General features: G+C 43.7%; 1 protein-coding gene and 1 long non-coding RNA gene across 10 annotated transcripts; both read right to left on the minus strand.

Moving 5' to 3' along the window:
- Positions 1–37367: 37367 nt before the first annotated feature.
- LOC137368700 (proteoglycan 4-like) lies at positions 37368–223878 on the minus strand. Of its 9 annotated transcripts, XM_068028865.1 has the most exons (4): positions 223473–223878; positions 182830–182918; positions 151425–151581; positions 37368–38628 (listed from the first exon to the last, which is right to left on the minus strand). In XM_068028865.1, exon 4 carries the CDS (start codon positions 38574–38576, stop codon positions 37398–37400), a length of 1179 nt encoding a protein of 392 aa, XP_067884966.1. In that variant the 5' UTR covers positions 38577–38628; positions 151425–151581; positions 182830–182918; positions 223473–223878; the 3' UTR covers positions 37368–37397. The 9 variants fall into 9 exon arrangements, 5 of the variants coding, with proteins under 5 accessions (XP_067884966.1, XP_067884967.1, XP_067884970.1 ...); XM_068028866.1 differs by lacking the exon at positions 151425–151581; XM_068028869.1 differs by lacking the exons at positions 182830–182918; positions 223473–223878 and adding an exon at positions 169028–169081.
- LOC137368702 (uncharacterized) lies at positions 88024–93754 on the minus strand. The gene is made up of 3 exons (XR_010974810.1): positions 93713–93754; positions 91662–92025; positions 88024–88706 (listed from the first exon to the last, which is right to left on the minus strand). It is a non-coding gene; the product is annotated as an uncharacterized lncRNA (long non-coding RNA).
- Positions 223879–288358: the final 64480 nt, after the last annotated feature.

Raw genomic sequence — 288358 nt, forward strand, 5'->3', positions numbered from 1 at the left:
GATGCGCTGGCTATGATTTTCCAGAATTCCGTAGATTCAGGAATGGTCTCGTCAGATTGGAAGTTGGCAAATGTTACATCACTTTTCAAGAAAGGAGGTAGAGAGAAAACAGGGAACTACAGGCCAGTAAGCCTAACATCAGTCATTGGGAAGATGCTGGAAACTATTATTAAAGAAGTCTTAACAATGCAGTTGGAAAAACATAGCATTAGAACAGGTCAGCATGGTTTTACTAAAAGGAAATTTATTAGAGTTTTTTGAGGATGTAACCGGTAGGGTAGATAAAGGGGAAGCCGTAGATGTAGGATAACTGGATTTCCAAAAGACATTCAATAAAGTGCCACATAAAAGATTAATAGGCAAAATAAGGGCTGCTGGTGTTGGGAGTAACATATTAGCGTGGATAGAGGATTGGTGAGGTAAACAGACAGGAAGCAGAGAGTGGCATAACTGGGGCATTTTCAAGTTGCCAGGCAGTGAATAGTGGGGTGCCGCAAGCATCAATGCTGGGGCCTCAACTATTTACACTCTATATTAATGACTTGGATGAAGAGACAGAGAATAATGTATCTAAGTTTGCTGATAGCACAAAGCCCGTTGGAAAGGTAATCCACAGGGAGGACATAGAGAGGCTGCAAAGACAGGTTAAATGAGTGGGCAACAAGATGGCAAATGCAGTATAATGTAGGGAAGTGTGAAGTTGTTCACTTTGATCATAAAAATAGAAAAGCAGAATATTTTTTAAAAGGTGTGAAACTGGTAAGTGTTGATGTTCAGAGGGACTTGGATATTCTCATACAAGGAACGCAGAAAGTTACCATGCAGTTGCAGCAGGCTTTTAGGAAGGCAAGTAGCATGTTGGTCTTTATTGCAAGGAGATTGGAGTACAGGAATAAAGAAGTCTTACTAAAATTGTACAGGGCTTTGGTGAGACCGCACCTGGAATACTGTGTGCAGTTTTGGTCTCCACATTTAAGAAAGGATATACTGGCACTGGAGGTAGTATAAGATTTATTGAATTGGTCCCTGGGTAGAGGGGGTTGTCCTATGATGAGAGGCTAAGTAAATTGGGCCGATATTCTCTGGAGTTAGAAGAATGAGAGGCAATCTAATTGAGACATATAAGATTCTGAAAGGGCTAGATTGGGTAGATGCTGAGCAATTGTTTCCACTGGTCGGGGAATCTAGAACACTGGGGCACAGTCTCAGGATAAGTGGTCGATCATTCAGGACTGAGTTGAGGAGAAATTACTACACTCAAAGGGTTGTGAATCTTTGGAATTCTCTACCCCAGAGGGTTGTGGATGCTCCATCGTTGAATACATTTATGGCTGGGATAGATAGATTTTTGATCTCGCAGGGAATAAAGGGATATGGGGAGCGGGCAGGAAAGTGGAATTGAAGCCCAAGATCAGCCATGATCGTATTGAATGGTGGAGCAGGCTCGATGGGCCATATGGTCTACTTCTGCCTCCATTTTTTGTGTTCTTGTGTGCTTGTGTCCTGGTTCTTAGCTCATTAGCATACTAGGATCTTAAAGGGACATCACTCTTAAAGGCAATCACACAACATATATTATTAACTGGACAGTAGATGACCCCTGGATGTGAGTAAACACATTGTAGCAATTACACTTACCTTGTATTTTTTTGGTATTCTTTGATTGGAATACTCTTGAGAGGCTGGAAGTAAAAGCAGACCATTATATTACCCCGCCAATTTTAAGTGGCTATTCAGACATAAAGCACAATTCCTCTAAATTAGCCATAAACTGTAGTTAGGGGATTACTAAGCATTTGAAATAGCTCAGCAAAATTGCTGTAGAACTAGGCATTATTGAATGAGAAATTAGTTTTAAAATCCATGAGCTGTATACCCATCTGCAAGGACACAAACAGTGCAATGGACTGATGGCCAATCTCCCACTTCCCCTTCCAGAGAATCTATTGAACCAATGTTGGAGTAGGTAACTTAAAGTGGAAATTATCAGTTCAGTCACCACCATCTCAAATGTGGCTTCCTCACATGGATGGGCCTAGCAATGCACAGCCCAGGGAGTTCTAAGACCGTCAGAAATCCGAGCAAGCCATTAGTGAAACTCTGCAACTTGACAGTGCATTGCTTCCACAAGTCATTCACTTCAAAGGAGAACAACAAAAAGACATTGTGATTCAGATTCACATTTTCATTAAAGTGGGAGGACATTTGATAAGCTATACAAAGGTTCGGGGTCCTTTATGGAAGAAGATTGTGAAAGCAAAAAGATAATTCTAAGTTTCTACAGATTATTGGGAACTTGAAATTAGAGTATTGGCACTGGCACGCGAACAATCCCTGCAGCAGAAGGGGCCTGATATTGGGTCACATTTACATCAAACCAGCAAGCTGCAGTCGCCTGCTGAGCATCTCTAGGCAGCTCACTGGAGGTAAACATTTCAATTTCAGGTCCTACAATGCCAGCCGTAGTTTTTGAGTAGATCTTGCAAGAGGGGCAGAGTGATCAGGACGGGGGAGGTGGTAATGGGGGGTTTGTGATTGGGAGGAGGTTGAAGCAGCAATTAGTGGGGTATGAGGGTGGCTGGCAACAACCATTATTTCAAGGTAGAGCAGGGAGCAGCAGTCCTGCAAAGCTACCGAGTATTTCCAGATTCTTGTCTTTAATCAGTATATTGTTTCGCAAGATTCTGTGTTCTCGCACCCACTCTTTTTGGGATTTTCTTCTCCCTGCTGCTTTCACATGCGTTCAAATCCTCTGAAGAAGGAATTTTCCTCCACACAAGATCAGGGGGCAGGTTGTTCAACCTTGCCCGTCTAAGAGCGAAGTCCAAAGTACGGAAAGTCCTCATCAGAGAACTCCTCTTTGCTGACGATGCTGCTTTAACATCTCACACTGAAGAGTGCCTGCAGAGTCTCATCGACAGGTTTGCGGCTGCCTGCAATGAATTTGGCCTCACCATCAGCCTCAAGAAAACGAACATCATGGGGCAGGACGTCAGAAATGCTCCATCCATCAATATTGGCGACCACGCTCTGGAAGTGGTTCAAGAGTTCACCTACCTAGGCTCAACTATCACCAGTAACCTGTCTCTAGATGCAGAAATCAACAAGCGCATGGGTAAGGCTTCCACTGCTATGTCCAGACTGGCCAAGAGAGTGTGGGAAAATGGCGCACTGACACGGAACACAAAAGTCCGAGTGTATCAGGCCTGTGTCCTCAGTACCTTGCTCTATGCCAGCGAGGCCTGGACAACGTATGCCAGCCAAGAGCAACGTCTCAATTCATTCCATCTTCGCTGCCTCCGGAGAATACTTGGCATCAGGTGGCAGGACCATATCTCCAACACAGAAGTCCTTGAAGCGGCTAACATCCCCAGCTTGTACACACTACTGAGTCAGCGGCGCTTGAGATGGCTTGGCCATGTGAGCCGCATGGAAGATGGCAGGATCCCCAAAGATACATTGTACAGCGAGATCGCCACTGGTATCAGACCCACCGGCCGTCCATGTCTCCGCTATAAAGACGTCTGCAAACGCGACATGAAATCGTGTGACATTGATCACAAGTCGTGGGAGTCAGTTGCCAGCATTCGCCAGAGCTGGCGGGCAGCCATAAAGACAGGGCTAAATTGTGGCGAGTCGAAGAGACTTAGTAGTTGGCAGGAAAAAAGACAGGCGCAAGGGGAGAGCCAACTGTGCAACAGCCCCGACAAACAAATTTCTCTGCAGCACCTGTGGAAGAGCCTGTCACTCCAGAATTGGCCTTTATAGCCACTCCAGGCGCTGCTTCACAAACCACTGACCACCTCCAGGCGCGTATCCATTGTCTCTCGAGATAAGGAGGCCCAAAAGAAGAAGTTTCCAGGTTGGTTGTATTGTTGTGCTTTTTTTTTGGCAAACATCTCACAGTTGTAACTGAATCAAGGAAATCAAGAAACTTTATCCAAAAAATGTAAACAAAATTATTATTATGCATCATATGTCTGTATGTAATCTTTTGAAATATTGCAGCAAAACTGAATACCAATATTTGATATTTTGATGAAATCCCTATATAACACAAATTCAGGATATCCCAAGGTGCTTTTACAGCCAATTAAGTAGAATGAAATGCAGGCAATTTATATATTTATGCCTTAAATATGAAGAAGTGACTCTTTTAGCAAGCCTCATCAGAAAGTGAAAATACTAGAAACAGGACAGTTGTGAAAATCTAGTACTACAACCTATTTTTATACAATTTTTAGACAGTCTTACTGGATTTGAAAAAAAGGACTTGATAAAGTGATATAACCATTTTGATTGAGCAGGTATTTAAAGAAAAAACAATGACGATATATATTTGCCAGCTCTGTAAGCTTGATATTTACAAATTGCTTACTGTGAAAACATCGGAAGAGACTAGAACCTCACCAGAGCAAAATCTTATCAGCTGCACTGAAACTCAAGGTAGCCACATTCTTGCCTCCAACTTGGCCAAGAGTTCAAGAATAATTTCCTTAAATTGCATAGAGTATTGTGGAAGGAACATAAAAACTAGGAACAGGAGTAGGTCAATTGGCCCTTTGAGCCTGCTCGCCATTTACTAAGATCATAGTCAATCTTTTACCTCAGCTACAACTTCCCGCCCTCTTCCTTTGATTCCCATAGTATACAGAAATCCATCAATCTCTGACTTGAATGTATTCAAGGACTGAGTATCCACAACTCTATGGGGTAGAAAATTCTAAAGGTTCACAACCCTTTGAGGGAAGAAATTTCTCCTCATCTCGTTCCTAAATAGCTGACCCTTTATCCTTGGACTGTGACCCCCTAATTCTAGACTCCCCAACCAGGGGAAATGTCATCCCAGCATCTACCATGTCAAACCTCTGAAGAATTTTATACGTTTCAATGAGATCACCACTCATTCTTCTAAACCCCAAAGAATATAGACCTACTCTATTCAATCTCTCCTCACAGGACAATCCGCTCCTCCCAGGAATCAGTCTGTGAGCTTTTGTTGCACTCCCTCTATGACAAGTATATTCTTCCTTAGTTCCTTTAGTAAGGAGGCCAAAACTGTACACAGCACTCCACCTATTGTCTCACCAAAGTCTACTTCCACTTTACTCCATACAACCTCAAAAAACTCTCACAGATTTATCAAACATGACTTCCATTTCATGAATCCATGTTAACTCTGCACAATCAGATGATGATTTTCTAAGTCCCCTGTTATCACATTTCTAATAATAGATTCCAGCATTTTTTGACTACTGATGTCTGGCTAGCAGGCCTATAGTTCCCTGTTTTCTCTCTCCCTCCTTTCTTTAATTATGGGGTTTTGTTTGCTACCTTCCAATCTGCAGCATCCATTCTAAAATCAAAGGAATTCTGGAAGATCAAAGCCAATGCATCCACTGGGTTGGATTTTGTGCTCCCAGGTTTGGTGGCATGGGGGGACAGAGAATCGCTGCGGAGCCGGCCACCCCAAAATCCGGCGCCATTCCGTAGTGTGCCGATTTCATCAGAGGCGGGGAAGTACCATGGTGTTATTGACGCCGAAACGCAATGGCAACTTGATTTAAATTGGTGTTTAGCATTAATTTAAATGTAACTATTCGTGATTTAATGACTGGTCTGTGATTTTGTGAATGCCGTGCAGCATAGAAACATAGAAAGTAGGAACAGGAGTTGACCATTCAGCCCTTTGGGCCTGCTCCACCATTCAAAAAAGATCATGGCTGATAGTCAAAGAAACTTAGAAACATAGAAAATAGGAGCAGACGTAGGCCATTTGGCCCTCCTGATCATCCAACTCAGTAACCTGTTCCTGCTTTCTCCCATATCCTTTGATCCCTTTGGCGCCAAGAGCTATATCTAACTCCTTCTTGAAAACATACAATGTTCTGGCCTCAGCTGCTTTCTGTGGTAGCGAATTCCATAGGCTCGCCACTCTCTGGGTGAAGTAATTTCTCCTCATCTCAGTCCTGAAAGGTTTACCCCATTATCCTTAGACTGTGACCCCTGGTTCTGGACTCCCCCACCATTGGGAACATCCTTCCTGCATCTACCCTGTCAAGTCCTGTTAGAATTTTATAGGTTTCTATGAGATCCCCCCCTCACTCTTCTGAACTCCAGCGAATATAATCCTAACTGACTCAATCTCCCCTCATACGTCAGTCCCGCCTTTGCTTAACTCTCTCTATAGCAAGAACATCCTTCTTCAGATAAGGAGACCAAAACTGCACTAGTCTAATTCAGTACCCTGTTCCCGCTTTCTCCCCATATCCCCTGATCCCTTTGGCATTAAGAAATGTATCTATCTCCTCCTTGAATATATTTAATGACTTAGCCTCCAGTGCCTTCTGCAGTAGAGAATTCCATAGGTTCACCACCCTCTGAATGAAGAAGTTTCTCCTCATTTCAGTTCTAAATTGAATACCCTGTATCCTGAGACTGTGACCCATGGTTCTGGACTCCCCCGCCATCGGGAACATCCTCTCTGCATCTAGCCTGTCTAGTCCTGTTAGAATTTTATAAGTTTCTATGATTCCCCTCTCATTCTTCTAAACTCCAGTGAATATAGACCTAGTCGACCCAATCTCTCCTCATAAGTCAATCCTGCCATCCCAGGAATCAGCTCAGTAAATCTTCTTTGTACTCCCTCCAAGGCAAAAACATCCTTCCTCAGATAAGGAGATCAAAACTGCACACAATGCTCCAGATTTGGTCTCACCAAGGCCCTGTATAACTGCAGTAAGACATCCTTGCTCCTGTACTCAAATCCTCTTGCAATAAAGGCCAACATACCATTCACCTTCCTAATGGCTTGCTGCACCTGAATGCTTGCTTTCAGCGACTGGTGTACATGGACACCCAGGTCTCGTTACACCTCCCCCTTGCCCAATCTATCACCATTCAGATAATAATCTGTCTTTCTGTTTTTACAACCAAAGTGCATGACCTCACATTTATACACGTTTTACTGCATCTGCCATGCATTTGCCCACTCACCCAACTTGTTCAAATCACATTGGAGCCTCTTTGCATCCTCCTCACAGCTCACACTCCTCCCCCAGCTTTGTGTCGTCTGCAAACTTGGAAATGCTACATTTAGTTCCCTCACCCAACTCATTAATATATATTGTGAATAGCTGGGGCCCAAGCACTAATCCCAGCGGTACCCCACTAGTCACTGACTGCCACCCGGAAAGAGACTCATTTATTCCTACTCTCTGTTTCCTGTCTGTCAACCAATTCTCAATCCATGCCAGTATATTACCCCAATCCATGAATTTTGTACAATAACCTTTTATTTGGGACCTTATCGAAAGCCTTCTGAAAGTCCAAATACACCACATGCACTAGTTTTCCCTTATCTATTCTACTAGTTGCATCCTCAAAAAACTCCAGTAGATTTGTTAAGCATGATTTCCCTTTTGTAAACCCATGCTGACTTTGCCTTATCCCGTGTATGCTTTCTAGGTGTTCTGCTATCACATCCTTTATAATAGACTCTAGCATTTTCCCCACTACTGATGTAAGGCTAAGGTCTGTAGTTCCCTGTTTTTCTCTCTCCCACCTTTTTTAAATAGTGGGGTTACATTTGCCACCCTCCAATCTGTAGGAACTGCTCCAGAGTCTATAGAATTTTGGAAGATGACCACTAATGCATTCACTATTTCCAGGACCGCATCCTTTCGTACTCTGGGATGTAGATTATCAGGCCCTGAGGATTTGTCAGCTTTTAACCCCATTAATTTTCCGAGCACTATTTTTTTACTAATATTGATTTCCTTCGGTTCCTCCCTCTCATTAGACATTTAGTTCCCTAACATTGCTGGGTGGTTATTTGTGTCTCCTTTGTGAAGCCAGAACCAAAGTATGTGTTTAATTGATCTACCATTTCTTTGTTCCCCATTATAATTTCCCCCGTTTCTGACTGTAAGGGACCTACATTTGCTTTCAGTCATGTGCCTTCAGCTTTGTGACTGTAAAAAGCTGGCCACGCCGCGGAGAGAGACCTTGCTGCTGTAACAGGGAGGTATGCTGGCCATTGCAGCATAGGGGAAGTGTGGAGTTCTGCGGCCATTGCTGCTCTGTTGATTTATGGCCTGCAAGAGGGGTGTGTGTATTGGGTTATGTGTAACGGGGGCTCTGCAAAGGAGTTGTGTGTATTGGGGGGCTCTGTAAGTATGTTGTATGTATCTGGGGGCTTTGCAAGGGTCTAGGGTGTGTGTATCAGGGGGCCATTAGAATATATCATAAATGATGTTGTAATGTGTGTGATGTCTCACAGCTGGAAAAGATGGTAGCTCAACAGGAAACTTCAGTCTTGAGGCACATCAGGCATTCTGCCAACTCTTAATGAGTTTTTTATCTGTCTTCACAAAGGAGAGGGATGATGTAGAAATTGTAGTTAACGAGGAGGAGTGTGAAATATTAGCTACCATAAGCATAATGAGAGAGGAAGTACTAGAGGGTCTGACATCCTTGAAAGTAGATAAATTGCCAGGGCCAAATGGATTACATCCCAGGTTGTTAAAGGAAGCGCTGAGGATCATCTTCAAATCCTCACTAAATACAGGAGAGGTACCAAATGGTCGGAGGGCTACGAACATTGTACCATTGTTTAAGAAGGGTGCGAGGGATAGGCCAAATAATTATAGGCCAGTCAGTCTGACGTCGGTGGTGGGTAAATTGTTAGAATCTAATCTAAGGGACAGGATAAACTGGCACTTAGAAAGGCACGGATTAATAGAAATATAGAAAAATAGGAACAGAAGTAGGCCATTCGGCCCTTTGAGCCTGCTCCATTCAATACGATCATGGCTGATCATCCAAACTCAGTAACCTGTTCTGGCTTACTCCCTGTATTCCTTGATCCCTTTAGCCCTAAGAACTATATCTAACTCTTTCTTGAATATATTTAATGATTTGGCCTGAACTGCTTTCCGTGGTAGAGAATTCCAGAAGTTTACCACTCTCTGTGTGAAGAAATCTCTCCTCATCTCAGTCCTAAATGGCTTACCCCTTATCCTCAGACTGTGACCCCTGGTCCTGGACTCCCCCGCCATCATCAGTCCTGTTAGAATTTTGTGGGTTTCTATGAGATCCCCTCTCATTCTTCTAAACTCCAGTGAATGCAAGCCTAATTGACCCTGTCTCTGTTCCTACGTCAGTCCTGCATTCCCAGGAATCAGTCTGGTGAACCTTTGCTGCACTCCCTCCATAGCAAGAACATCCTTCCTCAGATAAGGAGACCAAAACTGTACACAATACTCAAGGTGTGGTCTCACCAAGGCCTTGTATAATTGCAGCAAGACATCCCTGCTCTTGTACTCGAATCCTCTCGCTATGAAGGCCAACATACCATTTGCCTTTTTTACCGCCTGTTGGACCTTCAGCAACTGGTGTACGAGAACACCCAGGTCTCACTGTATATTCCCCTCTCTCAGTTTATGGCCATTCAGATAATAATCTGCCTTCCTGTTTTTGCTACCAAAGTGGATAACCTCACATTTATCCATATTATACTGCATCTGCCATGCATTTGTCCACTCACTCAACTTGTCCAAATCACCCCGAAGCCTCTCTGCATCCTTATGATTGAAGGAAGGTCATTGATAAAGACCTACCTTCCGGGGCCGGAGCGGAGAGGAGCGGACCTGTGTGGAGAACGCCGAGTGAGAGAAGAGGATAAATTGAGGCTGAAGATCGAGGCCCAGTCACTTACCTTCCGGGAGCGGAGCGAAGAGCAGTCCAGGCGTGCCGGAGTTTGAAAAAAAAAAGTCAACCGTGGCATCACAGGAAAGCTGCGATGTAATTGGTTGGTGAGTAACAGCTGTTAGTGCCTGGAAGTTAGTACTATTAAAGTGTGTTTTTTTAAATGAGTGTAATTTATTAAGGACTTTAGATTGTAGTGTGTAGTGTTTGGAGTTGAACAAGGCCCTGAGCGTAATTAGTATTTTTTAATTAAAGGAAGTAACTAAGTAATCTAAAGGTAAGTCATGACAGGAGAGCTCGCACCCGTGATTTGCTCCTCCTGCGCTATATGGGAAATCAGGAACGCTTCCAGTTTCCCTGACGACCATGTGTGCAGGAAGTGTATCCATCTGCAGCTACTGGCTACCCGCATTACAGAGCTGGAGCTGTGGGTGGATTCACTGTGGAGCATCTGCAATACTGAGGATGTCGTGGATAGCACGTTTAACGAGTTGGTCACACTGCAGGTAATGGCTACACAGGCAGAAAAGGGATGGGTGACCACCAGGCGGAGTAATAGGCACAGGCAGATAGTGCAGGAATCCCCTGTGGCCATCCCCTTCTCAAACAGATATATAATTTTGAATACTGTTGGGGGGGATGGCCTCCCAGGGGAAAGCAGCAACAGCCAAGTTCGTGCACCACGGATGGCTCTGTTGCACAGCAGGGGGGGAAAAGACTGGGATAGCCATAGTGATTGGAGATTCAATTGTAAGGGGAACAGACAGGTGTTTCTGTGGCCGCAAACGAGACTCCAGGATGGTATCTTGCCACCCTGGTGCTAGGGTCAAGGATGTCTCGGAGCAGCTGCAGGACAGTCTGAAGGGGGAGGGTGAACAGCCAGTGGTCGCGGTACATGTCGATACCAACGACATAGATAGAAAAAGGGATGAGGTCCTTCAAGATGAATTTAAGGAGTTAGGAGCTAAATTAAAAAGCAGGACCTCAAAGGTAGTAATCTCAGGATTACTTCCTGTGCCACATGTTAGTGAGTATCGGAATAGGAGAATAGACCAGATGAATGTGTGGCTGGAGAAATGGTGCAGGAGGGAGGGATTTAGATTCCTGGGACATTGGGACTGGTTCTGGAGAAGGTGGAACCTGTACAAGCGGGACGGGTTACACCCAGGCAGGACCGGAACCGATGTCCTCACAGGGGCATTTGGCGTGCTGTTGGGGAGGATTTAAACTAGAATGGCAGGGGGATGGGAACCTGAGTTGGGAGAGTGAGGAGGAGGAAACAAGGATAGAAACGAAAAACAGGAAACAGAAAGGCAAAAGTGGAAGGCATAGAAATCAAGGGCAAGAAACAAATAGGTCCATAGTGCGAAATAATGCTAAGATGACTAAGAATGTTAAAAAGCCAAGCCTAAAGGCATTGTGTCTCAATGCGTGGAGTATTCACAATAAGGTAGGTGAATTAACCACCCAAAAAGATGTAAATGGATACGATATAGTTGCGATTACAGAGACATGGCTGCAGGCTGACCAAGGATGGGAACTGAACAGTCAAGGGTATTCAATATTTAGGAAGGACAGGCGAAAAGGGAAAGGAGGTAGAGTCGCATTGTTACTGAAAGAGGAAATCAATACAATAGTGAGGAAGGATATTAGTTCAGAGAATCCTGATGCGGAATCTGTATGGGTGGAGCTAAGAAACACCAAGGGGCAGAAAACATTGGTGGGGGTTGTATATAGACCCCCAAACAGCAGTGGTGATGTAGAGGATGGCATTAAACAGGAAATTAGAGACGCATGCAATAAGGGTGCAACTGTAATTGTGGGTGAATTTAATCTACGTATAGATTGGTCAAACCAAATTAGCAATAATACTGTAGAGGAGGAATTCCTGGAGTGCGTACGTGATGTTTTTTTGGACCAATACTTTGAGGAACCAAATAGAGAACAGGCCATCCTAGACTGGGTATTGTGTAATGAGAAAGGATTAGTTAACAATCTTGTTGTGTGGGATCCCTTGGGGAAGAGTGGCCATAACATGATAGAATTCTTCATTAAGATGGAGAGTGAGAGAATTGATTCCGAGACTAGGGTCCTGAATCTAAATAAAGATCATAAGATCATAAGAACGAGGAGCAGGAGTAGGCCGTCTGGCCCCTCGAGCCTGCTCCGCCATTCAATAAGATCATGGCTGATCTTTTTATGGACTCAGATCCACTTACCTGCGCTCCCACCGTATCCCTTAATTCCTTTATTGTTCAAAAAGATATCTACCTTAGCTTTAAAGACGTTTACTGAAGAAGCGTCAACTACTTCACTGGGCAAGGAATTCCATAGATTAACAACCCTCTGGGTGAAGAAGTTCCTTCTTAATTCAGTCCTAAATCTGCTCCCTCTAATCTTGAGGCTATGCCCTCTTGTCCTAGCTTCACCTGCCAGTGGAAACATCCTCTCTACTTGTATCTTATCTATTCCCTTCATGATTTTATATGTTTCTATATGATCCCCCCTCATTCTTCTGAACTCCAATGAATATAATCCCAATCTACTCAGTCTCTCCTCATAAGCCAACCCCCTCAACTCCGGAATCAACCTAGTGAACCTCCTCTGCACCCTCTCCAGTGCCAGTATATCCTTTCTCAAGTAAGGAGACCAAAACTGCACACAGTACTCCAGGTGCGGCCTCACCAGTACCTTATACAGCTGCAACATAACCTCTCTGCTTTTAAACTCAATCCCTTTAGCAATGAAGGACAAAATTCCATTTGCCTTCCTAATTACTTGCTGTACCTGCAGACCAATCTTCTGCGATTCATGCACAAGGACACCTAGGTCCCTCTGCATAGCAGCATGCTGCAACTTTTTACCATTCAAGTAATAATCCTTTTTCCTGTTACTCCTACCGAAATGAATGACTTCACATTTATTAATATCGTATTCCATCTGCCAGACCTTTGCCCACTCACTCAATGTATCTATGTTCCTCTGCAAAGTTTCACAGTCATCTGCACACTTTGCTCTGCCACTCATCTTAATGTCATCTGCAAACTTTGACACCCTACACGTGGTCCCCAACTCCAAATCATCTATATAAATTGTAAATAATTGCGGTCCCAACACCGATCCCTGAGGCACACCACTAGTGACTGATTGCCAACCAGAATAGCACTCATTTATCCCCACTCTCTGCTTCCTGTTAGTCAACCAATCCTCTATCCATGCTAATACTTTACCCCTGACGCCATGCATCCTTATCTTATGCAGCAGCCTCTTGTGCGGCACCTTGTCGAAGGCCTTTTGGAAATCTAGGTACACCACATCCACTGGGTCCCCATTGTCCACCTTGCTCATAATGTCATCATAGAATTCCAAAAGATTTGTCAAGCATGACCTGCCCTTCATGAACCCATGCTGCGTCTGCCCAACGGGACAATTTCTATCGAGATGCCCTGCTATTTCTTCCTTGATAATAGACTCAAGCATCTTCCCCACTACAGAGGTTAAGCTAATTGGTCTATAATTCCCCATCTTTTGTCTACCTCCCTTTTTAAACAGTGGCGTCACATCTGCTGTTTTCCAATCAACTGGGACTACCCCAGAGTCCAGCGAATTTTGGAAAGATAGATTGGGAAATGGATAGGCAATGGCTAGCATTTAAAGAGCGCATGGATGAATTACAACAATTGTTCATTCCTGTCTGGCACAAAAATAAAACAGAAAAGATACCGTGGCTTACAAAAGAAATAAGGGATAGTATTAGATCCAAGGAGGAGAAATATAAAATGGCCAGAACAAGCAGCAAACCTGAGGAGCAGTTTAGAATTCAGCAAAGGAGGACAAAGGGATTGATTAAGAAGGGGAAAATAGAGTATGAGAGTAAGTTTGCAGACAACATAAAAACTGACTGTAAAAGCTTCTATAGATATGTGAAGGGAAAAAGATTAGTGAAGACAAATGTGGGTCCCTTACAGTCAGAAACGGGGGCATTTATAATGGGGAGCAAAGAAATGGCAGACCAATTAAATGCATATTTTGGTTCTGTCTTCATAAAGGAGGACACAAATTACCTCCCAGAAATGTTGGGGAACATAGGGTCTCGTGAGAAGGAGGAATTGTATGAAATCAGTATTAGTAGGGAAATGGTGTTAGAGAAATTGATGGGATTGAAGGCCAGTAAATCCCCAGGGCCTGATAATCTACATCCCAGAGTACTTAAGGAAGCGGCCCTAGAAACAGTAGATGCATTGCTGGTCATTTTTCAAAATTCTATAGACGCTGGAACAGTTCCAACAGATTGGAGGGTAGCTAATGTAACCCCACTATTTAAAAAAGGAGGTAGAGAGAAAGCAGGGAATTATAGACCAGTCAGCCTGATATCAGTAGTGGATAAAATGCTAGAGTCCATTATAAAAGATGTAATAGCGAGCACTTGGAAAACAATGACAGGATCGGACAAAGTCAACATGGATTTGCAAAAAGGAAAACATGCTTGACAAATCTACTGGAATTTTCTGAGGATGTAACTCTTAGAATAGATAAGGGAGAACCAGTGGATGTGGTATATTTGGACTTTCAGAAGGTTTTCGTTAAGATCCCACATAAGAGATTAGCATGCAAAATTAAAGCACATGGGATTGGGGGTAAGGTACTGACATAGGTAGAGAACTGGTTGGCAGACAGGAAACAAAGAGTAGGAATAAACGGGTCTTTTTCCGAGTGGCAGGCAGTGACAAGTGGGGTACCGCAGGGATCAGTGCTAGGACCCCAACTATTCACAATATATATTAATGATATAGATGAGGGAATTAAATGTAATATATCCAAGTTTGCAGATGACACAAAGCTGGGTGGAAGAGTGAGCTGTGAAGAGGATGCAGAGAAGCTCCAGTGTGATTTGGACAGGTTGAGTGAGTGGGCAAATACATGGCAGATGCAGTATAATGTGGATAAATGTGAGGTTATCCACTTTGGTGGCAAAAACAGAAAGGCAGATTATTATCTGAACGGCGATAGATTGGGAAAGGGGGAAGTGCAGCGAGACTTGGGTGTCCTTGTGCACCAGTCACTGAAAGCAAGCATGCAGGCAGTTAAGAAGGCAAATGGTATGTTGGCCTTCATAGCGAGAGGATTCGTGTACAGGGCCAAGGATGTCTTGCTGCAATTATACAAGGCCTGGGTGAGACCACACCTTGAGTATTGTGTACAGTTTTGATCTCCTCATCTGAGGAAGGATGTTCTTACAATGGAGGGTGTACAGCGAAGGTTCAGCAGACTGATTCCTGGGATGGCAGGACTGACATATGAAGAGAGATTGGGTCGATTAGGCTTGTATTCGCTAGAGTTTAGAAGAATGAGAGGGGATCTCACAGAAACCTACAAAATTCTAACAGGACTGGACAGACTAGATGCAGGAAGGATGTTCCCAATGGCTGGGGAGTCCCGGACCAGGGGTCACAGTCTAAGGATAAGAGGTAAGCTATTTAGGACTGGGATAAGGAGAGATTTCTTCACCCAGAGAATGGTGAACCTGTGCAATTCTCTACCATGGAAAGCAGTTGAGGCCAAATCATTAAATATATTCAAGAAAGAGTTAGATATAGTTCTTGGGGCTAATGGGATCAAGTGATACGGGGTGAAAGCGGGAATAGGTTACTGAGTTGGATGATCAGCCATGATCGTATTGAATGGTGGAGCAGGCTCGGAGGGCCAAAAGGCCTACTCCTGCTCCTATTTTCCTATGTTTCTAAGCAGCTGAAGATGGTTGGGCCTAGGACACTACCCGAAGGAATTCCTGCAGTGATGTCCTGGAGCTCAGATGATTAACCTCCAACAACCACAACCATCTTCCTTTGTGCTAGGTATGATTCCAACCAGCGGAGGGTTTTCCCCCCGATTCCCATTGACTTTAGTTTTGCTAGGGCTCCTTGATGCCATACTCGGTCAAATGTTGCCTTGATGTCAAAGGCAGTCACTCTCACCTCACTTCTTGAGTTCAACTCTTTTGTCCATGTTTGAACCAAGGAGGTAATGAGGTCAGGCGCTGAGTGGCCCTGGCGGTACACAAACTGAGCGTCACTGAGCTGTTTATTCTTAAGCAAGTGCCGCTTGATGGCACTGTTGATGACACCTTCCATCACTTTACTTATGATTTAGAGTAGACTGATGGGGTGGTAATTGGCCGGGTTGGACTTGTCCTGCTTTTTGTGTACAGGACATACTTGGGCAATTTTCCACATTGCCATGTAGATGCCAGTGTTGTAGCTGTACTGGAACAGCTTGGCTCGGGGCACGGTAAGTTCTGTACTTCAGTACTGTTGCCGGAATATTGTCAGGGCCCATAGCCTTTGCAGTATCCAGTGACTTCAATGCTTTTCTTAATCCGCTTGTGGGTACTCCTAGGTGATATCACTCCTATGCTCGTAACTGTGCTGATCAGGATGCCTCTTTACCTGAGATGACTTCGGAAGCCGTCCTCTGTCTGCTTGAGGCCTGGCGGGCCCCATCTGCCTAAGTCTTTCCTGCACTGGTGCAGGACTCTCCTCAGGCTTTGCAGCTGTAGCATCTGGGCTCACTGGGGGAGGGGCTGAGGAGCTGGTGGGCACACGCAAAATGTCCTGAGAGGAGCCCCCAGCTGTGGAGCGCAGCCTCTCCTCCTCCCTTTCCAGGCTGTCTGAAACCTCCATGCTCACCAGTGAAGGACTAGGAGTGGGAAAAGTCTCCAGGCTTCTGGTCCTTCTCTCGCGTTACCACTGCTCTTTTTAGCTCATGGCCAAGGTAAGGGTTTGCAGGTCCTGGAGCATCTGTGGGATCTGGCTCTCCAAGATGGTCACCAACCTATTGATGGAGGAACAATGCACTTGCGTGCCTGGGACATGTCAGCAGTCATGGCATGGATGGACTCCTTCATCGTCTACTCATGGCTGTTCATGGCCTTTGGCATCTCCGCCAGATGTTGCCTTACCTCCCACTTCAACTCCAGCATGCCCTGTGCTGTCGACACCAGAGGCTCATCATCAACCAGGGGCTCAGCTTAGGCTGTCAGAGGCCTTGGCTGTCTCAGCTTCAACCAGTTGCTTGGGTGTGTGTGCAGTGCTCTCATTAGCTAGTGACCCTGTTTCTAATGCCGATCGATTACCCATCGTGGTAAAAGTATCTGCACTGGTGGAAAGTGCAGGAGAGTCAGACATAGCGCATGCCCCTTGGCTGCCCGTTACTTCTAAGGCCTCTTCTTCGGCCTGGCTGACAGGACATATGTCAGGGACACCACCACTGATCCTGGCCCTTCCATCTTGTTATTGCCCCTCTTCCTCTGCAAGAGGAAGGATGTTGAAATTATAAATTGGCATACGTTTCACCAGGACTGTTCTGCTATTATGGGCCACTCATCACCAACAGGGAGATCTGATGTATCTCATGCTGACTCACGCTGTCATGGGATTTACTGGGGCTGAGCTATGAATGAGGGTGGCATGTTTCCCAAATGCAACCGTGCATCTGTCTTGATGATGTTAAAATCTTGCTGTCTTTGCAATGGGAGTGGCACCCGCACCATGTTGCACACCTGTAGTAACACGCAAACCCCAGAAAAGAACTTTGGAATGTAGCACTCACCTTGGTTGAATGCAGGAGGTCATTGACCCTCTTCCTGCACTGCACCCAGTTGTGTTGGGTGACCCAGCGGCTGCTGACCACTCTGTGACCTCCGTCCAAGCTTGCTTGGTCAGGTGGGAGGACCTCTTATTGCCATTTCTGCGAAAGGGAGCCTCTCGCCCTTCCCTTGCAGCCTGGAGGAAAATCAGCTGAGAGGCATCACTGAAGTGTGGGGCCATCTTTGGTGTAACCTCTGCCCTCCTCTCCACTCTTCCTATCGGGGAATGATGGTTAGAATTAACAGTGCTGTGAATTTCTAAGGCTAACAGCAAACTGTCCTTCTGAATACTGCAAGGCAGGAGTGAATACAGGGCTGGCAGGCTTTTAAAAATGGCGCCAACACATGATCCAATGTCATCTGACACCATGATTGGCATCTTGCCTGCTGCCCCCGCCACGTGATTGAGGGTGACCATTACCTCCATTATGTTAAATGGCTGCCTGCCAGGTAATTGCGGCAGTGTGGCTGCACACATGACGCATGGGACCGCCGCCGTTTTCTTGCCTGCCACTGGTACCGACAGAGAGCTCATTAAATTCAGCCCAATATTTCCGTAGCCACCTCTTTTAAAACCTTAGGGTGCAGGCCATCAGGTCCAGAAGATTTATTGGTTTTTAATACTATCACTTTCCCCAGTTATTTTTTCTAATAATAATATCCTTAATTTGCTCATTCACATCGGACCCTTGGCTCTCCATTACTTCTGGAATTTTTGTGTGTCTTCTACCATAAAGACAGATACAAAGGGCTGAATTTTTGCTCCCATATAAGCACGCATATGGAGAGAGGTGGGCACAGAAACTCGCATCTCCAGCCGACGTGCTAGTTTCCTGGCACCATCCAGCCCCGGGTCATTTTTCAGGAGGTGGGATGAGGGTTGGAAGGGCTGCCTATCCACAAGTGGCACAGTGGTTAGCACCGCAGCCTCACAGCTCCAGCGACCCGGGTTCAATTCTGGGTACTGCCTGTGTGAGGTTTGCAAGTTCTCCCTTTATCTGCGTGGGTTTTCTCCGGGTGCTCCAGTTTCCTCCCACAAGCCAAAAGACTTGCAGGTTGGTAGGTAAATTGGCCATTATAAATTGTCCCTAGTCTAGGTAGGTGGTAGAGAAATATAGGGACAGGTGGGGATGTGGTAGGAATATGGGATTAGTGTAGGATTAATATAAATGGGTGGTTGATGGTCGGCACAGACTCGGTGGGCCGAAGGGCCTGTTTCAGTGCTGTATCTCCAAAACTAAAAAAACTATAAACTAAAAAGCCAGACACCTGGAGAATGGCTTCCAGGTGTAAAGCTGGGGGGCCAGCATTCAGGCAGACTTAGAGGCCCTCGCCGCCTGCCCAGATTTACAGCTGTGGCCACAGGCCACCCTATGGAGTGGTTTTCCCTCCACAATGGTGGGCTGCCAGTTGAGGCCAATTTTTCATTTAAAAGTTTACAAAGCTGGAAAGAGGCTGTCTCAAGATGAAGGCCTCCTCTCTCTCCTTTACCTGAACTGCAGGCTGCTGCTCCTACCGAGCACACCCGCCTGCCTTAATTGGATGGCGATCCTGCCCTCTGGCCACTAACTGGCCAGTCGGGGAAAAAATCACTGCTGGGTGATTGTACCTCACACAATGCGGGGTCATAATCCCCATTTGATCCCGATGTCATCCTGATTCTTGTGCCAGTTTTTGGGTGCTATTGAATGTTGTCCCCAAAAAGCATTTTGTCCCCACAAAGCGTTATGCTGGCCTCAGGGTGAAAACAGGTGCTAAATGGGTGCTGTGTTAATAAGAAATACCTATTTGAAAGTCTGGATTTAGCACACAATCTTGCTCCTAATTGCTGACTACCATAATTTGAACTTGCTTGGAGATGTTAAACCAGACCTCTGTGGGTTTACACTCAAGTGCTGACTAGATACAACTTTTGAAGGTATTAACATGTGGGCTCCTCACTTCGACACTGAAGGAGAGCTATGGCTGGCACATAGTGGCACATTGCAGGATGGCTCAGAGACCAAAGGAGAAGAGACCAAAGGTTCTCAGATGCGGCATTGGAGCTCCTAGTGGAGGAGAGTCAGAGGAGGAAGACAGTCCTGTACCCACAGTGAGGAAGAACATTACCTCACCCTCCTATCGTTCTTTTTCCAAAAATATACTTTTTTCATAAAAATTTGTAAAGAAAAATACATTACAAAACAATTCAAATTGGACATTTCATAAAGTGCACTAAAGATCAGTTTCTTTCAATACGGTACAGGAGGTGCATCACTACACATGCCATTCCAGGTAATATTTACAATGTACATTTACTTTACATACCAGAAACGTTCTCTGGTGCATACAGCCCAAGGATTTTTACAAGGGTTCCAGCCCCTTGACATACCATGATGGGAGGACCCTACACAGTGGTCTTCCCCCACTAAGCCTTTGCGGCGGCTGTGCCAAGCTTTATTGCATCCCTCAGCACGTAGTCCTGGACCTTGGAATATGCCAGTCTGCAACACTCAGTTGTAGACAACACTTTGCTCTGGAAGACCAGCAAGTTTCAGGTAGACCAAAGTGCGTGCTTCATCCTCCTATCCCTCTCTCCTGCAGCAGCTGGTACTGTTCTGCCTGGTATCACGTCCTCCTCCATTTCCATATCCAGGCCAAGGGGATCCCTTAACCAAGGTGCCCATGACCAAGGGCTAAATTTTACCAGCCCTTCGACACTATGAGTCGTGGCAGGGAAGCCTGTAAAATGCTAGCGGGAGCGGCCCGCAATGACCCACGACGCCAAGAAGGCCCCGCCAGATATTAGCAGAGGTGGGGAGGACTCTGTGCGGTCCGCACTTGGCGGCAGAGCCTTCATTAAAATATTCAAATGAGGGTAATAAGCATGCAAGTGAACTTACCTGCTGCCGCTGGCCATCTCACGCCGATTTTATGGCCAACCGGCCGCAACACACGCACCTTTGGAACTCTGTACGGAGCGTTGAGGTGAGACACTGGTGGGGAGGGCGGAGGAATAAAATTATCAGGACAGGAGGTGGGGTAGCATGGAAAACCTTTTTCATTGGCTGTGGAGATGGTGGGAAGGGGTTTAGGGTCAAAGGCAATAAAGTTCGGGGATATGGAAAAAAATTGACTGCAAATTCATTGTGTGTAGGGGGGTGGTGGGTAGGAGACGTGATTGCAGGTGTCAACAGACCTTTATTTGAAGGCATTAACAAAATGGTCCCTTTAAACATTGAAATTTCATCTAAGGACTTGAAGCCCTTTAAAAATGGTGCCGGCGCCTGCACGGTGGTGCCAGACACCATTGCCAGGGACGCAGCAGCCACCCCCTCTACGTCATCGGAGGCAACTGCTCTGCCCCCTCCATTTAAATGAGCCCCCGTGCATAATATGGGGGCGGGGACTTCACAGTGCGCTGCTGCGGAGTTTGGCGCGCTGATAAAATTCAGCCCCAAGTATTCCATTTCTCCTGGTGACTCTTACGAGGTGTCCATTATGGTCGAGTAGTACAACACTTACTGTTTTTAGGTGAAGTCCTCAGAGAACTTCCAGAATTAATGTTGCTAGGGTGGTGGTGAAGTCTTGACAAAATCTCCTCGAAAGTTTCCTGATGTTTTTCAGAAATTCTTTTCATAGCTCCAGCAGCAAGTGAACATTAAAAGGTATCCCTTTAAGTAGCTCTTGAAATTGGCATCAAAGCCATTTTTACTCCCAAACAGCTGGTCACTACTAAGAGAGTATTAGGTCACGTGCTAGCCACCAAGATGCCATGCAGCCTTGTTAATGAGTGCCAGCAGGCATTTTACCTGGCAATCAGACCCTTTACGAGCCTTCAGGCAGCTATTCCTAGCATAGGCTTCAACTCCTTTAACAAGAAAGTGTCTTGTACTAAACACGGGCGAAAGCAACGTTTCAGCATAAGGCTCATTTTGGCCACCTCAGAGGATTGTTAGCATCTGAACGCACTGCCAAAAATTGCACAAGTGCAACTTGAAACTGTTGAAAATACTCTGCAATCAAATTCATATGTAAACATTGGTCTCAGTGTAAACCTTTCAAGTATTTTGATGATCTGGTGTGATAGATAGTGATTTCAAACTCATGCAAAACCACGGAAAAAACTGCACTTTGTTTTTATTCAAATCATTCACCAACCATAAATGACTCTAATTCACGTTAACCAAGAGCAAGGGATTTCATTCATCCAGTGCACATAGCTTTGATACCATCATTTTAAACTTATTCTCATTTTAATTCTAATCTGGTGTTCCAGATTCATATTATTCTTACCCTAAATATTAATTTCATTGTTATTCATGAGTTTTGTATTTTTCTGAAATGAAAAACATTTAACACACATATTAAAAAAAATCTCTGCACCAGACTTCAAATTTTACAGAAATAATATTTTCATGGTGTGACTAACTAGAGCTATCTTCCATAGCAAAGGAAGGCAATTAGAGGCACCTTTGAATATAATTGGGGGGATGAAATCTGTCCCACATTTTCAACAATTTGATCCACCCTGATGAAATTAAAAGCTCTGTAGGTCAATAATTAATTCAACTTACCAAAAAAGACATCCAATTCGCAATCAGTTTTATTCATTCAAAATGATACCACATTATCTACCAGATGTAAGCCACTTGATCTGCACAAATCATGTTTTTTAATCCATACAGGCAGAAAACAGCAGGAAATGATATTGTCAATTATGTGTGGCAGAAAGCAAAGGCTGCATTTTAGGATCCCGGCGCCGATCTTGGCGGCGAGCTCAAAAAATGGCGGCCCTCCTGTGTGGGCTGCGCACCGAAGAACCACCGCGCTTTCCCGTGCAGCAGCTTATTTAAATAGCTGGGGTGGCCTGCCACCTGACCATGTGGAGGGGGCAGATAGTCTGTCCCTGGCAATGGTGTCAGCTGCCAGTGCCCAGACGCTGCTGCTATTTTTAAAAGGCAGCCAGCCCTTACCCATCCCCAATAACATTTACATTAATGATTTGCCCTTTCTCCTTCCCAAAACACTTACCTTTTAAATGTGACCTTACCCCCCAAGACTGCACAAAGTTTAGAGTTCACCCCCCTCCCACCATCTCCTATACCCATTGGGCTGAATTTTACGAGGGCACGCACTTCGCGGCGGCGCACTCTGTTGGCGGCATGTATCCTGCGCAGATGTCCCGTCCCTAAACCCCTGCAATATTATGCACAGTAACGGATTTAAATAGAGGGTTCGGAGTGGCCACCCCCGATGATGTAGAGAGGGAGGTCGCCGCGTCCCTGGCATTGCCGTCCGGCACCACCATGCAGGCTCCAGCGCCATTTGTAAAGGGCTCTAAGCCCTTACAATGAATTTTAATTTTTAAAGGTACATTAATCAGAATTTTTTATTAACAAATAATAAAGATGTGGAGGCCCTTCCCCAAAACCCCCAATGGTCAATTCATTGCCCGATATGACTAACACTTGCCTTTTTCCCTACCCGAACTCTCCCCCCTAACCTTCTCACTTTTGCCCTTCAACCCCTTCCCACCATCCCCACATCCAATAAAAATTGATTTCCCTACTCCCCCACCCATCCCGCCCTGAAAAATTTATTTCTCCCCCCTCCACACCAGGTTCTCGCCTCGAAACTCCATATGGAGTTCCGAAGGCGTGCGAAGCTCAAATGGTGGCTGTAAAATCGGCGTAGGACGGCCGCCACCTGCAGGTAAGTTTTTTAAAATATCATTCATGTTAATTTAAATATGCAGAGGAAAGGCCGGCTGCCAGGCGGCGGGAGGGCCACACCAAGGTCGGGTGTCGAGGCGGGCCTCTTCCCGCAGAATTTTACCAGCACCCATCCCCCCGCCACGACCTGCCGTGTCGAGGGGTTGGTAAAATACAGCCCATTAAGTTTATTTGACACCGTCTCCCCACCACCCCCAAAGCATTTAATCCTCCCCCTCCCCACCAGTGTCTCGCACCTTTCCCCAGACAGGGATTTGAAGGCACGGGAGTGCCGGCCTCCGCACCAAATACCACATCGAGCCTGGAAGATTGACGATAAGTCCATTTAAATATATTTATTTTATTAATTTAAATATTTAAATTCAGGTCCCATCGCCCAGTGGCGGGGAACCGTCACGGGGCCTCGCCGCCGTCAGGAGGATCGGTCCGGGCACTCCCGGTGTTGAGATCCATGGCGGACTTCATCCGGACCCATTTTCAGACCATCCCCCCGCCACCACGGATCACGACGCCGGGGGTACAACAAGATCCAGTCCCAAAATTCTCCTCTATAAGCTTCTGCTAAACAATTTAGAGAAATAAAAAGCAACAAAAAAAGTCTACCTTATAGGGTCATTAACTCAGAACACAGTTCCAAAAAAGAATCACACACATACCTAAGGACTATCTAAAGTACATCAATAATCTCTGACATGCAGCTAGGATAGCAATTGTAATGAATACAGTTGTGCTTATATCGCATGTTTAAAATGTCTCGAAGTGCTTCAGAGAATGAATTACCTCTGAACGGTGTTGACAGTTGTTGGGCTGGATTTTGTTCTCCCCAAGGCATTGTGATCCGTGACGCGGGGGGCCTGAAGATGGCTCCAGATGGGGCCCGCCACAGACCTCGAGACCGAGAGGGCTCGGCCCAATCCTCCCGGCGGCGGTAAGGCTCTGTGATGTCACCACCCCACCCGCCTCCCCCCCCACTCCCTGCCGCTGGGCGACGGAACCACAATTAACATATTCAAGTCAATAAAATTAATAAATTTACATAGACTTACCTGCGATCTTAAGGGCTTGCGGCGTTCTTCAGCACGGCGGCTGGCACTGCCACACCTTCAAATCCCTGTCCGGGGAAACGTGGTGCCACACTGGTGGGGAGGGGGGAGGAGGTAAGTTTGTCAGTATGGGGGTGAGGGGGGAATGAGGTCAAATATACGTGATGGGTGCAGGGGATGGTGGGAAGGGTTGAACTTTAAAATTTGTGCAGTTTGTGGAAGGAAGGTTCTAAAGTAAAAGGTAAGTGTTTTGGCGGGGTGAAGGGCAAATAGTTATTGTAATTGTTATTGGGGGGTGGGAAAGGGGCATAAGAAATTTATTTAATTTTGGTAGGACTTTAAAAAGGCCTGGCTGCCCTTTAAAAATGGTGCCAACACATGCACACAGGCAGCTGACGCCATTGCCGGGGATGGACAGCCCACCCCTTCCATGAGATTGAGGGGGCGGGCTGCCCCGGCTATTTAAATGAGCCACTGTACTTGAGATTGTGGCAGCTCTTTGGGGTGTGCCTGCACTGGCGGGCCGCCATTTTTTGAGCTCACCGCCGAGATCGGGGACGGGCTCTTAAAATCCAGTCTGTCATGTGGGCAAACTATTGCACATGATGATAAGACAATCTCTAAAACAGATAGATATTTCAATTTTTTTCTTGGGATTTGGGCAACAATAGCAATAAAGGCAAGGCAGCATTAATTGTCCTTCCCTAGCTGAGATCATTAAGAGTCGATCACATAATCTCACCAGAGCTATTTTCAGTCCAAACCTTCCCTTCCTCCTCCCAGAAGGATATTTGGGAGCCAGTCGGATTTCGACAATGATTCCACAGTTTTTGAATTCAATTCTACAATTTGCCATGGTGGAATTTGACCTCAGAAGGCAGTATTTTAACTGCCAAGTGGAGGCAGGTTTGGGTGCAGACTGGGGGGGGGGGGGCGTTAAAGCCTTGAAAAGTGGCGTCAGGTCAGGAGCCTGACATGATTCTGACCACTTCTAGGTTTAACCCAGGTGGATTTGCAGGCAAGTGGGGAACCTTAATGGAGCTTTTGGGTAAGTAATTAAAACATTCAAAGAGGCAAAACTCATAAGTATCAACCAGGTGAGTGCACAGTGTGGAGTTCTTCTTCCGTAAAACTGACAGGCTGGGAAGCCTTCAAAAAGTGAAACTGAATAGCTGCAGCTATGCCTAGATGAGAAGCTGGTGTTCACAGCACCTCCTCTTAGATTGTGCTCCCACCACTTGGCAGGTGATTTCCACCTTCTTGGAAGTCAGTTCACCTGCTTTGGACTTCATTCACCTTGATCTGCTGTTCCTTGCTGACAGCCTTCACTGCGGCATGGGAGCAGCTCATGCAGTTCTATGTTGTAACTCAGATGAGGAATAAGAGGAGCAGCACCAACAACACCATACCACCAGAGGCAGCAACACCAGCTGCCCTCTCCTCAGCCACGTGCTATTCCACAGGGCAAAGGGGATGAACAAAGAGATCCAGCTCAAAGGAGGCGAAATCTCCAACACAGAGTCTCCAGGCAGAGGATCAGCTCTCTCAACATGTGTGAGCACCAGTGCCTCAGGAGGTTCAGGTTTTCCCAGCAGGTCATTGCTGACATCTGCAGCCTCCTGGAACAAGACTTCCTTCTCAGTGAACCAGGTGAGTATACATTTGCCTGTGGCTGTCAAGGTGGCTGTCACTGAAGGGCCATCCCCCTCCCCCAGGTCTCTGCCTCTCCCTGGAGTTCTGCACTCTCCTCCTGCAAGGAGAGAAAGCAGAGAGTTGCGAGTGTGAGAAATGGATTGTGTGGAGAGGAGGAAAGGGCATTTGTGGGGGGTTACTGTGAGGTAGAGGCATGTGATTGCTCAAAGATGAGGATGTGTGAGTGTTGGTTGTTCAGATGTGAGGAGGTGCCTGGAGAGAATGAGTGGATCTGTAAGGTGTATTGGTCTAAGGAATGCTGTCCAGGAGACTGCTGGGAAAGTCAGAGTGTGAGGGGTGACACCTGAAAGTGTTGTGCTACTTACCTTTCCTGCCCTCCTGAGGTCCTTGAACCTTTTGGGACACTATCTCCAGGTTCAAGGGGCCACACTCCTGTTTCTCATCTCCTCTTCCACTTCCATCCATGCCTTCTTAGTTTAAAAGGCTGGCCTCTTCCTCCAGTCCTTGGCAAACATTACCTCACTTCAGCCCCTCACATCCCATAGTAAGACCTTCAGGTAAGAGTAAGAGACCCAGGGGGGCAGCCTTCCTAGGTCTTGTTTCTATTCCTGTGATTTCCGAAGCCTCAGGACTCAATGTACAGTTCAGCCAGGTTCCTTAACTAAAACTCCTTCCTTTGACAGATTGGTTGGGAAACACAAAAGCGGGATGCTCATGTCATGCTTGAGTTGAAGAACCACAGCAAAGCCCGCTGACAGAACAAACTAGCTCCCGACCCACTACCAGCCTCGCTGCTGCATGCTGGTCAGTTAAGATAAAATTCCGCCCATAGTTACTGATTAATTACCATAGCCACGAAGCTACTATACCCACTTATATTAATGGTCCAGGTATAGGAAAGTCAAGACATTTTAAAGTTGTTGGCTCCACCTGTTGCTAATTAACAGTTGAAACCAAAGGCCAGATTTTCAAAACGGGGTCGGGAACCCAACACCCGGATAATTTCTGGGTCCCAATCTCGTGCCTCAACTGCATCGCTAACATGACGCTATTTTGAAATGTTAATGCCTTAATTGGGCAGGAGGTGAACTCGGTAACCAATTAGTGGTGCTGAGCATCTCCAGGAGGCAGGAACTGCCTGCAGAGCAGCAAAGGCAGGTGGCAGCCATGATGGGGCCTACTGCTGCTTTGCCAAGGAGAGCAGGCAGCTGCTCCTTAGAGGGCCAGCAGCATAAAACAACAAGATGGTGCACAAACATCTAAATCTAAGGAAACTCACTTGATCCAGCACTAGATCCCGAAGGACCCTATCATTTTTAACCTGAAAACAAGTTTCCCTTTGCCCTGCTGTGAACGCGACAGCGGTGCACTAACGTGTACCAGGCTGTTTGAGCTTGCCAGAATCCAAATTGAAAATTCCAGGCCAACCTCCTCGTCCCTTAACAAACTCCTCAAGGAGCTTAATGGGCCATTACTTGGAGGCAAGGAGGTTTCCACCTCTCCCACCCCTCATTTTAAAAATGGTAGTCTGTCCCGGAGGCATTTGCATTCAGAGACACCCTCCCGGGACCATGATCTTTAAATGGCGTTCGCATTTGGTCCCGCCCCCAGTCACATTTGAAACTCCGGCCTGATCGCTCTGAAATTCTTGACTGAGAAATTAAAATTGCATTGAATTCTTTAGCACATGCAAAAATATACTTTTGGCTCTGAAATTAATTTTGAATATGTTTGTATGAAGAATTGCATCTTTAGGATGGTGAAAAAAAAACATGGAAATCCTTTCCTATTTTCTTCATTCCTTGGTGAGTCTGCCAGTGAAGGGGAGGCCTGCAATCTATGGGTGGCATCAATGACATTTCTCAACCAAAATATTGTGAGGTGCATTTGAGCCACGTGTATTTGACTCACTCCCTCCTCCAAAATGGATTGGCTGAAATAGAAGTTCAAGTATAGTTGTTTGTCAAAATGAGGATTCAGTTGTGCTCATTATTCCACTATTACAATTCCCAAACAGTAATCTTCCCATTCTCACATTGTTGACAAAAACTACTAAAGAAATCACATTGTAATTGACTGGATAGCTGCGTGGAAAGCCAGCATGGACTCAATGGGCCAAATGGTCTCCTTCTGTGCCGTGAAAGACTCTATGACTGTAATTATAGATTTCTATACTGTTGATTGACATTGTAATGGCATTGAATGGGGCTTTTGAAGTTATCCTCCAGTCTGTAGAAATCACATTTGCTGCCGATTTTTCAAGGTGACACTGTAACACCTCCCTCCTCCCCCCCTAACTAGCCCCCCACCAACCTTTAGGGGTTTTTGTCAGTTCTTTCTAAAGTAATTTTTGTGAAGAAATTGGCTGTGTCACAGATGGTATATTTTTGCAACACTCCCTTGTGTATTTTATTCTGCCACAGGGATCTCGCAGACACCTTGGCAGCGTCTTTGAAATTCCAGGTAAGGAGAAGAAAAAGAATTATAGCAAACGCTTCATCGTTTTTTTTTATCTTAAGTCATTTCTATTCCACAAGTCTTTCCAGATTAATTCCCCTGCAATCTATACTGACAGCCATTTTCAATGCTTATCAATCAACACTTAACTTATGCTCATATCTCGAGGTCTACGTGAATCTGACTGATATCTAGAGGATCAAAATTAACTGATATATGCCACAGTAAGTCAGTACAACATCATGGAATCTTTAAGTTTTAAAATCTGCTTTTCGTCCTAAAAGTAGTTATAAAAATACATTCCACACTCTTTATTTCAAGGTCCTCACAAGCCAAGCCTTTATTTTGTAGTTAGGGAGGGGACTAAAATGAAGATTAAAATAATGCACTGGGCAGAGTTGACAAGGCAAGTACGAACTGTATTCCACAGGGGTTAAAAATCAAGTCATTTTATCATATAAGCACAAAATCTGATCTACAGTGATGTCAATATGAAGACTCTTAGCAACTACTTTTGTGCATGGGTGTACTTTCCAAGCTGACTGTACTGGCTTCTATAGGTTGGTGTAGGTACTTTCCAATTGTTTTAGTTAGAATTATGAAAATTAGAATAGAAGTTTCCAATATTTAATCACATGTACAAATATAAATATCACACAATTTTGCTCAGAAAGAGCTTAATTATTTACCTAATTTACCAAAACTAGAATTAAAGCCATACATAGGAATGCACTAAGACCTTAACCTCAAATATTGCATATCAAGCACATTCCTGGTCAGGCGTGTATTTGCAAATAGGTTGTCTCTCTGACAGAACCCCCATTATTTTTTTTTTAAAGATTAGAGTACTAAGATATGAAATTTTATTCCTATCTCGAGCTCCAACCTGCCCCAGCAGCTATTCAGTTTGAGCATCAGAGTATCTTCCAGTCAACTACAAAATTTAACGTATTTAATGTTGCAGGTTCTCTGAACAGCTATTTGAACTCTACTGATTCAAAATTGAATAAAATATTATGTCTTCTGATGCAGCTGAAGTCAGGTTTCTAAGCTGTAATCATGTAAGCATCATGACAATGCTAAAGACAGCCTTTATACCTGCTGGTGGTATCATAGATTAAACAATCGTCTGACCCAATCTTTAACAACTAAGAGTTGCCGTTTTCCCTGCCACAAATAATAAAACCAATAGAATATCATAAAGCTGCCAGCAACACAGATCTGCCACTAACATTTGAAAATTAGATTCCACTTCCAAATCTCCAAAGACAACCCATTTTGATTTGAATTTTGTAATTGACGTGAACTTTTGGGGCCTTAAACATTTTCAGTGTTAAATTCATATGTGTTGGATTATGACCATTTCACGAATACTGATGATGACCATTGGTAATAATTACTACTAAAGATATTTAATGTCTATTAAGTTCATAATTAAGCACAGTACGAATATCAAATTGTACATTTAGTCACAAATTAAAGTATTAAACATTCTTATTTTTTAATCCAAGTTGTATTTGATTTAATATTGCTAGTGCAATATTCTACTGTTATGATTAAAGTCTATTATTTAACAGAAGTGGTCAAAGGAGTAGCATTAATCCTTTTTGATATTAAAAACAGAATTCATGGAATAAAATAAAGTGCCTGAGGAGGTTTAAGTTGAGCATACAAGTTCTTACAGGCTTATATGGAGAAATACAGTGATTTGCAACATCAGTCTGTAAATTCACCTACATTACCAGTGGCTGTGAAGATTGCACAACTATTAACTTCTCTGAAAGTTACCAGACATACTTCCAAAGACCATAAGGAACGAAACAATTCAATTTGTCAATTTCATACATCAGATGACTTGCATAAAGTTCTCTATAAAAACTATATCAGATCCTTGCAATTAGTCCTCAGGCTCAACTACTCTAATGCTTCCCTTTATTTATTATCAGATTGCTCATCTCACTTTTAACTAATTCAGGATGTACCTCAATATCAATTACTTTTATAAACACTGAAGTGCCCATTGATTTCTGTTTATCATCTACTAATTCACTGTCCTCTCCTCTCAGGGACCCCAATTCATGGGCTGAATTTTCAGGCCCCACCAAGGACAGGAACGGAGGCAGATGGGGCCTGAAAATACCAATGCTGGCTGGCGTGCCAGTTTTGCGATACTGTTCCCAACGCCAGCCATGTTCCTCAGGGCAGGGGGAGGGTGTGATTGCAATCCCACCCAATCCTCCATTAAGACCAATTAAGGTACTTGGAGATCTCGTTAAGAGCTCATTAACACAGGGTGTTGAGAGTTTCAAGGGGGCACACAGGATACACATGCTGTCTGGGACAGACCATGTGCAAAGAGACTGGTACAGAGTGGGGAGTCAGTCATGGCCACGCCAGCAAATTATCCCAGAGCCATAAAAGTTTCAATGGCACAAAGGGGGACTCGGTCATTGGGAAAAGGTGCCCTTGGTGCTGCGCAGGTTGTGGGGAGAGTGGACAGTCAGCACAGGCAGTACAGGGGATCATCACTCTCCTGGAATCATGGGGGAAGAAAAGCAGGGTGTAAGGCAGCCAAGGGCAACTGCGCAACCAACTGACCACAAGGATGGCAGCAGCTGGCAAAGGAGGCACAAATTCTCAGATTTTGGACCCAGTGACCAAGAGGGGCAGCACCCTCCGCAGGATGGGCAGAGCCCTGGGCATCAGGAGGGCAGGATAGAGGAACAAGGGCAGGAAGGACATGGAGACCATTCGTTTCACATGGGAACTATGACCGGAGAAAGAGCGACCTGGAGATGACCGAGACCCATTGTCATACGAGACAATAGTCACAGGCATCTGTGCCTTCGTCGCTGAAGACCTCGCACCTCTTAGCTGGTCATCATGCCCTGCAAGTAGCTGTCAAAGTCACTGTGGTCTTGAAATTCTTCACTTCTAGCAGAACTTGGTGGCATCTTGCAAACAGCTGCACACCATTGCATTGCGCAGGTCACTGATGCCCCATCAGCTAGACAATACATTCATTTCACAACAGATAACCAAAATATCTTTTTCCCTAACCGAACTTTCCCTCCAATCTTCAAACCTTTGGCCTTCAACTCCTTCCCACTATTCATACAACCAATCAAAATTGTTTTCCCTGCTCCCCCAACCCCCCACCCTGAAAATGTTATTCCTCCCCCGTCCCCATCAGGTTTTTGCCTTGGAATTTCATACAGAGTTCCGAAGGCACGCAAAGCACAAATGGTGGCTGTAAGATCAACGTGGGATGGCCGCAGCCTGCAGGTAAGTTTATTTGCATCTACTTAATGTTAATCTGCACATTTAGATGAAGGGCCCACCACCAGGCAGCGGGGGCGCTGCACCAAGGTTCCCCCCGCTGCCGGTAATATGAGGTGGGCCCTTCTAGACATCATGGGTGAGGCGGACCTCTCCTGCAGAATTTTACCGGCCCCCACGCCGCGATCTGCGGCGTCAAGGGGCCAGTAAAACTTAGCTCCAAGACTTTAATTTCCTTCACCCCCGGGGGCAGGTTTGGGACCCGGAAGCGGTCCCAACTTCCGTTTCCTCCCTCCATTGCTAAAATTCAGCCCCACATTTCACAATTCTCTTTTTACTGATATACTTGTAGAATATTAATGTTTTTCTTAACATATTTTGAGTTTCTCTCCTCTTGTTCTCTCTTTGCTTTCCTTATTCCTCACTTAATTTCTTTCCTTGTATATAAATACAGGTTGCTGTTTTCTCGTAATGTCTTATTTTTATCGTACCTATTGGCCTCTTCTTTAATTTTAACTTACTTCTAACCTCTATTTATCTACAGCCCCCCTTTTTTTATTCTTTCATAGTATATGAGCGCCACTGGCAAGGCCAACATTTGTTGCCCTAGTTGCCTGTGACCAGCCGATAATATTTGGGTAAACTGACAACTTTTTTGCTTGTGCAGAAAAAGAAAATTCTTCTCAGTTTAACAAGGAACCAGATAAAATGCTACCAAATCACTGATGTCCTTCCAGTATATGATTTTCTATTATTAGGAGGAAGAAAGGCATAGAATTATCGACAGATAACCCACCTGCCACCAACCCCTCCCCACAAAAAAATCTCATGGGGTAGATTTAACATTCAAACAGACAATCAGCAGAATGTGCTGACTGAACCCTTGCAATGATGGCGGCAAAAGGCCTGGTCCTTTTAAAGGCCATCCTTCATTAGAACAAAGAACAAAGAACAAAGAAAATTACAGCACAGGAACAGGCCCTTCGGCCCTCCAAGCCTGCGCCGATCCAGATCCTCTACCTAAACATGTCGCCTATTTTCTAAGGGTCTGTATCTCTTTGCTTCCTGCCCATTCATGTATCTGTCTAGATACATCTTAAAAGACGCTATCGTGCCCGCGTCTACCACCTCCGCTGGCAATGCGTTCCAGGCACCCACCACCCTCTGCGTAAAGAACTTTCCACGCATATCCCCCCTAAACTTTTCCCCTCTCACTTTGAACTCGTGACCCCTAGTAATTGAATCCCCCACTCTGGGAAAAAGCTTCTTGCTATCCACCCTGTCTATACCTCTCATGATTTTGTACACCTCAATCAGGTTCCCCCTCAACCTCCATCTTTCTAATGAAAATAATCCTAATCTACTCAACCTCTCTTCATAGCTAGCGCCCTCCACACCAGGCAACATCCTGGTGAACCTCCTCTGCACCCTCTCCAAAGCATCTACATCCTTTTGGTAATGTGGCGACAAGAACTGCACGCAGTATTCCAAATGTGGCCAAACCAAAGTCTTATACAACTGTAACATGACCTGCCAACTCTTGTACTCAATACCCCGTCCGATGAAGGAAAGCATGCCGTATGCCTTCTTGACCACTCTATTGACCTGCGTTGCCACCTTCAGGGAACAATGGACCTGAACACCCAAATCTCTCTGTACATCAATTTTCCCCAGGACTTTTCCATTTATTGTATAGTTCACTCTTGAATTGGATCTTCCAAAATGCATCACCTCGCATTTGCCCGGATTGAACTCCATCTGCCATTTCTCTGCCCAACTCTCCAATCTATCTATATTCTGCTGTATTCTCTGACAGTCCCCTTCACTATCTGCTACTCCACCAATCTTAGTGTCATCTGCAAACTTACTAATCAGACCACCTATACTTTCCTCCAAATCATTTATGTATATCACAAACAACAGTGGTCCCAGCACGGATCCCTGTGGAACACCACTGGTCACACGTCTCCATTTTGAGAAACTCCCTTCCACTGCTACTCTCTGTCTCCTGTTGCCCAGCCAGTTCTTTATCCATCTAGTTAGTACACCCTGGATCCCATGTGACTTCTCTTTCTCCATCAACCTACCATGGGGAACCTTATCAAACGCCTTACTGAAGTCCATGTATATGACATCTACAGCCCTTCCCTCATCAATCAACTTTGTCACTTCCTCAAATAATTCTATTAAGTTGGTAAGACATGACCTTCCCTGCACAAAACCATGTTGCCTATCACTGATAAGCCCATTTTCTTCCAAATGGGAATAGATCCTATCCCTCAGTATCTTCTCCAGCAGCTTCCCTACCACTGATGTTAAGATCACCGGTCTATAATTACCTGGATTATTTATCCCTGCTACCCTTCTTAAACAAGGGGACAACATTAGCAATTCTCCAGTCCTCCGGGACCTCACCCGCGTTTAAGGATGCTGCAAAGATATCTGTTAAGGCCCCAACTATTTCCTCTCTCGCTTCCCTCAGTAACCTGGGATAGATCCCATCCGGACCTGGGGACTTGTCCACCTTAATGCCTTTTAGAATACCCAACAATTCCTCCCTCCTTATGCTGACTTGACCGAGAGTAATCAAACATCTATCCCTAACCTCAACATCCGTCATGTCCCTCTCCTCTGTGAATACCGATGCAAAGTACTCGTTTAGAATCTCACCCATTTTCTCTGACTCCACGCATAATTTTCCTCCTTTGTCCTTGAGTGGGCCAATCCTTTCTCTAGTTACCCTCTTGCTCCTTTTCTATGAATAAAAGGCTTTGGGATTTTCCTTAACCCTGTTTGCTAAAGATATTTCATGACCCCTTTTAGCCCTCTTAATTCCTCGTTTCAGATTGGTCCTACATTCCCGATATTCTTCCAAAGCTTCGTCTTTCTTCAGCCGCCTAGACCTTATGTATGCTTCCTTTTTCCTCTTAGCTAGTTTCACAATTTCACCTGTCATCCATGGTTCCCTAATCTTGCCATTTCTATCCTTCATTTTCACAGGAACATGTCTCTCCTGCACGCTAATCAACCTCTCTTTAAAAGCCTCCCACATATCAAAGGTGGATTTATCTTCTAACAGCTGCTCCCAATCTACATTCCCCAGCTCCTGCCGAATTTTGGTATAGTTGGCCTTCCCCCAAGTTAGCACTCTCCCTTTAGGAACACTCTCGTCTTTGTCCATGAGTATTCTAAAACTTACGGAATTGTGATCACTATTCCCAAAGTAGTCCCCTACTGAAACTTCAACCACCTGGCCGGGCTCAATCCCCAACACCAGGTCCAGTATGGCCCCTTCCCGAGTTGGACTATTTACATACTGCTCTAGAAAACCCTCCTGGATGCTCCTTACAAATTCTGCTCCATCTAGACCTCTAACACGAAGTGAATCCCAGTCAATGTTGGGAAAATTAAAATCTCCTATCACCACCACCCTGTTGCTCCTACATCTTTCCATAATCTGTTTACATATTTGTACCTCTATCTCACGCTCACTGTTGGGAGGCCTGTAGTACAGCCCAACATTGTTACCGCACCCTTCCTATCTGAGTTCTGCCCATATTGCCTCACTGCTCGAGTCCTCCATAGTGCCCTCCTTCAGCACAGCTGTGATATCCTCTTTGACCAGTAATGTAACTCCTCCACCCCTTTTACCTCCCTCTCTATCCCGCCTGAAGCATCGATATCCTGGGATATTTAGTTGCCAATCGTTCCCTTCCTTCAACCAAGTCTCAGTAATAGCAATAACATCATACTCCCAGGTACTAATCCAAGCCCTAAGTTCATCTGCCTTATCTACTACACTTCTTGCATTAAAACAAATGCACCTCAGACCACCAGTCCCTTTACGTTCATCATCTGCTCCCTGCCTACTCTTTCCCTTAGTCACGCTGACTTCATTATCTAGTTCCTTACAGGCTTTAGTTACTACCTCCTTACTGTCCACTGACCTCCTCATTTGGTTCCCATCCCCCTGCCACATTAGTTTAAACCCTCCCCAACAGCGTTAGCAAAAGCACCCCCAAGGACATTGGTTCCAGTCTGGCCCAGGTGTAGACCGTCCAATTTGTAATAGTCCCACCTCCCCCAGAACCGGTCCCAATGTCCCAAAAATCTGAACCCCTCCCTCCTGCACCATCTCTCAAGCCACGCATTCATCCTGACTATTTTTTCATTTCTACTCTGACTAGCACGTGGCACTGGTAGCAATCCTGAGATTACTACCTCTGAGGTCCTACTTTTTAACTTGGCTCCTAACTCCCTAAATTCTGCTTGTAGAACCTCATCCCGTTTTTTACCTATATCATTGGTGCCTATGTGCACAACGACAACTGGCTGTTCACCCTCCCCCTTCAGAATGTTCTGCAGCCGATCTGAGACATCCCTGACCCGTGCACCTGGGAGGCAACATACCATTTTGGAGTCTCGTTTTCGACCATAGAACCGTCTATCTACTCCCCTTACAATCGAATCCCCTATGACTATAGCCCTTCCACTCTTTTTCCCGCCCTTCTGAACAGCAGAGCCAGCCACGGTGCCATGAACCTGGCTACTGCTGCCTTCCCCTGGTGAGCCATCTCCCCCAACAGTATCCAAAACGGTATACCTGTTTTGGAGGGAGATGACCGCAGGGGACACCTGCGCTGCCTTCCTGCTCTTTCTCTGCCTTTTGGTCACCCATTTCCTTTCTCCCTCAGCAATCCTAATCTGCGGTGTGACCAATTCGCTAAACGTGCTATCCACGACCTCCTCAGCATCGCGGATGCTCCAAAGTGAGTCCATCTGCAGCTCCAGAGCCATCATGCGGTCTAACAAGAGCTGCAGCTGGACACACTTCCAGCACGTGAAGGAGTCAGGGACATCAGCCGCGTCCCTGAGCTCCCACATTGAGCAAGAGGAGCATAACACGGGTCTGAGATCTCCTGCCATTTTTAATCTTAAGCTTAACTTAGTCTTAACTTAGATAAATTAAAAAGGAACGAAAAGTTTTTCCCAATTACATGGAAAATTAACGTGTATGGGGTTGACAAATGAGCTTCCCGATGCAGCTCACTAGCGCAATATTCTGCATCCAGGCCAAGTCAAAGGGATCCCAGGCTGGTACCAGCACAAAATACTCTTGCGCCACCTGGAGCAGTATTCCTACTCCTTCTGGCCCCACAAAACTAATTTTAGCACTTATCTTCTCTGGGTTCTTCTGATGTTCTTCCAAGTTTAACTGAAGGGAGTCTCTATGGTTCATGGTCCACCCAATAGGCAGTTAAATGACATTGGAGCCTTACATACATCAGAGGATCCCAAATTGCGCAGATTATTGTGGCTCCCAGCTGATTTAAGCAGATTCCTCAGTTACCCAGAAAAAGGGCCTGAAAAAATGGCATACTCGCAGGAACAGGACAGGAAGTCTACAACCTCCATTTAACTCCCCCACCACCTCATTTCTCATGGGCAGAGCAATCTAAATCTAACCCCATATATCTCAGCTATGGAGCCTGAAGGACAATGGTCCCATAGTGAGAGAAGTCAAGAGCCTTCTGCAGTCAGGGCAATTTAGTTCAAGACCATTTTTACAAATTCAGATGAATAGTCCTAGTGCTCACATGAAGTGCAAAATAAACACTGATAATCAATGTTATGGGATGGTTGAGTGAAATTCACCGTTAAAGCTTCATGAGATTCCCAGTATCAGATGTATTAAGACAGCAAATAATCTTCAAAGACCGCTAGAGCACAGAGCACCATGGACCACCTCATTATCACTGGCAAATTTCAATTCAAGTTCATGAGGTAAATGTTGTACAGGAGAGAAGTTTTCTGAATTAACAAATATACTCCAAAAATGCAATTTTTCACATTTTACTTTATTTTTTGGCACATGCAGGCTGAGCACTTTTGTTTTTTCTACTCATTGACCTCTACTGGCATCAACAATTCACTGTTCCTTTCAGTCCATCTACAAGAATTTGTTGGACTTGGAATGGTCTCAGCATTTCCTTCTGTCAGATCTTCCGTGAGATGTGTAGGGCACATTGCCCATTGCTTGCAGAGTTCCCAGAGCTGAGAGGCTAATCCAACAGTTAAATTGCGGAAACCTTCTTTCATACTTGTCTTTGTTGTTTGCATGGTGGTGTTCATCATGTTGAAAGTCAAAAGAAAAATGTCCCTTACAGAGGTTATACAAACCCTGATGACATCCCGAATTTCTGATCTGTCAATGTGCATTGTGCCTTGCAAAGCTCTTATCCCAACTTGCACGGTGGGTGGTCTGTCTATAATACTGTACCAGACTTTATGACACAAGTTTTTCCAGGTATTTTTCAGATCCAGCGGAGATGTCTGGGTTTCTCTTTCAAATTGCAATGGTGGCCTGCATTCAGGTTGAAATGGTGACCCATTTATGGAGGAAAATGGCATTTCTAGGTTAGGTGAGACCGATGTCCCTCCTCCAGTTGAGATTGGAGACTCTTTTTCAAATGAGAGTGGTGTCACTCTTTCAGATGAAAGTGGAGCAATTCTTTCAGATGAAAGTGGTATCACTCTTTCAGATGAAGGTTGGGCAATTCTTTCAGATGAAAGTGGTATCACTCTTTCAGATGAAAGTGGTGTCGCTCTTTCAGATGAAGGTGGGGAAATTCTTTCAGACGAAAGTGGTATCACTCTTTCAGATGAAAGTGGCATCGCTCTTACTGATGAAAGTAGCATCACTCTTTCAGATAACGGTGGGGCCATTCTTTCAGATGAAAGTGGCATCACTCTTTCAGATGAAGGTAGTATCGCTCTTTCTGATGAAAGTGATATCGCTCTTTCCGATGAAGGTGGGGCCATTCTTTCAGATGAAAGTGGTATTGCTCTTTCAAATGAAAGTGGAGTCTTTCTTTTAAATTCAATTGACACTTCTTGTTTAGATTTCAGTAGTGGCGGACATGAGTATTGCTCACTACCAGTTGTTCGGGCAGAGGTTTCCCCTTGCTCTGCCTTTGAAAGGTCTTGTTTAGCAGATGCTGCATTCTGTGAGCTGGAGTAATCTGGTGGTGTTTTCTGTTCCTCTACCTCATCTATAGTCTGATTGGGGTCATCCATTTGGTACCTGGAAAGAGTGTTGGCTGAGTCACTTCCAGAACTTCAGACTCATCTGTAAAGCAAAAATAAAAAGCAATAAATAGTCCATAATCCTAGGCACTCAGACAGAAAGACACAGTTAAAGAGATTGAGTTGCAACATTGTGATGCCAACTCTCTGACCTCTGTTCCTTATGGCCATGACTCTGATTAGTGAACTAGTTCTATCAGTAGTTTAATGCATATTCCCTGTGATTTTCTATTCATTAAAATGAATGAATGGAAAATCATCAGGCATGCATGTGAAATCTCAATGCATGCTCCTTGCAGTTGACGTTCCATGCTAGGATCAGAAATTCAGAAAGTTACTTTTCATATCTTACTAAGGATCCTACCCCATTCATTGAATCACGTGAGGGAAAGTTCTTTCTGATTGCAAAAGGTTACCAGGAAGCCTCTAGAATATTCACAGATCCAAACATTTTCATGATTCAATCTTGACATATTACCGCCAAAGGACATTTTCTCCCTATCTTAGTAACCTTAGTCGCACAGATATTATTGATGGTAATGTTAACGCCCAAAAATGGGTGCGTCTGGGTCGGTGGGAAATTAAAATTTTAAAAATGTGAAATAGGAAAGCAAACTGCCTCAAGCCCAGCAATTTCCAGTTTTAGCAGAAGCAGGTCATGTGGCAGGCAGCAAACACTCTCAGAAGGAAGGCTGGTTGTTGAAACCTTTTAATGAGGCCTCGTGCCTCCATTTTAACAGGATTTCTATTTTTAACCACTGCTGGGTGTGTTTCCAGGCCTCAGGAAACCTGGCAGGTACAAGGAGGAGAGAAGGGCTGAATCCATCAGGTAAGTGCCTTTACAGTACTGCTTGGTGGGCCAGGAGGCACAGAAGGGTTTCCGCCCAGCCCACCAAGCAAACCTGTAAATATCCCCATCTCCATGATCTCTTCCTCACAACCCCCCGCCAATCACCAATCCCACCCCCCGCAATTACTGACACCACCATCACCATAAAAAAGAGGGAGAAATTAGAATATGAGAGTAAACTAGCAAGAAATATAAAAAGATAGTAAGAGCTTCTACAAGTTTATAACAAGGAAGAGAGTAGCTAAAGAAAGCATTGGTCCCTTTGAGGGTCAGGCTGGGGTGTTAATAATGGGAAACAAGGAAATGACAGAGACTTTGAACAAGTATCTGTCTTCATGGTAGAAGACACAAAAAGCATCCCAAGCACAGCAGAAAATCAAGGGGTAAAGGGAGAGAGGAACCTAAAACTATTATTATCACGAGAGAAAAAGTAATAGGAAAACTAATGGGACTAAAGGCTGACTCCTGGACCTGATGGCCTGCATCCTAGGGTCTTAAAAGAAGTGGCTGCAAAGATAGTGGATATATTGGTTGTAGTCCTCCAAAATTCTCTAGGTTCTGGAAAGATCCCAGTGGATAGGAAAACTGCAAATGTAACACCTCTATTCACGAAAGGAGGGAGACAGAAAGCAAGATACTAAAGGCCAGATAAACTAACATCTGTCATTGGAAAAAATGCTGGAATCCATTATTAAGGAGGTAGTAGAAAGACATTTAGAAAATCATAATACAATCAAGCAGCGTCAACATGGTTTTATGAAAGGGAAATCGTGATTGACAAATTTATTAGAGTTCTTTGAAGATGTAACAAGCAGGGTGGATAAGGAGAAATCTGTATATGTAGTGTATTTGTATTTCCAAAAGTCATTCAATAAGGTGCCAATTAAAGGTACTGCACAAGATAAGAGCTCCTGGTATTAGCATGGATAGAGGATTAGCTAACTAACAGGAAACAGAGTCAGGATAAATGGGGCATTTTCAGGTTGGCATACTGTAACTAGTGGAGTGCCACAGGGATCAGTGCAGGGGTCTCAACTATTTACAATCTATATGAATGAGTTGGTGAAGGGACTGAGTTAATTGTAGCCAAATTTGATGATGATACAGAGGTCGGTAGGAAAGCAAGTTGTGAGGACACAAAGGGGGAAATTTATGTTGGCGGTGGGTGTCTTGACATCGAGGGAAATCGACGCCAAAATCCCCGCATTGCATCTTCTACGGAAGGGCTGCCAAATTTAGTGCCAATCAGGCACTTAACTAGACAGTGGCAGGCCTTCCATAGGATTTAACCCATCACCAGAAGTCCCAACCTTGCAGAGCTGCCGTCCAATCAGAGGCCGGCAGCTGCAGCACCACCATGGAGGCAGTGGCTGCTGCTGTAGCTGCAGTGACCAAACACCGAGGAGCGGTGCTGGAACCAGGTTTAAGGTAGGTCAGGGTGGGAAGGGTCTTGTGGGGTTGGGTCACAGGGGAAGGGGGAGGGGGGTTCAGAAGCAAGGGCAGGGGAGTGGACCTCAGCGGGTCCCCTCTTCCCGATGCTGGGTCTCTCATTCAGGCACTTAGTGTCTTTGAATGAGGGACCGTACCCCAGAGTCGAGAAGCAGCCCGCATGGTTTTCATGCCGTGCTTCATGTGCGGCGACAGGGGCACCCGCTGCACGGGTAATTGCGGCTGCAGCAGAAAGAGGCCCTTAATTGGTGATTAATTACCCTGTTAAGGGCTTCAATTGGCAGCGGGGCGGGAAGGCCGTTCACAGGCCTTCCCGCCCCAGACAAAATTTCGGCGGAGGCGGGATGGTGGCGGGAAGCCCACCCCACCACCATCCCACCTGATTTTATGCTTTCCCCATCTCCAAACCCGCCCTGGAGGAAAACATAAAATTACACCCAAAGAGTCTTCAAAGAGATATAGAAAGTGTCACGACCAGCTGAGAAAGGGGTCTAGAGTTCCCTCTTAGCCTTCACCTGGTCTTACCGTAACAGGGTTTAATTTTAAACACACCATTTTTTTTGCTCCCCCTTAGTGAATCCTTGTTCACTAACTTCCAATTATAAGGCAAAGAAACTAGCCAAACAGGTTTTCTTAGGTTTAAAGAAAAAAGGTTGAACTTTATTAAACTTAAACACTAATTTGGATAACGCTTATAGATACGTGACCCGCCCACGCTAGCGTACATATGCAATACACACATGCAGACAGAGACAGAAAAGAGCAGAAGAAATAAAGTGGAAAAGGTTGAGGCAATATCTGAAGATGGCTTTGGTTACTGTTCTTCTAGTTCGCTGTAAAGTCCTTGATTGTAGGTAGGTCTTGCTTTTTGTTGGGACCCAGTATTCTTCTTAAACTTTGATCAATGTCGGAGACTTTTCTCTTTTGATGTTCATGTGTCCTCAGTGGGTCCAGAGGCTTTTGAGAAACAGATGGGAGCAGACAGGAGAACTCTTCTCATTCCAGGAGCAAACAGTCTTTCTCAGTTCAAAAACTCTGTGGCTAGTTCAAAAAACCCTGGACCATCCAGTTAGTCATGTGACCAGCTGGTTTAACCAGTCCTGGCTTTTGTGTATTGTATCATCTTAGCAGTCTCTGGAATGCTCTTCCTTTTTCCTTCAATGTCTGGTGATCAAAATCCAATGTGGGTTGAATGTGTCAGGGAATGGTCCTTTTGTCGCCACAAGCACTGTCTGTTAGTATGCAAGTGTTTTTCAGCTAAGTGCCTGACAGCCCTTGTAAGAGGCCTTCTCTTCTTCATAGAAAGTTTAAAATAAATGTTCATATAACAAAATTAATACGCCTTATTCTTGCCAGGTGGAGGGCCTGCATGATGGGTTAAGTAAATGGGCAAAAATTTGGCAGATGGAGTATAATATGGGAAATGTGAGGTTGTCTATGTTTCTATGTCCACTTTTGCAGCAAGAACAGAAAAGCAGAATGTTATTTAAATGGAGAGAGACTGCAGAATGCTGCGATACAGTACAGAAGGATCTGGGTGCCCTCATAAATGAATCACAAACAGTTAGCATGCAGGTACAGCAAATAGGATAGCAAATTGAATGTTTGTCTTTATTGCAAGAGAGATGGAATATAAAAGTAGGGAAGTCTTGCTACTGTCCAGGGCACTGATGGGACCACACCTAGAGTACTGCGCATAGTTTTGGTCTCTTTACCTAAGGAGAGATATACTTGCATTGAAGGCAGTTCAGAGAAGATTCACTAGGCTGATTCCTGGGACAAAGGAGTTGTCTTACGAGGAAATGTTGAACAGGTTGCGCCTATACTCATTGGAGTTTAGAAGAATGAGAGACGATCTTACTGAAACATATAAGATGCTGAGTGGGCTTGATAGGGTAGATGCTACGAGGATGCTTCCCCTCATGGGGCAATCTACAACTAGGGGGCACAGTTTCAAAATAAAAGGTCTCCCTTTTAAGACAGGAATGAGGAGGAACTTCTTCTCCCAGAGGGTCATTACTCTTTGAAATTCTCTTCCCCAGAGAGCAGTGGAGGCTGGATCATTGAATATATTCAAGGTTGAGATAGACAGATTTTTGATTTATGAAGGCCAGGCAGGAAAATTGAGTTAAGGCCACAATCAGATCAGTCTTGATCTTATTGAATGGTGGAGCAGGCTCGAGGGGCTGAATGGCCTACTCCTGCTCCTATTTCTTATGTTCTTATGTAACCCCCTTTCTTCCAATCCTCCCACCTCTCCTTGATTTTCAAGCCCTTTCCAATCTCTCCCAATCCACGTACCACCCCCCGGTGATCACACCCACTCCTCCCAACCATGCTTTAGCCACTCTCTTCTCCCCCACCAGCCCTCATGATGTCTACCTACTCCCCCCTTCCTGCCCCCCCAACAACCACTAAACCTACCTGCTCCTCAGCTGAGTTTACACTTCTGAGTTTACCTGCTATAACTAGTTATGGCCTCAGTGTGAAGTTTGTGTGGTTCCCACTGTTCAACTCCCACCTGAGGGCAACAAGTGTGCTTTGTTATTAGGGTTTAATTCCTTAGTGTTTTATTTGTCAAGTAAACAGACAGGTTTTCTTGTTGTTTTAAAACAGAAAATCAATTGTTTATTGACCAATGTGCCTTATCTCGAAATTGTTGCAACCGCATCCACTTACACGTCCACTCACACACACACACACAAGAAAAGATACAGAGAGAGGAAAAAGGTGTAAGTGTTTATAAGTGGGGGGTGGGTTTTGGGGAAGGTCACGGTAAACCTGTTGAATTCTCTTGAAAATCAAGTGCTCGTTGGTTGGAGGCCTGGGGTAATTGTAGATTTTTCTCTTGGTTGAAAGTTCAATTGAAGTCAGTGGATCACTTCTAGTTCATTGCTGTTTAGTGTAGATGTAGGATTCCACATCAGGGTGCATGTTGAATTGCTGGAGACAAGCTGCTTGGATGTTGCTTTTTCCTGGATGTCCCCTCCTAGGGTGCTGTTTTAAGGTAAAACTCTGTTAAATCTCGCCTCCGGGTAGGAGACGCATTGGTCTCTCCCCCATGGTGATTGCACAATGGCCCAGGATGTGGCTATTTCACACCTTCTTTGTTCAGAAGGAAAACCCATTCAATTATAGAATATTTTAAGTTGGTTATAGGATGGGTGCACTTGACAACTCTTACCTTTGAAGATTTTCCTTTGTCCCTGTCAGACAGTTTGAATATACAAAGGCCACACCTGTTCCTTGGTGGCCATTTTTAGCACATTGTTCACTTTTTAAAAGAAAGGTCCTTTTATAAAAATGACAAAGACAGTTTTTATAACTCTTCACAGTTTGTTCATACTTTTTGTGTCATTGTACTTCTTGTGCATGTGTCAAACTCCTCCTTTTCACTCCAAATCCTTGCCCCAGTAAATGCCAAAACCACTGTGTCCCATGGATTCATTGATTATCTAAAACTAAACCTATTCCCTGTAGACACCTATAAGCAGCCTATTGCCAAGCACATTCTTATGGATATTAGAGGAATTAAACAACTGAATCACAATTCTCCTAACCAAGCTGTTTCAGTACAGCTACAACACTGGCATCCACCCGGCAATGTGGAAAATTGCCCAGGTATGTCCTGTACACAAAAAACAGGACAAGTCCAACCTGGCCAAATACCGCCCCATCAGTCTACTCTCAATCATCAGTAAAGTGATGGAGGGTGTCATCAACAGTGCCATCAAGCAGCTCTTGCTTAGCAATAACCTGTTCAGTGACGCTCAGTTTGGGTTTCACCAGGGCCACTCAGTTCCTGACCTCATTACAGCCTTGATTCATACATAGACAAAAGAGTTGAACTCAAGAGGTGAGGTAAGAGTGACTGCCCTTGACATCAAGGCAGCATTTGATTGAGTATGGCATCAAGGAGCCCTAGCAAAACTGAAGTCAATGGGAATCGGGAAAAAACTCTCCACTGTTTGGAATCATACCTAGCTCAAAGGAAGATGGTTGTGGTAGTTGAAGATCAATCATCTGAGCTCCAGGACATCACTGCAGGAGTTCCTCAGGGTAGTATCCTAGGTGCAACCATCTTCACCTGCTTCATCAATGACCTTCCTTCAATCATGAGGTCAGAAGTGCGTATGTTCGCTGATGATTGCACAATGTTCCGCACCATTCGCAACTCCTCAGATACTGAAGCAGTTCGTGTAGAAATGCAGCAAGACCTGGACAATATCCAGGCTTGGAATGATAAGTGGCAAGTAACATTCACGCCACACAAGTGCCAGGCAATGACCATCTCCAACAAGAGACAATCTAACCATCTCCCCTTGACATTCAATGGCATTACCATCGCTGAATCCCCCACTATCAACATCCTAGGGGTTACCATTGACCAGAAACTGAACTGGAGTAGCCATATAAATACCGTGGCTACAAGAGCAGGTCAGAGGCTAGGAATCCTGTGGCGAGTAACTCACCTCCTGACTCCCCAAAGCCTGTCCACCATCTACAAGGCACAAGTCAGGAGTGTGATGGAATACTCTCCACTTGACTGGATAGGTGCAGCTCCAACAATACTCAAGAAGCTCGACACCATCCAGGACAAAGCAGCCCGCTTGATTGGCATCCCATCCACCACCTTAAACATTCAGTCCCTCCACCACCGATGGACAGTGGCAGCAGTGTGTACCACCTACAAGATGCACTGCAGCAACGCACCAATGCTCCTTAGACAGCACCTTCCAAACCCGCGACCTCTACCAATTAGAAGGACAAGGGCAGCAAATGCATGGGAACACCACCACCTGCAAGTTCCCCTCCATGTCACACATCATCCTGACTTGGAACTATATCGCCGTTCCTTCACTGTCACCGGGTCAAAATCCTGGAACTCCCTTCCTAACAGCACTGTGGGTGTACGTATCCCACATGGACTGCAGTGGTTCAAGAAGGCAGCTCACCACCACCTTCTCAAGGGCAATTAGGGATGGGTAATAAATGCTGGCCTGGCCAGTGACATCCCATGAATGAATAAAAAAAACCAATTGATTTTATTGAGTTCTTGAATATGTTTGCAACTTCACTAGATACAGATCAGGGAAAACCTTTGTGTATTTGTTAATGATGTGACTACACATTGTAAACCCAAGAAAATCATCCCCAAATATTCCAATTCTGATCTGGACAAGCATAGAAATTTTCTTCTAACCGAAAGTCAAATACCATTTCAATATAACCTGGCATCTCATTATCCTTTACTAAAGTACTTCCCTTCATTATATCCATATGCTTCCTGTATCCTATTCAATATGTGTTACCTTCTTTTATCTGCCATTCATTGGCCGAATACATTTAATATACTTTGTTGGAACAAAGTACTTTGTAATTAATTATCAATTAATAGCTTTAAGATATTTATATCTTAAGTGCTAAGACTTTACAGAATTAGCAGTATCATTGTGATTGCACATTATCATGAACAGTTCCACTTTTTTCAGGGTGGCTCAGTGTCTGGATGGATAGAAAGTCATTCTGTCTCCCATGGACATATTATTTCTTTGCCAACTTTTATTGAAATCTTTGCAGCAACAGTAACCAGCTCTTTTTATTCTATGAAATAGTATTTACTATTTTACCAACTTTCGCTCATTTAGTCATTTGACCTGAAGAGTACTGAAGAAAAAATATTTTTTATGTCATTTTCTGAAATCTACCTTTGCTTTTCAGAATTATGGATATCATGGATTTATTTTATTACCAAATTTTGATTATCTTTAAAATTGTACTGTTACGACCAGGTGAGAAAAAGGTCTAGGGTAACAGGGTTTAATTTTAAACACACCGTGTTTTTAGCTCGTCCTTGGTGAATCCTTGTTCACTGCTTTCCAATTATAATGCAAAGAAACCAGCACAAACAGGCTTACTTAGGTTTAAAGAAGAAAAGTGAAATTTTATTAAACATAAGCTCTAATTTCGTTAACGCCTACGGCTACACTACGCCCACCCTAGCATGCATATGCAATACACATATGCAGGTAGGGACAGAAAAGAGCTGAAGAAATAAAGTGGAAAAGTTTGAGGCAATATATGAAGAGCTTTTTTACAGGTCTTTGAGCTCACTGTAGAGTCTTTGCTGGTAGTTAGATCTTGCTTTTCGTTGGGGCCCAGTAATCTTTTTAAACCTTGTTAACTGTAGGAGACTTTTCTCTCTTGGGATTCTCTTGGGAATGCCCTGCCTGCAACAGTAGTAGACTCGCCAACTTTAAGGGCATTTAAGTGGTCATTGGATAGACATATGGATGAAAATGGAATAGTGTAGGTCAGATGGTTTCACAGGTCGGCGCAACATCGAGGGCCGAAGGGCCTGTACTGCGCTGTAATGTTCTAATTCTAATTCTAATTCTAATGTGTATTCAATGGATTCAGAAACTGGTGAGAAAGAGATGGGAGCAGGCAGATAGACAGGATGTCTTCTTCAGTCCAGGAGCATTTTGCTTTCTGTCAGTTCAAACACTGTCTCTCCAATTTAAAACTCTCAGTTTAAACTCTGCAGCTGCCAGTTAGTCATGTGACTAACTGCTCTGACCACGTCTGTTTGTGGATTGAATTGAAGCAGGAAGTAGCTCCTTTGTTCCACGCACTGTCTGTTAATATGCAAAAATGTCTTTCCGGCCAGGGGCCTGACAACCCCTTGTCACAGGCCTTCTCTTCTTCCCAGCAACAATTTGAAATGTAATGTCTATGTTTCGAAATTAATAAGGCCTCATCCTTGGCAGGTGGGGGCCTGCATGATAGTACATAGGCCCTATTTATTTCTCCGGTTATGGTGCAATACAAGATAGACACTACAGATGATATTCACTGAACATCTTAACACAGTTCTGAACTATATTTTTAAACATAGAATTTCTGTTTGACAGAGTCATGATGAATCTTTTCCAAACAGCTTAAGTCCCATTGAGGGGACGAGGAGGAATCTGGTTGCAACACAAGATCGTAGTACCTAGAGCATAGGAGAGGTGGAGTTTTTCATCTAGGCATAACAGGAATGTCTGATCTCTGGGAGAGAGAAACTCGTTCGCAAAGCAGACTTAAATTGATTCTCCGTGGGCAGGCAGCGCTGTAGGCCACTTTCTGCATGGGCCACATCATTGATATCACTGAAGCCATCTATGGAGGACCTGTAGGGAGCGGCCCATGATGCTGCCTGCCCCGTTGAATCATTGTAAGTCTATGTACACAAATGAATTTTTCCCCTCTAGTTCTTTTACAAAGTCAAAACTTTTCTTTCCTCGCCAGCACATTTGCACACCTGATTAGGTTGAACAACACCATGTAGGTGCAGCAGAGCACATTCTGGAATTCACTTTGGTTTGCCATCTATGTATATGCCTTTTCTTTCTCTTCCAGATAACTCCCCTATGCACATTAAGCACGGTGATTCTGTAATCTCAATAAGCATTTCTTCCAAGGACTGTGAGCAGGAAGGTCATCTAGGATATGCCTGTGTTAATTACGGGCTGGATTTTTCCAGCTCGCTGTCGATTTCGTAGGTGAGTTTTTTAAGTGGCAGGGCGCACGCGCAGGATTTGCCCCGCTGAGCTGCTGCAATATTTAGCACAGCGGCTCATTTACATCGAGTGGGTGGAGCACCCACCCCCGATGATGTAGAGAGGGCAGGTGCTCTGTCCCCGGAAACGGCATCCGGCGCTATCATGCGGGCGCCGTACCATTTTGAAAGGGCTTCAAGCCCTTTAGGGCCATTTAAATTTTTAAAGGTCCTGGTTTGCAAAAAATAAAATTAAAACTTTAATAGCAGTTTGAATCCCCACTCCAACCCCGCCATGACTAATCAATCTATAAATTACCCTCGTCTCCCCACACCCAAAAAAAGAACTTTTATTCCGGTCGCGAAATTTCCCGCCCGAACTTTATTAACTTTGACCCTCAACCTCTTCCCACCAACCAATAGCAAGTGTCTTTCCTGTTCCCTCCCACCCTGAAAACTTCACTCCTCCCCTTTCCCCACCAGTGTTCCACCTCGGATCTCCAAATGGAGATGCGAAGGCGCAGAAGACCCAGCAACGAGTTGGAATATCGTCGTGGGATGGCCGTTGCAACGAGGTAAGTAATAATGCTTTCATTTAAATTAATTATCATATGTTAATGATGTCACTGGGAGCGGTAAGTTATTTATTTATTTAAATGAATTTACCTATGCAAATTTGGCTCCCATCACCGAGCGGTGGGGTGGCCACCATGAGGCCTCGCCGCCACTGGCAATATCAGGCCAGGCCTTTCTAGCATCAAGGCCCGTGGCAGGCCTCTGCTGGAGGCATTTTCCAGCGCTCCCTGCCACAACCCCCAACGTCAGAGGGGCTGTAAAATTCAGCCTTATGTTTCTCTGTTTCTGTATATGTCTTGTTTTCACTATATGTTCAGACCTATTGAATTTCATTCATTCTCTTTATTTGGCTTCACCTGTTACATTTTTCCCCCCACTACATCAACCATAACCTCTGGCTACAGGAGTACAAATTCCGTGAGCCACATTTTCGAGCCTGGAAAGGACCCCATGCAGAAAGAGTGTGGCCCAACTGGATGGCCTGAGGCTGGCCCAACATTAGGCCCTAGTCCTCGGTAATATTATTTGGATGAGCTCCAATTTCACAAAGAAGTTTTAGAACAAACATTAGGTCCTCATTTACATATGTAAGGGCCCATTGCCTTTTTATATGGCTGTCAACGACATCTGATAAATTCTTGACCCAATATCAAGTCAGATATCGTTCAAATGTACATTGGATATGGGACATTAATCCCTGAAATTGGCCCTTTCTTTACCCATTTAACACCCATAAATCAGGTGCAACCAAATCCAATTTCTACCCCACAAAGACTGTCCCCATGATAATGAGAAGTTAATTAACCAAACTTTACAACAAACATTTAGTACTTGTGAAGCAAATAACATGTCACTTAAATAGTGGCAATCATAGCAAGATTGCTAACCCAGTCATCTCTTCTTCTTAGAGAAATACAGCACTGAAACAGGCCCTTCGGCCTACCGAGTCTGTGCTGACCAACAACCACCCATTTATACTAATCCTATATTCCCTACCACATCCCCACCATTCCCCTACCACCTACCTACACTAGGGGCAATTTATAATGGCCAATTTACCGACCAACATGCAAGTCTTTGGCTGTGGGAGGAAACCGGAGCACCCAGCGGAAACCCATGCAGTCACAGGGAGAACTTGCAAACTCCACACAGGCAGTACCCACAACCGAACCCGGGTCACTGGAGCTGTGAGGCTGCGGTGCTAACCACAGCACCACTGTGCCGCCTTTGACCTCCTTGTCTCAAGAGACAATGGGTAAGCGCCTGGAAGTGGTCAGTGGTTTGTGAAGCAATGCCTGGAGTGGCTATAAAGGCCAATTCTAGAGTGACAGACTCTTCCACAGGTGCTGCTGATAAAGTTGGTTGTCGGGGCTGTTACACAGTTGGCTCTCCCCTTGCACTTCTGTCTTTTTTCCTGCCAACTGCTAAGTCTCTTCGACTCGCCACACTTTAGCCCCGCCTTTATGGCTGCCCGTCGGCTCTGGCGATCACTGGCAACTGACTCCCACGACTTGTGATCAATGTCACAGAACTTCATGTCACGTTTGCAGATGTCTTTAAAGCGGAGACATGGATGGCTGGTGGGTCTGATACCAGTGACGAGCTCGCTGTACAATGTGTCCTTGGGGATCCTGCCATCTTCCATGCGGCTCACATGGCCAAGCCATCTCAAGCGCCGCTGGCTCAGTAGGGTGTATATACTGGGGATGTTGGCCGCCTCGAGGACTTCTGTGTTGGAGATACGGTCCTGCCACCTGATGCCAAGGATTCTCCGGAGGCAGCGAAGATGGAATGAAGTGAGACGTCGCTCTTGGCTGACATACGTTGTCCAGGTCTCGCTGCCGTAGAGCAAGGTACTGAGGTCACAGGCTTGATACACTCGGACTTTTGTGTTCCGTGTCAGTGCGCCATTTTCCAACACTCTCTTGGCCAGTCGGGACATAGCAGTGGAAGCCTTTCCCATGAGCTAACCCAGTCATATACTATGGAAAATGCATTTCCAAATGTAATTTACATTCTGCAGCATTAAACAATACAGTAGCAGAGAAATGGATGGAAGAATGAATAAAACTTACTCTTAAATGCACAACATTAACTATTGCAAACCTGATATAACAAGTTGTTGATTGTTGCACTGAAAAGTTGTTGCTTTTGTGATTACTGTACATTCAACAACAGTTTTAGTGGCACTTAAACAGTTGAGTGGAACATCCAGAAAGGAAAGGATGAGGAGAAAACTTGCCAACTACATCACATGTTTCATTGGCAAAATCGGAAGGAACAAATCACGACCATCAGAAGCAATAAACATGCAGGGTTATAAACCAAATCATGTTATTAGGAAGGTTATATCAAGATTCCATTGCACTAATAATGAACTTATCATGTTGTTCTTACAGTAATGGATACTGTTAGTCTGCTGAGAATTTTTTGGTTTTATATCTCACTTTCTTGAAGAAAACTAGAATGCCAGATAAAGGCTTGTTCATTTAAACAAAAAGTAATGACTGGTTGTTTCTTCAACTGTAGCAGTTATAGAGACCCGCATATCCTTCTTTAGCATTATCCTTAACAAAAAAAGATGATTGCATTTCAAAATATGACAAAGCACAAGCTATAACCTTTAGTCACAAAGCACACAATAAAGAATCAAGGAAAAGATGAAAAAGAAGCAGGGAGATAAAAAGTAACAGGAAAAATCCATAAAAAGTGAAAGAAAGTAAACTAAAAAATAAAAAGGAGAAAGAGAAGTGAAAAAGGGAAATTACTGAATATGCAGTAGCAATACTACTTGCCATGTTATTCGAGTTGGAACTATTTATTACCAGCCCCTGGTTGCTTTGGTTGTACTACACAACCCTCTCATGCTCTTTGGGGCTTCTGGTGCCTTGGCTTGGACTGTACTGAGAGGGATGATAAGGAGTCTTGTTATCCGTTTACTGATAATTTATATGAATTCATTCAATGACATAAGACAATATGTTCACAAGCAAAGTTTTACTTATTCAAAGTTTAATCTTCTACATAAGGTGAAGTACTTCCAAATTATACAAACTTGATTCAGTAAAACCAGGTCTATTGAGTATTACAATTTTCTGGTTTACAAAACCTTCTTAATTACAAATAACTAATCTGAATTCCCTTATAAGACATTCATATTATTATATATATCTTATATCTCCAGTTGTTCATGTATGTATATATATATATATTTATAGTATAATATATAACCAATGTATAAAGTTATACAGTATTAAATGACATGGATGAAGATAACTCAATCCTTCCATCAGTATTGTTTTCAATTTTGTTAGCTTCCTTCTTTCATTCTCAAAGACACCATTTTAATGAAGTGTCAGTGGGCTAGTGTCTAGTAGTGTTCTCTCTCATGGATCATACCATGATAAAGAAGCAGATGTTTATCTCTGTTGGCTGGCCATTTTTAAGCCCTCAAATCAGCTCAGGCCAAAGAACACTTTAAATTCAGCAACTGCAGCCAAAGAACACTTTAAATTCAATCACTGTGACCAGGACACTTTGAATTTGACTCATGTGGACTGTCCCTTTAAATCACAAACAAATTGCCTCTGAACAACGGATTAAAAATCAATTAAAGAAATGCAGGGTCAGACACCAAAAAACAGGGAGTTTATCAGCCAGTCTTTGAATATTCAAAGATCTGATAAGAGATGCCATTCCCTGGACAAGTCATTTCAAATAAAATAAAACTGGTTATCAATTAGGCATCTCCAAGCTATCAAGACATGATCAACTCATCTCCCCTCTATTTTTCACCTACTCTCTCCAAACGAGACAGGCAACCTTGTTCAAAAGAACTATTCAACAAATTATATCTGGCCTGTCTGACACAAACTCACAGGACAAAGCAAGACAGTTTTTGGTGTGAACGGCTAACATTATAACTGGTATAGGGTTTTGGAGCAGATGAGTTTTTTTCTTCAGCAAGAACATTACAGGAACGGTAAGAAAAGGCACACCAGCATCTCCAGCAAGCTGTACAGAGCGAGTGCAGAGAACATCAGCACATCGAGACCACGGAGCTCACGTTTGAGTTCAGGACACAGAGGAAAAGAAGGGCATTGAAGTAAGGAGGTAAATCCTCGATCCAAGATAGACTGTGCACTGCAAACAACAACAGGCTGCTAGACATCAGACCCGTGAGTATCACCGAGACTACTGCGTGGGCTAGGGTCCCTCTATCAAACTCACCAGACACACACCTTAGGTTGGAGTGGGTGGGTGGTGTTTTTATAGCCATTGTACAAGATAGAGTACAAATGGTTTCACTGTTGGTTTTTGTTTAATAAATACCCTTGTTTGATTCATCATATACCTGAGTGTTGTTTGACATCATTTTCGAATTCCACTTCACGATATCACACTGTCTTCGACAGTGGGAGGAGAGATTTTCACCATTATGACCCCGCACAGGTCAATCACTCACATCTCAAGTGCTTTGGTGTAAACAGATAAACATGCTGCCTGTGGTACACTGGCCCTAATACTTCCAGGGAGGCAGGGAGGGTGTGGAGGGAGGCAAAAAAAGCCAAAGAACCTGGAAAGGCCAGGTACACAGAGGTCCTGTCAAATTCAATAGCAGGTTCTCATCATTTTTTCAGCTGGTGAAATTGACAGTCTGGCCTGCGGTCAGGAGAGAATTCCAGTGGCAAGAGGCCTTAACTGGTCCATGGTAACTGAGCAAGGGGGAAGGTCAGTGATCAGGAGGAGGGAGAGAGGCTACATTATGGAAGGAAAACAGAGGTCAGTGATCGCGATGTGGGGGAATAGAGGTCAGTGATCTGAGGTGTGTGAGAAAGAGAGGTCAGCTGCTCCTGGGCTACAAGGAATACTGAGAAAGGCATTTAACTTGTGGATTCAGCAGTTCTTGAATTTTAAATTGAACACCCAATTGCATTGTAAGAGCTTGATTTAAATGTGGTAACTGTGTCCCATTGGACACCCTGATATCCTCCATTACATGTGCGTTGGGATGCGTTCCCTGTATTTAAACCTTTAACCCTACCTCTCCAGACCCTCTTCTGCCTGCCGTGGGGGATTAATATTGAGGACACTGTTTCACTGTGTGCTGAAGCTACATTTTAACACTTTTTTACCCATATCTCAAAATAGCCTTAATTGTGAACTTGGCATTATTACTGAGTGCATCAGTGACAATCCTTTGCCTGTACTTACAATCCCGAACAAATTTAAGGGATTTACTCAAACCCCAATAGGAGGTGGCTACAGGATCTTGTTACCAGAGGATCAGTAAACTGTTCTGCAACATAAACTTAATAACAGTGCATTGCTAAGAAATGGCCTAAATTTTAATTGGAATGACTGATTTCAACTGAAGTTAAATATGCTGTTGCTACTCATTGTGTTTCTGAGGAAAATCTAGCTTTTGTCCTGATAGCCTTAACATTCCTTAAAATGGCTTAACGTTGCTTCTGAAGAAAACTTATACTACTGGTAAAAACATCTATTATTATAAAGCTAAAACTGACTCCTGATGTCAATAGTTCTCTTCATGTCTTCCTCTGCTATTAGTTATTACACTATTGTGCTACATTTAACACTGTGAGGGAATCAGGGTCAAGAAGCATCCATTCAGAGAGGAAGGAACAACTGGAAAGTAATTCATTTCAGGTAACTTTCATACATCCCTTCAAGACATATTTTCACAGGTCTGCAGTGATATCAGTTAACCACATCTGAAAAGTAAATGAACCTCCATCTGTCAGATTGGCTCAGACAACAGCTATAAATCCATTTTTTCTTGAGCTTCATCCAAGCCAAAACCATTGTGTGGTTTCGGATAGTCAAGACATGTGGTATGTAGTTGTCTTTCCTCATGATTTATTATAAGTTTGGGTCACTTATTCATTTCCAACTTCCAAGATCTTAGGGGAATATCCGATCTGTTCAGCCCCCCACCCAACCCGTCCCCCAACTGAAAATCAGCAACATTTTTGTTTTAACTAATCTCTACAAATTTGGCAATTTGTAGGATGAAGGCTGCAAATCATAAACAAATCTTTTATGGGAATATTGATTTGAGGGCTGCATTTTATCTTAGGTTATATATTCATCCAGCTACATTAATTCTATCCACCTATGACACTGCAGCTCAAATGAACTCTATTTCATAGGAAGTGAGGAGTCCAGATTGAGATATATTAAGCTTGAAAAGAAAATGTAAAAGAGAGAAATCAAAACTGTATTCCAAAAGTCCCAGCAAACAGACATCCAGAAGAGTTCAACATTCCAAGAGAGAGGTTAAGGATTTCATTTTTCATCACTCCATGTTTTGTCACTTCCGATGGATGTTTAAGGGTAAAAATAATTTGATTAGTGTGGTCCCTGGGCTCAGTTGAGTAGTGGAGGGAGGAGTGGAAGATGTAACAGTTCCTTCTTACATTGTCTGGTAGTCTGGTAGTCTTGCTGGTTAAGCTTGTTTCTCTTGCTCGACTTTGGGTGCTGAGTGGCTGTTGAACTATTACAACTCCCTATGTTGATCTGTTTCTTCCTTCTAATATAGAACCATAGAAAAATTACGGCACAGAAGGAGGCCATTCAGTCCATCGTGTTTACACTGGCCGAAAAAGCTAGCTACCCAATCTAATCCCACCTTCTAGCAGCTGCTCCGTAGCCTTGCAGGTTACAGGACTTCAGGTGCATGTCAAGGTACATTTTAAATTAGTTGAGGGTTTCTGCCTCCACCACTGTTCCTGGCAGTAAATTCCAGACACTCAGCACCCTCGGGGTGAAGACGTTTTTCCTCATGTCCCCGCCCATTCTTCCACCAATAACCTTAAATCTGTGCCCCCTGGTAAATGACCTCTCTTCCAGGGGAAACAGGTCCTTCCTGTCTACTCTATCTAGGCCCCTCATAATTTTGTACACCTCAATTAAATCACCCATCAGCCTCCTCCTCTGTTCCAAGGAAAACAACTCTGGCCGATTCAATCTTTCCTCATAGCTGCAACTTTCAAGCTCTGGCAACATTCTTGTAAATCTCCTCTGTACTATCTCCAGAGCAATTATGTCCTTCCTGTAATGTGGTGACCAGACCTGTACGCAATACTCCAGCTATGGTCTAACCAGCGTTTTATACAGTTACAGCATTACATCCCTGCTTTTGTATTCTATACCTCAGCCAAAGCATTCCATATGCCTTCTTCACTATTCTATCTACCTGTCCTGCCACCTTCAGGGACCTGTGGACATGCACTCCAAAGTCTCTCACTTCTTCTACCACTCTCAATATCCTCTAATACAATATAATATATTTAATATCCAAGAAGTTTCTCTATTTTGTGAGAAAGGTGTCTAGGGGTCCCTCTCAGCCTTCACCTGGTCTTACAGCAACAGGGTTAAGTTTTAAACACACCGTGTTTTCAGCTCCCCCTTGGTGAATCCTTGTTCACCACTTTCCAATTATAAGGCAAAAAAAAAAGCATGAACAGGCTGCCTTAGGTTTAAAGAAGAAAAGTTGAAACTTATTAAACTTGAACTTAAACTCTAATTCAGTTAACGCCTACGGATACACGACACGCCCACATGCATATGCAATACACACATGCAAAGAGAATCAGAAAAGAGCAGAAGAAAAATAAAGTGGAAAAGTTTGAGGCAATATCTGAAGAGTTTTTGTTACAGTTCTTTGAGCTCACTGTAGAGTCTTTGATTGCAGGTAGATCTTGCTTTTTGTTGGGGCCCAGTATTCTTCTTAAACCTTGTTCACTGTAGGAGACTTTTCTCTTTTGGGGTTCATGTGTCTTCAGTGGATTCAGAGGCTTGTGAGAAAGAGATGGAGCAGACTGGAGAGATCTTCTCAGTCCAGGAGCAAACAGCTTTCTGCCCAAAACTGTTTGTACAAATTCAAAAAACTCAGGTTGCCCAGCAGGTTAGTCATGTGACTAGCTGGTTTGACCATGTCCGTTTGTGTATTCAGCCATCTTAGCAGTCAGCCTGGAATGCGAACTCCCCCACCTTCAATGTCTGGTGATCAAAAGTCCATTGTGGGTTGAATGTGTCAGGGAATGGCTGCTTTCTCCTTCCAATCACTGTCTGTTAATATGCAAATGGCTTTTCCAGCCACGGCTGATCTGTTTAACAAGTCCTTTCTTCACTCCAGTAACAGTTTAAAATCAATGTTCATGACAAAATTAATGTGCCTCATTCTTGGCAGGTGGGGGCCGAGCATGACAATTTCCATTGCAATAGAACTACATACTGCTGATCATGAATAACCTTTGAAGTACCAATTTAATACTGTTCTGCTATATTCATCCAGCCAGCCTTTGCTTTGCAGATTAAGTTTGTGTCCATTTCTAGCATTTGTCTGACAGCAGATTCAGAAATCTCTGAATTTGAACTTATCTTTCATCTCGTACAAACTACATGTTTGACCCAAAGGTGAGCTTATGCCCACATATTTACACCATCATCATTTGTGCCTACTTCTATCGCCCTAACATGTTCCGACTCTGCCCTTGCCTCAGTTCATATGCTGCAACAACCCTTATCCATGCCTTTATTGCCTCTAGACCTGACTATTCCAATGCTCTCCAGGATGGCCTCCCACTTTCTACTTTCCATAAATTTGACCTCATTCGAAAATCTGCTGCCCGCATCCTAACTCATACAAGTTCCATGCTTGCTGACCTACATTGGCTACTCACCTGCCAACACCTTAATTTTCAAATTCTCATCCTTGTTTGAAATCCCTCATGGCCTTACCCCTTTTAATCTCTGTAACCTCCTCCAAACCAACAACCTCCGAGATATGTGCACTCCTTCAATTCTGACCTCTTCATCATCCTCTATTTTATTTGCTGCACTGTTGGCGACTATATTTTCACCTGCTAGGCCCTAAACACTGGAATTTCCTCCCTAAAACTATCTGACTGTCTGGGCTGTATATTAATGGCAGCGAGCTCCAAAAATGCACGCCAAAGAGCAGCAGCGATCTCAAGCGCGGCGGTTCATTTAAATAGCCAAAGCGGCCTGCCCACCTACCCCCCCCAATCACACGGAGGTGGCAGGCTGTCCGTCCCCGGCAATGGTGGCAGCTGCCTATGCACAGGCGCCGGTGCCACTACGCCAAAGATCACGGCGGGCCCTCAAGATTGCAGATGAGTGTATTGTAATTTATTCATTCACTTGATTAACATATGTTAAGTAGTTTCCTGTCACCCAGCTGAGGGGGTGCTGCCACGGAGCCTCACCATTGCTGGGAGGATCAGGCTGGGCCCTGCCGGGATCGAGGTCCATGGCGGGTCTGATCCGGAGCCATCTTCAGGCTCCGCACCCCCCTTCCCCTGCCATGGATCATGACGTCAAAGGCTTGTTAAAATCCAGCCCTTTATCTCTCTCTCTGTCCCTTCCTTTAAGATGCTCCTTAAAAATTAACTCTTTTACTAAACTTTTGATCATCTGTCCTAATATCTCCTTATGTGGTTTAGAGTCAAATTTTGTTTGATAATGCCTTAGGACATTTTATCACATTAAAAGTGCTTTATAAATGCAAGTTGTTTTTATTAAGAGAAATCAGTCAAACACTATTTGATGTGTGGATAATTTCAAGAGTTCTTTCTGCACTTATGTGACATAAAGTTCTCACAATTAACAGGTCAATGATGATGTGAGGCAACTCACCTCTATATAACTCTGAGCCATACCATTTTAATATTTTAGAGTTTCTGGGACAATGTTAGGTTTTCATCAACTTCATTTGAAACATCTCTCTTTTGCTTATGCCTACAAAATTTTTAAATGGCATCTCTTGCTCCCAAGGCAAGACTCAAAGATATTCAGTGTCGAAATCTGCCATTTTAGATGCTCATAATAAATCTACCAGGAAGACAGGTAGTTAATAAGATTTGTTTGAAAAGGGTGAGTTTTGAGTCTTGCCTTGCATACTTTAGTTAGTAAATTTAACCTCAGGTTTCTGCAAATCTTTCCCAATGTTGCATTATCAGGGTTCTGCAGTATTTCAGCTGTGGATTTCTGCTCAGCGCTTTACTTAGATTTGAGGGTTCACTGATAGCTGGATGCTTGTATATATTGTGGACCCTCAAAATCCGTTTAGTGTGAATACTATTTATTCTTGGGTGATACTGGCAAAGATATCAATAAAATAAGCCATATTTTAAGTGGAACAGCATAAGCTGCTGAGACTTCTATCAGCATACCACTTCACAATAATGACCAACCCAGTATTCTCCCATCTTTCCTAAGCTCAATGAAAGGCCTTCAATTCTTCAATTACTATACTCTGCTGATATAATGTAAGTTAATGAGACACATTTCAAAAATTTCAAAACTGCCCATTAGAAATATCAGTTACTAGAACTGGTACACAATTTTCTATTAGTCACAGTAACAAATCATTTCTCATTCATTCCTCATAGATTCACATCATCCAGCATATGGCCCATGCAACAGTTTTCCATCAACTCACTTCACACCAGATTCTTATACTGCAGGAAAGTAGGTGTTGTGTGCTAGCAAATCTTCCTAAGGCTCTAATGATAAGATAATATAAGGCTGTAAACTCCACATTGCACATCATGGATCAGGACAACTGTCCAAAGATTATTCATATGCGCCAGACTTGCAGGTAGGTTTTAAAATCCGAGTCTCCGTGTTATTTCTTTTTTAAAATAAACTTCCAACTCTTTTCTTTTTAGCCAATGTCTTATGATCTTAACATGCCTGCACAGGTACAGGATGTTATATTTCTAAGCTGTTTTAACACTGTGACTCACCATTATCTCCCACTAAAACAGTTTACCAATCATGAATTCATGGTAAACTTCTATTTGTACTTTGGCTGACTTACAAACCATATATGATCAAATTACCATTTAAATTAAGGTCTTCATGAAGCCTTCAGCTGTACCAAATTTCCTGATTGTTTGTTTAAATCTAGATGCAAGATGATGTAGTGCTACCTAATCAGTATGTGGTTGCTAAGGAAAATGATATCATAACAGGTAATTGTCTGCTACTGTGATGCCATGAGACAATCACAAAGAAGAAAGGAGAAAGAAATATATGACAAATAAAAATAAATATTTTGGATTGACACCAATATAGCTGGGCACTTCATATAAAACAGTTGCAAACGTGACTGTACTCCTTTTGTGATTGTGTGCAGTGAAACCAGGGTTCATTTTTGTTTCAGGAAAATAAAATAAATTTATCAGCGGCATGCCAGCTTCATTACTAACATTTTTCCAAACTGGGTAATACAGGTTGAATCAACTTCTAAATGGAAATAAAGTTAAAAATAAAACTATGGGGAGAAATTGGATCTCATTGTGTCCTGAAATGATGCAATGGAATGCCATGGAATAACATATGATTGCTTAATGTGTTCATCGGATATGCCTCCCTCCATTATTTTAACAGATGCTTTAATCTACTTAGACTGCTTCACAACCATCTAAATTTTAATAACACCATGAAGAACAGAGGGGGTGATTTTCAAAAGGTTGCTATCCATTTCTGACCTGAAAAATGGGGCTCGATGCACACCTGATACAATTTTTATGTGGACCTGTAAATGGGTGAGCAGCACACCCAACTGTTTTGGGCGGCACACCACTTACTTTTACACCACTGCTCTACAAACCAGCCAACAGGACGAGAATCAAGGCCCAAGAATCATATACAAATTTATGTATGGCATTTCAAAAAAAAAAACATAAAGCAATGAAAGAACTCTAATGCCAGAGCTGTCCTGACAACTTGGAGCCATGATATTATAATACTCCTCAGCATTAATTCTAACTAAATGAGAGTTGAAATCAACTAAAAAGAGGCAAGTAACTTAAAACAATGTAACCAAAGTACCAAACCAAAGGCTCAAGTAAACCCAATGAAGAATAAATAGCAAACATATATAAAGGACACAAGAGAGGGGAAAAATAAATAAAACGAGAGACAATGCTAAGAATTGAAATGAAAATCATATAGTTTCTATGATGTGCAACTGATCGACAACACCAGATGGCAAGTTGAAAATCTACCCATAAGATTAACAATAAAGTAAACTTTTGAAGCAAATTTAACTTCCATAACATTCAACATTTTTTTGTACATTGATCAGTAAATATTACACGAGGTTTCAATCTTCACTCTCAGAATAGGGCCACCACTGGCATTTATTGCCCCAGAGAAAGTCTGACATAACTGAATGGTTTACATATGGGAGTAGAGGGAGGTTTTCTTCCCGAAAGGGCATTAATGAACCAGCTGTGTTTTTACAATAACAAATAGCTTCAACTAGCTTTTTATTTCCAGATTTATTAAATTCACTTTGAATTCTCAAATTGCCATAGTGTAATGCAAACTCACATTCTCTGGATTACTAGTTCAGGAATAAAACACTACATTACCAGTTTACCTAGAATTTCTTAGAATGACATTAGGTTCCAGTTGTGGTGAAGTTATCTCTCCATATTGCTTCCAGTAATTGCAGCATTTTGTAATTTGCTATATTTCTTATTGAGTTCCATTTATTTATTTCACATCCATTATCATTATGATTTCAGAAAAAACAACACTTGTATTTATATAGTGCTTTAAAGTCATAAAATATCCCAAGGTGCTTCACAGGGATGTTATAAAGCAAAATTTGACAACGAACCACATAAGGAGAGGTTAGGGCAGGAAGAGGCAGGTTTTAAGGAGTGTCTTCGAGAAGGAAAGAGAAGTAGAGAGGCAAAGAGGTTTAGTGAGGGAATTTTGGAGCTTAGGGCCTTGTCAGCTGAAGACACGGCAGCCAATGGTGGAGCGATTAAAATCGGTGATGCTCAAGGGACCAGAACTAGAGGAGCGCAGATATCTCAAAGGTCTGTGGAGCTGGAGGAGACTATACAGATAAGGAGGGGTGAAGCCATGGAGGGATTTTAAAACAGGGATGAGAATTTTAAAATCGAGGCGTTCCTTAAGGCAATGTAGGTCAGTGAGATCAGGGGCAATTGGTGAACGGTACTCGGTGCGAGTTAGGACACAGTCCAGAAATAAAAACAGAAAATGCTGAAAATACTCATGAGGTCAGGCAGCATATGTGGAGAAACAAACAGAGCTGGTTTCAAGCTGATGACCTTTCAACAGAGCTGGGAAATGTTAGTGATGTAATAGGTTTTAAGAAAGTGAAAGGGGGAGGGTGGGAGAAAGAACAAAAGGGAAGGTCTGTTATAGAGCGGAAGGCAGGAGAGATTAAATGGCAATAGGGTTCATGGTACAAGGTCAAGATTTGCCGCCCTCCCATTTACCTCCCCTTCCCCGGATCTACCTCTGTGATCACTTGCGTTCGGACCAGCCGATTTTGAGGAGCCCCTGACTTGGGAAACTACATCGGGACATCAGACTGGCACCTGCAGTCACTGGTTTTATGGCAATGAGGCTTTAAGCCCAATTTTGAGTGAGCTTCGGGCCAAAGTCTTCAGGCGTGCATTGCCCACTTCCTGCCCAAAACAAAGGTCAAAGGGAGTGGCAATGGGACAAGAAACAAAAAATTTGTCTAGAGGAAGTGTGAGTTGCAAAATCATGAACAGCTGCCGTCTGAAAGTAAAAAAGAAACAAGAGAGGAAAGGTAAAACCAGCAAAGAAAAAGGAAACAAAATGGAGACAGATGTTACAATCTAAAATTGGTGAACGCAATGCCGAGGCCGAAAAGCTGTAAAGTGCCCAGTCGAAAGATGCAATTCCTGTGCCATGTGGGAAGTTCCGGACACTTCATATGTCTTGGGAGACCACTTGTGTAGGAAGTGTCTCCAGCTGCTTCAGCTCGAGCTCAGGATTTCTGAGTTTGAGGGGCAACTGGAATCACTGCGGAGCAGGAGGGTTTCCTGGAGGTGGTTACCCCACAGGATAGTAGGAGTTCAGGATAGTAGGTGGGTGGCCATCCAGAAGAGTAGGAAGAGGCAGGAAGTGCAGGAGTCTTCAGGGAGTGTGCCACTTTCAAACGGATACTCAGGTTTGGTGACTGCAAGGAATGAAGACATCTTGAAGGAGTCCAGACCATGGCACCAATGGGCAAGGGACTGTACAGGAAGGAGCAGCAAAGTGCAGAAATGCAGTTGTTGTAGGTGATCTTATAGTCAGGGGAGTAGACAGGCATTTCTGTAACCGTTATCTTGAGTCCCGCGTGGTGTGCTGCCTCCCTGGTGCCAGGTAAAGGACATTATAAAGAGGGTGCCGGATATTCTGCAGGGGGAAGGGACATAGCAAGAGCAGGTATTGAGGTCCTACAGTCAGATTTTCAGGAGCTAGGGAGAAGTTAAAGAGTAGGACCTCGAGGGTAGTAATCTCTGGATTGCTTCCAGTGCTACATGCTAGCGAGAGTAGAAATAGGAAGATAAGGAGGATCAACGCTTTGCTTGAAGCATGGTGCAGGAGAGAGGGCTTCAGATTCTTGGGGCATTGGGGCCACTTCTGGGGCAGAAGACACCTATTCAAAAGGGAAGGGTTGCAACTCAACAGGACTGGAGGGAGAGTCACAAATGTAATTGAGGATAGTGTAACCTAAATTGGTAGGGTGATGTGCACCAGCATAGAGAAATAGAAAAGAGGAATAAGGTGCATAATGTGAGAGTATTGGACAGTACTAGACAGAGGTGTAGTTCCATATTAGATGGCAATGGACTGAGAAGGACAACGAGGAATAAAAAGACAGGATTACAGTAGAATTTTGTGCCAACAGCAGGGCTCCCAGTGCCAGGCCGAAAAGGCGGGAAGAACACCGCTTCCGCCATTTTGAACCCCCAACAGCACGACTGTACGATATCAGGACAATTAACAGTCTGGTGCTGGGATCCCCACCACTTTAAAGACAGGGATCCTGCCTCCAAGAGCTGCCAACTAATCACGGGACTGATGGCCACTTCCAATACTGCAGAGTCCTTGAACCCAGGCCCAGCACTGCAGACCCAGACCTCAGGTAAGTGAGGCGGGGTCGCTGGGGCCAGCCGGACAGGGCCTGGCGAGTGGGGGAGAGCATGGGTGTACAGGGGAAGGGGGTGAACAGGGAGGTAGTTTGTTTGCTGGCGAGGGCCTTCCATGGGCCACAGATTGCCACGGAGGAGGGTTCACCCCTCAAGCCACAGGGGAGGTCACCTCATTTTACTGGGTGATCCTCCTCCTGAAGTCCCCAGCATCATAGATGCCAGTCTTCAGCCAATACAATTCATTCCGTGTGATAACAAGAAATGACAGAAGGCATTCGATTTTGCAAAGGCTATGGGCTCTGACAACATTCAGGCAATAGTACTGAAGACCAGTGCTCCAGAACTTTCCGTGCCCCGAGCCAAGCTGTTAAAATACAGCTACTACACTGGCATTTACCCAGCAATGTGGAAAACTGCCCAGGTATGCCCTATACACAAAAAGCAGGACAAGTCCAACCCAACCAATTACCGCCCCACCACCCTCAATCATCAGTAAAGTGATGGAAGGTGGCATCAACAGTGCCATCAAGCGGCACTTGTTTAGCAATAATCTGCTCAGTGATGCTCAATTTGGGTTCCACCAGGGCCACTCAGCTCCGGACCTCATTACAGCCTTGGTTCAAACATGGACAAAGCACAGGAGTGACTGCACTTGATATCAAGGCAGCATTTGACCGAGTATAGCATCAAGGAGCCTGAGCAAAACTGGAGTCAATGGGAATCAAGGGGAAAACTCTCCACTGGTTGGAGTCATACCTAGCGCAAAGGAAGATGGTTGTGGTTATTGGAGGTCAATCATCTCAGCTCCAGGACATCACTGCAGGAGTTCCTCATTGTAGTGTCCTTGGCCCAAACATCTTCATCTGCTTCATCAATGACATTCCTTCAATCATAAGGTCAGAAATGGGGATGTTCACTGATGATTGCACAATTTTCAGCACCATTCGTGACTCCTCAGATACTGAAGCAGTCTGTGTAGAAATGCAGCGAGACCTGGACAATATCCAGGCTTGGGATGATAAGTTGCAAGTAACATTCGCGCCACACAAGTGCCAGGCAATGACCATCTTCAACAAGAGAGAATCTAATAATCTCCCCTTGACATTCAATGGCATTACCATTGCTGAATCACCCACTATCAACATCCTAGGGGCTACCATTGACCAGAAACTGAACTGAACCAGCCACATAAATACCATGGCTGCAAAAGCAGGTCAGAGGCTCGGAATCCTGTGGCATGTAACTCACCTCCTGACTCCCCAAATCCTGTCCACCATCTACAAGGCACAAGTCAGGAGTGTGATGGAATATGCGCCACTTGCCTGGATGGGTGACGCTCCAACAACACTCAAGAAGCTCAACAACCAGGACAAAGCAGCCTGCTTGACTGGCACTCCATCTACAAACATTCATGCCCTCCATCACTGTTGCATAGTGGCAGTAGTGTGTACCATCTACAAGATGCACTGCAGCAACTCACCAAGGCTCCTTCGGGAGCACTTTCCAAACCCACAACCTCTACCAACTAGAAGGACAAGGGCAGCAGATGCATGGGAACACCACCACCTGCAAGTTCCCCTCCAAGCTACACATCATCCTGACTTGGAACTATATTGCCGTTCCTTCACTGTCGCTGGGTCAAAATCCTGGAACTCCCTTCCTAACAGCACTGTGGGTGTACCGACCCCACATGGACTGCAGTTGTTCAAAAAGGCAGCTCACCACTAACTTCTCAAGGGCAATTAGGTATGGGCAATTAATGCTGGCCTCGCCAGTGATGCCGACATCCCAAGAAAGAATTAAAAAAAAGAATGTTTAGATTGGAAGAGGGCTAATTTCAGCGCGATGACAAGGGATCTAGCCAGGGTAAAGTGGAACCAAAGACTGACAGGAAGAGCTGTATTGGAACAAAGGGTTCTCTTTAAGGAACAGATGCTTCACGTACAGGCTAGGTACTTTCCAACAAGGGCGAAAGGCGTAGGCGGGCCGCCATGTTTTGAGCTTGCCGCTGAGATCAGCGGCAGGCTCCTGAAATCCAGCCCATCGAGTCTGGCTTGTCTGTCTTGTCCAAGGGAAACTCCCAGCTTTCAGAGAGATGGACAGTTGGTCACATGACTGTATCAGTGTATTCTCTGGTGTCTTCTAATGAGATTTAAGTTTAGGAATTTCAATCTCTCTCAGGCCTCATGGTGTCAATGTTTACCCCTGGAGGTGTTCTCCCTTTCGATGTTAATGTCCCAGGATAGCTTTGAAAGTCTTGCTAATGAAAGTAATCTCAGGTAATTCAATCAATAAGGCAAGCTACTGTTTTGGGTAAAAGCTAATCAAACATGTGACTCCGCTCTGATGCCTTGAAATGTGAAAGGTGTTCAAATGCAAATGGTGGTGGCCATTTTTAGCTGTGGCAAAGTCTTTGTAAAAGATGAATGTAATATTCCGGCTTTCCTTTTTCTAAGTTTAATGTAGGTTTCCAATCAACCAATTAAAAATCCTCATTCAGCATAACACGTTTTCCTGACAGGTCCTGAACAGGCATTAGGTTCTTGATGAGCAAATTTAGGAGTGCCAAAAGTGTGCCTTGACACTCAGCAGGCGCCACCGTAAATTTTGGCAACTGGCAGAAATCACTCGGGGAGTTTGGGTGCAGAATACTGACACAGAAAATTCTCCCCCACTCATTTCGTGCCAAATATTGGGTGCAACATGTGATTTCATTCCCATCCCCCTCCCCCCTCAAATCTTCCCAGATGTCACACAATTAACAATGTCAAAGATAGAATGTGAAATGAGGTGAGACAGGGTAGGATTGAACCAAGCTAAACTGGACTAAGCTGAAGGTAATGAATAGCGAACATGCACCTGGCAGGCACATGTCTTGTCCAATGCAGGCTGAAAAACAAAGCAAAATAAATGGCAAGCTGAATGTTTGATGACACTGGAAGTAGGGAGGCTTTAGTATAAAAGTAATCATTGACTGGATTCACAGAAAGATGAATTCATTTAAATCAACATTAGCAGTATATATTTTAAGGAAGGTTATCCTTCCATTATGCAGTAGAAAATCAGTCTAATTATCTGTAACCTCCATGCACACATTCATTATTACAAGAAAAGCAAAATGCCATAAGCAGAACTGAGAAATGCCTTTCTCCTACAAAAGAGAATAGAACTTCAGCATTAAGTACCATAAGTAATTATGTTACAGCAACATGTTACCACTGCACAATATTTCCTGGAGAGAAGGATTTAAATCCTAAATCCACATTCCTCACTATCAAGTGGAATGGAGTGTTGTAACATAGATATTAAAAGGTCACTAAAGTCACCAAGCGCCTTTAACAAACTGGAAGCAATTAGAGTCAACAAGAATGGCTCAAAGAATAATCATAAAGGAGTGCTTTTTCAGTGTCAGTAATTTATCCCATGGTCTTACTACACCAGAAACAGCTGTACTATTGGCACTGGATACACTGGCTGCTATGGACAGAGTTAACCAGTTTTCAATAAAGGTGTAGAATGTCACAAATGGGCATGAAAACCTATTACGGAAATATGATTTTAACTTGATTTAATATGGGATGGATCCACTATGGTTTGCAGTTATTTAAAGGACCTGTGTATGTTGTTCCTATAACTCCAGCCTGCAGGTTTACATAACCACAACTGAACAAAAATCCAGCAAGAAAACAGCTACCTAATTTTTATTGACAAGGGTGATGCTACTGTTACCTTGCATATTGGCCTCTACCTAGCAGAGGTGTAATGTCAACTCTCCAACACTTACACCTTGCCACCCTGGACCTTGACCCCACCATCGAACATCAAGCCCATCGCTTCCAAAACTGTCACTCTCCTCATCTCCTCTGGCGATCTTCTCTCCACAACCACCAATCTCATAGACCCCAACAGCTTTTACCTCTTTCCCAAAATCCACAAACAAGACTGTCCAGTTAGATCCATCGTTCCAGTCTCTTCCCACCCCACTGAACTAATTTCTTCCTATTTTGACTCTACTTTCTCTCCCCTTGTCCCAACTACATGGTGACTCTTCCAATGTCCTCCATCATTTTAACAGTTTACAGTTTCCTGGCCCTAACTGTCTCCATTTCACCATAGACCTCTACCGCAGAGGGCTGTAGAAGCTCAGTCATTGAGTATGTTTAAGGCCGAGATTGACAGATTTCTAAATGCCAATGACGTAAAGGGATATGGGGATAGTGTGGGAAAAAGGCATTGAAGTGGATGATCAGCTATGATCGTATTGAATAGCAGAGCAGGTTCAATGGGCTGAATAGCCTACTCCTGATCCTATGTTCCTATGACATCCAATTATTCCTTGAATGGAGGCCCAACCAGTCTCCATCCACTACCACCCTCTTCCGTCTGGCTTAACTTGTTCTTGCATTGAATTAACTTCTCCTTTAATTCCACTCACCTCCTCCAAAAATAAAGGTGTTGCTCTGGGTACCCGCATGGGTCCTAGCTTTGCCTGCCTTTTTGTGGGATATGTGGAACATTCTTTGTTCCAGTCCTACTCAGGTCCCCTCCCTCACCTCTTTTTCCAGTACATTGATGACTGTATCAATGCTGTTTCCTGCTCTCGCCATGAATTGGAAAATTTCATCAACTTTGCTTCAAATTCCGAACATGGTCCATGTCCGAATCTTCCCTTCCTCAACTTCTCTGTCTCCATTTCTGGGGTAGGCTGTCTACTACACGTCCACTGACTCCCATAGCTACCTCAACTACACTTCCTCACACCCTGCCTTCGGTAAGGACTCCATTCTATTCTCCCAGTTTCTTTGCCTCCATCGCATCTGTTCTGATGATGCAGCCTTCCATACCAGTGCTTCTGATATGTCTTCCTTTTCCTCAACCAAGGATTCCACCTCCCGCACCCCCCCCCCCCCCCCGCCACCCCCACTGTGGTTGACAGGGCCCTCAAATGTATCCATCCAATTTCCAGCACTTCTGTTCTCACACCCCTTTCCCTCCCTCCCTCCCAGAACCACAATAGGGTTCCCCTTGTCCTTACCTTCCACCCTAGAAGCCTTCGTATTTAACAGATCATCCTCCACCATTTCCCCCAGTGTGGCGCCACCACCAAACAAATCTTCCCCTCCACTTTCAACATTCTGGAGGGCCCATTCCCTCCTTGATACCCTGATCAACTCCTGAATCACTCCCTACACCCCTCCCCTTTCCATGGCATCTTTCCATGCATGTGCAGAAGATAGAACTTTTTACCTCCTTCCTCCTCACTGTCCATGGCCCTAAACACTCCTTTCAGGTGAAAAAGTGATTTACGTGTACTTCTTTCAATTTAGTACAGTATTTGCTGTTCACAATGCAGTCTGCTCTACATTGGGGAGACCAAACATAGATTGGGTGACCACTTTGCTGAACACCTCTGTTCTGTCCGCAAGCATGACCCTGAGCATCCGGTCGCCTGTCATTTTAATTCTATCCTTCAGTCCCACTCTGATCTCTCTGTCCTTGGCCTCCTGCAGTGTTCCAATGAAGCTTAACACAAGTTCGAGGAACAGCATCGCATCGTTTATGAGGCACTTGACACCCTTCTGGACACAATATTGAGTTAAATAATTTCAAAGTACAAACTCTGCTTCTTTGCTTGGCTCATTACCACTCCCTTTGGCCTTTTACCACCAACCCTACTGTCATTTAAACTCTCCTGACTTTCACCCTCACGCAGACCTTCCCTTTAGTTATTTTACCACTCTCATTTGCTTAAAACCTATTACATCTCTAAATTTTCCCAATTCTCATGAAAGTTTATTGATCTGAAACATGAACTTTGATTCTCTCTCCACAGATGCTGCCTGACAAGCTGAGTATTTTCAGCATTTTCTGTTTTACTTGCATGAAAGAGACTCCAGGATGGTATGTTGCCTCCCTGGTGCCAGGGTCAAGGATGTCTCTGAACGGACAGGGGCATTCTGAAGGGGGAGGGTGAACAGCCAGAGGTTGTGGTACACATCGGTACCAATGACATAGGCAGGATGAGTGATGAGGTCCTGCAGGGGGAGTTTAGGGAGTTAGGTAGTAAGTTAAAAAACAGGACCTCGAGGGTTGTAATCTCTGGATTACTCCCTGTGCCACGTGCCAGTGAGGCTAGAAATAGGAAGATAGTGCAGCTAAACACGTGGCTGAGCAGCTGGTGTAGAAGGGAGGGTTTCAGATATCTGTACCATTGGGCTCTCATCAGGGACAGATGGGACCTGTACAAGAAGGATGGGTTGCATCTAAACTGGAGGGGCACTAATATCCTGGCTGCAAGGTTTGCTAGCGTCACTCAGGAGGGTTTAAACTAGTGTGGCAGGGGGGTGGGAACCAGAGCAGTAGGACAGCTAGTGAGATAAATGAGGAGGACATACTAAATAAGGCCAGTAGGACTAAGAGGAAGAGCAGGCAGGGAGGTGTTGCTGAGCACAGCAGGACTGGTGGTCTGAAGTGCATTTGTTTCAATGGAAGAAGTATAACAGGAAAGGCAGATGAACTTAGAGCTTGGATTAGTACTTGGAAATATGATGTTGTTGCTATTACAGAGACTTGGTTGAGGGAAGGGCAGGATTGGCAGCTAAATGTTCCAGGCTTTAGAAGCTTCAGGCGGGATAGAGGGGGATGTAAAAGGGGTGGGAGAGTTGCATTACTGGTTAAGGAGAATATCACAGCTGTACTGCGGGAGGACACCTCAGAGGGGTCATGCAGCGAGGCAATATGGGTGGAGCTCAGGAATAGGAAGGGTGAAGTCACGATGTTGGGGGTTTACTACAGGCCTCCCACCAGCCAGCGGGAGGTAGAGGAGCAGATATGTAGACAGATTTTGGAAAGATGTAAAGGTAACAGGGTTGTGGTGGTGGGTGATTTTAACTTCCCCTATATTGACTGGGACTCACTTAGTGCTCGGGGCTTGGAAGGGGCAGAATTTGTGAGGAGCATCCAGGAGGGCTTCTTGAAACAGTATGTAGATAGTCCAACTAGGGATGGGGCCATTCTGGACCTGGTATTGGGGAATGAGCCTGGCCAGGTGGTCGAAGTTTCAGTGGGGGAGCATTTCGGGAGCAGTGACCATAATTCCATAAGTTTTAAGGTACTTGTGGATAAGGATAAGAGTAGTCCTCAGGTGAAGGTGCTAAATTGGGGGGAAGGCTATTTATAACAATATTAGGCAGGAACTGAAGAATTTAGATTGGGGGCGGCTGTTTGAGGGTAAATCAACATCTGATATGTGGGAGTCTTTCAAACGTCAGCTGATTAGAATCCAGGACCAGCATGTTCCTGTGAGGAAGAAAGACAAGTTTGGCAAGTTTCGAGAAGCTTGGATAACGTGGGATATTGTGAGCCTAGTCAAAAAGAAAAAGGAAGCATTTGTAAGGGCTGGAAGGCCAGGAACAGACGAAGCACTTGAGGAATATAAAGACAGTAGGAAGGAACTTAAGCAAGGGGTTAGGAGGGCTAAAAGGGGTCATGAAAAATCATTGGCAAACAGGATTAAGGAAAATCCCAAGGCTTTTTATACGTATATAAAGAGCAAGAGGGTAACCAGGGAAAGGGTTGGCCCACTCAAGGACAGAGATGGGAATCTATGTGTGGAGCCAGAGGAAATGGACGAGGTGCTAAATGAGTACTTTGCATCAGTATTCACCTAAGAGAAGGACTTGGTGGATGATGAGCCTAGGGAAGGGAGTGCAGATATTCTCAGTCATCTCATTATCAAAAAGGAGGAGGTGTTGGGTGAATGGCAAAGCATTAAGGTAGATAAGTCCCCAGGGCCTGATGGGATCTACCCTAGAATACTGAGGGAGGCAAGGGAGGAAATTGCTGGGGCCTTGACAGAAATCTTTGCATCCTCATTGGCTACAGGTGAGGTCCCAGAGGACTGGAGAATAGCCAATGTTGTTCCTTTGTTTAAGAAGGGTGGCAAGGATAATTCAGGAAATTATAGGCCGGTGAGCTTTACGTCAGTGGTAGGGAAACTATTAGAGAGGATTATTCGGGACAGGATTTACTCCCATTTGGAAACAAACGAACTTATTAGCGAGAGACAGCATGGTTTTGTGAAGGGGAGGTCGTGTCTCACTAATTTGATTGAGTTTTTTAAGGAAGTGATGAAGGTGATTGATGAAGGAAGGGCAGTGGATGTAATCTATATGGACTTTAGTAAAGCCTTTGACAAGGTCCCGCATGGCAGACTGGTACAAAAGGTGAAGTCACATGGGATTAGAGGTGAGCTGGCAAGATGGATACAGAACTGGTTCGGTCATAGAAGGCAGAGGGTATCAGTGGATGGGTGTTTTTCTGAATGGAGGGATGTGACTAGTGGTGTTCCGCAGGGATCAGTGCTGGGACCTTTGCTGTTTGTAGTATATATAAATGATTTGGAGGAAAATGTAGCTGCTCTGATTAGTAAGTTTGCGAACGACACAAAGGTTGGTGGAGTTGCGGATAATGATGAGGATTGTCAGAGGATGCAGCAGGATATAGATCGGTTGGAGACGGGGAGAGAAATGGCAGATGGAGTGTAATCCGGACAAATGTGAGGTAATGCATTTTGGAAGGTCTAATGCAGGTGGGAGGTATACAGTAAATGGCAGAACCCTCAGGAGTATTGACAGGCAGAGAGATCTGGGCACACAGGTCCACAGGTCACTGAAAGTGGCAACGCAGGTGGATAAGGTAGTCAAGAAGGCATACGGCATGCTTGCCTTCATCAGTCAGGGCATAGAGTATAAAAATTGGCAAGTCATGTTGCAGCTGTACAGAACCTTAGTTAGGCCACACTTAGAATATTGCGTGCTATTCTGGTCACCACACTACCAGAAGGACGTGGAGGCTTTGGAGAGGGTACAGAGGAGGTTTACCAGGATGTTGCCTAGTCTGGAGGGCATTAGCTATGAGGAGAGGTTGGAAAAACTCGGATTGTTTACAAAGTTATGAGCGGCATGGACAGAGTGGATAGTCAGAAGCTTTTTCCCAGGGTGGAAGAGTCAGTTACTAGGGGACATAGGTTTAAGGTGAGAGGGTCAAAGTTTAGAAGGGATGTGCGAGGCAAGTTTTTGACACAGAGGGTGGTGAGTGCCTGGAACTTGCTGCCAGGGGAGGTGGTGGAAGCAGATACGATAGCGACGTTTAAGAGACATCTTGACAAATACATGAATAGGAAGGGAATAGAGGGATATAGACCCCGGAAGTGCAGAAGGTGTTAGTTTAGGCAGGCATCAAGATCGGCGCAGGCTTGGAGGGCCGAATGGCCTGTTCCTGTGCTGTACTGTTCTTTGCTCTTTGTTTTGTACAAGATTTTTGTACATAATTTTTCTACCTAGTGCAGAAACTGAGGCTGGAATTTTTTATCAGGGCAAAGGCCCCACCCACTAGCCGAAAAGTAGAGGGCAAGACTGCCTCCACCAGGCCTGGAAATCACACAGTAATTTTGTGTAGCCCAGGCACTTAATTGGCCCCAGACGGACCTCCGCCCCTCTGAGGCAGGAAGCGTCACCTCCAAGGCCTGCCAGTCGATCAGTGGGCTGGCAAATCCTCGGTCCCAACAGTGCCACCAGGAGCAGTGGCCACTGCTTGGACTGCACCCAGCCAAAAGAAGACCATGGATGTCAGCTTCCATAAAGGTGAATGGGGTTTTGGGCCCTAGCGAGGGCAGTGGGAGTTGATCAGGAGGGCAGTGGCAAGTGCTCCAATGTGAGTGACTTGTGCTGCTGCGGGTGGGGGACCTCGGTGAGGCCTGCAAGGAGGCCACCAGGTTTTGCTGGGCGGCCTCCACAGGTGGTGAAATTCCCGGCCAAGGCTGATAATATACGAGCAGTGGCGGGAGGAAGCACTGAAGTGGCAATGAATTGGCCACTTAAGGGCCTCAACTGGCCTGGGGTGGGCGGGCCGTATGTCACCTCCCCCGCCGCTCATTAAATTGCAGCGAGGGCAGGAAGGTGACAGGAATGGTACCTCCGCCACCTCCCTCCCCGCCTCACACACACAATTTTTACAGCCCCCCCACACACCCCCAACTCCCCGACCTCCTGCCCACATCCACGGGAGGTGTAGAATTCTGGCCTGAATTACACAACCTTACTGCCACTCGTGGGGGGAGGTGGGAATAAATATCTGGTTGTTTATTAGAACCTGTGCAATCATGACTGTTTGACCATAAACAAAGAAGATACAATGAGTCTGAAAGTCAATCTTAAATATCTATTCACTCATTATTATTTCAGTTTGCTCAGTTTTTACATAAAATTGAAAAGGTATCAGTTGAATGCATTAGGAGTCAAAACTCTTTTTCAGTTCAACGGTAAAAAATTTTTAAGCAAGAAGATCCCAATAATGTTCAATGATCCTGAGCATCCAGTTTACGCCATCTCCATGGCAACACCTCTACCAATCAGAGTTCACTTGCCAACCAATCAACACTCTCTTTTCATACAGTATAATGTTGTTGTTTTCCCTTACATTGGTATTCTTTCAGATTGTCCTGATGAGTGCAAGACGAAAAGCTTCAACAACATGTCTCTATTTTCGGCAATATTCAAGTTCTGTACTACCAAATGGAACTTTTGATGAACCTAAAACATGGAAGTGTGTAGGGCAATCAATTCCTTCCTCTGTAGAAAACCCCTGCTTTCAAAGTCTTGCAGTTAGATCAAGTGGCTCGTGCAAGTATCTAAATCCTAATTGCCTCCTTGATGAAGCCACTGTGAAACATTCACTCCAGAAACTCTTGAATGCACAATCATGTCTATCCTCTTAAACAGAGGAAAGAATCCTCATTAAGCAGCAGCTGTAGATCCATCTCGCTCATCAACACTCACCAGAATTTTATGCCCCCCCCCACAAAGAACGGAATTGTGGCGGGGTGGGCCCTTCCCGACCCACTCCTGCCTCCGCCGCTGTTTTACGTGGGGCGGCAGCAGCAGAAACCGGACCACCTGCCCCAAGCCAATCAAGGCCCTTAAGTGACCAGTTAACAGCCACTTAAGTGCCTCCACCCGCCACCATGGGGATTTAACCATTGGCAAGCGGGCAGCCTGTGAAAAGACTCCTGTTAAAAGTAGGCGGCTTTCCGACGGCATCGGGGGCGGCCCTCCGTCAGGCACAGGCTGCCTGATCATGAGGGCCCCCACTGCCCTCAACACCCAACACGCCCACCGTCCCTCCAGAAGACCACCCTTGCCTTGCTGGGGCCCAGCCAATCACCCCCATGAGACCCCAAAAACCTAGCTTTTCCCAGGACCGTCCTTCCTCTTCAGTCTTCAGCTAGGTTGCATTCCCAGCAGTGGCCACCGCTCCCAGTGGCACTGCTGGGATTAAGAGCTACTGACCCGCTGATTGGCCAGCAGCTCCTTTAGGCGGGACTTCCTGCCTCAATGAGGTGGATGTCCCGCCTCCGACCAGTTGAGGGTCTGGGGACCATAAAATCCGGACTGTATCCCCAGGAAGGCAGAGGTGTGATCGCCAATGACTTTTCGGTCAGTGAACGGCTTCCGCCTGTCGAGGGTAAAATTCCAGCCACTAGCTTCAAAACATTCCCAAATGTTCTGCCAGGGAATTGGGACTGCATTCACTTATTGGAGAAAGGGTCAAAGAAACAGGCAAACAACATATTTTCTCATAATTTAAAAAAAAGATTTATTAAGCAATACCCGAAAATGTCCACAACTTCACCCACTCACTCATTCACACACATGCACAAACACAAGAAAAGATAGCAAGTAGAGTGCGGCATGCAATTGGAGTCCGATTGTTGTAAAGAGGGTTTACTTCAAAACCTTCTTGGTTTTCTGGGGGGAATTTGTAACAGCATTGCAGGCCTAAATGTTGGTTTTCTTAGAATTGATGAAGTATCACAGGCTCCTTTGGTTAAAATTCAGTCCGAAGTTGATGGTGGAAGTCTTAGTTCAATTTACCACATGGGGAGTTTTCAAGGTCTCCTTGCAATCTCTCTGCCTCTGTAGTTTAAAGATGGTGCTGGCAGGGCTCCTTGCTGGATCGATCTCACAGCTTTTCTGGCTGGATTGGCTTTTTGTCTCTGAGAAATCTCTTTTTTAAGAGAAGCCTGTATCAGGCTGTGTCTCAGTCAGGTGACTCAAGGTGCTCTTCCCTGGGGTGTTCATACAATTTCCCAGGATGTGCGGACCATTGATACATAATTGCATCTGAATGTGGTCCATTTTGATAATAGGTGTTATTTCACACCTATTATCTTGGTCTTGGCTTCAGAGTCAGCCTGTCTGCAAAAGCCTTTGCTGGCCCAATTTTTGATGATAGGAATTGTTAGCATGCAATGGGCTGTTTTACGTATCAATGTGCCTCCTCAAGGCAATTTCAGACGTTAACAATGGTCCCATCTTCAACAGACAAACATGTTGATTGGCAGTACAGGAGGGGATCACCTGACCTCTCCATCCATGTTGCCAGGTAGCAAAGTGTCAATTTTCTTGTAGCTTAGTTCAACAATTTACATTTATTTCATAATTCCTCCAGTTCATTTCAAATTTCTTCACTGTTCCCTCCATGAATGTGAGAACCTTTATAAATTTCTGGTTAGGCCCCATCTGGAGTATTGCATCCAATTCTGGTCACCACACTTTAGGAAGGATATGAGGGTCTTTGAGAGGGTGCAGAGGATATTTACCAGAATGGTTCCAGGAATGTGGGTTTTAGTTGCAAGGTTAGGTTGGAAAAGCTGTTCTCCTTATAGCAAAGGGATAGCGGAGAGATTTAATAGAAGTGGATAAGGTAGTCAAGAAGGCATTCGGCTTGCTTGCCTTCATCAGTCGGGGCATAGAGTATAAAAATTGGCAAGTCATGTTGCAGCTGTACAGAACCTTAGTTAGGCCACACTTAGAATATTGCGTGCAATTCTGGTCGCCACACTACCAGAAGGACGTGGAGGCTTTGGAGAGGGTACAGAGGAGGTTTACTAGGATGTTGCCTGGTCTGGAGGGCATTAGCTATGAGGAGAGGTTGGAAAAACTCGGATTGTTTTCACTGGAACAACGGAGGTGGAGGGGCGACATGATAGAGGTTTACAAAGTTATGAGCGGCATGGGCAGAGTGGATAGTCAGAAGCTTTTTCCCAGGGTGGGAGAGTCAGTTACTAGGGGACATAGGTTTAAGGTGCGAGGGGCAAAGTTTAGAGGGGATGTGCGAGGCAGGTTTTTTATACAGAGGGTGGTGAGTGCCTGGAACTTGCTGCCAGGGGAGGTGGTGGAAGCAGATACGATAGCGACGTTTAAGAGACATCTTGACAAATACATGAATAGGAAGGGAATAGAGGGATATGGGCCCCGGAAGTGCAGAAGGTGTTAGCTTAGGCAGGCATCAAGATCGGCGCAGGCTTGGAGGGCCGAATGGCCTGTTCCTGTGCTGTACTGTTCTTTGTTCTTTGTTTTGTACAAGATTATGACAGGCTTAGATAACTTATGCAAGGAAAACCTGTTCCCATTAACTAATGGACTGGGGGGCAGAGATTGAAGGTTTTCGGCAAGAGATATAGGGGGATAATAATGAAGAACTTTTTTTACACAGCGCGTGGTAATGACCTGGAATTCGCTGCCCACATGGGTGGTGGAAGCAGAGACAATCAATGACTTCAAAAGGAAATTGGATGGGCACTTGTAGGAAATAAACCTGCAAGGCTATGGGGATCAAGCAAGGAGTGGGATGGACTGGATAGCTCCGTGGAGAGCCAGCATGGACTCAATGAGCTGAATGTCCTCCTTCTGTGCCATAAATGACTCTAAAATCATTGATTGGACAGAAGAAAAAAATGGATATTAGGTGGTATAGTTCTGATGAATGGTCACTGACCTGAAACATTAACTCTGCTTCTCTCTCCAAAGATGCTGCCAGACCTGCTGAGTATTTCCAGCATTTCTTGTTTGTAATAACAAGCAAATGTTTTCTGAAATGATCATGGCATCCAAGGAGAAGGTGGACCTAGTAGCAACAGTTTTCCTTGACATTGAAAAAGTTTGGAAATGGTGAAGTTTGATAAAATGAAAAAATGCAACTTTGTCAAAAGATTTATAGGAGACAATTTGGAATGCTGGAATTCAAAAATAAAACAGAAAATACTGGAAATACACAGCGGATTTGTCTAGATCTAAAACGAGGAAAACCTTGAGCTTCATTTTCAATTGCCTGTGGGGGCGAGTGTGGGTGCAAGCGTGCTTTGAAGATCGCATTCACTGGATCGTGATGCCTCCAGAATGCAATGTGATTTTCAAAGGAAGTGGGACATGGGTTGGGGTGGGGGGGAGCCGGAAACCCACACGCCTCCAATTACGTGGTTGTTCAGCTCATTGCTGAGCTCATTAAAAGTTTTCAGAGTAGCTATTTGAAACTTTCAATTGGGAAGCATGAGGAAAATGCAATGTCTGGGACATGCTGACAGTGGGGATCCATGAGGGCCATTGGATGCACTGGACAACAAACTTAAGAAGCGGAGAATAATGCTCAGCTACTCATCCAGTGATACAGAGTTGGCATCACTGGAGCTGAAAGAATTGCATTTGTGGACAAAGAGTGGTAGGACACTTGAAAGGAACGTGAGACTGCTGGCATTATACATACGAACATATGAGTTAGGAGCAGGAGTAGGGCACTCGACCCCTCGAGCTTGCTCCGCCATTCAATAAGATCATTGCTGATCTGATTGTAACCTCAACTCCACATTCCCGCCTACCCCCAATTACCTTTCATCCCCCTTGCTTATCAAGAATCTATCTACCTCTGCCTTAAAAATATTCAAAGACTCTGCTTCCACCACCTTTTGAGGAAGAGAGTTCCAAATACTCACGACCAACAGAGAAAAAAATTCTCCTCACCTCTATATTAAATGGGCAACCCCTTATTTTTAAACAGTGACCCCGAGTTCTAGATTCTCACACAAGGGGAAACATCCGTTCCACATCTACCCTGTCAAGACCCCTCAGAATCTTATACGTTTCAATCAAGTCACCTCTTACTCTTCTAAATTCCAGCGGAGACAAGCCTATCCTGTCCAACCTTTCCTCATAAGACAATCCGCTCTTTCCAGGTATTAGTCTAGTAAATCTTCTCTGAACTGTTTCCAATGTATATACATCCTTCCTTAAATAAGGAGACCAAAACTGTACACTGTACTCCAGATGTGGCCTCATCAATGCCTTATATAACTGAAGCATAACCTCCCTACTTTTGTATTCAATTCCCCTCTCAATAAATGATAACATTCTGTTAGCTTTCCTAATTACTTGCTGAACCTGCATAATAATCTTTTGCGCCTCATGCACGAGGACACCCAGATCCCTCTGCATCTCAGAGCTCTGCAAACTCTCACCATTTATATAATATGCTTCCTTTTTATTCTTCCTGCCAAAATGGGCAATTTCACATTTTCACACATTATACTCCATTTGCCAGATCTTTGCCCACTAACCTAACCTATCTATATCCCTTTGTGGCCATCTTATGTCCTCTTCACAACTTCCTTTCCTACCTATCTTTGTGTCATCAGCAAATTTAGCAACCATACCTTTGGTCCCTTCATCCAAGTCATTTATGCAACCTCCTGGTTAGGAGGAGGCCGGAGGAGCACAGCCAGGGGCTGCAAGGGGAAGAAGGCACCACCAACGACATCAGCTGTACCCCCCAAGAGTCAGCTACCTACAAATGACAGAGCACCAGTGTCGTATGAAATTGCACCCATCCAGGCAGTTGGTCTCTGACATCTGCACTCAGATCCACAATGACCGGAGCCTCACGGCCCCCATGGCAGTCACCTACCAGCAGCCATGAAGATCACTGACGTCCTGAGTTTTTATGCCATTGGGTTGTGCCAGGGATCAGCTGCTGACCTAGGTGGCATCTTGCAGTCGGCATCTCATCATGCGATCAGGCAGGTCACGGATGCCCTAATATAGAGGGCAGGAGACTACATCCACTTTGAGACAGATGTGTCAGCGGAGTAACAAAGGGCATTGGGCTTTGCCGCCATCGATGGATTCCCTCTGGTCCAGGGGTCATCAATTGTACCCACATAGCCATCAAGGCACTGACAGACCAGCCAGTCAGATTCCTGAACAGCAAAGGCTTCCACTCAATGAATATCCAGCTGTTCCATGAACCCAGGAAGTGCAACTTGCAAGTCTGCACTCGGTTCCCAGACAGCTGTCATGATTTCTTTAGCCTTTGAGAGTCCCAGGTGCTGCACATCTTCAGGCCAACATCCAGACTCCATGGGCGGCTGCTGAGGGATAAGGGTTATCCCCTACGGATGTGGCTCCTGACTCCCGTTCGGTACCCAGACACAGATGCAGAGATGCGCTACAACCAAAGCCATCTCCTTGCACGAAGCTGCATTGAACAGGCCATTGGCATATTGAAGATGTGCTTCTGTTGCCTTGACTGGTCGGGTGGTGCCCTCCAGTACGAGTCAGCCAGGGTGTCTCATATTGTGGTTGTCTGCTGTGTGTTGCACAACATTACTACACAAAGAGGCCTGGAGCTGGATGACGAGGAGGACCTGGAACGCCACCTTTCCTCAGAAGAGGATGGGGAGGAGGAGAAAGAAGAGGAAGATGGAGCTTCAGAGGTGCCCAGCATCCAGGCATTGTAGGAGGACCACTGAGGCCATCCCAGGCCTCATAGCAATCGGCAGGCTTGCATGGCCGCAAGGGCCATGCTAATTCAGCAATGTTTCACTTGAGCACCTCTCAGCCTTCCAGCAAAGTGATAAATCATCCAGCAAACACACACATCTGAAAAATCCCATTACTCCCCAAGACCACTGAAAATGGAGTCACCACTGCAACATTCTCCCACATCACAGACCATGGCACCACAGCAAAACCCAGGCCCCAACCCCAAACTCCATTTCCCTTTTGACATCAGCAAAACTGTCACATAAGTCTGATCAAAAGCATAAGTAATTATTATTACAGAAAAATTTAATGATAAAACAAATTGAGAAAAAAATCACCCAGGTGACCCATACAGTGCAAGTAATGGTGTGGTGCCTTCTGTACCCGTCCAGTTCTATGAGGTGCTCCCCCTGTGGCTGATTATGAGGTGGTGGCAGCCTGCTCCCTTCTCTCTGCATTTGGCTGAGATGCCTGTGGTTTCCGTCCTCGTGGAGGTGCCTGTAGGGGCACCTGCACAGGCTGCTGCACCTGTGTCATTGCAGGGGCAGCTTCTGTCACAGGGCCTTGCAGCATGGATGGTTCCTGAGTCAGAGTGGCCAAGAGGCAAGGGATAATCTCCCCTTGACATTCAACAGCATTACCATCGCTGAATCCCCCACTATCAACATCCTAGGGGCTACCATTGACCAGAAACTGAACTGGAGTAGCCATATAAATACCGTGGCTACAAGAGCAGGTCAGAGGCTAGGAATCCTGTGGCGAGTAACTCACCTCCTGACTCCCCAAAGCCTGTCCACAAGGCACAAGTCAGGAGTGTGATGGAATACTCTCCACTTGCCTGGATGGGTGCAGCTCCAACAACACTCAAGCAGCTCGACACCATCCAGGACAAAGCAGCCCGCTTGATTGGCAACCCATCTACAAACATTCACTCCCTTCACCACCGACGCACAGTGGCAGCAGTGTGTACCATCTACAAGATGCACTGCAGCAATGCACCAAGGCTCCTTAGACAGCACCTTCCAAACCCGCGACCTCTACCAACTAGAAGGACAAGGGCAGCAAATACATGGGAACACCACCAACTGCAAGTTCCCCTCCAAGTCACACACCATCCTGACTTGGAACTATATCGCCGTTCCTTCACTGTCGCTGGGTCAAAATCCTGGAACTCCCTTCCTAACAGCACTGTGGGTATACCTATCCACATGGACTGCAGCGGTTCAAGAAGGCAGCTCACCACCACCTTTTCAAGGGCAATTAGGGATGGGCAATAAATGCTGGCCTGGCCAGTGACGCCTACATCCCATGAATGAATTAAAAAAAATTCTGATTCCCCCGGAGGGGTGGCCCCCTCATCAGCCTCTTCGACCTCCTCAGCCCTTTCATGGTTCCCTGCATGCTGGATGAGGCCACCAGCTGGAACACATCTGGTCTCCACACCAAGCATCTCTGCACCACCAGTGACACCGAGCAGTCCATCCTACAGAATGTGTCACTCTTTCTGTGCATATCAGCGTGCTGCTCCTGCATCCAGTCAGAGTGGAGCTGCGTATGGCTCTCCAAGAGGTTGGCCATTCTCTCAATGGAGGAGCTCATGCACTCAGAACCCTGAGTCATAATGGCGCACATGTGCTGCATGGACTCCTCCATTGTCTGCCCATGGCTCCAGAATGCCTCAGGGATCTGCAACATTCGGGAACTCATCTGCCTCTGATGCTTCAGTGAAGGATGGCTGTGTCTGTCTTCCGTCTGCCCACAGCTGAATCTGCCTCACTCTCCTCCTCCCGTTCATGTGTGATGTGCTGCTCACCCAGTGCTCCATGTTCTAATCTTTATTGAGGCCCAAATGAGGTGAGCGTGTCTGCGCTGGTGGTTGGTGATGAGGAATGATGGGACAGTGCAGGTTCTGGAACATCTCCCTCTGCCGAAGAGGCTGGAGATGACTGGCCTGAACTATCTGCTTCCGCTCTGCTACTGACCTGTGGGAAGCACAAGGAGAGTGATGTTCCCTGCGCAATTGTGCGCCATATTGTGGGAGCTGCTCACATCTCATTGATGCAACTGTCCACTTGATCTGACAATGCTAGGAAGAACTATGGGCACTCAGTCTGCTCAGCTTGTCTGCATGCTGTTGTATAGAGTTAGGGTTAGAGATCTGTCACCTGGGTATCACTTACCACTCAACTTTCCAGGCCTTATCAGGTCATTGAAACTTTTCCAACACTGGACCCATATCCTTCTGGTCACTCCTTGGCTGCTGACCTCCATTGCTACCTCCATCCAGGTCCTCTTTGTGGTGTTTCTCTTCCTCCAGACACCAGGAAGATCTCTCTCCTTTCATCCACAGCATCGGTTAAAGCCTCAAGGGAGATATAGGAGAACCTTGGTGTCGCCCATGGATGTCTGCCGATGCCAGCACTGGCTCTCTGTGCACCCGGCTGCTCCATCTCAGAAAGTGAACGGCAAACCCAGTCATGGCTGTCTTTCGCCATTCAAAGGGCCCTCAGTTACTGGGTCCCACTTCCAGGCCACATCTGGTCCCTCTAATTGGATGCCGAATTCACCCCCAGGCCAATTAGGCCCTTTGCATTTGGCAGAGGGCATCATTGACCAGCAAGATGCCATGGTGTGCATCTATTCTTGAGATGCCAAGGTCCACAGCTGATCCTTGGAAGGAGCCAGAAGCAAAGAAATTCAGGCCACAGTGACTTGGATGGCCACTAGCAGGGCAGGACAAGCAGTGTTGCAAAGTGCAAGGTATTCGGTGACAAGGACACAGATGCCTGTGACCATCTGCCTGGACAGTTGCAGTGTACTGCAGCAATGGGTCTCTGCCATCTCCAGGTAGCTCCAACTTCAGCGGTAGATCCTGTGTTGAAGCTATGGCCTCCAATGTCTTTCAGCCCCTTTTTCCTCTCCCATACCCTCCTGATTCCCTGGGTCCAGCCTACCAGCAGAGGGTGTTGCCCTCCATTGCCACTGGGCCCAAAATCTGACAGTCAAGTCCCCATTGCGAGCTGCAGCCTTCCTTTTGAACAGGTGTCCTCCCAACTGTCCTTGGCAGTCTTGCCCCCTCTCTCCTGCCCCCACAATTCTGGGGGTGGGGAAGCTGTAACGACCCCATTCAATGCCCGAGAACTAAGAGCTCACTCTCCCCACCATCTACGCAGTGCCATGGGCACCTCCTTACCAAATTCTGAGTCCCCCTTTGCCCCGCTGACCTTTTTATGGGGCCGAGTTGAGGCACTGGGCAGTCTTGACTGGCTCCCAACTCTGTGCCTCTCTCCAGCTGATCAGAAACTGAGAGCTCCTGAAACCCATAAGCCCACTTAAATATTCCACACTCCCCACCAACAAGCTCTTGATAAACTTTTTAACTAATTTAATTGGCCTCAATTGGGAAGCAAGCAGGATTCCTGTCCTACTCTCCCTCTGCCCTGATTAACATTGCCGTTGCCAGGAATGGTGTCCTGTAACTGACACGCCAGCTGGCATTTTTGGGCCTGCACCATCTCCATTACCATCTTTGGTGGGGGGGGGGGGGGCGGGTGGTTGCTGAAAATTCAGCCCGATGGGTTTGAAACCCATCTAGGGCTATAGTGCAAAATGGTGGAAGTGATTTAGCTGCCCATCTTATATTCGGTCCAATTTCTCTTTTTATCTGTTGTCATTTACCATAAGTGATAATACTATTTTCCTAAATACTTTTATCACTTTAACATTCATGTATATAGTTTTGTTTATTTATTACGATGTAGTGAAATATATGTCAGAATTAAGCAAAGGATGTCTTTTGAGGGTAATACAGTGAAAAGGACATGCTTCAGGGCCTGAAACATTGGGGAACTAAAAATGTTGGCTATATAATTGTACCAGAAGGCTGATGGAGTTTAAGATCTTTTGACTTGCTGTTCATGTGTGTTCCCTTCAAGCATTCCACTGAGTTTGAACCAAGAACTGTAACAATAAGGGGGTTTATGCTGTCCCCTGTGGCGTGCTTGGAGGCGGAGTGGTGGTGGAGGGATACCCTGTCACCTTCCTGCCTTCACCCCAATTAAGACCATGGCAGGAAGGCCCATGGATGGCCTTCCCGCCTTGCCACCAATTAGAGTCAAAGAGTCATACAGCATAGAAACAGGCCCTTTGGCCCACCCCGTCCATGCCGACCATAATGTCTATCTATACTAATCCCACCTGCCTGCACTAATTCCATATCCCTCTATGCCTTGCTCATTCAAGTACCAGTCCAGATGCCTCTTAAATGTCGTTACTGTTCCTGCCTCCACCACCTCCTCAGGCAGCTCATTCCAGATACCTGCTATTCTTTGTGTGAAAAATTTACCCCTTTTATCCCTTTAAACCTCCTCCCTCTCACCTTAAATCTATGCCCTCTAGTTTTAGTCACCCTTACCATGGAAAACAGACTCTGGCTATCTACCTTATCTGTGCCTCTCATAATTTTATATACCTCTATCATATACCTCTCAGCCTCCTTCGCTCCAGGGAAAACAGACCCAGCCTATCCAATCTCTCTTTCTAACCCAAGTCCTCCAAACCAGGCAACATCCTTGTGAATCTTTTCTGCACTCTCCCTAGCTTAATCACATCTTCCCTGTAGTGCGGCAACCAGAACTGTGCACAGCACTCCGAGTGCGGCCTAACCAACGTTATGTACAAATGTAACATGACATCCCAACTCTGGTACTCAATGCCTCGGCCGATGAAGGCAAGCATGCCATACGCCTTCTTCACCACCCTGTCTATCTGTGTTGCCACTTTCATAGAACTATGTACTTGCACCCCAAGGTCTTTCTGCTCAACAACACTCTCCAGGGCCCTGCCATTCACTGTATATGTCCTGCCCTGGTTTAACTTCCCAAAATGCATCACCTTGCACTTGTCTGTGTTAAATTCCATTTGCCAATCCCTTGCCCACTTTCCCAGTTTATCCATATCCTGTTGTAACCCTAGACAACCATCTTCACTGTCCACTATACCACCAATTTTGGTGTCATCTGCAAACTTACTAATCATGCCCCCTACATTCACATCCAGGTCATTAACATATATGACAAACAACAGAGGGCCCAGCACCGATCCCTGCAACACACCACTGGTCACCGGCCTCCAATCTGAAAAACAACCCTCCACTACCACTCTCTACCTCCTATCACCAAGCCAATTTTGTATCCAATTGGCTAGCTCACCCTGGTTCCCATGTGTTCGAACCTTCTGGACCAGCCTACCATACGGGACCTTGTCAAAGACCTTGCTAAAGTCCAAGTAGACAACGTCCATCACCCTGCCCTTGTCAATCCCCTTGGTCACCTCTTCAAAAAACTCAATCAAATTCGTGAGACATGATTTCCCACGCACAAAGCCATACTGACTATCCCTAATCAGACCTTGCCTTTCCAAATGCATATAAATACTGTCTCTCAGAATCCCGTCCAATAACTTTCCCACCAGTGATGTAAGGCTCACCGGCCTGTAGTTCCCTGGCTTATTCCTGCTGCCCTTCTTAAATAAAGGCACAACATTAGCTATCCTCCAGTCTTCCAGTGCCTCACCTGTGGCTAACGATGATACAAAAATCTCTGCCAGGGCCCCAGCAATCTCCTCCCTTGCTTCCCATAGCATCCTAGCATACACCTGGTCAGGCCCTGAGGATTTATCCACTTTAATGCACTTCAAAACCTCCAACACCTCCTCCTTTGTAATGTTGATATGCTCCAGGATATCGCTGTTCCCTCCCTTGAACTCACTAGCTTCCATGACCTTCTCCACGGTGAATACAGACGAGAAGTATTCATTTAAGACCTCGCCCATTTCCCGTGGCTCCACACATAGATTACCACATTGATCCTTAAGGGGACCTACTCTCTCTCTAGCTACCCTTTTACTCTTAGTATACTTATAGAATCTTTTAGGATTCTCCTTTATCTTAACTGCCAGGGAAATTTCATGGCTCCTTTTCGCCCTCCTAATTTCCTTCTTAAGTGTACTCCTACATCCCGTATACTCCTCGAGGGACTCGCGTGATCCCAGCTGCCTATGCCTCCTTCTTTGTCTAGACCAGACCCTCAACATCCCTCGTCAACCAAGGTTCCCTGAACTTGCCAGCCTTGCCCTTCCATCTAACAGGAACATGCCAGCCCTGAACTCTTTGCATCTCACTTTTAAAAGCCTCCCACTTGCCAGACGTCCCTTTACCTGTAAACAGCCTCTCCCATTCAACTTTTGAGAGTTCCTGTCTGATGCCATCGAAATTAGCCTTCCCCGAATTTAGGACTTCAACCTGAGGATCAGTGCTATCCTTTTCCATAACTATCTTGAAACTAATAGAGTTATGGTCACTGGTCCCAAAGTGCCCTCCCACTGACACATCAACCACCTGCCCAGCCTCATTTTCTAAGAGGAGGTCGAGTGTAGCCCCTTCTCTAGTAGGGCCATCCACATACTGCTTCAGAAAACCATCCTGAACACATTTAACAAATTCTTCCCCATTTGATCCCTTAGCACTAAGGCAGTCCCAGTCAATATTAGGGAAGTTAAAATCACCTCCCACTACAACCCTATAATTCCTACACCTATATGTGATTTCTCTACATATATGCTCCTCCAATTCCCTCTGACTATTGGTGGCCCTATAGTATAATCCTATCAAAGTGATCACCCCTTTCTTATTTCTAATTTCTACCCATATGGCGTCGTGTGGGGGTGGGTGGGAGGGGTCCCTCACTAAAGGGCACTTAGTGCCTGACAAGGGACTTGGCCTCGCTGAGAGCCACCCCACTACACTTGCTGCTGACCCCCCTACAACCCCCTCCCCCATGACCCCCCACCCTGCGAAACCCCTCCTGCCATCACTCACCTGTGGCCCGGGTCCCTCGACGATCCTCGACCACCGGTGCGTGCATCACTGGCAGCAGCCACCACCTCCGTGGTGGCGCAGCACAGTAAAAGAGCTGCCAGCCTCTGATTGGTCAGCAGCTCTCAGCAGGTGGGACTTCCGTTGCTAGTGTCCTTAATCCTGGGGAAGGCCCTTCACTGTCCACTTAATGTGGTGGGCCTTCCCAGAGGAGGTGACGCGGGGCTCTCACAGGCTCTTTAGCAGGTGTCCAAGACCCCCGTCACTAACATAAAATCCACCCCCTCCCCCCACCAACCCCCACATGTGTTCTATTCCTGCCCGATTTGGATTCCATAAGATGTCTGTAGAACCTTTATTATTTCCTTGAATTATAATTTGCAACAAATTGATCTGATACTTATTTGCAACATTAGGAATTCCTTCGATTCCCCCGTATCCAAATCACTTTGCTTAGTCTCGCTGCTTTTAGCATTTTGTATACAGTTTTATTACTTTTTCCATTAAGAACATCACAACAATACAGTTCGATGAGGCACAGTATAATAATTTAGTGAATCATGCTGTTCTCCATGCCAATTTACCGTAGACTTCAATCAGAAACCACTTCTACTCCAAGAGATAGAATCACTCACAGCAGTTGTCCACTCCTGAATTCTCCAAAGAACAGGCATGTCTGTAAGAGATTATCATCAAACCCAGGGCTACATTTGTAAACCTTTATGCTCTGCTGCTTCTCTGTTATGTGAGGCAAAGGTTTCAAACTGTCTGCCCCACTCACCCATTCATGTGGATAAAGATTGTTTCTTATTGATCGGAAGTTACTTATGGCATTTTAAAAAAAACATGCCAGTGATCAATGGTTGCTGGGCCTCACATGCCCTTGGGCTCTAGATCTAGTGTTTGGTTGAACTGTCTTCACAACGTAAACACATAAGAAAGCATTAGAACAATCTACCAAGTCCATTCTTTCCAAAGACCAAGCACAATCTACCATCTCATGTACTCTTCCTTGTCTGCTTCAACTTCTGTGGAAATGTTCTGTCATCCTGATTTGCAAACAGAATTGAGCAAAACTCCAATGTATTAATTTATGCTCACATCTTCATTATTCAACTGTACCATGGTGTTTCAGATTGGCCATCAATATGAGTTAGTTATTTTTCCTATAATGTTTCATGTTCAGGCTACAATAATAGATCATAAAAGTAGATCAGTCATTAAAGGCAAATAGAGATGAATCAAACTTCTCACAAACTACATGTAAAAATCACTTGATAGTTAGAAGATCATGAACACATGAAAATTACGGACAGGAAAAACACAGCTACTTCACTGAGTTTGTTTCATAAAGTCTTGTTGAATTTAAACATCATGTAAAATGTTAAGCACTTTGGGATGTCCTGAGGTAGTGATAAGATGTAATATAAATTCAACTTCTTTGATGGTTTGGATGTTGATGTTACATCAGGACTCCAAACATTCACCCTTGGAGCTTTTAAAGAGACAGACTTTTTGCTTTTTTTTAACTTTGATTTTTCCAGTGCTGGTATTTATATTATTTTATTCTCAGAAATTTCTTTCTTTCTATTTTTTTTAAATCTTACTTGTTCTCGATTTTTTCTTTAAAACATACAGTTTACATTTATTGGGAAATGAGAAAAGCAACTAAATGCAATCGAACACTTACAAAACCTAGCAGGAGAGAGTGAATTTTTAAAAATAGCAGAAATATCACAGGGCTTTTACAATACAAAATTTCACAAGAGCTCTGGAAGGAATGAGACATTGAAGTGCAAGATGTAATATTGTTTGGTGGTCATCAAATCACGTTACTATTAACAAAGGTATTCTTTTTACAGGACCTCAGAATATTTTCATTGTTAGAGCAGCACAAGAAGAATGCTCAGCTGCATCGGGTTTCCCATACCTGCTATTTTACCGCCAACCATGTCAATAGGCAGACCTACCTCACTATGAATTAGAACAAATCTGGGTCAGCTGGAAGCCATCTGCACAGCTATGTTACCCACTGCAAGCAGACCTGATGCCAACCCTTACTATAGGGGCAGCACTGCCAATGGCAGACAAAGTCAATACCGTGCTCAACTTTTCAGTCTCTGCCTGTTTCCAATTTGCTGCGCACATATGTATTAAGCTAATATATTGGGCAGCATCACTGATAATTTCATCTCATTCCCCCATGAGGAACATGACACAACTTCCCAATATGACTGCCCTGCTGCATTTTTCTAAGAAGATGGTCCTTGATGGCAGCCATGCGGTCACCTGATCAGCAGATTCCTACTCATCCTCTACCATCACCATTTGCTCCACCTCACCTGTGAACCCTGATTCACATGTTGCTATCTCATGAACCCCACGAACAGAATCCTCCAAGATGTAAGTGGCTGAGATGCAGCTTGGAAAGGTTGTTGAGAGAGATGCATGGAGCTGTGAAGTACTGCCTTGCACTGGGCCACTGGCAGTCTGATCTAGGAAACTGTGCATCAGGAGCATTGTGGATGCAAATGTCCTCCTTTGTCACCCAAGATGTGACCACCTCATTTGAAGCAGGTGGAACTCACCTCAAATATGAAATGAGGGCTGATTCCAGAAGATCCAGTGGGGTTCGTGCTGCACAATTTGTGTAAGTGAAAAGCTCATAGAGCTTTTGTTCCAGCATTGGGACAGGAAAATATATCCATGAATCCTGTCAAACACTTTCTAATGAACAATGAGTCATCGCAGCAAGAATTATCAAAACAATAGTCACTGGCATTGATTTCGACCCATGTAATATGGTCTCCTGACTAATACCTACAAAAATGTCTGTTCCCTATGTGTTCTCATTTTACCTGTGAGACCCTATGCTTGACATTAACTGGTACATATTGGAAACTGGAGACAAAAATAAACTGATACTAATGAAACTTTTAAATAAGAACTGAAAGTGCAAGAAAAGCACAGCAGCACGTGAAATAGAAAAGGTGGTTAATATTTTAGGGCTGAACTTTCTTAAGGCCTGAGGAAAGGTCACATCAAATATATTAATCTTTTCTTTTCTTTCAACTGCTAAAATTCTTACCTTCAAGTGGAAAAGAACCAATGTTACAAACAACCATGAATGGAGGGCCTATAGTGAAGTGAAAGGTGACTGGCAATTAGTTTTTTCTTCTCAAGTGCTTTTCCCTAATTTCAGCTATCAACTTGTACTGTGTATCTTTTCAATTCTCCTCTGGGCAAACAATATTCATTTCTGAATTCATATTTGTAAACTTATTTTTTGCATGATTTTCTCACACTCTATGTTTGTCCATCATACCTTCCATCTTTTTCAGGTTTCTTCCAGTACTACCCTGTAACTGGAGACTGTTAAATGTATGAGAGTCTTGAAGTGATTCATGGGCTGATTTTCCCTGTCTCCCTGTGGGGAAATGCTTCTCCACTGCTCAGTATTGGTCCCTGCGAATTCAGAAGCTTGTGGATTCAAGGCTACTCCTGTGGCTCAGCACAGTATCTAGGCTGACACTCCAAGGCAGGGCTGAGGGAGTGCTGCACTGTCAGAGGTGCTAGTTTTTAGGTGAAATTTTAAACCAAGCCCTGTCTACATTCAGAGGTGGATATAAAAGATCCTATGGCACTATCTGAAGAAGAGCAGGGGAGTTCTCCCTGGTGTTCATGGCCATCCCTAACCAAGTGATAATGATTATCTGATCATTATCGCATTGCTGCTATATTTCCTGCATTACAACATTTCATTTTGGCTATAAAGCACTTTAGGACACACTGAGGATGTGAAAGGTGCTATATAAATGCAAGTTTTTTCCCCTTTAATTCCATAGGGTCATTTTCATAATATTGTGATTTAATTTTATAAGAAGTTGTGCTATTGTTGTGGTGGTCATTATTGATTGACAGCCTTATTAAGTGTATAAAACACCATTATCTTTTATTATTCTACAGTTCCACTTGGATTTCTGAGGATCTACCCAGTTACAAGAGCTTTGTAACTGTTTAATTTGCGCATTCCGTGGATTTTTATTCACACGTTCACCCCGAAAATCTAATGCTACGTAACTCACTAACCACTCACAAATACGCACACTTGAGAAAGAAAGCCGTTAAAGAGGATAGTCCACCTTTGCAAACAAAGGAATAGTTCGTAAGTCACGTGAGTTGGCTCATCTTGGGGAAAAGGCATGCGTTGTGGGCTCAGCAAAGAAGGCGCTTTCACTCCTGAAGGGTAGTTAAGTGGGTTCGATATCCAGAGTCGTACATCAAATTCAATGCAGGATTCGCTTGAAGAGGTGGATTTTTCAGCAGGTCATGAAGTTAGTTGCTTGTAATCGAATTACCAGGTCAGTTTCCTGTACTGGTGGACTTGAAAAGGAACAGGTTTGGAGACCTTAAGATGTTGTAGTCTTCAGTTTTAAGGCACAGGTGTTTTGCCTTTGTTGCTCTCTGCCCAGCTGTTGTTGCAGACTGACTAGTTTCAACCTGGTGCTTGGAGTAATAAGATTTGTTATTTGGGATTAGTTTCGGTTGGGTGGTTACCTGATCAATATTTCTATTGTCCACCCAGAATGATTTGATGGTTAAAGCCATTGCTACACAATGGGGATGGATGGTAGCCATTCGCAGAATCACAGAATTGTTACAGCACAGAAAAAGGCCTTTCAGCCCATCGTGTCTGCACTGGCTGTCCGAGTGAGCAATTCACTTAGTGCCATTCCCGCCTTCTCCCCATAACCCTGTACATTCTTCCTTTTCAGGTAACTATTTAATTCCCTTTCAAATAACTCGATTGAATCTGCCTCCACTGCACTATCTGGCAGTGCATTCCAAATCCTAACAACTCACTGTGTGAAAAAGCTTTTCTTCATGTTGCCATTGCTTCTTTTGCCAATTACCTTAAATCTGTGCCCTGTCGTGCTTGATCCTTTCACAAGCAGGAACAATTTTTCCCTATCTAATCTGTCCAACTACTTATGACTCAACTAGATTCTTACAGCTCTCTTTAAGTTTCGAGCTTGGAAACGGTAAGTCTAGGAGCCCAGAGATATTGGGCTAAATTTTACCTTCGTCTATCGGGAGCTGTCCACCGACCAAAAAGTCGGTGACGATCCTGCCTCTGCCTGGCTTGGGGATCCAGACCGGATTTTACAGCCCCCAGGCCCTTAATAGGGCTGAGGCAGGACTTCCACCTCACTGAGGCAAGAATCCTGCCGAATGGAGCTGCCAGCCAATCAGCGGGCCAGCAGCTCTTAATCCCAGCAGCACCATCAGGAGCAGCGGCCACTGCTGGGACTGCAACCCAGCTTCGTGAAGAAAAGGAAGAACGGCCCCAGGAAAAGGTAATTTTTTGGTGCCTCACCGGGTGTGCCGGTGCCCGGCGAGGCATGGGTGGTCGATTGGGGTGGGAGGGGGGTGCGAGGGGCGTGCTGGACGTTGGGGGTGCTTGGGGCATCGAAGTGGCCCCCACAAAGGCCATCAGAGAGACGCCTGCTTTTGTCAAGCAGCTTTTCTCAGGCCTGGGCCACCCGACCGGCCAAGGGTAAAATCCCTATGGCGGCGAGCGAAGGCCCTTAAGTAGTCGTCAATTGGCCACTTAAAAGCCTTGAGTGGCCTGGGGCTGCTGTGCACGTAAAATGGCGGCGCAGGCGGGAGCTGGTTGAGAAAGGCTCTCCGAGCCTCCCCCTCCATTTTATGCCCCTCCCCTGCCTCCCTGCCATCATCCCCCTCTTTGTGGGGGCATAAAATTCCGACCATTGAGTTTTCAGTCAGACCACAAACAATAGGAGGTGTGAATTCCACAAACAGTTTGATCTTGTTGTGTCCATTCAAGGGAGGCACTCCACCCATGGATATTCAATTAGGAACTTTCTGGAGACTTGAGATACTTCTGAGTTGGGCCGAAATTGCAAAAGTCACCTGATCCCCGGCAGCCATCTTATGTAGCCTTTTAATGTCCATTGTGGTTCATTTAAAAAAAAGGAAAATTCAGTTTCAGAAGATTCTGTACTGAATACGATCCCAGTTTAAAGTTATGAATAGGACATGCCTTTACTGGGCATGACAATCAGTTAATTTGCTTACCTGAAGACCGGAGAGGCAGTCAGCGGACCTGGGAGGAATCAAACCCGAGAGGGAGCTATAAAAATCGAGAGCGGGGCTCGAGGCCCTTACTTACCTGAAGACGGCGATGCAATCTCTGTCTGTGTCAACACGAGCTGAGTTTGAAAAGTAAAAAAAAAACGAACAGTGGCATCACAGGAAATCTATAAGCTGATTGGTTGGTGAATTACAACTGTTAGTGTCTGTTAATAGCTGAAAAATCAGAGAAAAAAGTTATTTTTTTTAAACCCTAAAATAGCTACCTTATCAGTGTTAAGGTTAGTACTATTAAGGTTTTAATTGGTGTAATTTATTAGCAATTACTAATTAGAAAATGCTGTTTGGACAGAGTGTGTGGCTATGAGTTAGTGTGTGAGGGAGTTCACTGAAAAGGGGAAGGAGGTGCTCTTTAGCCTTTTTCTTATCTTTTATGCCTTTTCAGTATCCATGGTACGGGGAAGAAGCTGATAGCCGAGTAACTGGTTAGTTTTTCTACTTATTACACTTGCAGTTTGTAAAGCTAAGGTATGGCAGGGCAGTTCGGCAGAGTGGAATGTGCCTCCTGTGGTATGTGGGAAGTCATGGATGCAGAATGTATCCTTGACAAACATATCTGCAGGAAGTGTCACCAGGTGCAGAAACTTGAGCTCCGGGTTTCAGAACTCAAGCGGCAGCTGGAGTCACTATGGTGCATCCACGAGGCAGAGAACCACATGGATAGCATGTTTCAGGAGGTGGTCATCCCACAGCTTAAGAGAGCACAGGCAGAGAGGGACTGGGTGGCTCAAGGCAGGTAGTGCAGGAGTCCCCAGAGGGCATCCCACTTTCTAACCAGTATTCAGTTCTGAGTACCGATGGGAGGGAGGGTTGCTCTGGAGAGTGCAGTGAGAGTCATGACCAGAGCACCATGGGTGGCTCAGCTGTGCAGGGAGGGAGGAGAAAGGACAAGAGAGCAATAGTAGTAGGGGATTCTATAGTTAGGGGAATAGATAGGCGTTTCTGTGGTCGCAGACGTGATTCCAGGATGGTATGTTGCCTCCCTGGTCAAGAGTCATGGATATCATCGAGTGGCTACAGAGCATTCTGGTGGGCGAGGGTGCAGAGCCAGAGACTGTGGTCCATATTGGTACCAGCGATATAGGTAGAAAAAGGGATGAGGTCCTGCAGACTGAGTTTAGGGAGTTAGGAAAGAGATTAGCAAGTAGGACATGTGCTAGTGAGTATAGAAATAGGAGAATACACCAGATGAATGCATGGCTGGACAGATGGTGCAGGAGGGAGGGCTTCAGATTTCTGGGACATTGGGACCAGTTCTGGGGAAGGTGGGACCTGTACAAGCCAGACGGTCTACAGCTAAACAGGACTGGGACGAATATCCTTGCAGGAAGGTTTGCTAGTGCTGTTGGGGATGGTTTCAACTAGTTTGGCAGGGGGATGGGAACCTGAGGGCAGCTTCAGATAGGACAAGTTCAGGGCAGAGCATGCGAGGCAGAAAATTAATGAGTGACTCTGAAAGACAGAAGAAGCAAAGGTTAAAAAGCGTGCAGCACAGGAATTAGGCAGTTAAAAGGTATTTATTTAAATGCAAAGAGTATAGCAAATAAAACTGATGAGCTGACAGCACAGGTAGATACATGGCAACACAATATCGTTGCTAAATCAGAAACTTGGCTTAAAGAAGGGCATAAATGGCAACTCAACATCCCTGGATATGAAGGACACAAAATTCTTGAACTGCATTCCAGAAAACATTTTTAGCCAGCATGTAACAAGCCCAATGAGAGGGGTCGCAATTCTAGATTTAGTCTTTGGAAATGAAACTGGGCAAGTGGATGAAGTAGCAGTGGGTAACCATTTTTGAGATAGTGACCATAATACAGTTAGTTTCAGCATAATCATAGAAAAGGACAAAGATAAAACAGGAGTATAAGTTCTAAATTGGGGGAAGGCTAATTTATGAAGCTGAGAGGTGATCTGGAGGAAGAGGACTGCATACAGCTACTTGAAGGGAAATTGGTGGCAAACCAGTGTGAGGCATTCAAAAGTGAGATTCTACAGGCACAGTGTAAACATGTCCCCACAAAGATAAAGGGTGGTACTGCCAAATCTAGAGCCCCTTGGTTATCTGGAAGCTTACAGGGTAAGGTAAAGCAGAAAAAGAAAGCTTATGACAGTCATGAAAAACTTAATATTTTAGAAAGCCTAGAGGAGTATAGAAAGTGCAGGGGTGAAGTAAAAAATGAAATTAGGAAAGCGAAGAGAGGTCATAAAAAATTGGCAAGTAAAATCAAGGAAAACCCCAAGATGTTTTATCAGTACATTGATTAAGAGCAAGAGGATAACTAGAGAAAGGGTAGGGCCTATCAGAGATGTACAAGGGAATTTATGCATGGATACAGAAGATGTGGGCAGCGTTCTTAATGAGTTTTTTTGTCTCTGTCTTCAAAAACAAGAGGGATGATGCAGACATTGTAGGAAAAGAGGAAGAGTGTGAAATATTAGATACAATAAGTATAATGGGAGAGGAAGTACTAAAGGGTCTGACATCCTTGAAAGTAGATAAATCACAAGGGCCAGATGGATTGTATCCCAGGTGGTTGAAGGAAGCCAGGAAGGAAATAGCTCTGAGGATCATCTTCAAATCCTCATTGGATACAGGCAAGGTACCAGATGATTGGAGGTCTGCGAACGTTGTACCATTGTTTAAAAAGGGTGCAAGGGATAGGCCAAATAATTATAGGCCAGTCAGTCTGACCTCAGTGGTGGGCAAATTATTACAATCAAGTCTGAGAGACAGGATAAACTGCCACTTAGAAAGTCACGGATTAATCAGGGATAGTCAGTATGGATTTGTTAAGGGTAGGTCATGTCTTATCAATTTAATTGAAGTTTTGACAAAGTAACAAGGAGGATTGATGAGGGTAGTGCAGTGGATGTGGTCTGCATGGATTTTAGGAAGGCATTTGACAAGGTCCCACATGGCAGACTGGTCAGAAAAATAAAAGCCCATGGGATACAGGGAATGTGGCAAGTTAGATCCAAAATTGGCTCAGTGACAGTGAACAAAGGGTAGTGGTCTCCGAATGTTTTTGCGAATGGAAAGCAGTTTCCAGTGGTGTTCCACAGGGCTCAGTGTTGGGTCCCTTGTTGTTTGTGATAAATATTAGTGATTTGGACTTAAATGTGGGAGGCATGATTGGTAAATTTGCAGATGACACAAAAATTGTCTGTGTGGTTGATAGTGAAGAGGATAGCCCTAGACTCCAGAATGATAGCAATGGTTTGGTTGAGTGGGTGGAAAAGTGGCAAATAGAATTCAATCCGGAGAAGTGTAAAGTAATGCATTTGGGGAGGGCAAACAAAGCGACGGAATACACAATAAACAGGAGGATATTGAGAGGGGTAGAAGAAGTGAGAGACCTTGGACTGCATGTCTATGGGTCCCTGAAGGTGGCAGGACAGGTGAAGAAGGCATATGGAATGCTTTCCTTTATTGGCCAACGTATAGAATACAAAAGCAGGGATGTAATGCTGGAACTGTATAAAACGCTGATTAGGCCACAGCTGGAGTATTGCATTCAGTTCTGACCACCATTACAGGAAGGACATAATTGCTCTGGAGAGAGTACAGAGGAGATTTACAAGAATGTTGCCAGGCCTTGGAAGTTGCAGTTATGAGGAAAGATTTGATTGGCTGCAGTTGTTTTCCTTAGAACAGAGGAGGCTGAGGGGTGACTTAATTGAGGTGTACAAAATTATGAGGGGCCTAGATTGAGTAGACAAGAAGGGCCTGTTTCCCCTAGTGGAGAGGTCAATTACCAGGGTGCACAGATTTAAGTTAATTGGTAGAAGCACTAGAAGGTACATGAGGAAAACTTTTTCACCCAGAGGGTGGTGGGTGTCTGGAATTCACTGCCCAGTGGTGGAGGCAGAAATCCTCAACTCATTTAAAAGGTACCTGGACCTGCACCTGCACCTGAAGTGCAGTACCCTGCAAGGCTTTGGATCAGCTTCTGGAAGGTGGGATTAGATTGGGCGACTAGTTTTATTTTAGTCGGCGCAGACACGATGGGCTGAATGGCCTCCATCTGTGCCATAACCTTTTCATGGTTCTATGGTTCTAATTGTAAATAAATTGATCTAAGATTTTTAATTTTCACATATTGCAGTACCATATGGAATTTTCACCATTTATGTATCTGAAGATAGTACAGAAATCTTACGTATTTTCCAGGAGGTAATTTTCCACAATTTTATTTAATTGTTGGGCCCCGGCTAATAGACTCAGGTGGTTACAGTGTGCATGGCCAAAATAGAAAGATGCAAGTTTCAACACATAAGAAATACAGTCTGCTTACTGAAAATGTTACCAGACCAATTGAATGAGAATACAATACAGTTCTGGTAAAATTCTTAACAACTGGATAAACAATTCAAAATGCATTTAAATCCAAATCTAGCAAATTTGGATTCTTTGGGTACTATTACTCATTCTAATTTGATGCAGTTTGGATTCAGAAATAATCCCTTATGAGTGTGTGTGTGTACATGTTTATGTATATATCAATGGCATAGATAGGATTATTTTTTCAAGGACCATATTTGGATAAGAGTTTGTCAGGCCAAACAAAACTACTTCAAAATATTAATTTGTCAAATAGGAATTTCTCTATAAGATTCAAATTGAAACATTATTACTTGTAATAATCTAACTATTCAAATGAAGTGAATGAAAAGAAAATGTCTTGTCAGACAAAAATGCTAAAGTACAAATTCCAAGCATCCGTTAAGTGTCTCTCGTGTATCAAAAACTTTGCAAATACCCACTGTGACATCCTGGTGAACATCTAGGAATGCAAGCTCAACTGATTCGTTTCCTCTGGTTGAATTGTGAACTGACTAGCTCTGGAAGAACATCAATTGCTTTCGTGTTTTATCAGGTAATCTAGGGCACGTTCTTGCAAAAAAAGGAATGATCCAATAAAAAGAAGAGAACTTCTGGGGAGTGCTTGTACATATGGGTCACCCCTGCCTATGTCACTGAGATATATTGGCTGGAATTTTACTGCCCCCGAACAAGCAAAGGCGACAAGAACACCACCAGGTAATCCTGGCAGCCTTCTTGAGGGCTGAGGGTGGGGGTGGGGGTGGGGGAATTCCTCCTCATCGGGCATCTTATGCCCCAAGGAGGGCTACCCCCAAAGGCCCAACCGCCCCCAACACACAACACCCTCCACCACACCCCGCCACCCCTTGCTTCACTGGGGTCCAGCCGGTTGTCCACAGTGAGGCCCCAGAAGCTCAGCTTCTATTCGGGGCCGTCCTTCCCCTTCCTGCTGCAGTTGGGTGTAGTCCCAGCAGTAGCCACCACTCCCATTGGCGCTGCTGAGACTAAGAGCTGCCAGCCCGTTGATTGGCCGGCAGCTCCATTAGGCGGGAGTCCTGCCTTAAGAAGGTGGAAGTCCTGCCCAAGTCCAATTAAGGGCCTGGGGAGCAAAAAATCCCAATGTGACTCCCCAGGCCCGTCAGAGGCAGGCTCGCCACGGACTTTTTGGCCAGTGAACAGGGCCTCCCAGCCAACGTTAAATTCTGGCCATTATTTTATTTAATTGTTATAGAGACTTAATCAGTATTGCTATATTTAGATTCACTGAAAAATTATAGTTGTACCAGTTCCATTCCTTCCAGTTTTCTAACCCTCTGAGCTTTGATTCTTGTGAGTGAGAGCATCAAGTGAACATTTTAAAGTTTAGTTTCAAAACTTCAGAATGTAATTTATGTAATTTTTTTAAAAAATCAAATACTCAGTAATTTCACTACTTCCCTCCAAAACGCCATTACCTTTTGGCCAGTTATTTCGGCAGGTTTTGTTAGCTGAGTGTTACTATATAACTTTGCAATCTTGTTGGGAAACGAAGTCACTCCAGGCTAAGCAGTGACTCGTTTTTTCTTTAATGTTTTTCACTGAAGGATTAATTCACACTTATAAAACAAAATTGTTTATGAACATCAACATACAAAAAATATCTTTTTCCTCCTATTTGTCATTGATGAAGTCATTTAGTTCTGAGTGAAGGATGAACAGCCTAATCTACATACAGAAACAATTTATCAATGGTATTTAATATAGCAATACAGATTTTCAATATATGAAAATGTAGTAAACTACTTTATGAAATAGTTTAATCGTTTTTATCAGTCAGAATGTAATTTCAGCTAAAACATTATAATTATGCACAATAACATTCATAGAATTTTAATTTTGACAGTGCTTATGATCAGATAACTTTTTTGTAATGAAGGAGGAAAAACTGAATTCTAAGATATATGCCAAAATTCACAGCACACATTAGATGAAGTCATTATTAAGCTGATTTGGAGAACACATTCAAATTGCCAGCAAATGTTGTGCCAATTTAAACATGAATCTGTAAGAAAATGAAATAAAATGGAAAACACTTTGGGCTGAATTTTTGGGTCCCACAAAAGGCACGAACAGAGGCAGATGTTGCCCAAAAATACAGCACAGGCCAGCATGCTGCTTTCCTGATGCCATTCCCAGCGCTGGCCATGTTCATCAGGCCGTGATCATGATCCCACCCATCCCCTATAAAAACCAATTAAGGTGATTGAGGAGTTCATTAAGACATTAAGAGCTTGTTAACAGGGGTGTTGAGATTTTCATGAGGGTACATGGGATGTACACACTGTCTGGGGCACACCAGGTGGAGGGTACACAGTGGGGATCCAGTCGTAATCGCTCTCGGGAGTTACCTCAGCCCCATAAAAAGGTGAACGGCACAGAGGGGAACTCAGTCATTGACAAACAGGTGCCCTTGGTGCAGCGCAGGTGGTGGAGAAAGCAGGCACAAACACTCAGGCAGTGTAGGGGTCATTTGTCTCCTGGCATCGCAGTGGCATAAGAGCAGGGGGCAAGGCTGCCAAGGACAATCAGGTAGCCAGCTGACCACAAGGAAAACAGCAACTGGCAATGGGAGCATGATTCTCAGATATTGGGCTGAGTGGTAATGAGGAGCAACACCTTCTGCAGGGAGGGTGGAGTCCCAGGCATCATGGGGACAGGGGAGAGAAACAAGGGGCAGGAAGAACATGGAGGCCATACCCTCAGCATAAGATCTACCGACGAAGACAGAGCTACCTTGAGATGACTGAGAACCAGTGCCCCAAGAGACTGTAACTCTCCAGGCACCTCATAGCACTGGTCACCATGCCCTGCCAGTAGCTGTCAAAGTCACTGTGGCCTTAAACCTCTCTTCTGGCTCTTTCCAAGGATCAGGACCTTGGTGGCATCTCGCAAATGGCTGTACACCACTGCATCTCGCAGGTCATTGGTGTCCTATTTTCCAGGGTTGGATAGTACATTCAGTTCATGATAGATGAAGCCTCGCAGGCACAAAAGGGCATTGGGTTTTGGTACCATTGCTGGATTCCCCAGATGCAGGGCATCACTGATTGCATCCACGTGGCTATCAAGGCACCATGACCGGCCAGTAAGATTCACCAACAGGAAGGGCTTCCACTCCCTTAATGTTCAACTGGTCTGCAACCACAACAAGAGCTTCTTTCATGTGTGCGCTCACTTACCTGGCAGCTGCCATGACTCATAAGGGCATAAGAAATAGGAGCAGGAGTAGGCCATTCAGCCCTTGGAGCCTGCACCGCCATTCAATGAGATCATGGCTGATCTTCTACTTCAACACCATTTTCCTGCACTATCCCAGTATCCCTTGATGTTTTTAATTTGTAGAAATTTATCGATCTCAGTCTTGAATAGACTCAATGACTGAGCCTCCACAGTTCTCTGAGCAGAGAATTCCAAAGATTCACCACCCACTGAGTGAAGAAATTCCTCCTCATCTCAGTCCTAAATGGCCTGCCCCTTATTCTGAGACTGTGTCCCCTTGTTCTAGACTCACCAGTCAGGGGAAACATCTATCCTGGACCCCTTCATCCTCCACCAGTTGAGGCTGCCGTAGCTCTTCACTCCAACCCCCAAAGTCCACAGATGGGTCCTCGGAGACAAGGGATATCCCTTTAAGAGATGGCTACTCACCCATCTGCAGGAGCCTCACAGAGGGTCATAGGGGCACTTCTACCAATGCCACCTGCTCACTAGGACAACCACTGCGCAGGCCAATGGGCTTCTGAAGATGTGATTCTGGTGCCTGGACCAGTCGGGTGGTGCCCTGCAATACACTCCTACAAGGGTCTCACTCATTGTGATGGTCTGCTGCGCTCTCCTTAACATGGTCCTCCAAAGAGGTGTGAAGCTTGAGGATGGCTCATTGGAGGAAGAGGAGGGGCAGGAGGTGGAGAAGAAGAGGAAGAGGAGACGAAGGGAGAGGATGCAAAGCACCGAGATGCTCCGACTGCACAGGGAGGTGATCGGCACTGCGTGGGGCATAAAGGTTTCATTAGGATGCCATGAATTCCAGAGATTATCTTATTCAGGAACATTTCAACTGAGCCCCTCTGACCGAGGATGAATGGTATGGTATGGAATGCACACTGAGATGTCTGTGCTAACACATCCATTGAAGACGCAGCCTGGAATGTGTAAGCTCTTAGTGCCAATGTAGGAAGCACATCTGCTGACAGGGTTTGCCATCACCATTGAGAAACCGTTGATCTCCTTCATCACAACATACCACTTTTCTTGTCCTACCATCAATTAAAGGAGTCTCACATGTCTGGCTTCAAGTATCATTATTACCATAGTGCTCAGAAAGATAAACAGTGCACAGATACAGCAAGAAGACACCCCAGTGACCCGCTCAGTGCTCCATGCAATGCAGCGCCCTCCATGCTCGGCTACCTCTAAGCAGTGTTCCCCCTGTGGCCTGGGAGGAGGTGAACACAGCCTGCTCGTTTGTCTCTGCTTGCAGCTGAGATGCACATGGCGGTCATTCTTGGAGTGGAGGTGCCTGGGGGGGATCTCCGGATGCTGCTGCCCCTGCATCATTGCCTCCATCACTTGGACCTGCTGCACAAAAACTCCCAATGATAGGCAAGTTAAGGAGGCCGAGGATGATGATGGCGCCCAGGGGGAGTGGCATCCTCCTCAGTGACTGCCTCAGCCCTGGCGTCGCTCTGGTTGACTGGATGGGAGCACCAGCTGGGGCGCATTTGGCATCCCGTCCACACATCTCTGCACCACCAACACCACTGATCGGTCCAGGCTGTACGGGATTGCATACTGCCGAGGTGAGCTTAAATTGGGCCCGCATTTTAGCTGGCCACCTCCGTTCCCACCCCGTGGCTGCTAATTGGCCACCAAACCCATCCCCATGTCAATTAAGGGGTTGCTGCCAAAAAATCGTGGCTCAAAACTGTTTCCCCCCACCCCGGGACAGGTTCGGCACCTGGAAGTAAGCCCAACTTCCATTTCCTGCCCCCAGTGCAAAAATCCAGCCCTTTGTCTAACGATCTGTCTAATGGTAATTTATGAGATTGCAAGTGAGGATATGTTTTCACACAGCATACTGCTTCACAGCCCAGATCAGAATAAACAAAAGCACTAAACATATTTATAAAATAACACCAAGCTGACAAGAAATTTGCATTGATGCTCCTTCCCAACTACTTCTATAATAGATAATCAAAATTATCCTAGAAGCAATAGATCCTCCCTCATAAATCCATTGAATTGTTTTGGCACTTTAAGTAAATCAATGGACCAAAAGTTTTAACATATTATTTATATGGATATCAGAAGCCATTTCCTGAAGTCCTGTATATTTTAAATGAAGACTAGTAAGTGTAGTACAAGGGTCTGAAAGGATTAATGTTAAGAAAGTATAAAGAATACCTCCTACCATGATGATGTAAGAGATAATATATAAGAGAGACATGGCAGCATGGCTTCAGAGGAGTCACACAGACTGGTGTGAAGCTGTATATAGTTATTATGTAATAAAGAGTTCTAAGTACTCAAGACTAAGGAATCTCTCTAAGCTCGACTAAGTATATTAAGGTGGCAGCATACCAACTAAACATACACAATAGGGTGATCAGCGGAGAGATTGTGAACAATCACCCAGAAGAAGAATTTGAAAAAATACTTTGAAGAGGGCTGACCTGAAAAAAGTGCCAAAACTGCTGAACTCCAGAAGAGGCTGTGGAAAAGTTCCAGAGCTACTCTGTGGATGAAGGAGTCACGGAGAGTTGGGGAATCAGCTTGTTCAAATCCGGTCCTGCGATCGCAGGCTTTGAGACGGAGAATCAACAACGGTCGGAGATCTGGTGAGCAACCCTGAAAGTGGGTAAAAATTTGCCCCCAACGGCACTAAGCAGGCATTACCGGGAATATCAAAAGTCCTTAGCAAGGGCGGATCAGAGGTCAGCGCCATTACACGTGGCAACTGCAGGGAGTGAAAAAAAATGAGGCTGCAAATATATGATACTCCAAGAGAAGGGAATGAAAGTAGTATAGCAGTAATACTACAAAACTGTGTTTAAATCAAGGGGGTAATAAATTCAAAGTCCAGCGGCAAGATTTCACAGGGACAAATGATGGCGAGAGTGGGAGTCAGCACGGGGCTGAAAAGCGTGGGAAATTTCCGATACTGGAGGGAAAAATTCAAAAGTGCAAGCAAACCAAGAAGAAGCTATGGATCTTAAATTCACAATATCAGAGAGGTTTGAACACATGGAAGAACCAAATCAAACCCAAAATTGGTCACTCTGGCAAAAAAAAATTGAGATACAGAATTGCTTCCAAATTAGACAGCCAGTCTGAAGCAGCGCAAATTAACACATTTCTGTATTCCACTGGGGCAATAGCAGACAATGTTATTGCAAGACAAGGCATTAATGAGACATCAGACAAATTTGACAACCTTTTAAAAGCCTTTGATAGTTATTTCAATCTGAGGAGTAATAAGATTCTAGAAAGGGCAAGATTTAACAGAAGGGTCCAGAAACCAGTTGATGATTTTATCAATGACCTTTCCAGACTAGCTGAAGGAAGTGAATATGGAGACCTAAAAGCTGAATTAATAAGAGACCAAATTGCAGTAGATATTGCTGATGAATCCCTAACAAATTTATTGCAGTCTAAAGAAGCTCTTACCCTGGACACAGCTATTCAGCTGCTGAGACAAGCAGAGGTCTGGAAGAGAGGCGAAGAAAGACATTGGTTCAGGAAACTTACAGCCACCGTACAGTTCCTTAATCACAGGGCTGTAAAAGAAGCACCAGGAAAGTAGGTACCCGGGTAGTGAGGGGGAGTCCGGTGGTAGATGGGAAGAGCAAGATGCCATAAAACCCTGCCAGCATGTGGCACCAAAAAGACCCACAGGCGCAAACAGTGTCCTGCAAACAAAGCAGAATGCTTCCACTTAAGAAATTAGGGTATTTGGGGAAAATGTGCCAAAGTAAAATCTCTACTCCCACAAGTTCAAAAGAAAAAGCAGTCAAGCATAGAGTGCTTAATAAAAATAAACAACCTCCATCAGGAAAGAAATCAGCAAACTTCCTTGGCAAGATCAATGATCCTAATCAGGCATTTTGGTTTGCAGATATATATGTCAGAGGACATGTCACTAATTTTAAACGGGACACTGGAGCAAGTGTAACAGTCTTATCAGACAAAGAGCCGTAACTATCAACGCATTACCTGCAACCAGCAGAAACTCAGTTACATGGCCCAGGAGGGGTTGAACTGGAAGTTAAGGGGAAGCTACAGCAACACTCCAGTACAAGGGAAAGCAGATATTGGAAACACTGTATGTTCTAAGGAATCAGGAACTCTCTCTCAAGTAGAAGAGCTTGTATTGACCTTCATCTTATAAGGAAAGTGGAAGAAGTTAAGCAACAAGAATCCAGGAGCCACTTCCAAAAGGGATTCCTGAAATTGTTCACTGGTGTAGGGAGACTGAAGACCGAATATAGTATTACTTTGCGAAAAGATGCTAAACCAGTATGTCTTTTCATGCCTAGGAAGATTCCACACCCACTAATGAAGTAAGTCCAACATCAACTAAAAGTCATGACCAGGATGAGAGTCATTTCTCCTGCTACTGAGCCTACAGAGTGGTGTTCAGGAATGTTTCTGTTTCTAAAATTATCAAAGATCTTTGCATTTGTATAGACTTAACTCAACTGAATAAGGCTGTGGCAAGAGATGTTCATCTGATGTCCTAAGTGGACGAAAACTTGGCAAAGTTATCGAAAAGTACCGTCTTCATGAAGCTTGATGTGAATAGTGGCTTTTGGCAGGTTCCACTGGATAAGAAGTCAAGGATTGTTAACAACCTTCATTATTCCATTTGGAAGATTTTGTTTTAATTGTCCACCATTTGGTATAACATCAGCACTGGAAATATTCCAAAGAACAATGTCGAACATTCTGCAGGGCCTTAGGGGTGTAATATGCCATATGGGTTACATCTTAGTTCAGAGTGAGTCCATTGAAGAACATAACCTAAGGGTTAGAATGTTTTTGAATCATCTACAAGACAAAGGGCTAACACTTAATGAGAAGTGTGAGTTTTCAAAACGCTTATTTGTTTTTTAGGACACATTGTCAGCAGCAACCCGCAAAAGACAAGAGCCATTAGTGAATTCCCACTTCCTGCTTCTGTCCAAGATCTTCAACGATTCCTTGGCACGGTCAATCAGTTGGCAAAATTCTTACGTAATCTAGCACAAGTTACTGAGCCTTTGCGACAACTATTAAGGAAAGCTTAAGCATGGTGCTGGGATGCACATCAGGAAGAAGCATTTCAAAGGATCAAGGAGATGCCGATTTTACCAGATATCCTAGCGCATTATGACCCTTCACCTCCAACCACAGAACAGCCCGACGGAAGTCAAAGACCGGTTTATTATGTGTGACGAAAACCCCACAAGCCAAAAGGAAATATTAATTTCATCATGCGGAACTTTGTCTGAGGTTTTTATTGGAAATTGTTACAAATAACTTTTAAAACAGAAGCCAAGATGGCCATGGACAATTTGCATATGACAAAACCAAAGGATTAGACTGGAGACAGATACGATTAACCTAGCCTAGCCAGAACAATGGGGTGCTCTCTGATTCACTTATTTGAGCTAGCCTTGTCAATGCTGTTTGTCAAAAGCTATTGACACCCATTGACTTTGAAAGAGCCAGCCCCCCACTCACCAAATATGTCTGAACAGTCTAAACAGAAAGTCTTGAATTTCAGATAAGATTCCAGAAACTTCCCATTAAAACACAAAGAGGTGGTCATATCATGTGACTGTTTGCGCAACTGTGGAGATTTGTGAGTGGTGACTCAGAAGGCAGACTGTAACTGAAACCCAGCAAGGGAACATTCCTCTCCTCTCTCCCTCTCTCCAGAAAAGACCCAGAGAAGCCTCAACTGCAACTACTAAGTCTCAAACCTACAGCCCAGCACAGCCAGCAACTAGGGGACAAGGATAATGACCCTGTTCTCCTTCCAGAAACTGAGAATCAAACCCGAACCATGCATGTGGCCCAGTGAGTACTTCCGGCACGGAGATTCAGTATTTAAATTCCATTTATTATGAACTCTACTCCAACCTTCCAACTTTGTTTTTGCCTCTGTAATCTATTTGTACGTGTATGTGGCTCTTGGGTGAATGTGGGGTGTGGATGCATAGTGTATTTTAGTAATTTTAACCGGTTTAGAGTGATAAGGTGAATAAACCTACATCTTTCTTGTTTAAACTCAAGAAAACAGGTCTGATTGGTTCATTTGTAATTATATTAGAGGAACAGGAGTAAGTGCTCACTGAAGTGGTAAGTTAAATCACTGTATTCAAAAAGATAAACCCTGTTGCGGTCAAACCAGAGAAGGGGGAGGCTGAGACCTGAAACCTGTCTGTTTCCATTGTAGAAAGGCAAGTCACCTCACAGCTGACTGCTGGAAACTATGGGGAAAGCCTGTAGGGTTAATCTGGGCACACCCAACTAGTGCAGGAGAAAGGACCCTGATGGAAAGCACAGCAGAGCAGGCTGTGACTTTAACTGCAGCAATAGTAAGTCCCAGGAGGCATACTGCTAGGAGTGCAGGAAAATTTAACAAGATCCCTGAAGCTTATCAGGATTTTGTGTCCAAAGGGAGAGTACCCCATACCCCTCAAGTGGGGCAAGCAAGGCCATCGCCATACTCAGGGATACAAGCGCCACCAGATCCCTTTTGCTGGGAAAAGGCATGTCCTTTCCCCCAGAGAGTGCAGTAAGTACAAGAATGATAGTGAATGGTATCAGAGGGCGGTGTACCTTTATATTGGGTGCACTTGGATGCAACTTAGTTTTGGGACTGGTGACCATGGTGATTGTCCCTAGTTTGCCTGTGGATGGAGTTGACCTGCTCCTTGGTAATGATCTGGCGGGGGCGAAGGTGATAGCTTCCCCAGTAGTGCTAGAGAGACCAAAGGAGATCAGAGAGACAGGGCAGTGGCAGGAGACAGATTTCCCCAGATTGTGTAGTGACTCAGGCCATAGCCAAACCAGCTCCCTCAGAGGAGGCTGAACTGGCACTACAGATAGATGACCATGCTGTCTGGTTGTTTGAAACTTTTTTTGGGAAGTTAGAGGCCCCAAGGAATGGGCTAAACCAATCTTCCCTAGCTGAAGCTCAGCAAGCTGACACAGCATTACGGAAGTTAGCACAGGCTGCCCAAACTGAAAGTGAAGCAGAGGGAGTCCCTGATTGCTACTATGTAAAGAATGAGGTGCTGACGAGGAAGTGAAGTTCTCCTCACAGACCTGGGAACAAACAGTGGACAGTGGTTCACCAGTTAGTGGTGCTGCCGAGGTACTGGATAGAAATATTAAGAATGGTCCATGAGTTTACAATGGCTGTACATGTCGGTGTACGAAAAGCTAAAGCTGGCATAAGACAGCAGTTTGACTGGTTAAAACTCCACAAAGATGTAGTGGAGTACTGTAAAACTTGCCACATGTGCCAGGTTGAGGGGAAGCCCCAACCTGCAGTAAAATCTGCACCCCTAACTCCTATATCAGCTTTGGGGAACCCTACAGCAGAGGGCTGGTGAACTATGAGGGACTCCTGCTGAGAACAAAAGGAGACAGGCAAGCACAGGTCTGGCAGAGAGTTAGGGAGGAACAGGATGAGAAGGACAGTGGGGACAGGTTAAAGGAGGATTCCCAAGTGGAACCTCCCAATGTCCAGTCAGCCAACCCCAAAATGTTGAGAAAATTGGACCACACACCCTCCAAAGTAAATGCAGGCCAAAGATGCACCTTACCAAGGCAGCTAACAGCATTTACAGAAACCTGCAGGGGCAAATAAAGTCCCCAAAAGGACAAACTAATAGCAAACGCAGTGCCTCACCGAGTCGAAATGCCACAGGGGAGTGCAGTGGAATCTGGACAGATACCTGTGACCAGGACTGTCCCAGAGAACATGGGGGAGATTAGCAAAGAGACCCTCCCCACAGTCAAGAGAAAAGGGAAACCAAAATATCCTAAATTGACCAGCACTTATGTGACTCACCAGAACACTAAAAGTGAGGTCAGAGTGGATCTACCCACTGCAGACTCCCACGATCAGAGCTCAAGCCCAGAGCTAATCAAATCCCACAATATTACTTCAGACTCCAGCAAGAACAAAGGCCCAGAGCAAATCTTAGACACCACACAGGGGCTCAAAACCAAATTATCACCTGATACCACCGTCGGGAGAGAAATTAGCAAGGTACTGGAACCTTAAGGGTGAGAACCATATGTTGCAGAAAAAGTAGCTAAGGGGTTAAAGCTTGTGCATAAAGGAGAACTTTCCTAGACAATTATGGAAATTTGCAGACACGAAGCTTCCCCAATAACCACATATTTATTGAGATGCCCATCCCCAAGTTATTACATAGTTATACTAATGGAACTTTAAACCCATTGGCAACACCTAACCATCTCAGACCAACCTCAAGGCAAAAGGCAGGTAAAAATCAGCACTCCTGCTGCAGAGGAAAGGACCAGCTGCAACAATTTTAAGATTTCTGAGTGGATGAGAGTGAATGAAAAAATGCATGTGTGTTTTCTTGTGTTTTCTCTTTTTAACTGCTATAATGAAATGCTCCTATAGTCACATTTCTTTCTGCATGGTAGGGAGGTGTGACGAAAACCCCACATGCCAAATGGAAATATTAATTTCTTTGTGTGGAAATTTGCCTGAGACTTTTACTAGAAAAAATTACAAATAACTTTTAAAACAAAACAGCGAGCAGCCAAAACGGCCATGCACAATTTCCACATGACAAAAATTAAAGAATTACTCTGGAGACAGATAAGATTAACTCAGCCTAGCCAGAACAATGTGGTGCTGTCTGATTCACTTATCTGAGCTGGCCTTGTCAATGTTGGTTGTCAAAAGACATCGACACCCATTGACTTTGAAAGAGCCAACTGCCACCACCATCACCACCCCCCCCCCCCCAACCCCCACTCACCATATATGAACAGCCTAAGAGGAGAGTCTTGAGTTTCAGTGAAGATTCCAGAAACTCCTCATTAGAATACAAAGAGATGGTCATATAATGTGACTGTTTGTGCAACTCTGGAGATTTGTGACTCAAAAGGCAGACTGTAACTGAAATCCAGCAAGGGAACATTCCTCTCCTCTCTCCCTCTCTCCAGAAAAGATCCAGAGAAGCCTCAGCTGCAACTACTAAGTCTCAAACCTACAGCTCAGCACAGCCAGCAACTAGGGACAAGGGGATAAAGACCCTCTTCTGCCTTCCAGAAACTGAGAAGCAAGCCCGAACCTTGCACATGGCCCAGTGAGTACTTCAGGACTACAATTTCAACTAAGAACTCTGGAACTGAGATTCAGTATTTAAATTCCTTTAATTACAGACTCTACTCCAACCTGCCGATTCTGTCTTTCCCTCTGTAATCTATTTGTGTGAGTGTGTGGCTCTTGTGTGAATGTGCGGCGTGGATGGTGTAGAGTGATAAGGTTAATAAACTTACATCTTTCTTGTTTAAACTCAATAAAACCTATCTCATTGGTTCATTTGCAATTATATTAGAAGAACAGGAGCAAGTGCTCACTGAGGTGGTAAGTTAAATCACTGTGTTAAAAATGATCAACTCTGTTGCAGTCAAACCAAAGAAGGGGCGGCCTGAGACCCCTTCCTCACCTGGCCCTAACATATGTGGCACAAGCATTGTCTGGCACTGAGACGAGGTACACTGTAATAAAGAAAGAAGCTTTCGCAGTCACCTGGGCTTGTGAGAAGTTTTCAGATTATATTATCAGCTTAAAGGTTGTCACAGAGACAGACCACAAACCCCTAGATCCCCTTACTTGATGACCAGGAACTCACAAGGATGCCTCTGCGAATCCACCAATTCCAGTTGAGGCTAATGAGGTTCACGTACGAAATGGTATACGTTCTGGGCAAACAACAAAAGACAGCAGATACATTGTCCAGGGGTACTGTTGACCATCCTACACTACAGGATGTTAACTTTATTAATGAAATTGAGTCATATTCTCAGTTCACTGTATCACAATGACCGGCAAGTTCAAAAAAGCTCCAAGAAATTCATCATGCTCAGAAGAAAGATGAGGAACGCATCTATATCCACCAATATTGCAAGCAAGACTGGCCGCGGCAGTATTCCAGTGGTAAGAGGATGAAAATCTTCTTCGAACACAGAAGACACTTTACTATAGTGGATGATTTGCTGGTAGATGATGAGAGATTGGTGATTCCAGAGTCTCTCCATCTTGGAGAAAATACACCAAGTCAATGGGCAAAACTAAATGTAGAGCACGGGCTTGAAATATATAGAAGAAATTATTTCAAATTGCCAGGTATGTGCAGTGCACAGACAGGTTCAGAGCGGACCCCTTCTCTCAACCCAATTCCCAACCAGACTGTGGGAATGTCTGGCGATGGATCTATTCATAGTTAATAGAAAATCCGACCCCGTTGTCATCGACTACTTTTCAAGGTGGATCGAGGTCAAATATTTGCTTCAGTTGTCATTGTGTACAGTCATTCAAGTGTTACAAGAAATCTTTGTAACACATGGGGGTTTTATGTGGCCACCGCCGTGTACAATGGCAGCCATAAAAGATGGCAGCCCACATGCGCAGCTTTCACTCCATGGAGCCGCCGCTATCTTAAACGCGGTGGTTCATTAACATAGCTGGGCCAGAGTGCTCCCCCCCACCCCCCCCCAATGATGTGGAGGGGGCGGGCGAGCTGTCCCCGGCAACAACGTCAGTGCCACTGCGGAGGCGCCATTTGTAAAGGGCTTAGAGCCCTAAATGACAGTTTACATTTTTAAAGGTAAAGTGCATTAAAAATTATTATAAATAAGTAAAAAATCTTTTCAGCCCCTCTCCCACCCATCCCCCCCAATAGCAGTACATTTCCTGCCCTTCCCTCCCCCCAGAATACCTACCTTGAATATATAACCTCCCCCCCACCCCGCCCCCGGCAAAGTTTAGAACATTTTACCTTTACCGCTTCCCATCAACCCCTAGACAAATCAAGTAAGTTTGACCCTGGTCCCTCCCTCCTCCCCCCGCCCCCACTCCCCACAGGTGTTATGCCTCGTTTCCCCGGACGGGGATTCAAAGGTGTGGCAGTGCTGGCCGCTGGGATAAAGATCGCAGCAGCACTTCAGGAGGTGATGGGAACTTCATTTATTCTGGTGAGTCAATTTATTTTAATATTTAAATTGCGGTCCCGTCGCCAAGTGGCGGGGGGGCTGTCACGAGGCCTCGCTGCCGCCGTCAAGATCGGGACAAGCCCTGCTGGCGTTGAGGTCGGTGGTGGGCATCATCTGGAGCAACCTTCAGACCCCCACCCCCGCCATCATTCCCAACGTCAAGGGCTCTATAAAATTCAGCCCATGGTGTACCTGACCAGATAGTTTCCAATAATGGATCACAATTTGCAAATGACTACTTCACGCACTTTGTGGAAAACTGTGGATTTGTACATCTTACAAGTTCCCCTAGATATCCACAAGCTAATGGTGAAGCTGAAAGAGGAGTCAGAACTATCAAAGCACTGTTAAAGAGAAATGAAGATTTTCAAATAGCACTCTTAGAACCATAGAATCATAGAAAAAGTACAGCACAGAAGGAAGCCATTCAGCCCATCATGTCCGTGCCAGCCAAAAAAACTAGCCTCCCAAACTAATCCCACCTTCCAACTGTTGGTCCATAGCCGTGAACGTTACAGCACCACAGGTACATGTCCAGGTACCTTTTAAAAGAATTGAGGGTCTCTGCCGCCACCACCATTCCTGGCAGCGAATTCCAGACACCCACTAGGTTTCCCCTCACGTCCCCTCTAATCCTTCTACCAATCACCTTAAATCTGTGTCCCCTGATAACTGACCTCCTCGCCAAGGGAAACAGATCCTCCCTGTCCACTCTATAATTTTGTACACCTCAATCAAGTCACCCCTCGGCCTCTCCACCTCCTCAGTTCCAGGGAAAACAACTCTAGCCTATCCAATCTTTCTTCATAGCTGCAACCTTCAGCCCTAGCAACATTCTTGTAAATCTCCTCTGTACTCTCTCCAGAGAAATTAAGTCCTTTCTTTAATGTGGTGACCAGAACTGCACGCAATACTCCAGCTGTGGCCTCATCAGCATTTTATACAGTTTCAGCATTACATCCCTGCTTTTGTATTCTATACCTCAGCCAATAAAGGAAAGCACTCTGTCTACCTGTCCTGCCACCTGCAGGGACCTGTGGACATGCACTCCAAGGTCTCTCACTTCTACCCCTCTCAATATCCTCCCATTCATTGTGTATTCCCTCACTTTATTTGCCCTCCCCAAATGCAATACCTCACACCTCTCTGGATTGAATTCCATTTTCCACTTTTCCGCCCACTCAACCAAACCATTGATATCTTTCTGGAGTCTACAGCTATCCTCTTCACTAGTAACTATATGGACAATTTTTGTGTCATCAGCAAATTTCCCAATCATGCCTCCCACATTTAAGTCCAAATCATTATATATACCACAAGCAGCAATGGACCCAACACTGAGCCCTGTGGAACGCCACTGGAAACAGTTTTCCATTCACAAAAACATCTGTTGACTACTACCCTTTGTTTCCTGTTCCTGAGCCAATTCTGGATCCAACCTGCCACCTTCCCCTGTGTCCCATGGGCTTTCATTTTACTTACCAGTCTGCCATGTGGGACCTTGTTAAATGCCTTTCTAAAATCCACATCCACTGCACTACCCTCATCAATCCTTGTTATTTCCTCAAAAAGCTCAACTAAGTTAGTGAGACATGACCTTCCCTTAACAGATCCATGCTGACTATCCTTGATTAATCTGTGCCTTTCTAAGTGACAGTTTATCCTGTCCCTCAAAATAGATTCTAACAATTTACCCACCACCAAGGTCAGACTGACTGGCCTATAATTATTTGGCTTATCCTCACATCCTTTTTAAACAATGGTACAATGTTCGCAGACCTCCAATCATCTGGTACCTCGCCTGTATCTAGTGAGGATTTGAAGATGATCCTCAGTGCATCTGTTATTTCCTCCCTGGCTCCCTCAACAACCTACTCTTAAACTACAGATCTACTTCATTGCTTTGTGAATTAGCACCTTCGGAGCTGTTGTTGGGAAGGAAGCTCAAAACACAATTTCCAATCCTACCTAAAAAGTTACTTCCAGGGCTACGGGTCCAGGATTAAAAGAGAGTTCAAGACAGAGCAAAGTCTTGCAGAAAGCAACAAGCCTATAATTATAATAGGAAATACTGTACCAGGAATCTACCAAAGCAAATCTTCCATGTCTGACAACACAATCAGGGAGAGTTGTGAAGCCTCCTGACAGATTGAATCTGTGATGTCAGAGACTTGGGAGTAGATGGAGTAGTATGTAAAAATAAATGTAAGTGGATGTATAAATATATATATATATATTTGAATAAAGACTTGGGTGAAGATGTAGTATAAGGGTCTGAAAGGGTTCATGTTGGGAAAGCATAAAGAATACCTCCTACCATGATGATGTAAGAGATCACATGTGAGAGACTTGAAAAAAGATGCAGCATGGCCTCAGAGGAGTCACACAGACTGATGTGAAGCTGTACATAGTCATAATGTAATAAAGAGTTAATATTCTAAGTACTCAAAACTAAGGAATCTCTCTAAGATAGACTAACTAAGTATATTAAGGTGGCAGCATACCAACCAAACATAGAACAGCAAGTGATACTGTTACCAGTAAGTTTACAAACTGCATCTTCAAAGGTTTACCTTATTATCATTCTTACTCTCCTCCTTCACTTCTGTTTGACTCTCTTGCTCCTATCTTCTATTTCTCCATGGGGAAAGGGTACAGGACAGCCCCAAAAATATTAGCTGAAACATAGATGACTTGGAACTATATCGCTGATCCTTCACTATCACTTTTCATTGCAGCAGCTTTTTCGGGAGCAGAGAGTGCGAGCGAGTGAGCAGCTGGGAAGGTCAGTTTAAAGTAAATTTAATTTCCTTTTGTTTTCGGCGGAGACCAGGGGGCTGCTGGATAAGTAAAACCCTATATATTTGGGCCGTTTAAAATAACTTGCCTTTCATTGCAGCAGCTATTTCGGGAGCAGAGAGTGCGAGCGAGTGAGCAGCTGGGAAGGCCAGTTTAAAGTAAATTTAATTTCCTTTTCTTTTCGGCGGAGACCAGGGGGCTGCTGGGTAAGTAAAACCCTATATACTTGGGCCGTTTAAAATAACTTGCCTTTCATTGCAGCAGCTTTTTCGGGAGCAGAGAGTGCGAGCGAGTGAGCAGCTGGGAAGGTCAGTTTAAAGTAAATTTAATTTCCTTTTGTTTTCGGCGGAGACCAGGGGGCTGCTGGGTAAGTAAAACCCTATATATTTGGGCCATTTCTGAACCCGAGACACTACACCTGTAGTGTCTCCCACCCGCCCTCCTCCTCTAACCAAAAAAAAGGACTCGGTGGTGTGTAGATAAGGTAAGGCTTTTTCTATTTCTCTTTTTTTATCGTGTGATTAGTAAAAAACTTTTCGTTCCTTTTTCATTTAACTAAGTTTAAGCTTAAGATTAAAAATGGCAGGAGATCTCAGACCCGTGACATGCTCCTCTTGCTCAATGTGGGAGCTGATGTCCCTGACTCCTTCACGTGCAGCAAGTGTGTCCAGCTGCAGCTCTTGTTAGACTGCATGACGGCTCTGGAGCTGCGGATGGAGTCACTTTGGAGCATCCGCGATGCTGAGGAGGTCGTGGATAGCACGTTTAGTGAATTGGTCACACCGCAGATTAGGATTGCTGAGGGAGAAAGGGAATGGGTGACCAAAAGGCAGAGAAAGAGCAGGAAGGCAGCGCAGGTGTCCCCTGCGGTCATCTCCCTCCACAACAGGTATACCGTTTTGGATACTGTTGAGGGAGATGGCTCACCAGGGGAAGGCAGCAGTAGCCAGGTTCATGGCACCGTGGCTGGCTCTGCTGTTCAGAAGGGCGGGAAAAAGAGTGGAAGGGCTATAGTCATGGGGGATTCGATTGTAAGGGGAGTAGATAGGCAGTTCTGTGGTCGAAAACGAGACTCCCGAATGGTATGTTGCCTCCCAGGTGCACGGGTCAGGGATGTCTCAGATCGGCTGCAGAACATTCTGAAGGGGGAGGGTGAACAGCCAGTTGTCGTTGTGCACATAGGCACCAATGATATAGGTAAAAAACGGGATGAGGTCCTACAAGCAGAATTTAGGGAGTTAGGAGCCAAGTTAAAAAGTAGGACCTCAGAGGTAGTAATCTCAGGATTGCTACCAGTGCCACGTGATAGTCAGAGTAGAAATGAAAGAATAGTCAGGATGAATGCATGGCTTGAGAGATGGTGCAGGAGGGAGGGGTTCAGATTTTTGGGACATTGGGACCGGTTCTGGGGGAGGTGGGACTATTACAAATTGGACGGTCTACACCTGGGCCGGACTGGAACCAATGTCCTTGGGGATGCTTTTGCTAACGCTGTTGGGGAGGGTTTAAACTAATGTGGCAGGAGGATGGGAACCAAATGAGGTCAGTGGAGAGTAAGGATGTAGTAACTAAAGCCTGTAAGGAACTAGATAATGAAGTCAGCGTGACTAAGGGAAAGAGTAGGCAGGGATCAGATGATGAAAGCAAAGGGACTGGTGGTCTGAGGTGTATTTGTTTTAATGCAAGAAGTGTAGTAGGTAAGGCAGATGAACTTAGGGCTTGGATTAGTACCTGGGAGTATGATGTTATTGCTATTACTGAGACTTGGTTAAGGGAAGGGCATGATTGGCAACTAAATATCCCAGGATACCGATGCTTCAGGCGGGATAGAGAGGGAGGTAAAAGGGGTGGAGGACTTGCATTACTGGTCAAAGAGGATATCACAGCTGTGCTGAAGAAAGGCACTATGGAGGACTCGAGCTGTGAGGCAATATGGGCAGAACTCAGAAATAGGAAGGGTGCGGTAACAATGTTAGGGCTGTACTACAGGCCTCCCAACAGCGAGCGTGAGATAGAGGTACAAATATGTAAACAGATTATGGAAAGCTGTAGGAGCAACAGGGTGGTGGTGATAGGAGATTTTAATTATCCCAACATTGACTGGGATTCACTTAATGTTAGAGGTCTAGATGGAGCAGAATTTGTAAGGAGCATCCAGGAGGGTTTTCTAGAGCAGTATGTAAATAGTCCAACTTGGGAAGGGGCCATACTGGACCTGGTGTTGGGAAATGAGCTGGGCCAGGTGGTTGACATTTCAGTAGGGGACTACTTTGGGAATAGTGATCACAATTCCGTAAGTTTTAGAATACTCATGGACAAAGACGAGAGTGGTCCTAAAGGAAGAGTGCTAAATTGGGGGAAGGCCAACTATACCAAAATTCGGCAGGAGCTGGGGAATGTAGATTGGGAGCAGCTGTTTGAAGGTAAATCCACTTTTGATATGTGGGAGGCTTTTAAAGAGAGGTTGATTAGCGTGCAGGAGAGACATGTTCCTGTGAAAATGAGGGGTAGAAATGGCAAGATTAGGGAACCATGGATGACAGGTGAAATTGTGAGACTAGCTAAGAGGAAAAAGGAAGCACACATAAGGTCTAGGCGGCTGAAGAAAGACGAAGCTTTGAAAGAATATCGGGATTGTAGGCGCAATCTGAAACGAGGAATTAAGAGGGCTAAAAGGGGTCATGAAATATCTTTAGCAAACAGGGTTAAGGAAAATCCCAAAGCCTTTTATTCATATAGAAGGAGCAAGAGGGTAACTAGAGAAAGGATTGGCCCACTCAAGGACAAAGGAGGAAAGTTATGCGTGGAGTCAGAGAAAATGGGTGAGATTCTAAACGAGTACTTTGCATCGGTATTCACCGAGGAGAAGGACATGACGGATGTTGAGGTTAGGGACAGATGTTTGATTACTCTCGGTCAAGTCGGCATAAGGAGGGAGGAAGTGTTGGGTATTCTAAAAGGCATTAAGGTGGACAAGTCCCCAGGTCCGGATGGGATCTATCCCAGGTTACTGAGGGAAGCGAGAGAGGAAATAGTTGGGGCCTTAACAGATATCTTTGCAACATCCTTAAACACGGGTGAGGTCCCGGAGGACTGGAGAATTGCTAATGTTGTCCCCTTGCTTAAGAACGGTAGCAGGGAAAATCCAGGTAATTATAGACCGGTGAGCCTGACGTCAGTGGTAGGGAAGCTGCTGGAGAAGATACTGAGGGATAGGATCTATTCCCATCTGGAAGAAAATGGGCTTATCAGTGATAGGCAACATGGTTTTGTGCAGGGAAGGTCATGTCTTACCAACTTAATAGAATTCTTTGAGGAAGTGACAAAGTTGATTGATGAGGGAAGGGCTGTAGATGTCATATACATGGACTTCAGTAAGGCGTTTGATAAGGTTCCCCATGGTAGGCTGATGGAGAAAGTGAAGGCGCATGGGGTCCAAGGTGTACTAGCTAGATCGATAAAGAACTGGCTGGGCAACAGGAGACAGAGAGTAGCAGTGGAAGGGAGTTTCTCAAAATGGAGACGTGTGACCAGTGGTGTTCCACAGGGATCCGTGCTGGGACCACTGTTGTTTGTGATATACATAAATGATTTGGAAGAAAGTATAGGTGGTCTGATTAGCAAGTTTGCAGACGACACTAAGATTGGTGGAGTAGCAGATACTGAAGGGGACTGTCAGAGAATACAGCAGAATATAGATAGACTGGAGAGTTGGGCAGAGAAATGGCAGATGGAGTTCAATCAGGGCAAATGCGAGGTGATGCATTTTGGAAGATCCAATTCAAGAGTGAACTATACAGTAAATGGAAAAGTCCTGGGGAAAATTGATGTACAGAGAGATTTGGGTGTTCAGGTCCATTGTTCCCTGAAGGTGGCAACGCAGGTCAATAGAGTGGTCAAGAAGGCATACGGCATGCTTTCCTTCATCGGATGGGGTATTGAGTACAAGAGTTGGCAGGTCATGTTACAGTTGTATAGGACTTTGGTTCGGCCACATTTGGAATACTGCGTGCAGTTCTGGTCGCCACATTACCAAAAGGATGTGGATGCTTTGGAGAGGGTGCAGAGGAGGTTCACCAGGATGTTGCCTGGTATGGAGGGCGCAAGCTATGAAGAGAGGTTGAGTAGATTAGGATTATTTTCATTAGAAAGATGGAGGTTGAGGGGGGACCTGATTGAGGTGTACAAAATCATGAGAGGTATAGACAGGGTGGATAGCAAGAAGCTTTTTCCCAGAGTGGGGGATTCAATTACAAGGGGACACGAGTTCAAAGTGAAAGGGGAAAAGTTTAGGGGGGATATGCGTGGAAAGTTCTTTACGCAGAGGGTGGTGGGTGCATGGAACGCATTACCAGCGGAGGTGGTAGACGCGGGCACGATAGCGTCTTTTAAGATGTATCTAGACAGATACATGAATGGGCAGGAAGTAAAGAGATACAGACCCTTAGAAAATAGGCGACAGGTTTAGATAGAGGATTTGGATTGGCGTAGGCTTGAAGGGCCGAAGGGCCTGTTCCTGTGCTGTAATTTTCTTTGTTCTTTGTTCTTTGGATCAAAATCCTAGAACTCCCTCCCTAACAGTACTGTGATGTACCTGCACCAGGTGGACACAGCGGTTCAAGAAGGCAGCTCACCACCACCTTCTCAAAGGCAATTCGAGATGGGCAACAACCATCCCATGAAATGAGTAAAAAAAAAAAATTCTGGGTGTCCAAAGGCAGGGAGGAAGGTTGGGAGAGGACCGAAAATAGTTCAAGGGGAGAAAAAAAGTAATTAATTATTTTAACCAAACTTCAAGGTTATCTAAAAGGAGTTCATAAAAAACCTAAAATAAATATTTAAAGTACTTTACCATGTCATCTCAGTATAAAATGAAACAACCTGTGTTGTCTGCAGGCTGAAATCAATGGCAAGCTAGGTATGACTCCTATTACCTTGCCACCTATAGGCAGAACACCTCCGACAGCTATTATAACAAGTTTTTGATAGATGCATCCTTCACAATGAAGATTCTCTATGAAATAGGCATATATCAAATTTAATTTATAATGGATATATATCTGTACTCACTGGATAATAGATGACAATATTTGACTTTGTTGCAGAATTAAATCTTTAGATGCATACTAGAAATTGAAAGACCTGCATTTACATAAAAACAGCAACTTGCCTTTAATGCAGTAAAACATCTAAAGGTGCTTCACAGGAGTGTTATCAAACAAAATTTGACACTGAACCACATAAGGCAAAAGAGATATCTTTTAAAGAGCATCTTAAAAGTGGAGAGTGTTAAAGAGGTGGAGAGATTTAGAGAAGGAGTTCCACAGCTTAGGGCCTAGGCAGCTGAAGGCATGGTTGACAATGGTATGGCGAAGGAAGTAAAGGTGCACAAGAAGGCAGAATTGAGGATCAGGAAGAGAAACCACTGCAGGTGATTGTCTGACTACGACTGGATAGAGAGGAATGGAATCAGGCAAGGGCAGTCCCAACCAGCTGAACGATGGAGGAGAGACTTTGGAGTAGGATGGTGTGGTCAACCATATCAAAGGCTGCAGACAGGTTGTGCAGGGTGAGGACAGATAGTTGACCATGGTCACAGTCACATAGGATGACATTTGTGACTTTGGTAAGAGCCATTTCGGTGCGATGGCAAACACAGAAATCTGATGAAGAGATTCAAACATGTGGGAAAGATTGGCACGAATTTGAGAGCTGACGGCACTTTCAATGATTTTGGAGAGGAAAGGGAGGTTAGTGATGTGGTGATAGTTTTCAAGGATAGAGGGTTCAAGGGTGGGTTTTTTAAGGAGTGGGAGTGATGATGGCAAATTTGAAGAGGAGGGGGTCAGTACCTGAGGAAAGGGAATGTTTAACAATATCAGCTAATATGGGGACCAGGAAGGGAAGTTGTGTGATCAGCAGTTTGGTGGGAATAGGATCGAGGAAGCAGGAGGTTGGTTTCATGGACAAGGTGAGCTTGGGGAGAAATGAGACATGAGAGAAACCAGAAAAAGTTGCAAGTTCAGGGCTAGGGCTGGGAACTTAGGGGAAGTTTTGCTTAATGGGTTAGGGAAGCGGTAGATGGTGCTGAATGTATGGTCTCAATCTTAGTGACAATGTAATCCACAAGCTCCTTGCATTTGTTGTTGGAGGTGAAGGTGGAAGGGAAAGGGGAGAGGGGTTTAAGAAGATGGCTTGGAGTGGAGAAGAGATGCCAGAGGTTATCTTTGAATCCAAGTATGATCCTGGAATAGTAATCATTTTTAGATGAGGAGGGCAAGACCCAATAATGCTTTATGTGCTCCAGACAGATCTGGCAATGATCAGCGAAGCCAATTGTCCACTTTAAGTCACATTTCACATGCCATGGGACCTTTACATCTATCTGGGAGGGGCAGACAGAAACTCAGCTCAACATTACATCTGAAAGACAGCATCTCGACAGTCGGAGTTGAATCTGCAAGCGTATGACTCAAAGGCAAACAGGCTATTGCTGAGCCATTGTTGACTTCACATTCAGATATAGGTTAAAACGCCCTCAAAACTGCTCCACCTGAAATTCAACATCAGAAGATTGACAATTTACTGTCAAGTTATGGGTTGCAGACTTATGCCACCTGGAACTGGGTCAAACTCATTTCATTTAGGAACTTTATAGCCAACAGCAAGAAGAGTTATACATTACATCTGTCTGGACTGGATTTGAACCAGGCCCTACAAGCTTGACCCCCTATATTACTTAGTCCCCAATACAGTTAATTTAAAAAATAAGGCAGCTAATGATCAGGTGAAATTCTGGGTATATTGAGAAAATCTATGGTAGACTGGCACGGTATCTTTTGTCTTTTCAAATATTTGTTTTCAATATGTTCTGAGGCTATGTCTGATTCTAAATCAACGAAGGTTGATTAATTGTAAATATTACAGGACAAAAAAGTGGAAGAACACCAGTGTACATGAAAACTAAACATGTACTAGGAATGAATATTGTAATATGGAAATGAATAGGATCTATTTCCATACATGGATCTAACTTCCTACAACAACCTACATATATTTAACTCACCCTTAAGTAGAGAAGCATGGAAATAAGTAGCATTTCAGTGCGTAGTGAAATTCACATATACATTGTGTTGATAAGCACATCCTTAGTATTAGCCAATTGGTACCATGCTCCAATTTGGACTGATATAATAGACATAATTACAACTATTCCTATGATAATTCTAGTTATGTACAATTTTTGTTATGTCTGATCAAATTCATTAAATTGAATTCAATTGTATTTTCTATTTATTTATAGTTAGAAATGTATGTATAGTTCAATTTTGTGGAACAGTTTAGAACATGTTTGTAAAAGTGTGAGGAGCAAATCATATCACATGCCTCAAGAGGGATCTTATGTTAGAAGTGCAAGTTGTCATCCTATAATACAATAGTAAATGTAGTTCAATAGTGCCTCTGAGATTAAGGATAACTTAAAAACCAGGGTGCATATTCATGATATCTCAAAATTATTCATTTTGCACTGTAAGTATTAAAAAAAAATAAAGTGTTCAAGTATGCTGTATTTGAATGGAGTATGTAGTGTAAGTGGTAATCATGTATTATTTTGCCTTTTTTCCAAAATCTTATGCAATCATTGAGAACCATTTAGAACAGAATATGAAAGAGAATAAAATAAGTTTTGTAGCTCCTAACCTACCATCATTATTCTATATGAACTGTCACTGAACTGAGCTTCAGTATCATTATAGCTATCATGTGAAGAATAGAATTAAATTAAGAATATTCTTCTTTAAGACCTAGAACTTAATGCTTTCATACATACATTTTCAAAAACATAATTACATCAATTGAAGATCAATGTAAGATTCCATAGGTCACTTAAAAAACTGTCAGCGCTGCAGAAGACTCACAGTATGTGCTTACCATGGCAATGCATAACCACTTTTTACTTTTACAATTGCTGGTTTATGGCTAGTTATACTAGCAGCAGCCAGTTCATTTTGGTACGAGCCATTTTGAAACATCATGATGCGCAGCTAATGGACATCACATTCAATACTTCGGCTTCGCTTTTAATGTCTGCTTTTTGTGAAATGTAAATGACAATTATGCAAAATTATAACATGTTGAATGTCAACAGTTTGGCAGTTGTGTTAGTAACATATGTACACAATCATTCAGAGCATTGTATTAATATGTGCAGTATTAGTCTTCAGTTCTACATTCTCAGGTGAAGATTTTCAGTACCACAAAAAAACATCTCTGATGGGTTTGGTGATAGTAGTAATAGATGAAAGAAATAATTATTTGCACTTATATAATGTCCTTCAAACCCTCAGGATGTTTCAAAGTGCTTTACAATCAACAAAGTACTTTTGAAGTGTAGTCACTATTGTAATGTAGGAACTGTGGCAGCTAATTTGCACACGGCTAGGTTCCATAAATAGCAATGAGATAATGACCAGGTAATCCGTTTTTTAGTGATGTTGGTTGAGGGATAAATATTGGTCAGAGCACTGGGGACACCTCCCCTGATCTTCTTTGAAAATTCCTCGAAGCCCACATGATGGGCTGAATTTTATGAATGCGCCACAGCTCACGGTGGTGCACTCTTAAAACGGCGTGCACCCCGCGTGGAAGTACCATCGCTGAGCACCCGCGATATTACACACGGTGGCTCATTTAAATAGAGGGGGCAGAGTGGTCACCCTCAATGACGTAAGGGGGCGGCCGCCATGTCCCCGGCAACGGCGTCTGGAGCCACCGCGCTGGCGCCGGCGCCATTTTTAAAGGGCTTTAAGCCCTTACAATGTAGTTTTAATTTTTAAAGGTGCGGTTATCGGGATGTTTTATTAGCAATGAATAAAGACGTTGAGGCCCTTCCCCAACCACCCCCCACAATGGTCATTTAAGTGGCATTTATTCTCAAAAAATAATATATTCCCTTCCCAAACTTTCCCCCCGAACCTTCGAACATTTGGCCTCTAACTCCTTCCCACCATCCCCACATCCAATAAAAACTGATTTCCCTGCTCCTCCACCCCTCCCGCCCTGACAATTTTATTACTCCCCCCTCCCCACCAGGTTCTTGCCTGGAACTCCATACGGAGTTCCAAAGGCGCGCGGAGCACGAATGGCGGCCATAATATCAGAGTGGATGGCCACCGCCTGCAGGTAGGTGAATTTGCATTTCATTAGGCCTAATTTTAATATGGAGATGAAGGGCCCACTGTCTGGTGGCAGGGGGGCCACACCGAGGTCCCACCACCACCAGTAATATGCGGCGGGCCCTTCTCAATGTCATGGGTGGAGGCAGGCCTCTCCCCTCAGCATTTTACCGACCCCGTGCCATCAAGGGGCTGGTAAAATTCAGCCCGATGTTTGTGATACCTCCCCATCAGGATGGCTTACATTTTTGCTTCATCCCCAGGGATCAGTATTTAGGACCACTGTTTTCCTGGATCTATATTAATGACCTCGGCTTTTGTGTGCAGGGCACAATTTCAAAATTTGTGAATGACATGAAATTTGGAAGTATTGCGAACTGCGAAAAGGATAGAGATAGACTTCAAAAGGACAAAAGAATGGGCGAACATGTGGCAAATGAAATTTAATGCAGATAAGTGCGAAGTGATACATTTTGGGAGGAAAAAAGAGGAGGGACAATATAAAATAAAGGATGCAATTCTAAAGGGGATGCAGGAGCAGAGGGACCTGGGGGTATATGTGCACAAATCATTGAAGGTGGTAGGAAGGTTGAGATAGTGATTAATAAGGCATACAGGATCCAGAGCTTATAAATTGAGGCATAGAATACAAAAGCAAGGTGGTTATGGTGAACCTTTATAAAACACGGGTTTGGCCTCGACTAGAGTATTGTGTCCAATTATGGGTACCACAATATAAGGATGCAAAGGTATTACAGAGGGTGCAGAAATGATTTACAAGAATTGTTCCAGGAATTAGGTACTTCAGTTATGTGGATAGATTGACGAAGCTGGGGCTGTTTTCCTTAGAAAAGAGAATTGTGAGAGGAGATTTGATAGAGGTGTTTAAAATCAAGAGGGGTCTGAAAAGAGTAGCTAGAGAGAAACTGTTCAAATTGGTGGAAGAGTCAAGAACCAGGGGACACCAATTTAAGGTGACTGGCAAAAGAATCAAAGATGACATGAAGAAAAGCTTTTTTAGGCAGCGAGTGGTTAGCATCTGGAATACATTGCCTGAGAGTGTTGTGGAGGCAGATTCAATTAGGCTTTCAAAAGGAAATTGGATAATAATCTGTAAGAGAAAACATTCACAGGGCCACAGGGAAAAGGCGAGGGAGTGGAACTAGCTGAGTTGTACTTGCAGAGAGGTGGCATGGACACGAAGGGCTGAATGGTCTCCTTCTGTGCTGTAACCACTTTATGACTCTATGGACTAAATTTTGTTCCTACTCTGACGTTGGGTTCTGTGGCAGGGGATGGGGGGGGGGTTGGAAAATTGAAATGGCAGCAGCCGCCAAAGAACCCGACGCCGGGATTGTCAGGTCTGATCTTCTCGGCAGTGGGGAAGCTCTGTGGCAGCCCCTCCGCCGCTCTGCAATGGAACCCATCTTAGCATATTTAAATAATTCATTTTGCATGAATTAAAATATAAACCGCAGCGAACTTACCTGCAGTTCCGATCCTCAGAGCGATGAGCGGCGTGCGCGTGCCTTCACTTTCCTGTCCAGGGAAAGCTGGTGCCACCGAGGTGGGGAAGGGGTGAACTCTCCACTCTGATGGGTGGTGGGGGGGAAGGGGTCAACTCTGCACTTTGTGTATAGGGAAGGCGGGGAGGGGCAACTCTGCACTTTGTTAAACTGCCTGCAGGGCTGGCAGCCTTTTAAAAATGGTACCAGCACCTGCTTCCACATCAGTGACGCCGTGAACACATTGCCAATGCCACCCCTGTCACGTGATTAGGGTGTGGAGCGCCGCCATGAATATGTAAAGTGGCCACCTGCCACAGAATCGTCCCAGCGTTGCGGTGCGGGTCCCGTGTGGGGCGGCTGCCATTTTTCACACCTGCCGCTGGGAGCGGCGAGACTACAAATCCAGCCCTTTGATTCTATGATATGTATTTATTTCAGCTTCCTTGCTGCCCCACATATTCATTTTATTAGTTTCCATTCAGCTTCAACATTTTTATATTCCATTCACTAACGCTGTGAACAAGTGATTTACCCCTGTGTGTGGAAAGTGCAAGACTGAGGAACTTAGTGTGATTCTGCTAAAGTTAACAAATTTAACTGTAGGTAATCATAAAACCTTTGTTTTATTCTGGACATTGGGGATGGAATTTTGGATAATGCACAAAATATGAACAAATAGTGAATGGTTGCTGTGATAAAAATAAAGCATTTTTGTCTAAGATTTAGCTTGGTAGCATCTGTTTTTAATGCTATCATGGCAAACAACAGCTAAAATCGGCTTCATTCATAGAAAAACATTCTAGCTCATTTTCTATATATTTGTTGCTGCATCTGCAGGTGTTGTTGGTAAATGGCCAATGAAGGAACCAAGGTAAGACAGGAAGAAATTGGACTCTGCTATGCCTGTTTTTCAAGTGCAGAACAGAGGCAAAAAATCATTTTCACAGTGCTGTCTCCTGTGACCAAGGGCACCTGAAATGTATCCAACCTTATGGTGGATCAGGTGATATTCAGGCCTCCCTGGCAGCCACATAAAACAAGCATTAGGCCCCTTGCATAGGGGACACATTTTGGAACTTGATTAGCATTGAATAGAGCATGTTCCCACAACAGCAACTTGTATTTATATAGTGACATTAAAGTAGTAAAACATCAGAAGGCACTTCACAGAAGTGTTATCAAACAAAATTAGACACCGAGCCACAAAAAGCGATATCAGGGCAGATTACAAAAGCTTTCTCAAAGAGGTAGGTTTTAAGGACAGACTTAAAGGAGAAAAGAGAGGTAGAGACATTTAGGGAGGGAGTTCCAGAGCTTAAGGCCTTGGCAGCTGAAAGCATTGCCAACAGTGGTAAAGCTATTAAAATCTGGGATGTTCAAGAGGCCAGAATTGGAGGAATGCAGTAATCTCAGAGGGTTTTAGGACTGGAGAAGATTATAGAGATAGGGAGGGGCAAGGCTATGGAGGCATTTGAAAACAAGGATGAGAATTTTAAAATTGAGACTTACTTAACTGGGAGCCAATGTAAATCAGTGAACACAGGGGTATTGGATAAACAGGACCTGATGCAAGTTAGGACACAAGCAGCAGAGTTTTGGATGACTCCAAGTTTATTGAAGTAAACCAAAAAGTTAAGTGTTTTCTTTAAACTTATCTTCAAATGGAACCAAGAAGAGCGGGGTGCTCCTTCTGGATCCATAGCAATACTGCAGGCCACTTTTGGTCTGTGCTAACCTCCTCCTGTTCTCGCTCTCGCTCCCAGGACTTCCCTGAGTCTGTTGCCAATGAGGCAACCCGCCTAAACTGGAGAGTTACAAACTGGGAACTGCTTTTGGAAGGATGACAGACATGCACAATTCACCACAATTATTAAGATGAGGCCTGAGGCCCAATTTCAAGTTGGCCTCAAACTTTGGGCTACTCATGCATGCTGGGAGCACACCAACCATTCAGCCCCAGAAAAAGGGTCAAAACCAATTTCTAGCTCCATGTGTGATTTATTTGAAATTTTTTCTGTTGAAGTTATTTAAATTCATTCGGCCTGTTTCCAGGTGTTTATTAGCCCTACGTTTTCCAAATCAAGGAGTCTGACTGGAACCTGTGAAAAGAGATTTTAAGGCTAGTTAGCTTCTGTAGATAATGGGAATAAGAAAGGAACAACCACATAAGGAAAATTTTAATATCCTAGTTTAGTGCAGCCATTGCACTTTTTTACCATATGAGGAGCTGGTTATGTATAACAATTTTAAAATAGATGTTGTAATCCTGCTGTATGTATCACATATCTTTTTACTTTTTCACGTTATCATTTACTGCTTAACAAATTTGTTTGGCAGTCAAAGTCTATTGTAGTCTGTTCTGCTGCCTGCAAAGACAATCTGTAAATAAATGTACAGAATGGAACCAGTATTTGAAATAATCTGTGGAAGGTTCTCTGTTCATTTCCAGTGTACACTATGAATTTTATCTAGACATCTGGGCAAATTAATACAGTCTGGGAGTTAGGGAACTGGGTCTCACCTAAAAAAGTGCAACGTATCAAGAGGTAAAGGTAAAAGATACCCAAAAATGTAACAGCTGGGCTATTGCTCACATCACAATTTTTCCACCTGAATCCTTCCGTTGCCTGTGAAATGGTAAAAGGCGTTAGGATGTGACTTGTGAAGTTGGATGAAAGTAGGCTAAAGATCAAATACCAAAAGTTTACATTTTAAGCACTACTGGCAATTCAGGTGCAAATTGTGTTCAGAATTGTGCTAGTTTTCAGAAGTCTTTATGTCCTCAAGTTTCCGCTTATACTTATTGGTATATCACCAAACGAAATCTGTGGTGAAGCAGTGACATGGAGCAGTGTTTTAGATGTATTTTTTCATTAAATATACAGTAAAAATATTCCTTGATATATTTGAGTGGTAACCTGTTGCAGTTTTTAATCTAGCCAAAAATGGATTTATCACAAAAAATAACCATTTTTAAATGTCTAGTCCACCACCTGTGAGTAACCCAATTTTAATTAACTGAAGATGATTCTAAAAACTGTACAGTACCATTTACTAGTTATGTTGTGTACAGTAACCAGTTTCTTAGTAAATTAAAAAAGTTAATATTTATAAGCTTTTAAAAGGTGCATATTAATGTCCTTGCACGTAAAATAACAGATTAATTTTAAGACCCTCCTTGAAGGCCAGCAAACAGGCGCAATTAGCGGAAACTCACAATGGTGATTCATTTGATCCGGCATCTTGGCCAGTTTGTGGGTGGGTCTGTTTCTAGCACACTGTGTTTTAAACTAGCGCGAAAGATCACAGAAATTCAATTTGCACTGAATGTAATTTGTGCTTAAAATTCTGCAATCTTATGCACTGGTTTGGCAAATTTTGGGTGAATTGCACTCAAGAAAATAGTACAAGCTAGAGTCTTTAAATTCCTGACTAAAGGTTCATTATATGTGCAGTTTTCAAGACTGCAATTTCAAATTTGTGTTTCGTAGGCAATAAAATTAAATGAACACAATTTTCTATACTTGTGACAGTGATTACATCACAATGAAGAATTGTGACTGTTGGTTAGACATTCTAAATGCTATGAGTGCAGGTTTCACTCTACATTAATGATTGCTTTCCAGCAATCAGATAGGATGAATGAACAATCTGTCTCCTAATTGATCTTGTTTTCACCCAGTATTTTGGACCATAATAAAAGTGCAACACTTTAGCACGCGGACTATTTATCTATAATGTGTGCTTGATGGAAAAAAAACAAACAGAAAAAACAATTTTTGTGATACTTTTAGATACGTTGAAGAATCTAAGTGCAGTCACAAGTTTCTTTGCATTCTACACTTTTAGAAACTAAAATTTATATCACTTATTCATAGTTTTTTTGTGCACGTATTTCAATGCAACACTACTCTATTTTATTTTTAATTTTTATATAACAGCATGTGCAAAGAAGCATGAAGATTGCTATATAATTGTATGAGATGTTAAATCGAGGCCCATCTGCCCTCTCAGGCAAATATAAAAGATCATTGCACTATTTTGAAGAAAAGCAGGGGCGTTCTCCCAGTGCTCTGGCCAATATTTATCCCTCAACTAACACCACTTAAGCAGATTGTCTGGTCACTCTTATATTACTGCTTGTGGGACCTTCCTGTATGCAAATTAGTGCCATGTTTCCTACATTACAACAGTGACTACATTTCAAAAGTACTTCATTGGCTTCAAAGCACTTTGGAACATCTTCAGGTTGTGAAAGATACTATATAAATGCAAGTTCTTTCTTTTATAATCAGTGAATAAGTATGTGCAAGTTGAATGTTTTCAATGAATGGTTAACATTAAGGTTGGGAATATAACCTTATACATAATGTACTCAAAATGCAGTGTTCGCAAAATACAAGTGAAAATATAGCCATGTTATCATAAAGAAGTCTAATTACTATAGATGAACTGTTTTAACAGTCATAGTTTTTATAATAGTTTCATTTCCACATGTGCAATTCTACATGGCCTCGTCTGGTAATATGCAAATTTGGATCCATGCCAGTTTTCAAGGCTCCAGTATGTTAATTCAGATCTTTCACTTCGTAGGCTTCTAATTGTTTCATGTTTTCTTTAGTTTCTCCACCAGACCAACAAGAAGAATTAAATTTAATTCTTAATGTGGTTGTTTTCCTATTTTAGTGCATTTAATACATTATCATGTGAGGTCACAGGTGCACAAAAAAACACCTGCCCTTCCAACTATTTAAACCAAGTCCAAAGGCAGTTGCATGCCACACAGCAACAACTGTGAGCCCATGAAATTATTTTACAGCTTTACAAACTGAAGGGTTAAGTAAACTAATAGTTTGAAAAGGAACAACCTTTCTTGGACCTTATAACCGGGATTCGAAGTTTTTGATCATTTATATTACACATCTGGTGAAAGGACTGAGATATAGAGACAGATTTATACAGCACAGAAACAGGCCCTTCGGCCCAACGTGTCTGTGCCGGCCATCAAGCACCTAACTATTCTAATCCCACTTTCCAGCACTTGGCCCGTATGCCTATATCAATTATAATAAAACACATTGTAAATGTGCGTTTAAAATAAATAAGTTAGAATAAACTGAATATAAAAGAGTGGGTATGATGAAATAATCTGCTATCGTGTTGTTTAGGGCTACATTGATAATATAATAATTCTGTTACCAGTGAAGGGTCTTTTATATTCAATGTATTTATTTACTGTAGATTTTCCCTGTGTGCACTTGGCAATGATTGGGCGCCGTTGGTCAGTAGGAGGAGCTGGAAGTGACAGAATAGTGCTGGGGACTATAAGAAGCTCTCCTTCACTCTCTCCTGGTGCCAGTGAAATTCACATACGGATGAACGGCGCAGATGTCATGTGAAAGGCCACATGCTCCATTCAGACTCGGAGCGCTAACGGAACAGTAATAACAGACTGAAGGGGACAATCAGCAATGGTGGGAGAGCAACCTACTGACAGTCTTCTTATCGTCTTCTAGCCGTCGCTTCTTTTCTCGAGGAGGATTGGCTTTTGATATATATTCATGATCGTTTTGCATTTGAAGTCGCCACCATGCGAGGTAAGAGATCGTCTGGAAGCTGCTGGACAAATGTTTGTGACAGCTGAGAGATGGAGGAGGGAGGACGAGCACGCTTGCAATATACACAGACTTTAAGAAGGGGGGAGGTGTGAATCTACATTTAAAAGATGTCTCCTGTATGGACGGTTACTGCAAACTTTTATTTCCTGGTTTTTCGATATCATTCTCTGAACGGCTGCGCTTGAATAATGTGTTTTTCTGTAAACATAAACTTTGATGTTCGCTGATAATATGCACCATTGTATTTGAGGTCTGCCGTGTCCGGCAGGCGGGAGCTGGATATGCTGTCACATCAGTTTTGTTCACTACAGTAGGCTACTTTTGAACGAATCTAGTGCAGGGCTGCCAGACATCCTTACAGCGCTTGTCACTCTTTAGCACATTACATTGGCTGTATTCTCTCTCTCTCTCTCTCTGAGCAATGAACTTTATACAATTTCAGCTTTCAGGTCTGCCAGATAAGGGAAACTTCACTTTTACAATGAAATATGTTATCCGACACATTTGGCGGTTTGGATCCAATCTTTAGCACAACTGAATAGTATAGGACAGATGTACCAAAGTCGCAGATAGGGAATATATAGCAAATAATATTTTGGTTTGTTGGCGTGTATCGGTGTGTCTTCATTTATTTTTGATAATGCAGTCCGCGAACTTTTATTTAAAAAAATATCCAATTTCTTCGCTGCCTCCATACTGAATTGTAACACCTTGTGTTTCAATGGACAGTGCAGAGGATGTCATTAGGCCCTGGATACTGTGTTAAAGGTGCTGGGGCTGTGGACACAGTCAGTCGGTGTCATGTGTTCCACTGACCTACTTCTATCCGTCAAGATGCTGCTGTGTGCCGGTGCCCCCAAAACAAACAAAAAATAGCAATCCGCCTTCTTTACACATCATACACACACGGCACTCCAGCTTACCCCCGGCTCCAGCCGTGTGTGTCCTGTCATGTGGATCGGATCAGAGGCTCTATCGCCAGCAGTATTTTAGTACTGTTTGAAATATCAGCAAAATGTGTTGTTTGAATAAGGGTGTCGTGTTTACAGAAAGAGAAGCAAATAGCGCTGGATCAGTTTACACTGCTGGTCATATGGGGCTGTGTCCTTGCCAGGAACAAGAGGTACAACTATCTCCAGTGTTTATTGTAATAAAGTGCATCGGAGTACAGTTGTGTCAAGTTATGGGGCTGGGAATAGGTAGGAGACATGTAGCCATAATCTGGTTCACGCCAACTGCTTTTGGATCAGGATTCCATTACAAGAAGGCTTTTAAAATTGTTTTGCAATTTGCCGTCCGTTTTTTAATAAGTAAAAGTAACAACTTGGGTCCGGTCTATGTAGCGAGATAAGCCCGCCTGTCTCCCATCTTTATCAGCTGCGCTTCTCTTTTCCCATACGAAGTTTATTTATTTCAAGTTGTGCTGATTTATTATTGTTTTATTTAAATACACAATACGGATAATTAACTCCTGCAAAAAAACTTTTATAGTTATTAAAATTTGAGAGTTTATGCTTGTCTATTTTTTGAAGTTTTCATGCTGTTTATCTCTCCTGTCACCATCACACTATATGCTGGCGCGATTAGAACTAATCTGCTCTTCATGTCTTAATATATTTACAATCGAGTACAAGTCAAGAGCGGCACCTAAACAGCTATAGGTGATATTTTTTAAGTTTTTGCAAAGGGAGAAAATTGCTGATTCCAGTGAGTTAACATTTTTTTAAATTATTTTCAATGTTTTAACAGCAAATTCGGCAAACCAACAAAAGCAGCCGGTCAATTTTGGTACTTTTAGCTAAATATTTAATTTCGACGATGGAAAGTGGCGTTTTATTTTAGCTTATTTGTAAATGAAAGAAAGAGCTAATATTTGTACATTTAATTTGCCCTTTTAATGTAAAATACAATGGGAAAGTACAATAAAGTAGAACAAAAATGTTATTCATTCTTTAAGGTGGTATTTGTGACTGTAAAGTGAATTTAGCCAAGAACGTGTGTGCAGTCCATTCATACAGTGATTGTGCTGTTCCCCAGTCTTGTTGCAATAAGATATTTATGCACTGATTGTGCCATTTGATCACAGCAGATTATCTTCATGCTAAAGCAAAGGACCAAGCGAGCCTCAAAGTTGATCCCTTTAACAGCATTTTGCAGTAGTTTTTTTCTCTGCTGAACAGCTCTGGTAATTAGTAGAAAATGTGGAGTGGATGCCAGACGTGCTGTATATCAACTTGCACCAGAGGCGTTAAAGAAATGAAATGAAAAGCACATAATGAGTTGGGGGGGAGGGGGGAGGGGGGGGGGGGGGGGGGTGGTGGTGGGCGGTGGTGGTGATATGACCAGCAAAATCAAGATGACAGAAAATGTGAAATAATGATCACTTCAATTGACCCCACCTTTATTACATGACTCTTGTTTGTAACATCAATAGTTAAAAGGCAGTTGGGTCATAACTCGATATTTTTTCATTTTTCATTTTGTGAATGTGTCATAGGACTGTCACTATAATGTGCCCCCATTATAACATGCATGGGTGTCAAAGACTGTATTATAATAGTAGTAGGGTAAAGCAGCAAAGGTGATAACATTACTGTGTGAAAGTGGTTTTGAAAAAAAGCTCAAATGTGGTGAAGAAGGTTATGATTGAACTGATTTAGAAGATGTGGTAAGCCTACAATAAGAATTGAAAGTGAAGTACAGGCCACCATACTCCACAATAAGAGAGAAAAATCAGATCCCAATTATAATCTGCTGAAAGAAGGTTCTGAACCCAATAACAGAGGACTGAGAGAGGACAGTTTCAGTAATGAAAAGAAAAGGGCCAATATTTCTAGTCAATAGAAAATGAGGGAAAGGGTATTCACATCTCTAATGGAAAGTCAAAAGAGAATGACCTTAAAAAGGGGCAAAATTGAGAAGGCAATAACCCCAATGATAAGGTGGCAGAAAAAAGGTTATGAGTTCACTAATAGACTTGCAGTAGAGAGCTCAATAGAAGGTATTATAGGTAATCTACTGTCATTTTCCCCTACATTCGTGGAGTTGTGGGAGATAATGCAGAAGGAACATTTGGTAATTACTGTGAGAAAGTAATCATGAACAAAGTGGAGTCCTTTTATCATTAGACCATTTTGTTAATTTAATGAATGGTATTAACCACACTGCTACTTTCAAACAGGCTTGTTAAATAATGCAAATTCAAAATGTAATGGAAAGGACATCTAGACCAAAAATGTGCTTTCACGAGATAAACCAGTGAGAGAGTGAGGGCAAGATGTCATAAAACAGGTGTGAAAAGGCTGCAGAAATAGTTCATTGTCAGGGCTATTCACATGTTAATATATCCAGGATTCTAATAATTGAGCAAATTGCTTCAAGACCAGCAGTGTTTGCTTATTAAACCCAGGTTAGCTATGGCTGACAGAAAACAGTATAACACTGAATGGCCTCTGTTGTGGCATAATTCTGAGAAAATATACAAAATTGAATAATTGTTTTTCAAACTTCTATGACAGTCACTAGATAATGAGAATAACGATGCTTAACTACCACATAAAGGCTCTATTTATTTTTCCCTTTTCATGACAGTGCAGTAATATTGGTACTCGGAGGGCACAAATGTTAAAATAGTAGATGAAAAAAAAATGGATTTGACATCTAAATAGAACATCAGCTTCATGAAGCAAAATAATGGACATTATTTCCCAACCCCCCAGCATCTGCAGATTTGTCCATTTTTTTCAGTTTTGGAGTTTCTCCTCCATGGGCTCACTCTACACTGGCTGTTCACCAACACGCACAGCTTCCACATCTCTGTAGATTACAGCTCATACCCTGCTGCTCCTGTCCCACCATTCGTAGCAATTATTCAGTCACTTCGTATTTGTCCTGTGGAATTCTCTCCTGAAATCACTTTGCCTTATTAACTCCCTCCCTGCCTTCAAATGTCATCCAGAATCACTTTTCTCTGCTTGTCCCAACTCCTAAATCATTCCTTTTATTTCCTGTTCAGTATCCACCTTTTTCATTTTAAGTTCTCTGAAATGTGTCCTGTTATGAGGATCAATAAATATATATAATGTAGTTTTGTGAATCTCCCCATCCTGAGAAACCCATGGCCTTGTTATAAATTACTCATGCTGCTAATTTCCTCTTAAATGAAAGCCATTGTATTAAAAGTATATTGTGGAATGTACATTAAAAAAGAAAAGACTTGCATTTGTATAGTGCCTTTACGACCATGGGACATCCTAAAGTGCTTTACAACCAATGAAGTACTGTTGTGAAGTCACTGTTGTAATGTAGGAATGTTCCCATGTAAAACCTAGCATAAGTTATACCTTATTTCTTACACCCTTGCTCTCTCCATAATTAAATGACATTTGACTTTATAAATCCAGATTAATGTGGTGTGTTTTTTTTGCATCTTAATCATATGGCAGCTTCAGAAGCTCCATCGTAATTTGTTTATGCAGTTTCGCTATATGTTCATTTCAAGATTATAAGATTTTTCTTAAAGGAATAAAACTTTATATTAATCTGGCCCTCATTGTATGTCTTTTAACAAATTATGAAGTGGTTGAAATCAGGGCTGTTTTTGGCTACATTTCTACTGGAATCTCTTATTGTGTTCTCAGTTCTTGACATGGAAGACAAGCCTGCCTACAACAATTGGAAGGAAAAGTAGTTTAAAACTGAAATAAAGCTATATTCATTATAAGAATTTATGATATTTATACTTAAAAGTAAATGCAGTCAAATGGAAGTACTGAAAATGTAGGTTTATGTTTTAGATTCAACTGTATCAGTGAGTATTTAACTTGTCTCCTTCAGGTAGTACTGATATAATTGCATGTGTCAAATAACTCCTGCATGTGCACACCATCTTGTGCATTAATGTCTAATTTACTTGCAAGATAGCTTCCAATAAATGATGTTGGCACAAATCAGTATGTGTCTGAGTAAAGTGGAACATGAACATCCTTATACATACAACTGATATCACTATTTAACAGTAAAGCACTGAAAAATGATCCCACTTGTCTGTCGTGAACACTGTTGCACTACCTCTTCATGATATGCAATGGGTCTTCCAAGGATTGTTATTGAATTATGACCAACCACCTCATCAAATAGCAGAAAGCACTATATAAGATGATTAAAATAACTAAAACAATTGGTGTCTGAAAACATTATTAACATGCAGTTTTGAATCTAATCGACCAGGAAACGGAACTGTTAATGACCTCGGGCTGACACTGACTTGTTCCAATCAGAAACCATTTGGAAGTTGAAAATTTGTTTTAAATGAGATTACAAAATATGTTCTGCATATATAGTGCATGAAAGAACAATGCTATGAGTTGTAACAAAAGTTCTGTTTAAATGACCAAATAAGCAGCAAATGTGATGTGCCTCTCAGTTACATTACAGACTTCTAACACTCTTTAGCCTAGCTGTCCTTTATGCAAAACCTATCTATAGCACATACATTTCCAGTGTTTTCACAGAATATTCTACTAATGGAATCTAAATAACTGGTAGAGAACATTTGCTCCTGGGGACACTTAATAAAAGTGTGATCTGTTCTGTTTGTGTTTGTCAAGCGGCTTGCAAAAATGGATATTCACTGACATGGTAAGAATTAAAAGTGAGCATTTAATAGACTGCAAAGTCTTCCCTGCCTCCTGCATTTTCAATTAGTTTTAACCAATTTTCTCATGGAGCCTACTATACTTCCATTTTCTAGCATCTATTACAAACGTCCAAACACTAAAAATAATGAGTCATTTCTTTAACCAAATTCTGGATCGCTGTAACTGAAAAGTTACAAAGTTCAGTGGTGCAGCACATTGAAGCACCAATGTGTAGCGCCACAGAGTGGAGCGATGTGAATTTGCACTGGTGATCAACTGTGCCTCGGAGTTCTTGATCTCGGGTGTGTTGCTGTTGAGGCTAGCACTGTGCAGAACCAGCACTTCCTCGCAAGGAAAGGATAATAAGGGGAGTGCTCTGACTGGATTGGTGTCTTTATAGCAGCATTGGCAAAGACCTGGAACTAGGTCATCTACAGGCAGCTTATTTACAGCATTGCCCAGAGATTGTAGAAAAAGGAATACAGCAAGTTGACAAAAGAATGATTGTATCACCACGAAAAGAAAATTCTTCATTTTCAACATCATTTAGAGAACACATCAGAAATTCCAACCAATAATTTCGAATAATTTGCTACATGGTAAATGCACATTTTGACTCTCACACTCCTGCTTTTTATGATGGTTTAGCAATTGTCATGTTGCAGACTTTGTCACATAGCCAACAAGTTAACTTTTTGGAATAAAGAAAACTATCAACATTTGGTAGTTTGGAGTTAGCACTGTAAATATTGATACTCCCTTCAGGCCATGACTTCATAAATTATTTGTTCACTGGTCAGTCTGTGAGATAATCTTTACAGCTCAGTCTGCTCTGGGGATACTCCCCGTTTCTGTACTGAAGTGATGATGTCTGCACAGCAGTGAATTTCAACATGACTGCAGGCAATTCATTTAAGTATTGATTGGCTTGGAACTTAATTGTCTTCTTTATAAATATTCATTATAGTCTCTAGAGCATATATTTTTAATCCATCATTACCCTGGTTAACAGAAATTGTGAAACATTTGCTATGTTACTTTTATTGTATTTGGTGTGCAAGTAAAATAATGGTGATTGACAACTGCTATTTTATTGGTGGTTAACAAGATATCATTTTAAGAAAGTTTATAACAACACCGACACCAAAAAAATACTGCCAGACTCTTTCATGACTTTTATGTATAATAATATAAGACAATCTATTCTTCCCTTTTTTTAGCATGTCCTCTCTCTGGCACACAATATTGTCTGACTTATACATAGTCAACAGATAACGTGCTCTGGGAACCCCGAATATCTGAGTTGGCTGATGGCAGAGTGCACAAAGGCATTGCAGCTTGTTCTTACACCTTGTGAAAAACACTTTGCCTTAACTCTTTCTGATGAATGGCTAAGATACAGTGTTCGCTGTACAGTGGGGAGCAGGTCACAAATTTGTGTTCTCCCTCCTGAGTCACCTTTTACGCCACCTCCATCGTCCTTTTTTTAACTAAAAATTCTGAAGCTGTGAAATATTTTGTTCAATCAGATTGGTCCCAAATATAACAGGTTCCTTGTATTCTGTATATGTCAGTTTAACTATGAAATGACCATACTGCCTGTGGAATGTAGCTTTTTCACATTTCTCATTGAAACTATGTAAATCTCCCTTCACTAACCCTGTCCATGTGTCTGAACTTTCATGTTAGAAGAGCACCAGTGCAGTATTTCCAATTCACCTACTGTGTGTCCGCATGAGTTTTCCAAACTAATGTTGATTATGCAGAATTGAAGGACAGTTTTGTATTGCTGACTCATGTTCAGTAGGAACCCTCAGTGGAAGAAATGGATTTACACCTAGGCTCTACAACTGAGGTTGTTTTAACCTGATATATCAACTTAAGTTACTAGCAGTTTCACATCTATATGTGAAACATGTTGGGTAATGTGGAAACTCTAAGGCTGAATGAACTCATCTGTCAGGAGCAGTAAGGTTGCCAACTCTCTAGGATTGACCTGGAGTCTGCAGGAATTAAAGATAAATCTGTCGGACACTGCTGCAGGCAACTAGGAGATAAATCATAGATGCACTCAAAGAATTGTGCATTTTTTCTTTTTTTTGAACATTTTCATTCAATAGATATAAAAATATTGGACGTGCTTCAAAAGGCAGTTTGACTGATTGTGAGGCTGGAGGTCATGTGATGAGACCTCCAACAATATGTCCAATCAGAGTTGGCGACCCTAAGTAATACCTAATTTATTGGAGTTGAGGGCTACAGTTTATTTTATATAACATTAGTGTCAGTGTGCCCCACTGGTAGGTAGATTACAGTTATTATGTTGTAAATGACCATTGTTCATAAAGTACTGATTCCACACTGCCTATTTTCCTGTTTTTCAATCATTCCTGTCCATGGAATTCTGCCCACACAGCTAATAATGTAAAGGTCCCTGGAATTGTAGGTGAATAAATAGCCAAACAAACAACAAAGCTTTCCTCAGCAGGTCAGGCAGCATCTATGGAGAGAGAAGCAGAGCTAATGTTTCATCATCTGTGACCTTTCATCAGAACTGGCAAAGGTTAGAAAATAATTAGATTTTAAGCGAGTGAATGGGGGGCGGTGGAGGGGGGCGGTGTTGGTGGGGAAGAGAACAAAAGGGAAGGTGTGTGATAGGGCAGAGGGCAGGGGGGATTAAATAACAAAGCTGTCATGGGACAAAGGCAAAGAGTATGTTAATACTTGTGATGAAAGACAAAGCATTAGTTCAGAGAGAGTGTTAATGCCAGAGTCATTGTCTTCCTTGTCTTCCTTTTTCCTCAACCGAAGATTCCCCCCCACTATGGTTGACAGGGCCCTGAACCGTGTCCGACCTATTTCCCGCACTTCTGCCCCACCCCTTCCCCTCCCTCCCAGAACAGCAACAGGTTTCCCCTTGTCCTCACTTTCCACCCCACCAGCCTCCACATCCAAAGGATCATCCTCTGCCATTTCTGCCACCTCCAGCATGATGCCACCACCGAACACATCTTCCCTTCCCCTCCCCTGTCAGTATTCTAAAGGAATCATTCCCTCCACGACACCCTAGTCCACTCCTCCATTACCCTTGACACCTTGTCCCCTTCCTGCGGCACTTTCCCATGCAATCCTTTCTCCTCACCATCTAAGGCCCCAATCACTCTTTCCAGGTGAAGCAGCAATTTACTTGTACTTCCTTTAATTTAGTATTCTGTATTCGCTGCTCACAATGTGGTCACTGGGGAGACCAAATGCAGATTGGGTGACCGCTTTGCGGAACACCTCTGCTCAGTCTGAAAGCGTGACCCCGAGTTTCCGGTTGCTTGCCATTTCAACACACCCCTTGCTCTCATGTCCACATTTCTGTCCTTGGCCTGCTGCAGTGTTCCAGTGAACATCAACACAAGCTCATGGAGCAGCACCTGTTCTTTCGATTAGGCACTCTACAGCCACGTGGACTCAACCTTGAGTTCAGCAATTTCAGAGCATAACTGGCCTTTTTTTATGTTTTTCTTTTGTTTATTTTATTTTTTAACCATGTGTCTGTTTTTTTCATGTGCATAGAGCTGCTCATTACTCTGCCATTAACACTCTCTCTGGACTAATGCTTTGTCTTTCACCACAAGCATTAATACGTTCTTTGCCTTTGTCCCATGACAGCTTTGTTATTTAATCTCTCCTGCCCTTTGCCCTATCACACACCTTCACTTTTGTTCTCTTCCCCACCAAACACCCTCCCCAAACATCACTCGCTTAAAACCTCATTCTTTTCTAACCTTTGCCAGTTCTGATGAAATGTCACAGACCTGAACGTTAACTCTGCTTCTCTCTCCACAGATGCTGCCTGATCTGCTGAGTATTTTCCAGAACTTTCTGTCTTTATTTCTGATTTCCAGCATCTGCAGTATTTTACTTTTGTAACAAAGCTTTCCTCTTTTGTAACGTCGTTTATTGCTGTAAATGCAGCTTTTTCAGCACCAATGGAAATACTACCTAACCATTAATATAATGTGCTCTACTGCTATGATAAATGGTCTCAGCTGAGATTCTGTTAAAGTCAATCAAATTTATGTTTTAACAAGATCAACTTCAATATATGCAATATCCAATTGTAGCATACAGATTACCACATCCCATGACACTATTTCAAATTAATTTCAGCTCATAACAACAAATCGCAGAAAATCAGAGCTCTAATTGTTCAGGTAGTCCCAGGAAGGACCTCTACTATCATTAGAACGACCCTAATATAATTCTCGTACATGTACATCTTGGGAAACTGGGGAGATGCTCTCTGATCAAGGGGTAAAGAGGGAAAGAGATGATTACATGTCAAGTGTACCTGCTGAGAGGGTCTTGAAATTAAGGCTTTCTGCCACTGCAACTGAGAAGAGAAATAGTACAATATTCCATGAATTTCAGGAGTTAAGAAATGTAATAATACTTCTATTTCTTTCCTGTTGATTTGCATTGCATTGTGGAACTTGTTTGTCTGGATCTCCCCTGGCTTGTTTCAGATGAGAAGTTTATTAATTCTAATGAGGGGCTGTATGTTTTGACAGTGAACCAAGTGTTTGCTGCTACAACTACATTTCTCATCACCACACACTAGATATAAATACACTTAGGAATACTGTAAAATAAAAATGCATTATATCAGCTCTATAATCCAGTAATTATGTCAAAAGTCCACTTGCTGGTGGCATTTTATTTTCAGTATGAGTCTAAATATTGAGCTAATGAGTTATCTTGCATTTACACTCTATGGGGATAATTTTGAGAGTATACACAGCTGACATGGAGCAGCCCAAATCAGAAATTTGGGTACATGCAGTCCATTTCCAAGGTGTCTATTTGTATAGTGTCTTCAAGCTATTACTAACTGAACCAAAAGAATGCATGGTCGTAACTTATGGTTCTAAAATTATGAACAGCATGTGCTCAAATATTCCAAACTCCAAAACTCACCCCTTGGCTCAGTTAGTAGGACTCTTCTTTTGGGCCCAAAGACATGGGTACAAGTCCCTGAAGAGGACTTAAGTACAACTTCCCAGTGCTGAATTGTCAGTGGTGTGTCCTTCGCAGAAGATGCTAAAATGCGCTTCCTTTGCAGCAGGCAAAGATGTGCTGGTCAAACATTGCTCCCTCAACCAACATCATCAAAAAAAAGCACAGTGCATCTTTGATTTCATTGCTGTTTTGTATGAGATTGCTGTGTTTGCCCTAACAATAACAACAAAATGACACTGCATTCCAAACATGAACTATTGATTGCATGTTACATAAGTGCACTTTTTAATCAATGGGGTGTATTATACATTTTTCACTCTTGAGAATAAACATGTTACTTAGGAATGAAGTTCTGCAGTTCATTTAGAACAGAGAAATAATTCTAATATATAATTATATATAGTTCTATTTATAATGCATGTCATGCTAGGTGCCCACCTGCCAAGAATAAGGCACATTAATTTTGTCATGAACATCGATTTTAAACTGTTACTGGAGTGAAGAAAGGACTTGTTAAACAAATCAGCCGTGGCTGGAAAAGATATTTGCATCTTAACAGACAGTGTTTGGAAGGACAAAGCAGCCATTCCCTGACACATTCAACCCGACGTTGAAGGTGGGGGAGCTCGCATTCCAGGTAGACTACTAAGATAGCCGATTACACAAATGGACAAGGTCAAACCAGCTAGTCACATGACTAACCTGCTGGGCAACCTGAGGTTTTTGAATTTGTACAAACAGTTTTGGGCAAAAAGCAGAATGCTCCTGGACTGAGAAGATCTCTCCTGGCTGGCTTGCCACAACCTCTCCTGTCTGCCTGTTCCCATCTCTTTCTTACAAGCCTCTGAATCCACTGAAGACTCATGAACCTCAAGACAGAAAAGTCTCCTACAACGAACAAGGTCTAAGAAGAATACTCGGCCCCAACGAAAAGCAAGATCTACCTACAATCAAGGACTCTACAGTGAGCTCGAAGAACCGGAACAAAAACTCTTCAGATATTGCCTCAAACTTTTCCATTTTTATTTTTCTTCTGCTCTTTTCTCTCTCTCTTTGCATGTGTGTATTGTGTATGCATGATAACGTGGGCACATCATGTATCCATTGGCATTAACTGAATTAGAGTTTAAGTTTAATAAATTTCAACTTTTCTTCTTTAAACCTAAGAAAGCCTGTTTGTGCTAGTTTCTTTGCCTTATAATTGGAAAGCAGTGAACAAGGTTTCACCAAGGGGGAGCTAAAAACACGGTGTGTTTAAAATTAAACCCTGTTACAGTAAGACCAGGTGAAGGGTGAAAGGGACCCCTAGACCTCTTTCTCAGCTGGTCATAACATGCAGATTACTTAAAATATATTTTTAAACTGTTCAAGTAACATCTTTACTTAACAAAATCAGTTATAGCTTTGATATAGAAAGCAAAGCTTTTCTTGTTTTAGGCAGTAATTTTGTGTTTCAGGCGTTTGATATCTAACTCAATGAGTTTTTGACATGTTAAAATTGAAAAAGTATATTACATTTTAAAAGGTTTTTCATTTCATTATGTTATTACTCCTGCCTTTCAGACAGATGCTTATATGGGGACCAAAGTTTTAAAAAAGTTAAAATTGAGTACAGTTATCCATTCTGAAATTCTCTAGAACAAGTGCTCACACGGAAGTTTCATTTATCAGGAAAAATACTGTTGCTAATATTTCAAACTTCTTGATAGATACTATTTAAAGATATCTTTTAGTAAACTCATTCTCTCTTTAGTAGAGATTCTCTCACAACTTATATACTGAGGAAACCAAAGTTATTATGAGGGTAAAGGAGGGAATGTTTGTTTAAGCAGATTGGGAAAGGAGACAAACTAAATGCACTTTATTAGTCTCTCTTTTATTAACCTGTTCTGTTCCTTTACTCTCTTCCTTCTAAACCCTCATTATTATAGCCTAGAAATTGCTAGCACCATAGCAGACAGGGGACAACAATGTCAGGAGCTCAGTACAGCATGCACTTACCATATGTTTCCTGACCTAGCAAAATAACTAGAAGGTGAAAATAGACTGCTAATACACTCGGTCATGTGGAACATTAATTAAGGGGTCAACTTGTATATTTAAGGGGTACTATCTGCACATTACTGTCGTAGTACTGGTGCTGGAAGAGACATATAAGAGGCTGAAGAGGGGAAACTTAAATAATTATGTAATATCAAATACCTATATTTATATAGTGCCTTTCACGTTCACACGATGACCCTGAGTGCTTTGCAAGCAATGAAGTACCTTTAAATTGCTATCTAAGCAAACACAGTGGCTAAATTGTGCATAACAAGGTCTCACAAGTAGCAAATGAGGTAAGTGACCAGCTAATCTATTTTTGGTGGAGTTGCTTGTGGGATAACTGTTGGCCAGAACACCAAGAGAACTCAACTGCTCCCCTTCAAATAGTAAGTTGGGATCTTTTACATCCACCTGAGCAGGTAGACAGGGCTTCAGTTTAACATTTCATTAGCACAATAGCACCTTTGACAATGCAGTACTCCCTCTGTACTGCACTGAAGTGTTCACCTAAGTTATGTGCTTGTGTCCTGGAGTAGGGCTTGAAACTGTAACCTTCTGACTCTTGGGATACTTATAGAAACTTCATTCAGTGCTGCACTTGGCAGAAGAGGTTGAGTAAAAGCCATACTGAAGTGTCCAAAATGTCAGATGGTGTATTTGATGTACAAAACCTCACAATTTCACTGTACATTGATCTGTGCCGAGCACAACTACTAGTTAATGTCAGTAAAAATGAGCTGAAGGATGCTAGAAACAAAGCAGGGAGGCACTTTCAAAGCTGTGCCACCTCTTTTGAGAAGATTTCCGCACTTTTCAACATCCATCTAGCACTGCCAGAGACCATCAAAGTCATAATGACTTTCAGAGTCTACAGAACTGCCAGCTTTCTCTGAATCCCTAGGGTGATCATCTGTAGCCACATTGCCATTCAAGTCCCTGTGCATGATGCTGTGTATATGATCCAAAAAGGGATTTTTCAATTTCCATATGGACGTGGCATGCAACTACTATTATGGAATTATGCAGGGCAATGCCTGGTGCCCCAGAGCTCTTGCATGCCTTCACTTTTAGGTCATCCTTATTTGAAAATAAATTAAGAATGGAAGGATGTCGTTTGGGAGACCAAGGCTACCGTTTGCAGCCCTGTGTCATGTTGCCTAGGTACACAGCTGCAATGGAGCTCATCCTACAAGCAGAATTACTGTCAAAGATAGCATTGATGTCTTGAAGCAGCACATATCTGGACCAATCAGAGTCAGCCTTACAGTACAAAACCACTTTCCCACACCACCAGAGTTTTCTAAATAATCATCATTGGTGGCATGCTCCCAGACTTTACTCTGGAAAGAGCCTCAGCATACAATTCAGTGATCAAAAAAAATAAAACTATGACAAAGTAAGAGGGTAAAAATGCCAATTTTTCCCAGTTTCCAAACCATTCTCATTTAGAATTCAGTTTGCCTATTTAAAATGATCATAATGCCCAACAAGGTTATCACTTGTTGTGAAGATAACCCTTAATGATGCACTGCATTTCATTGCAAGGTCCAGGGATTGCTTTCAATGGCAGGATTTTGCACCAGAAGAAGATGAACAAAGAATGCATGCCAGGGAGATCAGATAACAACGGATCAATTGTGCCATCTCCCACATATACGGGCCTGACATTACAGAGGAGACATGCTCAGGTTGATGGTTATGCCATCTGCTGCAAGGAGACCTGCACCCAACCTCCACCACAGCAGAAATCAAAGTCTCCTCCAACAGCAATTATAATACCTCTTTCTCCTTCCAAGTTAGCATATCCAACCTTTACAATATAAGCTAATTTTCTGTTCACTGGTTTTACTGACAGAAAATCAATGCATGGTTCAACAGAGCCAGCACTTTGTATTCCTTTCCTACTGTAGAGCAACAGCAGTATGACAGTTAGCCATTTTCATGATATCCTAAAGTACAGGGAGTCACTGGCAACCCTGTAGCATCTAGGCAGCAGGTTCCTGATATTTCTCTGGTACCACCACTTTTCTTCAACTGGTGCTACTTCCTCAGGTTCGCTAACTATTCTCCAGAGTGTGCATGGTTGTGCCACTGATTGCAAACATTGTTAAGACTGACTCAGGATGTTGAGAAATGCTGGCTTGGTCAGGGCCACTGGCATTGTTGGTACAATACTCTTCCAAGTATACATGAACCAGAGCAGAAGTGCAATATACTGAGTGTCATTTTTTTGGGGTTATGTGTATGCTCATACATGAGTGAATAGGGACAAGATATGGCAAGAGTGGAGGTAGATAGATTCTTGTTAGGCAAAGGTTATCGGGGGTAGATGGGAATGTGGAATTCAAAACACAAACAGATCAGCCATGAATGGTGAAGCAAGCTCGAAGAGCCTACTTCTGCTCCTAATCCATATGTTCATATGTACAATAATGATGATGGTTTCATGTGTTTGTTGCCTCCTTCATGTGTGCCATGCTGTTGTATGGCCAGGCAGTCTAAGCATTCAAAGGACTGCAAGATTGCATGAAAACTTTGGAAGAGTAATAATTTCTGAGGATGTATTTTGAATGATGCACAGGTAAAGCAGATACTTGCTAAAATAAAAACTGGGCAGTATTGACTTTGGCATCTTCTTCAAGTATGACTCTTTGGTGTCAGCCTGGCTCAGTAGTAATACTATTTATTACATTTGAGCCAGAGGGTTGTGGGTTCAAGCCCTATTCTTGTGGTAATTTTTGTTTTGGGTGCAGAGGAAAACTGGGAGTTGCAGATTGGCCTCCCATTATACCTCTTGCCCAACCTGAATGGAAAGGAAAATCATAATGGCTGACCTGGAACCATTAGTTTTCGACTTGTGCCCAGAGTGAAAATATTTTCCGTGCCCCTGCCTCCCCACCCAGGACTTAAACACAGTGAGGGTGAATTACCGCAGGCAATCTCCCACTAATCCACCATAACCTCCGTGACAGAGCCAGGGAAACTGTAGAAAAATCACATAAACATTGACACATCAGTGCAGTACTGAGGACGTGTTACAATGCCAGAGATACCATCTTTCAACTGTGAGCTTAAACTGAGGTCCCACTTGTCTATTCAGGTGGATGTATAAGATCCCATGGTACTATTTGAAGAAGAACAGGAAAGTAACCCAAGTCCTGCCCAACATTTATCCCTCAACCAGCACTATCAAAAATGGATTAACTGGTCATTGATCTCATTGCTATTTGTGGGACCTTACCGTGTTGAAATTGGCTGCCACATTAGTCTATGTGAGAACAGTAATGGCACTTCAAAAGTAATTCTTTGGCTCGAAAGCATTTTGAGGCATCCCAAAGGCCTGAAAAGCATTGTATAAATGGAAGTTCTTTCTTTCTGGGAGGACACATCTGGACTACTGAGAACAACATTCCTTTACCTAACTACATGCAGCAACAACTCTATAATGATCTATAAAGGTGATGGTGATGGTGGTGTTTGGAATCCTTCATTGTACAGTGATAGTGCGCAGCCTCAAACCCTTTCCATTCTGTTTATTTCATCTACATGACCTGTAAATGGCTGCTACAGCCTTTTAAATAGTTATAGCAATGCATTAAAATTCCAGTTCAGTGTGTGCATGCTCTCTCAGATGAGTCACTGTGTGGGAGGGAGCCAGAAATAAAAAAAATACTTAAAGTGTGAATTTATGGGTATAATCATGCACAAACTAGAATTTCTACCCTAGAAAACTTTAACAATTAATATTTGACCCTGAAATAACATTCCAAATGCACTTTCTAGGGCTACGTTTCACTGAGTTACCAGTGTTTCTTTCTATCTGAAGTTCATTGCTCTGGTTTTACTCACTGTAATTGTCTTCAACCCATTGTTTCAGATTCCCTTAATTTAATTTTAACGGTGACTACTCACTAGCCATCCCTTTGTGGCTGTATTCCCTTGCTTTTCAGGCTCATCCACTCTTTCTTTCTCTGATCTGGAGCTGTGCTGATTTTCTTCCTGGTAGGAAACAAAATCCAACCACAATCTCACCTCCTGCTCTTGGCACCTCAACTTAATACAAATGAAAACTAAAATGAGATAATCTATTCCCTACAGGACAAATCTGGTCCAGCAGTACAAGATTACGCACAGGACTAACTCCTCACTAATCTTCTTTCCATCATTCCAATTATCAGTATCTGTGGTGACACAGTGAGCAGCAGCAGTAACTTCATCTCCATTAAGCAAACCACAAAAATAAAACAACCCCTTTTCTCAATTCTGTTTTCAAAATGTGCAAAAACCTTAACAAGGTAGCACTTTTCTGGTCTTCCTAATAATATATATCTATACAGGAATGCATTCACATTTACACAATTTTAAAGTAACTAGACATGAAAAGGCAGCTACTCTGTAAAATACTGTGTTATGGACAGAAATGAGAGAGACTGAAACCCCAGTTCTCTTCCCTTTACTGTCTGTAATTAGTGCATTTTTGACAAGGAAGATGTGTGTGTTTCATAACACTGAGTGTATGGCCAGTTTGAATAACCAGCAGCACACTTTTCATGGGTTGAAATAAAGAGGATTATTTTCATTCACACGTTCACCCCGAAAATCTAGCACTACGTCACTCACTCACCAGGCACACACACACACACGAGGAAGAAAGTCGTTAAAGAGGATAGTGCACTTTGACAAATCACAAATAATGGAATTGTTCGTAAGCCACGTGATTTGGCTTGTCCCGGGGAAAAGTCATGCATTGCGGGCCAAGCAAAGAAGGTGTTTTCACTCCTGAAGTGTAGTTAGGTGGATTTGATAGCCGGAGTCGTATATCGAATTTGTTGCAGGATTCTCTGGAGGGGATGGAGTTTCAGCAGGTCATGAAGTTAGTTGCTTATTACAAGATCGGTTTTCTGTACTGGTGGATTTGAAAAGAAACAGACTTGGAGGCTTTAAGATGTTGTCGTCTCCAGCTTAAGGCATAGGTATTTTGCCTTTGCTGCTGTCACTGCAGCTGTTGTTTTTAAACTGCTCAGTCTCTCCCTGGTGCTTGGATTAATAAGATTCAATATCTGCAACTAGTTTCGCTCAGGTGACCACCTGATCACCCAGAACGATTTGCAGTTTGAAGCCACACAATGTGGGGTGGATAGTGGCCATTCACACCTACTTATGATGTAACTGGTTCCTTACAGCTCTCTTTGTTAAGTTTTGAGCTCAGAGGCAGTGGGCTGGATTTTAACAGCCCGCCATTGCTCTTGGCGGTGAGCTCAAAAAATGGCGCCTGCGCGTGTGGGCTGCAAATCTTAGAGCCACCGCGATCTCCCGCGAAGCGTCTCATCGAAATGGCCGGGGCGGTCTGGCCCCCCCCCCCAAATCACATGGAGTGGGGTGGGCTGTCTGATACCAGCAATGGCATCAACTGCCTGTGCGCAGGTACTGGCGCCATTTTTAAAGGCCAGCCAGCCCTGCCGGTGTTTTTAAATTTTTAAAGATACACCCACTCAAAATTTATCAAATAAAATTCGAATGCCCCTTTCCCACACCGCCCAATAACAATTACATCAACTACTTGCCCCAAAACACTTACCTTTTAAATCTGATCTTCCCCCATCCCAGACTGCGCAAAGTTTAAAGTCCACCCCTTCCCACCGTCCCCTACACTCAGTATTTTTATTTGACCCCATGCCTTGCCCCCACCGACCCCACGCATTGCAAATTTTAACTCCTCCCCCCTCCCCACCAGTGTCATGCTGGCTTTCCCCAGACGGGGAATTGAAGGCACCGGAGTGCCATCCGACGCATAGAGGATCACGACGGGCCCAGAAGCTTCAAGGTAAGTTCATTTAAATGTATTCATCTCATTCATTTATATATTGAAATAGCGGTCCCATTGCCCAGCGGCGGGAGGGCCGCCAGGGAGCCTCGCCACAGCCGGGAGGATCGGGCCGGTCGCTCCCGGTGTCAAGCTCGGTGGTGGGCCTCTGCCGCAACGATCTTCTGGCCCCCCCTCACCATGGAGCCCGATGTCGTGGGTTTGGTAAAATCCAGCCCAGTGAGTGTAGGAGTCCATAGATATTGAGTTTTGGGTAAGACTGCGAGCAATAGGAGGTGAGAATTCCACAAATGGGGCTGAAAGATAGAGCATGCCGCAAATCGCGGCGGCATGCCTGATCTTGGTGGTCTTCAAATGCACTGCCGCTGAGCCCCCCTGATATTTTGCGCAGAGGCTTATTTAAAATGGAGGGGACGGAGCGGCTGCCCTAGATGACGTCGAGGGGGCAGCTGCTCCGTCCCTGGCAATGGCGTCCGGTGCCACTGCGCTGACGCCAGCACCATTTTTAAAAGGCTTCAAGCCTTTCATGTAAATTTAAATGTTTAAAGGTCTCGCCGCACAAATATTTGAAATAAAATTTTATTCAAACTTTGCATCCCCTCTCTCACCCACTGCAATGAGTTCTCAATAAATAAAATTACCTATACCCCAGGAAAGACAATTTTTCAAATAACGAACTTTAACCTCCACATTTGACCCTCAACCCCTTCCCACCATTTTCACAACCAATCTGAGTGGTTTTCCCTGCTCCCGCACCCCTCTCGACCTGAAGATTTCACTGCTCCCCCCTCCCCACCAGTGTCACGCCTTGGAACTCTGAACAGAGTTCCAAAGGCACAGGACTTCCAGCTGGCAGCTGTAATAATGGCATGGGATGGCCCCCGGGATAATTTAAGTTGATTTGCATCTTTTTAACTTAATTTTAATATTGAAATGAAGGCCCCGTCAAAATCAAGGAATGTCCCACATTCATTTTTTTTCTCTTTTAAATCTTATTATTCACAATTTTTTCTTTTTGTCCTAATGTTTATCCTTATTCTTTGCATCCCATTTCTCATCCAAACATTGCTTTTTTTGTGTTTATTTTAGCTTTTTTTGTAGCTTACCAATTCAATTTAAAAATTTCTAAACTACCCATTTGCATACTATTGTAAGCTTGGTTCTATGACTGACTGCCCAGAAATGCTCAGATCTGGACAGATATGTGAACATAGGAGATGCAAGCAGTTTCTTTCACCGATTCCGTGAGCTAAAGGCTTGCTCGGGTCTGCAAATGAGACCCGACCTGAGCCTGACAGAACATCATCCGACCCCGAGCCCGACCCAGCCCGAGTCCTTCCATTTTTTCCTGCACCCGACCCAACCTGACCTGACCATCAGTTAACCTACCTTCCTTTTTTCACTTTGTCCTTACCTGCACAAGCTTAAAATAACTGTAGCAAAACCACCTTTAAAGTCCAACAAGTAAATTTACATTACAGTCACTTACCTGAGGTGGTGATAGAGCGGGTCCGATCTGGCCTGACCCGACCCGAGCCCGAATGCCGGACACGGAAGTGCGACCCAACCCGACCAGAACCCGACACATGTCGTTGGGTTGCGCGGGTTTGGAGCCCTTTAGAAGCATAATCTATTGTCATTGTACACTATAGGCAGAAAGGAAAGTATGAATTACTGCAAGACTGTTTGTTTCTGGTCTGGAAGAATGCACTTGCTATCCAAATGATCATAGAATGATACAGCACAAATGGAGGCCATTCAGCCCATCATGCCTATGCTGACTCTTTAGTAGAGCTATTCAATTATGCCCCTGCTTTTTCCCCATAGCACAGTACTTTTTTAAAAATCTATTTCCCTTTGAAATTTACTACTGAAGCTGTTTCCACCATACTTTTAGACAGTGCATTCCAATCACAACAACTTGCTGTGAAAAAAAAATTGTTTCCTCATGTCACGTTTGAGTCCTTTGTAAATCACGTTAAATCTGTGTCCTTTGTTTACTGACCCTTCTGTCACTAGAAATGGTTCTCCTTATTTAATCTAACTAAACCGTTCCATGGTTATGAACACCTCTATCAGATCTCCTCTTTACTTTCTCTGCTCTAAGGAGAACAAACCCAGCTTCTCCAGTCTCCAATTAACTGAAGTCCCTCAATGCCTGTTACCTTTCCAGTAAATGTCTTCTGTATCCTCTGTAAGGCTTTGACTGAAGTGTAGTTCCAGAATTGAACACAATGCTGCAGTTAAGGCCTAACCTGTGTTTTATAACGGTGAAAGATAAAATATATGTGTCATGTTTCAGGATTCTGTGGCCATTTCGTTCCACAGAGAAAATCTATATATGAGTTATTCTAAAATATGTTTTAAATTAAAGCATTCTTTAAAGGTATTAAACTTACATGACAACAGAGTTGCCAGATGTGTATTGGCTTTCAGAATGGAGCAGTTGAAACCTGAAATCCTAGGGACAATGGAAGATGATTTGTCATTCCACCAATTATTCTCACTCATTGCTGTTATGGCAATCCAGTTCATTGGAAGTCAGCAGGGACTACTGCAGTCAGGCATTTAAGAGAAGAGGCACAGAGACCAGAAAGGCAGTCTGACTATTGGGAATAGGCCTGCACAGGTAGCCAGATGGCAAAGTCCTGCAGGAAGGTTAAAAGGACAGGAAACTGCATGGTGAGAAATTCTGCCCCTGGCTGTAGAACATGGTGCAGAGATATTATTCTATTCAAGCTAAGTAAGGCAATCTGCTGGGTGAGGATGCAAAACTATGGCAAATGGATTTCAATATAGGCAAGTGTGAGGTCATCCAACTTGGACCTAAAAAGGATAGAATAGATTATTTTCGAAATGGTGAAAAACTAGGAACAGTGAAACATAGAAACTTAGGGTCCAGGTACACAGATCATTAAAATGTCATGAACAGGTATTGAAGATAATCAAAAGGCAAATGAAATGTTGGCCTTTATATCTAGAGAAATAGAATACAAGGGGGTAGAAGTCATGCTTCAGCTATACAAAGCCCTGATTAGACCACACCTGGAGTACTGTAAGCAGTGCTGAGCACCACACCTTATATATTGGCCTTGGAGGGTGTGCAGTATAGATTTACTAGAATGATACCTACACTCCAAGGTGTGAGCTACTGTTGTATGTTTGGTTAGTCTAGCTAGGAGAGATTACTGAGTCTTTGGTAAGTTTTAACAACAACTAGTTTATTCCATATTAAAGAACTATATACAGCTTTACTTAAGTATGTCTAACTCCATTGATGCTACGCTGCTTCTTCTCCTTTAAGTCTCTCTCTCACGTGATCTCTTACATCATCATAGTGGGAGATGTTACTCACACTGTCCCAGACATTAACCCTTTCAAACCCTTATACTACATCTCCTCCCAAGTCTTTGTTCATTTTTTTAATACATTCATGCATTTTTACTTTTACATACTACCCCATCTCCCCCCAAGTCTCTGACATCACATATTCAATCTGTCAGGAGGCTTCACAACTTCCCTGATTGTGTTGTTGTTAGACTCGGAAGATCAGTAGTCTTTCCCTGAACTCTTGTTTGTTGACTTGGATTGTCTTCATTGAAGTTTGTAGTATTTTCTGAATTTCAAGTTCAACAACTGGTTCATCCAAATGTATGACTGACTGATGTCTTTGAGGAATAGAAGTAAGATTCCTCCTGTTTCTTATACTATCTTCTGAAGTATGTACTAAATAAGATCGCTGTTGATTCTCATCTGCCTGGAAGATCACTCCTTCTCTGCCTGGTCTTGTACCCATACCTTTTCTCCTTCCATCTACTTGGGTAGGTTCCTGGTATGATATCTCCTGTTATAGGTATAAACTTGTTGTTTTTGATAAGACTTTTCTCTGTCTTGAACTCTCTGATAATCCTGGACTTCTAGCCCTGGAAGTAATTTTTTTGGGTAGGATGGGAAGTTGTGTTTTGAGCTTCCTTCCCATCAACAGTTCTGATGGAGCTAATCCGCAAAGCAATGGAATAGTTCTGTAGTTCAGGAGCGCTGTTTGAAAATCTTCATTCTTCTTTAACAGTGCTTTGATAGGTCTGACACGTCTCTCAGCTTCACCATTAGATTGAGGATATCTAGGGGAACTTGTAAGATGTAAAAATCCACAGTTTTCTGCAAAATGCATGAAGTGGTCATTTGAAAATTGTGGACCATTATCAGAAACAACCTGGTCGGGCATGCCATGTGTTGCAAAGATCTCCATCAAAGCTCGAATGACAGTCTTGGTATCATTGTGTACAAACGTTTGACTTCGATCCACCTTGAAAAGTAGTCGATGACAGTCAGGTAGGATTTCGCATTGAACATGAATAGATCCATTCCCATGGTCTGGTTGGAAATTGGGTCGAGATAAGGGTTCTCTCTGGTCTGGTATGTGCACTCTGTATACCTGGCAATTAGAAATTATTTATTTTATATCTTTCGATATTCCCGGCCACCACTGAGCCCGTGCTCTGCATTTTGTGACACCCATGTGGCCCTCGTGTATTTTCTGCAAGATGTCTGCCCGGTGTGAGACCGGAATCACCAGCCTCTCATCATATACCAGCAATTCATCCACAATAGTAAAGTGCTTTCTGTGCTCAAAGAAGATTTTTATCACCTTACCACTGGGACGCTGCTATGGCCAACCTTGCATGCAATATTGGTGGACTCGGATGCATTCCTCATCTTGCATCTGACAATGTTGAATTTATTGGAGCTTTTTTTGAACTTGCCGGTCATTGTGATGCGGTGAACTGAGAATATGACTCAATCTCATTAATGAAGTTAACATCCTGTTGTGTAGGATGGTTAATAGTAGCTCTGGACAATGCATCTGCTGTCGTTTGCAGCTTGCCCTATACATAGTCTGTTTCATACATGAATCTCATTAGCCTCAACTGGAATTTCTGGATCCTCTGAGGCATTCTAGTGAGTTCTTTTTCATCAAGTAAGGAAACTAGGGGTTTGTAGTCTGTCTCCATGATGACTTTTAAGCCAATGATATAATCTGAGAACTTTTCACAAGCCCACATGACTGCGAGAGCTTCTTTCTCTATGACGGCATAACTCGTCTCAGTCTCAGATAATTCTTGAGATGCATCATAAATGGAATGCGACATCCATCTGGCTGTTCTTGAAAAAGGACTGCCCCTAACCTTGTAGATGAGGCATCTGCTTCATTTGTGGTCGGTAGTGAGGGGTTATAATATCTGGTGAAATCAGCATTTCCTTGATCCTTTGAAATGCATGCTCATGATGTGCATCCCAACACCATGCTTGAGCTTTCCTGACTAGTTGTCTTAAGGGTTCAGTAACATGCGCTAGATTGGGCAGAAATGTTGCCAACTGATTAACCATTCTAAGGAATTACTGAAGATCTTGGACAAAAGTAGGGATTGGGAATTCACTAATGGCTCTCATCCTTTGTGGGTCTGACATAATGCCCCTACTACTAACAATGTGACCTAGGAAATGAATAGACATTTTTGAGAATTCACACTTTTCATTAGGTGTCAGGCCTTCTTCTTGTAGATGATTCAATATCACTCTAACCCTCAGGTCATGTTCTCTGACAGATTCACCATGGACTAAGATGTCATCCATATGGCCTATTACTCCTTTAAGGCCTGTAGAATGTTCAACATAGTCCTTTGGAATATTTCCGAAACTGATGCTATTCAGAATGGTAAATGATTAAAACAAAATCTTCCGAACAGAGTAATGAAGGTCATAAAGAACCTTCACTTCTCATCCAAAGGAACTTACCAAAATCCACTATTCACATTCAGCTTTGTGAACGTGGTACTTTTGGATAACTTTGCCAAGCTTTTGTCCACTGAGGACATCGGGTGAACTTCTCTTGCCACAGCCTTATTGAGTTAAATCTACACAAATGTGAAGAGTACCATTAGGTTTAGGAACTGGAACCATTCCAGAACACCACTCTGTAGGCTCAATGACAGGAGAAATGACTCCCATCTCTTCTAGCTGAATTAGACTTGCTTCATTAGTGGGTGTGGTATCTTCCTAAGTGTGAAAAGACCTACAGGTTTAGCATCTTTTCGCAAAGTAATACAATATTCAGTCTTAAGTCTTCCTAGACCAGTAAATAATTTCAGAAACTCTTCTTTGGAAATGAATTCTGGATTCGTGCTACTTAACTTCTTCCACTTTCCTGTTAAGATTAAGGTCTATACAAGCTCTTCTACTTAAAAGAGAAAATTCATGATCCTGTAGAACATCAATGTTTCCAATATCTGCTTTCCCTTGTTCCCAACACTGGAGTGTTGCCTGTAGCTTTCCCTTGACTTTCAGTTCAATCCCTCCTGGACTGTGTAACTGTTGGTTGGGTGCAGGCAATCGTTGATAACCACAGTTCGTTGTCTGATAAAACTGTTACACTTGCTTCAGTGTCTAGTTTGGCAATGCACCAAGGCTCGTTAGACAGCACCTTCCAAACCCACGACCTCTACCATCTTGAAGGACAAGGGTAGCAGATGCATGGGAACACCACCGCCTGCAAGTTCCCCTCCAAGTCACACACCATCCTGACTTGGAACTATATCGTCGTTCCTTCACTGTCACTGGGTCAAAATTCTGGAACTCCCTTCCTAACAGAACTGTGGGGTGTACCTACCCCACCTGGACTGCAGCTGTTCAAGAAGGCAGCTCACCACCACCTTCTCAAGGGCAATTAGGGATGGGCAATAAATGCTGTCCTAGCCAGCGATGCCCACATCCCATGAATGGATAAAAATAAATATGTCCATTGACATATATATCTGCAGTCCAGAATGCATGATTAGGGTCATTGATCTCGCCAAGGAAGTTTTCTGATTTCTCTTCCGATGGAGATTGTTGTACTTCATGAATAAATCTATACGTGAAGACTTTTCCTTTAGAACCTGTGAAAGTAGAGGTTTTACTTTGGCACATCTTTCCAAAATGATCAACTTTCTTGCAGTGAAAACATTCTGCTTTATTTGCTGGACACTGTCCGAGCCTGTGGGTCTTTTTGGCACCATGGCACTGGTAGGGTTCCGTGGCATCTTGCACTTTCCCTCCCTTTCTTTTTTGGCCCTTCTTTTAAAGTCTTGTGTTTAAGGATCTTTATGGTCATTGTAGGTTCCCTGACCCACGGTTTTTCTTCACCTTCAAAATTGCACTGTTCTGCTTACAGATGTCTGCTTGTCTCACCGGCTATATTACTTTTTCTAGGGCGAGGTCTTCCTCAGACTGCAATAAATCTGATAGGGATTCATCAGCAATATCTACTACAATGCGATCTCATATTAATTCTGATTTTACGTGTCCATATTTACGTCCTTCAATTAGCCTGTAAGGTCATTAATAAAAATGCCTACCTGTTCACCTGGCTTCTGGCCCTTTCTAGAATCTTGTTGCCCCTCAGATTGAAATAATTATCAAAGGCTTTTAAGACTTCCTCAAATTTATCTGATGTCACATTACTGCCTTGTCTTGCAATAATATCATCTGCTATTGCTCCTATGGAATAAAGTCATATGTTCTGCTTCAGACTTGCTGTCTAAATTTGAAGCAATCCTGTACTTCAAAAATCTTTTTCTCCAAAGTGTCTAGATTTGAGTTTGATTTCGTCCTTCCATGTATCCAAACCTCTCTGGTAGCGTAAATTGAAGATCCATGGCTTTCATAAGCTTGTAGGTAGTTTATTTGTTTTAAATTTTCCTTTTAGAATTGGAAGTTTTCCTGTGCTTCAGCCTCGCACTGACTCCCAGTACAGTCATTGTCTTTCCCTGGGAAATCTCTCTGCTAGACTCGGTATTTATTTCTTGAACACGGCTTTTCAGCATTATTTCAATAATCTCTTCACTCCCTTCCCCTAGAGTATCAGGTATTTGCAGCCACATTTTTTCCTTTCTTTTCTCTGCCTCATGGTCGCCACTGTAATGGCACTGACCTTGGATCTGTCCTTGTTAGGGATTTGGTTTTCCTGGTGCTGCCTGCCCAGTGCAGTGTTAAAAACAATTTTCTACCCTTTTTTAAAGGGTTACTCACCAGATCCCCGAACATTGCTTGGTACTTTGACTCAAAGCCTGCAATCGCTGGATTGGGATTTTTTCTCACAGACCATCACACCTCTGTGGTGCAGCCTGAATGCCTCTGCAAGCCGACTCCATGACTTTGAATGCCTCTACTTCATCCATGGAGCAGTTCTGGGGCTCCTCACAGCCTGTTCTCAAGTTCTGCAGTTTTGGTGCCAGTTTTTTCAGGTCTGACTTTCCAACCTTCTTTTTTTCAAAGTTTGCTGGGTCCCTCACAGCTGCCGTGATGTTATATGGCAAGAACCACTGCTGTTCAGCATATTGTATGTTTGGTTAATCTAGCTAGGAGAGATTACTGAGTCTTTGGTAAGTTTTAACAATAATTAGTTTATTACATATGAAAGATCTATGTACAGCTTTACTTGGGTATATTGAACTCCACTGATGCCAAGCTGCCTCTTCTCCAAGTTTCTCTCTCAGTTGATCTCTTACATCATCATAGTGGGGGGTGTTAGTCCCAAACGTTAACCCTTTCAAACCTTTATACTACAGCAATGAGGAAAGATTAAACAGACTAGGGTTATATTCCCTGGAATTTAGAAGGTTAAGGGGTGATTTGATCAAAGTATTCAAGATATTAAGGGGAACGAATAGTTCCTCCCAATCTAGCCTATTTCCTCTCATTGGGGCAGAGTCTAAAAATTAAAGCCAGACCTTTCAGGAGTGAAATTAGCAAAGACTTCTTCATACAAAGGGTGGTAGAAGTTTGGAACTCTCTTCTGCAAACAGCAATTGATGCTAGATGAATTATTAATTTTAAAACTGAGATTTATAAATTTCTGTTCGCCAAAGGTATTAAGGGATATGGAGCAAAGGCGGATATATGGAGTTAGGTCGCAGATCAGCGATGAGCTCATAGAATGGCAGAACAGGTTCAAGGGGCTAAATGGCCTACTCCTGTTCCTATATTCCTAAGAGTACTATGCCTGCTCCCACATCGCTGTTAGAAACCCCTTATAAACATACACCTTGTTCAATCAGGTGTAACTGTTTTTAACGGCAATGTAAGTAATTAAATTTGATGAACAACAGAACTGGCCCCCGAAAAATAGTTGTATAATTGTGGAGTGCTGTTAAATTATTAATTAATAGATATTTAAGTGACATTTTAAAAATTTTTAATTGTTTTTTCAGAATACTTCAGCTTCTGCCTTCACCTCATGTGCATGTTCTAATCTTTAATTTGCTCTAAGTATAAATTTTTTGAAGTGATTTTATTTTACTGCGTTTTCTTTCCTGTTTATGTTTCTGTGAAAATCCTTTAATGTGATTGAATGTTTGGACAGCCTGATGACATCACTCCAGCTCCACGCTGTAAATGTCCAGTAAAGAACACTTCAATCTGTCGCACTGTGAAAGGTGAAACTTTCACCAGAGAGATTGCCAGATCTCTCAGTGAGACTTGCTTTGTGATCAGCTGCGATCACCCTGGTTTTGCATTGACTGCAAAATCCAGCCCAATGTATTGCTTCATGACTACTGAATTGAATTGTCAGCCTAGATTATGTACTCAACTCCTGGAGAGAAGACTAAGCCCACAATGTCGAGCCTCAGAGGCAAGAATGCTACCAACAAAGCCAATCTGGCTCAACAGGAAGAACTTTTAATTTTGATGGGAGTGTGAAATGGTCAATATCAGATTACTCTATCCAATTTTCCTCCTTTTCATTGAAAGGAAAATCAGGTGGGGCATGTAATGGTGGCTGATCTGATATCTTGGCCATGCAATTGGGCACCTTTGCCTATCCTGGTGCCCCAACACAGTGCTATCCCAATGGCTGCAACATGGCTGGTGGAACGCCGCTGACTTTCACTGGGGGATACTGCAGATGGCCTTGCAGAATGCCCTCGAGCGGCTCTGGGTGTTGAGGATCCAGCGTCAGATGGGTGGCAGCAGTCGGCACTGGTTGGCTAATAGAGACTGGCAGAATGGCAGTGGTGGTAGGATGAATGCTGTTATCGTGAGAAAGAACAGCAGGTTCATTTTCCAGTCTTTTTTAGAATTTTTCGGTCACCCTTAGATTTGGGGGTGGTGCCAGAGGACTGGAGAATTGCAAATGTAACACCCTTGTTCAAAAAAGTGTAAAGATAAGTCCAGTAACTACAGGCCAGTCAGTTTAATCTCTGTGCTTCCATAAACAATAATTTGGAACAAAATTAATAGTCACTTTGGCAAATGCGGGTTAATTAGGGAAAGCCAACACGACTTTGTGAAGGGCAAATCGTGCTAAATTAACTTGCTGGAATTTTTTGATGAGGTAACAGAAAAGGTTGATCAGGGTAATGATGTTGATGTGATGTGCATGGACTTCTAAAAAGCAATTGATAAAGTGCGGCGCAACAGATATATGAGCGAATTTATAGCTCATGAAATAAAAGGGACAGTAGCAACATGGATACAAAATTGGCTAAATGACAGAAAAAAAGAGTAGTTTTTGGATGTTTTTCTGACTGGAAGAAGGTTTGCAGTGGCGTTCCTCAGGGGTCAGTGTATTTTTTTATTTATTCATTCATGGGATGTAGGCGTCACTGGCCAGGCCAGCATTTATTGCCCATCCCTAATTGCCCTTGAGAAGGTGATGGTGAGCTGCCTTCTTGAACCGCTGCAGTCCATTTGGGATAGGTATACCCACAGTGCTGTTAGGAAGGGAGTTCCAGGATTTTGACTCAGCGAAAGTAAAGGAACGGCGATATAGTTCCAAGTCAGGATGGTGTGTGACTTGGAGGGGATCTTGCAGGTGGTGGTGTTCCCATGCATTTGCTGCCCTTGTCCTTCTAGTTGGTAGAGGTTGCGGATTTGGAAGGTGCTGTCTAAGGACCCTTGGTGCATTGCTGCAGTGCATCTTGTAGATGGTAAACACTGCTGCCACTGTGCGTTGGTGGTGAAGGGTGTGAATGTTTGTAGATGGGGTGCCAATCAAGCGGGCTGCTTTGTCCTGGATGGTGTTGAGCTTCTTGAGTGTTGTTGGAGCTGCACCCATCCAGGCAAGTGGAGAGTATTCCATCACACTCCTGACTTGTGCCTTGCAGATGCTGGACAGGCTTTGGGGAGTCAGGAGGTGAGTTACTCGCCTCAGGATTCCTAGCCTGCTCTTGTAGCCACGATATTTATATGGCAACTCCAGTTCAGTTTCTGGTCAATGGTAACCCCTAGGATGTTGATAGTGGGGGATTCAGCAATGGTAATGCCATTGAATGTCAAGGGGAGATGGTTAGATTCTCCCTTGTTGGAGATGGTCATTGCCTGGCACTTGTGTGGCGCGAATGTTACTTGCCACTTATCAGCCCAAGCCTGGATATTGTCCAAGTCTTGCTGCATTTTTACACAGACTGCTTCAGTATCTGAGGAGTCACAAATGGTGCTGAACATTGTGCAATCATCAGCGAACATCCCCACTTCTGACCTTATGATTGAAAGAAGGTCATCGATGAAGCAGCTGAAGATGGTTAGGCCTAGGACACTACCCTGAGGAACTCCTGCAGTGATGTCCTGGAGCTCAGATGATTGACTTCCAACAACCACAACCATCTTCCTTAGTGCTAAGTATGACTCCAGCCAGCGGAGGATTTTCCCCCAGATTCTCATTGACCTCAGTTTTGCTCAGGCACTTTGATGCCATACATGATCAAATGCTGCCTTGATGTCAAGGGCAGTCACTCTCACCTCACCTCTTGAGTTCAGCTCTTTTGTCCATGTTTGAACCAAGGCTGTAATGAGGTCAGGAGCTGAGTGGCCCTGGCAGAACCCAAACTGAGCGTCACTGAGCAGGTTATTGCTAAGCAAGTGCGGCTTGATGGCACTGTTGATGATACCTTCCATCACTTTCCTGATGATTGAGAGTAGGCTGACGGGGCAGTAATTGGCCAGGTTGGACCTGTCCTGCTTTTTGTCGACAGGACATACCTGGGCAATTTTCCATATTGCAGGGTAGATGCCAGTGTTGTAGCTGTAGTGGAACAGCTTGGCTAGGGGCGTGGCAAGTTCTGAAGCACAGGTCTTCAGTACTATTGCTGGAATATTGTCAGGGCCCATAGCTTTTGCAGTATCCAGTGCCTTCAGTCATTTCTTGATATCACGCGGAATGAATCGAATTGGCTGAAATCTGGCATCTGTGATGCTGGAGACTTCAGGAGGAGGCCAAGATGGATCATCAACTCGGCACGACTGGCTGAAGATTGTTGCAAATGCTTCAGCCTTATCTTTCGCACTGATGTGCTGGGCTCCCCCATCATTGAGGATGGGGATATCTGTGGAGCCACCTCCTCCAGTTAGTTGTTTAATTGTCCACCACCGTTCACTGCTGGATGTGGCAGGACTGCAGAGCTTACATCTGATCCGTTGGTTATGGGATCGCTTAGCTCTGTCTATCGCATGCTGCATACGCAGTTTGGCATGCAAGTAGCCCTGGGTTGTAGCTTCACCAGGTTGACACCTCATTTTGAGGTGTGCCTAGTGCTGCTCCTGGCATGCCCTCCTGCACTCTTCATTGAACCAGGGTTGGTCTCCTGGCTTGATGGTAATGGTAGAGTGCGGGATATGCCGGGCCATGAGGTTACAGATTGTGGTTGAGTACAATTCTACTGCTGCCGATGGCCCACAGTGCCTCATGGATACCCAGTTTTGCATTGCTAGATCTGTTCAAAATCTATCCCATTTAGCACAGTGATAGTGCCACACAACGCGATGGACGGTATCCTCAATGTGAAGGCGGGACTTCGTCTCCACAAGGACTGTGCGGTGGTCACTCCTACCAATACTGTCATGGACAGAAGCATCTGAGGCTGGCAGATTGGTGAGGACCAGGTCAAGTATGTTTTTTCCTCGTGTTGGTTCCCTCACCACCTGCCGCAGACCCAGTCTAGCAGCTATGTCCTTTAGGACTCGGCCGGCTCGGTCAGTAGTGGTGCTACCGAGCCACTCTTGGCGATGGACATTGAAGTCCCCCACCCAGAGTACATTTTGTGCTCTTGCCACCCTCAGTGCTTCCTCCAAGTGGTGTTCAACATGGAGTACTGACTCATCAGCTGAGGGAGGGCGGTAGGTGGTAATCAGCAGGAGGTTTCCTTGTCCATGTATGACCTGATGCCATAAGACGTCATGGGGTCCGGAATCGATATTGACGACTCCCAGGGCAACTCCCTCTGTACTGTATACCACTGCCTTGCCACCTCTGCTAGGTCTGTCCTGATGATGGGACAGGACATACCCGGGGATGGTGATGGCAGTGTCTGGGACATTGTCTGTAAGGTATGATTCCGTGAGTATGACTATGTCAGGCTGTTGCTTGACTAGTCTGCGGGACAGCTCTCCCAACTTTGGCACAAGCCCCCAGATGTTAGTAAGGAGGACTTTGCAGTGTTGACAGGGCTGGGTTTGCCATTGTCGTTTCCAGTGCCAAGGTCGATGCCGGGTGGTCTGTCCAGTTTCATTCCTTTTTATTGACTTTGTAGCGGTTAGGTACAACTGAGTGGCTTGCTAGGCCATTTCAGAGGGCATGTAAGAGTTAATCACATGTAGGCCAGACCAGATAAGGACAGCACATTTCCTTCCCTAAAGGACATTAGTGAACCAGATGGGTTTTTACAATAATCGACAATGGTTTCATGGCGATCATTAGACTAGCTTTTAATTCCAGATTTATTAATTAAATTCAAATTCCACCTTCTGCTGTGGTGGGATTCGAACCCATGTCCCCAGAGAAATACCCTGGGTTACTAGTCCAGTGACAGTACCACTACGCCACTACCTACCCAGGTGTTAAGACCCTTGCTATTCCTCATATATATTCATTATCCAGACCTTGGTGTACAGGGCACAATTTCAAAATTTGCAGATGATACAAAACTTGGAAATATTGTGAACTGTGAGGAGGATAGTCTAGAGCTTTAAAAGGACGTAGACAAGTTGGTGGAATGGGCAAACATGTGGCAGATGAAATTTAATGTAGAGAAGTGTGAAGTGACTAATTTTGCGAGGAAGGATGTGGAAAGGCAATATAAAATCAAGGGTACAATTCTAAAGGGGCTGCAGGAACAAAGGGACCTGGGTGCATATGTGCATAAATCATTGAAGGTGATAGGACACGTTGAGAAAGGGGTCATTAAAGCATACAGTATCCTAGGCTTCATTAATAGGGTACAAAAGCTAGAAAGTTATGTTAAACTTGTACAGAATACTCGTTCAGCCTCAACTGGAGTATTGCGTCCAGTTCTGGGTGCCACACTTTAGGAAAGGTGTGGCAGCATTGTAGAGAGTGCAGAAAAGATTCACGAGAAAGGTTCCAGGAATGATGAACTTCAGTTATGTGGATAGATTGGAGATGTTTTCCTTGAAGAAGAGAAGGTTGAGAGGAGATTTGATAGAGGTGCTCAAAATCATAAGGGGTCTTGGACAGAGTAGATAGGGAAAGACTATTCCCATTGGTAGAAGGATCAAGAACAAGAAGGCACCGATTTAAGGTAATTGGCAAAAAAAGCAATGGCAACATGAGCAAAAACTTTTTCATGCAGCGAGTGATTAGGATCTGGAATGCACTGCCTGACAGTGTGGTGAAAGTAGGTTCAATCAAGGCATTCTAAAGGGAATTGGATTATTATCTGAAAAGGAAGAATGTGCAGGAGTATGGGGAGAAAGCAGTGGAGTGGCACTAAGTAAATTGCTCTTGCAGAGAGCCAGTGCCGACACGACAGGCTGAATGGCCTCCTTCTGTGCTGTAACAATTCTGTGGTGTCACTGTCACTCCCATGTGGCGGCATACGAATTAGGAGCAGGAGTAGGCCACTCGGCCCTTCGAGCCTGCTGCGCCATTCAATAAGTTCATGGCTGAACTGATTACTGCACAGTTCCACCTACACCTGATAACCTTCTTTCTACCTCTGCCTTAAAAATATTCAAAGACTCTGTTTCCACCACCTTTTAAGGAAGAAAATTCCAAAGACTCATGATCCTCCAAGAGAAAAAAATTCTCCTCATCCCTGTCTTAATTGTGCTACCCCTTAATTTTAAACAGTGACCCCTAGTTCTAAATTCTCCGACAAGGGGAAACATCCTTTCCACATCCACCCTGTCAAGACCCCTCAGGATCTTATATGTTTCAATCAAGTCACCTCTTACTCTTCTAAATTCCAGCGGATACAAGCCTAGCTGTCCAATCTTTCCTCGTAAGACAGTCCGCCCATTCCAGGAATTAGTCTAGTAAACCTTCTCTGTACTGCCTCCAACGCATTTACATCCTTCCTTAAATAAGGAGACCAGTACAGTACACAGTACTCCAGATGTGGCCTCACCAGTGCCCTGTATAGCTGAAGCATAACCTCCCTACTTTTGTCTTCAATTCCCCTCGCAATAGAACAAAGAACCTCCAAGCCTGCGCCGATCCAGATCCTCTATCTAAATCTGTCGCCTATTTTCTAAAGGTCTGTATCTCTTTGCTTCCTGCCCATTCATGTATCTGTCTAGATACATCTTAAAAGACGCTATCGTGCCCGCGTCTACCACCTCCGCTGGCAACGCGTTCCAGGCACCCACCACCCTCTGCGTAAAGAACTTTCCACGCATATCCCCCCTAAACTTTTCCCCTCTCACTTTGAACTCGTGACCCCTAGTAATTGAATCCCCCACTCTGGGAAAAAGCTTCTTGCTATCCACCCTGTCTATACCTCTCATGATTTTGTACACCTCAATCAGGTCCCCCCTCAACCTCCGTCTTTCTAATGAAAATAATCCTAATCTACTCAACCTCTCTTCATAGCTAGCGCCCTCCATACCAGGCAACATCCTGGTGAACCTCCTCTGCACCCTCTCCAAAGCATCCACATCCTTTTGGTAATGTGGCAACCAGAACTGCACGCAGTATTCCAAATGTGGCTGAACCAAAGTCTTATACAACTGTAACATGACCTGCCACCTCTTGTACTCAATACCCCGTCCGATGAAGGAAAGCATGCCGTATGCCTTCTTGACCACTTTATTTACCTGCGTTGACCTTCAGGGAACAATGGACCTGAACACCCAAATCTCTCTGTACATCAATTTTCCCCAGGACTTTTCCACTTACTGTATAGTTCACTCTTGAATTGGATCTTCCAAAATACATCACCTCGCATTTACCCTGATTGAACTCCATCTGCCATTTCTCTGCCCAACTCTCCAATCTATCTATATTTTGCTGTATTCTCTGACAGTCCCCTTCACTATCTGCTACTCCACCAATCTTAGTGTCGTCTGCAAACTTGCTGATCAGACCACCTATATTTTCCTCCAAATCATTTATGTATATCACAAACAACAGTGGTCCCAGCAAGGATCCCTGTGGAACACCACTGGTCACACGTCTCCATAAACGATAAATTCTGTTATCTTTCCTAATTATGTGCTGTACCTGCATACTAACCTTTTGCGATTTATGCACTAGGACACCCAGATCCCTCTGCATCTCAGAGCTCTGCAATCTCTCACTATTTAGATAATATGCTTCTTTTTTCTTCTTCCTGCCAAAGTGGACAATTTCACACTTTCCCACATTATACTCCATTTACCAGGCCTTTGCCCACTCACTTCAACTATCTATATCCCTTTGTAGCCACCTTATGTCCTCTTCACAAGTTACTTTCCTATCTATCTTTGTGTCATCAGCAAATTTAGCAACCATACCTTTGGTCCCTTCATCCAAGTCATTTATATAAATTGTAAGAAGTTGAGGCCCCAGCACAGATCCCTGTGGCACACCACTCATTACATCTTGCCAACTAGAAAATGACCCATTTATACCTACTTTCTGTTTCCTGTTAGCTAGCCAATCTTCTATGCATGCCAATATGTTACCCCCTACACCATGAGCTTTTATTTTCAACAATAACCTTTGATGTGGCACCTTATCAATTGCCTTCTGGAAATCTAAGTACAATACATCCACTTCTTTATCCACAGCACATGTAACTCCCTCAAAGAACTCCAATAAATTGGTTGAGCATGATTTCCCTTTCACAAAACCATGTCGACTCTGCTTGATTATCTTGAACTTTTTTAAATGCCCTGCTATTACGTCTTTAATAATAGCTTCTAACATTTTCCCTAAGACAGATGTTAAGCTAACTCGTCTGTAGTTTCCTGCTTTCTGTCTCCCTCTTTTGACTACAGGAGTTACATTCACTATTTTCCAATCTAACAGAACCTTCCCTGAATCTAGGGAATTTTGGAAAATTAAAACTAATGCATCAACTATCTCACTAGCCACTTCTTTTAACACCCTAGGATGAAGTCCATCAGGACCCAGGGACTTGTCAGCCCGCAGCTCCAACAATTTGTTCAGTACCACTTCCCAGGTGATTGTAATATTTTTGAGTTCCTCCCTCCCTTCCATTTCCTGACTGACAGCTAATACTGGGATGTTACTTGTATCCTCAATGGTGAAGACCGATGCAAAATATCTGTTCAATTCATCTGCCATCTCCTTATTATCCATTATTAATTCCACAGACTCACTTTCTATAGGACCAACGCTCACTTTGTTAACTCTTTTCTTCTTTAAATATCTGTAGAAACTCTTATTATCTGTCTTTATATTTCTATCTATCTTTCTCTCATACTCTAATTTTACCTTCCTTCTCAATTTTTTAGTCATTCTTTGCTGTTTTTTATATTCTGTTCAATCTTCTTACCTGACACCCATCTTTGCACAATTATATGCTTTTTCTTTAAATTTGATACTATCTTTAACTGTTTTAGTTAACACGGATGGCAGGTCCCACCCTTGGAATTTTTCTTTCTCGTTGAAATGTATCTGTTCTGTGTATTCTGAAATATCCCCTTAAATGTCTGCCACTGCATCTCTTTTGACCTATCCCTTAACCTGATTTGCCAGTTCATTTTAGCTAGCTCTGCTTTCATACCCTCATAATTGCCCTTATTTAAGTTTAAAATACTAGTCTTGGATCCACTCTTCTCTCCCTCAAACTGAATGTAAAATTCAATCATATTATGATCGTTGTTACCTCGGGGCGCCTTAACTATGAGGTCATTAATTAATCCTATGTCATAGCACAATACCAGGTCTAGTATTGTCTGCTCTCTGGCTCCAGAATGTATTGTTCCAAGAAATTATCCCAAAAACATTCTATGTACTCCTCATCTAGGCTACCTCTGCCGATCTGATTTTTCCAGTCTTAGCAATCCTAGTAAATTGGTTGGAGGGCAGGTTGCTGGACTGCCTGTGCTCCTTTGAGCACTGAGATCCAAATCCAGGATGGCAGCAGCCTGAGCCTACATGGCAGCTGGCATGAATCTCATGACAACCATCTGAGTTTCCACTGTAGCACTCAGTGACTTTCACTTGTGCTGCAGTGGATGCTGAGACAGCAGCCACCAGATACCCCATCACGGGCAGGTCTCCTAGTGTTGCCATGGAGTTGGCCACCACTTCCACTGTTGTGTGCTATTGCTGTAGTTGTAGCATAGCTGGGGCATTGTTAATAAAGTCCTGGAATCTGGATAAGGTCAACTAATAACTCTTTTATCATTTACACATTTCTACTTACACTCTCCACAAGTCTCTCTAGCTAGCATCCTTCGTGCTGCTACTATCTTCTCCCAAAGCCCATTACCCTGTGACTATTACATCATCATCACTGCAGTGGGAGGGGTTGCTCTCACTGTTTCCAGCATTAGTCCTTTCAGATCCTTATACTACATCCATCACACTGGAAAGGATGGGCTCGAAGCTCAGCATGAATACCTCTGCCACGTTGGACTCCTCCTTGACCCTTGACAGTGACAGGAGACTGCCTGACAGGCCTGCCAATGCACCAAGCATCTCGGTGTATGTCCTCATCACTGTTCTCCTCTAGGCCACCCCATCAAAATCCTCTTCTGAGTCCCTGTAGCAGAACTCATCTTCAACCTAGTCCGCCAGTGAGCTGCCACACAAGGTATCCTTTTCCCACTGGCCTGACTGCAGCTCACTCCTGCCCAGTGACTTACCAAGTGCTGATCCCGACTCTATACTAGCTTCTAAAGTCCGTATAGTGCCAGTATCTGAGCTAGTGGCTACGAATGTCTGATCAAAGCATGGTGCTCCTGCCTTAGAAGTCTGGTGCAGTCCAAGTCTTCCTCCTGGGGCTGTTGTGGCTGAACAGGCAGCAACTCTTGAGCATCTGAAAGCATAAAATCAGAAATTGAGGATTGGGGTGAGGGACAAGGGGTGCAGTGGCCTGTAAAGCAGAAGGTCCATGGTCACACCATCTGCAGCTTTCACTGCATGCCCGATAGCAGGATGACAGTGAGGTGGGAGTTGAAAAGGGGCATAAGGCAGGAATATACCAACATCCTGAATGCTCTCAGTGGTGCCAGATGCTATGTGCTCTGTTGTAGCCAGCCCCATGATGTGGAGAATCATCTCCTCCTTCAGGCTCAGGGAATGAAGTTGTGCCTGGCCCCCACCAGTTCTTTCCTGCTCTCTTGCATTTTGTGCCACCTCATCCTGCAAGATAGAGGGCAGAACATCAGTGATTGTGCTGCACTATGTTTGGGTGCTGTGTCTATCACAGCTGAATAGCTGGAGTATTTGGAGATGTGACTGTGAGGGTGGCATCATTGGAAGGTATGTGAGGGTAAGCTGGAGTATCTGAATGATATGTGTGAGCCCTGAGTGCCAGGGAGTGCTGATGGGTGAGCGATTGGGTGTAGTGTATTGAGCAGCATGAGATGTTGGTGTTGTGGTGGATCTGAGATGTCATGTGATGATACATTCACTGACCTTAGCCATCCACGTGACATTATTAAACTTCTTCCTGCACTGCTGCAAGGTCCTTAGGCCCAGACACCAGGGGTTGACCTCCCTTGCCACTTGCTCTCATTTTCTTCAGAGTGTAGATCTTGAAGTCCTCCTAACCACACCCCCCCCCCCCCACAAGGAAACTCAAACTTGAATTTACCTGTTTTATTGTTTTAACTTTCAAAATAGCAACAGTTTGATGATTCCTAAAAAGAACTTACAGTGACTAATCACTTAACATCTCATACACAATGAATTCATTTGAAGTACTTCACTGTTGTTAAGTTACACCAATCGGGTGTGGTGGTCCATCCAATACTGTCAGTTTTCTGTCCCTGTAGAAGTTGAAAGTTACCCCAACACCCCCGCCCCCCCCCCCCCCAATAATTAAAGACAGAATGAATGAATTCTTAAAAATTCATGGATTGATCAACAATGGTCAACATGGGTTTGTGAAGCCATGCCACCTGATTCCTTCCCATGCCATTTTGCCAGACTTCCTGCCTCTGACCTCATCCGCAAAGGGTCCAGAAATCCCTGGCCAATATGTCAGAATTTCATATCAAATGTGAGAGTGATTTGGTTAAGACCAAAACTAGGCTCTTAAGTTAAAGTCAATGACAGAGATATGAGGGGTGATGTAGCTGAGGTAGATTGATAAATTAGTTTAAAAGATATGACAGTACATAAGCAATGGCAAACATTTAAAGAAATAATTCATAATTCTCAATGAATATACTTCCCTTTTGAGGAATTAAAAACTCCATTAGAAAACTGGTACAGCAATGGCTAACTAGAGAAGTTAAGGATAGTATTAGATTAAAAGAAAAGTTTTACAATATTGCCAAAAGAGTAGTAAGCCTGAGGATTGGGAAGGTTTTAAAGATCAACTAAGGATGACCAAGAAATTGACAGAGGGAGAAATAGAATATGAGAGCAAACCAGCAAGAAATGTAAAAACAGCCTTAAGAGCTTTTACAAGTGTGCAAAAGGGAAGAGCTGAGCAAAATATGAGTGTGTCATTAACATGGTAGATAAGGGGGAAACCAGTCGATGTAGTATATGTGGATGTTCAGAAGGCATTCGATAAGGTGACACACAAGAGGTTGTTACACAAGTTTAGGGCTCATGAGATTGGGGTTAATATATTAGTATGGACTGAGGATTGACAGAAAACAGAGAGTAGGAATAAATGGATATTTTTGGGATGGCAGGGTGTAAACAGTGGAGTGCACAAGGATCCGTGCTTGGGCCTCAGCTATTTACAATCCAAACTGATAACCTAGATGAAGGGTCCGAGTGTAATGTCTCCAAGTTTTCTGACAAAGAAAGCTAGGTAAGAAAGTAATCTGTGAGGAGGATGCAAAGAGGCTGCAAAAGATTATAGCGTGGTTAAGTGATTGTGCAGGAAGGTAGCAGATGGAATATAATGTGAGGAAGTGTGAAATTATCCACTTTGGTAGGAAGAATGGAAAAACAGAATATTTTTTAAAAGGTGACTGGCAAATGTTGGTATGGAGAGGTATTTGGGTGTCCTTGTACACAAATCACAGAACATTAACATGCAGCTAGAGCAAGCAATTAGGAAACTGAAAGGTACGTTAGCCTTTATTGCAAGGTGGCTGGAATATAAGAGTAAGGAAGTCTCACTGCAATTATATAGAGCTCTGGTGATGCCACACCTGAAGTACTGTATACAGTTTTGTTCTCCTTACCTAAGTAAGGATATACATGCCTTAGAGGGGGTGCAACAAAGGTTCACTAGATTGATTCCTGGGATGGGAGAGCTGTCCTGTAAGGAGAAATTGAGTAGACTGGGCCTATATTATGTAGAGTTAGAGTTTTACAGCACAGAGGAAGTATTCCCTGAAGTTTAGAAGAATGAAAGGTGATCTCATTGAAAAGAGTAACATTTTTAGAGAGCTTGACAGGGTAATGCTAAGAGGCTGTTTTCCCTGGCTGAATAGCCGAGAACTATAGATCATAGTCTCAGGATGAATAGTTCGACCATTTAGGACTGAGATGAGGAGATGTTTTTTCACTTGGAAGATTGTGAACCTTTGGAATTCTCTACCCCTATGAATGCTCAGTCGATGAATGTATTCAAGGTTGAGATTGATAGATTTTTGGGCACTAAGGGAATCGAGGGATATGAGGTTAGGGTGGAAAAATGGATGTAAAAGTTGATTTAGAAGTTGAGCCATGATCTTATTGAATAACAAAGCGAGCTATGATCTACTCCTGCTCTTATTTCTTTTGTTCTCTTGTGCTAGAATTTCTATATTTTTAAACGCTTCAACATACCAATTCTTACATCTCATATAAATACAAACTTACATTTGTATAGCGCCTTTCATGACTTCAGGACATCTTAAAGTGCTTTGCAGCCAATTAAGTACTTTTTGAAGTGCAGACACTGTCGTAATGTAGGAAACATGGTAGTCGGTTTGCACACTGTAAGTCCCCACAAAAAGCAACAAACTAAATGATCAATTAGCCTTTTATTGTGGTGTTGCTTGTGGGATAAATGTTGTCCAGGGCATGAGAAGAAATCTCTGCTCATCTTTGAATAGTGCCATGGGATATTTTGTGTCAACATGAGAGTATAGTCAAGACCTTGGCTTAATGTCTCATTCAAAAGACTTGGGCCCTCAAAGATGTCACAGAATCACAGAATTCTTACAGCACAGAAGGAGGACATTCAGTCCATCGTTTCTGCATCAGCTCTCCAAATGAGTATTTCACCTAGAGCCATTTCCCTGCCTTCTCCCCTGCACGTTCTTCCTTTTCAGATAACAATCTAATTCCCTTTTGAATGCCTCGATTGAACCTGCCTCCACCACACTCTCAGGCAGTGCATTCCAGCTCCTAACCAGTCACTGCATGAAAAGGTTTTTCCGCATGCCATCATTGCTTCTTTTGCTAATTACCTTAAATCTGTGCCCTTTCATTCTTGATCCTTTCACGAGCAGGTACAGTTTTTCTTTATCAACTCTGCCCAGACCCCTCATGATTTCGAATACCTCAATCAAATCTCCTCTCAGCCTTCTCTTCTCCAAAGGAAACAGTACCAACTTCTCCAATGTATCTTCGTAAATTAAGTTCCTCATCCCTGGAAACATTCTCGCGAATCTTTTCTGCACTCTCTCCAATGCCCTCACATCTTTCCTAAACTACAGGACACAGAACTGGACACAATACTCCAGTTGAGGCTGAACCAGTGTTTTATACAAATTTAACATAACTGCCTTGCTCTTGTACTCTATGCCCTTATTAATAAAGCATATGATATTGTATGCTTTATTAACTGCTCTCTTATCCTGCCACCTTCAATGACTTATGCACATATACACCAAGGTCCCTCTGCTCCTGCACCCTCTTTAGAATTGTACCCTTTATTTTATATTGTCTCTCCGTGTTCTTCCTACCAAAATGAATCATTTCACACTTCTCGGCAATGAAGTTCATCTGCCACTTGTCAGCCTATTCCACCAATTTTTAATGTCCTTTTGAAGTTCTACATTATCCTCATCACAGTTCACAATGCTTCCAAGTATCGTATCATCTGCAAATTTTGAAATTGTGGCCCATACACCAAGGCCTAGGTCATTAATATAGATCAGGAAAAGCAAGGGTAGCAACACTGACCCCTGGGGAACTCCATTACAAACCTTCCTCCAGTCTGAAAGACATCCATTAACCACTACTCTCTGTTTCCTATCACTCAGACAATTTTGTATCCATGTTGCTTCTATCCCTTTTATTCCATGAGCTATAACTTTGCGGGACTGTATCAAATGCCTTTTGGAAGTCCATGTACATCTCATCAACAGCATTACCCTCATCAGCCCTCTCTGTTTTCTCTTCAAAAAAATCCAGTAAATTAGTTAAACACAATTTTACCTTGACAAATCCATGCTAGCTTTCTTTAATTAACCTGCATTTGTCCAAGTGACTATTAATTTTTCCTGAATTATTGTTTCGAGAAGTTTCCCCAATACTGAAGTTAAACTGACTGACCTGTAGTTGCTGGGCTTATCTTTGCACGCTTTTTTGAACAAGTGTGTAACATTTGCAATTCTCCATTCCTCTGGCACTACCCCTGAGTCTATTAAAGACAGGAAAATTATGGCCACTTTTAAAATGTTCAACTGTTGCTCCTTTTTATATATATGTGTATTTATATAGTTCATCTGGGAAGTGCAGCCAGACCCAAGTCCAAGGCACCACGGGCGTCTCAGCTGTTTGTGGGGTGGGGGGTGTGGGTGGCACAGGAGGAATATGGAGAATGCAGTAGTGATAGGGGATTCTATAGTTAGGGGAACAGACAGGTGTTTCTGGAGATATTAGAAAGGCTAGCTACACTTAAAGTTAATAAGCCACCAGGACTGGATAAGATGGACCAAGGATACTGGGGAAATAAGGGTAGAAATTGCAGAGGCACTGGCCATAATCTTCGAATCCTAGTTAGATACAGGGGTGGTGCCAGAAGACTGGAGAATTGCAAATGTTACACCCTTGTTCAAAAAAGATGTAAGGTGGCCCAACAACTACAGGCCAGTCCGTTTAAACTCAATGGCAGGAAAGCTTTTAGAAATGATAATCTGTGACAAAATTAACAGTTGCTTGGACAAATGTGGTTTAATTAAGTAAAGCCAGCGCAGATTTGGTTCAAGGCAAATGGTGTCTAACTAACTTAATTGAGTATTTTCAGTGAAGTAATAAAGAGGGTTGATGAGGGTAATGTGGTTGATGTGGTGTACATGGACTTCAAAAGGTGTTTGATAAAGTGTCACATAATAAGCTTGCTAGCAAAGTTGAATCCCATGGAATAAATGGGACAGCGGTCGCATGGATATGAAGTTGGCTGAGTGACAGGAAACAGAGAGTAGTGGTGAAAGGCTGTTTTTCGGATTGGAGGACGGTATGCAGCGGCGTTCGCTAGGGGTTAGTACTAGGATCACTGCTTTTCTTGATCTATATTAATGACCTAGACTTGGTTGTGCAGGGCACAATTTCAAAATTTTCAGAAGACACAAAACTTGGAAGTATTGTGAACTGTGAGGAGGATAGTGATAAACTTCAAGAGGGCATAAACAGGCTGGTGGAATAGGTGGACAAGTGGTAGATGAAATTTAATGCAGAGAAGTGTAAAGTGATACATTTTGGTGGGAAGAGTGAGGAGAGGTAATATAAAATAAAGGGTACAGCTCTAAAGGGGTACAGGAGCAGAGGGACCTGGGGGTATATATCCGCAAATCATTGAAGGTAGCAGGGTAGATTGAGAAAGTGGTAAATAAAGCAAACAGGATGCTGGGCTTTATAAATAGGGGCATAGAGTACAAAAGCAAGCAAGTTATGATGAACCTTTGTAAAACACTGGTTTGGTCACAACTGGAATAGTGTCCAATTCTGGGCACTGCACTTTTAGAAGGATGTGAAGACATTAGAAGGGGACAGAAACGATTTATGAGAATGGTTCCAGGGATGAGGGACTTCAGTTACATGGATAGATTGGAGAAGTTGGAGTTGTTCTCCTGAGAGGAGAGAAGGGTAAGAGGAGATTTGACAGAGGGGTCCAAAATCATGAGGCATCTGGACAGAGTAGACAGGGAGAAACTGTTCCCATTGGTGGAAGGGTCGAGAACCAGAGGACACCAATTTAAGGTGAATGGTAAAAGAATCAAAGGCGACATGAGGAAAAGCATGTGGTTCGGATCTGGAATGCGCTGTCTGAGAGTGTGATGGAGGTAGATACAATTGGGGCTTTCAAAAGGGAATTGGATAATTATCTGAAGAGAAAAGGTTTGCAGGGTTATGGGGAAAGGACCGGGGAGTGGTACTAGCTGAGGTGCTCTTGCAGAAATCTGGTACGGACACAACCGGCCAAATGGCCTCCTTCTGTGCTGTAAACATTCTATGATTATATAAATGGTGCCAATGAACAGTTTTGAGATCTAGCCAGTTGCCTTTCACAGAGCTGTAATCAGACTGAAATAGACTCCAAGCTGAAGAGCTTTATGAGGGGTGACCAAATATTGGACCATGAGGTGGGTTTTAAAGTGGGCCTGAAAGGGAAAAAGAGAATTAGAGTGGTTTTAGGTGGGAATTCCAGAGTTAGGGCCTTGACTGTTGAAAGCACAGTCAGCAATGGTTAGGCAAAGGGAAAGTGATACACAAGAGAAATAGTACAGCGAAAGCAGCTCATTGGGTTGAATTTTAAGGGACCGTTGGAGACAGGAATGGAGGTGGAGGAGGGCATAAAATAGGGATGGAAAACATCGGACCAGAAGTCCAAAGTCTAAACGTCCCTTCTGCATTTTACTGTCGGCGGCCAACATGGAGGGCGGACTTCGCACGTCTACACGGCGGGAAGGCAATTAAGATATTTAAGAGTCCAATTGACAGCAATTTGATTCACTGGGTCAGATTTAGCAAATGGCACATGGGAACCACGAAGCTTCAGAGCCTCGCTTGGTTAAAGGTGGTGATAAGGAGGCAGGAGCTCAGTGCTGCCTTTGCTCGGAAGCCATTGGTTGCGGCAGCGTTGCTTGGCAGGGAGGGTGGAGGAGGGAGGGCATCGGGAATCACTGTCAGGAGTGGGGGCAAATGTGCCAGCTTTGTGGGGGAGCCATATCAGGGTGCCATCAGGGCAGTGCCACCTCATCAGAGGTGACAAGTGAGGGAAAGGGCGAGGGGTCTGTTTGCTGTGAAGGCCTTGCACTCAGGCAGAGACAACCTGTCATGGGCCGCATTCACCCTGGCTTCGAAGCCCCCATTAAGGAAGAGGAGTAGCATAGAGGGAAGGAGGCGCAGGCACTGGCAGGGGCATGGCTGCAACTTGGGGGCCCACAGGAGGGCCGGCCTTGGGAACGGCATGCCAGAGAAGAATGCAGAGGGGCACAGCAACAACCTCTTGTGCACAGAAGAAGCTACCCTCCATAGAGGGTCTACCAGCCGAGGCTAACTACCTGCAGATATCCAAGTGACAGTGTCTCCGAGGACTCCTCCTCTCCAGGGAGGCCTTCACTGAACTGTGTGCCATGATGCAGGATGAGCTGAGCCCCATGGGACTTGGTGGACTGATGCCACTGTCTCTGAAGGTCACTGTGGTGCTGAACCTCTACGCCACTGGATCATTCCAGGGAACAACTGGAGATATGTGCGGGATTTCGCAGTCTGCAGTGCATCGGTGCATCAAGGAGGTCATAAACATCCAGTTCAGGAGAGCCAGCGATTATGTGCGCTTCTGCACTGATGCAGTGATTCAAACAGTCAAGCTGAGATGTATTGTGTGATTGCCTTTAAGAGTAATGTACCTTTAAGATCTTAGTATGCTAATGAGCCAATTACCAGTATGTAATCATGTGACTATATGCCAGCCTCTCACTGTAATAGTAACACCAAGAGGCAAGTTCTGTAAATAGTAGCACTGTACTGTATAGATTAGTTATCTGTTTAATAAACCTGTCTGAGATCTTCAATCAACCTGAACTCCACGCATATCATTTATGTTGCATCAGACAACATAAAAAAACTTCTCATTGCAAGAGGGCGATAGGATTTGGCACCATTGCTGGATTCCCCCAGGTGCAGGGTGTTATTGACTACACATATGTGGTCATCAAGGCTCCCATTGACCAGCCAGTGGCCTTTATCAACAGGAAAGGCTTCCACTCACTCAATGTACAACTGGTCTGCGACCATCGCAAATGGATCGTTCAGGTGTGTGCACGCTTCCCGGGAAACAGCCACAATGCCTACTTAGGCAGTCTCAGCTGCCAGAATTTTTCCTTCCCTCTGCATGCCTTCATAGATAGATCCTTGGAAACAAGGCCTACCCACTGAGGACATGGTTACTGACACCTATGAGGAACCCACCCATGGATGCAGAGAGATACAAACCTGCACGGGTCAACCCGAGTGACAATCGAGCAGGTTATTGGCCTACTCGAGATGAGATTCAGGTGCCTAGATCAGTTTGGGGGAGCCCTTCATTATGCTCCAGCAAGGGTCTCACATATTGTGGTGGTCTGCTCTGCACTGCAACCTGGCGCTACAAAGGGAGGAGGCATTGAGCAATGAGGATATTGTGGAGCACGATGTCTCCTCCGATGAGGATGCAGAGGAGGATGCTGCCCCGGGAGTGCCAGATGAAGGGCCCCATGGACAGCAGGAAAGGCGCCATGAGATATGCACAAGGGAGACACGAGACGCCCTTATACATTCACGTTTCCTATGATCTTTACCACCTTCTGAAACCACACCTTTCCTTTAAGCAGCCCTGTTGTTGCATCCAGCCTTCTGCACTGCAACACCCAGATGCACATCACACAGTGGTAAGCCTTTGCCAACTTTCTCCTGCTAGCCTACATTGGTAGCCACTAAGGAGGAAGGGTAAAGTCAGCAGTTCACAATTAATGCATGATAGAATAATTATTTTTCACAATGAAAGTTCATTGAAGGCCGGGCAAGACTCATCATACATAGTTAAAGTTTTCTGTGCTTTTTCAAAGTATAGCAATGCTTTTCCTTTGCCACTATTTCTTCAACCGCACAGGTAAACCAGCTTCTCTGTCCTAGATAAAGAGGCCAACCACTATGATGACTGCCTGGGTGCTTCCAGTTTAGCAACTGTTGCCACGTCCCCCCCAACTCTGACTTGGCATCTTGTCTCATAACCACCAGTACCATAGACATCCATCCTTGAGGAATTAGTTAGACAGTTAGAAGGATTGTCGCCAGGTCAGTCATTGAGCACTCGTTTGAATGAGGGCCTTGGAGGGGAAGAAAAAGAGAATGATTATTTTATCGGGGTCGGTTAGCTGAATTGGCTAGATGGATTGAATGTGGTGCAGAATAACACCAACAGCATGTGTTCAATCCCTGTACTGGCTGAGGTAGTTCTTGGGGCCTGCCTTGTTACCTTGCCCCACAGTGTTATGATGGCAAAGCCATGATTAGCAACTCAGAGAGAAAAGGGAAGCGATATTACTCTTCTTGGCTGAGGAGCCTAGGGACCCAGATCTTAGGGGTCCTACTTTCAATGATTTGCAAGTATTAATCTGGTGGTAGACAGTGTAGACTATTTCTATTCATACAGTTAAGATGATGGATAAGGGGGAGGGGTCCACTACCCACATCTTCAATACATTGCAGGAGGCTTCTGATGACCTGCGGAACATTCTGGAGACTTCTGGGCCATCAAGTTGCCAGGATGAGTTTCTAAGGATATTGGTTGCTTCTGGAATGGCAGCTATGACTGATTCAATAAATGCTTTGAGGATCAGCCTGAACACCGCACTTGCGCAGGACTTCCAAGACCTCTTTGGGATTATTCGGTCTGTAGCACTCCTGCGCCTGTACAAGTACTAGGCTGCAAGGAGCGAGCCCAGATGTCACCATGTCTTAAGACTGTGGCAATTAATCTGCTTTTTCAACACCCTCACATCTTCCAATGCTTTCATATGTGAGAGCTTCAGACAAGGTGAAACACTCCTTGCTCCTGCAAGCACAAGGCTGTCAGAAATGGTCCCTCTGGGACAGCTACCTTAACACAAAAGCTACCTCAGGTCTCGAAGGCACCAGGGAAAGTATCCGAGAAACCCATTATCCAACTATATCTTACTTAGGGAGCACTTTGCAGGGATGATAGATTAGACACTGTAACTTAGTTGGCACTAAAGTCACAATATTAAGACGTAATTATAGATGGAGAGAATTGATATTGCTGATATTTTCTGGTGAATGTTGTTGTTTTAAAGTGGCGATAGCTCAATCATATAGACTTCTGAATTTATTCTGTGTCTATTTTCAGCTTTTGAGAGTTATTTAACAGCAAGGTAAAAGTAGGCTTCTGTCTTATGAAGGATCTTGGCAAAAGTCTTCAAGTGAAATCTTTTCTGAGGGCATTGAGGCGTGTATAGAGATAACAGGTAGATGTGAAGTGACTTTATTTAGTGAGTTAACCATTATAATTTTAAAGTACTGGGCTGTTTTTGGTGCTGTTTGCTGTGGCTAATGGCTGCTTGTTCTTCTGTTCCATTTCCTCTCCTCTTAGTGCATGCTATTCATGCTGTAGGAATGCCTAAGACATTGTTGGTCTGTATACCCAGTCAGTGACTCTAAGAGCCTTCAACACTTCCATATCTTCATTCTTCTCTTAACCTTAAAATAAAAATGTTCCCATTGAGACATCCATGCCTAGGGTGTAAAGCAATACTTTGTACAGAACTAAGTAAAAGTATCAGCAAACGCCCTGAACCAACCCCAAAGTAATAAAAAGATCAGTATACAGGCAAAGAAATCACAAACATAAAATGGCCTCCTCAGTGTGGTATCCACCTCAGGGGTACCTTGGAGCAGCTGACTGTCACTGATGTAGTGGTGGTAATGATGATTGGTAGAACTGGAAGGGAACGGGGTGGAGTGGAGAGCCACACCCCTTCACCCTATTTAAATGTTGTGGAGCAGACTTCTGGCAGGGCTTAAAGGGAACTGACATTTTTGGGTGAGGGGAATATAGGTGCAGCTTCTCGTGGCGGATTTAAGTTGGAAGTCTTTCAGAACTCTTTTCACTTTGTTTGCCATGCCAAAAGGAATGGTAATTCAGAGAAAACTTTAGGCCAGAATCTTTAACATCGACCTCAACTACCAAGTCAAGTAAAAAAGGCCGAACTTTATCATCTCATCACTGATTGCTGTGCAATGTGTTCTGTAAACCTGTTTCAACCACTTCAAGGACATATGATAAAAGTGGCCAAGAGTGGCTTAGTAATGATTTTATATTAAAACTCTTCTATTGTGGAAGTCCTACCACCCCCTTGATTCCTGTTTACAGAAGCAGCAAATAAACGTGAAACAAAGGGTTGAAATCCTCAGAGCTTCACCGACTCTACCACCATAACTTTAGCAGAAACCCTATTTATGCATGCAGTGGGTGAAGCTTCAAGGAAATCACCCTCAAAATATCAAATCTAAGTTTCAGCAAAATTGCGTATCTTAAGCTACCTGGAGAACAAGATAGGGTGAAATTTGTGATGTCAGAAATAGGGCCCTCAAATATACCAATCTGATGTAAAATTGAAAGGATGATCAAGTGCAAGTGCTGAAATTTTCTCTCAGAACCTCATACTGTTCATTAAGGATGAACAGATTACAGGAGAGCTGTTAATATCACAAGTCAGCATCTTAACAAGCAAGAAATAAGCCTCTTATTAAGAAATTAACTTTGCATCAATGCAGATGTGCTGAGTGGAACTTTAGAGCCAGATGGGAAAGTCAATCAGACAACATTGTTTCACTTGCACAATCATTAGTTGGATTTTGCAAGATGTTCTGGCCTTAAGGGTTGCAACATTTGGCTGTACCGCACACCCAGTACAAGAAAGTAAGCTTGGGAAGATTACCTCTGAGGTCAAGGCCATATGTACATGGGTAAAAGGTGGCAAGATGTTGGGGACATAGCAAAATCTAGCTTCTAATCATCAGGCATGCAAGTGGCAGATCATAGGAAGTTGAAATGTTATCACTATCTAAAGAAGCTGCTCAGGAATTGTTTGGAGGGAGCTAAAATGCGTGATTCTCACTGCATCAAAGGTAAGTGCTTTTATTATTTAATACATTTCCCTACTAGGTAAGAATTGTATTCTGAGTGTTGACCCGCTTAATGCATAACATTGTCTGTCTTGCAATAGGTATATACAATCAACACTTTGGACCCTCTCAGAATTATTCAGTAAGTAAATATTAGCTAACATGTTATCTCGACTGAACAAACTAGATTCTTCAATTTCCAGATTACAGCTGAATTACATACCATATCTAACAATCCCTCTTAAACCACCCTTACTATAAAAACACACAGGCATCTACATCTCCACAGCCAAGTTAGACCCAACACAGAAGCATGTACAGAACATGGAAGCATTAAACCCTCTAGTGGCTCAGTTGGTTTTGAGAGCTGTTTCAGAGAAATGGGGAGAGTTTTAACCTTAGAAAATGGGGTGGGGTGGTTGCCTTGGGTTGGGTTGGAGATTAACGTGTTAAAAACCTGAATCCTGACCCAAACCCGTGTCCAACCCTCCCATTTCTGGTTTTAGTTGTGACCGGACAGTGGGCGGGCAATTAACTGGCTCCAAGGAGGTAGGTTGATTATTTAACTATTATAGTGAGGCTGAGAACCTCATTATTATTCCCCATTTGAAATTTAACATTGGTCAGACAGGTTTCCCAAGCCTCAGGAAACCTGACATCTAGACCCAGGCAAGGACTGTCGGATTCATACCTGCTGAATCCAGCAACTACCTGGGATAGGAAACCACCCATCAACTCTTCTGATCTCCACCCAAGGCCTCCGATCTGCCCCGAGGCCTCTGATTGCCCCTCCAAGGCCTCCAATTTCCAACCCCCCTCCCCAATAGGACCCTGGGATCCAAACATGCCCCTACATCACCAAAGTTGGCCCAACACCCCTTACCCCAAGGCGCAGACCTACCCTGTCCTGTGGCCTCCACAGAACCGCTCCCTGCCTTTGTTTATTAATCTCCTGTGTGCAACCTTATCAAAAGCTTTCTGAAAATCCAAAATACACCACATCTGCTGGTTCTCCTTTATCTATGCTGCAAGTAACATCCTCAAAAACTCCAGCAGGTTTGTCAAACATGATTTCCCTTTCATAAATCCATGTTGACTGCTCAATCATATCACTATTTTACAAATGTGCAGTTATCTCATCCTTTATAATAGATTCTAACATTTTCCTTACTACTGACATCAAACTAACAGGTCTGTAGTTCTTCGTTTTCTCTCTCACTCCCTTCTTAAATATTGGGGTTACATTTGCAACTTTCCAGTCTGCAGGAACCCTTCCAGAATCTATAGAATTTTGAAAGATAACCACCAATGCATCTACTATCTCTATAGCCACCTCCTTCAATACTCTGGGATGTAGCTCATCTGGTCCAGGGGATTTATCAACTTTTAATCCAATTAATTTTTCGAGTGTTACCTCTTTATTGATACCAATTTCTTTCAGTTCCTTATTTTGACAAGTCCCATGGTTCCCTCGTATTTCTGGGAGATTTTCTGTATCTTCCTCTGTGAAGACAGACACAAAGTAATTGTTTAGTCCCTCGGCCATTTCCTCATTCTCCATCACAAACTCTGCTGTCTCCACCTGCAATGGACCCACATTTGTCCTTGCTAATCGTTTCCTTTTCACATACCTAAAGAAGCTTTTATAGTCTGCCTTTATGTTTCTAGCTAGCTTAGATTCATAATCTCTTTTCCCTTTCTTTATCAGTTTCTCTTCCTTTATTGGACTCTAAGTTGCTCCCAGCCCTCTGACTTACTTTTTCTGGTGACCTTATAAGCCACTTCCTTTGATCTAATGCAGTCCTTAACTTCTTTTGTTAGCCAGGATGGATCACCTTTCATGGTGGGATTTTGTGTTTTAGAGGAATGTAATAAAAACAGAAAGTGCTGGAAATACTTGCACTCAGGCAGCATCTGTGGAGAGAGAAGCAGAGTTAACGTTTCAGGTATGTGACCTTTCATCAGAACTCATCTGACCTGCTGAGTATTTCCAGCACTTTCTGTTTTTATTTCAGATTTCCAGCATCTGCAGTATGTTGCTTTTATTTTAGAGGAAGTATATTTGTTGTAAACCGTGTAATACTTCCTTAAATACTAGCCATTGCCTGTCTACCGTCAAATCTTTTAATGTATTTTCCCAATCTCCCATAGCCAACTTGCCCCTCATACCTTCATGGTTTCCTTTGTTCAGATTTAGGACCCTAGTTTCAAAATAAACTAAAACTCTTTTAAACTTAATGTAGAATTCTATCATATTGTGGTCACTACTAATGCCTCCTCTACAGCAAGATTACTAATTAGCCCTTTCTCATTGCATAATACTAAATTTAAAATAGCCCAATCCCAAGTTGGTTCTTCAACATACTGCTCCAGAAACCCATCTAGTGCACACTCCAGGAATTCTTTCTCCACAGCATTAGTGCTAATTAGGTTTACCCAATCTCTATATGTAAATTGAAGTCGTCCATTATTACTCTATTGCCCATGGTATGCAGCTCTAATTTCTGATTTATACTGTGCCCAATATTACCACTACAGTTTGGTGGCCAATAAACAACTCCCACCAATGTTTGCTGCCCCTTCCTGTTTCATAGCTCCACCCAAACTGATTCTACATCTTTCTCCTTTGATCTAAGATCCTCCCTCACTAATGTACTGATCTCATCCCTTATTAACAGCGCTACCCAACCTCCTTTTCCTCTCTGCCTATCCCTCCTAAATGACGAATATCCCTGAATATTCAGTTCCCAGTCCTGGTCACCCTGTAACCATGTTTCCTTAATGGCAATTAAATCATACCTATTTACCTCTATATTTGTGCCTGCAAATCATCGACCTTGTTGCAAATGCTGCGTGCATTCAGATAGAATGCCCTTAAGTTTGTCTTAACATTATTCCTCATTCTGATCTTATTTGATGTTTGTCTTCATCTCATTTGCCTTCCAATTTTGCTTACTACTTCTCTAATTCCTGTTACTAGTTTTGCTTCACTCCAATCTGAGCTCCCTCTTAGGCTCCCAACCCCCTGACAATTTAGTTTAAACCTTCCCCAAAAGCAGTAGCAAATCTCACTGCGAGGATGTTAGTCCTGGTCTCACTGAGGTGCAACCGGTCCATCTTGTACAGGTCCCATGTACTCCAGAACAGATCCCAGTGCCTCAGAACTCTGAATCCCTCCCTCCTGCACCAATTCTCCAGCCACCTGTTAAATTTACTATTCCTATGCTCATTAGCATGTGGCACTGGGAGTAATTCTGAGATTACTGCTTTTGAGGTCCTGTTTTTAAATTTCTTTTCCAACTCCTTAAACTCTGCTTTCAGGACCTCATCCCTGCTCTTACCTATCTCATCGGTACCAATGTGGACCACAACCTCTGGCTGTTCACCCTCCCCCAGAAGAATGTCCTGCAGCTGCTCTGTGACATCCTTGACCCTGGCAACGGGGAGGCAACATACTATCCTGGTGCACATCTGCAGCTATAGAAACGCCTGTCTGTTCCTCTAACTCACAAATCCCCTGTCACTATTGCCCTTCCACTCTTCTTCCTCCCTTCTGTGCAGCTGACCCACCCTTGGTGCCACAGACTTGGCTCTTCCTGCACTCCACTGAGGAACCCTTGCCCTCACCAGTATCCAAAATGGAAAACCGATTAGCAAGCGAGATTGACTCAGGGGACTCTTGCACTACCTGCCTGGTTCTCTTAGACTGCCTGGCGGTCACCCATTCCCTCTCTGCCTGCACATTGTTAACCTGTGGTGTGACCACCTCCCTCAACACGCTATCCATGTAGTTCTCTGCCTTGCGGATACACTACAGTGACTCCACTGCAGCTCAAGTTCTGAAACCAGAAGCTCAAGCTTCTGCAGCCAGTGACACTTCCTGCAGATGTGTTTGTCAAGCACATATGGTGCATCCACAACTTCCCACCTACCACAGGAGGCACATTCCACTCAGCTGAGCTGCCCTGCCATACCTTAGCTTTACAAACTAATTATTGTTGGTGTAATAAGTGTAATAAGTGGAATAACTTACCAGTTACACGCCAATCAGCTTCTTCCCCTGTACCAAGTAAGATCCAAATAGTGGAGGCAACCAAGCAGCCCACAGCTTTCCCGTGATGTCACTGTTAGGTTTTTTCACTCTTCAGACACAGTGCGCACCGACTTCCAACCGCAGACACAGCCGTAGACCGTCTCTCCGGTTTTTCAGGTGAGTGTAGGCCTCGAGCCTTGGTCTGGGTTTATAGCTCCCGCTCCGGTTCCGATTCCTCCCAGGATTAGGTGGGAGCAGGTGGTGGTGGCTTAGTGATATTGTCACTGGACTAGTAACCCAGAGACCCAGGGTATTGCACTGGAGACATGGGTTCAAATCCCACCACAGCAGAAGGTGGAATTTGAATTCAATTATTAAATCTGGAATTAAAAAGCTAGTCTAATGATGGCCATGAAACCATTGTCGATTGTTGTATAAACCCATCTGGTTCACTAATATCTTTGAGGGAAGGAAATCTGCTGCCCTTAACTGGTCTGGCCTACACGTGACTCCAGACCCACAGCAATGTGGTTGACTTTACATGCCCTCTGAAATGGCCTAGCAAACCACTCAGTTGTATCTAACCGCTATGAAGTCAATAAAAAGGAATGAAACCGGACGGACCACCCGGGCATCGACCTAGGCACTGGAAATGACAACGGCAAAACCAGCCCTGTTGACCCTGCAAAGTCCTCCTTACTGACATCTGGGGGCTTGTGTCAAAGTTGGGAGAGCTGTCCTACAGACCAGTCAAGCAACAGCCTGACATAGTCATACACACGGAATCATACCTGACAGACAATGTCCCAAAATCTGCCATCACCATCCTCGGGTATATCGTGTCCCACCGGCAGGACAGACCCAGAAGAGGTGGTGGCACAGTGGTATACAGTAGGGAGGGAGTTGCCCTGGGAGTCCTCAACATTGACTCTGGACCCCATGAAGTTTCATGGCATCAGGTCAAACATGGACAAGGAAACCTCCTGCTGATTACCACCTACCGCCCTCCCTCAGCTGATGAGTCAGTACTCCTCCATGTTGAACAGCACGGAGGAAACACTGAGGGTGGCAAGGGCACAGAATGTACTCTGGGTGGCGAACTTCAATGTCCATCACCAAGAGTGGCTTGGTAGCACCACTACTGACCGAGCTGGCCGAGCCCTAAAGGACATATCTGCTAGACTAGGTATGCGGCAGGTGGTGAGGGAACCAACAAGAGGGGAAAACATACTTGACCTTGTCCTCACCAATCTGCCTGCCGCAGATGCATCGGCCCATGACAGTATTGGTAGGAGTGACCACCGGTCAGTCGTTGTAGTGACAAAGTCCCGCCTTCACATTGAGGATACCCTCTTTCGTGTTGTTTGGCACTACCACCAGGCTAAATGGGATAGATTTCGAACAGATCTAGCAATGCAAAACTGTGTATCCATGAGGCGCTGTGGGCCATCAGCAGCAGCAGAATTGCACTCAACCACAATCTGTAACCTCATGGTCCAGCAATTCCCCCACTCTACCATTACCATCAAGCCATGAGACCAACCCTGGTTCAATGAAGAGTGCAGGAGAGCATGCCAGGAGGAGCACCAGGCATACCTCAAAATGAGGTGTCAACCTGGTGAAGCTACAACACAGGACTATCTGCGTGCCAAACTGCATAAGCAGCATGCAATAGACAGAGCTAAGCGATCCCATAACCAACGGATCAGATCTAAGCTCTGCAGTCCTGCCACATCCAGCAGTGAATGGTGGTGGACAATTAAACAACTAACTGGAGGAGGTGGCTCCACAAATATCCCCATACTCAATGATGGGGGAGCCCAGCACAACAGTGCAAAAGGTAAGGCTGAAGCATTTGCAACAATCTTCAGACAGAAGTGCCGAGTTGATGATCCATCTCGGCCTCCTCCTGAAATCCCCAGCATCACAGATGCCAGACTTCAGCCAATTCGATTCACTCCGCGTGATATCAAGAAATGACTGAAGGCACTGGATACTGCAAAGGCTATGGGCCCTGACAATATTCCCGCAATAGTACTAAAGATCTGTGCTCAAGAACTTGCCGCGCCCCGAGCCAAGCTGTTTCAGTACAGCTACAACACTGGCATCTACCCTGCAATGTGGAAAATTGCCCAGGTGTTTCCTGTACACAAAAGCAGGACAAGTCCAACCCAGGCAATTACCGCCCCATCAGCCTACTCTCAATCATCAGTAAAGTGATGGAAGGTGTCATCAACAGTGCCATCAAGCGGCACTTGCTTAGCAATAACCTGCTCAGTGACGCTTAGTTTGGGTTCCGCCACTGCCACTCAACTCCTGACCTCATTACAGCCTTGGTTCAAACATGGACAAAAGAGCTGAATGCCAGAGGTGAGGTGAGAGTGACTGCCCTTGACATCAAAGCAGCATTTGACTGAGTATGGCATCAAGGAGCCCTAGCAAAACTGAGGTCAATGGGAATCAGGGGGAAAATCCTCCGCTGGTTGGAGTCATGCCTCGCACAAAGGAAGATGGTTGTGGTTTAGATTTTTAGAGATACAGCACTGAAACAGGCCCTTAGGCCCACCAAATCTGTGCCAACCATTAACCACCCATTTATACTAATCCTACACTAATCCCATATTCCTACCACATCCTCGCCTGTCCCTATATTCCCCGACCACCTACCTATACTAGTGACAATTTATAATGGCCAATTCACCTATCAACCTGCAAGTCTTTTGGCTGTGGGAGGAAACCGGAGCACCCGGAGGAAACCCACGCAGACACAGAGAACTTGCAAACTCCACACAGGCAGTACCCAGAATTGAACCCGGGTTGCTGGAGCTGTGAGGCTGCGGTGCTAACCACTGCGCCACTGTGCCGCCCATGGTTGTTGGAGGTTAATCATCTGAGCTCCAGGACATCACTGCAGGTGTTCCTCAGGGTAGTGTCCTTGGCCCAATCATCTTCAGCTGCTTCATCAATGACCTGCCTTCAATCATAAGGTCAGAGGTGGGGATGTTTGCTGATGATTGCACAATGTTCAGCACGATTTGTGACTGCTCAGATACTGAAGCAGTCTGTGTAGAAATGCAACAAGACTTGGACAATATCCAGGCTTGGGCTAATAAGTGGCAAGTAACATTCGCGCCACACAAGTGCCAGGCAGTGACCATCTCCAACAAGAGAGAATTTAACCATCTCCCCTTGACATTCAATGGCATTATCATTGCTGAATCCTCCACTATCAACATCCTAGGGGCTACCATTGACCAGAAACTGAACCGGAGTAGCCATATAAATACCGTGGCTACAAGAGCAGGTCAGAGACAAGGAATCCTGCGGCGAGTAACTCATCTCCTGACTCCCCAAAGCCTGTCCACCATCTACAAGGCACAAGTCAGGAGTGTGATGGAATACTCTCCACTTGCCTGGATGCGTACAACTCCAACAATACTCAAGAAGCTCAACACCATTCAGGACAAAGCAGCTCGCTTGATTGGCACCCCATCTACAATCATTCACTCCCTCCACCAGCGACGCACAGTGGCAGCAGTGTATACCATCTACAAGATGCACTGCAGCAATGCACCAAGGCTCCTTAGACACCACCTTCCAAACCCGCGACCTCTACCAACTAGAAGGACAAGGGCAGCAAATGCATGGGAACACCACCACCTGTAAGTTCCCCTCCAATTGACACACCATCCTGACTTGGAACTATATCGCCGTTCCTTCACTGTCACTGGGTCAAAATCCTGGAACTCCCTTCCTAACAGCACTGTGGGTATACCTACCTCACATGGACTGCAGCGGTTCAAGAAGGCAGCTCACCACCACCTTCTCAAGGGCAATTAGGGGTGGGCAATAAATGCTGGCCTGGCCAGTGACGCCCACATCCCATGAATGAATTAAAAATCTGTAATCTTTTATCTTTTCGGCACGGTCTGCTCAATCAGGATGAGGACAACCAGTGTGTCTCTTCCCTGCTGGTTAGCTACTGCTGCCTTCAGCTGTGCATCACCTTGTCCTGCAAGATAGATGGAAGTGGCAGTGAGTTTGGTGCAATGTGCTTGCATGATGTGCCTGTCATTGTTGAATAGCTGGCAGCGTGTGCAAGCTGTGAGATGTGAGTATGAGGCTTACAGCAGTGCTAATTGTGTGAGGGTGAGGTAAGCCCATAGAAACATAGTAAAGCTATGAATGTGAGGTCTGACTTGTGATTGATTGTTGGTAGGTGAGTGATGATGATTTTCTTTAATTCTTTCATAGGATGTGGGCATCATCGGCAAGGCCAACATTTGTTGCCCATCCCTAATTGCCCTTGACAACTGAATGGCTTATTCGACCATTTCAGCGGGCAGTTAAGAGTCATCCACATTGCTGTGGGTTTGGAGTCACATGTAGGCCAGACCAGCTAAGAACATAAGAACATCAGCCCCTCAAGCCTGCCCCTCCATTCATTAAGGTCATGGCTGATCTGTCCCAGGCCTCAACTCCTCTTTCGGGCCTGCTCTGCACAACCCTCGACTCCCCAAGATTTCAAAAATCTATCTACCTTCTCCTTAAATACAATTAGTGACCTGACCTCCACAACTCTGAGACAGAGAATTCCAGAGATTCACCACCCTCTGAGAGAAGAAATTCCTTTGCATCTCAATTTTAAATGTGTGACCCCTTATTGTGTAACTATGTCCCCTAGTTCGAGATCCCCCACCAGTGGAAACATATTCTCAACATTTACCCTGTCAAGCCCCCTTAGAATCTTATATGTTTCAATAAGATCACCTCTCATTCTTCTAAACGTCAGTGAATAAAGGCCTAACCTGTTTGGCCGTTCTCGATAAGACAACCCCTTCATCCCAGGAATCAGCCTAGTGAACTGTTTCTGAATTGCCTCCAATGCTAGTATATCCTTCCTTAAATACGGGGACCAAAACTGTACACAGTACTCCAGGTGTTGCCTCACCAACACCTGTACAGTTGTAACAAGACTCCTCACACTACAGCAGACGAGAGGTCCAACACTTGCCACGGCTCCACCTGAGTGACCATCGAGCAGGCCATTGGGCTGCTGAAGATGAGATTCTGTTGCCTAGATCGATCCGAAGGAGCCCTGCAGTATGTCCCAGTGAGGGCTTTGTGTATTGTGGTGGTCCGCTGTGCTCTGTACAATCTGGCACTGTAAAGTGGGGAGGACTTGCATGACGAGGACATGATTGAATGACACTACCGACAAGGAGAACACGGAGGAGGGAGATGAGCAGGCAGCACTGCTTATTGAAGCCCCTGCACTGGAGGCCATGCACATTGAGCGACGGGCAAAGGAGGCAAGAGACAATCTCTTACTTACCCACTTCCAGCCACCATGATAGCCTCTCAGAGTCAAAAGAATAAAGACTCACCTCATGCAGTCTGTCTCCTCCTTTCTACTTATCTTCCATGCCTGGCATCCAGCTGAATCACGCGCTATGGCCCATGGGAGACCCTATTTAAACGAGGACAGTGCCTACATTGGCATCCACTAAAGGGGAAGGGTGAAGTCAGCAGCTCACAATTAATGCATGATGGAATAATTACTTTTACACAATGAAGGTTATTTGCAAGAACAGAAGAACTTTATATGATGAAGCAATGTTGAATTTCAATTACCCATGAAACCTCAAGTGTTTCTCGTTGGTTTCCTTAATATGTTTATGAATACTTCTATGAGGTGTGAACCAGCACTAGCAGCTGGGTTGGAGGCAGGCTGCTGATTAGGCTGCCCCTTGGCCTGGGATGACTTTGGCAGCTGTCCTCTAGCTGCTTGAGGCCTGGACAACCCAGACTGCCCAAGGGATCCCTGCACAGGTGCAGGACTTTCCTCATGCATCGTGGCTACTGGAGCTGAAATCATTGGTGGAGGGGCTGAGGAGCTGCTGTCCACACTCGGAGCACCCTGAGGGGAGTCCCCAGCTGTGGAGGTCAACTTCTCCTCCTCCCGTTCCAGTCTCACTTAAACCTTCCTGCTGACCAGAGGAGGATTAGAAGCTGGAGAAGACTCCAAGGGCCTTGCCCTTCTCTTGCCTTACCACTGCTGTGTTGAGCTCATGGCCAAGGCAATGGTGTGCAGATCTGTGCGCATTTGTGATCTGGCTCTCCATGAGGGTCGCCAACCACTTAATGGAGAAAGCCATGCACTCACATGCTTGGGACAGAGCAGCAGTCATGGCATGGATAGACTCCTTCATCGTCTGCTGCTCATAGCTGCGCATGGCCTCTGGCATCTCTGCCAGATGTTGCCTTACCTCTCTCTGCAACTTCAGCATGCCCGGTGCTGCTGATACCAGAGGCTCGTCATCAGCCTGGGGCTCAGCATGGGCCTGGCCACCACAATCCTTTGACTGTCAGAGGCCTGAGCTGTCTCAGCCTCAGCCAGCTGCTCGGGCATGTGTGTGGTGCTCTCACCAGCTTGTGACCCTGATTCTAAAGCCGAGTGGAAATCCACTGAGGTGAAAGTATCTGTGCTGGTGGAAGGTGCAGGAGAGTCATGGATGGTTTTCTATATAGCTCGTGCTCCCGTCCATTCTCTAGGAATTTAATGGGGATGAGCTGGGAGAAAAGGTGGCCTGTGGCCGAGATGCAGCTATGCATCTGTCAGGATGAGATAATGCCTCACCCCCTCTGCGAGTGCTGTTGTAATGCCTCCCTCCCCATCTCCCGCATCTTCCTGCATAGCCACTTGCAATCCCTAAAAACAAGATTTATGGAACAGTCACCTTGGCAGAACAAAGGAGGTCATTGACCCTCTTGCAGCACTGTACCCAAGTGTGAGGGGTGACCCCCTCAGCTGCTAACGTCCTCGCTATCTCCATCCAGGCTAGCTTGATCAGGCGGGAGGACCACTTCTTGCTATTGCTGGGGTAGACGACCACCCACCTTTCCCTTGCAGCCTGGATGCCAAGGAAGGCATCCCTAAACCATGGGGCCACCCTGTGTCCGGCCTCTGCCATCCTGCAGGGTCCATCTCCAGGGGGGTGGGGAGTCACTCCAACACCGGTCTCAGCCATGAACAACAAGCAGCAAATCAGTCCAAGACAGCAATATGAGCAGGGCTGGCAGGGCTTTAAATATGGTGCCAGCACCTGCTCCGGAGTCATCTGACACTGTATTTGGCATCCTGCATCACGCCCCCGCCATGTGATTAGCTGGGCTCTGTGCCACCATGATGCAAAGTGGCCACCCACCACGTGATCGCAGTGGGTGGGCTTCCCACGTGACTAGCGGGAATGCGCATATTTCCTGGTTCGCCGCCGTCACCTGCGACGGGCTCACAAAATTCAGCCCAGTGAGTGCATTGATCCTTTCAACATTCCTTATGAACAATCAAAAGTCCATAGTTGAATGAGTCACCCATTTCGAATTGCCAGATGGGGAGCAAAGAGAGGGCACCACTACAGGCATTTACTATGATTGTTCCTGTGAAGCATCAATACAAAAGGCCTGATATTTAACTCTGTATAAATGAATTGGTTTTGAGAGTTAACATCTCGCCCTTTGATGTTTCCAATGAATGTTCAATTATTTCAATGTGTGACCTGGTATCAGCCAGTTCAATTATATGAAGTAACTTGCCTTCGTATGGAAGATTGCCATCCTTTTTAAGGATGGGACTCATCAGATTTTCTCAACCCTCCCACTTGTCCATTTCCTCAACTGAGTGTTGTGGTGCTGCAATTCAATTTGGTGGAGACTTCATCTCTTAAATAGACTTATGGTAACAGGTCTGTCGAGTCCTTAAATAATAACTTGCATTTATATAGCCTCTTTAACATAAAAAAGGGCTGAATTTTCCTGGCCCATTGGAGATGGGCTGGCAATATGGGAGGAGAAGGCATTGGAGGGGAGCCCGATGTCTTCCTGCCATGGCACATTGCCAGCGATGGGAACCATGGCAGCGTGGTCACCCGGTTCCTGTCCCCACGGGCATTTTGTCTGCATCGGGACGGCTGGCTGCCATGTAGAGAGATTGCCAGGTAAATCCTGGCGGTTTCTCAGTGGATTCCAAGGCAAGGGCCCTCCTTGATGGGCGCTCCATGGTCCACACAGGGGTCCCTAGCAGCATTGGCCATCCCCACATTAAACGTGACACCAGTGCACCACCACACCCCCTGCTGATCAGCAGGACCTACCTGCCTGGCCCAGGCTTCCCCCAACCAAACACACCACTCTTAGAGGGTGCCTCATCATTGAGGCACCATCTCCCTGGTGATGCAGCCTCAGCAATGGCCATTGCTAGCAGTGGCACTGCTGAGGCTGCCGAGTTGCCAGCCCTCTGATTGGGCCTGAAGCTGTTGGGGTCGGGGGTTGGGTGGGTGTGAGTCACCATCCTCAATTTGACGGCAGCCCTGGCAGCTGCTTCTTAATTGGCTGTGGCCAGCAAAATGTCATCCCAGGGTCCCGCCACCCGTCAAAAAGTGGGTCGCCTCCTGCTTTCAGCCCCGGCGATGGGACTTGACCATCAGTGAAAAATTCAGCTCAAAGTGTCTCTCATTGTTTCACAGAGGCTTAGGAAAATGTTGAAGGTGAGCCAATGAGGGAGGGAGGGAGGGTTGGGTTTGGATTTTAAGGAGAGTCTTAAGCCGGAAAAGGTGGTGGTGAGACAGAAGAGTTTAGGGTTTAGGAAGGAAATACCACAGAGTGGAACCAAGAGGGCTGAAGGCCTGGTCACCAATGGTGAAGTGGAGGGAGCGGGGAGATACACAAGAGGTTCGCATCAGAGAAATGAAAAGTTTTGGGGGCAAACTGTACAGCTGGAGGAGTTTACAGAGGTTACAGAGATCGGGAGGGACAAGGCTATGGATTTAAACCCAAGGATGAAAATTTTACATTTGAGGCTTTGGAGAACCAAGAGTTAATGTACGGTAGGGAAGACAGGGTTGTTGCATGAGCAGGACTTGGTGCAGGTTAGGATACAGACTGGTGTGGTTATCAGAAACTGGCATTGGAAACGTGCAGCTTCTGCTTCCTATGAAAAAATTCTGTTGTGGAATTTCATGTGCCATTTCTTCAAAATAAAAGGGTTTGGAAGATGCCTAGCATTAATTTTTATTTGTAAATCTAACACTCTGTAATAACAAATGTGTCTGCTTTCTGCATATATAATCAGTAACTAGCTAACATCAACAGGTCCACAAAGAAGCAGCAGATGCCACTGTCAGTACCACAGACTTTTTCAGCAGCTTGTCATAAATAATTACACTGAGCACTAGAACTGCTGTAGATGACTTCTAGAAGTTCAGTATAATAGAGACTTTGAGGTTTTCTGCTTACTGATGAAAATTGTATGGTCAGTCATCCTGTGTGGTATACAATGGATCTGCAAAAGCAGGAACATCTGTTGAATTTTTAATTCCTCTGAAAATTTGATACTGATCCCTGAATGAAATGTCTGTTTAAAGTTGATTGCATTCTTGAGACTTGAGTTTTTCCAGAATTTTCAGCTCAGTATGTATTTGACTGCACACAAACCACCAGGAGGTCAAAAAAATCACATTAAAAGCAAAGATTTAAATTCTCCGCACATACAGTAACTTGGAGCAAAATACCATGTGCTGTTAATTGTGTTACTTTGTTCTGCTGTAGCAGAACTGTCAGGGAAGTGACCCTTTGCTTCCTTGAAGCAGAGAAACGAAAGAGAATCATAGCGTTTTTAAAAGGAACTCACGGGATATGGATGTTTACCAAGACAAAATTTTTATTATGTCATTATGAATTGTATAATGTTGGGAGTGTTTCAAATGTTGCACTCCTAGGATTTCCAGTGGGGTGCTGCTTCTTTAATGGGGCTGGATTCTTAGACCTACACACAAGAGAAATTAGCGAGATTAATGTACGAATTTGTTCCATTTTAACGTAAAATGGGAATATAGTGAATGAGAGTTTTAATTGTGTAAAGTAATACACAGAACCGGGAATTAAGAAGGGCATTAGTGTTTTAAAAAATGGAATATAGAATCAAAATTACTGCTTTCAAAGCTGGAGAGTGCAGAAATTCCACAATTCCTAATTAGATTATGGTATTCACTAAGGAAAATTTTGATTAAAAATAATGTTGATTGAAAAGAAATAATTGCATTTATATAGTGCCTTTCATGACTTCAGCATGTCCCACGGCACTTCTTACAACCAATGAAGTACTTTTGAAGTGTAGTCACTGTTGTAATATAGGAGATATGGCAACCAATTTGCACACAAGAAGCAACATGATAATGACCAGCTCTTTTTTATGATGTTGTTTGAGTGATGACTATCAGCCAGGATACCATGGCTTACACCTGCCACCACCCCACCACCCCCCCCCCCCCCACCCCCACTTCCTCAAAATAGTGCCCTGGAATCTTTTATGTCCACATAAGAGGGCAGTCAGGGTCTGAGTTAACATATCCCAAAGACAGTACCTCTGACAGCACAGCACTCCATCAGTACTGCACTGGAGTGACAGCCTAGATTTTTGTGCTCAAGGCCTGGAGAGGGACTTGAAACCACAATGTTCCGATACAGAGGCAAGAGTGCTTGCAACTGAGCCATGGCTGACACCCCAACTAAAAGCAGTTGTAAAATCTCATATTAAATGCAGTCTTCGTATCAGACACAAAGCAACAAATAAAAACAGTTGGGAAAAATTGACAACTGGATAGCAAAGTGAAGTAGAATAATGTATTTGAATTCTGGGTCCTGGACTCATTTGAATCTAGTTATTATGTAAAAGTAAGAATTTTGGGTTGTGAACTGACATTCATTCCAGATTGAATCGAGAATGGTCCTAAGCGAAATGAGTTTGGCCAGTCTCAACCCAATCTGTAGTGAATGTCAATTCACAACCCAAAATTCTTACTTTTCCATAATAATTGGCAGTCTTCATTAATGATTCAAAAGTAGAAAATATATTGGAGTTTTTTCCAAAGGAAGTGACTCAAGTATCTGTGAAAGCAAAGGGAATAAATTGAAATCAACATAGTTTATGAGAGGAAAGTCATGTCTAACAAACTTTTAGGGATTCTTTGGGACTGAAACAAAATTCATAGATGAGAGATGGAATGAACATTGTACAACTTGATCTTCAAAAAGTAATTCAGAAAGACTCTCCATAGACTTATGAAAGCTTAAAGGCTACAGTGTGAAGTTGTAAATTAGACAATTATTTGGGTATATAGAGTAAGTAGAAGCCTAGGTTATTTTGCTTGCATGGAATCCCAAGAAAATACATGTAACAATTCACCCCACCCCACAAGAAGTAGGCTGACCCTACTGTAGTTTCTGGGGTCAGCCTAATAAATGTAATAATGGTGAGCTTCCAGCTTTAGGAACTCCAGCCATTGGGAGTTTGTATTTTGAGAGCATGAGGGTTCACATTCTGTTGCAGAATTTGAAGGCCTGAAGCTGCCTAAACACAAACAAAAACATTTCTGGTGCAGAATAAAGTTTGCTTACTTGAAGAGTATCTGAAGTCTGCAAGTTTTGAAGGAGGGCCCCAAGCCCCAGGCTCACTAATGAAGGCTTAGAATTTTTTGGCATAAAGTCAGGCCAAGCAGGGAGGCATTGTTTTGCGTGGAGCAATAATGGCTCACAAGGAGCAGTGGCAAGCGATGGCCAATGTAGTCAGTGCCAAATCAGCCACCCCATGGATTGCAGCTCAGTGCTGCAACAAGTTTAATGTCGTCACAGGGGCAAGCAAGGCAAGATGAACCAGTCATCCTTCGAAAAGTGCACCCGAACAAGGATACCAACCACTTTTACTAACACTCCCTTAAAGTCTGTTAAAATGCTTAAATTGCTTGCAATCAAAGCACAGGGTGTTTCTTACATGTTTACCCTTCACCTGTCAGTAATCCTTTCACTTACATCCTCGCATGCATTCACCCACTAAAATTCCCACATGGAATCTAATTTCTTGGTGCTTTCACCCATCATCAACCTCTTCCATTATAGGTTATATGCTACAACATGATGTCATTCTTGTCGACTTTGAGTGGAAGTCTGTCAGGATATGCTAATGAGACCCGGGAGTTAAAATCTCCTCGACCTCACACTTGGCTGTCCATTTCAATCTCTATAGTCGATTTTCACCTGGTGTTAAAACCAGGCTTTTTGTTTCCCTTTTTCATCCTATTACACAGTGCAATATGTTAATATCAGCAAACTAGATTTAGAACCCTCACGTCACTATTTCTACTGAAAACCACATATGGACTCTGCTCCTTGGCAATCCATTTTAACTTCTTTTCTTATCTTTCCTAGATATGGCAAAGAAGAAGCAAAGGAAGGGAAAGAATCAGGGCCCTATAACAAGCAGCCAGCAATTACTCTCCCTCACAAACCCTAACATGGAGACATTCGCCCCAGGAAAATTAGGGAGTCATTCAGTGGCGAGTGCACTGGGTGATGCACAGAACATGAGTGAGCAGGGACAGTTTGGGGTAACTGTTAGAATGAGGAGGCAGATATGGCTGACTGAAAGGTCGGAACAGATTGATCTTCAACTGAAAAGTCTGAGGATCTGGACCTTATGGATCCACAGCACTTTGTCCAGGGTGTTGCTGTGCAGTGACTATGGCTTCTAGTCACATGACTACATCCTGGTAGTCAGCTCATTAGCAGACTGAGTCCTTAAAGGGAGATCACTCTTACAGCAATCATACAACATTATTGATCCTGCTTTCAAAGCTAGGATACTTGAAGAGCATCAGTGCATGTGCAGGAACTAGGGAGCTGTAGGATAGTTTGCTGCAGATAGCAGGGGTCTACTACCTCCATGTGTAGCAGTATAATGGATAATCTTACTGTATCACAATCCATCCTGGAGCATGTGAAAACTCCAGGCAGATTGGCAGTGGAGATTCTCATGATACTTTCTGAAGGTAGTCTGCACTTCCTCCATGGATGCTCCGACTGCTGCCTTAGAGGTCTGAGTTTCCAGATTGGAGAAGGTTGTCTCACGCAGCCTTTGGGCAATTGGGGCTGGGTTGAAGATAAGTACCTCAACAGCCTAACAGATCTCAGTATTATCAATAGGGCTGGTGTCCTGCAGATCAATGGCCAACAGTACAAATAATAGTAGCATTGCAGGAATAGGGACTCTAGACACTGCTCTAACGCAGTGTGGCAGCACATTCAGGCACTCTCACCACCCTGCTTCAATTCTGCACATGCAACTAAAGGAATGCAAAGCCAAGCTGCCCAGGCAGCAGTGCAGGAGATGCCGCCCGCAGCAGGTCTGCCTCACATCCTAAGCAACTATATAGGTATGCAACAAGCTCATCTATTCCAGTCACTCAATTAACTGTTAAGAGAAGCACTAGCTTAGGTTTAAGAATTCATACACCACAACTCAGTACATTCCATTTCTTTGCTGTATAAATTTTTTTTTAAATTGCACCAAAGGGGAAGCACAGGGCTAAGAAGAAGCAGGCTGATACACCTAGTATGGGTTATAAATAAAATTAAGTTAGTGCTATAATTGCTGTTCTTGCGAGCATTTTTATTGATAGGGTTTGGAAATGGCTTTGAGGAATGAGCACAAATTGTGGCTTTGTTAATTATTGCACACCGAGAAGGTTCTGTAGAAAGTCATAAAGTAATTTACGGCACAGAAGTTAGTTATTCGACCCACTGAATCCATGCTGGCTCTCCACAGAGCTATGCAGTCAGCTCCATGCCTGGCTCAATCGCCATAGGCCTGCAAGTCTATTTCTCTCAGGTGGCCATCCAACTTCCTCTTGAAGTCATCGATTGTCTCTGCTTCCACCACCCTTGTGGGCAGCGAGTTCCTGGTCATTACCACCCACTGAATAAAAAAGTGCTTCCTCATATTCCCCCTGCATCTCTTGCCCAAAACTTTCAATCTGTGTCCCCTAGTCCTTGTACCATTAGTTAATAAGAACAATTTTTCCTTGTCTAACTTATCTAAGCCTGTCATAATCTTGTACACTTATACTAAATCGTCCCTAAATCTCCTTGGTTCTAAGGAGAACAAGCCCAGCTTTTCCAATCTAACCTTGTAACTAAAATCCACCCGACCCTGGAATCATTCTGGAAACTCTCCTCTGCACCCTCTCAAGGACCCTCACATCCTTCCTGAAGTGTGGCGACCAGAACAGGATGCAATACTCCAATACTGCTGAGGACTAACTGGAGCTTTATAAAGGTTCAGCATAACTTCCCTGCTATTGTACTCAATGCCTGTATTTATAAAGCCCATATGCTTTACTAACCACTCTCTCAATATGTCCTGCCACCTTCAAAGATCTATGCACATGCACCCCAGGTCCCTCTGTTCCTGCACACTCTTTAAAACTGTGCCATTAAGTATATATTGCCTCTCCCCATTCTTTCTGCCAAAATGCATCACCTTACACTTGTCAGTATTAAATTCCATCTGCCGCCTGTCTGCCCATTCTGCTAGCCTATCTATGTCCTGTGGTTCATACCAAACTCACTGTTTGCCACACCTCCAAGTTTGGTGACATTTTTTTGGTGAGAAGGATGAAGATGTAGATTGGACTAACGATGCACTTGGCAGATGTCGGAGTCAAGTGTAGGGCTCCCATAACAGATGGCATGAATGTTTCTTGCAGTCAGTAGAGGGTTATCCTCTATCTTCTTCAAGCTGCCGTTGCTCCTTCTGAAACCCTTGTTTTATATTAGAAATTTCATCCTCTGCAGCCTTTGTAAGCGGCATGCAACATTCCTTGAGAGTCTTCCCTGACTGTATTACAAAATACCCTCAGATCGATCCAGGTATCTGATGCACACCTTCAAAGTGCCTATAGTATGTTCTATGATGATTTTAGTGAATGGACTTTCTTGTAGCATTATGCAGCTGCGACCCCTGGAAAATACACAAAGTGCCAACTATCTTGGCTACAGAAGATAGCTTTGATCTCCAAGGATCCACCCAGAATCTTGCCTTTCCAGGTTAAAGAGTACTGACAAAATGAAGTTCTTTAATATAAAGCATGTGACAACTCCTGAGGGAGCAAATGTTCTTTTGAATGATGGAATGCTACTGGTCTCAAACAAGCTGCATAGTGGGGGAGTGATGGTCTTTCATGTTCACTGTCATGCAGACCCCCACCTGCCAAGAATGAGACATATTAATTTTGTCATATGAACATTGAGTTTAAACTGTTGCTGAAGCCAGGAAATGACTTGTTAAACAGATCAGCCGTGGCTGGAAAAAAACATTTACATACTAACAGATAGTGCTTGTGGAGACAAAGGACCATTCCCTTACACAATCAACCCACAATGGACTTTGATCACTAGTCATTGAAGGTGAGGAAGCTTACATTCCAGAATCACTGCTAAGATGGCCGAATCCACAACAGACATGGTCAAACCAGTTAGTCACATGACTAATCTGCTGGACAACCTGAGTTTTTTTGAATTGTGCACAGACAGTTTTTGAACTCATAGAGAGGCTGTTTGCTCATGGACTGTAAAGACCTCTCCTGGATGGCTCGCCACAGCCTCACCTGTCTGCTCCCATCTCTTTCTCACGGAACTCCAAATCCACTGAAGACGTGAACCTCAAGAGAGAAAAGTCTCCTCCATCGAACAAGGTTTAAGAAGAATACTGGGCCCCAGCGAAAAGCAAGATCTACCTACAATCAAGGACTCAACTGCAAGCCTGAAGAACAATAACCAAAACCATCTTCAGATATTGCCTCAAAATTTTCCACTTTATTTCTTCTCTTTTCTGTCTCTATCTGCATGTGTGTATTGCATATGCAGGCTAGCATGGGCGCGTCGCATATCCGTAGGCGTTAACCAAATTAGAGTTTAAGTTTAATAACGTTCAACCTTTTTTCTTTAAACCTAAGAAAACCTGTTTGGCTAGTTTCTTTATCTTGTAATTGGAAGTTAGTAAACAAGGATTCACTAAGGGGGAGTTAATAAAATGGTGTGTTTAAAAATAAAACCCTGTTACAGTAAGACCAGGTGAAGGCTGAGATGGAACCCTAGACCCCTTCTCACCAGGTCGCAACATTCACATATGTATAGGTGTTGATCAAGGAGGCACATGTGACCATGTGGTTGCAATGTGAGCCCTTGCACCCTTGGGGAATCATGCTACTCACTGAAATTGCAGTGCCCTGTCATGTTGCGGCTAATTGTCCATGGGGAACCTAATTAATTTTCTAGCTCTGAAAAGCAATGCATGAATTGCTTGCTACATCTCTGCACAGCTGTTTGCTTTACCTTATAATGTCTCCAGTGACATTCCAGAATGACTCCATGGTAAATAAATTAAGAGTAGTTGTGGTCCTAATAGTGATTGGCAGAACAGTGCATGTGTGGTGGAAGTGGTCTTCGGGTCTGCTTGCAACATATTCCATAACTCTTTGACAACTTCCTTTTGAAAAAGAAGCCTCTGCTATAGGTAGAAGTGTTTCTTTCTGTATATTCAGGTGCCACCCCATCAGCCTGTCATCATCATTGCTTCCTCGTTTCTTCTAACAGCATCTGTAGAGGGGAATTCCAATATGGCAATGATTTTGCCTTATCTAAAAAAGGTATTGGGCAAATGGTAACCCTTTAGCTATTGAAACAAAGACAATTTTACAGAGTAGGTGACAACAGCAAGAAAACAAAAAAACACAAAAAAACTGACACTATATTAAGGTTTTTACAGGGCGATTGTTTATCACTTCAAATTACTTCTATCTTGAATGTAGTGCTTACCAACTTGGACACCTGTTTCACAGTGATGTGATTATGACTGAGCAAAAATGAGGTGGAGATGATGGGAAAGGCGTCTTGGAACATCAACACGTGATTACGGCTTTTGCGTACTTCTACTGATGCCAGGGAAGCAGGGAATTGGGCAGGTACAAAAGTGAGTGGGGATTCTGTGTAATGGCTTTCTGCCTCCTTTACTGTCCCTGACTAATTACTGCCCAAAATTGGTGGAATGCTATGGAAAATCCAGGCTGGTAGCTCTAGTTAAATGACTTTGTCAAACAGAGTCCCCGTGCTGTTCATAATATTAATGAGTATTACTGGTGTATTGCAAGTATAATGTCTGTTTGCAAATGGCATAAAATTGGAAGGAAAAACAGGGCTCCTGATATCTTGAGTTACAGACACAACTACAAAGAAGAATAGAAAATAACTATTAATATCGGAATATATAAGATAATACATATCATTATTAAAATTAGAAATTTAATTTTCATTCCAAAATATGTCATTAAATAGAGGATAATCAGAAAAAGATTTGAATTTGCTATTGGGCCAAGCATTGGAAGTTTTACTCTATGTGGCAGCAACTGCCAAGGCAAACAGAATGTGTAATAGATCCCAAGCATTTAAATCAAAGTGAGTAACACTGACATCATAAAGGTTTTATGAAGCTATAGTTGAAGTATTGTTTCAGTTCTAGTTTGTGACAAAACACGGAAGCAAAAGGAAGAATTCAAAAAAGGGCAACAGAGATTGTATAGGATCTTCAATCAATCAAGAATAAGGAGAGGCTAAAATAACTAAATTTTTTTGCGCAAAAGACAAGTAAGGAGACAAAACATAACGCGGGGGCTGGATTTTACCAAGCCCTCAACGTTGAGCTCCATGGCAGGGGAGGTGGTTCCAACAGCGGTCTGCCACAGAGACCGACACCGGTAGGGCCCAGCCTGATCCTCCCGGCAACGGCGAGGCTCCATGGCGGCACCCCCTAACCCCCTGGATTTGAACAACTTGCCGCCGATCTCGATGGTGAGCTCAAAAAATGGTGGTCTGCATGCCAAAGAGTCACCGCGATCTCCCATGCGGCGGCTCATTTAAATAGCCAGGGTGGCCCCCCCCACTCCCCTTTCAGTCATGTGGTGGGGCGGTCTGTCCATCACTGGCAATGGCGTTAGCTGCCTGTGCGCCAGGTGCTTGTGCCATTTTCAAAGAGCAGCCAGCTCGGCTGGTCAATTTGAATTTTTAAAGTTACACCCCTCTGAAATTTATTAAATAAATTTCTAACACCCCTTTACCACCCCCCCCAATAACAAGTACATTAACTATTTGTCCTCCCCTCCCAAAATATTTACCTTTTAAATCTGACCCTCGGCCCCCCCAGACTGCACTAAGTTTAAAGTTTACCCCTTCCCACCATCCCCTACACCCATCAGGTTTATTTGACCCCATTCCTCCCCCGCACTGAAAATCTTAACTCCTCCCCCCTCCCCACCAGTGTCACACTGGCTTTCCCCGGACAGGGAATTGAAGGCACGGGAGTGCTGGCCGCCGCGCCGAAGATCGAAGCTGGCCCGGAAGATTCAAGGTAAGTTTATTTAACTTTATGCATGTCATTAATTTAAATATATTAATCTAGGACCCATTTCCCAGCAGTGGGGGATGGGGGTGCGGGGGGTTGTGGTGGCGGCAGGCGCCGCCATGGAGACTCGCTGCCGCTGGGAGGATCAGGCCGTGCCCTCCTGGCATCGGACTCCGTGGCAGACCGCTGCCAGGACCATCATCTACCTTCCCCACCACGCAGCCTGACGTTGAGGGCTTGGTAATATCCAGCCCTTTGAAACAGTCAGGGGAATTGGTTAAATATTTCTGATTGAATAGGGAACAAAAGAGTAGAGCTTGATGCAAAGGCAGGAGGGGAAGAAAATAAGCTGAATGGGTGCTGTGCAGTGATTTCGGCTTGGAATTTGCTCAAACTGACTAAAGCCAACATTGTATCAAAATCTGCACCAATTTTGTCATCAGCCAAAAGTTTGAGATTCTCATTAGACCATGCCAGGATGTAATAAGAAACATAAAACAATTGGAAATCAGTGCAAATAATTGGAGCCCAAAGAAAATGCTGAGCATTGAATTTTTCGAGAAGTAACGCGGAGGATTGTTGAGGGTAGTGCAGTTGATGTGGTCTACATGGATTTTAGCAAGACTTTTGACAAGGTCCCACGTGGCAGACTGGTTAAAAAAATTAAAAGCCCATGGAATCCAGGGAAATATAGCAAGCTGGATACAAAATTGGTTCAGTGGCAGGAAACAAAGAGTAATTGTTGACGGGTGTATTTGCGACTGGTGGGCTGTTTCCAGTGGCATTCCACAGGGCTCAGTACTGAGTCCCCTGCTTTTTGTGATATATATTAATGATTTGGATGTAAATATAGGGGGCATAATCAAGAAGTTTGCAAACGACACAAAAATTGGCCTTGTGGTTTATAGCAAGGCAGATGACTGTAGCCTGCAGGAAGATATCAATGGACTGGTCAGCAGGGCACAAAGTGGCAAATGGAATTCAACTCAGAGAATGTGAGGTGATGCATTTGGGGAGGTCAAACAAGGCAAAGGAATACACAATTAATGGGAGAATTCTGAGAGGTGTAGGGATATTGGAGTGAATGTCCACAGATCCCTGAAGGTAGCAGGACAGGTCAATAAGGTAGTTAAGAAGACATATGGAATCCTTTCCTTTATTAGCTGAGGTGTAGAATTTAAGAGCAGGGAGGTTCTTCTTTGGCCTCCTTGTCTCGAGAGATGATGGGTAAGCGCCTGGAGGGGGTCAGTGGTTTGTGAAGCAGCGTCTGGAGTGGCTATAAAGGCCAATTCTAGAGTGACAGACTCTTCCACAGGTGCTGCAGAAAAATTTGTTTGTCGGGGCTGTTACACAGTTGTCTCTCCCTTTGCGCTTCTGTCTTTTTTCCTGCCAACTGCTAAGTCTCTTCGACTCGCCACACTTTAGCCCCGCCTTTATGGTTGCCCGCCAGCTCTGGCATTTGCTGGCAACTAACTCCCACGACTTGTGATCAGTCACAGGGCTTCATGTCGCGTTTGCAGACGTCTTTAAAGCGGAGACATGGACGGCCAGTGGGTCTGATACCAGTGGCGAGCTCGCTGTACAATGTGTCTTTAGGGATCCTGCCATCTTCCATGCGGCTCACATGGCCAAGGCATCTCAAGCGCCGCTGACTCAGTAATGTGTATAAGCTGGGGATGTTGGCCGCCTCGAGGACTTCTGTGTTGGTGATACGGTCCTGCCACCTGATGCCAAGTATTCTCCAGAGGCAGCGAAGATGGAATGAATTGAGACGTCGTTCTTAGCTGACATACGTTGTCCAGGCCTCGCTGCCATAGAGCAAGGTACTGAGGACACAGGCCTGATACACTCGGACTTTTGTGTTCCGTGTCAGTGCGCCATTTTCCCACACTCTCTTGGCCAGTCTGATTAGATTAGATTAGAGATACAGCACTGAAACAGGCCCTTCGGCCCACCGAGTCTGTGCCGAACATCAACCACCCATTTTATACTAATCCTACACTAATCCCATATTCCCAACAAACATCCCCACCTATCCCTATATTTCCCTACCACCTACCTATACTAGTGACAATTTATAATGGCCAATTTACCTATCAACCTGCAAGTCTTTTGGCTTGTGGGAGGAAACCGGAGCACCCGGAGAAAACCCACGCAGACACAGGGAGAACTTGCAAACTCCACACAGACAGTACCCGGAATCGAACCCGGGTTCCTGGAGCTGTGAGGCTGCGGTGCTAACCACTGCGCCACTGTGGACATAGCAGTGGAAGCCTTTCCCATGCGCTTGTTGATTTCTGCATCTGGAGACAGGTTACTGGTGATAGTTGAGCCTAGGTAGGTGAACTCTTGAACCACTTCCAGAGCGTGGTCGCCGATATTGATGGATGGAGCATTTCTGACGTCCTGTCCCATGATGTTCGTTTTCTTGAGGCTGATGGTTAGGCCAAACTCGTTGCAGGCAGCCGCAAACCTGTCGATGAGTCTCTGCAGACACTCTTCAGTGTGAGATGTTAAAGCAGCATCGTCAGCAAAGAGGAGTTCCCTGATGAGGACTTTCCGTACTTTGGTCTTCGCTCTTAGACGGGCAAGGTTGAACAACCTGCCACCTGATCTTGTGTGGAGGAAAATTCCTTCTTCTGAAGATTTGAACGCATGTGAGAGCAGCAGAGAGAAGAAAATCCCAAACAGTTTGGGTGCGAGAACACAGCCCTGTTTCACGCCACTCAGGATAGGAAAGGGGTCTGATGAGGTGCAGCTATGCTGAATTGTGCCTTTCATATTGTCATGGAATGAGGTGATGATACTTAGTAGCTTTGGTGGACATCCGATCTTTGCTAGTAGTCTGAAGAGACCATGTCTGCTGACAAGGTCAAAGGCTTTGGTGAAATCAATGAAAGCAATGTAGAGGGGCATCTGTTGTTCGCGGCATTTCTCCTGTATCTGACGAAGGGAGAACAGCATGTCAATGGTCGATCTCTCTGCACGAAAGCCACACTGTGCCTCAGGGTAGACGCGCTCGGCCAGCTTCTGGAGCCTGTTTAAAGCGACTTGAGCGAAGACTTTCCCCACTATGCTGAGCAGGGAGATTCCACGGTAGTTGTTGCAGTCACCGCGGTCATCTTTGTTTTCATAGAGGGTGATGATATTGGCATCACGCATTTCCTGAGGTTCTGCTCCCTCGTCCCAGCACAGGCAAAGCAGTTCATGTAGTGCTGAGAGTATAGCAGGCTTGGCATTCTTGATTATTTCAGGGGTAATGCCGTCCTTCCCAGGGAGGTTATGCTGGAACTAAATCATGAGTCAGGCCACAACTTGAGTACTGTATGTAGTTCTGGTCACCTCATTACAGTAAGGATGTAATTGCATGAGAGAGGGTACAGAGGAGATTTACAAGGACGTTGCCAGGACTGGAAAATGCAGCTATGAGGAAAGATTGGATAGGCTGGGTTGTTCTCCTTGGAACAGAGAAGGTTGAGGGGAGATTTGATTCAGATGTACAAGATTGTGAGGGGCCTGGATAGAGTGGATGTGAAGGGCTTATTTACCTTAGCAGAGAGGTCAGTGACTAGGGGGCATAGATTTAAAGTGATTGGTAGAATGATTAGAGGGGAGATGAGGAAAAAATTCTCACCCAGCACATGGTGATGTTGCATCTTTTAGAATTAAGTTCTGCCTCATTTTGTTGGCAACAAAGGTATGTCCTGAATCAAATATCTTCTTCTTCTGATATTCCTGACCTGCAGGTGCTTGATACAGATTCTAGGTACAAAGAGACTGTACGTTGCATTTCTTAGTACTGTCTTCCTCTCTATGCTGATCACAGAATATTTTTATTGTCAAACAGAAAACAATCTTACCTCATATCTGGAGCAGCTGATTGTTGCCTGTTTGTCGTTGTCAGGAGAGGCTGTTTTGACACTCATACAGCTTGTAACAAAGGGTTCACCACTGTGGTGATTCTTATGAGAAACATATTTTGTTCCTTATTGCAGTTTTTATATTTGGGATGTACAGAGTAAGCAAATAGTTGGCTTAAATTTCCCCTTATTAAGGTGTGAAATGCATCCAAACTGAAGTGAATCCAAGCCCAACCCAGTGTTCTACAGCTGTCAGCATACACAGGCATATTGTATATTATACAACGTCTGTAAAAATGACTAGCCAGAAATGTTTGCCACTGCATATTATTCAGTAGAAATGGAAATTGAACCAGAATTGTTGAATGCCTAAAAACACTCTACTGTTTTATGAAATTAATAATTGCGTTCCTTATTTATTTTGATGCATTGCTATTCTCAGCAGGTTAAAAGTTTCAAATATCTAAAATGCTCCAGTGTTGAAACTTAAAACAGCTTAATTAAAAGTCAAAAGACCACTTTTAATCTCTCCTTAAAGGAGAGTTACAGTCACTACTGGACAGGACCAGTTAGGAACTAGGCAATGAAATGCTGTATCGTAAACATTTTCAATGTCCTTTGCCACCCTGGTGTACATTTTCGTGGTGAACACAAGAAGCATGCTTGTATTTCCAGATGTATCATATGACCCCCTTAGATATTAATTTGTGGAGGTATTTCTGCCCTCTGGCAAAACCCATAGACTGGGCTCATGGGGAACATTAGAACTGTTCTTCTTACCTGTTAGTCTAAGTCAGTGATGATAACTGTTGTTGGCATAAAATTTGACACAAAATATTAAATCCACCCAAATAAATGAACTGTGTGTGTATGTATATATAGAAACTCTGAAATTATATCAAAGCTCCATTTCCCTTAAAGTCTACCCATGGTGTGCACAATTCCTCACTATAAAGGGGAGTAATACACCTGCTCCCACGCCTCTCCTAATGTCACTGTGTGTCCAGTCATTGGAGCAAACACATGAGCTGTCCAGGGTAAGTAGCACTTTAACTTCCCCTCTCTCCTTATGGGGGAATGCTTAGCTTCCAGTCTGCACCTTCCTACAATGATATGTGGCATTTAATATTTGCTATAAAATTCGCAAATTATAGTTTGTTGTATGTGAAATGTTTTGAGATGGTTCTGAGACATGTGATAAGGTATTGCATAAATCCAAGTCCTTTCTCTTATTAATTCAGGAGACTTGTCTGTCAGAGGAAATAACTAGTATAAGTCAGCTATTTATTCAGAACAGTTGCTAATATTGTATCAGAAAGATTGCGGAATCTTAACAATGTAACTTATACAAGACATGGGAGTAATTTTAACTTTAGACAATAGTATACAATGGACAATATTGAATTGGCCACCCATTATACATCTTGCTCCATTTACAGTTCTACGAATTTCAATGAAACACAAAATTTGGACCAATGTATAATGGGCGGCTGATCCAATATCACTTACTATACACTATCAAAAAATATTCAAATTACCTCCAGGTTCCTTGGCCAGACGTTGGATGACTTGGAGGGGAACATGCAGGCGATGGTGTTGAAGAAGCCCTGACAAGTTGCTGCAGCACATCTTGTAGACGGCACACACTATAGCAAAGGTACATGAGTGGTGTAGGGAATGATTGTTTCAGGTGATGGATAGAGTGCGAATCAAGCGGGCTATTTTGTCCTGGTTGTTGCCGAGCATCTTGAGTGTTGTTGGAGCTGCACTCAACCAGGCAAGGGGAGAGTATTCCATCACACTCCTGACTTGTGCCTTGTAGATGGTGGAAAGGCTTTGGGGATTTAGGAGGTGAGTTACTTGCTGCAGAATTCCCAGCCTCTGACCTGCTCTTGTAGCCACAGTATTTATATGGCTGATCCAATTAAATTTCTGATCACTGGAAATTCCCAGGATGTTGATGGTGGGGGATTCAGCAGTTGTAATCCTGTTGAATGTCGAGTGGAGGTGCTTAAACTCTGTCTTATTGAAGATGGTTATTACTTGGCACTTGTGTGGCATGAATACTACTTGCCACTTATCAGCCCAAGCTTGAATGTTGCCCAGGTCTTCCTGCAGGCGGGCACGGTCTGTTTCAGTATCTGAGGAGTTGCGAATGGAACTGAACACTGTGCAATCATCAGTGAACATCCCCACTTCTGACCTTATGATGGAGGGAAAATCATTGATGAAGCATCTGAAAATGGTTGGCACTAGTGCACTGTTCTGAGGAACTCCTGCAGTGATGACCTGAGATTGAGATCATTTGGCTTCCAAAACCATCTTCCTTTTGTGTTAGATATGACTCCAACCAGTGAAGAGCTGTCCCCTGATTCCCATTGGCTTTAAGTTTATTAGGGCTTCTTGATGCCACACTCAGTCAAATGCTGCCTTGATGTCAAGGACAGTCACTCTCACCTCACCTTTGGAATTTAGCTCTTTTGTTCATGTTTAGACCAAGGCTGTAATGAAGTCTGAAGCTGAGTGGTCTGGTCGGAACCCAAAATGAGCATCAGTGAATAGGTTATTGGTAAGTCCCACTTGATAGCACTGTTGACGATGCCTTCCATCACTTTGCTGATGATTGAGAGCAGGCCAATGGGTGATAATTGGTCAGATAAGGGATATGGGGAGTGGGCAAGAAAGTGGAATTGGAGCCCAAGATCAGCCATGATTGTATTGAATGACGGAGCAGGCTCGATGGGTCAAATGGTCTACTTCTGCTCCTATTTCTTGTGTTCTTGTGATCTTGGATCGGATTTGTCTTGTTTTTTGTGGTTCGGACATACATGGGCAATTTTTCATGTTAATATAAAAGCCAAATATTGCAGATGCTGAAAATTTGAAATAAAAACAGAAAGTGCTGGAAATACTCAGCATCTGTGGAGAGAGAAACAGAGTTAACATTTCAGGTCTGTGACCTTTCATCAGAACCGGCAAAGATTAGAAATGTAATAGTCTGAGCAAGTGAAAAGGGGGAGGGGGAGAACAACAAAAGGGAAGATGTGCGATAGTGGAGAGGGCAGGAGATATTAAATGACAATGATGTCATGGAGCAAAGGCAAAGGGAGTGCTATTCATTCTGTTCATTATTCTGCCATTAACACTCTCTCTGGACTAACGCTTTGTCTTTTAATACAACTATTAGTACTCCCTTTGCCTTTGTAGCGTGACATCTTTGTCATTTAATCTCTCCTGCCCTCTGCCCTATCACACACCTTCCCTTTTGTTGTTCTTCCCCCCTCCCCCTTTTCACTTGCTCAGACTATTACATTTCTAACCTTTGCCAGTTCTGATGAAAGGTCACAGACCTGTAATGTTAACTCTGTTTCTCTCTCCACAGATGCTGCCAAACCTGCTGAGTATTTCCAGCTGTTTCTGTTTTTATTTCAATTCAATGTTTAGATAGAGGATCTGGATCGGCGCAGGCTTGGAGGGCCGAAGGGCCTGTTACTGTGCTGTAATTATCTTTGTTCTTTGTTCTTCACATTGTCAGGTAGATGCCAATCTTGTAGCTGTATTGGAACAGCTTGGCTAAAGACACAGCTAGTTCTGGAGCATAGGGCTTCGGTAACTACAGTCGGGACATTATCAGGGCTTTGTTGGATCCAGTGTGCTGAGCTGTTTCTTGATATCATGTCGAGTGAATCTAATTAGCTGGAGACCTGAAACTGTGATGGTGAGGACTTCAGGAGGTGGCTGAGATATGTATCATAGAATCATAGAAAGATTACGGCACAGAAAGAGGTGACTTGACCCTTCATGTTTGCCCCTGCCAAAAACGAGTCACCCAGTCTAATCCCACCTTCCAGCATTTGGTCCATAGCCCTGTAGGTTACGGCACTTGAGGTATATATCCAGACACCTTTTAAATGAGTTGAGGGTTTCTGCCTCTACTGTCCTTTCAGGAAGTGAGTTCCAGACCCCCACCACCCTCTGGGTGAAAAAATGTTTTCCTCATCTCCACTCTGATTTTTCTAACAATCACTTTAAATCTATGCCCCCTAGACACTGACCACTCTGCTAAGGTAAATAGGCCCTTCACATCCATTCTATCCAGGCCCCTGAGAATTTGGTACATTTCAATCAGATCTCCCCTCAGCTTTCTCTGTTCCAAGGAAAATAACCCCAGCCTATCCAATCTTTTCTCATCACTGCATTTTTCCAGTCCTGGCAACATCCTCGTACATCTCCTCTGTACCCTCTCGAGTGCAATTACATCCTTTCTGTAATGAGGTGGCTAGAACTGCACACAGTACTAAAGTTGTGGCCTAACCAATGAGTTATACAGTTCCAACATAACCTCCCTGCTCTTATATTCTATACCTCATCTAATAAAGGAAAGCATTCCATATGCCTTCTTAACCACCTAATCGATCTGTCCTGCTACCTTCAGGGATATGTGGATATTCACTCCAAGGTCCCTCACTTCCTCTACACCTCTCAGTATTCTCCCATTTATTGTGTATTCCTTTGCCTTGTTTGACCTCCCCAAATGCATCACTTCAAACTTCTCCGGATTGAATTCCGTTTGCCACTTTTCTGCCCAGCTGACCAGTCCATTGATATCTTCCTGCAGCCTACAGCTATCTTCCTCGCTATCTACCACACGGCCAATCTTTGTGTCGTCTGCAAACTTCTTCATCATGCCCCCTACATTTATGTCCAAATCGTCAACGTATACCACAAAAAGCAAGGGACCCAGTACTGAGCCCTGTGGAACGCCACTGGAAACAGCCCTCCCGTCGCAAAAACACCTGTCAACAATTACCTTTTATTACCCACCACTAAGCCAATTTTGGATCCACCATTCTACTTTTCCCTGGATCCCATTTTTTTTAACCAATCTGCCATTTGGAACCTTGTCAAAAGCCTTGCTAAAATCCATGTAGACCATATCAACTGCATTACCCTCATCTTTCTTCCTTGTTCTTCAAAAAAATTTAATCAAGGGGCGGCACAGTGGCTCAGTGGTTAGCACCGCAGCCTCACAGCTCCAGCAACCCGGGTTCAATTCTGGGTACTGCCTGTGTGGAGTTTGCAAGTTCTCCCTGTGTCTGCGTGGGTTTCCTCCGGGTGCTCCGGTTTCCTCCCACAAGCCAAAAGACTTGCAGGTTGGTAGGTAAATTGGCCATTATAAATTGCCCCTAGTATAGGTAGGTGGGAGGGAAATATAGGGACAGGTGGGGATGTGGTAGGAATATGGGATTAGTGTAGGATTAGTATAAATGGGTGGTTGATGGTCAGCACAGACTCGGTAGGCCGAAGGGCCTGTTTCAGTGCTGTATCTCTAAACATAAACTAAACATAAACAAATCTATGCTGACTATCCTTGATTAATCTGTGCCCTTCTAAGTGACAGTTTATCCTGTCTCTCAGAATGAATTTCAATAATTTGCCCACTACTGAGGTTAGACCGACTGGCCTGTAATTAGTCAGTCTATTCCTCGCTCCCTTTTTAAACAGAGATAGCAGTCCGCCAATCCTCCGACACCACACCTGTGTCCAGTGAGGACTGAAAAATGATGGACAGACCTTGTGCTATTTCCTTTCAGGTTTCTTTTAACAACCTGGGGTACATTTCAACCAGCCCTGGTGATTTGCCAACTTTCAAGGATGCTCATCCCATTCATACTTCCTCTCTCCCTATGTTTATCACATCCAATACTTCACACCCCTCTTCCTTAACTACAATATATGGATCATCCCCCTCTTTTGTGAAGACAGATGCAAAGTATTCATTAAGAACAATACCAACATCTTCCGCCCCAACATATAGGTTACCTTTTTGGTCTTTTACGGGCCCTACTCTTTCCTTCATTATCCTCTTACTCTTAATATATTGATAAAACATCTTTGGGTTCACCTTGTTTTTGCTTGCCAATATTCTTTCATCCCCTCTCTTAGCTTTCCAAATTTCGTTTTTGATTTCACCCCTCCATGGGGATGGAGTGGATGGATCATCCACTTGGCACTTCTGGCTGAAGATGGTTGCAAACATTTCAGTCTTGTCTTTTGCACTCACGTGCTGTACTCCACCACCATTGAGGATAAAAGTATTCATGAGCCTTTTCCTGTTGGTTGTTTAATTGTCCACCACCATTCACAACTGGACATGGCAGGACTGCAGAACTTTGATCAAATCAGTTGTTTTGGGATTGCTTAGTTCTGTCTATAACATGCTGCTTCTGCTGTTTAGCATGCAGGTGGCCCTGTGTTGCAGCTTCAATAGGTTGGCACCTCATTATTAGATATGCCTGGCATTGTTCCTGGCATTCTCTCCTACTCTCCTCATTGAACCAGGGTTGGTTCCTTGCCTTGATGGTAATGGTAGAATAAGAATTATGACAGGCCATGAGGTTATAGATTGTGTTTGAATACAGTTCTGCTGATGATAGTCCACAGCACCTCGAGGATGCCCAGTTTTGATTGCCAGATGTTTAGTTTAGATTAGTTTAGAGATACAGCACTGAAACAGGCCCTTCGGCCCACCGAGTCTGTGCTGACCATCAACCACCCATTTATACTAATCCTACACTAATCCCATATTCCTACCACATCCCCACTTGTCTCTATATTTCCCTACCACCTACCTATACTAGGGGCAATTTATAATGGCCAATTTACCTACCAACCTGCAAGTCTTTTGGCTTGTGGGAGGAAACCAGAGCACCCGGAGAAAACCAACGCAGACACAGGGAGAACTTGCAAACTCCACACGGGCAGTACCCAGAATTGAACCCGGGTCGCTGGAGCTGTGAGGCTGCGGTGCTAACCACTGCACCACTGTGCCGCCACTGTGTTCTGAATCTATCCCATTTAGCACGGTGGTTGTGCCACATAACATGATGGAGGGTGTACTCAATGTGAAAACTGGACTTTGACCCTACAAAGACTGTGCATTTGTCACTCCGACCAATTCTGCATAGGGCAGATGCATTTGAAACAGGTAGGTCGGCGAGGACAAGGTCAAGTAGGTATTTCCTTATGTAGGTTTTCTCACCACCTGCCGGCAGGTCCAGTCTGGCAGTTACGCCCTTCAGGACTTTGCCAGCTTAGTCAGTAGTGGTGCTACTGAGCCACTTTGGTGATGGACATTGAAGTCCCCTCCCCCTCCCAACCCCCAGAGCACAATCTGTGCCTTGCTATCCTCTGTGCTCCTTCCAAAAGATGTTCAACCTGGAGGAGTACTGATCCATCAACTGAGGGGAAGGCAGTAGGTGGTAATCTGAAGGAAGTTTCCTTGCCCATGTTTGACCAGATGCCATGAGTCTTCATGGTGTCCAGAATCAATGGGCAGGATTTTTGGGACTCGAACATCGGAACCAAATGGGGGACCCGAGCTCCCACTGACCGGGAGTGAGACTGGCTCAGTGATGTTCCTGGAGGCACCCTTCTAATTGGCAGCCTCCACTCTTGCCATCCTATTAAGGACAGCAGGCAGGCTGCCGATGCTGCTGGCCCAATCAGAGGGCTGGTAGCTCCAGAGCAATGGCATCCTCACTGGAAGAGGTGGGCGCAGCTGAGGCAGGTTGGAGACCGCAAGGGCACCTCAACATGGAGGCGCCCTCGAAGGTGTAAAAATAAATAATTATTTCCAAAATGGATAGGTGGTAGGCCCCTTGGAGTGGAGGGGAAACACCTCCACTTGAATTGTTGAGGCCCCGGGGGCAACCTTTGATGCCCGGAGCCCCCTCTTTGGGGGATGGAGCCTCCAGCTCCGACAGCCCCCAGACAACTGCAGGGAGGATGCTGGCAATCTCCACACACAGTGGGGGCTGTACCACCGCCAGCAAAATGCCGGTGAAACTGGAAAATTGCCCCATTTGGGGCCTTAATTATGTAAATTGGCTGCCCACCTCAGTGGTGCGGCAGCTGATCCGCATTCTTGCCTGCCCCTGAGGAACCTCCCTGGCAGCGGAAATGTATCAAAGAGCCACCCAATGTGGCTCCTACATTTTCTCGCCCCCCCAGCCCCGCCACCGCCCCCCCACCTGCCCCCCCCACCGCCTCTAAGCCGCCAACCACAGACCAGGAAAATTTTGCTGAATGTCCCAACTGACTGTATACCACTATGCTGCCAGCTCTGGTGGGTCTGTCCTGCTGGTGGGACTGGACTTACCCAGGAGAGATGATGGAGGAGTCTGGGACATTGGCTGTAAGATATGATTCGGTGAGTATGACTAAGGCATGGTGTCACTTGACTAGTCTGTGGAACATCTCTCCCAATTTTTGCACAAGTTCCCAGATGTTAGTGAGGAGGACTTTGCAGGATCAGCTGGGCTGGTTGTGCCTTTGGCGTGACCACTGACTAGGTCGATACCAGGTGGTCTGTTTGGTATTATTATTATTAAACATTTTTGTAGAGCTGAGTGGCTTACTAGGTCATTTCAGAGGGCAGTTAAGAGTCAACCACATTACTTTGGGTCTGGAGTCATATACATGCCAGACCAGGTAAGGATGGTAGATTTTGTTACCTGAAGGACATTGGTGAAACCAGATGGGTGTTTATGACTATCGTGGTCACCATTATTGATACTAGCTTTTTATTCATTCTCAACTTGCAACTGAATTAAGTTAAGTTTTGTGGTCCAGGTCAGAATTGAAAGTGTTAATATAGCTGCTGTACGGTAGTACACAGCTGAGAGGCCTTCTTGTCTTTGTGAGCTGAAGGGTGTAGTATGACTAGTCTCTGGTTCTTACATAATCCTGAAATCGGATATGCTGGATTGTTTACTCTGGCCTGTGTCAGTTCCAGTTATTTTTTTGGCAGACATTAGCTTGCATAGCATATGACTGGGAAAACCTCCTGTTTCTCATTCCAGGGGCATGCAGGAGACCTTTGTACAATATCCACCATAGCCCAATGTGCAATGAAAAAGCAATTTTGCAGTTCTTATTGCCAATGTTTATTTTATAAAAGTAGATGAGCTTTACATGTCCTGCTGAATGTTGTGGAATTATAAAATATTGCAAGATTTAGAATGTTGTATTGTTCAAACAGTAAGGCTGGACTTTAACTCCAGGTGTGTGTGCAGGTGTCAAGGTGAGTAATAGAACATATGACCTCTGCTCCCTCCAATACCCCCTATCCCCTCACAGTGAAAGGCCTTGTAGATTTCAACTCCTGGCCCTCATTTTCATGTTCCATGGCTGAGTGTTGCCTGAACATGGTGAAAATCATCATGTGGCCAGTAGGAGGTCCAAGTGGAATCTTGCATGGCAGGAGCCAACGGTGTGAAACCCGAGGGAGCGGTCTGCAGCACTGTGGTGAATGGACAGGGGATCTAGAGGCAATCGTGTCGGAAGGGATATCCGGAGGAGGTGAGGCTTAATGTAAGTCGCTGAAGAGCACTCTTTTTTATTAATTAAAAAAGTATTAAAACTTAGCTGGGCCGCTTGTGGTCGTAATCTTGCCAGTGTTGGTGGACCCAACACTGAATGTCACTGCTGCCACCAGGAGTTAAAATTGCATCAGGATCTAAATGACCTCATATGACCCTATGACCCTGACTTTTAAATGTTAATGAAGCCTCCATCTGGATCAGGCAGCGCTAATGCTGCCGAAAATCTGGCAGTTAAAATGTTGGCAGACACAAATGTGTCAGGATCTCAATGAGAAGAGCCTGACTGCCATTTTAACCACCCATCTGCCTGCGCCTTTCTTGCTGGACAGGCAGGGTTAAAATCTCAATATTTATAAAACAAATTGTATGTTAGTTTTTTTTAATAAAAACATTATAGCATTCTGGCAATGGTCAAAATTGTTTTATATAATTTCATGAAGTCTGCTTGTTTGTGTGTACACACATACAACAGAGAGCGTCCCATAGTATAATCAAATTACAATATGATAGCTAGCTCTCCTTACTGAAAGCCTAATGAGATAGCGAGGGTGATAATTTGTGGTGGAGAAATTGAGGACACCTTCTCTGAGTAAGCACTAAAATGTACATTAACAGACACCTGCCAATCTACTTAAAGAGGGGCTTTTGGAATTTCTAATGTCAATATCTTCCTAGCTTTCCCATAGCTTTGTACCTATTATATACTCAGAATGTTTCCCTTGCTATTTAAGTCACAGGGAGTCTTGGACCCTTGGGACTGAAATGCTTTAGAGAGCTCAGATTTGGTTTTGGCAGCATCACATCAACCACTTTGTGTGGTCTAACAATTGACAGTTTAAGAGCAGTTTGAAATGCTGCTGGCGAAGAAACCAAAAAGTGGACTCTGAAAAGAAAGGCTTTTCAGTGCTATACAAAAAAAAATACTGCTTCCTGGTGCTAAAATTAGGGGTTGGGTTGAGTTACATTAAATGTTTAGTTCGCTGGCTCAAGAATAATTTGGGAGGGTGACACAGTGATGAGAACATAAGAACATAAGAAATAGGAGCAGGAGTAGACTATATGGCCCATCGAAACTGCTCTGCCATTCAGTGCGATCATGGCTGATCTTCTGCCTTAACTCCACTTTCCCATTGCTCTCCATATCCCTTGATTCCCTGAGACTAAAAATCTGCCTATCCCTGCTTTAAACATAATCAACGATGGAGCATCCACAGCCCTCTGGGGTAGAGAATTCCAAAGATTCGCAACCCTTTGAGTGAAGTAATTTCTCCTCATCTCAGTCCTGAATGATCAGCCCCTTATCCTGAGACTGTGCCCCTGTGTCCTAGATTCCTCAGCCAGGGGAAACAACCTTTCAGTATCTACCCTGACAAGCCCTTTCAGAAGTTTGTATGTTTCAATGAGATCACCTCTCATTCTTCTAAACTCTGCAGAGTATAGACCCAATTTACTCATCCTGTCATCATAGGCCAACCCTCTCATCCCAAGAACCAATCTAATGAACCTTCGCTGTACTGCCCGTTGTGTATTCATTGAGTTAATCTAACATGAGGTCTCACAGTACAAGCAGCCATTGTCCAACAAATTTTGCTTACACCTCCCCAACAGAGAGGACAGCAAAGAGGGCAGTATACAAAATATTCAGCTATTACATATATCACACTCCCTCCCCATTTTAAAAAAACAACTTGTACATTAAAATGTAAAATGGTACATGTACACAATTTCCCAGACTACAATAAAAATACCTGAAATTTAATAGGTTGGGTTGCTTGCTTATTACTGTAATCACAACTAAAACATATGTAACCAATATTTCCTGAGTAATTTACATGTTAAAAAATTTTGTTTTTCCTTAACACCAGTATGACTTTAACAAAAGTATCATCATTTGAAAAAAAGTAATGAAAAGAAAAACTTATTTCTTCTTCCTTCCTACATACTTTCAATTTACCTATTTGGCTTCATTCTCATGCTATCTGGCTATCTTCTTCCATTTCCATTAGCTTGACTCTGCTCTCTCAACATCTCAGACTGTGTTGACTCTGAACTTTGACTTTGACTACCAACTCCACTTAATGGTTGGGGCTGTGAAATTGATTGATTAGTCTTAATCAAAGACTCTGACTCACTTTGCTCTACTGCTGGATTTTGTGATACCGGCAAACTTTCAGTTTCTTTGCAACTTGCACTTTCTGACTTTCACTTGGTACTGTAGGAACTTGAACTATAGGAGGTTTCTCATGGTCTCCCTTTGTCAGAATTCCTCTTTCAAGCAAATGATCTACATGACACTGATGGAGTCTCTGTCCAATCTTCGCTACATATGTGAATTCATCTAGTCTGAGGAACATAGGAGCAAGCCATTCAGCCCATCGAGCCTGCTCCGCCATTCAATACGATCATGGCTGATCATCCACTTCAATGCCTTTTTCCCACACTATTCGCATATCCCTTTATGTCATTGGCATTTAAAAATCTGTCAATCTCTACTTTAAACATACTCAATGACTGAGCTTCCACAGCCCTCTGGGGTAGAGAATTCCAAAGATTCACAACCAACTGAGTAAAGAAATTTCTCCTCATTTCTGTCCTAAGTCGCTTCCCTCTTATTTTGAAATTGTGTCCCCTGGTTCTAGACTCCCCAACCAGGGGAAGCATCTTAGCTGCATCTACCCTTTAAGTATTTTGTAGGTTTCAATGAGATCACCTCTCATTCTTCAATACTCTAGAGAATACAGGCCCAGTTCCCCAATTCCTCTTCATCGGACAGTCCCACCATCCCGGGAACAATTCTGGTGAACCTTCATTGCACTCCCTCTCTGGCAATAATATCCTTCCTAATATAAGGGGACCAAAACTGCACACAGTACTCCAGGTGTGGTCTAACCAAGATTCTATACAACCGAAGCAAGACTTCGCTACTCCTTCACTCAAATCCTCTTGCGATAAAGGCCAATATACCTTTAGACTTCTTAATTGCTTGCTGCACCTGCATGTTAACTTTCAGTGACTTATTTCTCCTCATTTCTCCTATCAAAATGGATAACCTCATATTTTTCCACATTATATTCCATCTGCCATGTTCTTGACCACTCACTAAGTTTGTCCAAATCCCTTTGAAGCCACTTTGCACCTTCCTCACAACATACATTCCCACCTAGTTTTGTGTCATCTGCAAACTTGGAAATATTACATTTGGTCCCCACATTCAAATCATTGATATATATTGTTAACAGCTGGGGCCCAAGTACTGATCCTTGCGGTACCCTACTAGTCGCAGCCTGCCAATGCGAGAATGACCTGTTTGTTCCTACTCTCTGCTTTCTGCCTGTTAACCAATCCTTAATTCATGCCAGTATATTACCTCCTATCCCATGTGCTTTCATTTTATTAACCAACCTCCTGTGGGGGACTTTATCAAAAGCCTTCTGAAAATCCAAGTATACTACATCCACCAACTCTTGATCAATTCTGTTAGTAACATCCTCAAAAAACTCCAACAGGTTCGTCAAACATGATTTCCCATTCAAAAATCCATGTTGACTATGCCCAATCAGATCATTATTCTCCAAGTGTCCATTTATCACATCCTTTAAAATAGATTCTAACATTTTCCCCACTACTGATGTAAGGCTAATAGGTCTGTATTTCCCTGTTTTCTCTCTCCCTCTGTTCTTAAATAGTGGGGTGGCATTTGCTACCTTCCAATCTGGAGGAACCGTTCCAGAATCTATAGAATTTTGGAAGATGATCACCAATGCATCCATTATCTCCATAACTACCTCTTTCAACACTCTGGGAAATGGAATATCAGGTCCTGGGGACTTATCAACCTTCAGCCCCATTAATTTCTCCAATATAACCTTCTTATTGATACTAATTTCTTTCAATTCCTCATTCTCCCTAGTCCCTTGGATCTCTAAATCTCGGAGATTTTTTGTATCTTCCCCAATGAAGACAGACACAAAGTAATCATTTAGCTTCTCTGCTATTTCTCTATTCCCCATTATAAATTCTCCTGACTCTGCCTGTAATTCACCCATATTTGTCTTAGCCAAACGTTTCCTTTTTATGTACCTATAGAAGCTTTTACAGTCTGTTTTTATGTTTTTTGCTAGGTAACATTCATATTCTATTCTCCCTTTCTTTATCAGTGTCTTCATCCTGCTTTGTTGTATTCTAAAATCCTCCCAATCCTGAGGTTTACGACTATTTCTGGCAACTTTACAGATCTTTTCTTTTAATCTTATAAAATCCTTAACTTCCTTTCTTATCCACGATTGACTGCTTTTTCTTGTTGGGTTTTTGTGCCTTGAAGGAAAGTATGGTAGCTGTATTTGAAGACTATTCATTGTCTATGTACATTCATACCTCTTAATGTATTTTCCCAATCCACATCAACCAATTTTCCCCTCATACCTTCATAATTTCTTTGTTCAAATTTAACACCCTGGCTTCAGATTGAACTACCTCAATTTCAAACATAATGTAAAATTCTATCATATTATGGTCACTCATCCCTAAAGGTTCTTTTACAACAAGATTATTAATTAGCCCTTTCTCATTACATAATACTGGATCTAAAATAGCCTGTTCTCTAGTCAGTTCCTCAACATACTGCTCTAGAAACCCATCCTTAACACACTCCAGAAACTCGTCCTCTACAGCATTAGTGCTCATTAGGTTTACCCAGTCTATGTGCAGATTGAAATCACCCATTATTACTGTATTAACCATGCTACATGCTTCTCTAATCTCCTGATTAATACCAATGCCCCATACTACCACTACTGTTTTGTGGCCTATAAACAACTCCTACTAATGTTTGCTGCCCCTTGCTGTTTCTTAACTCCACCCAAACAGATTCCACATTTTGTTCTTCTGATCTGAGATGCTCTCATACTAATGTACTGATCTCATCCCTTGTCCAACACCATGTCCTTTTACTTTTTTCCTGTCCTTCCTAAATGCGAAATATCCTTAAATATTCACTTTCCTGTCCTGGTCACCCTGTAGCCAAGTTTCCGTAATGGCAATTAGATCTTACCCATTTACCTCTATTTGTGCCTTTAAATCATCTACCTTGTTGCAAATGCTGCCTGCATTCAGGTAGAGTGCCCTTAACCTCGTCTTCTTGACATTATTCTGCATTCTAAACCTAGTGGATGCTTGCCTTTGTTTCGCCTGACTTCTAATGTCGCTTTCTACCTTTCTACCTCCTGTAACCAGCTTTACTTCCTTCCAATTTGAGCTACCCCTCAGGCTCCCATCCCACTGACAAGCTAGTTTAAACCCTCCCCAACAGCACCCGCAAATCTCCCTGTGAGGATATTAGTTCCGGTCCCGTCCATCTTGTACAGGTCCCATATTCCCCAGAACCGATCCCAATGCCTCAGAAATCTGATGCCCTCCCTCCTAGACCAATTCTCCAGCCACGTGTTCAATAGATCAATCCTCCTATTCCTATGCTTACTAGCACGTGCCACTGGGAGTAATCCTGACTAGAACGTGGCAGTGGAAGTAATCCTGAGATTGCTGCTTTTATGGTCTTGCTTTTTAATTTCCTTCCTAACTCCCTAAAATCTGCTTTCAGAACCTCAAAACCTCTTCTTACCTGTGTCATCGGTACCAATGTGGACCACAACCTCTGGATGTTCACCCTCCCCCAGAAGGATGTCCTGCAGCTGCTCAGTGACATCCTTAACCCTGACACCAGGGAGGCAACATACCATCCTGTAGTCACATTTACTGCCGCAGAAATGCCTGTCTTATCCACTGACTATTGAATCCCCTATCACTGTTGCTCTTCCACTCTTCTTCCTACCCTCCTGTGCAACTGAGCCACCAGTGATGCCAAGGACTTTGCTCTGGCTGCACTCCCCCAAGGAACCTTCACCCTCATCAGTATCCAAAATGGAAAACCGATTAGCAAGCAGGATAGACTCAGGGGACTCCTGAACTGCCTGCCTGGTTCTCCTAGACTGCCTGATGATCACCCATTCCCTTTCTGCCTGCATGCTCCTAACCTGCAGTGTGAACACCTCCCTAAATATGCTATCCACATAGTCCTCTGCCTCGCAGATGCACAACATTGACTCCAGTCACGCTCGAGTTCCAAAACCCAAAGCTCAAGCTTCTGCAGCCAGTGACACTTCCTGCAGATGTATTCGTCTAGGACACGTGGTGTGTCCATAACTTCCCACATACTGCAGAATGTACATTCCACTTGACCGAGCAGCACTGAGAGTCCCCTGAATTTATGCTCCTTGTAAACAATGCTGTGTCAGCTCTGCTGGAGCCCAGAAACAGTTTAAGCTAGCTACCTAATTAACCAGGTACAGCTACTCTCAGAGAGCTTGTATATCCCTGTTTAAAACTGTGAGAAACATAACTTAGCTCTTAACTTAAAAAGTAATTCCAATTAATTGCTAAATGTAAAAACAAAAACTATACTTCAGAGTGATTAACCCTTTAAATCCATTCACTTACCAAACTGCCTTCTTCACACTCTGTGCCCTCCAGCAGCATTCAATGCAGACTTCTTTTTATAACAAATCCAAACACATACTTCTCCTTATCACCTCGATGGTTTTTCACCATGACCTTCTGACCAGCACTGAACTCTCTCTAAGTTTCATGCCTCGATTATCATGACTGATCTTCACTCTGTCTTGCTTTTCTCTTACTTTGTTATTGACATCAGGCTTAAGCAAACTAAACTTTGTCCTCAGAGCGTGTTTAAACACTAACTTGTAGGGCTGGATTTTAAGAGCCCACCGTCACTCTCGGCAGCGAACTCAAAAAAAGGTGACCTGCAGCCACTGCGATCTCCTGCGCGGCAGTTCATTTAAATAGGCAGGGCGGCCTGCCCCTCTAGTCCTGTGGAGGGGACGGGCTGTCCACCGCAGGCAATGGCATCAGCTGCCTGTGCGCAGGCGCAAGTACCAATTTAAATGGCAGCCAGCCCTGCGGCATATTTAAATTTTTAAAGTGGTATATCCCTCAAAATTTAACGAATAAAATTGGAACAGCCCTTTCCCACTCCCCCAATAAAAATTACAGTAAGTATTTTCCCTTCCCCCAAAAAGACACTTACCTTTAAATTCTGACTTTCCCCCCCAAACTGTACAAAGTTGAAAGTTAACCCCTTCCCGCCATCCCCTACACTGATGATGCTTATTTGACCCCGTCCTCCCCCCCAATACAGTAAAAATCTTAACTCCTCCCCCCCCTCCACCTGCATAACGCCTGCTTTCCCCAGACGAGAGTGCGAGAGTGCCAGCCGCCACTTCGAAGATCACGGCAGGCCTGGAAGATTGCTGTTAAGTCTATTTAAATTTATTCATCTCCTTGACTTAAATATTTAGATTCTTTCCTGTCGCCCCGCAGTGGCGGGGGGACCGCCATGGAGTCTCGCCGCTACCAAGAGGATCAGGCTGCCCGTCCCGGTGTTAGCCTCTGTGGCGGGCCTCTGCCAGAATTATCTTCCAGCTCCCCCCACCCCCGCCACGGAGCTTAATGTCGGGGGCACTGTAAAATTCAACCCGTAAGATGAGCAACCTGTTGAAGACTGTGGGGTTATTCTGTACATGAAAAGAAAATTGTCTAGCCTGTGTTGAAGAGAAACATAGAAATTACTGCCTAGTCACCTAGCAAATTCTTTTGCAAAGACCTCTTCACAATTTGTACACTTCTTTCTGCAGCAGCATTCGATGCTTGGTGATATGGTGGTATTAGAGTGTGTTTGACTCCATTCTTACTCAGAAATATTTCAAACTCTACTGACATAAACTGTGGACCATTATCTGAAACCAACACTTCTGGCAACCCATAAATTGCAAACCAACTTCTCAAAACCTCAATAGTTTTGGCACTTGTGGTATTGGGCATAGACTCAACACTTATTCACTTGCTATAGTTTTCGACCAAAACAAAATACTCTTTACCTTCCACTTCAAAGAAATCGACATGTACTCGTTCCCATGGTTTTCTTGTGTTTGACCATGAAATGAAAAGAGCCTTGGTTGGATCATTTATCATTCTGATTCGCACTTCACAACTTTTCACCAACTCTTCAGTATCTCTATCTGCCTTTGGATACCAAAAATAGCTTCTTGCTACTGCTTTCCTACAGACTATCCCTGTGTGTTCTTGATGAAGTTCCTCTAACAATCTCTCCCTAAACCTTGGTGGAATAATGATGCTTAAACCCCATAGGAGACAGCCTTGATCTACAGTCAGTTCATTTTTTCTTAATGAAATACTCCTGCAATTTCTCATCATCACAGTTCAGGCCAGCCATTCATGACATAATTGAGTATTTTACTGAGCACCGATCCCTGCAAGTTTCTTCAGAAATTTCTCTGGCAGACTCTGATGTGTCATTCGTTTATGTAAAATAATTCACAGGTAACTCATTGGCTAAAAAAAAATCAGTCTTCACAGGAAATCTCAAAAGAACGTCCACATTTGCAGTATCTGCTGACTTATGATATTTAATATCGTCCTGATAGGCCATCAAAATCAATGTCCATCTCTGAAGCTGTGCTGCCGGTAGAGATGGTATGCCCTTCTTTGAACCAAATATGATCGTAAGGGCTTAGTGGTAAGTTAACAGAGTGAACTTCCTACTGTGCAGGTATTTATGGAATTTTGTAGAACCATAAATGATCGCTAATGTCTCTTTCTCAACTTGAGTAATTTTGCTCTGACTTTGTAAAAGAAAATGAAGCATATGCTACAGGCCTCTCCACACCGTCTTCTATTACGTGAGATGACACCACATCTTACCCCTGTGGTGAGGCATCGCACACTAAAACCAATGGTTTCTTGGGATCATGGTGGGTCAAAACATCATCACTAGTCAGTATTTTCTTCACTTCTTCAAATGCTTTCTGACACTCCACAGACCACTCCCAATCTATTCCATCGTTGAACAGTTGATACAATGGAGCAAATGTATTAGCTAAGTCAGGGATGAACTTAGAAAAATACACAACAATTCCTGTGAATGTTCTTCTTTGTTCTCTGGTCTCTTCGCTTTCAAAACCCTCTCAACCTTCTCCTGCGTTGGGTGGATACATTCACCATCTCTTTGGTGGCACAGGTATGTTACACTTAACACAATGAAGCAACACTTGTGCTTTTTTAGCTCTGATGCCATACTCTTGACCTCAATCTAGGACTTCATTCAACCTTACAATGTGCTATTTCTCTGTCTTACTGCTAATTAAAATGTCATCCAAGAAGCAGCACGCTTCTTTCATCACACTTAGTACCTGATCCATGACGTTCTGGAACACTGCGGGAGCAGTAGACACACTTAGTTGTAACCATTTATACTGGCACAACCCTTTGTGCGTATGAATGGTAAGCAATTCCTTGCTCTTGTCAGTTAATTCTAATTGCAAATATGTATTTGGCAGATCTATTTTACTGAAGACCTTTTCATTTGCTAAATTAGAAAACAAATCATCACTAGATCACTAGTAGGCAGTGCTTAGGTATCATTTTCAATCAATCACCTTATTTACCATTTGTTTATAATCTCCACAAATCCGAACGGACCCGTCTGCTGTTTGAACCACCACAATGGGTGCACCCCATTCATTGCTCTTCACTTTTTTAATTACCCCTATTCTTTCTAATCTATCCAGGCCTTTATTTACTGCTTCTAACTGTGCATAAGGCACTGGTGTAGCTTTGCAAATTGCCAGCTGTACATTGTCCTTTATCTTGACTTCTGCCTTGTGATGCCTAGTTTTATCATTTGGTCCTCCTTGCTCAAAGACCACTTTATGCACTTCCTCAATGCCAGACATACTCTTAGTGATCCCTACTGTAAATACCTTGGTCCAGTTTAACCATATTTTCTTAAGCCAATTTCTTCCCATCAGGGAGACTTTGTTCCCTCCTACTACTACCAATGGCAAGCAATATAATGTATCATCGTATTCCACCGTGACACCAACTTCACCTAACACTGGAATACTGTTATTATGATAACTAGTCAGTTTCCCACCAGTTTTTTGTAAGGGAATGTGACTTAGGGACTTCTTGTACTCTCCTTCCAAGACACTGCTGCAGCTATATCAATGATGACAGTAAGATGTGAACCTCCAACTTTCATTTTTACTGTGGGTGCCAGAATTATAATTTCAGCCCTTTTTCTCTCATTTTCCATGCACTGTTTCTCTTGCTCTCTGACTGAGTACAACTCTCGATCTTCCTGCACGATAACATCAATTTCTGTTTCCATACTTATCATGTGCACATTTGATGACTTCCAAGCACATGAACTAGCTTTACAGCTACCACGACCTCAAACTGGTGCATTGATGCAACCTGGAGTTTTACCACGCCCTGGAGCTTTACTGTTTCCTCTACTCCTGCATAGCATTTGGATATGACTGACTTTCCCACAGGAAATGGGAATATTTAGATAGTTGGTGGCTACAATGGCAATGATAGCATCTAAATTTCTGACTCTGAGTCTGTGAACTTGGCTGCCAGAGCCTGGTTCCCATTGAAATCCAGAGTATCTTCCTGACGGCTCAGGAAAAGAACTTCCTTGTAATTTGCAACTATCTGTTCCTGCCATTTCCATGGCTGTAGCCTCATCGCAGGCCTCCTTCCACATCAGCTTATTGCCTTTACTCAAAAGCTTGGCCTGGATTTTACTGTTCTTTAGACCTCCAATGAAAATGTCTCTAAGGTTGACTTCTAAGTTTGTGCCATACTCACAGTGGCAAAAGGGTTTCTTTAGTTGAAGTATATAATCTGCAGTAAGCTAACTTGGCAACTGCTTCCTTTCATGAAACACAACTCTCAGTGAATGTTATTTTTAGTCATGCCATAATGAGTCCAGAAATCTCATTAATTTCCAAATAGTCCATAATACTGGGTTCTCGCAAGAAACATTGGTTAGACACCACCTCAAAAGCATCTTGCCCCATCATGGTGAGGAAAACATTCCCATTATCCTCATCCCCTATTTTAATAGCTTTTGGCCAAATGTGTAATCATCGTTCATAATTACCCCAGTCCACTTTGTTAGGGTTGAATTCCCCCATTGTCCCAAAATATGTCTTCAGTGCCATTTATTTCAATCATGTACTGTGCTGACTCACTGAGTTGTGCCTAAACATGATGTGCACACACATGGAGCAATCTTTCAAATCGCCAAACGTCCTCAAAATCGACTTTGAGAGTTGCAAAAAGTGTGTCATGATGTTCTTCTGTATCTTTTGAATGAAATGTAAAAAAAAATTCAATCCCATTTCGTTGCCATCTTTCTGTTGTTTATTCACTGTTAGTCCGGCATAAGGTCTCACAGTACAAGCAGGAATTGTCCAACAAACTTTATTTACCCCTCCTCAACAGAGAGCAATGTACAAAATGTTCGGCTATTACATATACCACACCGCCTCCAAGGCAAGTATAACCTTCGTTAGATATGGAGACCAAAACTGCGCAGAGTACTCTAGTGTGGTCTCACCAAAGCCCTGTACAATTTTTGCAAGTCTTCCTTTTTCTTGTACTCCAACCCTCTTGCAATAAAGGCTAACATGCCATTTGCCTTCCTAATTGCTTGCTGAACCTGCACGCTGACTTTTTATATTCCTTGTATGAGTACACTCAAATCCCTTTGAATATCAACATTGAGAGGTTTCTTGTCTTTTAAAAAATATTTTGCTTTTTATTCCTACTGCCGAAGTGATTAATCTCTCACTTCCCCACATTATAGTCCATCAGCCATCTTGTTGCCTACTCGCTTAATGGGCTGGATTTTGTGATGGAGGCAGGGGTCCTGGCACCAGGCCGAAAAGGCAGGGGGATCCCCACCTCTGCCTTTTGGTGCCCCTGGGAGCAAACCTCTGGTATTTTTGAATCAAAGTTTCAGGTGGCGGGATCCCTGTCCCTTTAAAGTCTTTAAAAGGACGGGGATCCTGCCTCCAAGAGCTGCCTGCCAATTAAAGGGCTGGCAGCTCAGCAGTATTTGCAGTACCCCCGGGAGCACCAGGCCTAGCGCTGGAAACACTGAACAGAGGTAGGTGAGGCAGGAAGGACCCGGCGAGGAGGGGTGGGGGTTTGTCATGCAGTCCAGGGTGATGGGGGTCCCAGAGGTAAAGTTGTTCCCGGTGGGGGTCCTCCATGGGCTGCAAATTGCCCACGAAGGAGGGACCGCACCCCCCCCCCCCCAAGCCTACAGAGAGGGTGCCTCATTTTACAAGCCTTCAGTCCCTTAAGTTTCTGCAATACTTTTTCTCTGCTGATATTAATTGCCTTAGTTTCCTCACTCTTATCAGCCCATTGATTAACTTCTATTTCTGGCATGTAATTTGTGTCTTTGACTGTGAAGACAGACACAAAATATTTGTTCAATGTTCCTGTCATTTCCTCATTCCCCGTGATAATTTCTCTTGCATCTGCCTCTACGGGAACAACATTTACTTTAGCTACTCTCCTTTTTATATACCTGTAAAAGCTCTTATCAACTGTTTTTATGTTCATAGCTGGTTAACTGTCATTCCACTATTTTCCCTTTTTATCAAATTTTTGGTCACGTTTTGCTGGTTTCTAAAACACTCCCAATCCTCAGGTTTACTATTATTATTTGCAACATTATAAAATTATTCTTTTAATCTAATACTATCCTTAACTTCCCTCCTCAACCACAGATGATCCTTTTTTTTTAATGGAATGTATTTTTGTTGAACATTTTGAATTCTTTCTTTAAGTATTTCCCACAGTTTATTGGCCTCCAAGCCTTTAAGTCTATTTACTCAATCAAACTTAGCCAGCTCTCCCGTCATAGCTATATAATTGGCTTTAAGTTTAAGATTTTTGTTTTGAATTGGAGTATGTTGCTTTAAAACTTAATATGGAATTTAATTGTATTATGATCACTTTTACCCAGTGAATCTTTTAATATGAGATTATTAATTAACCCTGCCTCATTGCATAATACTAGATCTAAAATAGCTTTATCCCTAGTTGGGTCCACAAAATATTGTTCCAGGAAACTGTCATGAAAGCATTCTGCAAACTCATTTTCCAGACTACCTTTGCTAATTTGATTTGTCCAGTTTATATGAAGATTAAAGTTCCCCACAATTATTGCATTGCCTTTGTTACAAGCTGCATTTCTTTCTTGATCTCTGTCCAATGGTACAAGTACTGTTAGAGGACCTATAAAATACTCCCACCAGTGATTTTGGACCCTATTTAGTCCTAATCTCCACCCATACTGATTCTACTTCTTGATCTTCTGAACCAAAATAATTTCTCAATACTGTCCTTATGTCATGCTTCAGTATGAGGGCTAATCCTGTTCCTTTTCTATTCCGTCTGTCTTTTTGAAATATTGTGTACCCTGGAATATTTACTTTCCAACCTTGGTCACCTTGTAAGTATGTCTCTGTAATAGCAATTTGATCTCAGACATTTATCTCTATTTGTACCGCTAGTTTGTCTATCTTATAGAGATGCTTCACACATTCCGATAATCAGCTACACTTCTTTGCACACACATTATTCACTGAGGCACTATTACCTTTAAGCTCTCGATACCTTCCTGTCCCACTCTGTTTCTCTTTACCCAAATCGATACCCAAATCTATTGCCTCAGTTTTAATCTTTAGATTTCTAAATCTCCCTTCATCTGAACCCCCTCCCTTTGAGTTTACAGCCCTATCCACAGACCTACTTATTTGATCTTTTATAACAGTAACAGTGAAAAACCATAAAACTGGACAAGAATAATCTGTAAGACTGCTGAAATTTGGCTTTCTGTTTTACTCTATTCAAGAGCTTTGATTCTCAGCTAAACTAGGTAACACTGTAGACGTGATGTTAACCACTGAGTTTGATATTTGTGGATTGAAGTCCCAATATCATTAATATGATACGTTAATCCATTTTATTTCTGGCCTCTCGGGTGAGTGTAAGAAATCCATGGCACTATTTTGAAGAGCTGGGGAATTATCTCTGGTGCCCTGGCCAATATTTATTCCTCAACCCACATCACTAAAACAGATTATCTGTTCATTATTGTATTGCTGTTTGTGGGACTATGCTGTGTGCAAATTGGTTACTGTATTTCCTACAACAGGGACTACACTTCAGAAGTACTTAATTGGCTGTGAAGCACTTTGGGATATCCTGAGGTCACAATATAAATGCACGTTCTTTCTAGCAGTGAGCACTTGCAAGTATAACTTCAGGTGTCCCGTCTTTAATGGTGTAGTGTCTTCACATAAAATAAACATAAATGCTTTGATTTTAACCAGCTGACAACCAGGTGACAGTGGAATGGAGGTTGGGAAGGGCAGTTAAAATGGAACGAGGGACTTAGTCCTTTCTCACACCAATCTAGCCAAACTAGAATGTGCAGATTGGGCTCTGGTTACATCATCACAGCCATTTACCATTTTAATCTAAGGCCTGAGTGAGGGATCAGTGGTTTCCTGACCAGGGAACAGCAATCAGGACCAGCTGTGTCCCAGAAAGGTAATTTTTTAAAACTTTATTTGGTTCTTTGTGGACCAGGAGGAGCAGGAGTGTTCCTCTGGGCCCAAATAAGGAAACCCTTGGTATTCCTTCCTTGGGCTTCCCTTTCCCCTCCCCATACCACAATTCCCTTGCAAGTCCTCAATGTACTTTTTATGCGGCATTAATCCAAATTATCCAATACTTTGAATTGAGCAATGTAAAAAAACAAAACAAAATGGGAATTTAGCTCCAAAAAACTGAATTATCAGATAATTTGAACTAATTGACTTTGGTTGAAATGCTACAGACTGTAATAATAAAGGAGGGTGGGTAGAGAATTTGGATTGCTTCTAACATTTGTTCACAGACATTTAGGCCTAGGCTTTTCCCTGCTGCTTATAAAGTGAGCCCTTGGGTCATTTCCATATGGGAATTAGGCCAGTATGGGAGCAGGAGAGTTATTGTGGTGGGTTTGAAAGCCTGGTATTGCAAAGTAAAGAGATGGTGAGCTGCCCAAAAAAAATGTTGCTACCTTATAATTATGATAATGCAGACTGTGCACAGCTGTCCCCTAAATGCGTTAACACAAGTCCTCTTATCTTGATGCCTTGAAGGCCTATCTACTGACATTTGAACACTTCATGCCAGGGCATGACAAGTGGCTCCTGTTTCCAGCAAATGAATAAAACACAGTAGACAATATCATATATTGTTCATCCAGGAGCAGCTATCTCCCTTGTCATGGCTTCTTCAGCCTCTCAGCAACTCCAGAAACGATGGGGGTAAAAGTCAGCTTCAGCGGTGGTGCGAACGGGTATTAGTGGTTGGCTGCCCATTATATGGCCCTCCTAATTCTCCTTTCGATTCTCCTTGTAATCCGCACCCTACCCCCATAATCTACACTGTATTCAATAAACCAATTGTTTCATCTCGAGTACTCTCAGTACACATTATTGAAAATATTCAAAATCCATTTTCTAGTTTTACTAGTTAAAAAGTTAAATATTCCTATTTTTTTTGAAACTAGGACATGTTTCTAAAAGCCCCCAAAAAGCAAAGTTTGAATTCTACTGTGGTTTAGCCAAACCAGCCAGAGCCAGCAATGTCTGTTTTCTAGATCTAATTTAGTGCACAGCAAATTAATCTTTAATTTCCCATTAGGATTGCATAGAAACACAGTGGGAGAGGATGAACCTTATTACACAAATCCCAGCAAAATAGAACATTCAGTGCTGTAGGGTTTGAAGCTAACGTGCAGAATATTATTAGATCACATCCATAAACAAATAGTCTTACAGGAAGTATTCTGCAATATTCTAAGATGGGTAAGGTCACAAATCTTTCAAAAAACATGACTGGTAACAATTACTGAATATACTGCTGAGTTTAATCTATACAGAGTAACACACTGCCTTGCATGTGCTGACCTACATTGGCTCCAGATCCACCAATTCCTTGAATTTAAAACTCTCATCCTTATGGGCAAATCCTTCCATATTCTCACCCCTCCCTATCTCTGTAACCCCTTCCAAACTGCAACCCTCCAAGGACTCTGAATTCCTCCAATTCTGGCCTCTTGAGCATCCCTGACTCCCTTCACTCCATCATTGGTAGCCATGCCTTTAGCTCTCTAGGCCTTAAGCTCTGGAATTTCCTCCCTAAACATTTCTGCTTCTCTTCCTCTCCTTCTTAAAGACACTCCTTAAAACTTACCTCTTTGAGCCATCTTTTGGTCACATGTCCTAATATCTCCTTATGTGTCCATTTTTGTCTGATTATGCTCCCGTGTAGCACCTTAAGACGTTTTACTAGTTTAGAGGAGCTATGTAAATACAAATTGTTAGAATACAAAAAGGCCGCGCAGCGATAACAAAGAGATTAAGAACACACTTTATGACACAAGCTTTCCTGCTCTTTTTAACAAAAAAAATTTGAGATAGGGAGACGAATGTCTAGGTTTATTGAATCAGGGAAGCCTACCAGATTGCCTTTGCGCCTGCCTATCTCTTTGCCAATGTTCAGGAGTCAGGCTCAGTTGTATATATGTGGCAGTGGTTCCAGTGCCTCCAGGTCACCTTTTTTGTATTCTTTCATGGGATGTGGGTGTCGCCGGCTAGGCCAGCGTTTATTGCCCATCCTCTGTTGCAGTTGGTAGGAGGAAGGATAGTGGCTCTGACATCTGCTACCCCAAGGCATCGACAGTGATGCAGTCAGAAATGAAAAAATATTTGTTTTTCTTGCACTTATTTTGAAATCTCCCAGTTTGCTCTGTGCGCTCTGCTATCCATTGCACAAGGCAATGTGTTATTTTAGCTTTTAAATCCCTCGCCCACTATGCTTTAGAAATGCCAGAAATGCAGGGGTCCAAAGATATTTGCTATTGTTTCCAGCCATATTTGTCATTATCCAAGCTTCCAGAACTGCTTCAAATATCTCCAGAAAATCTAGGCTTGGATGTTGCACTGGATTAGAATGCCATGAATCTGCTTGCACAGCTACATCACGGGAAATCACAGCCTTTCAGGCTAGGATTTGTTGAACCATTGACATAAATGGGCAGAAAAGTAGTGGGCTGCAAATCTACCAGATCCCAAAATGCACTCCCTGTAAACCACATTTGCTGATTAGAGGGCTAAAGCAAGAAATTACCCATACTATTCTTTCACCTTCTGAATCTGGCTTTCAGTAAGTCCGAGGATCCACTGGGGGGAATTTTAACATGGGTGAGTACATGCCATTGGAAGTGGGTGGGGATTACATCAGGAAAATTTCCAAGTGCGTCGGGAAGCCAGCTGTGACCTGACAACTTCGAGGTTTGACGGAGGCAGGACAAGGGGTGGGTAGCCAATCCACTCCCATGAGGCAGGTTGGCATTTTAAATTTGTTAATGAGGCTTGCAGCTTCAGATTTAACCAGCTTTTTCTTATGTGTTCATGGGATGTGAACGTCGCTGGAAAGGCCAGCATTTGTTGCCATCCTTAATTTCCCTTGAGAAGATGGTGATGAGCCACCTTCTTGCAGTCTATGTAGTGTCGGTACACCCACTGTTAGGAAGGGAGTTCAAGGTTTTTGACCCAGCGACAGTGAAAGAACGGTGATATATTTGAAAGTCAGGTTGCTGTGTGGCTTGGAGGACAAGTTGCCATAGTGGTGTTCCCATGCGTATATTGCCCCTGTTTTTCTAGGTCGCAGAGGTTACAGGTTTCAAAAGTGTTGCAGTAGAAGCCTTGGCAAGCTGCTGTAGTACATCTTGCATATGGTGCACACTGCTGCCACTGTGTAATGGTGGTGTGGAGGAAGTGAATGTTCAAGGGGGTAAATGGGGTGCCAATCAAGCAAGCTGCTTTGTCCTGGATGGTATCAAGCTTTTTGAGTGCTATTACAGCTGCACTCATCCAGTCAAGTGGAGAGTATTCCATCAGACTCCTGGCTTGTACCTTGTAGACAGTGGACAGGCTCTGGGGAGTCAGGAGGTGAGTTACTCACCGCAGAATTCCCAAGTCTCTGACCTGCTCTTGTAGTCACAGTCCAGTTAGGTTTCTGCTCAATGTAACCCCCAGAATGTTGATGGTGAGGATTCAGTGATGGTAATGCCGATGAACATCAAGGGGAGATGGTGAGATTCTCTCTTGTTGGCGATAGTCATTGCCTGGCACTTGTGTGGCATGAATGCTACTTGCCACTTATCAGCCCAAGCCTGGATATTGTCCAGGTCTTGCTACATTTCTACATAGACTGCTTCAGTATCTGAGGAGCCGCGAATGGTTCTGAACATTGTGCAATCATCAGCGAACATCCCCACTTCTGACCTTATGATGGAGAAAATGTCATTGATGAAACAGCTGAAGATGATTGGGCCTAGGCCACTACCCTGAGAAACTCCTACAGCAGTATCCTGGGGCTGAGATGATTGGGCTCCAACAACCACAACCATCTTCCCTTTTGCTACATATGACTCCAACCAGCAGAGAGTTTTCCCCCTGATTCCCATTGCCTCCGGTTTTGCTTGGGCTTCTTGATGCCATATTCGGTCAAGTGCTGCCTTGATGTCAAGGGCAGTCACTCTACCCTATCTCTAAAATTAGTTCTTTTGTCCATGTTTGGACCAAGGCTATAATGAGGTCAGGAACTGAGTGGCCCTGGCAGAACCCAAACTGAGCATCAGTGAGCAGACAATTGCTGAGTAAGTGCCTCTTGATAGCACTGTCAACGACACCTTCCATCATTTGCTGATGATTAAAAATAGGCTGATGGGCAGTAATTGGCTGGATTGGATTTGGCCTGCTTTTCATGGATAGGACATATCTGGGCAATTTTCCATATTGTCGGGTAGATACCAGTGTTGCACTGGAACAGCCTTGCAGGGGCATGGCTAGTTCTGGAGCACAAGTCTTCAGTCCTACTGCCAGGTCGTCGTCAGGGCCCATAGCCTTTGCTGTATCCAGTGTGTACCGCCATTTCTTGATATCACGTGGAGTGAATCAAATTGGCTGAAGACTGGCATCTGTGATGCTGGGGACCTCAGGAGGAGGCTGAGATGAATCATCCACTTGACACTTCTGGCTGAAGGTGGTTACAAACACTTCAGCCTTGTCTTTTTCACTGATGTGCTGGGCTCCCCCATTGTCGAGGATGGAGATATTTGTGGAGCCTCCTCCTCCAGGTCAGTTGTTTAATTGTCCATCACCATTCACAACTGTACATGGCAGGACTGTAGAGCTTTGATCTGATTTGTTGGTTGTGGGATCACTTTGCTCTGCCTATCGCATGCTGCTTCTGTTGTCTAGCATACATGTAGTTCTGTATTGTAACTTCACTAGGTTCACACCTCATTCATAGGAATGCCTGGTGCTGCTCCTGGCATGCTCTCCTGCACTCCTCATTGAACAAGGGTTGTTGCCCTGGTTTGATAGTAATAGTACAGTAAGCAAATGCCGGGCCATGGGGTTACAGATTGTGATTGAATACAATTCTGCACTGCTGATGGCCCACAGTACCTCCTGGGTGCCCAGTTTTGAGCTGTTGGATCTGTTGTGAGTCTCTCATTTCACACAGTGGTAGTACCATACCACATGATGGAGGGTATCCTCAAAGTGAAGACGGACGTCATCTCCACAAGGACTGTGCAGTGGTCACTCCTACAAATACTGTCATGGACAGATGCATCTGCGACAGGTAGATTGGCAAGGGTGAGGTCAAGTAGATTTTCCCCTCTTCTTGCTTCTGTCACCACCTGCCGCATACCAGTCTGGCAGATATGTCCTTCAGGACTCAGCCAGCTCAGTCAGTAGTGGTGCTACCGAGCCACTCTTGGTGAAGGACATTGAAGTCCCCCGCCCACAGTGCATTCTGTGTCTTTGCTACACTTAATGCTTCTTCCAAGTGGTGCTCAACATGGAGGAGTACTGATTCATCTTCTGAGGGAGGGCAGTAGGTGGTAATTAATAGGAGGTTTCCTTGCCCATTTTGATCTGGTGCCATGAGACTTCACAGGGTCCAGAGTCAATGTTGAAGACTCGCTGCCAGCTGTATACCACTGTGCCACCAACTCTGGTGGGTCTGCCCTGCTGGTGGGACAGGACATACCCAGGGATGGTGATGGAGGAGTCTGGGACATTGGCTGTAAGGTATGATTCAGTGAGTATGACTATGTCAGATTGTTGCTTGTTTTGTCATGAGACAGCTCTTCCAATTTTGGCACAAGTCCCCTGAGATGTTAGTAAGGAGGATTTTGCAAGGTCGACTGGTCAGTGTGTGCCTTTGTCATTTCCGGTGGCCTAGGTTGATACCAGGTGTTCCATCCGATTTTTTTTTTCAACTTTTCTGTAGCGGTTTGACACAACTGAATGACTTGCTAGACCATTTTAGAGGGCAGTTAAAAGTCAACCACATTGCTGGCATTCTGGAGTCACATGTTGGCCAGACTGGGAAGGATGACAGAGTCCCTTCTCTAAAGAACGTTAGTGAGCCAGATGGGTTTGTACAACAATCTGGTAGTGTCATTGTCACCATTACTGAGACTAGCTTTTTATTTCAGATTTATTTGCTGGTTTTACAGTGGGCAGCCAGGTTTCCCAAGCCTCAGGAAAATCAACAGCTAAAGGAAGGAAAGCTTCAGGGAGATGGTAAGTGTCTTAACAGCACCCTTTGGCCAGGAGGAGCAGAAGTGCTTCCCCCCAGTCCCACAAGCTCCCCTCCATCAGATCCCCCATTCAAAGATTGCTGGATCAGGGATCTGACTTTCCCCAGTATCAACCACTCTCAGAGTCTGGGATCAGTCCTACCTGCTCCTGTCGCCAGCTCCAGGAGACTCCAGGTCTGACTGAGGTCAAGCCTGTCAATTAGGCAGACTTCTGGGCGAGGAATCTGTCAGGGCCAAAAGATGCATGCTGTGGACCTAACACTTAGTCAATGAGGTAGGTTTAAAAAAATGTCTTAAAGGAGCAAAGAGAAGTAGACAGGCAAAGACATTTAAGGAGAGAATAAGCTTAGGGCCTAGGCAGTCTAAGGCATAGCCGCCAATGGTGGAGCAATTAAAATTGGGGATGCACCAGATGCCAGTATTGGAGGAGTGCAGGTATCTCAGAGGGATGTAGGACTGGAGGAGGGTTATAGAGATATGGAAGTGTGAAGATTTAAAAACAAAAATGAGATTTTAAGAACTAATTCTGCTTTATAGTACATCTGTGAAGTGCCTTGGGATTTTTATTATGACAAAGGCGCTATATAAATATAAATTGTTCTTGTAAATTGTTGTCAGCAACAGCAGGGATGATGAGTTTATGGGACTTGGGACGAGTTAGGATATGGGCAGCAGAGTTTCGGATGGCATCAAGGGTATGGGGGGTGGAATATGGGAGGCAGCAGATGAACTAAGGCAGGAGCAGAGACAACGATGGTGGGAATAGGCAGTTTTATTGATGGCATAGATATGTGGTTGGAAGCTCATCTCCCTCAGTACCATACTGGAGAGTCACTTTAGATTATGTGCTTAAATCCTGGAGTGGGCCTCAGACCCCACAGCTTTCTGTACAAAGGTGAGAGTTCGAGCCAAGCTGAAACTGCAAATTTGCAGAAAGGTGTGCAATTTGTTTGAACTGTTTAAAAATGCAGTCTGCCTTTAGTTTAAACTAGACTTTAATTGAAGTGTTTCATTTATACAGTAAGTATGTAAAAATGATTTATTAATTCATTTGTTTTAAGTGGTTGACAAGAGATTTTTTTCAAAATAGCACTGTGCATACTAGGAAATAAATTCAGCTGAGAATTATTTAATCCCACTTGATTTTTTTTAAAGTCTCTATCACTTAAGAGTTTTAGTAATGCTTTTCTTCTTGGCAGATTGTTGCACCTTGGTTTTAATTGAATCCGCAAATAATTTCAAATGTGCATATATTAGACTAATCCAGATGCCAGCTTGTTTTATTAATATGTTCACGTTGCAGTAAAAATGACAGATTGATTTGTAATAGCTCTATTTAATCAATGAAAGATGTAAGTGTATTAAATGGAATGGCCGTGGTTCACTTTAAGCATCAACTGACTGCTCCCTTTTACTCGTGCACCTTTAAATGTAACTGTTTAGTAAGGAGCTCCTGACATTGTTTTCACACATCAACCAAACTCAGCGGCAATCATTCCAACTTTGTGATCGACCATCAGATTAGAACAGTATAAACAAGTGTATCTCCTAGCACTGCCAAATAATTTGCATAGTCTGCAAAGCACAGTCTTCATGGTTAGGAAGTGAAAAATACTGCTAGGGTTGCAGGTTCACAGCATGTCTGTCGTCACCTGGAGATTACTGATTCCGATCTTAACTCCCCAGCAGAGATGTTGAAGAGTCTGTCCCTGAAACACTGGTGTAGATTTTCACTTTCACTGCTTGGGTGTTAATCTGGTGGAACGAATCGCCCTGCGGTTACAGAATTTACCTGATTTTCATTCCATTGATTTCAATGCAGATTCTATACAGGGTGTGCAATCCACTTCTCCAGATTACCACAACCAATTGTAAATCTACACCATTAGCCTTCCTTTATCTTTTTCAGATTCCAACAGGCCTCCAGCATCTTTGGTTTTTATTACATTTTTTTGTTCCTCAGCATATTAAATAATTTACTCATTGGTGCAGTGTTTGTATATTTTCTTTATTTGGCATTTCCAGAATCAGAGATTTATACAATGGGCTGGAGGAGCTGGACTCATCCATGCTCTGAGCCATTGTACACAAGCTTGCTGGCAGGTTGCCCAGTGCACAGAACACTTGCCTATCAGTCTTTCTCAGTAGGCTAGGCCATCAAAGTCAGCATCTGAGTCCTCTACAGCAGAACTTGTATGTGATCTGGCACATGTGGTGTCCTATTCCCCTCCCCTAGCTTCTACACACTTATGCTCAGTGATTCACTAGGCAAAGACCCTCCTCTAATCTACCCACTAAAGAACACCTGGTACCATTATCTGAGTTGGAGCTTATGAGGGTCAGATCAAATGACAGGGCATGTTCAGGAAGACTGGCTTCTTCTTCCTAAAGTGGTACAGGGGCAACAACAGTCCCTGAAATGAAATAGAGGGACATGGGTTATCTTTGGGGTCCCCCAAGGATCTATCCTTGGCTCCCACCTATTTCTCACCTACATGCTGCTTGTCAGCGACATCATCTGAAAGCACAACTTAAGTTTTCACATGTATGCTGATGGCACAGTTCCACCTCACCACCACTTCTCATGACTCCTCCACTGTTGCTAAATTAGGAGAATTTGTTTCTCACGGAGGGCCGTTAAAATCAAGAAGTTGTTAGTGAACACAGGGGTGACGGGGAACGTGACTTGGGGTGAGTTAAGACACGGGCAGTCGAGTTTTGAATGACCTCAGGATTGCGGAGAAGAGAATGTGGAAAGTCATCCAGGAGTGCGTTGGAATAGTCAGGTCTAGAGTTAACAAAGGCATGTCTAAGGGTTTGAGCAGCAGATGAGCTGTGAGAGGGGTGAAGACAGGCAATGTTACGGAGGTGGAAATAGGTGGTCTTAGTAATGGCACGAATAAGAGGTCAGAAACTCATCTCGGGTCAAATGTGACACTAAGGTTGCAAACAAACTGGCTCAATCTCAGACTGTTGCCAGCGAGAGGGATGGAGTCGATAGCTAGGGAATGGAGTTTGGACTGAAAACAATGGCTCTTTCCCAAAAAGCAGTGAAGGCTGGGTCATTGAATTTATTCAAGGCTGAGTTAGATAGATTTTTGAAAGGCAAGGGAATCAAGGGTTAAGTGGGTGGAAAGAGGAAAATGGAGGTAAGACCACAATCAGATCAGCCATGATCTTATCGAACGGTGGAGCAGGCTCAAAGGGCCAAATGGCCTACTCCTGTATCTATGTTCCATCTGACCGATTATCTTTTTGTGACTCAGTGTCATACTTTGTTTTATAATGTCTCTGTGAAGTGCCTTGGGATGTTTTATTATGTTAAAGCTGCTATATAAATATGTTTTCGTTGTTGTTGTTTAAAGTGAAGAAAGAGTAAAGGAAGAAGTGTCTGCTGAAAGCAGCTGCAGTTTGGTCATGCAGAGTGTGTAGAGTAAGATATGTAACAAGAGAAAAAGAGGACAAGGAATCCTGTGCGACATCTCCTCGGGGGTTGCCAGTTGCCTCGGGCATGACTCTTCCCCTTCCCTTGATGGCCATTATGTCTTCTCCCAGAGGGAATAGGGTGTGCAGGCCGGCTCAGCCTCTGTTGATTTTAATGGAATGAGAATCAGATGACTTCTACAATCGGCCATCAATTCCTTCTGCCAGATCCACCCATTGCACAATCAATGAATTAGTTTTGAAGTACAGGGCTGGATTTTATGCAGCCAGCAGGGGTCTCAATGTCGGGCCAGAAAGCCAAGGGGAACCCTCCCTCCGCTGTTTGGGGACATTTTACAGCGCTCAGGCAGTTAACTGCCCGATGCCGGCGTCCCTGTCACTTTAAGGATGGGGATCTCACCTTCAAGAGCTGCCAGCCAATCAGAGGGCTGGTATCTCAGCAGTCCTAGCAGCGTCACTGGGAGCAGTGGCCACTGCTGTTACTGTCGCAGACCCAGGACAAGGAGCAATGCTGGACCCTGGAGGGCAAGTAAGTGGGGCAAGCTCACCAGGGCTAGTCAGGCAGGCTGAGTGTGGGTGGGGCTGTTGGCATAGGGGCAAACCTTGGTCCACAGCTTGCCCAAACAGGAGGGCCAGCCCACCTCACTCCCACCAGCCCACAAGGAGGCCACCTGCTGTTATTGGGCTACCTGCCCACATAGCAGAGGGCACCCCCCGAACCACCACCACTGGTTAAATGCCAGTGGCAGTGTGGTGAGGACCTTAAGAGGTCACTAATTAGTCACTTAAAAGCCTCAACTAGCCTCTGGGTGGGAATGCCGTCCTCGACCTTCCTCGGGAGTCAGAAAGTCAACAGGAGCTCTGCCCCTGCCTTCTCTTCAGATTCGATGGGCCCCTCTGCCTCCGAGCCTGCTCCTGAGGGGGGAATTAAATTCTGCTCACAGTTACTTTTGTTATGGAGGCAAACGCAGCACCAGTCTGCTCCATTCACAACTTAGTATCACACAAGCAATTAGAAAGTGTTGTGACTAGATATCAAAACTAGGCTTCATCAACAGACAAATGAAAGCTGATCCATGCTGATGGATATTGTCACTGAAAAGTAACATGTAAGAAGAAAGAAGTTGCAATTATACAGCACCTTATCACATCTCTCCAACATTCTAAAGCATTTCATTGTGCAGCGACTGTCATGTGGTAAATGGTATAGATGAGGGCTAAGATGGAAAGTGACCCATGTGAGTAGAGAAGGTTAGCCATTACAGGAAATGTGCTGACTATATAGGGATAGGTGGGGATAGGGCCTTGTGGGACCAATGCCATGAAGATTACACACAGTGCAGAGGCAATGGAGGAGGATGATGTGTCAAAAGCTACAGAGAGCTTGAGGAGAGATAATGTACCATGATCACAGAGAATGTTGTTGTGACATTGACCAAGCTGGTCCCAGCAAGATTAAAGGGATTAGAATAGGGAGAAATTGGATAGACATTACGTTCCAGAATATAATACTGCACATACAAATAAAATTAATTAAATATATGCGCTAATCTTCAAATCATTATGTGAATTGCACAGCAAGGTTAAATTTAAAATCCTGCATAAGGGTGCCATATATGCACTGAATTGCACATTATGTGAATTTAATTTTAATTTAGTTCTGCATATTTAGCTGTACATTTGTGTTGACATTAATGGCTTTCTCTAAAGCTGTGTTTGTGACTTGGTTAGCAGTGACATAAACAAAACATGAAATGTATCTTAGCTAAGTGCATCTGTGCAGGTCTGTCAGTAAGAGCCTAAAAGAGAACACCGAGTGAACAGCTTCAGTGGCTTAGTAAAGAAACAATTGTAACTGTTGCAACGAGGTAATCAATATCAAACCATAATGGTGAGGTCTAAATGTCATGTCAAGTTTCTGCTGGAGTCTGTCATCCTTTTCACAAGCTACACCAAGATCCACTGTAAGACTGAACAAAAAGTTTTTAATATGAAGATTTTTCCATTACATCGTTCCATTTCCAAATACATTTTCAAGCCGGCTTGTCTCTACAGTTTCAGTGTACCAAAACACCAAAGAAGAAAGGATTCTTTATCTGGGAGGAAATACTTTTGAAGGAAAGCTGTTCAGCTTTGATGTAGGTGATACTGCCATCTGGTGGCGCTTGTTGGTGTGCACAGAACACTGGGAAGGGCTTCAAATTGTCAGTGCACATAAAGGACATTTCCTGATCTATGGGCCATCATCAATTAGATCATTCTTCAACTCCCACCCCTTCTCTATTCAGACTATTCTTTACCCCTTGCTCATTCTCCATTTAGACAATTTTTCACACTTCACTCCTTCTCCATTCAGAACACTCTTCACCCTCAACCCTGCTCTATTCTATTACTTTCTACTAAATTTTATGAATTCCAAATGAACTGACTTATGACTTCTGAAGTGCTGGAACCACATGTGGGTCAAAGATGTAAATGATAAGAGAGACAATCAATTTTTTGCAATCGTTGACAAATTGTGACATCCCATTATGATGGTGATGGCAGATTCTTTGCAGGTGAAGATCATGCAAAGGCTTGTCTCTGTGGTGGTTGACATGATCTTTGGCAGCTGAGGAGGACAATTTTAGATCTGCAGGCTCTTGAGCAGTTGGGCACAAGAACTCCTCGTTTGGAGGGGCTCTGGTATAAGCATACTCCTTCTGTTGTCCCTGCCTTTCTTCAGCAGCCTCGCGTCTGTTTGTTTTGAACTTGTAGGCTGCTTTCCTGGTTGTTGTGCACCAGCTGTCTCTGTCGGCAGCCTCCTGCTCCAATATCCGTTTCAGCTTGTCTTTAAACCGCTTTGTGAGTTGCTCCTCGATCTCGCTTACTGGAGCATAGTTCGCCATAAAGCACTGCTTTTGGCATTCTGGAATCCTCCATGTGTGACACATGCCCTGCAACACAGTTAGTATTGTAAGAGAATGCTTTCAATGCTGGGCATATTGGCTCTTTTGAGGACTTCATTGTTTGTGATATAGTCCTGCCGTCTGATGTTCATGATGGATCGAAGACAGCATTAATGGAAGCACTCTAGCAGTCGCATTTGTTTTCTGTACAGAACCCATGATACTGACCCATACAAGAGGGTGCTGATGACAACTGCTCTGTATACTTGAATTTTGGCAGAGATGTATAGCGAATGGTTTCGCCAGACACATTTCGAGAGGCAGTCAAAGGAGCTGTTGGGCATGGACAGTCGATTGACTATGTCTTTGTTGACAGTGGAATCATTTGAGATAATGCTACCTAGATAGCTAATCTGTTCGATTGCATTGCAGTTGCTACTGTCAATGCTGATCTGCAGTGGGCTGTAATTTCATCGGGGCCATGGTTGGTACAGCACTTCTGTGTTCTTTAGGCTAAGGCTAGTGAAGCCAAAGACATTTGCTGACTCAGAAAAACAGTTTACAATGAGCTGCATTACCTCCTCCGTGTGTGACAGTAGGGTGCAAATATCAGCAAAAAGAAGTTCCATAATAAGTTCTTCCGTGGCTTTGATATGTGCCAGTAGTCATCACAGGTTGAAGAGACTGCCGTCTGTTTGGATGTATATGCCCTCTGTTAAGCCTGCCTTTGCCTCTTGAAGCATCATACAGAAGAAACTAGAGAAAAGAAAGTGCTGGAAATACACAGCACGTCAAGCAGCATCTGTGGAGAGAGGAATAGAGTTAAGGTTTCTGATGAAAGGTCACAGACCTGAAAAGTTAATTCTGTTCCTCTTTCTGCGGATGCTGCCAGACCAGCTGAGTATTTCCAGCAGTTTCTGTTTTTATTTCAGATTTCCAGCATCCGCAGTATTGTGCTTTTATTAAATGGTTGGTGCCAGAACACACTCTTGCTTAACAATATTGGAGATAGAGAAGCTGTCTGAGATGGCTCCATTCTGCTAGACCTGATAACAGTATGAACCTTGGAGGGCACGACAATCTAGACAGTATCTTCCAAAGTCCGTCCTAGATCACTGTATCGAACGCCTTTACAAAAATAGCATACAGGCCCTTGTTTTGTTCTCTAGACTTCTCCTGGATCTGTCTTGGGACAAAAATCATGCCTGTAGTTCCCCTAAGGGATTTGAATCTGCACTGATTTTCAGGGAGGCTTTATTTAGAGATACAGCACTGAAACAGGCCCTTCGGCCCACCGAGTCTGTGCCGACCATCAACCACCCATTTATACTAATCCTACACGAATCCCATATTCCTACCACATCCCCACCTGTCCCTATATTCTCCTACCACCTACCTATACTAGGGGCAATTTATAATGGCCAATTTACCTATCAACCTGCAAGTCTTTTGGCTGTGGGAGGAAACCGGAGCACCCGGAGGAAACCGACGCAGACAAAGGGAGAACTTGCAAACTCCACACAGGCAGTACCCAGAATTGAACCCGGGTCGCTGGAGCTGTGAGGCTGCGGTGCTAACCACTGCGCCACTGTGCTGCACTTCAGCTAGTGTCGAAACAAGAACGAGGTAGGTGATTGGCTGGGTGAGACATTGGAGCTACAAACAGTACGAGAGGGGAGAGAGAGCAGCGAGGCACAGGGAGCTAGTCGGTGAGTATCTGGTGGGTATTTTTTTATTTTCCTATTTTCTTTTTTCTGCTGATTTTTATTTTTTTCTCTAACATTTATCTCTATCTACTAAGTAGAAGCTAAAATACCAGTAGTTGGTAGGCGGTGACTCGTTTGTTCGTTCTATTTATAACCATTTTATTGTGTTTATTTAACTTGCGATTTCAGTGCAGTAAATAAATAATTCGAGGCATGGCAGGGCTGCTCACACCCGTCGAATGTACATCCATGTGGGGACTCCGGGATCCTACCCATGTCCTGGACAACTACATGTACAAAAAGTGCACCAAATGCAAAAACTCGAGGGCCGAATCTTGGAACTCAAAGAGCAGCTGTTGTCACTGAGGTGCATTCGCAAGGATGAGAGATATGTGGATAGCACATTTCAGGAGGTGGTTACTCCACAGCTTAAGCAAGCACAGGTAGAGAGGGACTGGGTGGCTGCCAGATAGACAAGAAGGACAAGGGAGGTAGTGCAGGAGTCCCCAGAGGGCATCCCACTTTCTCACCAGTAATCAGTTCTGAGTACTGATGGGAGAGAGGGTTCCTCTGGAGAATGCAATGAGAGTCATGACCAGAGCACCATGGGGGATTCAACTGTGCAGGGAGAGAGGTGACAAGACAGCAGAACAATAGTGGTAGGGGATTCTATAGGTATGGGAACACACAGGTGTTCCTGTGGTCACAGACGTGATACCCAGATGTTATGTTACCTCCCTGGTGCAAGGGTCATGGATATCACCAAGTGGCTACAGAGCATTCTGGAGGGCGGGGTGCACAGCCAGAGGTTGTGGTCCACATTGGTACCAACGATACAGGTATAAAAAGAGATGGGCTCCTGCAGGCTGAGTTTAGGGAGTTAGGAAAGAGATTAGCACGCAGGACCTCAAAGATCAGCTTGGGTGTTTCCCTTAGAACAGAGGAGGCTGAGGGGTGACTTATTAGAGGTGTACAAAATTATGAGGGGCGTAGATAGAGTGGACAGGAAGGACCTGCTTCCCCTATGGAGAGGTCAATTACCTGGGGCATGGATTTAAGGTGATCGGTAGAAGGATTAGAGGGAACATGAGGAAAAACTTTTTCACCCAGAGAGTGGTAGGTGTCTGGAATTTGCTGCCTTCTCTGTTCTAAGGGAAACAACCCTATCCTATCCAATCTTTCCTCATTGCTGCAATTTTCAAGCCCTGGAAACATTCTTGTAAATCTCCTCTGTACTCTTTCCAGAGCAATTATGTCCTTCCTGTAATGTGGTGACCAGGACTGTACGCAATATTCCAGTGTTTTATACAGTTAGAGTCATAGAGTTATACAGCACAGAAACAGGCCCTTCGGCCCATTGTGTCTGTGCCAGCCATCAAGCACCTACCTATTCTAATCCCATTTTCCAGCACATGGCCCGTAGCCTTGTATGCTATGGCGTTTCAAGTGCTGATCTAAATACTTTTTAAATGTTGTGATGGTTCCTGCCTCTACCACCTCTTCAGGCAGTGCGTTCCAGATTCCAGCATTACATCCCTGCATTCCATTTGCCTTCTTCATATGCCCGGAACGTTGGTGGAGGCAGAAACCCTCAACTCATTTAAAAGGTACCTGGACCTGCACCTGAAGTGCTGTAACCTGCAAGGCTGCGGACCAGGTACTGGTAGGTGGGATTAGAATGGGCAGCTATTTTTTTCAGCTGGTGCAGACACGATGGGCTGAATGGCCTCTTTCTGTGCTGTAACTTTTCTATGATTCTAAATCTATTTAGAAGCACTCTGGCTAAGATTTGGCCTACAATGGAGAGTAAGATGATGCCTCTGAACAGTCAGATTTTTCTTCCTTGTTTTTGTATATACCGATTGGTAAACAGTTCTTCCCATTTCATGTGGATGCAGAAATTATTGTAAAAATCGTTGCATCTGAAAATAATGTTAAAAACAATTATTCGTTTTTTAAAGTGTTCCTGTTTGTGTTTTGGGTAGGGAAGAACAAGAATAGACTTGTGCCATTTCCATCTCAATGACGCTGTGCACAAATGTGACACTGATGCATTTCAATCTGATTAAGGTCATTCCCTTTACCAATTTATTCAGCAGCATTCAGCAGTGGCCTATTAAAAGGAATACTATCTCTTGACCATAGATAAAGCAGGTAGGGTTGGGCATTAATACAGTATATAAATGGCACAATTGACATATCCACTACCTTACCATAGTTTTTTTTTGAAGTAACTATTAAATCTGAAATAATTACAATACTTAAATTAGATTTGTGAACATAGAAGGCAAGAAATATGAGCTTACGTTGTTTGTTCTGTGTCTACTGATAATGAGAGCCTTAAATGTTTTATGCTGTACTTGATGTGTGTGGGAAACTATATATGCAATATAACCTTGGGTATGGAAATCTCTTGTGTGATTTCCAAAATGCATGTCAATCTAAGAATATGTTAGAGTAAAAGCAAAATACTGCGGATGCTGGAAATCTGAAACAAAAACAAGAAATGCTGGATTCACTCAGCAGGTCTGGCAGCATCTGTGGAAAGAGAAGCAGAGTTAACGTTTTGGGTCAGTGACCCTTCTTCGGAACTGACAAATATTAGAAAAGTCACAGATTATAAACAAGTGAGGTGGGGGTTGGGCAAGAGATAACAAAGGAGAAGGTGCAGATTGGACCAGGCCACATAGCTGACCAAAAGGTCACGGAGCAAAGGCAAACAATATGTTAATGGTGTTTTGAAAGACAAAGCATTAGTACAGATTAGGTGTGAATATACTGAATATAGAACATCAGCAAGTGCAAACCTGAAGAAAAACAACCTGAAAAAAACAGTGGGTAAGCAAACTGAACAAACTAAGATGAAATGAAATAAATGCAAAAAATGTAAAAAGGAATGCAAAAAAAAAAGGAAGAAAAAATAACTAAAAATGACTAAAAATGAAAGTAAAGAGGGGGGCTGTCATGCTCTGAAATTATTGAACTCAATGTTCAGTCCGGCAGGCTGTAGTGTGCCTAATCGGTAGATGAGATGCTGTTCCTCGAGCTTGCGTTGATGTTCACTGGAACACTGCAGCAATCCCAGGACAGAGATGTGAGCATGAGAGCAGGGGGGAGTGTTGAAATGGCAAGCAACCGGAAGCTCAGGGTCCTGCTTGCGGACTGAGCGGAGATGTTCCGCAAAGCGGTCACCCAGTCTGCGCTTGGTCTCCCCAATGTAGAGGAGACCACACTGTGAGCAGCGAATACAGTATACTACATTGAAAGAAGTACAAGTAAATCGCTGCTTCACCTGAAAGGAGTGTTTGGGGCCTGGGATAGTGAGGAGAGAGGAGGTAAATGGGCAGGTATAACACCTCCTGCGATTGCAAGGGAAGGTGCCCTGGGACGGGGACGAGGTGGTGGGGGTAATGGAGGAGTGGACCAGGGTGTCGCGGAGGGAACGATCCCTTCGGAATGCTGACAGGGGAAGGGAGGGGAAGATGCGACTGGTAGTGGCATCACGCTGGAGGTGGCGAAAATGGCGGAGGATGATCCTTTGGATATGGAGGCTGGTGGGATGAAAAGTGAGGACAAGGGGAACCCTGTCACGGTTCTGGGAGGGAGGGGAAGGGGTGAGGGTAGAGGTGCGGGGAATGGGTCGGACACGGTTGAGGGCCCTGTCAACCACAGTGGGGGGAAATCCTCGGTTGAGGAAAAAGGAGGTCATATCAGAAGCACCGTCATGGAAGGTAGCATCATCAGAGCAGATGCGTCGGAGACGGAGAAACTGGGAGAATGGAATGGAGTCCTTACAGGAGGTAGGGTGTGAAGAAGTGTAGTCGAGGTAGCTGTGGGAGTCAGTGGGCTTATAATGGATATTGGTAGACAACCTATCCCCAGAGATGGAGACAGAGAAGTCGAGGAAGGGAAGGGAAGTGTCAGAGATGGACCATGTAAAGGTGAGAGAAGGGTGGAAATTGGAAGCAAAGTTGATAAAGTTTTCGAGTTCGGGGCGGGAGCAGGAAACGGCACCGATACAGTCATCAATGTACCGGAAAAAGAGTTGGGGGAGGGGGCCTGAGTAGGACTGGAACAAAGAATGCTCGACATATCCCACAAAAAGACAGGCATAACTAGGACCCATGCGGGTACCCATAGCGACACCTTTTACTTGAAGGAAGTGCGTGGAGTTGAAGGAGAAGTTGTTCAATGTGAGAACAAGTTCAGCCAGGCGGAGGAGGGTGGTGGTGGATGGGGACTGGTTGGGCCTCAGTTCCAGGAAGAAGCGGAGAGCCCTCAAACCATCCTGGTGGGGGATGGAGGTGTAGAGCGATTGGACGTCCATGATATGTTAGAGTGCTGCTTTCACCTCCATGATCAGGTTTAAATCCAGGCTGGACAGCAGGTGATAAATCTTATGTTCTAACTGTCCCTTCTACCTTTTTAAGCATCAGTGCAGTACCCATTGTAATGATGTAGAAAGAGTATAATTATCTGTTAAAGGTAAATAGTCTTGGTTATTAATTGTTTGATATCTTTTTTTCCCATGCTTGCCAAATACTGTAATACAATGCACATCCGAATTCTGTCATCCTGTCACAATAGGTCATTGCAATGAAAACAACACTGGCCTATTCCTGCCTTTTTCCCAACACAGTGGTCAGGATAATGCTCCTCAGTGCTACTTCAACTTCCTCAGTGCAGTGTAGCATGACATGAGAGACCGCACCCAATAAAAGCAAGAGAGTTTTTATTTGAAGGTGCTGTCTTCATCCATCCTGTTAAGTTTAAAATAACTTGAATGTTGTTATCACAAAAACATTTTTGCATGTTACAGCTAAATGCCTTTGGATCTTTTACACTGCCTTTCATTCTGTTCTCTAGTGTACCAATTTATTTTGTGTTTCAGGAGTGTTCTATAGCAGCCACATCATGAAGCAGTGTTGTGCCATATGCAGATGACAATGCTCACTTCACTTTCATTGAAGAGGGTCTATCTGTGCACTGGCTCAATTCTAAAGAAAGAAATGAACAAATCTAGAAGCAAATGTTGACCTGGTTTTGATGTGTAACCTTTTGTTCACATTTTTTGTAACCAGAATTCCTGGTGACTTTAGTTTTAATTGATTTGTGGATCCTGTAACCTTTTTTTGACATGGTCTTTATGTTGTGATGGCATCTTTCAAAGCAAATGTGTATGCTTTTGATACTGGATGTTCCGTTTCTGGTTTATGTTGGTGCATGGAGGCAATTCTTTCAGATTAAAGTAAACCTTCAGCTTCTGAAATGAATAGCTCTAAAATTTCAGAATCCAATCAGAGCTTCTTGTAAGAACACCACTGCACCTTCCATAAACTTCCATTGTGAGGTTTGATGCTGCTGTAAAATTTATACTCAATGTATATGGAAAGATATTAAACAAATAGCCTTGCAGACTTTTCAAATGTTGTGATCAGCTTTGTGTTCCTGAACTGAAGTAGAATGGAGAGTAGTTGGACACCGAGAGCTGTAAAATAGAACCATAGAAAAGTTACAGCACAGAAAGAGGCCATTCAGCCCATCGTGTCTGCGCCAGCTAAAAAGGTTAGCCGCCCAATCTAATCCCACCTTTCAGCACCTGGTCCATAGCATTGCAGGTTGCAGCACTTCAGGTGCAGGTCCAGGTATCTTTCAAATGATTTGAGGGTTTCTGCCTCCACCAACATTCCAGGCAGTGAATTCCAGACACCCACCACCCTCTGGGTGAAAAGGTTTTTCCTCATGTCCCCTCTAATCCTTCTACCAATCACTTTAAATCTGTGCCCCCTGGTAATTAACTTCTTCACTAGGGGAAAAGGGTCCTTCCTGTCTACTCCATCTAGGCCCCTCATAATTTTGTACACCTCAATTAAGTCACTCCTCAGCCTCCTCTGTTATGAAAAAAAAACTCTAGCCTATCCAATCTTTCCTCATAGTTGCAATTTTCAAGCCCTGGCAAAATTCTTGTAAATCTCCTCTGTACTCTCCACAGAGCAATTATGTCCTTCCTGTAATGTGGTGATCAGAACTGTATGCAATATACCATCTGTGGCCTAACCAGCGTTTTATACAGTTCCAGCATTACATCCCTGCTTTTTTATTCTATACCTTGGTCAATAACGGAAAGCAATCCATATGCCTTTATCACCACTTTGTCTACCTGTCCTGCCACCTTCAGGGACCTGTGGACATGCAAGCCAAGGTCTATCACTTCCTCTGCCCCTCTCATTATCCTCCTGTTTATTGTGTATTCCCTTGCTTTGTTTGCCCTCCCCAAATGCATGACCTCACACTTCTCCGGATTGAATTCCATTTGCCAATTTTTCACCCACTCAACCAAACCATTGATATCATTCTGGAGTCTAGGGCTATACTCTTCACTATCAACTACACAGCCAATTTTTGTGTCATCTGCAAATTTCCCAATCATGCCTCCCACATTTAAGTCCAAATCATTATATACTACAAACAGCAAGGAACCCAACACGGAGCCCTGTGGAACGCCACTGGAAACCAGCTTGTTATGAGGTCTGGTTCAGCTCCTATACGTTTATCAGCACTAGATCATAATGATTTGCTTTGATCCTGATGAGCAGAAGGGGGGCTTTTTGCATCTTATATTGTCCTTCTGAAACTTATTTCATCACTTCACTCCCAAAGACACAGACAGCATGAGCTACAAGGATAGAATTTCCTGTTATTGTATCTGGAGGTATTGCATAGAGGAAAATGAGATGATCAAGATTGCGCACCTATAAAGGAGCCTGCCTGACTTTTTGCCCATTAATTTAAGTGGATGGTCTCATTATCAGTATGTGCTCCTCCCCACCCAGTTTTCCTCAATGCACTGTGCCCAGATGATCCAATATGGCCATAATCAGGAACAGGAAAATCTGCCCCACTTTCATCACTTTTGGATATGTACTACTCCCGGGTCCCACAAATACTGCTGCTTCGCCTTATCCATGAATATGACTTGATAGCTATTACAGAGACGCGGTTGCAGGGTGACCAAGACTGGGAACTCAATATTCAAGGGTATTCGATGTTCTGGAAAAATAGGCAGAAAGGAAAAGGAGGTGGGGTAGCTTTGTTAATAAAGGAAGGTATCAGTGTGGTGGTGAGTATAGGTGCAATAGATCGTGATGTGGAATTAGTTTGGGTGCAAATAAGGAATAGCAAGGGGAAAAAGTCATGGGTGGGAGTCGTCTATAGACCCCCCCGAAGAGTTGCCTCATTGTAGGACAAAGTATAAATCGGGAAATAATGGAGGCGTGTAAGAAGGGCGCTACAATTGTCATGGGTGATTTTAATCTGCACATTGACTGGACAAATCAGATTGGCAGAGGTAACATGGAAGACGAATTTGTAGTGTGCATCAGGGATTGTTACTTAGAGCAATATGTTGCAGAGCCTACCCGGGAACAGGCTATTTTAGATCTAGTAATGTGTAATGAGGTAGGATTAATAAGAGATCTCGTAGTTAAGGATCCTCTAGGGGGTAGTGATCACAACATGGTAGAATTTCAAATTCAGTTTGAGGGCGAGAACTCGGGTCTCAAACCAGTGTCTTCAACTTAAACAAGGGAAATTATGGAGGTATGAAGGAAGAGTTGTCTAAAGTGGGCTGGGAAAATAGACTAAGGGGAAGGTCAGTGGATGAGCAGTGGCAGACATTTAAGCAGATATTTCATAATGCTCAGCAAAAATTTATCCCGGTCAAAAAGAAGGACTCGATGAGAAGGATGAACCACCCGTGGTTAACAAAGGTGGTCAAGTAGTCAGGGACAAGCTTGCCTCCGCCAGGTCCGGAAGCCATGCTGTAACTTTACTTGGCCTAAGTCTGGACTTCTGCCCCTCGAAGGCAGGAAGGCCTCCAAGAGCTGCCAGCCATCAGAGGGCCGGCAGCTTCTCAGTCCTGGCAGCAAACCAGGAGCATTGGTCACTGCTGGGACTGCATCTAGCAAGAGAAGCCAGCATGGATGCTGACCTAAAACAGGTGAGTTGTGGTTGGGCCTCGCCAGGGACAATTGGCTGGGCCCCGGCGAGGGGAATGTCCCCGGTGAGGGAATGGGGGTCGGAATGTAGGGCAAGAGGGGTAGTTTTAGGGGAAGCGGCCCATGCTGCTTGGTGGCCCTCCATGGGGCACAGAGTTCGACCAGTAGGGCCCCCCGCCCCCAATAAGGAGGCTACCAGGTATTACTGGGTAGCCTCCTCAGGTGCCGAAGTGCCCATCCACAATTAATCGGCCACTTAAGGGCCTCAATTGGCCTGGGACAGGCGGGCTGTTTGCCACCTCCCCCTCTGCTGGTAATATAGCAGCAGGGGCGGGTAGGCAACCGGAATGTCACCCCCACCAACAACCTGCCACCCAGTCCACTCCTAGGAGGGGTGTAAAATTCTCACCTGGGTATCTGTTATACTATAACAATATTAAATCCTCTAATTCAAATGCATTAATACAAAATGGCTGTTTCACTACTTGCTTCGAAATATGTATAATTGTTTTAATATAAACATAGTGCACATATTAGAAGATGTACTAATTCTTCGCTTAATTTTTCCCTTCCCAGATGATTCTGGGCATTAGGGATTTCAATGAGACTGAATGTACCAGAATCAATCTAAGGATCCATAAGCACAGGTTCCACAGCGAACATGAACTGCAACTTATAGAAATCCACACTATAGTACAAGTATAGGCAACAGCACTTCATCCACACACCTTCTGCTCAGGATTATCTACTGTAAATCCTGCTGTGTGACTAGGTTATGCAACTCACTGGAAACAATTTGTTAGATGTATATTGAAGGAACCCACTGAAATCTAAACTCTAAACCTTTGCTTCAGGATGTCAGTTTTTAATTTATTTCATTCTCTTCAATAAGATCACAACAGCTATTCCAGTATTTAAATTTAGTAGAGGAGTTTCAAAAGATTTGTTTTTAATTTGTAACCATGCTTCCAAGGAGCCATCCAGATACACAGTGGTGCCAGAGAACATAAGGAGTTTGCAGACCAATATAGATAGGTTGAGTGGGTGGGCAAAAATGTGGCAGATGGAGTATAATGTGGGAAAATGTGAAGTTGTTCACTTTGGCAGGAAGAATAAAAAAGCAGAGTATTACTTAAATGGAGAACAACTGCAGAATTCTGAAGTGCAGAGGAATCTAGGTGTTCTAGTCATGAGTCACAAAAAGTTAGTATACAGGTACAGCAAGTAATAAAGAAGACTAATGGAATGCTACACTTTATTAAGAGAGGAATTGAAAATAAAAGGATGGTATGCTTCAGTTATACAGGGCATTGGTGAGACCACATCTCAAATACTGTGTGCAGTTTTGGTCTCCTTATTTAAGGAAGGATGTAAATATGTTGGACGCAGTTCAGAGGAGGTTTACTAGATTGATACCTGATATGAGTGGGACTGGGCTTGTTTTCACTGGAGTTCAGAAGAGTGAGGGGAGATTGGATTGAAGTATGTAATGTTACAACCAGGTGAGAAAGGTGTCTAGGGGTCCCCTTCAGCATTCACCTGGTCTTACCATAACAGGGTTTAATTTTAAACGCACCGTGTTTTTAGCTCCCCCTTGGTGAATCCTTGTTTACCGCTTTCCTATTAGAAGGCAAAGAAACTAGCACAAACAGATTTTCTTAGGTTTAAAGAAGAAAGATTGAAATTTATTAAACTTAAACTTCAATTTGGTTGACACCTACGGATACACAACGTGCCCATGCTAGCATGAATACGTGATACACACATGCAAAATAGAGACAGAAAAGAGCAGAAGAAAATATAAAGTGAAAAGTTTGAGGCAATATCTGAAGAGTTTTTGTTACGGTTCTTCAAGCTCACTGTAGTTTCCTTGATTATAGGTAGATCTTGCTTTTCATTGGGGCCCAGTAGCCTTCTTAGGGGTTCATTTGGCTTCAGTGGATTCAGAGGCTTGTGAGAAAGAGATGGGAGCAGACAGGAGAGATCTTCTCAGTCCAGGAGCAACAGACACTCTCATTTCAAACTGTTTGCACAATTCAGAAAATCCCAGGTTGCCAAGCAGGTTAGTCATGTGACTAACTGGTCTGACCATGTCTTGGATTGTATCATCTTAGCAGTCTCTGGAATACTCCTCTTACACACAATACCTGGCGATCAAGGTCCATTGTGTGTTGAATGTGTCAGGGAATGGTCCGTTGTCCTTCCAATCACCGTCTGTTAATATGTAAATGTCTTTTCCAGCCACAGCTGATCTGTTTAACAAGTCCTTTCTTCACTCCAGTAACAGTTTAAAATCAATGTTCATGACAAAATTAATGTACCTCATCCTTGGCAGATGGGGGCCTAGCATGACAATAAGATCCTGAACAATCTTGACAAGTTGGATGTGGAAAGGATGTTTCCTTTTGTGGGTGAGTCCAGAACTAGAGGGCACTGTTTTAAAATTAGGGGTCACCCTTTTAAGACAGAGATGAGGAGAATTTTTTTCTCACAGAGGGTTGTGTGACTTTGGAACTCTCTTCCTCAGAAGGTGGTATAGGCGGGGTCACTGAATATATTTTTTAGGTGGAGGTAGATAGATCCTTGTTAGGCAAGGGAATCAAAGTTATTGGGGTCGATGGGAGTGTGGAATTCGAGACACAAACAGATCAGCCATGACCTTATTGAATGACGGAGCAGACTCAAGGGGCTGAATGGCCTACTTCTACTTCTAATTCATATGTTCATATGTTCGTAGGACTGGAAAATTGCAAATGTTAGCCCTTGTTCAAAAAAGGGTGTAAAGATAAACCCAGCAACCACAGGCCGGTCAGTTTAACCTCAGTGTTGTGAAAACTTATAGAAACAATAATCTGGGACAAAATTAACATTCATTTGGACAAGTATAGATTAAATAAGGAAATCAAGAACAGATTTGTTAAATGAAAATCATGTTTAACTAACCTGATTTGAGTTTTTGATGAGGTAACAGAGAGGGTTGATGAGGGTAATGTGGTTGATGTGGTGAACATGGACTCCCAAAAAGCATTTGATAAAGTGCAAATAATAGGTTTGTCAGCAAAGTTGAAGCCCATGGAATAAAAAGCATAGCATGGATATGGTTGGCTGAGTGAGAGGAAACAAAGAGTAGTGGTGAACAGTTGTTTTTCAGTCTGGAGGAAGGTATATAATGGGGTCAGTACTAGAGTCACTGTTTTTCTTGATCTACATTAATGGCAATTCCAAAATTACAGAAATTTAAAGTATTGTGAACTGTGAGGAGGATAGTTATCAACTTCAAGAGAATGGGCGGACACGTTATGAATCACGGTGAGGATCCTGCATACTACCACTAAATTGCACAGCATGTCTGCACATTAATGTACTATCCTTTACTGCAGGGGTTCATACATCATCTGATATAATCAAATACCAAAACAGCATGCTCATCTGTAGTACCACGGAGTAATTACAGAATAGATTCTTGTGACAAGTGTCACAGGGCTATGTTTTTACAACTAAACTTCATCTACAAAATATCAAAATCTATGTTTCTATGAGAGAATTGCAGACAAGGCTCAGCTTAGAAATCTGACCCTCTTATAAAATTGTTTGAATGCAATTGTAATGTAAATTTACAGACATTGACATGTGATCAGTCTGGGGGGAGTTGGAGACCTGTGCACTAAAGCCTATCCAATTAAGCTGCTTCAAATAGTCTTACAGACAAGAATAGTCTATTAGTTCACTATGGACAGCTCAGAGAACGAGATCCTTCAAAGCCTTTTGAAACAGAAACAAGAAGTGAAGTACAGTGATAGCTCCATTTCAATACTGTATGTACAATTTTCATCCTTTAACCTATCACTGCTCAGGTAAGCAAAACAGCAATATATTAACAAAATACAAACACTCTACAAATAATACTATTTGGGATTTTGAGGTATTGTGTTAAAATTTATGCTGTGTGCCAGAGATTATAGCCTTTTCACCAATACAATCGAGTGTCAAGTATCAGATAGCTCAGATCCCTACTCTGATGGATGAAGGGGGAACCACACATTTAGCAGTGTAAATTCAGCACAAAAATCATGGCTCTGAAATTTTGAGCTCCCTGCTCCGCCATCAGAAGTGCAACAGAGTGGGACTCCTAACCATCAACAGCCAGCAAGGTAGAAATCTGTCCTAAAAGCTGTGATTAATCAGATAATCGGTGGGCTGCCTGTGCAGATGCTGTAATCAACCTGAGGGAAATCAGAGCATGCCATGCTGTCCTTACCTGGTCTGGCCTATATGTGATTCCAGACTCACATGTGGTTAACTCTTAACCGTGAAATGGCTGAGCAGGTCACTTAGTTGTATTAAGAAGGTGGCTCACCATCACCTTCTCAAGGGCAATTAGGGATAGCAATAAATTCTGGCATAACCAATAATGTCTAAGTCTCATGAATGAATACAAAAAAAGCTGCTCCCATGGTAGAGCCAGAGGCAATTAAGAGGCTGAAGACAAATTGCACACTTTTTTCTTTAATTTCCTGAATGGAAAAAAAAGACTAGTCGTTTTACTGTAATTGATCCCTTTGCCAGTGATTCTTTCACGACCTTTGAAAGATCCAGTACGTGAGCATCATCAGCTCTCGGCTAGCAATGATCCTGCTATAACTAATGATAGTGTAATGGGCAGATTTGCTCAGATACACCGCAAAAATTGTAAGCAGATGTGGGCAGGATGGGAGAAAGCCAAAAAGCACAGCATAAATATTATAAGATTTACCCATCCTCCCCCTCATAAGGATTTGGACTGAATAGTGCACCGAGTGGAAACCAAGTGGACCTGAGTTCCATGTCAAACTCCAACCCTCCTGTGACCGATTGGTCCCTCTTTTTTCAGTGTTTTGGAGCTGATCGGGTATTTAGGTATTTTTGTACAGTAGCTGAATCACAGGGTATGAATTTCCACACAGCGAGTTGTGCCACTATTTTGCCAATGAGAAAAGATTTGTGCCCACTGATGATCTGGAAAGATATTTACATAGGGATTTCCTGAGTCAGCTCATTTGCATTACCATGATGCTCTTTTCTATTTAGCTCTAGATCTCTAATGAAGCCAGGGCCTCCTGGTCAGCAATGTCAAAGTCCAACCTTCTTGAGTTGCAAAGTTGTGGAGGGCCCAGTGGCTATAACAACTACAATGACAGCTTGTAGTCATATAACGCGCTTAATATGGTAAAATACCACAAAACTCTTAACAGGCACATTATAAAACAAAATTTGACCTCGAACCACATAAGGCGATATTAGGGCAGATGACCAAAAGCTTGGTTAATGGCGTAGGTTTTAAGGACCATCTTAAAAGAGGAAAGAGAGGTAGAGAAGTGGAGAGGTTTTGAAGGCGAGGGCATTCCAGAGCTGAGGGCCCAGGCAGCTGAGACATGACATGTAATGAATGTAGCTATTCACTAGATTGATTCCAGAGATGAGGGGTTTGTCTTATGAAGAAAGATTGAGCAGTTTAGGCCTTTACTCTCTTGAGTTTAGAAGAATGAGAGGTGATCTAATTGAGGTATATAAGATGATTAAGGGGATAGACAAAGTAGACGTAGAGAGGATGTTTCCTCTGGTGGGGCAATCTAGAAGGAGAGGTCATAGTTTTAGGATAAGGGGTAGCAGATTTCAAACAGAGATGAGGAGAAGTTACTTCTCTCAAAGGGTCATGAGTCTGTGGAATTCACTACCCCAGAGTGCGGTGGATGCCAGGACATTGAGTAAATTTAAGGAGGAGATAGGCAGATTTTTAATCAGTAATAGGTTGAAGGGTTATGGAGAACAGGCAGGAAAGTGGAGTTGAGGCCAAGATGAGATCAGCCATGATCGTATCGAATGGCGGAGAAGGCTCCAGGGGCTGACTTGCCTACTCCTACTCCTAGTTCTTAAGTTCTTATGGTCACATGATCTGGAACATCCTGCAGAGCCCCTCCCAATCTGTCCAGTCAATGCAAAATGTAACTTTAAGACTACAGTACACTCTCGGTTATCATCCATGTAGAGGCTTTTGCTTCATCATGGTGCACCTCTGCTGCTGTTGGGGACACTTCTACTGGGATCATTATCCATCACCCAGAAATCATCAGTTGATGTCCTTTTCTTCCCTGAGGAGGTCAGGGAAGGGCAAATTTTGAAGAACGAAAACATTTTGACAAAACTGGTGTCGACATAGAGGATTATCACCATATTGTTACACATATTCTGTACATTGAGGGCAATCAGAGATGGACAATAAATGCTGGCATAACCAGCCATGCCCACATCTCACGAATGAATAAAAAAACATTGAGGGACTGGAACTTGTTCCTGTTGCTGTAGTTGAAGGAATGTTAGACAAGAGACCGCAAAACAACATGGGTGCCATCGATTGCATTCTAGGCCCTGGAAAAGCCAGCAATCTCAGAAAACTGGATGACCCTATGTCACTGTTACCTTGCAGTGATGCAAAAGATCATGAATTCTCCAGCTCCACTGTAAAGGGTATCAGCAAGCTGATGAAAGAATGTCTTCGCTGTAGCCTGGCTGTTATTACAGAGATTCTCTGTGGCTACCTGAAATGTTCCATAATAACTGGGTGCATTTGTCATCTTCCAAGCCTCAGAGAGCACGACAGGTGGATGAATGTGGCTGTAGTTCCTTCATGCAGTAGAAGATAAAATTGCTCTATTGCCGCTGAGGTAAAGTCCACTCTTCTCAATAAGGTCATCACATGACCTGTGCTGCCAATATATTCTATGGGGAGGGTAGTATCCAATGCAGTCATTACATACGGCTTGGGCCTGCTTTGTTTCATTGTGTGCTGCTTCTCCTTGTCCACAGAAATGTGCACTCATTTGACTGATTAACCCCAACTAAGACCCAGCCAAACAGATTTATTTGCTCTAAAGAATCATTGTTTTGGCACATTGGGATTTTGCAGCCACCCTGACATTAGGGGTCGATGCTGGGAAGTGATATTGCCGACAGTGGCAAGGCCTCATGGCGGCCCACCCCTGCCGCTCGGTGATGGGAGCCTATTTACATATTTTAAAACATGCAAATGAAGGAATTAATTACTTACCCGCTCCCACAGTCCATTCCACTCCAATATTAGTGCCGGTGGCCAGCACTCCTGCGCCTTCGGATTTCCATCCGGAGATCCGAGGCATAACACTGGTGGGGAGGGGGAAGCAGGGAGGTTTCTCTGTGCAGGAGGGGGGGATGGCATCAGATTGATTTGATAGGTGTAGGGGATGGTGGGAAGGGGTAGAGATTAAAGTTTGTAAAATTTTGGGGGGACGGACGGTCAGGTGCACCATGTAAATTTTGTTTGTGGGGGAGAGGGCAGGTACTTAATTTTATGGTTATTAGGGGGCAACAAACTTATAAAATCCAACCCATTGTATATAACCCCACCAGCAATGTAAAGTCGGAAAATTACCCCTTTGTAATTTACCTGTTTTTAGAATAAAGTTTGTGTTTTCACTTTTTTTGTTGGTGGGCAAAATGCTTTATATGACAGACTGACTGAAAGAGTAATTAGAATGACTGTTATGGGAACTGAAAATAAATGGCATGTGAGAATATTGCTCTTGGACATCCGACATTTTCTCTTGCAGATTACAGAAAAATATACTTTAGTAAATACTGATATCCAAAATATTGAGCAAGTGTCCTGACCTTTGGCTGAGAAAACATTGAATTCATCTGCAGAATAGGAACTTGGTAGAAACACCACATTGCAAACAGAAAGTTACAACATTGGTCTAAAGGCACTTTTCTACATCAGTTCCTGTTTGGCATTCACCAGTAGAAGACTTTCTTTTATTATTCATTCTTGGGATGTGGGTGTCCCTGGCAAAATCAACATTTATTGTCCACTCCTAGTTGTCCTCAGAGTGGTGATGGGCCTTCTTCTATAATAAAAGCAAAATATTGCGGATGCTGGAAATCTGAAACAAAAACAAGAAATGCTGGAAATACTCAGCAGGTCTGGCAGTATCTGTGGAGAGAGAAGCAGAGTTAACATTTCAGGTCAGTGACCCTTCTTCAGAACTAGCAAATGTTAGAAATGTAAAAGGTTATAAGCAAGTAAAGCAGGGGTGGGGCAAGAGATAACAAAGGAGAAGATGTAAATTGGACAAGGTCACAGAATAGCTGACCAGAAGGTCGTGGAGCAAAGGCAAACAACGTGTTAATGCCTTCTTCTGTTTCATGCAATGGTGTGGGTTGCTCGACCATTTCAGAAGGCAGTTATTCTGGCAGCAGCTTGCTAGTTAAAAAGGTTACCAGTGAGAAAACTCAGTTCAGTGTCACTCTGCCACAAATGTATCAAATCAAACTATTTTGAAATCCTATGGAAAGTGAACAATGTAAAAATATCCCACTGCTTGTTTAAAATGTATCAAACAGACTAATGCTATATGTTTGTATAGAGTGCTTTCAGACTTTCTTATATTCATATAATTGCTATAAAAAGGGGTCGTAGTTATGGTGGTTGGATTATATTCAGGGTTTAAGTAGATGGATTAAAATGACCCCAGTCTTTCCCTGAAGAGGGTCACACAGATTCAGCACAATTGATAGCAGGAAAGTATCTTCCGCTGAACATTTTTCAGTAACAATGAACTGTATCTTATATTAATAACATTTAACCATATCTGGTTGCACTAAAATATGACATCTCATTGTATGGAAGATAAAATCAAATTCTATGAGAAGCTCTTTATTTTATAATTCACTCATATCGCGGATGTGTTCCTGGGCTGTACTGGGTTCTTCACATTTCATTCTACCCTGCACTATAGTCCCCTTGTTCTACAGTTCTGATAGCTGATAGGGATACGGTGAGAAGATATTGAACTTTTAACAGACTAGTTATTTAACACTTGTCAATAGAAGGGGAAGAAGTTTGATACAGTGCAGGTAAAGTGCACAATTTCACGGGCTGTTTTACCCAGGACAATGATTACATTGTATTTCTGATTTTTTTTCAACATATCACAGAAACGCAATAATTAATGCAACATTGAGTCCTCGTAAATGCTTTGAGAGACTTTTTGACATCGAAGACTAAGTGCAATCTCAACTTCCCTGGATTGATAAAGGATCAGGACTTGATAGTTAACACATTCCACCTCAAACGGCACTAAGCTAGCTGCATAAAGCAGGCAAAGCCACTTTTTACACAGGCTCCTTGCACTTGCCACATCAGTTGGGGGAGACTGCGAATATTTTTTTCATTCTTTTGTACTGTGGAGAAGACTGGCGACAGTGAAAGGAAGGGAGACAGTTGCAGTCTGTCGTGTGACAAATTGATAGTTTATAAACTGATTTAATTATTTATTCATGCATAATTGCCCTCTGTGTAATGTAATTTCACATCTACATGCCTACCCTTAACCATAAAACTTGTTTTAAGATTCCGTTCTCCCTAAACAAATGTGGGCATTTTACATTATGAATTCCAAGTTATCTAGTTTGAAAATGGTTCCATTCTGATGTATATTCAGTTTGCCTGAATGAAGCTGAGTCTCAGACGGCAGTGTTTTCACCACGATAATCGATGTGTACTTTGTGGTTTTGGTTGCTGCCAATCCCATAGGCAGAGGCTTCTAGAACAGGTCTTTGTTCACTTTATAAATACCTAACACAGTACCTCGTACTAAAAATATAGATGTGGTAAGTAGAGCAAACTGAATCCATCATGTGGGCCATATTTCCTCTTGGAATGTCTATAATTGTTTAATTGCTAATTTTCTCCACTAAGTTTGTTGTGACCTTGCCTTTGATTCAATGCCTCCAATTCATTATTTCAATTATAGATATTGTCTACTTTCAATTCTGTAAATAAATTTCTGCAAGATTCTCCCCCTCCCCCCAGCACCCCGCGACGCCTCGCCCCAATTCATTAACTACGTTTGGTGCAGAAAAGATTCACAAGAATGGTTCCAGGGATGAGGAATTTCAGTTATAAAATATATAGATCGGAGACATTGGGATTGTTTTCCTTGAAGAGAAGGCTGAGAGGTGATTTGATAGAGGTATTCAAAATCATGAGGTGTTTGGACAGAGTAGATAGAGATAAACTGTTCCCTCTCATGAAAGGATCGAGAATGAGAGGGCACAGATCTAAAGTAATTAGTAAAAGAAACAAAAGTGACACGAGAAAAAACTTTTTCACGTAGCGAGTGGTTAAGGTCTGGAATGCACTGCCTGAGAGTGTGATGGAGGCAGGTTCAGTTGAAGCATTCAAAGGGAATTAGACTGTTATATGAAAAGGAAGAATGTGCAGGATTAGTGGGAGAAGGTGGGGGAGTGGCACTCGGTGAAATGCTGATTCAGAGAGCTGGTGCAGACACAATGGGCTGAATGGCCTCCTTCTGCACTGTAAAAATTCTGTGATTCTGTGGTTCAAGGGCTTCTTTCTGGTTGTGAACTTATCAATATTTAGTTGATGTACTGCTTAAGTGCTCGATAATGTGTGATGAGGGCAGAGATGGAAATTTTCTGAATGATACAAAAAAAATTATAGCTCATACAGTGTATTGTAAAGTGTTCACGCTGTCTTGAACAATCAGAAGTCCCATTTGTCAGTGAAAGCAGCATTAGAAGCACATTTATCTTAAATAAACACAATGGTAACTGAACATATAATTGTAGTTTGAAAATCCCACATTTCAGCGACAGAATTAGTCAACAACAAAGAAAAAGGGATTGATTTTGAAGTTCAACAAGATGACAACAGTAACAGGAGGTGGGAAGGAAATCAAGTGTTCTGAAGGAGTGAATCACTTTGTGAAGGGCTGATTTAGCATTGTTTCCTTGTTGAGAATGTGGAGAAGAAAAAGTATTTCTTCAATTCCCAAACATAGCGAGGAGCCGTGGACTAATGCATCACAGTATTGTACAACTGTGGTAGCTTACACCCAACAGAGGGACAATTTACCTTAATCAATGTTATGACATTGCAACTAAGTGAAGCTGCAGCTCTTTATCTAAATGTAATGTCTGAGAGTCATTAACCAAAGATTTCTACTTACAGTATGTACAACACATTTACAAACTGTTGTATTGACTAATTTGTAAGATGTTGTATTTAATTATATCACATCCTATTGGCTACCATGAGCTTGAGTCATCCTGTTTTTGCAATCATTACAAGATATAGAGCCTGTTCCATTCCCATTAGATCCTTCTGCTGATCTCTATTACTTTTCCTACAAGAAAGCTGACTCCAGGGTTGCCAAGACTGACAGTTTTCCATTTACACAATGCAAACTCGGGTGCGAAACATAGGTAGTTGCTTAACTAGCAATACAGAATTCTTATTAAAGGTAATTTGCAGTCTGATGTACACTTCAGTGTTCATGCCTCAGCAGGGATTACTGAATTCTACCGAAATACATATCTCCAAGAACAGTATGGCAGGAGTTCCCAACTGAGAATCCTCGAGAAGGTTTCAAGGGGTCCTCCAAAAACAAGCGATGAGCAATACTGTCCCCGGTAGAGTTGAATCTGAACAATTTATTTAATTAGTAGCACACACATGAGAATTGGGGAAATTGAGTTGGAAGGGTGAAAACAAACAAAAAGTTCTTGTGATTTGGCAAAAATTTGAAAAAAAAAGCAAAATGCAGTCAGAACTGGAATAGTCCACATGAGCAAAGTTTGGATTGAATTTTGAAAGGTAGGATCAGCGAACAGATTGGCACATAATGGTTTTTCTGGATGGCTGAGTCTGCCGACTCTTTCCAGTGGAACTACAGAGCAATGATTCCATGAGCTGTCCAGGCTCCGAGCAGAAAAGCTAAGGGAAGAGAAGGAGAACCAGCAAAGCTGATGCATAAAGAGCTCCTTTAAAACTTGTTCTCAAATAGGAATTCTCATTAGTTTCATAAAATGAAATCGAGCATAGTGGGTTTTTTTGGAGGGGGCTGCTCGTTTGCAGATAGGACTGAAACTCAGTAAGATCTGTGGTTGGTTGAGTTTGAATGAAATTATTATTTTTTTATTCATTCATGGGATGTGGGCATCACTGGCTCTGCCAGCATTTATTGCCCATCCCTAATTGCCCTTGAGAAGTTGGTGGTCAGCTGCCTTCTTGAACCGCTGCAGTCCTTGGGAGGTAGGTACACCCACAGTGCTGTTTGGAAGGGAGTTCCAGGATTTTGACCCAGCGACAGTGAAGGAACGGCGATATAGTTCCAAGTCAGGATGGTGTGTGACTTGAAGGGGAACTTGCAGGTGGTGATGTTCCCATGCATCTGCTGCTCTTGTCCTTCAAGGTGGTAGAGGTCGCGGGTTTGGAAGGTGCTGTCGAAGGAGCCTTTGTGCATTGCTGCAGTGCATCTTGTAGATGGTACACATTGCTGCCACTGTGCGTCGGTGGAGGAGGGAGTGTATGTTTGTGGATGGTGTGCCAATCAAGCGGGCTGCTTTGTTCTGGATGGTGTCAAGCTTCTTGAGTGTTGTTGGAGCTGCACCCATCCAGGCAAGTGGAGAATATTCCATCACACTCCTGACCTGTGCCTTGTAGATGGTGGGGAGTCAGGAGGTTAGATACTCGCCTCAGGAGTTCTAGCCTCTGACCTGCTCTTGTAGCCACGGTATTTATATGACTACTCCAGATCAGTTTCTGGTCAATGCTAGCCCCTAGGATGTTGAAAGTGGGGGATTCAGCAATGGTAATGCCATTGACTGTCAAGGGGAGATGGTTAGATTCTCTCTTGTTGGAGACGGTCATTGCCTGGCACATGTGGTGCAAATGTTACTTGCCACTTATCAGCCCAAGCCTGGATATTGTCCAGGTCTTGCTGCATTTCTACATGGACTGCTTCAGTATTTGAGGAGTCACGAATGGTGCGGAACATTGTGCAATCATCAGCGAACATCCCCACTTCTGACCTTATGATTGAAGGAAGGTCATTGATGAAGCAGCTGAAGATGGTTGGGCCAAGGACACTACCCTGAGGAACTCCTGCAGTGATGTCCTGGAGCTCAGATGGTTGACCTCCAACAATCACAGCCATCTTCCTTTGCGCTCGGTATGACTCCAACCAGCAGAGAGTTTTCCCCCTGATTCCCATTGACTCCAGTTTTGCTGGGGCTCCTTGATGCCACACTCGGTCAAATGCTGCCTTGATGTCAAGGGCAGTCACTCTCACCTCACCTCTTGAGTTCAGCTCTTTTGTTCATTTTTGAACCAAGGCTATAATGAGGTCAGGAGCTGCGTGATCTTGGCGGAACCCAAACTGAGCATTATTGAGCGGGGTATTGCTAAGCAAGTGCTGCTTGATGGCACTGTTGATGACACCTTCCATCACTTTACTGATGATTGAGAGTAGGCTGATGGGGCGGTATAATTGGCCGGGTTGGACTTGTCCTGCTTTTTGTGTACAGGACATACCTGGGCAATTTTCCACATTGCCGGATAGATGCCAGTGTTGTAGCTATACTGGAACAGCTTGGCTAGGGATGCGGCAAGTTCTGGAGCACAGGTCTTCAGTACTATTGCCGGAATATTGTCAGGACCCATAGCCTTTGCAGTATCGAGTGCCTTCAGTTGTTTCTTGATATCACGCGGAGTGAATCGAATTGGCTGAAGTCTGGCACCTGTAATGCTGGGGACTTCAGGAGGAGGCCGAGATGGATCATCAACTCGGCATTTCTGGCTGAAGATTGTTGCAAATGCTTCTGCCTTACCTTTGGCACTGATGTGCTGGGCTCCCCCATCATTGAGGATGGGGATATTTATGGAGCCACCTCCTCCAGTTAGTTGTTTAATTGTCCACCACCATTCACTACTGGATGTGGCAAGACTGCAGAGAATTAACAGGAATATTAACTGGAATGTCACATCTGCTCACACTTCATTGATCTTGCTGTTGTAGGTCTAGATAGACGACAAAGGAGCCTGATTTACCACCTCCCCTCTCCCGGGCGAGGAGTGACAATGCTGCTGTCCAGTCCTGGGGCTGCCATATTGGTTCTGCACATTAATTATGCCTGAATTTGATGGTGTGAACATAAATTAATGTAGCCAGTCTTGTCTGGTAACTCATAACCATAAGGTAACTTTGCATTATTTACCATCTTTTAAAAATAAAAATATAAAACTGATCAAAATGTGTGTAAGCATTAAGGAGAGGTATATTAGGACTAGGGAAACTAACTACTGGATACACCCTAGTCAGACATAATATACCAGTACCTATAATAAAACCCAGTTAAAGTTAGTTTGCTGCTTGTCCCACCATGTTACCATTCAACAAGGCATCAATATGGAGTGCCCAGCTGAGGAAAGCAATGAACAGGAGTGAGGAAGGTTAACAGTTGATTGATAGAGGTATTCAAAATCATGAGGGGTCCAGACAGCGTAGATAGAGAGAAACTGTCCCCACTCGTGAAAGGATTGAGAACGAGAGGACACAGATTTAAAGTAATCGTTAAAAGAAGCAAAAGTGACATGAGGAAAAACCTTTTCACATAGCGAGTGCTTAAGGTCTGGAATGCACTGCCTGAGAACGTGGTGGAGGTAGGTTCAACTGAAGCATTCAAAAGGAAATTAGACTGTTATATGAAAAGGAAGAAGGTGCAGGGTTATGGGGAGAAGGCAGGGGAATGGAACTGAGGGAATTGCTCTTTTGGAGAGGTCGGTGTGGACATGATGGGCTGAATAGCCTCTTGCGTTGTAACAATTCTGTGATTCTGTGAAAGGAAATTACAAAAATGAACAGGAGTCTGAAACACCTATGCTCACTGCGAGAGCCATATTCCAGGTTTTAATTCACCTCAGTTCCTGTCTACCCATTATTGTACCATTGCCAGGTATGGTAAACTCTGATTATGAAGAGTGACTTGAGATAGTAAGACCACTTTCACGACTGCAAAGAAGGCTAAAAGGATAGCGAATAGAGCATTTTAAGATTATAAATGGTTTTGATAGCAGGAATAGTAAAAGAAAATAGGGAAAAAATTTGGATAGGGCCTGAAAATGGGGGTGGGACCTGTGATGCACGATGAACCCACACCCCATTCATTCCAGTGCAGGCAGCACAAAGTTTCTGTGCTACCTGCTCATTTACATGATTACAGCATCCAGCCAGTCCTGAGCAAGCTGTTGAGTGGCTGGACTCCTGAGTAGGGGGTGCAAAATCATTGTCAGGTTAGCATGAGTTCAAGCTAGTCTGCACCTCTTAAAGGGGGTGGGGCGGGGGGGAAACGCATTTTGGCTGGAACAGGTGCTGAACCTCATTGCACAAGTGATTTGACCTGCGAAAGATGCAGGAATGGCATCACATGACAGAGACCAGATTCCAAGGTTCTCCAATACAGCCCTGGAGACTTTGGTGTAGGAGGTTGACAGGAGGAGAGAGGTTCTCTATCCATAGGGGGCCAGGAGATCTCCAAACAAAAGTTGATAAGGCAGTGGGAGCAAATAGCCATGCAGGTCAAAGCCAGCAGTGTAGCCCTGAGGACCTGAATGCAGTGCCAAAAGAAGTTCAATGACCTTGCAAAGTCAAGGTCAGTGAATGCATCTCCAAATGCCACATTCCACCAGCTACGCTACTAGCCTCACACATTGCTCAGTGCACCACACCCCATCTCTCATCTACCAATAATCTCCATCAATCACAAATCATACCTCATGTTCATAGCTCACATTCACACATTTAACACTGCTGCAAGTCTCACACCCATATCTCACAGGCTGCATACACAGCCAACTATTCAATCACGACAGCCACATCACCCAGATGGATTGCAGCACACTGACTGGCACACGTCCGTCTCTCGTGCACAACCGAGGGCAGCAGCACCTAACAGCGGGGGACAGGCATGGCTGCATATCCTCAGGAGGAGATGGTGCACGCTATCATGGAATTGGCATGACAGAGGCTTTAGTCAGTGGCAGGCTGAAAGGATCAAAGATGACAATATGCTCCTACCTAACCTTCCTTATCAAATCCCACTATCTCTTCTGATTCCAAAACAATGCATCGTGTAGACATATGCCTCTTGCTTTCACCCCTCCCCTCACTACCTTTACGCCTTTCTCCTTTCTCTAAAACTGTCATCTGGCCAGGCATACTTTAGAGAGTATGATCTGAGCAGAACCCTTGAAGTGAGAATCAAGGCCTTCTCCACCTGCAGCACCACTTCCTGTAGACTTCACCATTTTTATAGCATTCGAAAACTCATAGACCATCTACAAACTCTACAGTAATCAATAGAAATTAATCAGCAACTAACGAAAAAGTATCTGATGATCCCTTATGCTTCTGAATACACGTTCAGTTATGTAAGGTTAAGAGAGAGCATTAGCTAGTGTGTTGAGAGTGAAAATGGCACCGCCAGAGTAAAATCAGTGTTGTATCCCGACGAACATCACGATCTGCGTACTCTGCATATTTCTGATTCATGCTCCTAATGCCCTCACCAAAATGGTGTCCAGCATGGCCCATACCAGAAGTGTGTGCATGCAGCTTGGATGCCATTTTGCACCCAAAATGATGCCAGTAGCACCAGAAAAGGGCACTACGGAGCCAAATTTTGTGGCCTGTTTCTTCTGGTTGAGGAGCCAGGGACAATTCATCATCAATTTAAAATTGTTTCTAACAGCAGAGAAGGTAGATAAAATTTCCTTACACAGGGTTGTTGGAGCATAAACTATTTTGCCACAAGGAATTGTTGAAGAAGAGGCCATTGTACCTTTTAAGGGGAAGTAGTATAAATATTTGAAGCAGAGGAAAATATGGGGCAATGTGGATACAGGGCAGCAGTATTAGTTTTGGGTTGGTCTAGCAAATAGCTTCCTTCTGTGCTGTAAGCTTCTATGCCTCTATGATTCTTACAACCTTTCTACCACCCATACTTAACCTACATTGTGTTTAGTTCTCACTCAACTATCAAAGAGGTCACATGATGTGCTGTAACAATTTAAATGTGTGTAAAAACCAGCTGAAACCAGTTTTGAGAGACGCGCCAGAGAAGCGTGCTACTGAAGAAAAGAGCTGTCTATTTCTCTCAGCAAAAATTCTACAATGAACTACAGGCTGAGTTAATTGCCTAAGGAGGAAATAACCTTTTGAAGAGACCATTTGTATTGCTGAATTAAAGTTTCGACTGAGAGACTGTTGGTTTTAAAATTCAAGTTGACCTATTGCTGTGCTCATCGTTGAAAGAACTGTTTGACGCCTGCTGCAGCCAAAGTGTTTTGAATGCCTATCTACTCAGAGACTATTTCATCAAATCCTTCGAGTAGCATTTGATTATTTTCACATTAGAATACCTCACCCATTAGGAACGTAACCCACAAAAATTTATATGCCAGTTATTTATTTATTCTTAAGAAACAGCTCATTTTTAAAACATAATTTTTTAAAAGAAACTGGTTAACTGTGATTTTTGAGTGTGTGTGTGTGAATGCGGGGAGTTCGGTTAAAATAAGAAGTTATAAGGTCTTTAAGCATAGGTTTATCTTAATAGTGTTTAAGATTTAGTTTTAATAAATAGTTAATTTGTTGTTGTCTAAAGAAACCTATGCCTAAAGACCTTGTAACTTCTTATTTTAACCTAACTCCCCGCATTCACACACATACACTCAAAAATCACGGTGGGGATGATGGCAGTTACTACAGTGTTTAATTTGGCTGTTTTCCGGCTAGGTGGGAAATCTTCAATAATATGCGGTGACCTGTGGAGTGATGGGACTGAATTGACAGTGCATTGCTCCTGCCTCAGTCGTAACAACATTCAACATTCCTGAAGTTCATACACATCCATGGTGCAGAGTTCTGAGTAAATCCACAGCACAGATGTATTCCACACGAGCCATTATCTGCTGACAATTGCATGACTGTAGTTGGCCAATCACCCTTTTCCCATTTCCTGCTTTCTCACTCTCCTGTCTTGAATCCTCAGTGCAGCCCACAAAGCTAAAGAACAATGTTGGAGTAGCCCTCCACAACATGCTCTGTACAATCTTCTCTCACAGAGTAAAAGAGGTAACAGATTCAAATTTTCCAGAGGAAATACACCTCATGTCACCTTGCATGTAATAGCAGTTGTGATGACATGAAAGTGCAAGATGCAGCCAGAAGGTTTATGAAGAGGGGCAGTGGTGGACATTTAAAGATGTAAGGAAAGAAACACTTACAGGAGTGATTACTGCTGAGTGGTGCTCACTGGTGCCAGGGCATATGATAAAGCAAGGCTTCTCAACTGTTTTGCTTCTGAGCCTGCCCCCTCCCCCCATCATCCTCATCATATAAACATTCCTTGGACTCTCTGTAACACAAGTTTTTTTTCTCGCAACATTAGTTCGTGTTCACACCATCAAGTTCAGGCATAATCAATGTACAGAACCAATATGACAACCCTAGGACCTGGGCTGCAGCATTGTCACCCCCACTCGGGAGAGGGGCGGAGGTAAATCAGGCTCTTTTGTCGCCTATCTTGACCCACAACAACAAAATCAGTACCAGCAAGTGTGACAATCCAATTAACATTCCTGTTAATTTCATTCAAACTCAGCCAACCACAGATCTTACTGAGTTTCAGTCCTATCTGCAAAAAAGCAGCCCCCTCCAAAGAAAAAGCGGTCAGTTTCATTTTATGAAACTGTTGAGAATTCCCATTTGAGAAGAGGTTTTAAAGCAGCTCTTTATGCATCAGCTTTGCTAGTTCTCCTTCTCTTCCCTCGGCTTTACCACAAGGAGCCTGGAGAGCTCGTGGATTCGATGTTTGCAATTTTCTTTTTCAAATTTTTGCCAAATCACAAGAACTTTTTTTTCCCACTTACAACTCAATTTCCCCAATTCTCGTATGTTTTACTAATTATATAAATTGCTCAGGTTCAACTCTCCCAAGGATAGTATTGATCATTGCTTGTTTTTGGCAAACTCGAGGCAGCTGTGGACTTTTGGTTGAGAACAGCTGCTATAAAACATTCAAAGTTCTGTAAGGCAATATGAGTGGAAGACCTTAAAGTTACCTTTATTGTTGCTTAAATTGTTTCTTAAATGGTCAAAAGTCTGTCCACTTGTCCCATTCACACAATTTAATTTAAAGTAGTGTTTAACTATTTCTCTGCTGTTTACTATTTTATATATCTTTATAAGATCACCCCTCAAAAATCTCTTTTCCAGATGAAAAAAGGCTAAATGTTTCCAGTCTGTCCTCATAACTCAGACACAGTGCTTCATCTCTACACCGCCTCCAGTGCTAGAAGGACTGTTGATTCCTGACAACTAGAACAGGACACAGTTATCAAAGTGAGTCTGACCACCTTAATGTCTATGATGCAACCGTATCAAGAGAACGGCATAGGTCAATCATGACTTTCCCTGGCACTACGGACTACCTCCAGTACCTCATTGACTGGAGAGTCTGAGGTTATCCTGGGTACAGGCTACAATCAAGTAAGACAAGGAAGTGGTCATTTTAATTGTCTTCATGACCGTCCCCCCCGCCGCCCCAGGATGTTTTTAAAAAATTCATTTATGGGATGTGGGCGTCGCTGGCTAGACCAGCATTTATTGCCCAACCCTAATTGCTCTTGAGAAGGTGGTGCTGAGTTGCCTTCTTAAACCCCTGCAGTCCTTGGGGTGTAGGAACACCCACAGTGCTGTTAGGAAGGGAGTTCCAGGATTTTGACCCAGCAACACTGAAGGAACGGCAATATAGTTCCAAGTCAGGATGGTGTGCGGCTTGGAGGGGAACTTGCAGGTGGTGGTGTTCCCATGCATCTGCTGCCCTTGTCCTTTTAGGTGGTAGAGGTCATGAGTTTGGAAGTTGCTGTCGAAGGAGCCTTTCTGAGTTGCTGCAGTGCATCTTGCAGATAGTACACACTGCTGCCCCTGTGCGTCGGTGGTGGAGTGAGTGAACATTGAAGGTGTGAATGGGGTGCCAATCAAGTGGGCTACTTTGTCATGGATGGTGTCAAGCTTCTTGAGTGTTGTTGGAGCTGGGGCCTTTTGGTGATTGATCTCAATCAACAGTCTGAAGGTATGATCTTAGAAGTCTAACAGGCAGGAGGAGGACTGCAGCTGCACTAAAATGTTTTCTTGATGCTGAACTTTGCTAAGAAGAAGGCTGATTGTGGGACTACCTCTCAACCAGGTAAATAGACCATGACAGAAAATACTGGCATTCCTGGGCCTGGATGGGAGCTAAATTCAGGTGTACTGCTCCTATCCAGTAGCAGGATAGACTCAAGCTAGGAGAACTGGCCCTTAAAAAATTGGAGCAGAGTAATGGAATAAATCACCTCAAGCTTGACTACACGCCTTTCAAGCCCCCTCTGCATATTAAAGAACACTGTACATCAGTAAAAGAGGTTCCTACTGCCCAGCTTTGCAAAGTCACAAATGTTGAGAATTATGATGTATAGTGTATTTCTGCCAGTTGCATTTTATGACAATATTCTAGCCATATTAAGACAGATATATTGTGCACCCAACGTCATTCTTGGCAAGAAATCTTGGAAGTGCCAACAAAATAGATTTCCATCTAATGTCACGCAGCAGCTTGCTGATGTTGTGCAGAGAGAGGAGAATTGGCCTCTGTGTTTTCAGTAGCATTATAAAAAGTTTCAGTGCATGGGTTACATTTTTGAAACATGTATTGAGGAAATTGGGGTGAAAAACTCAATCATTCCTAGTCCTTTAAGCCACAGTACCTCAGAGAATCTTGATTTTGTTACCATCCCAATGGGTTACCTGCCAAATGAAAGTAACCTCCATTAAGTTGCTAACTCAGGCCAGAAGCAGCTGCAATAATATACCTGGGTTAATAGGAAAGCCTGAAGCCTGTCCTTAGTGGCTACCTGTAGTAAAACATAAGGAAAGTCAAGGACAAGATAAGGCCATTCAGACCCTCAAAGCTCATTTCCCTACTATCCAGGTCTCCTATTTTAGCTTTCAATTGAACTGCTACAATATAGTTACTGACTGCATATCAGAATTTGTCCAAATATACTTTTGGTTACTGGATGAATGCTAAGGATTTGTTGAAGAACTATCCCAGAAAGGAAGATATATTGAATCTAGGTTGAATAATCTATGATTTGGTGTAAATTATTTTCCTTGTGAGATTGGAATACTCAAGAGCCGGAAGGAATTAATAATTGACTACAGTAGGGTTATAGCAGTCAGTTGAGGATTTCAAGTGAAACAAGCAATTATTAAAATTTATTTTTATTTTTTTAGAGATACAGCACTGAAACAGGCCCTTCGGCCCACCGAGTCTGTGCTGACCATCAACCACCCATTTATACTAATCCTACATTAATTCCATATTCCTACCACATCCCCACAATTCCCCTACCACCTACCTATACTAGGGGCAATTTATAATGGCCAATTTACCTATCAACCTGCAAGTCTTTGGTGGTGGGAGGAAACCGGAGCACCCGGCGAAAACCCACGCGGTCACAGGGAGAACTTGAAAACTCCACACAGGCAGTACCCAGAATCGAACCCGGGTCGCTGGAGCTGTGAGGCTGCAGTGCTAACCACAGCGCCACTGTGCCATCCCAAATAAAATTTGAATGAAAGTTTTTTTTTTAGAAAAAGCTAGTCCCCAAAAAAAATGAATTACAGCAATCTATTATAAACAAATTGTCAAAGACTGGACACAGTCATCTAAACAATCTGAAAAGCACCACAATCAACACAGCAAAGTTAATAAACTGAATATGTTTTTCATCAAATGCTGTACTATCTTTTTTTTAAAAAAAATTTTGTGGGATGGTGAGTGTCACAATTGCTCTTGAACTGAGGGCATTTAAGAGTCAACCACATTGCTGTGGGTCTAGAGTCACATGTAGGCCAGACCAACTAAGGACAGCAGACATTAGTGAACCAGATGGGTTTTTCATGGTCACCATTGGACTAGCTTTTAATTCCAGATTTATTAATTTAATTTAAATTTCACCATCTGCTGTGGTGGAATTCGAACCTTGCCCTCAGTGCATTAGCCTGGGCTCTGGATTACTAGTCCAGTGACATTACCACTATGCCACCACCTCCCCCACTTTGAAGCAGGGACAATGGGGAGAAGACGTTAAACTTGTGTAATCTGAACAATAAAGGGAGTGTGTCTTCTGTGTCATGTAATGGACACTTTCTTCCAAAATGGATGAACTATAATGGAGGGCTGGACAGCAGTGGTACATGCTGACCTGATGCAAATAGAAAGTTTGAAGATTTTAAAAGACAACATAAAAACAAATAGGAGTCAGAGTATAGAGAAACCAGCTGCAGAAAGAAAGCCAAATGCTCCCACAAAAATTAAAACACATTTGTGTTTAGAGACAGTAATTCAAATGGTAGTATGTCAGCCAAGAGCGACGTCTCAATTCATTCCATCTTCTCTGCTGGCCTAACCATCAGCCTCAAGAAAATGAACATCATGGGGCAGGACGTCAGAAATGCTCCATCCATCAATATTGGCGACCACGCTCTGGAAGTTGTTCAAGAGTTCACCTACCTAGGCTCAACTATCACCAGTAACCTGTCTCTAGATGCAGAAATCAACAAGCGCATGGGAAAGGCTTCCACTGCTATGTCCAGACTGGCCATTATAAATTGCCCCTAGTATAGGTAGGTGGTAGGGAAATATAGGGAAGGTGGGGATGTGGAAGGAATATGGAATTAGTGTAGGATTAGTATAAATGGGTGGTTTATGGTTGGCACAGACTCGGTGGGTCGAAGGGCCTGTTTCAGTGCTGTATCGCTAAACTAAAAATGGCGCACTGACACGGAACACAAAAGTCCGAGTGTATCAGGCCTGTGTCCTCAGTACCTTGCTCTATGGCAGCAAGGCCTGGACAACGTATGTCAGCCAAGAGCGACGTCTCAATTCATTCCATCTTCGCCGCCTCCGGAGAATACTTGGCATCAGGTGGCAGGACCTTATCTCCAACACAGAAGTCCTCGAGGCGGCCAACATCCCCAGCTTATACACACTACTGAGTCAGCGGCGCTTGAGATGGCTTGGCCATGTGAGCCGCATGGAAGATGGCAGGATCCCCAAAGACACATTGTACAGCGAGCTCGCCACTGGTATCAGCCCCACTGGCCGTCCATGTCTCCGCTTTAAAGACGTCTGCAAACGCGACATGAAATCCTGTGACATTGATTACAAGTCGTGGGAGTCAGTTGCCAGCGTTCGCCAGAGCTGGCGGGTAGCCATAAAGACGGGGCTAAAGTGTGGCGAGTCGAAGAGACTTAGTAGTTGGCAGGAAAAAAGACAGATGTGCAAGGGGAGAGCCAACTGTGTAACAGCCCCGACAAACAAATTTCTCTGCAGCACCTGGGGAAGAGTCTGTCACTCTAGAATTGGCCTTTATAGCCACTCCAGGCGCTGCTTCACAAACCACTGACCACCTCCAGGCGCTTACCCATTGTCTCTTGAGATAAGGAGGCCAAAGAAAAAAACAGAGGCACATGACCAAGCTTAAGCATTTTGTATATTTTAGTAAACAATTAATGAGACAGCAGAGGAATTGGGATTAAGTCCTTGTAAATGTACCTGTACTTTTTCACGCGGCGAGTGGTTAAGGTCTGGAATGCGCTGCCTGAGAATGTGGTGGAGGCAGGTTCAATTGAAGCATTCAAAAGGGAATTAGACAGTTATATGAAAAGGAAGAATGTGGAGGATTACGGGGAGAAGGCAGGGGAATGGAACTGAGAAAATTGCTCTTTCAGAGAGCAAGTTCAGATACGATGGGCCGAATGGCCGCCTGCTGCGCTGTAACGATTCTGTGATTAATAAAGTGTTTTTTCCATTTTAAGCTCCAATTAAACAATTATAACTGCTAAATAGTTTATGAAATTGTTAACAGTGTTTCAAGAAAATGGATCAAATCCACAGGTACTCATTTCTCTGATAATATAAACCAAGACGACACCGCTTTATGAAACTTACTCATTTCACTAAAGTCAAATCTCATTAGTATACTTTTGTCAGCATAAAAGCTGTACTGAAGAAAGGCAGTGCAATCTGTGTTCAATGGGATTTCATTTATTGTAACCTGTGCTGCCCTCTATTATGCCAAGATCATAGACTGAATTTTCCTCTTTCTCCTGACCAGCCTGGCAGTATGTGCAAATTGTGGTATTGCAACGCAGCTTTCTGGGATAGATGCTAGAGCCTTTATTTTGAGTATTCTCCAAAGTGGCATTGGGTGTAGTCATCCTAGTAAGTTTAAACCTCTCTACAATGTATTTGAGAAATAATGTTCAAATATACTGAAAACTGAAGTTTGGTTTGACAGAGAGGCCATTAGCCCTCTTGAAAATATTTAATAATATATTTGATTCATGTAAGCAGATAATTTTGCAATTATCATCACTTTGAAGAAGCAAGTGTAGACTTGCATTAATATAGAAAGGACATTTCAAGCCAAAACACAGCCAATGAATTAATTTTGATTTGCAGGTACTGTTGTTATGTAGACAAAAACAACAATTTGAACACAGCAAGGTTTCAAAAGGCAGCAATGAGATAAATAACCAGTTAATCTGTTTTGAGGTTCTGTTTGAGGAATAAATGTTAGGCATGATACCAGAAACATTTCACTGCCATGGGATCTTTTCAGATAGAGTTTTGCTTTTACAGCCTAGAAGGTACAAGTTGAACACCATTTGAGAAAAGCAAGGGCACTGAATGTACTCTGGGTGGGGAACTTTAATATCCATCACCAAAAGTGGCTCGATCGCACTGCTAATGACCTAAAGGACATAGCTATCAGACTGGGCTTGTGACAGGTGGTAAGAGAACCAACATGAGGGAAAAACCTCCTTATCCTCATCCTCACCAACCTATCTGTCACTGATGCATCTATCAATGACAGTAGTGGTAAGAGTGACCACCACACAGTCCTTTTGGAGACTAAATCCCGTCTTTATGTTGAGTCCATTTCCATTGCGTTGTGTGACACAACTGCTGTGCTAAATGGAATAGATTTAGAACAGAACTCAAAACTGGGTATCTATCCATGAGGCACTATGAGCCATCAGCAGCAGCAGAATTGTATGACACCACAATCTGTAAACTCATGTCCCAGTATATCCCCCACTCTATCATCAAGCATGGGACCAATCCTGGTTCAGTGAGGAATGTAGAAGAGCATACCAGGAGCAGCAAAAGATGTAGCAAAAATGAGGGCCTGAATTTTATGAGTGTGTGCAAATTGCGGCAGCACACTTTGAAGTTGGCCGTCTGCCCGTGTGGATCGGCCATCGCTGAGCCCCCACTATATTACGCGAAGGGGCTCATTTAAATTGAGGGGGCAGGACGGTCGCCCCTGATGATGTAGAGGGGGCGGCCGCTCCGTTCCCGGCAACGGCGTCTGGCACCAGCGTGCAGGCGCCGGTGCCATTGTTAAAGGCTTCAAGCCCTGACAGATCATTTGAATGTTTAAAGGGAACATTACCTTTAATTTAAATAAAAACAATAAAGTTCATTTTTGCCGGTGCTGACCTTTCACCCCCAAACTTTGACCCCTTCCCACCATCCCCTCAGCCAATGGAATCAGTTTTCTCCACTCCTGCCCTCCACCTGATCTGAAAATTACACTCCTCCCCTCTCCCCACCTGTGTCTCACCTCGGATTCCCAAACAGGGATCTAAAGGCGCGCGACTGCCGGAATATTAACGTGGGACAGCCACCCGGTCCAGGTAAGTTCATTAACATTTATTTGCATTAATTTTATTATGCAAATGATGGTTCCACCATTGTGTAGCGGGGGATGGGGCCGTACCGAGGCCTTGCGCTCATAAAATTCAGGCCCTCATTTTTGCTACACCTGGTAAGAGTGAAAGGGTAACTAGGGAGAGAGTAGGTCCCCTTAAGGATCAGTGTAGCAATCTATGTGTGGAGCCACGGGAAATAGGCGAGGTCTTAAATAAATATATCTTGTCCGTATTTACTGTGGAGAAGGTCATGGAAGCTAGTGAGTTCAAGGGAGGGAACACCGATATCCTGGGGCATATCAACATTACAAAGGAGGAGGTGTTGGAGGTTTTGAAGCGCATTAAGGTGGATAAATCCCCATGGCCTGACCAGGTGCATCCGAGGATGCTATGGGAAGCAAGGGAGGAGATTGCTGGGGCCCTGGCAGAGATTTTTGTATCATCGTTAGCCACGGGTGAGGTACCGGAAGACTGGAGGATAGCTAATGTTGTGCCTTTATTTAAGAAGGGCAGCAGGGTTAAGCCAGGGAACTACAGGCTGGTGAGCCTTACATCAGTGGTGGGAAAGTTATTGGAAGGGATTCTGAGAGACAGGATTTATATGCATCTGGAAAGGCATGGTCTGATTAGGGATAGTTAGCATGGCTTTGTGCGTGGGAAATCATGTCTCACGAATTTGATTGTTTTTCGAGGAGGTGACCAAGAAGATTGACGAGGGCAGGGCGATGGACGTTGTCTACAGGGACTTTAGCAAGGCCTTTGACAAGGTCCCGCATGGTAGGCTGGTCCAGAAGGTTCGAACAAATGGGATCCAGGGTGAGCTAGCCAATTGGATACAAAATTGGCTTGGTGATAGGAGGCAGAGGGTGGTAGTGGAGGGTTGTTTTCCAGATTGGAGGCCAGTGACCAATGGTGTGCCGCAGGGATCAGTACTGGGCCCTCTGTTGTTTGTCATATATATTAATGGCTTGGATGTGAATGTAAGGGGCATGATTAGTAAGTTTGCAGATGACACCAAAATTGGTGGTATAGTGGACAGTGAAGAAGGTTGTCGCAGGTTACAACAGGATATAGATCAACTGGGAAAGTGGGCAAGGGAGTGGCAAATGGAATTTAACACAGACAAGTGTGAAGTGATGAATTTTGGGAAGTTAAACCAGGGAAGGACATATACAATGAATGGCAGGGCCCTGGGGAGTGTTGTTGAGCAGAGAGACCTTGGGCTGCAAGTACATAGTTCCTTGAAAGTGGCAACACAGGTAGACAGGGTGGTGAAGAAGGCATATGGCATGCTTGCCTTCATCGGCCGAGGCATTGAGTACAAGAGTTGGGACGTCATGTTACAGTTGTACATAACGTTGGTTAGGCCGCATTTGGAGTACTGTTTGCGGTTCTGGTCGCCGCACTACAGGAAAGATGTGTTTAAGCTAGAGAGAGTGCAGAAAAGATTCACAAGGATGTTGCCTGGTTTGGAGGGCTTGAGGTGTAAGAGAGATTGGATAGGCTGGGTCTGTTTTCCCTGGAGCAAAGGAGGCTGAGAGGGGACATGATAGAGGTATATAATTATGAGAGGCATAGATAGGGTAGATAGCCAGAGTCTGTTACCCATGGTAGGGGTGACTAAAACTAGAGGGCATAGATTTAAGGTGAGAGGGAGGAGGTTTAAAGGGGATCAAAGGGGTAAATTATTCACACAAAGAACAGTGGGTATCTGGAATGAGCTGCCTTAGGAGATGGTGGAGGCAGGAACAGTAGCAACATTTAAGAGGCATCTGGACAGGTACTTGAATGAGCAAGGTATAGAGGGATATGGAATTAATGCAGGCAGGTGGGATTAGTATAGATAGGCATTATGGTCGGCATGGACGTGGTGGGCCGAAGGGCCTGTTTCTATGCTGTAAGACTCTATGACTCTATGGTGTTGCACCTGGTATGCTCTGCTACACTCCTTATTGAACCAGGATTAGTCCCGTGGCTTGATGTTAGGGGATATGCCGGACCATGAGTTTACAGATTATGGTATAATACAGTTCTGCTGCTGATGATAGTTTATAGTGCCTCATGGATACCCAATTTTGAGTTCTGTTCTAAATCTATTCCATTTAGCACAGTAGTTGTGCCACACAGCACAATGGAAATGGACCCAGCTTAAAGACGGGATTTAGTCTACATAAGGAGACTAAATGGGGGTTGAGACAGGCCTCTCCTGGAATAATTTTCCGGGCCCCCCGTCAAACCCTAACATCAGAGGGCAGGTAAAATTCAGCCCGAGGTGTCAACCTGATGATGCCATAGCACAGGACTGACTACATACATGTTAGATAACAGTGGCAGCGTGCAATAAACAGAGCTAAACAATCCTACAACCAACAGATCAGGTCAAAGCTCTGGAATCCTGTCACATTCAGTCGTGAATGGTGATGGACAATTAAACAAGTAACAGGAGGAGGATGCTCCATGAACATTCCCATCTTTGATCATGGTGACGCCCAGCAGGTGAGTGCAAAAGATAAGGCAGAAATATTTGCACCGAGTGGGCGATCCATCTGGGCCTCCTGAGGTCCCCATCATCACAGAAACCAGTCTTCAGGCAATTTCATTCACTATATGCGATATCAAGAAATAACTTCCCGCCTCAGACTTAATTTTGGCGGAGATGGGAAGGTGGTGGAATCTCCCTGCGCTGCCATCCCACCGAATTTTATGCTCTCCGCTCCTCCAAACCCACCACAGGGGAGAGCATAAAATTCCCCCCTTTGTGTCTGTCTTCACTGTAGAGGACCCAAGTAACACCCCAGAAATACTTGTAAATCAAGAGGTGAAAAGGAGGGAGGAACTTAAAATAATTAAAATTACCTGGAAAAGGATACTGAGAAAACTATTAGAACTAAAGGCTGACAAGTCTCTGGGACCTGATGGCCTGCATCCTCGGGTCTTAAAAGAAGGAGATAGTGGATGCATTGGTTATAATTTTCCAAAATTCCCTAGATTCTGGAAAGGTCCCATCAGATTGGAAAATATTGAATGTAACTCCTCTTTTTAAGAAAGGAAGGAGACAGAAAGCAAGAAATTACAAATCAGTTAGCCTAACATCTGTAATAGGGAAAATAGTAGAATCTATTATTAAGGAAGTTATAGCAGGCGCTTAGAAACTCTTATGCGATCAAGCAGTCAACATAGTTTTGTGAAAGGGAAATAATATTTGACTAATTTATAGAGTTCTTTGAGGAAGCAACAAGCAACATGGATAAAGGGGAACCTGTAGATGTGGTGTACTTGGATTTCCAAAAGGCATTTGATAAGGTGCCACATCAAAGGTTACTACGCAAAATAAGAGTTCATTGTGTAGGGGGTAACATATTAGCATGAATAGAGGATTGATTAGCTAACAGGAAGAAGACAGTAGGGATAAATTGAGCATTTTCAGTTTGTCAGAATGTGACTGGTGGAGTGCCGCAGGGATCAGTGCTGAGGACATAAAAGGTCTGAGCAAAGACCTGGCAAATGGAGTATAATGTGGGAAAGTGTGAAATTGTCCACTTTGACAGGAAGAATGAAAAAGAAGCATATGATCTAAATGGTGAGAGATTGCAGAGCTCAGAGATGCAGAGGGATCTGGGTGTACTAGTGCATGAATCGCAAAAGGTTAGTATGCAGGTGCAGCACGTTATTAGGAAAGATAATAGAATGTAATCGTTTATTGCAAAGGGAATTGAATAGAACGCAATTAAATACAATTGAATTGAATGCTAGTTAGGTCACATCTGGAGTACTGTGTACAGTTCTGGTCGGCACACTATAGGCAGGATGTGACTGCACTAGAGAGGGTGCAGAGGAGATTCGCCAAGATGTTGGCTGGGCTGGAGCATTTCAGCTATGAAGAGAGACTGGATAAGCTAGGGTTGTTTTCCTCAGACCAGAGAAGGCTGAGGGGAGACCTGATTGAGGTACACAAAATTATGAGAGACATAGATAGGGCAGATAGGAAGAAACTTTTTCCCATAGCAGTGGGGTCAATAACTAGGGGGTATAGATTTCAGATAAGGGGCAGGAGGTTGAGAAGGAATTTGAGGAAAAATGTTTTCATCCAGAGGGTGGTTGGAATCTGGAACACACTGCCTAAGGAGTGGTAGAGGCAGGAACCCTCACAACATTTAAGAAGTATCTAGATGAGCACTTGAAACGCCATAGCAAACAAGGCTATGGGCCAAGTGCTGAAAAATGGGATTAGAATAGATAGGTGCTTGATGGCCGGTATGGATATGTTGGGCCGAAGGGCCTGTTTCTATGCTGTATAACTGTATGATTCTATGAGGTTATGCTAAAGCTATACAGGGCATTGATGAGACCACATCTGGACTACTGTGTACAGTACTGGTCTCCTTATTTAAGGAAGGAGGTAAATGCATTGGAGCCAGTTCAGAGAAGGTTTACTAGACTAATACCTGAAATGGGCGGGCTGTCTTATGAAGAAAGATTGGACAGGCTAGGCTTGTATCCACTGGAATTTAGAAGAGTGAGAGGCGACTTGATTGAAGCATATAAGATCCTGAGGGGTCTTGACAGGGTGGATCTGGAAAGGATGGTTCGTCTTGTGGGAGAATCTAGAACTAGGGGTCACTGTTTAAAAATAAGGGATTGCTCATTTAAGGCAGAGATGAGAATTTTTTTCTTTCAAAGGGTCATGAGTCTTTGGAATTCTCTCCTCAAAATGCGGTGTAAGCAGAGCCTTTGAATATTTTTAAGGCAGAGGTAGATAGGTTCTTGATAAGCAAGGGGGTGGAAGGTTATCGAGGGTAGGTGGAAATTTGAAGTAAACAGTTCAGCCATGAACTTATTGAATAGCGGAGCAGGCTCGAAGGGATGAGTGGCCTACTCCTGCTCCTAATTTGTATGTTCATATGTTAAGTGTGTGGACAAAAATTTGTCAGATGGAGTATAATGTGGGAAAATATGAACTTGTCCACTTTGGCAGAAAGAATAGTAATGTAGTCATAGAGTGATACAGCACTGAAACAGGCTTTTTAGCCCACGAAGTCTGTGCTGACCATCAACCACCCATTTATACCAATCCTACATTAATCCCATATTCCCTACCACATCCCCACCATCCCTCAATTCTCCTACCACCTACCTACACTAGGGGAAATTTACAATGGTCAATTTACCTATCAACCTGCAAGTCTTTGGCTGTGGGAGGAAACTGGAGCACCCGGCAGAAACCCACGCAGTCACAGGGAGAACTTGCAAACTCTGCACAGGCACTACCCAGAACCAAACCCGGGTCACTGGAGCTGTGAGGCTGCGGTGCTAACCACTGTGCCACCATAGTATATTATTTAAATGAAGAGTGAGTGCAGAACTTTGCAGTACAGAGAGATCTGAGTGTCCTGGTACATGATTCACAAAATGTTAGTATGCAGGTGCAGCAAGTGATTAGGAAGCAAAAGGAATGCTGCCATTTATTGCAAAGGGAATGGAATTTGAAAGTAAGGAAGTTTTGCTACAGTTGTACAGGGTGTTGGTGAGACCACATCTGGAGTATGTGTACAATTTTGGTTTCCTTACTTAAGAAAGGATATAATTGCATTCAAAGCAATTTGGAGGAGGTTCACTCAACTGATTCTTGGGATGAAGGGGTTATCTTATGAGGAAAGGTTGGACAGGTTGGGCCTGTATCCATTGGAGTTTAAGAGGATGAGAGGTGATCTTATTAAAACATATAAGACCCTGAGGGGACTTGAAAGGTTGGATGCTGAGAGGCTATTTGCCCTTATTGGAGAGACTAGAACTAGGGAACACAGTTTAAAAAGTTGGAGTCTCCCATTTAAGACAGAGATGAAGAGAATTTTTTTTCTCTCAGAGGATTGTTAGTCTGTGGAATTCTCTTCTCCAGAGAACAGTGGAGGCAGTGTCATTGAATGTTTTTAAGGCTGAGTTAGATAATTCTTGATTGACAAGGGAGTCAAAGGGTATAGCAGGTCGACAGAAAAGAGAGTTGAGGCCGCAATCAGATCAGCCATGATCTTATCAAATGGTGGCGCAGGCTTGAGGGGCCGAATGTAGACTCCAAGTGGAACTGAAACTCTATCCCACAGGGTTAGACACAGAATCCCAAGGATGACCCTGCCTCCTACACTTTCTAGCAGCTGATTACACAGATGCTTTGTAAGACTGGATACAAAGTACCTGCCAGCCACCTCAGTCCAGGTGGAGTAAGGAAAGGAATGGGAAACTGAAAGATGGAGGAGAAAAAAGAACTTAAAACTTTCTTTTTGAATTGATCAAGATCTTACGGCTCAGCATTTCAGACTGATATCTGCATCATAGATGAAATCCCTGTTGAAATATTAGTGTAAATTAAGTGATAACATGTTCCCAGCAGGGATTTGTGCTTAAAGAGAGCACATGTCTGAGAATTTGCACTACACTGGCAACCTTAACCTCAGCCTGTACCTCATTTCAGTGTGACTTTCCAAGATTACAGGACTTACGTGATGAAGTCTTTGAAATTTCTTTCAATGGTGAATCTTTTTCTCATTTTGTGATATAGTTCTTAATCAGAGATTGGAGTGAAATAACCTCATCAGCAGGGTTCAATGATGAAGGCTGTTCTCCATTATTGAACCTGGTTGATGAGATTATTGGATGCATCAAATTCATTATTTGTAAAGTGAAGTTCTGTTGATAAAATGTTTTCTTTGCTGTACTGTTATCCAGAGTCACAGATTCCTCGCTGCTCGTCTCTCTGTCTGTGGTCTCTATCTTCCCTTGTTCATTTCTCTTTGTATCCTTTTCTTTCACTAACTCTTGTTATACAAAAGTGTTTCTTTACCTCCGTCTGTATATTCTGTCAACCTTTCTCTGTCTCTCTTCACTCTGTCTCTTCATTTCCTCACAAAGACATGAGTTTCTACCATTACTACAGCAGCTTGCAGATATTGTTCAGCATCTCCTGTAATGACTGCATACATGGATCATCTTTTTTAAAGTACCAATGCTATTTGAGTGCTTGCCCATAATTACAGTATCATGACAATTGGACTTTGATAACATTTGTGAAAGAAGAGGATGAAAGGTGGGTCCCGGGTGACAGGGGGTGGCTGGTGGGGATGCTGCTGCTGTGACTGATTGAACATTAATGTCAGTATGGGTGGATCTGAACATTCAAACACTTCTCTTTAGAGTTAACATAGTGTTTCATTGACAGCACGTGTGTTTATCTCCAGCCCCACAGTCAGCATTTAATTCAGCTCTCCTCCTCACTGCTGCAATGATTCACCTGGAACACAGACAAATCATTGAAGGATTCTGATGGAAAATTCCCTTTCTTGTTCACAGAAAATAATAATTAGATGGCCAGCACTGCTGTTGTAAATGAAGATTATATTATTCCATTCCCCTAAAAAAACAAACCATCAAGCTACAATTACTGACTGATCTTTGATGAGATTTCCTTCAGTGGTGAATTACTTTCTCATTGTGTGATATATTTCTTAATTAGAGACTGGAGTGAAGATAAGAGTGGTTTGAAAGGCTCCAGGAACACGTGTACAGCTAAGCAGCTGTGTTGCATTATGTGGTCAGATAATATCTTGTTGAGCTGTGGGTGAGCATCTGTAGTTTACAAAGCATTCACTAGGTTTCAGAATTAAGGAGAGATGTAAAAGTAATGACTAGCAGCTAAACACTAAAAGCAGCCCCCCTCACCACCACCCCCACCCACCCCATCACTGCTTCCACCGACCCCAACTTTTTAACAATCGCCTTGACAAAGTTAATTTCGCTTTCAGATTAAGTGTCAAAACAGCTGGCTAATGCGTCACTGTAAAATGTTCACTGCTACCCCGAATACAAACTATTGTACACATGCTTGGCAGAAAAATGTCTAGCTTCAGTGGCCTGGATGTTCCATCCCCCACCCCGTCCCTGCCATCTGCCCAAAGGCCATCACAGAGGTAGCAAATATGGGTATAAATTGACTCAATATTGCATTCTGCCAAGTATCCATCCACAAAATGATCCACCAGATTTTCCACCACTCCTTCCTCTCTGTTCTGCTGTGCAGGGTGACCGTGTGATTTAATCCATGGGATTTTCCCTCATCCCACCTTTCCTTGCATTACATAAGAGGCAGGCCTAGCTATCAGGACATAAAAGTGCACTGATTTTTTTTTTAATGATTTGTTCCTGGGATGTTGGCGTCACAGGCTGGGACGGCATTTATTGCCCATCCCTAATCACCCTTGAGAAGGTGGTGGTGAGTTGCCTTCTTGTGCCCCTGCAGTTCTTGGGGTGTAGGTACACCCACAGTGCTGTTAGGAAGAGAGTTCCAGGATTTTGACCCAGCAACAGTGAAGGATCTGCGATATAGTTCCAAGTCAGGATGGTGTGTGACTTGGAGGGGAATGCAGGTGGTGGTGTTCCCATGCATCTGTTGCCCTTGTCCTTTGAGGTCGGAGAGGTCGTGGGTTTGGAAAGCGCTATCTAAGGAGCCTTGGTGCGTTGCTACAGTGCATCTTGTAGATAGTACACACTGCTACCACTGTGCGTCAGTATTGGAGGGAGAGTTCACTCGAAGCAGCAATTTCCAATTTGTATTGTACCGAAGTATCATTTTTTTGTGTGTTAGATAGTTCATAGTGGGACAGTATTTTCTGAAGCTGTCAATTGAGCTTTTGAAGGTTAGGAGATTTTGTCAGTAAACTGTGATTGCAGGAGAGAGGGATTTATAGAGCTTTCAGTTATCTCTTAAAGGGAAATCTACCTTGAGATGCTGGCAAGGGTGTCATCTCTAGGTATTCGTCTGTACTTGGCCTTTCTTGAAGAGAAGGAATAAAAGAACCAAAGAAGGGTCTGACTGCATTGGATGGAGATTGAGGAGGGTAAGGAGTTTCCCAGCCACAGGACTACAGAGACCACAAGTCTTACCTTCATTTGTCTGAAGAGCAGTGCTTGAGGAGATTCTGATTTTGAAGCATTGAGGATGGCAAGGGCAC

The sequence above is a fragment of the Heterodontus francisci genome, chromosome 4 (genome assembly GCF_036365525.1).
Source record: "Heterodontus francisci isolate sHetFra1 chromosome 4, sHetFra1.hap1, whole genome shotgun sequence".
NCBI lineage: Eukaryota > Metazoa > Chordata > Chondrichthyes > Heterodontiformes > Heterodontidae > Heterodontus > Heterodontus francisci.

Bases quoted from the DNA above. Each gene is read 5' to 3' on its own strand.
- LOC137368700 (XM_068028868.1), bottom strand. From the start codon at position 38,576: ATGGATGACCCCAATCAGACTATAGATGAGGTAGAGGAACAGAAAACA.